The sequence below is a fragment of the Emydura macquarii genome, unplaced genomic scaffold (genome assembly GCF_026122565.2).
Source record: "Emydura macquarii macquarii isolate MOO-44397 ecotype Brisbane River unplaced genomic scaffold, CSIRO-AGI_Emac_v2 contig_212, whole genome shotgun sequence".
Lineage (NCBI taxonomy): Eukaryota > Metazoa > Chordata > Testudines > Chelidae > Emydura > Emydura macquarii.
Window position 1 is genome coordinate 5,493,390 of NW_027130349.1, and position 240,506 is coordinate 5,733,895.

General features: G+C 40.3%; 1 protein-coding gene and 2 long non-coding RNA genes across 8 annotated transcripts; 2 read left to right on the forward strand and 1 right to left on the reverse strand.

Moving 5' to 3' along the window:
* The first annotated feature begins 55,252 nt into the window (after positions 1 to 55,252).
* On the forward strand, positions 55,253 to 72,482 carry LOC137151563 (uncharacterized). 2 transcript variants are annotated; one of them, XR_010919299.1, is made up of 3 exons: positions 55,253 to 55,316; positions 62,311 to 62,377; positions 72,046 to 72,482. It is a non-coding gene; the product is annotated as an uncharacterized lncRNA (long non-coding RNA). The 2 variants fall into 2 exon arrangements; XR_010919298.1 differs by lacking the exon at positions 55,253 to 55,316 and adding an exon at positions 60,998 to 61,051.
* A 34,611-nt stretch (positions 72,483 to 107,093) lies between these two features.
* Positions 107,094 to 222,827, reverse strand: MIB1 (MIB E3 ubiquitin protein ligase 1). 4 transcript variants are annotated; one of them, XM_067546785.1, is made up of 21 exons: positions 222,189 to 222,827; positions 216,390 to 216,561; positions 215,300 to 215,429; positions 212,990 to 213,094; positions 206,144 to 206,210; positions 205,092 to 205,296; positions 202,911 to 203,094; positions 202,371 to 202,515; positions 200,948 to 201,081; positions 199,789 to 199,896; positions 193,664 to 193,861; positions 190,588 to 190,739; positions 150,937 to 151,069; positions 147,743 to 147,829; positions 128,887 to 129,048; positions 126,033 to 126,214; positions 124,522 to 124,714; positions 123,399 to 123,477; positions 121,219 to 121,332; positions 119,748 to 119,848; positions 107,094 to 113,448 (listed from the first exon to the last, which is right to left on the reverse strand). In XM_067546785.1, the coding sequence occupies exons 1-21, from the start codon at positions 222,415 to 222,417 to the stop codon at positions 113,308 to 113,310; spliced, it is 3,021 nt and encodes a 1,006-aa protein (XP_067402886.1). In that variant the 5' UTR covers positions 222,418 to 222,827; the 3' UTR covers positions 107,094 to 113,307. The 4 variants fall into 4 exon arrangements, with proteins under 4 accessions (XP_067402886.1, XP_067402878.1, XP_067402894.1 ...); XM_067546777.1 differs by having other exon boundaries at positions 107,094 to 113,451; XM_067546793.1 differs by lacking the exon at positions 107,094 to 113,448 and adding an exon at positions 116,831 to 117,082.
* On the forward strand, positions 169,970 to 188,327 carry LOC137152240 (uncharacterized). 2 transcript variants are annotated; one of them, XR_010919501.1, is made up of 3 exons: positions 169,970 to 172,369; positions 187,010 to 187,099; positions 187,846 to 188,327. It is a non-coding gene; the product is annotated as an uncharacterized lncRNA (long non-coding RNA). The 2 variants fall into 2 exon arrangements; XR_010919502.1 differs by having other exon boundaries at positions 187,013 to 187,099.
* Positions 222,828 to 240,506: the final 17,679 nt, after the last annotated feature.

Genomic DNA, 240,506 nt, shown 5'->3' on the forward strand with positions numbered 1-240,506 from the left:
AGAGTTCGTAGAAGTCTTCTAACTAGTATGGACAACATGGAAAACAATTCACCCAGACTATTCAATAATAATGATGAGTAATGAATACATTTGAGGAAAATCAGGATTGATTCACTAATGATTCACAAACAAACATGGAACTCAATTTGTAATGAATAATTATTCATAGCAAATAGTTTGACCGGCTACTCATCTGCATGCATACACAGTTAAACCATTTTTATTAAAGATGATACAAAAGCTCTAATACATTTTGCTTCATGCCCCTTCTATTAGATATGTTTCTAGTGGGACCTCCCTATCTGATCTTTATAAAATTCTTATATTGCCACTATCCCTGAATGGAAAAGGGTTAAGATCAGCTGGGAGCAGGACACTAATAAAGAAATGTACATAGAAAACGGTCATCAATGGAGTCCCACAATGGGTTTCCATTAGCTGAGGATCTGGGCCCCAAAGTGATTAAAATCTTGGGGCCTAAGTCACTGATCTGTTACATCAGTTTATTGTGAGGGCATGATGGCACTGAATTGGCATACAAGTGATGCAGTGGAGTGGCAAATCAAGCCTATATTCTTTTATCCCCTCCCCACCCCAGTTCCAGAAATACGGGCCATTTAGCAAGTTGCAGTGATCTGAGTAGCAACAAAAAGGGTGCAGAGAGGCTGCTTTCTAGGAGTCACAGGGATCCCGAGAGAGATTAAAAATAAGTCCCACTCCTTTGCTTTGTAAACTGTGCTTTTGCCCGAGACTGTTTTTCTCCTGCTTTTGACAGCCCTGATTTTCTTTTGGTTTGATTTACTGAGTGCTGTCGTTTTTCTGCTCTTTACTTTCACAATAACACATTCAAAGCTGATAAAGTTCAAGACCCCAAATGCTTCTGCTCTCCTGGATTTACAGGGTCTCAGCCTCACTGCCTCCCGAGCAGCAACAAGTCTGATTGAATCCTCATGGACTCTGCAAGGAGGAGTTAGCAGAGATAAACTCAAAGCCCTGGGAGAGACTGAAAAGGTAGTTTCCATCCAAGCAATTAACATCCACATCAAGACAGTTATTCGCAGATAAGATCTCACTGCTGAATCACCTCTTAGAAAGCAACTGTTAACTTCCTCTCAGTGTGAGTGGTTTCATTTACATAGCTTTGTATTGTAGTTCAATAGTATCTATGTTTGTGTGCATGCAAACGTATGTATTACAGGCAGATTCATACATGAGTACAGTCATTTTCATTTAATTCATTCAATCACTGGCAATTTTTATCCCTTTAATTTAATCAAGCGCAAGAACCAAAGAGTTTGTAATACAAATAATTTCCATCCTTTATATTGATCTCTTTTGGCCAGTGTAATTATATAACCCTATCGCTAGTAATAATGAATTGCCTTTTTATTAATAAGAAACACCAGCATTTTGAATAATAAGAAAAAAAGAACCTATGGAAGAGCCTTGAAGATAAAAGAGGATTACAATTAACAGCATATTATTCCAGTGTTACTAACATGTTAAGAGTTGTCATATGCAATTGAGTATTTGGGATCATAATTATTTCGATTAAAGTGGTATAGACTAGAGTGAAATAATCAGAAGAGACAGTACTATATTCAGATTGATCAGAATATGTTGAATTTTATCTTCAATCACTTCTTATTCTGGGAAAACTACCATTAACCTTAATGGATATTATGCCTGCATAAAAATATCAGGATCTAAACTAGAAATGGCACAGGAGATGGAAATAACCTCAACATATATTATTTTCAATAGTCTTAGTATAAATAGATTTATGCAACACTTTTGTCTGCACTAGGCTTTTAAACAAACACAAGGGTAAGCCAACTTGACTTCAGGCAGACACATTCAAGGACAACTATTTCCAGAAAGAATGACACTGACAAATCAGCCAATTGTGTATATGCTGTGAATACAAGAAACCAGCAGTTTTGCAGATCATTTTAAATAATGATCAAGCAACTGTATGCTAGTCTAATTCCAGAAACTGGCACCAACAGTCCATAAATATCCAAAAATGATATCTTGTACACATTTTTCTCACTGATTTAATACATTAAATGTGAATTTAAACTCCATTTAAAACTGCATTTAGTTAAACTTTTCACGTAGAGACATACATACTGGTTTAACACTGTTTATATCAGTTTAGCTTGCACTGGTATAGTTAGTTAAATTGGCACACAAACTGTGTGTAGATCAGCCCCCAAGGTCTATGCTAGTGTAACTCCACTGACTTCAATGGACTCTGCCCTGATTTACACCTATATAAGTGAGAGGAATCAGACCTACTGACTATAGTGGAAAATACCTATAAGAATGGTAAGTCTTGATGGTGAAATAACTGTGATGTTAGTAGTGTGAAGAAATCATTCTTTCTCAGGCCTAGATCCACAAAGGTATTTTGGCATCTGAATGCCAGACTTAGGCTATGTCTTCACTGAAGGTGGCAAATTTGCCGCCGTCAGATCAACTTATCTGGATCGACTGAGCGGTCAGTGAAGACCCGCTCAGTCAATCCAGAAATCGACGTATTAAGATCACCTTCTCAAGTGGTGTAGTGCTGTGTTGATGGGAACGCAGTTCCCATCGGCGCAGTGCAGATGGCGCGCAGAACAGAAGCACAGAAGTCGACGGGAGTTACCCAAGTTTTTTTTGCGTAGTTTGCGTAACTCTGGTCGACTGCTGCCGAACTTCCAAGGTAAATGAGGACAAGCCCTTAGGTGCCTAAGTCTGAGACTTAGGCACCTAAGTCCAAATTTTAGATTCCACTGTGATCCATAAAACTCCGGCCTAACCCTGCAGTCACCAAAACTCTCTCAGAGCCTAAGTTTCCAGGGTAGACGTTCCCTAACTTTCTACCTCTGGGCATGTCCATTGCTGCCTCACTCTAGCCATCTGTAGACCTATCTTCTGCCTAAGACCCAGGTGATCCATGAAGTGGGGGAAGACAGATGGGTAACACCTATCTTGGAGGGGTGGATGGGGCTGTTTTGGTAGTTGTTCTCAGAGGCTACTTACCAGATTAGGTCCCATTCAAAATCCATCTGGCAGCGGCGAGGTGGTGCTCACTTTGTAACTTTTAGCCCAGACCCAGGTTCGATTCCCCCTCTGCCTGAGGGGAGGAAAAGATTTGCACAGGGGTCACACACAACTTTCAGGAGCATGCTCTAATCACCAAGTTCTGGGGTAGCCTGTTGCTGGGCTCCTTCAGTCTCTCTGTTGAAGCTGTTCCACTTTGGATAAGAACTCAAAGAATCACTGGATCACAGGGAGAGAGAGCAAGAGGAAATGACTGTAGCCTGGCGTTGAAGGCACCCACCTCAGAGACTCAGGGTCCAGTCTTCCTGCTCCAGTGATGCTTTAATTATTTATACACAGCTGAACAAATTCTACAAGTGAGATTGAGGAAACTACCCATCAGAAATATCTCATAGCTCAGAGCACTTTCCTGAAAGTGGGAGATCTCCTCTGTTCAGCATCCTGTCTCCCCATCAGGCAGAGAGGGGAATTGAACCTGCGTTGCCCACATCCTAGGTGAGCACTCTAACCCTTAGGTTAAAAGTTACAAACTGGACTCTTGTGCTTACACCACTTGGTGGTTTGTGTGGAGTGAGGCCATCTTCTCACAAGAAACAATTTAGGGGCTCCTGTTATGGATCACAAGCAGGGATAGGCACTGCCCTGCAACCTGGACTAAAGCGCATATCTCGGAGAGGGGGGTGGGACTTAGGACAACATCAACATCTCACTTTGGCTAGCTTAGGAAACCCCTGCCTAGCATTCTGGCTTTTATGGACTGCATTCTAAGGCACCCCCTTCTTTCCATTCATTGTACAGGGAACCTAAGTATGTAATGCATGCTTTGTGGATTGCACCATTGTTCCTGTGATTTTCTAGGCACCTAAACGTTAGGTGCTGCTCAGATCATCACACTTTGTGGGTCTGGGTCTCAGTGCCTTAGGAACTGAAAATTCAGCTATACTTGTCTTAGAGATGCTGTTCTCTGGCAGAGAACCTGAAGTACCAGCAATTATTCAGTAAATGTATCCATGGTGCATCCTCAGGCTAACTATGGCAGTCAGAACACTGAGTCCCTACCCTTCTTAAAACTGAATCCAGCCAAGTTCACTGATTAGGCATTTTCCTTTCTGACATACAGTGCTACACCAAGGATAAGACTGAGCAGGGAGGAAAAGAAAATCAGCCAGTTATATTCTCTCTCTCTCTCTCTCTCCTATGTATGCATGTCTAAAGCGAGTATACATGACCATGCGCTGTGCTATGAAGGTTTTATTGGCAGACATTTCCAATAGCTGTATTCTCACAAGGGGTGAAGCTACAGTTAGTTATGCCAGTTATCTCAACAAATGTCAAGAAAGCCTATTTGCAGAAGCCCCCCTGCCCTGCACACACACACTAAGCATCAGGTATTCTGTTCTTCTTTGCCTTATCTTATCAGTTGGTGTCAGCAGCCTTTGTTCTTTGTTTCCAAGCGTTCTTGTCAAGTGCATCTTCCAAGCTGAAGCCAATCTTCTTCAGAGCCTCCTTCAATATCTCAATCCTCACCCTGTACTCCTTGGCCAACCTATTCTACATCTCATCATCTCACACGATCCAGCCATCACAGTCAACACTCCCTCAGCTTTTCCATGATGGAAGCTATCTGCATCATGGCTCATACCATTTCATTGCATAGCCTCTCAGCTCTTGGCTCACCCACCATCCACCTGAGCACTCTCATTTTGGCAGTGTCAAGTAGTCGTTCACTCTTCCCCCAAGGTGAGCATTCTAACCTGTATCTCAGAGCTGGCCTAATCATGGTCTTATACACTTTTCTATTTAGTCTCCTTGGCATATTCTTACAGCAGAGAATTCCCATCAGCTCCCTCCATTTGCACCAAGTGCTCTTCATGCAGCTTCTAACATTCACATCCACATTCCTATCATAGCTCAGAGTTGAACCGAGGTATTTGAATTGTTGCACAGCCTTTAACTCTACACCGTCTAGTTTTACTGGCATCTCATTATCCCTCTCAACAAAGCAGTATATGTATTTCATCTTCTGTAGACAGATTTGTAAACCATTTTCTTCTAACACCACCTTCCAACGTTCTAGACCCCTTTTTAGTTTGTATTTATCTCTGCAGCACAACGTATCATCGGTGAAAAGCGTGCTTCCATGGAGCTTCTCCCTTAATCCCTTGAGTCAAGGTGTCTATTACAATCACAAATAGGACTGGGTTTATGGCTGATCCTTGGTGTAGACCTACCCTCACAATGAATGACTCGCTGCAACAGTTTCTCCTACTGTTGTGCTACCCTCGTACATGTCCATGATAGTCAGAACATATGTCTCTGACAGATTGCGCAGCGATAGGCACCACCAGATAATTTCTCTAGGTCCTCTGTCCGAGACCTTCTTTAAATCTACAAACAATAATGCAGTTTCTTGCGTTTCTCCCTATACTTCTGCAATATTAAGGCGGCAAACGCTGCATCCTTTTTTTGACATTCCAGGCAGGAACCCGAACTGGTTGTCACTTAATTTATGCTCCAGTTCCATATGGAGTCTTCTCCTGATAATTCTTTCAGGTATTATTACCTTGAAATAATAACTTCAGATATCCTATTTTTACCCCATATTAAATGGAAAAATGAATGCAGAAAGGTTGTCCTCAAGGGTAGAAAAAAAAAGATATTTTAAAAACCTCTAAATATTATATAAAACATATTTTCCCTTCATAAAGATGTCATTTTAAAGTCCAAAGTCCTGAGAGTTTCCAGGGCTACTAATCAGTGGTCGCATGTAAACTACGAGTTTTCTTTGCTAATGGTAAAAAGCTTCTATTCCTAGCTCTGAGAAATTATGAGATATCAAATTTGTAGCTAGTTCAGGAGTGAATACTGGGCCTCAGAACAAGGTGAGTGAAATTCCACATTTGGGTGAGAAAGGAGAAACCATTGTCTGGCAGGTACATTTTTTTTAAGTGATGGATGTTTGAAGCTCACAGCTTTGGAATGCTGGTAGCCAGGACAGAGATGGATCAGTGGGCAACATTACGACAGATGCACCACATGTGCTCTCCTTCTCTCTTTTAGATCTAGGAGCGCAAGTAGTGATGCCTGTATTTAAAATTGCATGACACTTTCGATTGTAAGACCCTGTTTTCAGATGGTTATACAACTTTGGCAGACTTTAACCTTTCAGGCTGACATTTTTTGTGCCAGATGTCTGCCACAGGCAGACAAGTTTTTTGAAAATTTCAGCTAAAACAGTTCAGCTGCCACTTTGCAGAACAACGTTAGAGGAAATTCATTGTTTCCATCCATGTTAAAAAAAAATTGTACAATTGTGCCTCCATTCTTTTAGAGCAAGGACTTTAAATTTGATAGGAAGGAGTCAATGTGGCATCAGAGATGTGCCTCGTGAAAAGCTTCCCAAATTTGGCCAAGTCATAATCCTCTGAACATCTCAGTTTGCACACGCTCAGTAGAGCCTTGTTAAGAGTTTCACAGCTAAATTCTCCACACATTCTGTATGTAATAAGCATGTTCCCTTCTGGGGATGCTGGGGTTGAGCAGAACTTTCCCTGCAATTGCTCCTTCCAGCAGCCACCTGTCACTGGGCTGCTGGTACACAGGAGTTGAAGACAGGGAAACTGTCGCTCCTGTGCTTTCAATGCTCCTCCTGCCGGTGCCCAGGCAGCAAGGAGAAAAAGGAGGAAACAACCTGACATGAATGTAGAGGGATAAGGAGCTAGTCCAATGTGTGTGGGCCTGCGATGGGAACCTGTATACTGGGACTGGGATGAGAATAGGCCAGAGGGGCTAAGGGCAGAAGAAGTCAGGATTGGAGAGAGGGGTGGAGACAGGGGCAGGAGGGTCTGTAACCACTGAAGTAGAACTCCCCTCAGAACCTGAAATAGAGCTCAGGATCTTTGAGTCTCAACATTCCTCTGCTGTCAGCAAACAGTTGTGAAACCCACTGTCAAAGCGTGTGCCTCAGCTCCTTCTAGAGGCTCGCTTAGACAGAGGATGACAACCTACTACAGCTATCAGTCACTTGGTTAGCTCAAGTGACAGAGGTCTGTCCTTTGGATTTAAAGTTTCTAACCCTGTTGATGAACTATGTGGGAGTCAGTATGATTCCACATGATGGAGTTTCTTTTTTTTTTTTTTTTTTTCCAGTTTGCTTTTTTCAAAAAATTAGGGAACTGAAGAATGAAGCAGGAGTCCTGTGCAAACAATACTATGTGAGCATGTAATTAAAGATTGTACCATAAAGCACACACACAAGGGGGCTGAATTAAAGTTTCATGGACAACTTTAATTCTGGCATCTCCTAACTTTTGAATGGTTAATTTTGCAACTTTAATGTTCTTTTAAAGAAATGTTTTGTATGTAACTTATATCCAAAATATCACGTTTGTGTAAGAGATCATGATAAGGTAATTCCAGTCCCCAAATACTTGATATGGGTCAGGCAGGAATAAGCACTGATTTTTAAATGTGAGTCCGGGTAAGTCTACATTGCAATTAGACTCCTGCAGATGGCCTGTCTCATCTGACTTGGGCTCTTTCTAATTGTGGTGTAGATGTTCAGGCTCAGGCTGCAGCCCAAGCTCTGGGATCCACCCACCTTTCAGGGTCTTAGATCCCAGGTTCCTGCTTGAGCCCGAACATCGACACTGCAATTAAACAGCCTCTTAGCCTGAACCCCACAAGCCTGAGGCAGCTAACACAGGCCAGCGGCAGGTTTTTAGACATACCCTCTGAGTCAGCTCTCTTCTTATGTTCACTCTTACTGCCCTTCTATATATATTACTGTCTTTCTCATAAATCTTGTCTATGGCCTATGCTGAGTTTTTAAAATGGGAATAAGCATTTGAAATCTTTACTTTTGCTGCCTTTCACAGAATTACTGAGCGACTCTTCCTCTAGAATATGTCTACACCGCGGTTAAAACCCGCAGTAGGCTCGCTTCAGCTGACTTGAGCTCACGGGGCTCGGGTTATTGGCTGTAAAATTGCGGCGTTGGCATTTGGGCTCAGGGACCCTCCCCCTCGCGGGGTTGTAGAGCTCAGGCTCCAACCCACACGGTCATTTTACAGCCCCACAGCCCGAGCTTTGTGAGCCCGAATCAATTGACACAGGCCAGCCACGTGTGTTAATTGCAGTGTAGACATACCCTGAGGAGTTTTCCAAGTGAATTCATTTTCACCGTGCATGGGGTAATTGCTTTCAAAGCGTGGGGAAACCTATTTGGTTTGCTCCTGCTTGGAACCGTGAACCTCCTGGGTTTCCAAAAAATTACATAGCAGATGCAATGGTTTCCTGTAACAAAAAGCTCATAGTGATTGCTGCACTAGAAGTTTTCTAAAAATGCCAAAAATAATGACTCAACAATAGCAAATCTTAGACACTATGGAAGATAGAACACATTAGGGTGAATCTATAGAAGGCAAATAAATAGAACGTATAGAGCTAAATAATAATGGGCCAAAAATCCTGTTCACTTCACTTACACGACCAGGCCCATTGACTTCCATGGGATGACTCACGTAAATGAGCAGGTTCGGCCCTATAAAAGCTTAGCTCAACCTTAAATAAGAGTAATTATGCTACGCCAGCAGTCTGAACATTTTAAGGGTTAATACATACAACTAGCTAAAGCACAAATAAAGTATAATGTGTTCTTCATACATTAGTACTTAAGGCAGAATTTGCTCATGTAACGTTAATTATGGTTCTCATTATTAAGGGTATTTTGGTAGTCTTATGGTGTTTTTAAACCGGAATGCTACAATCTTACTGTATAATGGCTTACGTTATTTTGTAAGTTCTGTGCTATTTGGAAAACAAAAGACTACAGCCTGTGGCACAGGAAGCAAATAAGTTCTAATGACTGGCTATCAAATTCCAATGGGAGTTTGCTGGAGAAAGGGCTGCAGGATATGACCTATTTAATTGAAATGCTGGGATTAAAGTACCTTATCCTTTACTTTATAACACATCGGGGTCAGGCTCGAAGTCACAAACGCATTATAAGCCAAGCAAATCGGTAGTTATATAGTTACATTTTAGTAAAAATGTGAAAGATGTTTTTAAGGAAACATGTTAATAATTAAAAATACACTTACCATCTAAATGCACAATATCTACAGTACTTAGAAACGGCAATGGCTTAATTACTTCGGTTGATGTCAGTTATTCATTTGTGGTTCATCAAGCTGTAAAATAGTATAACTTATTGACTGCAATATAAACTGGATATGTGCCCGTATTATTCAATAAAAACAATACGCTGCAAAAACAATACAGCGACGAGGTCAATTGCCTGGAGTTCAGGAGACAATTTTATCTTCTATGATCCTGAATCAATATTACCCTAGATGCTGTTTGTTAAAATAGAGTGCCATTACTTGCTTGCCTATTTCCCCAGAAGCAATTCACAACCTGGGGCAATGTTCCAATTTGGTAGGTGTGCTCAGCTCGTGTGCCACCCTTATAACTGTGACCTCAGTGGTGAGAGCATTCACCTGGGGTGTGGGAGACCAAGTTTCAATTCCTCCTCTGCTGCAGGAGGCGGTGGATTTGAACAGGAGTCTCTTACCTGTCAGGACCATGCACCAACCACTGAGCTATGGGATATTCTGATTTAGGACTCCCTCACAGTCTTTATTGTTGAAGCTTTTCCACGGTGACTAAATAATTAGCGCCATTAGAGCAGGGGAACTGGACTCTGGGTCTCCCATGTGGCTGCCCTAACCACCAGGCTGCACAGTCATTCTCATACTTGCACTCTTGCTGCACCAATGACTATTTAATTATTATTATTATCAATTATTTATAATGAAATAGTCATTGGGCCAGAGATTTTTTCTAGGCACCCAAGTCCCTTTGTGTATCTAGCTCCCAAGTCTTAGTTTGAGTTCTGTGGCTATGTATATTAAAATATTCAGAAAACAGTGTGATCCAACCGACAAAGTAGGATACTAACAGTAGGACTCCTTGGTTCTAACCTCAGCTTTTTCATTTACAGGCTGTGACATGTTGGGTAAGTTACTTAATAATTCTGTGCCTTAGTTTACCCATCTATAAAATGGAAACAATTCTACTTCCTCTATTTCAGAAGGGCATGTAGCAGTTTAATTACGCTATTAAAAAGTGTTTTGAAAATCTCGGGGGAAAATATGCAACAGAAAAATGTATTAATTACCTATTCCATTATTATTAATTTTAACATAATTCCAAAAAATGCCAACACTTCAAATGCTACATTGATAATCCTTATGGTGCTACGTCTCCCTATACTCATCAAACAAAGTAATATTTATCTATGTGTGCATGCATTTAATGTTTGAACAGAGGTAAAATGTTAAGATGTTTCATCTATACCACTAACTTTTAGTCAGAGCTTTGAATGCACTCTACAAATTCTCATTGTGGAGTACATAGATTCAGAGAGGTGGCCAAGACCAAAATGAAAACAAGTTGAATTATTTTCATACTGCCAAATCATATCTGTAACACTGCCAGCAACCTTTTGAACTGTTTTCAAATGTTCTTTGAACATTAGCTGTTGTCTAAAGAATGTAAAAATATTTTCTTTGTCTGGAATCTAATAAAACTTAATATAATAAAATCTTGTGGTGCATCTGTTATGATTTCCTTTTTATTTTAGGTATTTATTTTTGACTTCTTTTCATTTGATATCATTTACATTTTGTATTTAAATATATTTTGACTTATCATGTAGTAAAACTAGTAGTAACAGATGACCAACAATCTATGTTCAGAGAGTGATTATGGCAAATATTTGCTTTTGACTCTGTAAAAATAAATGCCCACTACACCTTTTTTGTGAATGATACTTGTTCTTATATAGTGCCTTTAAAAAAGAGAGAGAGAACGCAAGGCCTACTAGACTGCACAAGACTGGGAGCCAGGAACTCTTGAGTTCTAACCTTGGCCCAGCCATTGACTTGTTACATAAATGTAGACCTTGTCGACACTCAGTATTTTTACATTAGTGCAAATTCCTAGCGCAGATGTTCTGCATTGATGTAAAAATGATGCAAACCAAAGTAAGTCACACACGTGCAAGTCACTTTTTCCTTAGTCATCACTAAGCCCCTACTTATACTAGGATTTAAAAGGTGCATTGTTAGCCTACATTAACCAATACATTCTAAATGTGTGATGTAGACAAGCCAACACATACTTTAACAAATGCTAAAATACTTGAGTTAAAGTCTACCCTCCTTCCTAGGCTTTGACTTGACCAGTTTAGCACATGTTAAAGGCAGTGTTGTTTGCATGTGGTAGACTGTGTTAGCATCAGACCTTTAAATTCTAGTCTAGGGCCCAAATTAAAATCCATTGAAGTCAATGGAAAAATGCCCTTTGATGTCAATGGGCTTTGGATCCCTCCCTTAATCTCTCAGATTGCTTACATCAAACATAACCTTTGGTTTCTGAGACTCCATTACTTCCATCCGCCATTGCTTTTCCAAGCCACCTTACTGTAGAACAGTGTCCCAGAATCTCTCTGATGCGTATAACCTGCAGCTTTGTCAGGTATAAGACTTCGGTGACAAACCTTCACTTGCAACCCTTTTTTTTAGCCACTCTATTATATTTCTTTTCTGCTCTAGAGAATTGGGTTAATCTCAGCTGAGATGTCTAGGCTCCACTGTAATGCAAATAAATAATAAATCCAATAATAAAATAATTTCAGTAACTTTATTTTCCTCTGTTTTAGCTGAGCTCCTCTATGGTATTCAAACATCTCTGAATGGCATAACCAATATATAACAGCTTGGGCAAGGATTTACCCATGAAACTCATGGGACCTGTATCTTTCACTACTCTGGGGATCTTAACCCCTTTCAAATTCTCAGCTATTCTCTAAACTTCTTTCCATACTCCACTGAGGACAGACAGAAAGTCCCTTCTTGTTTTCAGTAACTTGCGCTTCATTTTTACCTACCTGTCCTTCAAAGAACTTCACTCAGCAGTTTAACTCATAGCTCTCCTGGCCATATTCACCAGAGAAGAAGCAGAAATCAATACTGTGGATGGAACAGAGGGAGTCTACTGTTCTTCCAGTTAGGGTACCTGATTGAAACAAGAGGGCACACATTCTGAAATCTGCAATATTGAGGCTGAAATCCCTTGTTTTAAAGTAATGTAATTTTTCCTCTCCATTTGCCTAATTCCCTCTAGGCATACGTCCATCAGGTTAGTGGTTACCAAACAGATGACTCACACTATTTGTAAAAAGCAATTGCAATACCCAGCCAAATCATAGGAAAAATATCGGAGCAGACATGTGATTTACCCTTTTTCAGGCTTCTCAGCCTCTGACCTGAATCTTTTATATATTTGTGAAGCAATAATCTGATTCCCGTCCCAACCAAAGGACTATATAATAGCCTAAATACAGAGGACAAAATTCCATCCTGGGATGACTATACAGCTCCCATTCAGTTGTTTATGCACATGGAGTTTGGTGAAGAAGGGGGTAACTGTGGGCCAGATCCTCGGCTATGGCTGAAGTGCACAGGGTGTAAATTGTGAGAAAAGCAAAACTGGCTTCAGGCTCACATTTGTGCTCTCCTGTTCCTGGTGCTACTTGGTCAAGGGCTGTAGCGCAGGTAGGATGGCAGACTTGATGCAAGTTCAGAGCAGGGTTGGATGGCGCAGTGGTAAATAGACTTGAGCCATGTCAAGACTGCCTCTTTCATCATCACTTCCCCCACTGGGCTGAACTTGTGGATACTGGCGGTGAAACACAGGTCCCATTTTCATCAGCATAGATGGAGACATTTAGGGCCAGTTCTACAAAGTCCTTCAGCGCATGGTTAATTTGAAATATGAGTTTAAGTCCCTTTGAAAGAAACTTAACTTAAGCCATTTCCAGCTATGAAATTTTACGGTGCCCCTTTAAATCATATAAAAGTGTGGGCATAAAAGGGCCCTGAAAGCACCATATCGGGGAAGAGGAGGATTCCCCTAGCATAGCTATAGCAGCAGACAGGGATAAAACCCCTCTTAGGGCCCCATCAGGAGCCCTGGCATGAGGGGCACACTGCAGGAATGTCTCAGGTGCAGGCACATACAGCACATGGTGCTGCAGAGATCCTGGACAGCACTGGGCCCATGGAACAACTCTGGGAGGCTGCTGTAACTTAAATACCCACAGCTGTCTATAATATGAAAGGAGCTGGTGCATCCCAGGATTAAGATCGTGCAAATGTGGCTTAAAGCCCCCATAGCCTCCCCTCCTCCCGGGCTGTGGCACCTCTTAGAAATACAGCACAAAATCTCTCCCTTCATATTTAAGGTATCTCAAAAGACTTTACAAAGTAGTGAGTTAGATGCTGGTGGTGCAGTAATTGCGTAAGTACACATTGCAGCATTTAAGAACCCAGAAGTAACAGCTCTCTCTCTCTCACACACACAGAGCCATGAACATGAGCAATCCCATTGTAGCGAGAAAGCAAGAGAGAATATGCACAAATCACTAGTGTTATCAGTCTCTCCTCTCGCAAAGAGCTGTGGAATTGCTTGTTTCCATCTGGACAGCCAGCAGAGCTTTATTCTTCCGCCATTAACATGGGTGTACACACTGTGAACCCTGTGAAAACAGTTTATGTACCCGAGCATTGTGTGACCCTCATAAATACAACTGCCCTTTTTAGAAGGTGTGTAGCAATGTCAGCTCTTGTATCTGAAGACAGGAACAAACCCTCAATCAGCAGAAAGTGAGTGTGTATCATCTAGAGTCAGGAGAAACCTCCTCGTGATAGTGAGTCATGAGATTCCAGTGCTGACAAGGAGAACTAGTACAGTGTGCTGCTTCTCTAGTGTGTGTCCAATTTGCTAAACTGGTTTCACTGATACGGGTTTCGCATGAGTTATGTACTACAATGGCAAATGCCTGTGTAACAGAGTCAGATCAATTCTATGACACACAGTACAGACAGCAACAAATGTGATAATGTCTTACAGTAGCATTTCTAGAAACTGGTAGTAAACAATGTTTCCATGAGCACGACACTCACCTACCCACTGAAGAAACTTTTTATTTAAAGCATTAATGATTATGTAATTTTGGTACATTTTATAGATGCCTTATTGTATTACCCCCCAAATACTAATATATGTGTATAGGCAGGTATATGCCATCTGTACTAAGGGCTACCTGGGGAATATTCCTTACGGTGGCTACAAGAATGGAAAGAATCTGCACCAGGCCTTTCATAAATACACTGCTAGGTGTCTTTGTCTATCTGCCCCCACACCGTGAGCATGGCTATTGTATGCGATTTGAGGGGTACTGTGGGCAGGGGAGGCAATGGTACAACCAATGGGTGTGTGCAAATTCCAAATTGCTAGCTACACCCCTTGCTACCAATAGCTAACTATACTGAAAAGGGGCGCAGAGCAATTTGCTTCTGCTGCCCCTGGACAGCTGCCACTTTTTCATGGTGGAGGATCTCAATGGGAATAACTAAACTGTCCTGTGAGGTGGTATCTACCCCCTCTAACATTCCAGTGGACAAATCCTTGCCCACGGCTTAAGGTATTATCAACTTTAAAGGGAAAGTCTGTGGATTTCTGGGTTAATAACAGCTCTAGTTGATAAATTCACAATGAAGTGAACTCGGCTCCTCCATTATATGCTGTCCTACTAATAAACTGACAAAATAGGAAATGTTGGCACTGAGAGCTATTCACTCTGGGATCTGCGAAGAGGACAGTCTTTTATCATTGTTTTCCCGTTATCCATGTGGAAAATAAAGACAGGTTGTAATAATATTATTTTAAGGCTTGAGTTGATACCTAATTAATGTTCCTGAATGTTATGCCCTGTTCATTTGATCTCTGGCACCATAACTGAGCAGAGCAATAGATGAAAGGACACAGGACACAATCCTGTTCTCATTTAAGTCAATGGGAGTTGTGCCAGTATTTGATTTTTAAATCTGGTACATCTGAACGATTCCTCAATTCAGTTCAATTAATAGTGTAAAATTAGCAGCATCGAAAAGGAAAATATAACTCTGAGGAGGCATCTTTCCCAAACTACCCTAAAACAATGTCTACACGCTGTCTAGAGTCAAAAACTTTTTTACTTTCCATGGGGTTTGGGCTTTATTGACAATTAGGCAACAAAGTTCGGTCCCTAGGCTTGGCTGCTGGTTGGGCTCCTGTCTCAGGACTACACTTTAGATCCTCTCACTACTGCCTATCTGGGCAAAGTCACTGAGCCAGCAGAGCCACTTAACCCTTTCCCAGTAAGACCAACACCAACTAACAGTAGAAGTGTTTCAGGCAAACACTGCCAGCTTGTTACAACAACATAATAAAAGCTTTGTAAAAGTCAAATGAAAACCATTCCACTCTGGGTGCTTTGTGTGTAGACAGGTCCTGTATAGACATGTCACATGGGCATGCTGCAGAGTAACAAAAACAGCCTAATAGTCACAATGAGAACTAGGCAAATTCTGCAGCCAATCTATTCACAAATGTACGTTCAAATAAAGATTGTAGATTAGCCTCGAGGATGTTCACATTGTCCCCTTTTCACTAGATTATGGTGAATGTCCATCCATGGCAGAGCAATTTCATTTACTAGAAAGTCAACAGAAAGTGAAAGTGTTATAAATGCTCATCTGATTATGTATGCACACCTAAACACACACGCAAGACCTACTTGCCGAAATATTTGCACCAGAAGGGATTGCGTGGCCATCTTTAAAACTGCAGGTCTGGGAGTCATCCAATTAAGAAGCAGAAAGAATACCATGTGATTTAGGTAACTATTTACACAATGCAAATAGCAAGCAATCCATAGGCTGACATATGTTCGCATAAACCCTTCATTGAGTTATTAAAAACAGTAAACAAATGAATAAATATCAAAGTCTGCTCACAGAGAATTTGCAAACAAAAATAAGCATTACATTAATAAAACTAACTGAAAATAGTTGACTAGCTTCAGTAGCAATTCTTTATACTTGTTTTGCCTCAGATAGCAGTAAAATTAAAAAGAGATTAAAATGAACTACTAGAGATTAACAATTCAAACCTAAGAGTGATTATTGGTCAGTTCTAGCTAGAGACTTTATTCTAGAAATAATGTCAACTTTGGAAAATAGCAACTGTGTCTTCTTTGTAGACCCAGCCAAAGCTAATGAAAACACTCCTGGTAACACAGAGGAAATATCTCCACACTGTGATAAGGAAAGTAAGTGTAGCTCTTTAGTTTCTCAAATAGTTAACAGTGATCAGATATACAATACTCAGCATAGGGATTAATAGTCAAGAGGCATTTAGGAGAAGAAAGTACACTTTCAGTTTTCTTTCCTACAGTTAATTAGAAAATCCCATATCTGAGAGGAAACATTGTGGAAATGGGAGCTATTTGGATGTGTATTAGGCCATACGCTATCATTCTGCTTTGTGAAGAATGCTTTATTAATGCTAATCTCAGCCCTATGCTTTGACAGAAGTTACAGTTTCCTTCCTCTGCAATTCCTAAAGCTGATTTCTATTATGGGGTTTGTTTTATGGGGGGGACATTATTATTTTACTAAATTACCTCATCTTCTGGGAACAAACTTACCCTTGAACTAGGAAACTAAATGGCTTTTTTTAATGATGCAAGTCCATTTGGAAGTTGTGCATTGATGACTTATTTTTTCTGCTTCATTCTGCATTTTTTTTAAATAAACACAAGCTGCATGTATTAGGAGGTGGCTCATTTCTGAAATCTTAAAACCAATCTATTCTGACAGCTAGCACTGATGCAAATGGAAACAGGTATTTTGAATTTATATTAAGGCACTACTCAGAACCCCTTTATTAAATTAAACACCCTATCTTCAATGGCCAGGGAAACCATAAAACATCTGCATAGCAAGTTGCAATTAAATATCATTCATATTAGAATAGTTCTGACATGGAACCTCTTCTGCTCCCACTGTAATAACTGGGAAATGTCTGTTGACGTAAATGGGATTGTGGTTGGGTCCATGGTTGTCCTGGACATTGTAGACAGGGCCCTGTTAGCATGGTTTTATAGACAGGTTTATAGCATGAACAGGCCTCGTAAACACGGCCTAGAGAAACTAGCCTCTTTGGGTATGTCTACACAGCAATGAAGGGGACTATAAAATTGCAATGTAGACCCTCCCCTTTGCGGGGTCACCATCCCAAGCCTGAATGTCTCACATGGAGGAGCTGATCTCATTAAAGTCTCACATGGAGGAGCAAGGCTCATTAAAGTAATCTTTTCATTCTTTCTCTGAACTTTCCCTAGAAAAGTATGTCTCATTCACTTGCTGAGACCCTTCAGACAGAGATGGTTTTGAATCACCTGTTTACCACTACAAAAATCTTTATAGTTAGTTTGTTTAGTTTAGTTTACTGGAAGTGACTATATGAAGCTCTCAACCCCTTCTTATTCCTTGTAGTGCTCCCATTTCCACAATAAATGTGGACCCCACTTCCTTGTTCTTAAGAATTTTGTGTGTGAATTCTAATAAACTAATCTCTTTTTACCATCTCTAGTCCAATGAGAATGCACCTGGTAGGAAGTCACTGGAAGCAAACTTGTTATTTGCACCACATTCCTTGGAATTGCAAAGAATGGATGAGTTACCACCCTCATTACCAGCTTTATAATTTCTTGTTTTTCATTGTACTTAGATTTGGCTGAACATTTTTTCATCCAAATATTTTTTCATGGAAAATATCTTTTTGAACAAAACAAATGTTTGCAGTAATCTTTTGGGGTAAAAATGTTATAGTTTTTTCAACAAAAAAAACAGACATTGAACATTTTTTGTTTTATTAAACATTTTGGATTTTGGAAAAATGTTTAGATTTTTGTTCTTAAAACCTGAATTTTACAGAAAACTGTAAAATTTTACTCTAGACATTTTTTAAAAAGCTTTCTCCCTCCTCCCGCCTCCTCCCCCCCAATTTTTGTTTTTTGTCTTTTAATTGAAAAATACACTTTTTGTGAGAATTTTTTCAAGGAACGTTTTTTGAAATGTCCCATGAAAAATAGTTAGCATTTTTCAACCAATTCGAAGAGAAATGATCTGAAATAGATAGGATGAAATTCAATAAGGACAAATGCAAAGTACTCCACTTAGAAAGGAACAATCAGTTGCACATATACAAATGGGAAATGAAGGCCTAGGAAGGAGTACTGCAGGAAGGAATCTGAGGGTCCTAGTAGATCACAAGCTAAATATGAGTCAACAGTGTCACACTGTTGCAAAAAAAGCAAACATCATTCTGGGATGTATTAGCAGGAGTGTTATAAGCAAGACACAAGATGTAATTCCTCCGCTCTACTCCGTGCTGATTAGGCCTCAGCTGCGGTATTGTGTCCAGTTCTGAGCACCACATTTCAAGAAATATGTGGACAAATTGGAAAAGGTCCAGACCAAAGTAACAAAAATGATTAAAGATCTAGAAAACATGACCTATGAGGGAAGATTGAAAAAATTGGGTTTGTTTAGTCTGTAGAAGAGAAGACTGAGGGGGGACATGATTACAGTTTTCAAGTACATAAAAGGGTGTTATAAGGACGAGGGAGAAAAATTGTTCTCATTAACCTCTGAGGATAGGACAAGAAGCAGTGGACTTAAACTGCAGCAAGGGAGGTTTAAGTCCCTAACTGTCAGAGTGGTTAAGCACTAAAATAAATTGCCTAGGGAGGGTGTGGAATCTCCATCATTAGAGATTTTTAAGAGCAGGTTAGACAAACACCTGTCAGGGATGGTCTAGATAATGATTAGTCCTGCTTTGAGTGCAGGGGATTGGTCTAGACAACCTCTCAAGGTCCCTTCCAGTCCTACACTTCTATGATTCTAATTGTAATGGCCAGTAGAGCAACATGGAGCCCCCATTGTGGGAAAGGGGACCAGTGAATGGGATCCCAGGTGGTGGAATATCTGACTAACCTGAAGAAGGTGGGGAGGGGAAATGTGGACAGATCTTTTTCTGCACATAGGGAAAGAGATGAAAAGTGACCTGGACCATATGTTCCAGAAGAAGGAAGAGGAAATCATTACAGGTGGACAAGTCACTGATTCAAGACTATTGCAGGAACAAGAAGGAAATGTGAGTATGAAGAGAGAGAGTTCCAAAGAAAATATTTTAATGAGTGGCTAAGGGCTCAAGAAAAGATAACAGCACAGCTGTCTCAGGAAGCAGCCCCCGCACCTGCACTCTACCACCTGCCCAAAATAATTTTACTCCCCTCTCTTCTGCCTCCTTCTCTTCCCTGCTCTTCTGGAAGCCAAGTTGGCTGAGCTTCACATCCTCTTTTCTCCTTATCCCTCCCACATCCTGATGGGAATGTTTGGCCCAATCACCTCTTCCCCATCGTCTTTATCCAGCTGTTCAGGCATGCTATAGGCAGTCTGAATGAAGAGGATTTACTTGTCGTATTGAATATTGAGTCCAATTTGCATGAATTATAGCCTACATTTTGGTTACGTTCCTATTAATTTATTTTTCATGTTTTCTCATTAATGCTGCAACTGTTCTTTTCTCCTGACCATTTTTTGCGAGATAGTTATTTGATCCCTTAGACACCAAATGGTCTTCTGGCTTTTTTTTTTTTTAAATTAAAGTACAAGGTTGTAGAGATATAAAGGTCTAATATAATTTTAAGTGACTGGACTGATACTCAAAATTTCTTATTTTAATTCCCAGCTCTGTCCCAGACACCCTGTTAGACTTAAGTAAGTCATATCACTCTCTTTGCCTCCGTTTCTCTTCTGTGAAATGGGTATAATACTTCCTTTCTTCTCCTCTTTGTCTGTCTTGTCCATTTAAATTGCAAACTTTTTGGAGGAGCGTCCAGGACTATTTCTGTACAGTGCCTACCACAAATGGGTCCCAATCTCAATGCTACTGTAATGTAAACGATAACAAACATTTATAGATTCTTGATCGTGATTATTTTTGTAATCAAAATATTAAATTATTTGAGAAACACAATTCCACTTTTTCATAGACTCCGATGCCATGGGGGACTCCGCATGTTTCCTCCAAACTTTACATTTGAATAATCCCCTCCACAAGAAGAAATTTAAGATGTAAGATTATGGATTCTCAAATTTGCCACCCTCTCATACACTTTTCCCAACCCTTTGATAGCACTCTGTGTAATCATGTCAAATCATGGGACAATACTATGCCAGGATGGGTCAAATAATTACCCAGCTCTGCAGAAGTCAACAAAACAGTGCACAAAGTCCAGGTTGGAAATGTCATTTTGGTCTCACTGTAGGATGATAAAGCAAACAGTTTAGAACATCAACACTGAATTAAACAAATTCCCCTTTTTCACAGGCCGGTAATCAAAAAGACCTCTCTCTCTTCCTGTTCATGGTGTTAATCAGGGATCAGCTTTTGGTGTAAATGGTCAGAGTCAATTGGTAAATCCACTCCCACATCCACCCTGCCTCAGAGGAAACATTCTCCCTCTCCATTTCTCACCTGAGCCCAGGAGATTCCCAAATTTGCTACCTCAAGTTCATCTACTCTCTCATATGGAGCCAAGACAACATTCTGATGTTTGTGTGCGGAGGGAGAATATGTCTTGAATTAAAAATGTAGTAGATCTATTTAGATCCCTTAGCTACTCCTCCCTTCACCCTGGCTAAGGAGAGCTAGGCACACACACTGACTGGTGAAAAGACCTCCTCCCCCAAAGCATTTTACGCTGTTTGATGTTAGTTACACAATACTAAACTGTGAGATGTTGAACTGGAATCATTATTAACAAATGGGAAGCCAGAATGTCACTTTTAAGCTATGGTCTGAGCCTATGGGAGCAGTAAGTGCTCTGAAAATTAGGCCACTTCTATTTAGGTGCGCTAAATATGAATTTGGGAGCCTAACTTTAGGCACACAGGTTTGAAAAATTTGGTCTTGTTGCCCATAGGCCTCTGAGCATCTTAAATGGCCAAGATTTTTAAAAGGGACTAGTGGTTTCTTGTGCCTCAGTTTTTGGATACCCAACTTGAGACAACTGTAAAGGGCCTGATTTTTAGACAGCAGGTGTCCAATACTTTCTGAAAATGAGGTTTCTCAAAGTTGTCTGAAGCTGAGCACTGGAAAACTTGATGCATCCAATATTTTGAAAATCCTGGCCAATGAGACTGATCCTTATCTCATTCAAGTGAATGCAAGTTTTGCTGTTAATTTCAGTGAGAGCGGGCTTGGGATATCATCTGCACTTTCAGATTTTGTAGCAGCTCACGGAGATGCTGTGTAATCAGTTTCTTGACAGTGCAGGCTTTTTAAACTTCAAGCCTTCTCTAAGTAACCATAGGTGTGAAGTGTTCTTCATTTATGTTAGTTCCATCAAGTTATCTTGACATGATTGAAAAGCCCTGTTAAGATGCAGGTTAATACATCTGAAGCCATGTTAGCTAGCCATGGTTTTGCTTAGCCTACACTACAACACACCAAGCTAATGTGCATCAAGAAAGGGTCCAACCTACACTGAGTTAACTGGACCTGCTGATAAACCAAACACTAGAGCTATTGACTAGTCAACCACCTAAACAAATGCTGCCACAAATCTTGTCTGTGTTTCTCTTCTGGAAGCAGCCTCTCTAATCTCACGCTGCATGCACACACAAAGAATACTCTGGACTGATGACAGATGTGAGGTAATGTAAATAATCTATTCCAGCAGGGCGGCCGTCTTCTATGTTTTCCATGACTGGCAGTATACAGAGGATATTTATAGGCTCTCAGGAATCTGTTCTCACGACAACAGAGTCTGGCTATATCAGCTGTCATATTTTTATTGTTTAATTTTTGTAGCAGTTTTCTTTCAGTTTACATACATAAATTAGGTAAGATGATATGTCCCAGGTAATATGAAATAAGAGAAACATGAGAGTGGAATGTGGCAAATATGAACACATTGAATCATAAAGGGGAAGACATTGCTGTGCTTATAAATTAAGCAAGGCAGACCACATCCAGTCAAAGACACCCAATTTATCAGGAAAAGTCATACACAAACTGATTCTTCAGTCACAAAAGAGAGGATTTCCGCTTTGTCAGAATGATACATTTTTATGAGGAAGATTTAAAACATGGGGGCAGATTTCTTAATATATAAAAAGGTGATCAATTTTGGTGTTGTGATAGTCATCGTACTAATTCCCAATAACAACATCTTCCTGAAGAATCTAGTGAGATTGGAAGGCCTTTGGGTCAAGGACTGTCATTTATAATGATACATGTGTACAGTGCTTAGCACAACAGGGACCCAATCCCTGATTGTACAGTAGAACCTCAGCATTACGAACACCAGAGTTACAAACTGACCTGTCAATCACACACCTAATTTGGAACTGGAAGTACGCAATCAGACAACATCAGACACACACACACACACACAAAAAAATACAGTACAGCACTGTGTTAAATGTAAACCAATTTAAAAAAGGAAAGCAGCATTTTTCTTCTGCATAGTAAGGTTTCGAAGCTGTATTAAATCAATTTTCAGTTGTAAACGTTTGAAAGACCAACCATAACATTTTGTTCAGAGTTACAAACAACCTCCATTCCTGAGGTGTTCGTAACTCTGAGATTCTTCTGTCCCATGTAAACAATACTACGACTAACAACAACAACAACAGGCAGTCCAACCAATCTCACTTCATCCACTGAGTTCAGAATTACAGTTCTACTACCAATCTGAAATGTAGTGTCTCACCAAGAATAAGTCATAACTATATTATAGATACTTTATGAGACAGGTCTTAAAACTGAGTGAAGACTTCCTGATGTTTTCCGTGATGGCTGAACTATGGAAGTTGGGTGTTCATGACTCTGCTCTCTGTTTTCTGAAACCTATCGGAAGTGATAACAACACAGTAGTCATCAAATAGTGGTAGATTGTGTCAGCTGAGTTGCTTGAAGAGCTACTCTGACCTAGGAAGTTTAGGAGATTGGGGGACTTATCTACAGAAAGACCCCCAGTTTGACCCATTAGGTACTTCATCTGGTGACAGTTCCTAAATGAGGAGTGGTCCAGATAAGACTTATTTTTCAAGAACCCTTATCAAATTTTTAAGTTTTTTTTTCCTCCAGTAGCAAATCATAATGCACAATGACAGAATTCATGATCTCCATAAATGAAAAAAACCCACCGCATTTTAAAACCTGAACTTGAAAATTCCCCATTGGCATGATCAGGGACATCAAGGAGGCTGTCAAAGGGAATGGCATGGGAACGTCTAGAGCACTGTCTTTGCTATACCTAGCACAATAGTTATTCCATAATTATCCTGTTCAAGTCCTAGTACATAATAATTGGCTGGTATGACTAAGGTCACCAGCACACATAACTCTGGAACAAGGATTGATTTTAGAAGGGATGTAAGGAATGTGTCCTTAGAGACTTGGTCACATAAGCACTTTTGAGGAAAAAGCTATGTGAAGTTCATTACCATTGGTATTAGACCAATAGGGTTAATATCATTATTATTATTATTATTATTACAGTAGCCCCTAGAAGATGCAACCTAAATGATGGTCCCATTGTGTTAGGTGCTGTACAAATGTATGGGAAGAAAGCGTCAAAAGCTTATAATCTAAATAACAAGCATCATGCATACATAGAACATGCATGCAGCAATTATAAAAACATAGATGATTAATTCCTTACCATTCCCTAGATTGTCGAGTGCTTGGGGGAACAGGCAATGTCTCCTCAGTGTTCTGCACCAGAATGAGCATAGTCTCACCACTCAGCAAATATTCACTTCACTTAGAGATGGACCTGAACTGGAATTCTTGAACTTGGGGTTTGTTAGGATCCATTTTATCAGGTTTGGATCCAATCAGATTCCACATTTAGAAATGGACCATTTCTGCTTCTAGGATTTGGAAGTGGAAGTTGGGTTTCACGCCCAGCCCTCCTCCTGCTGCAGCCTCAGCCCACTCATTCCCTCCAGCTTCCCCATTCCAGTCTCCACTACTCAGCTCCTCTGAAAAATGAAGCATTCCCCAGCCACTCCCTCCTCAAAAATAATCATTGGCTCTTGGGCAGCCAAGCTCCCTCCTTCAGAGACCTCTGCCTGCTCCTTTTAGGGGTAAAGGGAAGGAGAGAGGAGCAGAGGGCTCAGTTGTGGGAGGCAGAGCAGCAGCTACAGGGCCATGGACCAGCTGTATACCAGGTGGGCAGTGTGGATGGCAGCAGCAGCCACGGAGCCTTGCAGAAAAGTAGGGCCCAGCCTAAACGAATTGAACTGGGGGGGATCTCTAATTCCCTCATCTACTCCTCTTCCTCAACCACAAACCATGTCAAAATTTCAGTGCAATCTACTAAACTCGGTGGCTGTGTCTCTAACTGAAGGGATAAAATTTCAAATACAGAAAACACTACAAGCTAACCTTTCCTCATACGGCAGATGTTAAACATACCCTACAGAATAATCTTTTACTGATCACATATCTTTCCAGTGAACAATACTAGATAGATAAATAAATCAGGAACATCAAACCATATAAGAAGCTATTTGGCCAAGAAGCTTTAACCCATTTAGATAAACTAATTTTGCATTACTTCCTTTGATCTCCATCAGCAAAAATGCCTGAGTCTAGTCCATGAGAAACCTGCACCATAGGATGTTAGGGGGACTGCGTTATCCAAGTAAACTCCAGGGCTGGCAGAGTGGGCATATGCAGCAGGGAGGAAACACAGCACCTTTGCACACCAGAGCTGCTCACAATGACTTTTGTTGATGATTGCGCATGTTTGGTTCTACTTGTTAAATCTTGTTAAACAGGAAACAGGTTTTGAGGCAAGAGGGTCCCTTGGAGTTCAAACTCCTGCTTTCAAATGTTCTTACAAGATGCACAATTGGCACAGACTTACAGGAAATATTTAATTGGAATCGGAAGGCACTGGCTCCACCAACCTTGTATTATATTCTCTGTGTACTCCTGTTTCAGTGATTTTTGCCGGTAGTGTAAATTGGTGATTTATTTTTTTAACAACCAGTGGAGAGTTCAACAAAATCAAGGGTATGAGTGGAGCGTGCTGATGCAGTGGGTGGAGGGGAGGGGTGAGCATTAAGGAATATTCTTATGAAGTAGGACTGCAACTAAACTGAGAGTGACATATTTATGAGTCCAGTATCAGTTGCCTGCACTGATAAGCCATGGTCATTAAAGGAAGGAAAAGTCACCTTTGTGTATATAAAATATACAAGATTCATAGCCTGAAAAGACTGGACAGGAAAGCATTAGGTAAATAAAGGATATCCCATAAAGCATAATGTGAAAATTAAGTTACCTCATAAGGGAGGAAGGTTGTCTGTGTCTGCAGTAAGAATGAAAAAAAGTTAAATTCCTTTATTTCATCCCAAGGTTAATTGGCTTTTTGTGGTTCAGGGTGAGGGCTGGATTTGTTGTTGTTTTTTGAAGAATATATTCAATGTCCGTTCCACTTGAATGGAATCTCCCTGTGTCCCCTAAACTGTTCACTATAGACCCACATGGGAGGTTGTGAATGAGCATCCTGTCCATTGTTGTTAGAGTGGAAAGAAAAATGGAAACACAATTTCACAGAAATCTGACATTTCAAAGTTGTTTCTGTTTTGCAGGGTTCACAGGGGAACAATTTTTTTTTCTTTTTAATTCTTGCAAAACATCTTGACATTTCATTTTCTCCCTTCTTCCCCTTTTTGCCACAAAGTGCAATAAAATGAATGACATCCAAGGTCTGTTTGTTTCATTTTTCCTTTTGTCACTCTGTAACTTGCCAAAGTGATGGAAGTTTTGAAAATGTACAAAGTGGTGAAAGAGAGAAAGAAGCCTAGATAACATACATTTTATTCCATTCAGTAGCAAAAAGGAATGAAGGAAAAAGGAAAAGAGGGGGAGAAAGAAAAAAAAAGCTATCTAACATTTTGAAAAATGTTGACCAACTCAGCAGTGAGAAGACAAGACCACAGCTGGTTGAAGTTTTTCAAATGAAACCGCTTTTGCTGCAACATGCAGATTCGAGTCAACAAACATTTTGTGCATTTGTGCTGGTTTGGGTGAATGTTTCCAACAGAATGAAAAAAAGAAAAGTTTTTGTTTTGACATTATAAAAATGAAACACTGATTTTTTTTTTTTGGATTTTTTTTAGCTTGACTCACAAGAGGACTGAGGCACCATTCACACACTGAGGTGGTGCCCTCCCTCACCCATTACACCCAATAATTCAGTGGTTAGCACACTTGAGTGGAAGGGGGGAAATTCAGGTTCAAATCCCCACTTTGGACTTGAACCCAAGTCTGCCCATTGCTAGCGAGTGCACCCACCGCAGGGCTATAGAGTATTCTTTGGGATGGGGTGGGGTTCCTCTCAATCCCTCCTGTTCCATTTTGTATAAATAATTAAATATTAACTGGAGCAGGGCCTGAAACCCAGAGAATCCCCTCCCACATGGTGTCCTATCTACAGGACTAGTAAGTATAAGAGGGCCACCAACCAACACCGCCTCTGTTTTGTAAATCTAGACACTTCATTTCCTTTGCTTTGACTAAAAAGGTTAAACATGCCCAAAACACTTAGTTGGACCCAAAACAAAATTTTCCCAACTTTTTCAATTCACCAAAACTTTTTTTTAAAAGATCAGTTTTGGTTCAGGTTCAATGGAATATTTAAAAAAAAAAATGTCTGGAACTGCCAGCACGCTGAAAAAAAATCTATGATTTGCACAGCTCTATTCCAGACTGATAAAACAGCACAGAAATAGTACAAGGGATGTTTTTTTGTAAGAAACAACTATTTGAGTGCCAGGGCTTGTGCCCGCCCGCCGCTAAAGGCCCCTCCCCCAGCCTAAGGGGAGAAGCCACCAGACCCAGGACTCAACTGAATTCATGGGACAACAAATGAAAAAACAGGAAGGGACGTGAGGATCAAAGGGTCAAACAGAGGGAACCGGAAGGGGACACCGAGCAGAGAACCCCGGACAGCCCCACTGCTTCCGGAAGCTGTCAAGGGAGCCAGCGGACGCCGCCCAGAGGAACTCCGCCCAGATACGTGAACGGACAGAGAAACGGAAATAGGCCCCACAGTCTCAGGGTGCCCCCCCAGCCAACCTTCTCTTCCTGGTGTTATTGATGGTCACTTTGGCCAGCCAGGAGGAGGTTGATGAGGACATCCCGCGACGTTGTGGGGCCACGGCCGGGGTGTGTGTATAAAAATAAGTGCAGGGGAAAGTGCAGCCAGAACTTCAGCAGGTGGTTCTGGAGGCACCGGAACAGGGGCTGCAGCCTGGCGCAGTCCAGATAAACATGCTCCAGGGTCTCCCTCATGCCGCAGAAGGGGCAGGTGTAGGGGTGAGGGGTGAACCGTGCCAGAAACACGCCCGTGCTCACGGCTCCATGGCGGAGCCACCAACTGATGTCCCCGGCGGGCTGTGGGGTCAAGGTGGAGTATAGACTGGCCCACCGGGGGTCCCCACCCTCTACAGGTGGCATCAGGTCCTGCCACTTGGTATCAGGGCGGGACACAAGGGTGAGGAAATGAAGGGTATGGAGCACGAGCGTGTAAAGATGGGCCCTTAGCGCGGTTCAAAAGAGGACTGGCTGCAGGTCGTGCATCCAGCTCGGTGAGTGGGGAGGGGGTGGCCAGGTGGGCTCACGGGGCTGTGGCCCGATGGAAAGTGCCGGAGGGCCAGGGCTGAGGGGCGGGGAGGGAGCACCCTCTCGCGGGACCCGCTCAAGGTAAGCCTGAGCAGCGGGGGGCAAGGCTGCCCTCACCTCCTGGAGTATGCGCCGGGGGGTTCGAAGGGTGGAGAGCCCCATGTGCCGAGCCAGCGCCTGGGGGTCCACCCAGTCCCCCTGGTCGTAGTCCAGGAGATTTCTGATCTAGAGCAAGGCATATTAGACCTTGCTCAGGCAAATTTTAACTGAATGACGTGAATGTTAGTTGGCTGGCTAGCTATTGACATTGCTTTTGCATGTTAACATACCACAGTTAACTAGATATCAAAAGAAGGGAAGCTAGTAAATATTTCCTCCTCCCCCACACAACAATCACTTTACAGACTCACTGCATTAAACAAGTATTTTCTTCTTTCAAGTAAATGTATCAAAATAAATACACAGGACTCGTTCCTCAGCTGGGGTAGATCAGCATAGTTCCTTTGACTTCAGTGGAGTGAGGCCAGTTTACGGATCTGGTTCACAGGAACCTCCTTGCAATTTATGGAAGGATGTTGTTTATTTTTATCATACCTATTAAACTTGAAAGATATCCTTTAGTTCTGCAGTCAGCATCAGAGTCCGTGTTTATAACTAGGAATCTGTGTGGTTTAAGAAACAATCAAGCAGTGATCTGTCTCCTCTGGAAGTGCAGTTGAGTCCAACACTGGACTATCTTTCCCCTTTAACCAGAGCCCTCTGGGGTTTCTTTATTTTTTGTTGTTTGCTTTCACATGGGTCACTTTTAAATACTTTAAAATACGATGTTGTACGATTCAGAAAAAGAGGGACACAGGGCGTCATTTGCACAATGCACCTTCTAGACAATGCGGCTTCACTTCATTTGGTTTGGGATTTTTGACTCCCGCTTTCTCCCTTTGACAGTGTCTCAGCTCTGTCTCTAATAAATAACTAGCCCACGTCACTAAACTACGGCACATAACTCAGAGCAATTTGTTACTGTTGGCAATGTCTGTACAGCAGAGGCCCAGGAATAGTCCAGCATGGAAGCAGCATTACCTCCCACTCTTAAGGAGCATGATTTCTGCCTGATTACGAAAGGGGTCATTGGTAGGACAACATCGGGAAGGTCATACACATTGATTTGCACAGTAACTGCATGGGCTGAATTCTCCCCTCAGTCAGATTTACTCCAGATTTACCTTACAGTATCTGAGAGCAGAATTTGGTTCCATCTTTTCAGCACTGCAAGTATAATGGGACATTCTAAAGCTCTCTCTCTCTCTCTCTCTCTCTATATATATATATATATCTATAATCACTGAAATTTAAAAAAAAAAAATCTTAAGCTAATACAGTCTCACGCCCAAAGGTTGATTTAAAATATATAAATCCTTCTAAAGGCAATGATATATCAACAACATTACTACGTCTATGGCCTTTACAAAGCACTACTCTCTGTGTGTGGTTATAAAACCAATTAGTCTGTATAATTTAAGAAGAAATTGGAAAGGATAACAAATGTTTTGCATTGATTCCTGCTTGGCTTCCGTGATCTTCGACTCAGGGGTATGTCCAATACATGGCACGAGACAGGGCAGTAATGCCCCTGTGGAAGAGCCCTGTGGCAGGGTAAATATTTTCTTCATGTTTGTCATATGAAATAGTTAAGTGGGAATCAGGGATGGGAGGAAACAGCATGGAAATTTGGTGGCCATTAGCCCTCGTAATAATAAAAAAATAAAGGTTCAATTGTTTCGTGTCTAAAAGGGGAGAAGGGGGAGCTCAGGGCTCCGGAAGATGGGAGGGTGAAGGGAAGATGGGAGCTTCCCTCCCAGGAAGTTTAGAAATGCTTAGGGAGAAGGAGTAGCAGCTGCTGCCTCCTATTCACAGAGAAGGGTCATTTTCTTGCGAGTTACTTGCTCAGACTCAGAGGTGATCAGTCTCAGCGTCTATTCTCTGTTTATTTGCAAACACTTGCCAAAGTGTTCATCTCATCTGCTCTTTTTCTTATAGCCACCTTCCTTCAGACCGCTTGAGTACACAACACTGGTAAGATACAGAGCTCTTTGGATATAAGGAAAGAGCATCTTATCTACAAGCCTCATTTTTAGGAATTGGTAAGTAACTGGTCTCATCCAGTGCCAGGATACGTTGAGTGAGTTTGCAAAATATTGGGACCCATCAGAAGATAGTCAGATGGCCAGTGAATACTGTTACTGTAACAAGGCAGAAGGTCAGGAGGAGTGACAATGTGATGGACAGCCATAGCCACAAAAGCTTGTTACAGCTATGACAGCCAGAGCTCGGCTGTAGTTTGTGCTCTAGAGCAGTGGTTCTCAGCCACATGTCTAAGAGGTCCACAAAAGACTTAGACTGAAAACTGACTGAACAGAACTCAACTATATATACAGACAACAGATTCCCAAAGGGGTCCTCACTGCCATTCAAAATATTTTAGAGGTCTGCAAATGAAAAAAGGTTGAGAATCACTGTTTTAGAGATTGCCAAAAAAATTTATTTTAAAACTTTTTTGTTGACAAAAAAATCGCTTTTTAAAATGGGAAACTTTCACAGAAAGCTTTTTTTAAATTTTCCATTTTTTCATCAAAACCAAACATCTCAAAATTTTGCTATTTCAAAGTTTCAGAATGTTGGTTGTCAATTTTTTTTTCCCCCCTCTTTCTTCCTTTTCGCCATGGAGTGCAATAGAATGAACAATATCCAGGGTTTGGATGGTTGGGTGTTGTGTGTGGAGTTGTGAGGTTTTTTTTAGTTTTTGCCACTCTAACTTCTGAAAACTTCCTCAAATGTGTAAAACTTATAGAATGGCAAAAATAAAAACTGAAAAAGGAAAACGAAAAAGTGAAAAAAGCCAAACAAAACTAACCCTAGATATAATCCAATCTACTACATACATTCACACAAAGGAAAATGAATTGGGTTGGAAAAGAGGAAAGGAGGGGAGGAAAGTTTTGAAATTTTCAAAAAATAAGTTGTGAAAAATATTTTGTTTTTTGTTTTTTTTTCCTTTTATCAAGCTGTTCTTTTGTGTCCCAAACAGCATGTGACAAGGAAGAACCAGTCAGGCACTCACCATCTTTAAACACAAAACCAAGATGATTCTGCTCGCTCTGGTACTGGGAAGTAGTACAGTGTAACATTCATTTAAAGAGGGAATCCCAAGAGCTTTGTATAAAAGCCCCCAGAATTGTCCAAGACATTCACTTTGGCCCAGAGAGATCTCTGTGAGAAGTGCATCATTCCCAGGTAGACAAGGGAGATCTGAAAAGGAGAGTAACATTGTCCAAGCAGTAGGTGAGTAAGTTATTCTGGCTGCTGGTCTCTTGATGTACTGTAAGGGACCAAGATGGAGAAAGGCAGCCATTTTGGAGCAGGCTACCGTAGGAAAAGGGAGATAAATAAAGTAAGGAGAAAGCCAGAGGGGAGATGCTCCGAAGTCTTCTGAAGCCTGGCTGCCCAGACAAAATAGCAAATTTTACCACTCAAAAAGCCACAACTTAATTGGCATTCCACAATAACATAAAAGGTGACCATGCTGATGACTAAAAATGTCTACATCAGTAATCTAAGGAGGAGAACAATGGAAAGTGAGCCTATTATCTGCAACACCAAGAAGGAAGATAAACTTAATAGCATAAAGGACAAGCAAAAGATAGCCTCTTTCCCCATCTCCCTTCAGACTTATCTTGGTAGGTTGATGATTAATATCAATGTGTGAGTGCTCCAAAATACTGTATAAACCCTACACAACTCCGCTAGTTACTAATTGATTGTCTTAAGCCAACAACAAACTATTCCTAAAGAGAAACATTAAAATACATTTATCCATTCTAACCGCATCATCCACAATAGCTGCATCTTACAGGAAAAGAGAAGACACAAATCTCTGACAGCTACAATCTGGAGCTTCATTTCAGTTTGGATGTTTCAGATTTGCATATGTCACAGAAGTAAGAGACTGACTCAGCAAGGTACTGAAATGTGTTTAACATGGGTAGTCCCATTGAAGTTAATGGAGCTACTCACATGCTCAGAATTAAACACTGGCTTATGTACTTTGCTGAATCAGGACCTAAACCTCTGTTGTCCCCAGAACTGAGCAAGAAATCTCTCAAGAATTTTCACATGACTTCCAGTACTTACAGTTTCTGGCTGGACTGCAAATCTTGCAAGAACATTCCTCATTGCTCCAACTTCATTTTGGACACTGTGATTCTAGCCAGAACCAGGGAATACAGAGTTGCTTGAAAAATTAAAAACAACTTAAGTTATTCCAATGCATTCAAACCGCAGAAAGACTCGATGTGCTTCAAGTCTGGTCATAGGGTTCAGCTCTGCTCATTTACTTATTTATTTGTTTTTAATCTGAATTAAATCTGCCTGTTGTTAACATCTTTTCCGTCATTTCTTTCCCTGACTCAGTCTTTTCCAACACTGCCAGGACTGCTAAATCTACACCCCTACACCACTTATTTATCCCCTTGTAACGAACATCCGTCACTGTATCAGCACCTGTCTGAACAGCACTAGAGGAGGGTCAAGGTACTATTTATTTCCTACTCTTTATAGGTGTTATAACAGCACTAAACTTATAAAAGTTTTCATTTAAATAAATGTTAAATGTACTTCTTCTCCTGCTATTCCATCTTCCCATATGCTCCACTGGTGCTAAGGGAAAACACCTTTCACTCTCACACAAAGGCAAAGTGAGGGACAGGCTTTCCCTTTACTGTACAGCAACACTCATTAATAAGAAACAGCAAATCTGTGCTCTCAGTTGCTCAACTGCATAAGCCATACACCACACTAAAAACAGGAACTGCCACTCCTAACATCAGTCTCTGCCTAACACGCTGTGATGGGAAATCTGCTGTTTAGTATGTCAGATTCAGACAAACTGCAGCACTAGCTAACCAAAATAACTCCTTATATACAAAACACATAAATATATGTAGGAAACCAAACAGAAAAGTAATGCTTAATTTTATATACTTATATATACACATGTCCATGCATTTGTTATATAAAAAGTATTTATTATTTCTATTATAGTAGGGCATAAGAATCCCAATCAAGAATCAAGATCCAATTGTGATAGATACAGTAAAGACAAGTTCCTTACCCCAGAGACTTTAAAATTTAGCTGTCAGGAAGGATGCAGCAGTTGGACAAAACAGAAAAATAGGGTCAAGGAAGAATGAGGTAACAATAAGATAAACAGTATTTAGAAGAGAAGTAGAAGTGTGAATACAACACATATAACACTGGTATATTATTAGATTCCTTTTTTCCTCTGTATTTCTCAATTTTCATTTTTGCCCACTGTACATAGTATGTGTGTGTATATGTATACACACCTAAACACGCACGCAGACACAGACATTTCATTATCTTGCTGCATACTCTCTTTACCATGTTGTTGTTTCGTTCTGCATTTTATTTTGCAGTTTGTGATTTGCCATTTTGTTAAGAAGAGTCAAATAGGGTTTTTTTAAAAGGGTAGGATGAACCTTTGTGGTAAGGTCGGAGTAACATCCAGGGTGTGAAAAGTTTAAAAACAAAACTCACTGCCAGTGCCAAGCAGTGTGAGAGAAGTGGTAATAGACAGCCGATTGGAAGACAACCGTATTCTCACACTGTTAACAGATGTTGTCTGTCTTCCCCTCACACATCTCTCATTTGTTAGATGTTCATACAGATGATGCCACCAGTATCTCATCCAAGGAAAAAGTCAAGCCCATGGAGAGTTTGGCTTTTGGGACTCACAACTCTGATTGTTCTAAAAACATCCTCTCCCCGCTGGTCCTAAACTCTTTAACAGAGAGTTTTTCCATCTCTGTGCAGGTCAGCAAAGTGCCCAGAAAACAGCAGTCTCCTGAACTCTAATGTTAGACTTGTATTCTTCCCTGCGGCACTCCAGGAAATGTGAAGGGATTTGTATATCTAGATAATCGTGTGGGATTGAGGGTTATTGTTATGGTTGTTAGTACGTATTTAGAGCTTCCCCGAGGGAACAGCCACCATTCTACAATTTCACCTCCAGAAAGTGCTCCTCTGGAGGAATACCCATGACATGTGACTTTCAGTTGCTGGTGATCGTTGTGGAGAAGTCGCAAGTTAACTGCCTCAGCAGTATTTGAATAGGAGAAGGCTTATTGGACCCTTTCAAAGGTGGGTTTAAGAAACCTTTACATCACTCCCATCCTGGGGCTGGCTGGCCACCAGCACAGACTGTAGCATTAAGCAGAGCAGGCTCAAGGTTACTTCTACTTTACAGTAACTGCTCATGGTCCCCAAAGTTGTGGGGAGGTATGGGCCATTAGAGGAATCCTTACAGGGCGGGCTTACCAGCTAATTAATGATTCCATGAATCTAATTAGATGATAAATAATAATCGAAGCTAAAGGATCCATCCACCAAACACACACAGCTTCTGGACTAACATAATTGACCCACAAGCTCCTAAATCATTTGCAAAAGCATATTCAAAATGCAGTGCTCTGAAGTTCAGAAAAAGAAACTGCAAAAACAAACAAGAGTAATAAAATAATACACTATGTAAAGGATAAAGAAAAGGTTAAAGTCAGCATTTGATCTGATAGTCCTTCTTCAGGAAATGCCTGTGAAAACATCTTTGGAAAGTAATTCGTTTTACGGATTCCTCTGCAGCTATTCCTTGAAGCAACTAAGGCACAAAGTCCTAGTGCTATTTTTTTTTTCAATTAAAAACAAAACAGCTTTCAGTGGAAGCAGAGAGGCATCTACCACTGCATGTTAAAGGCACATTGGCTTATTAAAAGTCAAATATTAGAAGATACCAAACTGCTAGGAGAATGATTCTAATTTCTGAGGTAAAAGCAAAAGAAAACATAACCACGCTGAAAAGAAACGAACAGTAAGTGATGGCGAAACACAAGGAGAGACTTGTGGGGTGATTTCAAATAGTTACCTAGCCAACTTCTCTCTGAATCAGTGGATGCTATCAACTTGCCTTTCCTCTTTCTTGGAATTTTTAATGTTATTTTAGATTGATAGTTATGCAAGTGAAAACCATGACATTTTCTAATTCACGGCACATATTTCCTTTAGTCACAAAAGACAGATGAGAAAGATGATAGGAGCCATGTTACTATCAAAACTTATAAAATGCAATAAGGAAGACACTTTCATTATTATAACAGCATTTTAGTCCAAAAAGCATTGCGACTATCACATCTAAAAACCAGTGTAACTCTACTTCACTGGAGTTACACTTGGTTTACACTGGTGTAAATGAAGCAGAGTATGGCTTATTATCTCACTTGCTTTCAAAATCTTTTCACAGTGGCAGAACTTCACCAACACTCAACATTTAAGACACAAACCAAATTGTAACTTGAAGATATCACAGGAAAGTTCATTCAGAATATGTCTGATCCAGCCAGATCATTCTTGGCAGTATCATCTTGAAATGCAATAGTTCTATGAATATCACTGGACAACAGTAACTGGATGACATCTCTAGGTTCTCTCTGGAAGTATAGACTTTGGGAGGTGATACTTCTGGAAGCATATCAAAATATGCCAGCCACCCCCAGAGTGAGGGAGAAGTTGACATATACCTATATCTGATAGTCTTTTTGAAACAGAGAGTATCTCCTTCTTTGGGAGTACTGAACTACATATAACTGGAGGCTTCTGAGGACTGGAACATGAACAGCTATGCGACTGCCCAGAACTCCAGCAATGTTGATGGGACAGATCTTAGTCTTTTCATGGTGCCATGTGTGCTGCTCTATTTGGCAAAGGTGAGGGACTGGACCCAAATGTCTTCCTTGGTTTTGGTGTGTAGTTTGTGGAGAGGGACAGGGTTGACACTATAGTACAGGGAAAGGTCAAATGCCTATTCTATTTACATGCGACAGAATCACAGCTCCAGCTGTTACCTGAATGAAAATGGAAAAGCAACTGCATTGAACAATGGCAGCGATATGGATTTCTGTTTAGAAATTGCTTAAGCAAAACTACAGCACAACTCAGGACTGCAATTAATCCATTTTTAAAAACATGGTGCCCCAGCAACAGCAGCATATAGAAGACAAGAACTATCCTTTTATGCTATCCATAGTTTGCAGGACTGGCAAAAAAAGCAAGTGGAGGATCAAATGGATTACAGGTCAAGTAAAGCACTGTGCAGACTGAAGATGTTTGAAGCCAGACCACTGGACACATTTGTCAAATGCTTAAAAAAAATAGAAATGTGGGATCAAAGCAGAAACACTTGACAAATATCAACATTTGTCACCTACTTTTACTTTTGATGTACTTCATTTTGAAGACTTTTTAAAAAAAAAAAAAAAAACGGACAGTCTAATCTTTCAGCACACATTGTTGGCTCCTTCAAAAAGAAAGGCAATGACAATATTGCTGAAACATGAAGTTTTGAATGAGGACTGATAAAAAGAATCAGTGCATGAAAAGTATGTAATCCATAAAACCGTGTTAAGCAACAGTGAAGAAATCATTTCTTGGTGATGTCATCAAAATGTATAAGTGTTTGGGAAGTTCTCCCCAAAAAGACAAACATGAAACAATAACACATTGTCATATTTCAAATTTAAATTAAGGGCTCATGGAGCACTTGAGTCAACAAAAATAGAGAGCTATATTATACCTGGACCAAGGAAAGAGCCATCCTTGATGTAAGTCCATTCATTTCAGGGGAACTGCAGCAGTGATGAATCCGGCCCGATACATTCAGTCCCTGATCCAATACGTGGACAGAAAAGAAAAAATAATTAGAAATCTTTGTCCTGATCACTTTCACTTGTGTGTTTTTCTCAAGCTTTGTGAAGTGTGCAATCCTTACTCTTCAGAGAGAGAGACAGAAAGTAAGTCAAGTCCTACGGTCAGTCATGCTGACATTTCTACAGGCCGGGGTGCCAGCTCTCTTTTCCTCACCCCTTCCATCAGATGTTTTTCCTGTCTGTGCTGACATCTAGAGCAGCAAAATTCCAATTAGAATCCAAGGACCTTTAACTTGTTTTATGAGTGACCTTCTCCATGCTGAAAGATTTACAGTTCTATGGCCAAGGTATTTCTCTGCATAATGTGAGATACATAACAACAACAATAGCTCAGGCTTCATTTAGGAAATTCAGTAATAGTCAAGTGTGGTAAATCATCTTTAAAGCAAACACTCTTAAAGTCTTAGAGATAAAGTTCATTCCCCCATGAGGAGGTGATAGCCTGAAATGCCATGAGGTTCTGGACAGGGTTTCAAAGCAGTTAAGTCACATTAGGTGAGATATAGTTGCCTATAGCTGCTGGGATTTCTGGGAATGTTGGCACCTTGGTGACATGCCGGATAATCTTTAACAGGGGAAGTCTGTTTGGTGACTGTCTTTTGTTCCGACTTCACTTTCATATTTGAGAACCCTTATGATATACTTGCTATTCACAGCAATGTTTTAGCCTGTCACAAGTGTGGCCCTGGTGATTATAGTTGGGCAAATACAGAGAGAACCCACGCATGTTTAAGTCCTTCAAAGTATCTTTTTTGTTCAGTTTCTATTTGTTAATATTTGACCGGGTCTGTGGTTTGAACAAGTACTTCCCAAATATATTTCAGCTTTTTTGAAAAAAAAAAAAAAATTATATGGTGCTAAGAGCATTTATGGATAGAACTGGTTTTGCAGGTTTAGCCATCTGTCCCTTCGTTGCACAATGCTACTCTTGTAAAGCTCTGTCTGTCATATAACTCATGAACTCACCATGCCCCCATGGCATCACGTTCATTTCCTGGACGCCTAATCAAGATAATTTCTTGGAGATTGTAAAAGCAGGAGATCTAGGAAGGTTTTCAAAATATTTACCACTGTGATGGGGGAAAGCTGGTATTAAAATGTTGAAGGAAATATTTGAAATTTTGCTTCACTTTTAAAGTGATGTTGTAATCAAAACTCTTTAGAAAGATGCTCATGAGCCTGGTTACACTAAAATGAACTGTTACCGGAATGAAAATTATGGATGGACCAACATGATTATCACTCAGGTTATTATGCCTGAATTCAGCTTGTGTTGTGCATAAAAGGAATTTCAAATACATGTTCCAGGCATGTGGGCCAAAGTCTGTCCTGTCACTAAGTATGCATGTATAAATGAAGGCAGAAATGTCCCATGGTTGAGAAGTTTTCTGCTCCCTCTCTTTTTTAAAGAATACTCAGTTTTAGTTTTCCTATTATTAATATTTTTGAATATTTATATCATGGTAGTGCCCAGAGGCCTTATCATTACAATCTATCATTAGAGCACTGGCTGTACACGACGCTTTACAAAAGTTGGAATAGATGACGTCCTATCCTAAAGGCCTACTAGGTGCTATTCCAAATATTTATTAGTGGAATGGATATTTATGAAGATGCTACACAATCAAAATATGGTTAGTCTGATATCTCATTTACACTAAGGCCCTTTCATGTCTGGCACTGTCTAAAGCCTCAAAGTGGGTGTAAATTATATCAATTACCTAGTATTTATGTAAATTATATTTTTATACTCACCTTAAGTCCCCTTTACACTATCTGGGTAGTACAAAGGAATGTCACTGTAAATGAGAATCAGGCCCAGAATTTGTTCCTACAGAGCATGTATGTGAATTCTGATGTGTATTGTTGCAAGCACCAAACTTTGTTTACACACTATATAAAGTGGAGAAAGGAGGAGGCTGTAATATTAATCAATGAAGAAAACCAGTATATTTGAAAAAGAAATATTAAAGTTCTAGTTCAGGGCATCATGATGGAACTCAACACAGGGAGAATAGTCTTCTTAAAAAATGGTGGAATTTTCTTAACATTTTTTTCAGGTTGTATTGCATGATCATAATAAACATTAATAATGGATATGCCTCAAAGGTTATTCCTGAGGCACTCCCATAATAAACATGATTATTAATAATAATTATTGTTCCCCACCAAGCTCACTTCCTATTTCCCCACTGGAAGATACTGGAGAAACCAAATTTCTTCTAATTACTCACAATCTCCTAGTAGCCCTAGTGGGAAAACAGACAACCTGCATGTTCTTGTTTGCAGAAGTTCAGAGCACTGTTGAACAACTCCCCTTTAGCTTTGTAAACTAAGCCACTGAATAGTTCATGTTTTCAAAGCATAAATCAGGCTCATATCTTGGATGCAACTGGTACAGTTACAACAGGGTCTGTTTAAATCAGCTCAGAAAGTGAAAACCAAATAATGAATGAGCACAGAATATTAGGTTGGCAAAACTCCATCACGATGATTTGTTTTAGAAGTTGCAGCTGATTTACAGGTTTGGGGCCTTCGTTGGTGCTCTGTAGATTTAAGGCAAAATAGTTCAATAAAAATTATAGCTAACAACAATTCTGCTGATCCAGGAAATGTTCTAAGGATGACAGTATATGATAGAGGTATGTGAAACAGCATTATATTCGAGCCAGTCCTGTTATACTTTTGGAATCCCTAAAGTTTATTAACATTCTGGGACATATTCTCAGTCCTGCTGCAAGGCCTTTGCACTGTGGTAGTGGCAGAAAGGGGTTCTAACGCAAGTTTAGCAACATTTCTATGGATTTCCTGGTGGCGGGGCAATCTCTGGGTGGTGTAGAATTGGAGTAGGGGCTCTACATCCCCTCAGTCCCTGAAAGAAAGGAAACTTGGCCAGGTCCATCTCTACTTCCCAGATATCCCCAGCCACTGGAGACCAGTGGTGATCAGACTTTATGCTGCTTTAAATTGTGCCAGGTGCAGAAATGGCCCCTACCCAGCCTCAGGAACAAGGGGACAACATGGTATAAAATCACCTTTGTCCGACTCACCCAGGTCTTGCACCAACACAATTCAGACAGACCAGAAAATCTGTGCCTTAGATTTTAAACTGATCTCTCTTACCCATGATTTTCTTGGCACTTCACCCCTTCCACATCAAGGAAAACAAACTAAAGAGCCTTGAAAAGATTCACAGATAATAATGCAGGGAGTATAGCCTTTGAAAAGTTGCTTTCTTGGGCCTACGGTAATTTTTCTTACATTGGGAATGAGAGGATCACCACTTTCCCCTGCAATATTCTTGTAATATGTTTTATTTTTATAGTATCACTTTTTAACATCAAACGCTTATCCTTCAGAAATAGCCCCCATACTCACCCCTGGCTTGAAGGACAGGCCATTTTCATATGATTATAGGGACATCCCCAAGTATTTTTCATCATTTCAACATTTCCCCCTCACTACTGATTATAATAAATTGGAATCTGTTTCTTTCATTTTTGTTAAAGATACTGATGGCTGGGATAGAAGTGATTCATACACCTGAATTCCTCAGTTTCTTCTGTAAGGACACTGTCTACATTCATTAACAGATTGTATTATACACAGCAAATTTTTCTATTGTACCTTGCTCTGAGACAATAAAAATAGAAATGTATACTATATTAAGGCAAGACACTAGGCCAAATTCAGAGCTGTTGTAAGCAGGTGCAATTCCAGTAAGTTCAGTGCCAGGAATCAGGGTTGTTTATAGTCCTTCCAATTTTCTATTTTTTAATTAAAACGAATACAAACTCAAGGAGTCAAATTCTGCACTCAGTTACTCCCATGCCACAAAGCTCAAGTGAACTGGGCTTTGTAGGTGTGACTAAGGGCATAATTTGGCCTACCAAGAACAAAATGTATTGACCAGGAAGCCAATACAGAGGATTGGCTAAGGCTGTTCAAGAGATTCTCCTGTAAAATCAAACATAAAAAAAAGAGGTCTCTTCAGGCCTGCGAAATTAAGAAGAGGCAAGAACAGAACATTACTTCAACTATGACATGAGAAACAAAGAGAGGGAGGATCTCAAAATATCCAGGATAAAGGCATATTTATTTTTCATAGAATCATAGGACTGGAGGGGACCTCGCAAAGTCATCTAGTCCAGCGCCCTGCACTTATGGCAAGACGAAGCACTATCTAGACCATCCCTGACAGGTGTTTGTCTAACCTGCTCTGAAAAATCTCCAATGGCAGAGATTCCACCATCTCCCTAGGTAATTTATTCCAGTGCTTAACTACCCTGACAGTTAGAAAGGTTTTCGCTAATGTCCAACCAAAATCACCCTTGCTGCAATTTAAGCCCTATTGCTTCTTGTCCTATCCTCAGAGGTTAATGAGAACAATTTTCCTCCCTCCTCCTTGTAACAACCTTTTCCCCACTACTGAAACTAAACACATGAAACAGTAGGCTATACGACATTTCAAAACTATTCTTGTCCCTTCATTATCTGAAAACTGAAAATAAAAAGCTATCTCAGAATATGCTCATTTTAGAAATACTATCAGCTATCACATTATCCTATAACAAAGAAATAAAGCTCTTGTGCTTTCCTATTAACATTAGAAGAGTAGATACACTTGACCCAAATGGGGAACAAGTATGAAATTAATCATACAAGGATATGGAGTGACAAGGAAGCAATGGGCTTAATCTGCAGCAAAGGAGACTTAGGTTACACATTAGAAAAAACTGGAATTGGCATCCAAGGGAGGTTGTGGAATCCCCATTCCTAGAGGTTTTTAAGAGCAGGTTGGACAAACACCTGTCAGGGATGGTCTAGGTTTATTTGGTCCTGCCTCAGTGCAGGAGGGCTTGATGACCTCTCGAGGTCCCTTCCAGCCCTACATTTTTATGACTCTATGAAATTATAGACAACACATGAATATTCAGTAAAATATCCTAGTTTGAAATGAAAGCATCTTAAAATTTGAGTAAGTTTTAGTAGATTTTAGAGAGGCTTTGTAGATTAGGATTTGAGGACTCCAGCTTGTGTCAGTATTGCATGATATATGCTGGTTCCTGTATATTATGTGTCCGTTTTGGTCTACTGGGAAAACATCTTTCCTTAAGAAAAATGTAGACTTAAGCTGGTCATTAGCAGAACAATACCATTCTGCATGCACGTGGCCAAACCATGCAACAACATCTCCTGTGGTGCCCCGTTGATTTCAAAGGAGAATCTATGGGTCCAGGGATCTGACCATGCAGCAGATCCAATAGCAGGTTCAGAGCAGGTCACATATAGCTTGATCCTTCAATGTTCCTAGCATTTGGGCCCCAATCCAACAAAGTATTTAAGAAATGATTTTTCATTAGTTCAACATTTTTCTTGAAAGATTTTGTTGCAAATTTTTGGTTTTGAACATTTTCATTTTTCAATTTTTTTTTTGTTTGGGTTTTTCCTTTTTTCATCTCCATTCTTTCCCTTTTCCCTAATTATTCCTCTTTTCCATTCTGCCACAAGAAAAGAGAGCAGAGGAGAGAAAGGTAGAGAGAGGAAAGGGAAGGGAAAGGGAAAAACAATAAATCAGAAGGCCAAAACATCAAACTAGGGTGTTTGATGAGAGGGGTTACTTGCTGATTTTATTTTAAGAAGTTCAAAAATGAAGATTTTTTAAGAAAATTTTATTTTTAAATACAGCAAATTTTTGATGAAAAACATTTTCATACACAAAATGTCAACCAGCTCTACTCAATTACTACATCTGTAAACCGGTTATAATAAAACTTGCCTACCTCACAGTGAGTCGGAGATTAAGTTAATTGATGTTCATCATATACTTTGAGATCCTCAAACAGAAGGTGTTAAGAAATACAAAATATTATTGCTTCCTCTTATTCTGACCTAGTCATCCAACGGAAAATTTGTCTGATTCAGAGTGCAATAGCTAGGAGAAAAGGAGAAGACTGGGAACTAAACTTGAAGCTGAATTCATGCTGGCTACCAGAGAAAAATGGTAATATCGCCCTTCTCTCTGCTGTATGAACTATTTTTAATAAATACTGCTAGTATATAATAAAGGACAATTCGGTTTTATAATATGTCATTCATGCAGAATGAAAAATGATGTTGGCAGCTGCAGGATATTTTTCTGCAAGTGTTTCACATTTTTCCAAAGATAGGGGACAAAGTTTTGTGTAATTTTCAAAGTGACTTGATTATGCAATTCAGTATAATTGCGATTCCAGACTACCTCAAAGACTCCACTAATTTTATCAGGTAACAAGGAGCAACTGAGAAGAAACATTCAGCGGGTATACGGCTATCTTTGATGTACCTTGATTCCTTTATTAAATGGTCATATAAGAATGAGTGAATGCAGAGGAGGAAAAGATCTAAATCTTCCATAGTTTGGGCTCCTCTGGGCAGTATACCTGAACAAGCATCATGTAGACAATGACTCCTAGCTAAATCTATTTTCGTTGTAAAAATAAATATAGATAGGTTCCGATTCAACAAAGCGCTTTATTATATGCTTAACTTTAAGCAGATGCTTAAGTCCTATTAACATCAAAGGGTAAAATCCTGGCCTTATTGGAGTAAATATCAAATCAGTGTTTTAATATAAAACTAAACCACAAAAACATTTTCTTCTTAAAGAGTCTTTTGTGCAGTGCAGTCATTTACAGATCGTAACGCTTTCAAGTTAGAACCAAATACAGGTTAGGGGCCAGGCCCTGCCATGCTTACTCATATGAATAGTCATAGAAATTTATGGGAAAGCCTTGTCAAGTCAAGGCCCTTCTCCTCTCATCACCTTGGTCAATCATCATAACATTTAAGGTCACTGAGCTGTGTTGAGGAGACCAGCAAAGGAAACCATGCCATCAGAGTAACTGATGTAGCTTAGTAAAATTGCCATCAGAGTAACTGATGTAGCTTAGTAAAATTGCTCTCCTATCCTGTTACCAATGTAGGTGAGCAACTCCCATTGAAGTCAGTGAGCGATGTGCATTCAACAGAACCAGATTAGGAAACCGGGTGGCATTTTGGCACTGAAAATATCTAACAAGTTATCAAAAAACGACAGCTAGATATCTTCATATTAGATCATAATTTAAACATAAAAAGATGTAACTCATCTATACGCAACATCACAAATTCCCAACAGAAAGACCAAAAATAAAAGGAATAAAATGAGGCTTCTCTGCCAGGCATTGCTAACACATTCCACTCATTTCCTTGACACCTTTCTCTTCTCTCTGTCTGAAAAACTACTGGTAGGTTTCACAAGCCAGGAGATATGCCTTCCAACTCTTCTTGAGGTGGTGAGGCAAAAAGGGATAGAAGAAAGATTTTCCATGAATCACTGTTTTTCTAAAGACTGGTAGTGTCATGTAAGTTGGACAAGAATTTCCCAGTCCTTTCCTAAAGCATCTCCAAAAAGATAAGTTCTGGTCAATCAAGCCCCATTTCTCTTGTCTCTGGCTTGTGATACATTTTATGATCTGAGACGCAACAGATTGCTAGCCTGCAATGTTTGGAAATAGTAGATGATTAAACACTCTGGCCAGGTGTAAACGCAACCTTTGTCTTCTGAATGTTGTGTGAGAATTACCTTCTTCCTCACAGTCCTCAGCTGGCACTGCTTGCATTCAGTATTATAAATGTTCCCCATTGCAGTTACAGCCAGGATGACCTCCCACTTTCTAATCTATGAATGAAGCAATGCAATATGTATCACTAGATTTTCCTGAGTTACAGCAAAAATGCTGAGCAAGCCACAAAACATTTGAAAGAATGGGGCCTGGGAGTTGTGTGGGGATTTTTCCCCCTCCCTTCCCCTGGGGGATTTTGTACGAGGTAAATAATAAAAAATGTGTAATGATTTACTAGGCTTTTAAACCTGAACTGAAGGTAAGTTTGCATTGCTGTTCCAGATAAATATTCTCACTGGCTCCTTTTTTTCCTTTTCCATGATTGTCACACCACAGAGTCCCCAATCCTGATTTATCCTTTATTCTTCAGAGGTTTGGGCAATATTCAGATCTGACCTTTAGAGTCATAAACAAATTAAACTGTTTCGCAACCAAACAACAAGAAACAATATTGAATAGCTAAGTTTCCACTGAGTTTGTGCTGAAAGGAAAAGACTCCAGAGTATAGCACAAAAGAGAGAGAGAGAAAGCATGCAAATAATATGGATGTTCCACTGTGCAATTAAAATGCTAAACTGAGGGGCAGACAGACCTGTGTCCATACTAACCAGCATCAGCAGAGTAAGCCCTTAGAGAATGACTCTCAGAAGCCCTTTTATTTACTTTTTAAGGTAGAGTTCGCACCAAGAGGCATATGCTGTAGCAAGATTATTACTGAACAAATACCGGGCAGTGAGAGCACTCTGTGTATTTTCTCAGTACACTGGGCCTGGCTACTGTTCAAGGTGAAATTGAAGGTAGCTAAATCAGTCTCCAACTGTCTTTATTCAACTAAAACCATTTTTTCCCCGATGCTTTTTGTTTATTTGAACTTTGCCTGCCTACAGTTCACAAACCCACGTCTATCTTTGGTCCTGTGGACATTGCCGTGAGGAGAAGGACTGTGTCACCTGCTATTGCCTGCTATTTCCTCCCCTGAACTGATTGTTCATAAATATCAACTTGCTCTCATTACAAGGGAATCCCCTGATTTTACATCCAAATTCCCCATTGAGACTTTTTTAAAAAAGACCCACAGACAAAGGAAACAAAATTGTGAAAAGCATCAGGGTTTGCTTCTAACACAGAGTACAATTAGCTACATATGGAATGTAGGGCTGGCAAAAACACATGTGCAACCGCATGTATATCTGCTAATGTGCACAGACAACAATCCATTTCATGTGTACTAATTCCCACCAGCACATACAAATATGCTGATTTGCAGATCCATTAGTATTCATTTTTGGGAAATTTGGTCCAATACAATCATTATTCTTGTAAAAAATGCAAGTGCCATGTAATAGTTTGAGAAATATTTGAAGGTCAAACTCAGTGGATTTGTATTTGGTGTGGAGGACACTATTAATATAAATGTATACAATAGCTGCAGGGCCTGATTTTCACACAGTTTAGACATGCAATTATGAGCACACTAATATATCTAATTTGTGCAGTTATTGTGACTGGGCACACAAAGCAAGTAACTGCAAGCACAATGCATCTAATTACCCCTTTGCTCGTGCAATTCAGAATTACAAAAAGTCTAGGAGTGCAAATTACAAACATTTGCCTCCTTAAATTAATGTAATTTTTTAAAATGAAAATCAGGCCTATAATCTAAATTTGTTTTATTTCTGTAAATCCTTTGACGTCAGAATTATGAAGCTTTCTAAATGTTTATACTACATTCATGTCCATGGTATCTGAGCACCTTAAAATCTATACATATGTATAATCTATTACTTACCTACACACTGTACTTTTTAAAAGTTGAAACCCACATCATTAAATCTTTTTCCCTGACTAATTTTTGTTGTGCACTTTGAAATATCATCCCACATTATAAGCATCAGTCAAATGGACCCCTTTTTCACCCACTTATCTGCAACATCCTGACCATCCCACTATCAGTGTAAATTCCACCAGTTTACCTCTGAACTTTCCAAGATATCATTGGATTTAGTACGACACAAAATAGGATTGGACATTTACATAGTTAATGTGAACATACAGAGTTACTGTAGCAATGATTAAAACACTCAAATTTAGGAAGCAAACTTTCACTTTTGGCAGATTATTCCAAAATTTCGCTATACAGGGATTTCATAGAATCACAGAACCATAGGGGTAGAAAGGACAGCAAGGATCATCTAGTCTAACCCCCTGTCAAGAGCAGGATTTGTGGTGTCTAAACCTTTGAAATCAGATGGCTATCCAGGCTCCTTTTGTAAACCTCCAGTGAAGGAGCTTCCTAGGCTGTCTGTTCCATTGTCCTACTGTTCTTACAGTTAGGAAGTTTATGCAACTTCTTATAAAACATTTGGTATTACCTGCGGTTTGAGATAGGATCCTGGACTACATGGACCTCTGATCCATTGTGGCAGCTTCTAAATTCTGAGAGCTCTGCTGAACTAGAACAATTCCTATTCCTATCTACACCGTCATCTGAACAATGAAGCTTAAGCCACAGAGTTTTAGTATAGGAGAGATGATAGTACCAGAGAATGACAGTAGCGGGTGTCCTCAAAGCATCAGTAGGGACTAGAGGAATGTGTTGAAATTCTAATAATTGAAACACAATGTCCCAAAACTGTATTTTTTCACTATTTGTGGAAAAATAATAATGTAGTGACTGGGCAGGCACTTATATATAGACATAGCAATTTTCACAAGTAAAAACGTTCTTCTGCTGAGGATCTTCTACCTTACTCTGTGGAAAAAAAGACTGTTGAGGCTGCATGCAGAACTGGTGAATGATGGGAGGTCTAGTGCCTTTGGATTAAAAATATAAACAAATGGACAGGGTTTTTTTCCCCCATCAGAGTCCTGTTTCCCTCGATGTGAACTGCCTACACCCAGTTTCCATCCCCCCTGAGGCCTACATTATGATCACTGTCCTCATGCCGAGACACAGCTAAACAGGATTCCCTTCAGCATCCAGCCACATTGCACTTCACTTCCCTGGCCATCTCTTCCATCCCACGGAGCCAGAGAGACCTACCACGTAAGACTTTAATCATGGCCTCACACATGATAGCGCAGACTAGATTACTGCTACTAGGCCCATGAACTAGCCTGGACATTGTTTCGTTCTTGTATCTGCTTCTTCGTTAATAAAATGTATGGTAGGTTTTATCCTCCTGTGGGTTTTTGGGGTTGTTTTGGTTTGGTTTTTTGTTTTGAAAGAGGAAGATAAACACCTTTCTGTCTATAGAAATGGCAACTGAGTTCTGTTTCAGCTAGCTCATAAATGCAACATTGTACCCAAGGCAATATTTTCAGGGCCCCAGGGAAACATTCTCCCACTTCTATGCTAGGCTTGGGTTTGCCATACCCGATGTTACGATGTCTTCCACAGTGAAGCCTGCTTATATGAATTGACACTAACACATCCTTCTATCTAGCTTGCTCATCACGGCCGCATCTTAACCCCTGCCACGAACAAGAACAATTACAAGGATATTTCTCTCTTCCTACCAGCAAGAATCACGCTTGAGTTTTGATTTGGTTTATTAATATTTATGCTTTTGTTTGTTTTCTGAGCCTTCCAGAAGGCTTTGCTGCTGTTTGTTATATCTGAAAGAGTGGTCAAAATTTTTTGGGGGGCATTGATGCTATTGCAGGTGGGGAGTTATAAATGATAATCTGGCACAGGAGTTCTGAGGCCAGAGACATCAGAGATGATTCAAACTAGCAGAAGGTTGAGGATCGGAAGTAGGCAACATAAGGAAGGGGATTTGTTGTGTCTGGATGTGAAGGTAAGATGATCCTATGGGACGAAGTAGCAGCAATTGGGGATAGATGACTTGTTTCAGGTGCATTGTCACTCTTACAAACTAATCACCACTGGGAACTTTTCTCCTATATATAATGGAAATTCTGATTATTATGGGTCAGCCTCATAAACTGTTTCATCCACCTGCTATTATCTCCTGAAGCCTTCTCTGGTTCTTTAGAAATTACTGCCAGACTATGCCTTCTTGCATCATTAATTTCTTTTCCAGGGTGAAGATTCTTCCCAGATCATCCACACACACACACACACACACACACAAGCACACTTTTAGAAAGTGTTTGCTTATGTGGGGGCAATAGTTTAAAAGGTAAATGGAAAAGAGGATGTAACCTGGAATGGTTTAGCAACACAAACAGCGCCAGAGGGAAAAGAACCTGGGCTTGTTCTTTTTCCAGCCCAGAATTATTCTAAAAAGACATCCATCATAAGTAATAGTACAGCACATGATTAGTCACTATTGACAGACCTAGAGCCAATTGACTTTTTTTTATCTGGCTGAGGAGAAAATATGAAGTGTCTTCAGCCACGCATACAATATGCCTTTGCATGATTATATCAGACAGCTGAGCAATTAGAATCAGTTGTACCAGCTCCTATGTTAGAGGCAGGAGTAGCAGGATTACTGTCTAACTTCAACCTTTAGTATGAAAATGAAGAAGGTAGCAACAAATTCAATAAACCATCAAAGCCAAACAAAGCCAACTGGAAGTCCATTTGTTAATAAACTGAAGGGATCTGAGGAATAATATAGTTGATGAAGGTGATCGTGGTTCTCTAGTGGCTGATGAGGATCAAATACTCAAGAGGAAATCAGGCACCATACCAAGGGTGAGGGGAAAACAAAAACAAATTGCAGAAAAATATGTCCAGTTCATTTTTCAGGAGACCAAAGTTTAAATGGATTTGCTTACAGCACCTTTTACGTTCCAGGCATCTAGCAGTGCTTTGCAAAGCAAATGAGTGACTGGTTGTGTGGCGACTGGACAGTCTGTTTTCCACATAGGGAGAACAGAATGGGACTTTCAGTATTTTATTTTCAGGTTTTATTTAGATTAAGGTAAACAAAGAGAGACAACTAATACAAAATCTCCATGCCAGAGAAAGCAGAGTGGCCTTCTCTCTCCGCAAGGTTCTCCACCTTGAACCCCTAAACAGCCTGGCCCCTCAGCAGACAGGCTGACTTCTTAGGTCTCATCTGTGCAAGAAAATTGCACAAATGTAACTAAATCCTTTTGGAACCCTGTGTAGTTAAATTGGTGCAACCCACTTGTGTGAATGCTCTCATTTCAGTTTAAGAGTGCCTTATATCCACTTAGCCAATATCTACAGACAGAAGTTGCACCAGTTTCATTTCAATTGGTTTAAAAACAATTTAGTTAAAACTTGTTAAAACCCCTGTATTGATACCCTTAAACTTATTTAAATCAGGTTTATATCAGCTTAATTTGCAGTTGTAATTTATAAAGCCAGGTTTAATATAAAAATTTGCATATAAGGGCTTGCATCAATTTCAATAAATCCGTTTTTAAAAAATCACTTCTTTAGCTAAACTAGTGCAAACTGTGTGTAGGTCAAGTCTTAGGAAATGATCTAAGATAAAACAATGTAAGGCACTCTTACACCAAAATAAGTGTCTCAACGCAAGAGGGTTGCACTAGTTTAACTTAATCAGTTTAGAAGATGACTAAGTTAAATGAGTATAATTTAATAATAAATTAGTATAATTTTCTCATGTAGTTAAGGCCTGATCTTAATAGGAGCAGTATTCAGAAAAAAAGAATCATAGCTCCATACACATATTATGACTCCAGTTCTCCCTTCCACTCAAAAGGTGCAACATGTACCTCCTCATCGAAAAGCAGAACTGAGGCCTTCATGTCAAGCAGTTGCTCACACATAGCCTTGGAAATTTGGATCTGTTTTAATGAGCTGTTGCCAGGGCCTTCGAACAAACTAAGTGAGCCTTCTCCCAAAACTCAAACCAAAACTTGGTTTTATATTCTAAAGCCATATTAATTTAAATTATTATATTTTACGGTATTCAAAAGCATGCTGGCTGTGGTGATAAATGCATTGTCTAATGCTAGATTTCAAGGAAAGATTTATTTGGGGTTGACCCTGCCTTGAGCAGGGGGTTGGACTAGGTGACCTCCTGAGGTCCCTTCCAACTCTAATACTCTACGATTCTATGAAAGAGACGCCAACTGTTGTTTTACAAATCCGTTCAGCAGAACAATTTTCAAAACACAAAGGTTCAGAAATTTACAGCCAGTTTCTTATTTCCTCTGACCCACTACTAGACTATGTAGCTAATACCTAAGCTGTACTTATATCTCCAGAGGGAACTTCTAAAGTCCAATAAGGAACTCAGTCCAATCAACTCTTGCTTTTGGATGGTTTGCCTCAGCTCTACAGAATATTACCTCTTCGCTTTTCATGAATAGTGTGCACGTTTGGCAGCAAATCAGCTTCCTAGTACCCCAAAGCACTTAACGCTGGCTGGCTGCCTCTCTGATAGCATCTCCTCCATTGCTGAATTCTATTCAGACTGTGGTTGAAAAGAGAAGTAGGGGGGACTCTGTAGGGTAATTTTTGTGACTGATTGCTGCTCTCTCACTAACACTATCTCCTGTATAATTTCAAAACCCTTGTCATATATCACCTAGCAATTTTCCTTCTCTTTTTCTTCAGAAAAATGTAACTTAATACTCAAATGTTAACCTTCTGGCTTGAAATTATTTCCCTGGCCTATTACTTAGCCATAGCCAAACTTCTTTTCCTCCTCCCTCACCCTTTTTCAGAGGCCTTTCTGTCTGACTCAAACAGCTGCTTTTCTTTTACACGACCTGTCTTCCCACAGCTGCATTGACAAGCCTTTCCAGGATTCTGCCCAGTCTCCAAGGTTTTCTTTTGGCTCTCCATCTGGCCTGCGTCGGTAGGTTAGTCCCAGCACACAAAGCAAGCAGGCTCTCACAAAATTTCTTGATAGCCGCCCTAACTGTATTTCATTCAGTCCTGGACTCATGTAGAGGAAGTTCAAGTATCTCTTAGGAGGGATCCAGTTTCTTCAGTGTCCTGCTGACCTTCCCCCAGGAGAGACTCCCTGATGAACCCCTGATCTCAGAAGATTTCTGATGCTCTCCGCTACCAATGAGGCTGTCATTCTTCTCCCTTCGGTTACCTCTTTTCTGTCAGAAAATGAACACCATACTTTAGAGCTGCAGTTCCAATTCCCAGCACTTTGGTTGCTGAGGGGGCAACAGATGCAAGGGAAAGCTATGTGATCCCGGTCTAGGGGACCAGCTTATGAATCAGGAGGCCTGGGTTCTATTTCTAGCTCTAACATTGTCTTACCTTGAGCTCCTGTTTCCCCATCCCTAGAATGGGACTAATGATGTTTACCCACCTTTGAGACGTGCGGGACAGTGTTAAGCATTATTCCAAAAGAGATTCCAAGTGAAGCCATGCTGTTTGCCCATCCCCAGGTTTGGCTCCCATTTCACTGGAATAAAGAATTAAGGATATTTTACTGACAGGCACAAAAACATGACTAAGAGTCATAGCATACACGTAATTAGAGATGGAAAGACCTAGTAATCATCCTGTCCACTCCCCTACAGGGTTCACCTATCCCTACCCCCAACTATATTTAAAGAAAATAAGGAGGAATTCATAATTTCTTGGAGTGCACTTGACAATTGCTACATATCTTTTATACCCATCGATAATTGCTCCACAGCTCGGTCCAGTGCGCTCACGTATGGACCAAACCCTGTTCTCAGTGCCCTGCTGAAGTAATTAGATTATGCACTAAGAAGGAGGGCCCCCACATGGGGGGGGAAGGGTACACTTTACCAGGGCCCGGAGAGCCCAGTCCAGGCTGCAACCTCCATTACCATGAGGAAAAAATTGAGGCTAAACTGTAGATCATACCTGAGGATATTTATAGAAACTTATTTCCCTGTATCTATTGTGATCTTGTAACATTTGCTGGAGCCAATCAGAAGCGGTGTTAGAGCAGTCTCAAGCAACATTCTGAATGGAGAGTTGCTGGGCCTGCTGGCCCAGCCCAGGACCTTCTCTAGAATAGAGTGTGTGTGTTTGTGCAGTTAAACTAGGACTTGTAGTTTGAGACTGAGCGACAGAGAGATTTGTGCTGCTCTCTGTGACATGGTCTATCATATCAAGATCAAGAACTACCAGTCCCAGAGTTCCTTGTGCATAGGCAGGAGGGAGGGACAGCTGGTGGGAGGGGCAAAGCAAAGCACTATAAGACAGTGGGAGCCAGTGCTGCTGTTTCCTCTGGTAGGATCTGCAGGCCCAAAATGTATGTGAGTAAGTGTATAATTCACTCACAGTCACACACACATACTCCATACTGCCATGTCTGGTGACGGCTATAAATACAAATCAGGCAGCCAGAACCATAAGGAGGTAAAAAAAAGGGAACTAAAAGAAGCCAAAGGACACCAATCTATCCTCCAGTTTTTCAAATCTGACCAGGCCTTTCTGCAGTCAGGCAATATACTAACTAGGGTAGCAGATGAACAAAATCAAGACATTGACAGGATATAATACCTTTACAATGACCAAAAAGTTACAAAATAGTCAGCAAACTTGTAGGACTCTCAGACTGGGTGTTATGTTAAACAAAAATAGAAAGGGGGGCACTTTTCAGAAATGTAGAATATGTAACAGTAATTTCAGAATTCAAATTATTTTCATGGCTCATGAGATTGTATATATGGGATGAGGGATGGTGGTATGTGTGTAGGAGGGGGCCCGTGTTACAAGTTTGTACTGGGCCCGAAAAAATTATGCTTGGGCCCTGATAAGAAGTTTCATATGGGCTGGTGGGGACAGAACCATCCCCCTCCCTCTGGGAAGCAGCAGTTTCTGTAATCTCAGAGATGGACTAAACTCAACAGCCACTACAATCCCTTACCAAAGGGGAATAGCCAATGAACTATATAGTCAGCAATATTTTTAGCATGCAAAAACTTTTAGGAGTGTACACATTCAATAATAATTTGCAGATTATATGATAGGTCTTGTCCAGCTATAATATCCATTTGGCCAAATTTCTAGCTGTTTTGCTTTACTTCATGGGAAATATGTGGATCATGGGGTTCAAATAGAGGTTGTGAGGTTAGTGGCGTGAGAAAGATAAGGGAGACTGAAAGACGTGAGAGGTGGGATAATGGAGAGAAGATGAGATGGAAAAGGACAGTAGGAAACCTAAGGATTGTGATTGGAGGAGAAGAAGGTCCAGCTGTAGATGTCTAGGATGATGTTGGGAGGTTGAGGGTCTGAAAGCTGCTGCTGCTGCTGGAGAAGAAAGCTACCAAAGTCAGGTCTAAAGTTTCTCCCATGGTTCCAGGCCATGTGGGTGGGGTGTGGAAGTCAATTGGTGGTAGGGTGACCAGATGTCCTGATTTTATAGGGACAGTCCTGATATTCCGGGCTACTTCTTATATAGGCACCTATTATCCCCCACCCCGTGTCCCAGTTTTTCACAGTTGATATCTGGTCTCCCTAGTTAGTGGAATAGTGAAGTCTCTGATGGCAGGAGAGGCAGTTTGGTCTAGTAAATAAGGCACTGGTATTGGGAGTCTGGAAACTTGGGGTCTATTACCTGCTCTGCTCTGCAATCTGGGTGAGTCACTTCACCTCTACCGTGTCTATTTAGATAGCAACCATCTCTGAGGGATTGTCTCTTCTTCTGTGTGTGTGTACAACATTTAGAACAATGGGGTGCCAAATCTCCACTGGAGCCTCTAGGCAATACTGCAGTACCAATAACAACAAGAAAACAATGACAGAGGCTGTGAAGTGCTGGGCGTAGCTGTAATCCATTACAGACAGATGATGATGCTGATAATTTTTGGATACTGGGGGGAAAATGTGAGGAGGGCAGTGCATTCAGGCTGACAACTTTCAGCCAAATGCAGTTGGAAATGGCTGAGGCAAATGAGAAACACTGACAAACCCCAATGCTGCTAGGAAAGCTCTAAGGACAGGAGACACCATTTAAACTCTCCATCCCAACCCTACCTTTATTCATAAGGAAAGACCCGACAGTAAGTTTCTAAGCACGAGACTGTTTTAACATACCCAGTTTCATAGTTTTCTTTAGAATGTATTTTTCTGGTTTTTTAATTAAGTAGCCTTGGGTAAGAACTACTGAGCTACACAACTTTAAAGTAATGTTTTCCTGTCCTAGTCAGAATACTTCACAGACAGCAACTGACAATTCTGGTGGTACAATATATCTCTTGCTTCTCTCCCAAACTTACACTGGTAACTTTCTTGTTACTGTTATAAAACAACAATATTTTCTCTACTTAACTGTCTAGGGACCTGATCCTTCAATTCTTACAGAAATACTCCCAATGGGGTTACTCATATGACAAGAATGGCACAATCTGACCCTAGGGATATTAGCAAGAATCCTGTGCATAGTGGGCCTGTAGTTAGACTCTTCAGTTGTAGAAAGTGCGTAAATGTTTGGCACACTTATGATTATGACTTAGTTATGCATTTACCATACAGGCAAGTGGTTGATATTCTTAGCATAAAACATCTGACAGAGTTGAATGACTACTGTTTATAATTAGAGTCGGTCAGAAAATGGCATTCCCATTCTGCAGGAAATTCTGACATTTTAAGATTTGTTTGCAAAAAGGAACGAAGAATGAAAAATTGAAATTTCTCAGAACAGAACTTTTAAAACATTTTGTTTAGATAAGGTTGAAACCTTTCATTTTGATAATGTCAAGCCATTATAATAAAATATCATATATTAAATATAATATACATAAGATTTACATTTATATTTTAATATAACATAAAAGTCTAGATGAAATTAATCAAAATGATAAAGCTGACATTATCAAAACAAAACAAGAAATTTGAAACAATTCTTTTTGACATTTTCTCACTGACAATTTCATCAAAATCAACATAGTCCCGTGAAAAAATTTGATTTCAACACAACTACATTTCCAATGGAAAACAGTTTGGAAAAAAAAAAAAAAGGTTTCAGCTATAGTTATAATAAGTAACAATGAGGTTATTACATGTTGCTCGGTTGTATATTTCTTAATGTCTTTTTATTGTCCCTCTACAGGTGAGCGTCAGATCACAAAGGTATTATTGATCAAGAAGAGCCACATGGAAAGGGATTTCAAAGACTCCACAATTTGGGGGAGAAAGGGGAATACATGGAAGGTTCCCCAAGGAAAAACATAAGTGTTTCCATAAAGGACCGGACTGTAGCTGGTAAGATCCTGCAAAAAACAGTGTTCCCAAGTATTCATTCAGATTCTAAATGATCGTTCAGTTCAGACATGTTTGTACTTATTATTCTCTATTCATGTGAATAGGTTTTTGTTCACATGGATGTTTAGGGAACAGATATTCTTCATGTTAATACATATATTTGCATATAACCAAGAGTGTTTGCTATTCATGATTTGCAGTTCCTTATTCTCCTATTTAAAAGTTTCACTAATTAAATAAAGAAATAGGGACAGTTATTTATGATGAACAGTTCACAAAATAACTAATATGCTGTGCATTGCTTGTCACAAATACATGGTAAGTATTTCAAAAGAATATACAGAGATATCAGGATTGGTTCACAAACAGAAAACACAACTTGTAATTAGACCAGCTTAGATCATCCATTAATTCATAAATTCTGGCATTCTGCCTCCTTCCGGCAGTGACCAATAGCTAATGTTCAAGAGAAAGGTTTAAAAAAACCATACTGTGCCTAGGTAGTTGTGCTATCTTTACACAATTAGCAAAATATATATATACCTGCCCCCTGTTGGTTACAGATCAACTGTGTGGTTACATAAAACAGGGAGTAGTGACTAGGAAAGCGATTTTTACCTCTCTATACGATACTGGGGGTACCAATACTAGAATACTGGTGTCTCCTGAAGATTTTAAAAAGGATGCTGAAAATAGGAGTGCATGCTAGGAAAGCGATTTTTTACTGGGGGTACCAATACTAGAATACTGGTGTCTCCTGAAGATTTTATGCTGAAAATAGGAGTGCATGCTAGGAAAGCGATTTTTACCTCTCTGTATGATACTGGGGGTACCAATACTAGAATACTGGTGTCTCCTGAAGATTTTAAAAAGGATGCTGAAAATAGGAGTGCATGCAGGAAAAGCCACAAAATCAATTAGAGGGCTGGAGAAAATACTTTGCAGTGTTTAACTTATGAAAAAGACAATGGAGAGGTGACTCAGTTATGGTGTGAGTACTTTCAAGAGGAGAAGATACTGGGTGCTACAGGGCTCTTTAAAATAGCAGAGAACAGCATAACAGAACCAGTGGTTGGAAGTTAAAGCCCACCAAATTCAAATAGAAATAAGGCTCAACTTTTTAACAATGAAAGTGATTAGCCATTGGAACAAATTACTGGGGGAAGCAGTGGATTCTTCATCCCTTAATGTCTTCAGATCAAGACTGGATGCCTTTCTAGAAGATACGCTTTAGTCAAACAAGTTATTGGGAACAATTCAGGGTAACTGGGGGAAATTCTATGGCTTGTGATATATGGGAGGTCAGACTAGACAAATCTAATGGTCCCTTCTAGCCTTAAAATCCATGAATAATGTTGGCAATCAAAGGGGCTCACCTTTATTAACAGTGACATTTAGCAAGTTTCCATGGGACCCACATTTACTAGTTGCTCTCAGCAGTTTTCCTTTAAACTGCTTTTCCTTCTGATTCTCATCTTTTGAAGTCATTCAAATTCCTGGTTGACTCTTCTGAAGGAAAAAAATCATGACATTATTAAACAGCTTTATCCATTTTCAATACATCCATTTTCAGATAATTTTTCACTGCACAGATTAGGGCCATATACTTGTTATCATGCCAATTTTCACAGCTGTTGTAGTTCTAGATGCAAAGAATTAGTCACCAAGCAGATAGGAATTTACATCCATCAGAAAGAAATCGCACCTCTAGATTATGTCATGATCTTGCCAAATATTTTCATGACAAATCTGGCGATAGCCACAGGTATATTTTTCAGAAATTCAATATCAGCTGTTTATGTTGTCACAAAGTTGATGTATTAGGAGATATTTACAAAGATACTTGCCATTTACAAAGACGTGGCCAGAACTGGGGAATAATTGTTCTCCTGGTGGTGGCTGTAGAATGTGAAATGTGGCCAGATGCAACGCCTGAGGTTTGAAGTTAGTAGTTTTTTTCACTGGCATTCTATTGACACATCTGTGATACATACTATAAAAGGGCCTGCTAGATGGGGACAGTTTTTAACCCTTCTCCTCCATTTAAAAAAAATTCTCCTCAATCTACACTATCATTTTCAGCTATTTCCCCACAGCACTCCCAGTCTGCCCGAAGGAGGGAAAGGCGTGCACCAGCCTTTTAGGTTTAGCCCAGCACGGATATATCAGCCAACTGAAAAATTCAGATGCAAATCTGGGTTCAGATTCCAATTCCTACACCCAAATCTGATGTTTTCTTTCTGGCCCATCTTTATTATTAACAGAGGAAACTTTAAGTGTAGCCTATGTTGATGGGCACTTTAGCAATTAGTATTTTAAATTATTTTTATGTTAATGTTATTGTGTTGGTTCTGGGCCTGCAGAAGTTCTGTAGAGAGGAATGGAATTGCACCACCATCTCAGCTGCATAAGTCTGTGTTCACTAGCCTCTTCTCTCAGGAAATGAATCCTTATGAAATGCTTTGCAGTTTGTTAGTCCAAGGCATACTGACAGCAATAGGGTACCTGTTGTATTTACACAAAACCCTTCATTTCTTCTTCCCTCCACTCAATCTGGTTAGAGAACATCTTCCCTATCAAGAAGACCTCTATTATGACTAAGGCAGAAGGCCACAGATTTAGTCAGTTTGTATCATTTGCAATGATTCAACTGTTTTAATGAATAGAAAGGCCTTGACGCCTGTGATGTCACAGATAAGAAAGTGTGGAAAGCAGCAGATGTGTGACCTTGCCTCTCTCATTACTGCTTTTTCCTTTGTACAGTACATTGTTGATTTTCAAGGTTTTCATACCAGAAAAGGAGGAGAGGGAAAGAGACAATTATTAGCATAATTAAAAAGCCCAAACCAGGGAAAAATGCTCCTTTTGGTACAATCCATTAGCATTAACAAAACTTAAAACTATAGCTAGAAAAACAGAATGTCCATCCTGTGGGAAATTCCTATCTTTTGAGATTTGTTTTTGTCCCAAATTGGGATGAAAAGTCTCAATATTGAAACAGAAAAGACAACAGTCCAGAGAAGTTCAGAAGAATTTCAAGTCACAAATATTGAAATGTTTCTTTTGGACATTTTCAATCAAAACAACATTTAGAGATTCCTATATCAAAATGTTTTGGTTTGACATTAGTCTGTGCTCCCTCGAGCTGCCGCAGTGAAGTTGTAGTTTTCATGCTGCAGCACAGCTCCTATGATGCACTAGAGGGGAGACCACATTGCATCATGAGAGATGTAGACCAGCCAGTAAGCCCAGCCCACAGCAGAAATAGTGGATGTGAGGCACTCAACTATCTCCTGTGAGACATGGTGGCAGCTGAGGCAAACATGGATTAATGTAAAACTGACCCAAAGTGAAATGTTTCAGTTCAGTTTGACAAACTGAAATGTTTTGCTTTGTGTTGTCCTGACCTGAAATGAAATATATTGTTTAGATTGGCCCGATGTAAAAATCAATGAAACTCTCCCACATACAAAAAATTAATGTTGTGGACTCTCTATTTGCCATTGAACTAGTTTTCTTCACCAGCTCTACTTAAAAGTGAGTTTCACCATCACACCTGAAAAGGAAACAGGGGTCAGGAGTTGCGAATATAAGACACAATATGGCCACATAAGCACTACAGGGAAATACTGAAAGGCCCATCTCTGAATGTAGCTAATGTAGCATCACCGTTGGGCAACTGACAGTGTGCCCACGTGGCATAAACGAGTTAGAATCCAGTAGATCCTATGGATTATTTTGCATTGCACAGCCCCTAGCACAATGGTCAGACCCTTTTCACCAAGACCTATGTAAGTGTTAGCTGATTCTTCTCTGCTATAAATTAGAAGTTACAAAATAGTTACACATTTTAATTACATTATTCTGTGAAATGATACATTAAACTCCAACCTCCCAGATTTATTATAGCATGTTATTACTTTCATGTATTTTATATCAGTTCTGATAGGCTATCAATCACCACCTCCTTGTTTGTAGGTGTATGTATATTTACATGTATTTTTAGCGGTTTTATTTTATTATATTTTTATTAAATGTTTGTATTTGACTTTTAATTATGTGCATCAAAAATTAATATGAAGACTTGAAAAAATGTTGAGACATTTTCTCTTTGATAAGCCTGGGAACCTTTATTACATACAGTTTCTCATATCCTATTCTGTCCCGCAGGAAATCAAAATTACCTTAGGAAAGTTGCTCTTCATTGTAATTAATTTATACAGTGTTGACAACTGTCACAATTTTATCAGTAATGTTGCTGTATTTGGTGTTGTTCATAAAGCCCCCAACTTCTGTAGTATTGTGATAATCTCAGCTTCCATTTAAAAAAAACCAGCAAGTCTCTCGACCTCAGTGTTGCAGAAACTGAGAGGCAAAGAAAAAGAACCAAAAACATATTCTTTTGTTAAAAAATCCCATGATTGCTTGGGACCCGACTTTTGAACTGAAGGTTCTATATTTTCAGAGAAATTCGGAGGAAAAATATATATACTTTTTTTTAAATGCAGACTGAATCTGACGTATATTTTGTATGTTTTAGTCCTAGGAGAGTGTCTTATTGATCCCAGGTAGAAATTAACATGGCATGTTGTTCCCAGATGAAAGTGTTTTGTCTGAGATTTCAGTAGTGAACAGCTCTAAAGAACCTTTGCAAGTTCGCAAAGCCCTCCCATGCCGTGGCAGAAGCCTCTCTATATGCGATGTGCCCCACCCCTCAGCAACAGTGTCTCCCTCTGGGACTGCACTAGTGCACAAGCTGAGCTACTGGGACAAAGCCACTTGGCTTTGTCTTAGCTAGAAGCCGTGACACACCTCAAAGTGATCACTGGGACCAGTAAGTGCTTTTTAATTCACAAAGTGCTTAGGAATATTATCAAGCACAGTAAAATCAATAAGATTCCTATGAAGATGTTTCTCTATTTTTGTGGGTTCCCCAGGATTTGAGGTTCACAGACTACCCTTCATATAGCAATGATCATACAGCAGGGCACACAGGATGAAGGCTGGTTGATCAAACTGTTCTTTGATCACGTTTTTAAGGGGACTTTAGTGTTGATGAAAGCCAATGGACTGACAGCTGCAAAGACTAGCATTCCCTGTTTATCCACAGCACAGGTACCACACAAGCAGTAGCTGCAGGAGCTTCCCATTCACAGCCCCAGAAAGAAAGACATTGTCATTCTTATCGGGATGATGCACATTTTGTGTGTTCAAGGTGGCAAAATGCCCAGTGGCCACCCTTCTGCCAAGATCTTGACTAAAAATAAAAATGCTAAAGGACAGATATAAGCTAGGTCCATTTAAAAAGAGAGAGAGAGAGAGAGAGAGAGAGAGAGAAAAGATAGCTCCAGGCACAATAGCAATTAAGTGATCCAGGGACAGGGAACAAGAGAGACAGAATGAGCCTGGGCAAAGGGAAAAAGCTAGAGAGCTGAAATAGGCAAATACAAGTGGTCAGCTTGGCTCAGGCTGGATGCCTGGCTTGTCTCTCTGTCCTGGCTCCAATGATTGTGATCCAAGGACAAAATGAACTGAAGAGAATGTTCAGGCACTTAGGTATATAGCCAGGACATGGATTCTGACACAGTCCTGCAGTCAGCACTATAATGTTTGCATGCTCCTTTTCGCTTGACTCACATGGCCAAATTGGGTACTTTCCTTAGCTACAGTCTGCCTGTGTAGTTTTGTCAACAAAGAAAGAAAGGAATCAGTGCTCGACTGTCAGGAGGAATAAGGTAGAGTCCCTGATTAAACTGTCATTTTCTATCCTTTCTTCTATTCTGAAAAACGTTTGTTTTTCTAAATCACTGGCTTGATTGCTGCACAAAATGCTATTCCCCCCCACGTATCATTTTAGAAATGTAAAGGGAACTCTGTGGCCCTCTCTCCCCAGTAACTTCATCTTCTACTACGAGCAGGAGGACTCTTGGAATGGACAATGGAGAGAGACCTGAACTGAGTAAGAGAAAGGGAAAATGTAGGTGAAGTCAAGAGAGATAGCAAGATAGATCAAAGGGAGCCTGGAAAGGTCAGAAGTAAAGAGGCCTGGCCAGGAAACAAATGAGGCTTGAAAAAGGAGGTCAAGACAGGGACAGAAGCACACACATAAAGAAGGGTGCAGAGCACTGTCAGGAGAGGGTGGGAGGGCTATTTTAGGGGGACAGGAGATAGAGGCATGATAGAAAGTTAAATGAGAGACAGGAGCTAACCAAAAAAAAGGAAGCTAGAGAAAGGAGGTGAAGAAAAAAAAAACAGAACAAAGCAAATACCACAGGTCATTTGTATTTTTATCATGAAAATTATCATTTGCCGTTTTGTTATAGCCATGTTCGTTTCACAATGTTAGAGACCCAAGGTAGGTGACCTGAAGAAGAGCTCTGTGTAAGCTCAAAAGCTTGACTTTCCCTCTCAACAACAGAAGTTGGTTGAATAAAAGATATTACCTCACCCACCTTATCCCTCATGAAAATTGTACCAGCGTCCTTTTGCACCATTCTAAGTAAGGCTGTATCCTAAATGGTCCCGAGAGAGAACACAATTCAGAGAGAGCTATAGTTCGTAATACATTTTGGAAGCCAAGCGGGATGCCAGGCTGCACTCTGAATTCCTTGGCTTTTGTCAGTCAGTGCCCCAAGGTTAACCTTAATTAAATGTAGCCTGTTTTGTGTTAGTAACGTACCAAACTTCAGGAGCAGTCTTTAGGGATTAGAAAGGGTTTGAGGCTGGGGATAGTCAGTGTTTCAGAACTGACTAGTACATGCGCGTGTTTTCACATTTTGGCTTTGCATTAAGAATTAATGAGAACTTCAGAACCTTCACTAATACAAACTGTTCTACTTTTTGACCTTGCAGATAACCGTGAGCCAAATTGTGCAGCTTTTAATTGTTGTCTCTGATGAGCGTTATCAGTCTGTGCTACATTTAATGAGACGGAAGATTATGCTGAAAACTTTTCCAAACATTTGTTTACTTACTACAGATCGAATTATTTCAGGTGCAGCTAGGTTCATGGTGTACCTTGAGCTGTGAAGGCAGTGAATGGGAAGAAGACATCAGGAGCTGTAAGTCTGCATTTAATTGTACAGAAGTATTCCAGTTTGGGGTTTCAGTTTGCACACATGTACACACAACACATATGCAAACTAAAATGCAGCATGTCTTTCATATTTCATTGTATACGTTATCTGTAGCTAATGTGCTGAATTTAAGGTGCAGATTTACCGGTAACTATTTATACATGCTGGAAAAGCATGAATTTTGCTCCAATTACTTTCCTTATGAGCAGGCTTGTTCTATTGCCATGATGCTTCTAGCTATATCCTACTATATCCAACTATAATCATTCTAGCAGCCTTTTTTACACTTATATCTAAAGGACACCACAGGATCCCAAAATGCTTCACAAGCAACACATACATGCCAGAGCAGCTTTGACCTGCTGCCAGAGTGAAACCATCTCTAAGGTGGATCACACAGCAGTTGTTTAACACCACACAGGAACACAGGACAATCAGACCAGGAGGCAAAGAAGTGTGCCATCACCGAATGAAACTGCAGGAAGTTTAGGGCCTCACTTTTACATCTGACCCAAAAGCTGCAAAATTGACTCAAAGTCACTAGTGTACTGAATGGCTACTGAAGCATGAATCTTGCCAGAAGAATGTGACACAAAATAAAAGTTGGAATAAGTCAAAAGAGGTTGTGTTTAGACATTCATTTAATAAATAAAGGCAACCATAACAAATCTAGAGATGCAGTTTGGTGAAGTAGATGAGGCATCTGGGCTGGGAGTCAGAAGAGACCTGTAGTCTATTCTCAGTTCTGCCCATTATCTGTCTTGTCTATTTAGACTGTGAGCTCTTCAGGGTAGGAACTGTTTCTCCCTTTTCTGGTGTGTCATTCTTAGCACAATTTACCCTATCTTGTTTGGGGACCTCTAGGACAGTGGTTCTCAACTAGGAGTACACATACCCCTGGGGATACGCAGAGGTCTTCCAGCGGGTACATCAACTCATCTAGATATTTGCCTAGTTTTACAACAGGCTGCATACTATGCATTAGCAAATTCAGTACAAAGTAAAATTTCATACAGATAATGACTTGTTTATACTACTCTATACGCCATACGCTGAAATGTAAGTATAATATTTGTATTTCAAGTGATTTGTTTTATAATTATATGGTAAAAATGAGAAAGTCAGCAATTTTTCAGTAATAGCCCGCTGTGACACTTTTGTATTTTCATGTCTGATTTTGTAAGCAAGTAGGTTTTAAGGGAGGTGAAACTTGGAGTCCGCAAGACAAATCAGCCTCCTGAAAAGGATACAGTAGTCTGGAAAGGTTGAGAGCCAGGGCTCTAGGTGCTCCCATAATACAAACAAGAACAAAAAATTGAACCTAGCTCTTTTACAGCATTTTTCATCAGTCGATCTCAATGTGCTGTACAAAGGAGGTCAGTGTCATGACTGGTAGGCAAAGTAAGTGTTGAAAAGTAAGATTTCTAGATGCGTGGGGGTGAGAGGATTTAGTGCTGCACTAAAAAACAGGCTGTTGTGTCTTTCTGAATTGCATTTTATTGTTTGGCTTTGTAAAAAGGAAAAATACATGACTACAAGGACAGAACACATGCCTCCATCCCCTTTACATATTTCAAAAACCAAAAAGAACCATCTCTTAACAGAAGAGGAAGACACAGTGTAGGCAATAGTAAAGTAAACATATATTAATGCAGCTAAACTATGGCCAGGATAAGTAGAGAAAAAAAATAACAGCACTGAGAAAGGTGATGTAAAAAATCTACTGTTGATAATTAATCAGAGAACAACAACATGTGCAGAGACCTATTCATGTCTGAGTTGGAAAATACACTTTCCTCACAGCAGCCAGATCTTTAAAAGCTAAAGACTGCAGTCAGACTTTAGGAAGGAGGGGAAACAGGGATTTCTAAAGTACAAAAGAACCACAGTTTTTGCGAAGTGTTTTCCAAAGTGTGAGAAGAGCCCCTCTGGGAAGTGTGAAGACTAGCTGAGGGAAGGGTCATGGAAGATAAAGACCTTCCCACATGAATTTATATTAATACCCACATAGTGGGGTTGCAATTAGTTTCCTTTTCCTGAAAAGGGACTCACTTTTTAAAAGTTTAGAAAATGTTGACTTAGGCATATTACAAAACAAAGTGTCTTCAAATAAAATTTTTAAAAATGGATTGTTATCCTTTAGGATAAATTTAGTGGGATGAATAACATTCTCTCAAATGCTTTGTGGTACGAGACAATCCCATTTGTGACAGAAACTACTGTAGGAGTGTCCCTAATATTTTATTACACTTCTGTTAATGTCTGGCATCCCTAATGCACCCAGTAGCCATTCAAGTCGGATGGCTTGTCTACAAAGTGTAGCAAAGTGCGCCAGAGGGGCGTGACCCCCCACGTGGTGCTTCCCAGGTAGACCGTGCGAGTGTGCTCTACCAGGTTCCTAGTTTGCAGCATTAACGTGAAGTAGGTACCTTTTAGAACGCACCAGCAGGATCCACATGGGGCAATTAGAGTGCAACACGTTAAGAGTGCTTTACAAATCACATCCCTCTGGGACACTTTGCAGGAACTGGTAGATAAGCCCAGAATGAGATGTTCTCTGAATCAAATACGTCAGCTCTTTGAAGCATGGCCCCTCTTTTTGTTATGTGTTTGTACAGTGCCCAGCCCGATAGAGCCCTGATCCCTACACGCTACCACAAACCAGTAAATATGAATAATATTTTAGGGAACAATACTGCACTGAGCATCAAAATGGATGAGTCAAGTAGGTCTTTTCCCTCTCTAATTTATATGATCCTGTAAGATAAAGTTTATAATCAGCGGGGAACCTCTTGGAGTCTGTATCTATTGGCTTAACTTAGTTACAGTTTCTGTCACTGCTGAATTTCTGGTTGCTACTCCTATCTCCCCAGGGTGTCTGTGCTGAAAGGTAGCTACAGACAGAGTATGACTAAATCAAAGGCTTTTATACCAGAAAATACAATTAAGTACCTACATCAGTTGATCCCTTACTTAGTTTTGTCTGTGCCAATTCCTTCCCCTCCAGCTCTCAGCCCTAAATTAACAGCAAGTAGGATTAAAATAATAATAAATCAACTGCAAATGACACTGATTCATACCAGGAATCACTTGGTTAATCATAATCTTTACATTTTCCTAGCTGCACTGTTCCTTGGGACTTGAGTTAACAATTCAACAAGCATGTCCACATCTTAGCTTTGAGTGACTGCATTGAAACTAGCACAAACTCAAACAGAAGCCTCTAAAAAGAAAAGACTTATCATGTTTCGGGGTGGCAGATAGAGCCAAAGAGAGGGAAGGAAACAATACACATCTGAGTGGAATGAGTGTTTATCTGCTTGCCATCAGAACAGGCTAGTCATGTTGTTTTTCTTTCTGTTCAACAAGCGAGCAGGTTACGGTGTACAGTACCAGGCAGTGCAAAAGCCTGTGGTTGTGTCCTTCTGTTTGTATGGTTTGTTGACATAAGGTGGAGTTCAGGTTATTGTGATGTAGGCAGTTTCCTGCCCCTGTTTCTGATATCCATAAATCAGAACAGCATTACAGGCCTCTTTGTCTAGAGGGCCTGAGTTTGTACTATGTAATTTGTTAAAAACAACTATATGCCCAGCATATAGCACTTTCACCCACATTTCCTGATACGCTTTGTTGCATAGTAAACATCTCCTTACTAAGGCTTAGATTCTGGAGACCCTTCCTCACATGGGTAACATTTACTCACACACGGTCCCATTGAATTATTTACCCTTGCAACTAAGGGTTTACAGGATTTGAGGCTTGTTACCTATGGAGAACAACTATTCGTGAGAGACGTGCCTCCTAGGAGACAGGAGATGGAACTGGGGCAGACAGAAATCAGTAGAGCGCCATTGACTTCAACAGTGCTATCCTCATTTATAGCACCTGGAGAGCTGGCCCTCACCATGAAAATAGTAATAAATCACACACCACACCATCCTGCCATTGGGGTGTGTACTCTAAGTGAGGAAGACTTCAGACTGAGCCAAAGCTAGGACTCCATGTTCCCAGGCCTATTTTTTCAGTCTGCCTGTCACAGCAACCTGTTTAATAATACAATCAAACACAACTACATTCTTCAGTGTGTGGCTCCTACATGGATCTCACAAAGCACAGCGGGTACACCAAAGGACATGTCTTCAGAAAGAGGTGTGTGAGAACGCGTAGGGACAGGCAGTCAGGAGAGGGACGAAGTGGGGTAACTAACAACAGGAATGAAGATCTGCTCAACAGCTCCATGGGTGGAGGCAGCACAGAGGTGTTTTGGAAAGGACTAAAGCAGAGTGAAGTGACGTGGCCTGTTTCAGAAAGCTGGCGCAGCTGCAAAGGGCTGACCTGGGAGACACAAAGGCCTGAGAAGAGAAGCTGAAAAATGTAATGGCACCAAAAGCCCCTACATGAACATGGGGAAAACATATAGGCCTTGTTTATATTGGGCCAAAAAGGTGAGCTCTAGTCTCATTCCAAATTCACTGTGAATGGCAGATTAGCTAATGTCCACACATGACACGCTTTCAGAGGCAGCTGGAAGCAAGATCAATGCCAGATATTGGGCCTTGTTTAGCAATAGTGAGTGTGTGTATTGGCCATCGACAGGAAATGAGTCTCAGTATTGGATGAGGCCAGAATAGGTCTCTCTAGCATGCTTTCTCCATAGTGTGGATGGAAAAGCCTACTTGCACCAACTGAAGTGGTTTTGCTGGTCCTGTGTGTGTCTGGCAATCACATAATACAGCAAGCCAGCTGTTACAAAGAATACACCGGGTCTCCTGCACTCATTTCCCCTGGTGCTTTGCCTCCCATTATGCACATGTAACCCAGAAGTCCTGTACTGGTATTTTTACCCCGGCATGTAGCATTAGCACACACCTCATTGCCAGCATCTAGATCTGAACTGTTGGATCAATGAACTCTCCTGCTAACCGTGTCAGTGGGGATTTATCAGCCACTTGGGCAGAGGCTGATGTGAGAATGATCTGAAGCACATCTCAGTTCAGGTTATGCTCCAACCCAAGACGAATTTGGACAAATTTGCTTAATTGGGATTCACAAAAAGTGCCAGGCAAGAAGAACACCAGACACTGACAGTTCAGAGCAGACAGAGACATGGGACGTAGTCGAGGCTCCTTTTTAAGTAGGGTGGCCACATATTCTTGAAAGCTGGGAATGTTCCTGCTTTTAGGATCTGTCCCGCTGCCCCTGTTGATTTTACAGCAAAACAGCGTTTTGTCCTGGTTTGTGTAAACTCCTGCAGACTGGCCACCTGAAAGAACCATCAGCCAACTAAGCTGGTCAAACTGATGACAGATTGTCTGAGGGCAGGTGAGCTTCAAGGACCTCCCTGTTGATACTCTGCTCTCCCTGCTCCAGCCCTTCTAGTGAGCTTCCCCCTCCACACAAATCCATGAACCAGCCCACTTCCGCACAGAGGCAAATTCACAAGGTGACAGTCAAGACAACGCCAGAAGTAGCTGCAGTGAGGAGAGAGAGAAGTGGGTACTGTTTGCTTTGTCACTTGCCCACACACATCCTTATTCCCCTCTCCCCTGCCTCCAGCATCCTGGTTTTTCACTTGGTCACCCTAAGCCTTTAGTCTGGAGCCCTAAATGACAGAGACAGTCACTGACCTGCAAGCAGAATGAATAAGGGACGAGGGTCCTTAACACAAGGAGTTGTGCATGTCTTCATAAAGTCAGCGTGTAACTTTGTTGGGGCAGGGAGCATCTAACTCAGAGCATGAGTGTCACCATTATAACTATTGGCCTGGTCATTAAACCCTATACAGGCTGTGAAATGTTAGCCTCCTCCACAAACTGTGGTTTTCTCTAAATCAAATTCTTGCCTCCACTAGGAACTCAATTGCTGCTGCTGTTGTGAAGGCAGAAGTGACTGCCAGTGAGTGCAGAAATTACCTTATTCCCAGGGCCAGGCAAAATGGTGGTTGGAGTACAGGAAACAGAGGCCCTCCTGGGTTTATTTAATATCAAGTGCTTCCCCTCACACCCCTGAGAAATCTGTAAAAGCAGCAAAAAAACAAAAGCTCCATTTTCAGCTCACAAGCTCCTGTCTCTATAATGGAATCTCTGTCTTCCCTGGGAACTCAGACAAGGGGTACCACCATTGCCATAGCTATGATGTCAGAAAGCTGGGAGGTCCCTGATTACTCCCAGCAAATTCAAATGTGAGAAAGAAGAAAATATTGAGATTTGTTATAATCTACTTGCAACCACAGAGGTCTACACACTCAAAAAATTGACCTGTTCATTGAAGGTAGCCCAGCTAGTCAGTATGCTTGGACCAGAAATTTAATGCAAATATGAATTTATCTTGGATTTCATCTGTCTCAAATCTTCCACTGTCACTTCAACAATTTTATGGAAAATCCACTCCATCGGTTTTGCAGACAAGTGCTTTCCACATTCATTCTATGAAAATTCAGGGCCTTTTTCCATCGGGTGAAAGCATGAAGCAATGATAATCCACCATTTAACAGTCTGATTGCAAATTTAACTGGATGGCCTTGGACTTGACCTTAAATGTCAGGTGGAACATGAGAGGCTAATGTTCACAAGTGAAACATCCACCATAGCTGTGGGTCTACATGCAATGGCAAGGTTACAGGATGACCTGCAAACAGATATATAGGGTAAAATTTAGAAGGTATAAACCGGCACAAAAACAGAATTAACTTTGAAACTGAGAATTAAATGTAATATTTATTCTAAAGGACACTGCAAAGCATATGGCAGCTAAGAAAGAATGGAATTAGTTGGTACTTGAACATAAGAATAATTTAATCACTTTAATTGTATTGCTTGTGCTTCCCCCATCCATTTGTGGTATCCACCAGCACACTCCTCTTTGACGATAAGTTCTTTGGAACAAGGTGTACTGGCACCTGTGTACATGCATCGTGCCTAGCACAATGGGGGCCTGAACCCTAAATAGGCCATTTCGACACAACTACCGTACAAATAATAAATGGCAACACCACACTAAACAGGTCTCCAAAGCTATCAGAGCAAGATGGAGGGACTGCAAAACTACTGATGGGGAAGAAAGCTCTAACTCATGGGAAACCAGGAAATTTACCATATAGTTATGAGATTCACTGAGCTCCCAGCACAATTCACTAGATTTCAGGTAGCTCGTCTTAGGCAGAGGGAGTAAAATAGAGGAAGAGAGATGGTAAAGAAGGGAAGCCAACTTGAGGAGATGGGGAAAAGCACAGACTGTGGTAATAGGAAGTCATTCAAGAATACACTCTCAAATCCTAAAGCCAGACCTAAGCACTGAGGTATACATTTTCAAGTGACTAGTGATTTTAGGTGCCCATCTTGATACCTTAAATGGTCCTGATTTTCAAACAGTGCTGAGCACCAACCTTTGGAAGATCAGGCCTCTTTAAGGTATCAAGTTGGGCACTTAAAAATTGAGGCATCCAAAATCACTAGTCCCTTTGGAAAGTTTAGGTCTGAACTTCTTATTATGAAGCTTGTACCATGTCCAGCAATATTTTATGTTATTAAAAAGACAGAAATGTTTATGCTTAGCTGAATGACTGTGCTTCATAGTGACACTCCAATCAAGGATACAAACTACCCATCATTCTTATGCTTCAGATCATTACTGGGAACTCTTTCCTTGTTTGAATGCTCTTCCTCCACTATCCAAACCTCTCCTGACTCAACCCTGAATAAGCACAATTATATTCATGTTGTTTAAACTAACAGCAGCACAATTCACAGGTAGAGGCTTCAGCTACTTTTGATTCATTTGCTTGATCAACACTCACCCCTGGTAAGTAACTTTCAGAGAAAACTGTCACTGGGTAGACAATGGGCTTGCAGTTAACAGCAGTAGATTTGTGTGTCTGAATGTTTGCAGACACTTGGTAAAATGTCTCAGCCCAAGTTTCAAAAGGACAATCCTCCTGCATGGGTGTATATGTTTAAAGGAGGCAATCTCTGAGATAAGAGGTAGCTTTCCTTCTGCTTGTGTGCCAAGAATGTCAGAGGGGAACACAGTCAGGAGACAACTTTTGTGAATTATACAGTAACACCAGATATACAATCTCCTGCCTCACTCCCTGGCCTGCCCGCCCAACACACACTCAAGTGATGTGGAGCTCCCTTTATAGAGGACCTCGCCTGCCTTGAAATACATTATATTACAACAACAACAGTAAAATGTATGCTCAGTGAGCTCCCGTGCTGGCAAGTCTCTGAGACTAGGCTGCAAACCCCATGAATGTCATGAAAATAATTTGCCCCATTCTTTGTGGCTCAGTTAAAACATTTATTTGAGTACATAAATGTTTTTCCAAGAACAGATACAATCCAGCACATTCCAAAACCCCCCACCAATTTATTTCTCTCATAAATCCATTGTACTCCTCAAACTTGGATGGAGATACAAGCAAGCAATTTAACATCTTGTCGACATGAGAAAATTGTACTAAATTATAAACCGGGTTAGTTAACTCAGAGCAACCCCCTTGTGAGGAGGACTTTCTTTTTGGTTTAAAAGTAGTGCCTTACATTAATTTAGCTTAAATCAGTTCCTTATCAGTCTCAATTGGTACAACTTTCTCATGTAGATACAGCCTAATGCTAATGGTACAGTCTAGTTTTGGTGATAATCTCAAGTCATGTTACATGAGTATTTATTTACAGATAAAGTTCCCCTTATACTGTTGCACAAACAGCTAAAATATAAAACATAGTACAAACTGTTATAAAAAGTATACACCACACTATAAATCCGAACCTAACATATGAGGCAAATTCATTTTTGTGCTTACCAATTTTTAGGCCAGTATTGAGAACTGGACTTCAAGCCTTTCTGCAGTAGTAGTTTGTTGCTTTACTGAGAATGAAATTCATTAGTCAAAAATGGGATGTTTTTCTTGGTACAAAAGGGTACGGGTGAACCCTTGGTAGCATAGAATGCATGTAACAGTTCTGATACCACACGCCCTTTCCTGCCGCCAGGGTAGCAGGAGAAAAGAGGCAAGGTTGGCCAAGCCAGCCCTATGCTTCAATGATTCTCAGCAATGTTTCCAGCCCCCTATAGCCAGTAAGTAGCTATAACACAGCATGGGGCAACTCTCCATCCACACAGCAGCAGCAAAAGTAGGGCAATGTTATATTGGGGAGGGACTGTGTATAGGGCACTGAACTGGGAGCCAGGAGATCTGGGTTTTGTTCTCTTCTCTGCCATTGACCTTGGGTGAGTTACTTCATCTCTGTTTCCCCTCCCACACTCATCTATTTGGATTGCAAGATTTTCAAGGCTAGGACTGTCTCATCCTATGTCTTTGTGCAATGCCTAGCACGATGGAAGCCTCTCCATGCTTTACCATACTGCGAACAAATAAAATAATAATAATAACGGCAATACAAAAGAATGCTTACGCCACCTTAGCACAAGTAACGGGGTGCTGTGCTGTGTCAGCTTAGCTCTAAGCAGAATTTGGCCCATGCCCTTTTTTGGTTTGCTCACAAGGAAGCTTCGCATTCCCCATGTCTACAACATTAATCATCATAAAGTCAGATTTAAGACATGACTCACCACCTGGTATCTATTCTTTCGAAGTGTCTTGTTGCAGTTCTTTGTTGGGTCACAAATTCACTCTTTTTCTTCTATTACAGATGGGGCCTACAGATGCTATTGTGTGAGCAGGCTTTCAATCTGATCAGAATATTGGGGGGAGAGAGGGAGAGAAAATACAGTGAAAATGGCTGTTCCTGTCTGTCATCAGAATTCAGTTTTTGATTAAATTCTCCAATCACCTCTCACAGATTGCAACGCTGCCTTAGTTACAACAAGTAGAGTTTCGTTGTGTCCACATGGCACCTTTTTAAAAAACATACCCAGGTTTGTATACCCACATTCACTACACTGCCTAGCTGTGGTAAGCTCAGTCATTCCCTTCAGATTCACAAGTGGATCCATTCCTGTCTCAATATCAGCATTCCGCTCTCCTCCTCTTTCCTTGGATCCTGGGCGGCGGTCTGGGATCCATACAAGGTGAGTGGGCAGGCCAGACAACCTGAACCAGAGCTGTATCCTTGGCTTCCTCTGTTACTAGCAATAATATATTCATCACGTTCTGTAGCAGCACCAAACATGAATAGAGCAACCATGTCACTTAATGGCTGGTTAAAAGTGATTCGGGCCCTATAGTTTAGACATTGGTTCAGATATCCTGATACAGCACTATCGAGCATAATTATCCTAGACTCAATCTGAGGTCCATGGACTAATGGATTGTTACAAAGACTTTAAAGACAAACAAAGGACACCAGAAGCTAATGGAATAATGAATGCTGTTACAGATGTCTTGGGGTTGGGTAATAATTTACTTGAAAAACAAAGTTAGAATGGAGCTCTATTATCAGCCTATAGGGGATATTCTTCACCAAAATCACCAATGAGAAAAAAATGTTCTATTTCTGTACTGCATATTTTCCTCAACTAGAGGCAATAATTAGCTAAATTTTGTGTTAGAGCTGATGTGTTTGTCTGTAGCTATCATGTGTCTGTAGCCCACCCATAAACCAGGCTTATCAATACCATCACCTCCAAAATTCTAAAGGCTTCAGTTTAGAAGCCTAACCATTTGCACTGTTGCCAACTCTCACAATTTTATTTCAAGTCTCATGATAACTGGTGTTTTTCTTAAAGTTCCAGCTCTCGGCATCTTTTGGTTAGTGAGTGAATATCTCAGTGGGGGCTTTTTGTTTTTTATTTTGGTTTTTTTTAAGTTCTTAGCCTTTTTTTCCACAGAAAATGCAAACCCTAATGGCTCAAAAAAACCTCAAAAAGACAAATATAAACAACCCAAAATGAATTATTTTTTTAAAAATCTCATTATTTTTAATCCCGTATCATCATTTTTGAGTGCTTGGTGTTGGAAAAACTATGAAAGGGAGAAGTGGGGCAAGCCCAGCGTTCACATACCCTGAGAGTTGCACACTGTGCCTCCAGTCTGTTTTTTAATATTACACTTTCCCACTGTGAATATTTTAGGAATAAAACTAAAGCAGCCTTATGGAACTCACTTTCAGTCACCTTCTACTTATTCATCCATTCATATTGTTCTGTGGAACTCATCCCCATAGTATCTGAGCACTTCCTATTACTTAACGGATGACAACGTGGTCCCGTCCCTCCCCTGCCACCAAGAACTTTGCTCTTCTTGATCTGTTCGAGGTCTTTCCCATGATATTATTTTCCCCTGGGCTGCCTGATAAGCAGTTTCAAACTCCATGAATTGGATGAGGGATTGTTTCCAGCACCCCCTACATTTTTCTGGGGGTAAACACACAACCAAAATATCCAACTTCAGGACAGCTTGACCTTTCAGTGACCCTTAGCATGACCTAACACTGGTCACTCTCACCAGCAGATTTGTTTATCTTGGGACCTCAAGGCTCCAAACCCTAAGGTATCAGCTTTTGTCTCCATACTCCAAGGCCTACCGGAGCTAGTTGCCAGCCACAACTTGAATTCCGATTAGGCTGCGGTATGAATCGCTTGGGTTTTATTTTCCAGTCCCCGACTTGATATTTGTGCTGACTGGTGACACGGAGAGTCCACAGACAGCTGATTTTAGCAACGCCGAAGAAAACTCCAGCCCTCCAGGGAAGAGACTCAACCTTAATGACAATGCTCTGTTATCAGTCTGCCTCTGATTAACAGTCTCTTCCCCTCTCACTCAGTCAGTTAAATACACACCCTCCTTGCAGCACTCCATATGCAAGCATTTGCCTCTGCAGCCCCCTAAGGAAGAGCTTCAGAAGGCTCTTCCCGAATTGTATGATTTGATAAATTACTTAATACTTACACTAAATTCCCAGTTACAATCTACAGCCAAACCCAGGAGAAAAAAAAATCCCATTCAGGTATTTTCAAATAAATCACATTTAAAAAAAAATTATCTTTATTTTGATCTGCAAGACTTCACGTGTGGTAACAGTGACCTTGACTCTGCAAACACTTATACACGTACATAACTTAGTTTCCGTGAGCTGTCCCGTTCAATGGGACTGCTCACATGAGTAGGGTTAAGTGTGTGCCTGTGTGTTTGCAGGCTCAGGCTCAGCTTTTGGCTATTTCAGTGGTGAGTGTAGCCTACAGCAATGGATTCATTATTGGGGGTTAGTAGTTGATGAACTCCATCAATTCAGCTAGAAATGGGGGGAGCCCAGGATTCAGTTTTGATATTGCAAAAACTCATCAGTCAGGTTTGGGTTTTGTGACATTAAACACGGGGTGGTTCTGCTCTGGATTCTATTTTATCCATGCACTCAAAGTTTGGGGCCCTGGGTTTGAGCCACTGCTGGTTTTAACAGGAGTGATGAACACAGGCATAAGCAGATTCCTGACCAGCTTCTTTTTCTTTAAACAAAACTTGGGGGTGGAGGCTGGGGGGGAGGGGAGGAAAGGAAATGTCACAGATTTTTCCCCGCTCCCTTTTAATTAGAGAACTTCATTGAAAGAAGCAAAGCGGTTGTGACAGCAGATGCAGAAATGCAGAGCAATTTTTCTCTTATCATATGGCTATGCATAAAGGGGGAGGGGAGAAAGCTGCAGCAGGATGCATCATTCCGGGAATGTCTGCTATCCCAGAAGTGACTGGAAACAACCCATCTGAAATATGCAGAGCCATTATCAGGCCTGGGCTTAAATAAACTTTACTGTCCATTCAGTGATCAACCTCCCTCAGAGTTGCTGGCTCCATTCATCACTGTCACCTTTTCAAAGTGACTGCGATGACAGTTCATGATCATTAACTAGTAATGGTGTGCTTTGCATTAAAGGGAAGGCACATCAAACAGATGGACCCACAATTCGAAAGTTAACTAAATTATATAATAGACATTCTCTGGCTAACCACATACAGATGGTGACAAAAGGTGGAACAAAATGGTAGGCATGGAAAACAAGGGGGACTTTGCATTTCATCTAGTACGCACGGGTTTCCCAATTGCCTTTTAAGATGGGACTATTACTACTAATAAAAAGAAGCAGTTACAATGATAGCTTTCTATAACTGATATGAGCAGAAGCGCTGGCTGTAGTTATAAACCCAGCAACGGCATAGTTTTGAAGATTTGCTGTATTGGGGGTTTTGTTTTTCCCTGACGTGTATCCACTGTGATATTCATTTTGATCAGGGCACCCATACTCCCGTAGGCAAAAGCATTCACATTCTAGTGGCCCTTAGAGCTTCGTTTACACAGACAAAGAAAGAAGCACCCTCTTGGGGTTGAGAAACTAGACAGGGATTCAGGAGATCCGGAGTTAATTCCCAGCTCATTCAGGGGAGAGAGCACTCCTTTGTGACTTACACAGATAGCGTGTATTACAAATATCTCCATCACTGCCTGAGCTCTTTGCTGCCCAAGAATCACTTACAGAAGAAATTTGTGAATTTCAAATAGATAATAAAGCTGAATTTCGCAGGCTGTTCATGAATATATAAAAGCAATACATCATTGCTAGCATTTAGTTTATTATGGGCAAGGATTTTTTTTAGTTGACAATGGTCAATCTCTTGTATTTGGGCCAAATTTCCCCCCCAAAATGGGCACCTAATGTTAAGTTTTTAAACACACAGTTAGACACCTATGTAAACGGCCCAGCTCTAAAATATGCTGATTATTATGTCAGTGGGGGCTACTTGGTGCATTTTTGTGAATCAGATCGTTGAGGGCCTGATTCAAACCCATCAAAATCAATGGGAGTCTTTCCAGTCACTTCAGTGGACTTTTTATGTCAGTGCTTAACTAGAGACTGAGAAGCCTAACTTTAGTCACTCATTTTTAAAAAATCTTGGTCTTAGTGTTCTAAAATATTGCACAATAGCTGCTCCAAGAGAGCTTTGTATTCAGTGCATTTTATACATTTAAAAAAAAATCAACCAACAGACACCTCACAACAGTTCATCTTAACCCCACCTCCTCACACAACAGCTCTTCAGTTGTCTGTCGGATTAGGTAGCTTTATTCCTTTAATATGTGTCTATTAAAAAGGCCTAATAGAAGCATGTCCTAGGAAGACACACACTGCTTAGGAGCCTACGCACATACAGACTGTAGGTTCTTTGGAGCAGTGTGTGTTTGTATGGTGCCTAGCACAATGGTGCTCCGGTCTTCCCTAGGGCCTTGAGGAGCTACTGTACAGATAAATAAGTAGAGAGAGGTTTTCAGAGACAGAAATGGGAGTCAGGCCCCCAACTCCCATTGATTTGCAATGGGAATTGGGCACCTAAAGAAATGCCTTTTGTGCCTTTGAAAAGTTCCATTTAAATGTCAAGAGAACTGAGTTCATTTCCCAGGTTTATCCCTGACCTGCTGTGGCTTTGGGCAAGTCACTCAGGCCCAAATTTTCAGAGTGGCTTTTTATTTTGGGTGATCCAGTATTTGGGTGCCCAGCTTTAGACACGTAAGGCCTGATTGTCTGAGCGCATGCAGCTCCCCATGGCCTCTGTTTTCCTGAGTTAAATAGGGACAATCCTTACCTACCCTGTAGTGGTGCTGTGAGAATTAAATTGTCAGTGTTTGCCAAGAGCTGAGAAATCCTCAGATCTAAGGTGCTAGAAATGTAAGGATGCGCAGGTCTAGAATCTGGGTCTGCTGGTGCCTGAGTGACTCACACCACCCAATAGCTCTGGGAGAGAAGCTGTGAGCCTCGTGGTCCCAAACACCACAGGATGTGCCCCCCCACAGAGGACCTGATTGGCAGCCCTGCCAGGACCCCTGCTTGGCCAGAAGTACTACGTAAGCCTGGAGGGGATACCAGGAAGCTGTCTGTACAACTCGGCAGATTCCCAGCTGGGTACTATGACAACTTGCTCCCAGCCCTGCTCCAGCCTGGTTCCTTTTCTGACTCCGGCTCTGACCCAGGGCGCCGGCACCTGGCTTCTGACTCTGACTCCATGCACTAGTCCTGGCTGCCCATGGCCAGGCCTTTACAATAGAAGTGTAAAGTATTATTCTTGTTGCTCCAGTGACACAGACTAGACTGAATGGGAAGAAAGGAATGAACTATGTTCCTCCCATCTTCAGTTCGTCTCCATTCAGCCTAGCCTTCGTGTATCTGTCTTGTACTGTACGTTATTGGGGTCCAAGGCTGTATGTATATTGTGTCTTGTATAGCACGGAGTGCTTTGCCAGCAGTACACAATGTTACTAGTAATGGAAGAAAGCTGAAATTAATTGTTGGTTAACATTGAAGTGGCACAGATGATGAATTCAACAATTAAAAAAAAAGTACCAGGAAGTGCTGATACAATACAGGCTTTAGATGGCTAGACAAAGTGGGAAATGTCTAAACTATCCATTCAGTGTCATTTTCTACTTGACATAGTTTATACTGTAGGGAAATAAATGTAGTGGCAGGATGATTTTAAGCCATGCAGGACACCTGTGTAAATCCTCCCTCCCACGCACACCTAGGCTATGTCTACACTACAAGCACAGCTGCAGCCACACCGTTGTAGTGATGTAGTGTAGACGCTTCCTACATCGACAGAAGGGATTTTTCCATTGCTACAGTAAATCCACCTCTCCGAGAGATGGAAGAATTCTTTTGTCAACCTAGTTACCATCAACCTAGCTGCTTGTACACTAGGGGCTAGGTCACCCTAACTACAGCGCTGAGGTTGCAAAATTTTTCACAGCCCTGCATGCCATAGCTAGGTGGATCTCATTTTTAAGTGCAGAGCAGGCCTTTGTGTACCTGCCAGGGTCACAACCATGCTACTGCTATCAACTCCAACATCGCTGCCCTTAGCATCTTTTCTTGGGAATATATTGCAGCATCAGGAATACTGACTGGAGAATGATATGCCATGCTTCCAGAAAGCAGGTCCTTTCAGAAACAGTAATTATTTTGTCTGGAGATACACATTGGTAATGGGGAATTTGCTTAACAGATCTCTGAAGTTAACGTACTTTAATATCTGTCCACACCTCAAGTCCTAGCCTGTGTCCACTGCAGAGTGGAAGGGCTAAGAACTGATTTGTTTGGAAAAAGTTATTTTTAGCATGCAGATAAAAAATTCAATGAAACATTTAAAAAAACCATCAACAGCTAGGACATAGGTGCTGAAAGTCATCGTCGTCTAGTAACTAGGGACTGGGTTAGGATTTTGGTGACCTGGATTCTATTCCTGGCTTTGCCATTGAGCTGCTACATGACCTCAGACAAGTCACTTCACCGGTCACTCTATGCCTCTGTTTCCCCACCCTTTGTCTGTCTTGCCTATTTAGATTTTACGCTCTTTGAGGCAGGGACAGTCTCATACATTGTGCATCTCAGTGATTTTTCATTGCAGTGAATGCCATAGTTTGTCTATACACTGCTTTCCTTATATCCATTTAAAGTGTACCAAGTTAATTTAATCAAGCAACTCAATGCCCTTATCTTATAGGACTAGCTGAAACAGACTAGATCAATTGAACATCCATTAGTTTGTAGAACTTTATCACAACCCCCTAGAATCCTCTCCTCCTGCAAACTACATATGACCACATTTTAAAAAGATCTCCGCAAAGGGAAGCGTCTTACCAGTTTTGTCCTTTTTCCCTGGACTATTTCTCATTTCTTAGTTAAAGTTGTGTTGTGCCGTGCCAGGTGAACCCTTAGGATGGGAACATATCACAGGCGCGCGCATTAAAATACCAGTTTTGTTATTGCAGGAATGGAGACAATGTGGACGGGAAATGAGGGACTTCCCTGCCCAGTGAGTGAGGTGACTTCAGCTTTGCAGCTCACAGAGCTGGAGAATAAAACAAGAGAATTAGAACAAGAGAGAAAAATTGGAGAAGAACTTACAAAGGCTTCCAACAATCTGCATCTGATACATTATTCTCCAATTAGAAGCTGCCTATTCTTTACATAACTAAAGAAAGGGAGAAGAGTCAAGCTGAGGTTTTAGAGGACTCCTAAATGTTGTTTAAATATATTTATTTAAATTCCTGCAAGTACCTTAAAAACATCAACTTTCCCACACTCTCTTTTTGTCTTCCTCCTCAGTGAATTTTCAATTTGGGGTGATGATCCAGAGGGGTCTTACTGCATGTGCTAAGGGAAAAACACCTGCTTAAGCTCCTTCTCCACCCACACACACACTTTTCAAATGTTTATGTAGCCTTAGTCCCAAGAACACTGAGAAACTAATCTACTCAGCTATATGTCTGAGTCAGGTAAATATAATGCCTGTTGACTCCCTCCAAATATGGTTAGGAAACACTGAGTTGCCAGAAGCCTCAAGACTCTTATGACCTTGACAACCCTGATAGAAATTTCAGTTGAACATTTTCAAATTCTTTCCTACTGGTTCTAGTGAACTAGGTTTAACATTGGTCTATTGGCTCCTGGTCCTCCAATAGAAATCAAAGATCAGTTGGCGAATTCTATTGACGTCTCACTGGAATTTCAAGTAAGGAACCACTAGGAAAGCATGACTCTCTTCAGAGGCAAAAACATTTTGAACTTATGAGGAAAACCCAGGAAATTCCATACTCACTTTATTTTAATACTGTTTTCTCTATTAGCAACCAATATTAGTTTTGAACCAAGATGGCTATGTGGCTATTTCAAATATATCCCTGGTATTCCTGCAGCACATGCTATAATAAATAATGCATTTCTGTAATGCCTTTCATCTTAAAGCATTTTACAAACACTAATGAATGAAGCCACGACACCTCTGAGACAGAGTATTATCAACCCTGGTTTACAGATAGGGAAAACAACACACACAGAAGCTAATGACTCACTCAGGATCCCACAGAAACTCTGTGCCAGAACTGGGAAGGGAACACAGTTGTGTGGTTTGGCCCCAGACATTCCCCCCTCCCCATTTATTGCACAATCTCTTTGCTTTTGTGCACAGAAATCAGCCAGAAGGCCCACAAAGTGTTATTTGCTGTATTCTTTCCAGATCCATCCCGAAGTATTTTTGACATAATGTTAGTAACATTGGAATCACTTGTTCTTTACCTAATGACAAATGCATTAACGTGGTTAGGGTAAATTAAAATATCTGTCCTACCTTTAATGTCTCATCTAGTTTCTTTGAATGACTAAAAAACAAACAGCCAAAAATAACAAGGGGCACAGAAACCTTGGGGATAATGCTGGCACTGATCTCTGAGATAATAGATTAACACAGTATGACCCTCACATTGGCTCACATCCCAAACTGTGAGCCGTTCTTCCCCCAATGCACCTGATCTGCTCCCTTTTGGTGATTAGCAGCATGTGTCACCAGACATTTCCCCCCCTCCCCCCCCCCGCATCTCCTCCCCCAGGAACCACTCAGCAGGTAAAGGATAGCATCCCTTTAAAAAGCACAAAACTGCTTCTGTCAAGCAAGTACTGAGTCACACATACAATCTATGTGCAAGTGATTCTCATTGGATGCCATGCCTTTCATGACCAGCTACCACTGAATGAGTTTACGTCATCCTAGGGCATTCATATGAATTATGGATCCATTTAGCAAGCTTTTCAGTTCTGAATTAAATGCCAGCTTTTTAGGTCATTACTGCGAATGATGTAAACGAGTCAATATTTGCTGAGGCAGAAGGTTCTCTTCAGGTGTCATTTAACTTTTGCTCAGTGTATACTTCAAATTGTATAGCCAGGATTTTCTCTTGCAGCCAGATAAATACAGTAGCTCTGCTACTCTGAGCGCTAATATGGTCTAGTTATAAGGCACTGGATTAGGAGTCTGGAGGATCTTCCTGGCTCTGACATTGACTTGCTGTGTCTCCTTTGCAAGTCACTTCACCTCTCTGTGCCCGGCTCTCCTCCCAGCCTTAGTCTATCTTGTCTTTTTAGACTATAAACTTTTTGGGACAGAGACTCTCTCTCACTGTGTGTTTCTACAGTGCTTAGCACAATGGAGCCTCTGAATACCACTTCAACATAAATAATTAACAATGCCACCACTCAGGCCTCCAGTGCTGATTTAATCTTTTTCCCCACCCTACTTCCATTGGATTAAGTTTTTCTGAGGTAATAGAGTCTGGGTTAGATTTAAAGTCCAATTAATTCTTTATTTCCCAGGAAACTCTCTTCCTCTACTCCTCTGACTGTTCCCATAGGTTTGGAGTTTGTTTCTTGTTCCATTTTTGCTGGCTTTGGCCTTTTTTTAGTTCCCCTTTTAGAGAGAAGCTTGTGGATTTCAGATGGGACTTCAAAACTGTCCTGCCCTAATCCATATGGGTGACATTGCCAATCAGATGGATAGCTAGTTTCAGAGCTATTGGCATAGATACAGCAAAAAAACTCCCCAGCCCAGTCAGGCTTCTTGGTCAGTAAACCTCCTGCTCTCTCAGGAGAGTTATACCTCCCAAAACACACTGCAATGATTTTGCAGAAGTGTTGTAGCATTGTGAGGCTTGGGAGCACATCACTGCTTATTTAGCAGCTGCACCTTGCGGGCATCACTCCAAGACGCGATGGCTTCATGGAGGGTTGTGTTCTGCACACATTAAAGCAGTGTTTGCTGAACTTTTGAAAGTTGAGCCCCCTTTCAGGAAAATGAAAGTAATCATGCCTCTCCTGCAACCCTGCTTGTTAAAGGCCTGCACTTTGTAATTTATGCATTGACCTGGCTGTCCCCCCGCTACTCCCTCCAGTTAGTCCTGCAGGTACCTCAGCATCACTTTGGGAGACGGGGCTGTACATCTTGACAATATGATATTTCCCTCTGCTTTCTTACACGCTCTGGTGAACACTGACATAGTTCACAATGTTGCCATTTAAAGTTTCATCATTGCTGTCCTTTGAGATAATTACCCCTTGAAATGAATGAGGCTGGTCACACCTCAGAGCTATTGTTTCAATCTCTCTGCAAATTCAGGCAGACATTTCTGCATTGGTTATAGTCACTTCCCATTCTGAAGGTTTGCTTTTCTTCACAACCAAAGCAGCTGGAGATTTAGTTATTTAAAAAACAAACCAAAACAAAACAAGAACAACAAAAGCTGAGACTCTGGGCATGTCTACACTACAAAATTAAGTTGACCTAACTTACGTCGGCACACAGCCACTGCAGTAATTACATCGCTTGTGCACGTCTGCACTTTGCGCCAGGTGGCGGTGATGCGCACTCTCACCAGGAGCACTTGCACCAATTGAACAGTCAGCATGGAACATTGTGTGATGGTTTCTGAACGAAAGCAACAGTTGATGTAAGCAACACAGTGCCTATTCTGGTGCTGGGTCAACCTAACTACCTCAACAGTGACTCTACATCTTTCATGGAGGTGGAGTTGAGTTGGGTGTCGAGGGCAAGTTACGCTGGCGGGAGCAAAATTTTAGTGTAGACATTTACAGAGTTAGGTGGACGTCAGCTGCCATGCGTCAACCTAATTCTATAGTGTAGACCAGGGCTATGAATGAGAAGTCTGCCCAGGCTTGAGGGTTAGTCCTACACACTCCCCCTGAAAAAGCACTCAACACTTTGGAAAATTACAGGAAGGGTTTAGGTTGAGGAAAATAAATAAATAGGGAGTAAAAATAATGCTAAGGGATATAGTCTCCTCATTTCCTACAGAAATTTTCTTCTTTGTGTCCAGAACAAGCACTAGCCACCTAAATCCCTGCTTGATTGATAACAAGACCCTTTTTGTAACATTGACAGCCATGCACACCTTGGACAATAAAGAGCTTCCTGGGCACAGTGACAGTTCTTTGTAGTAATAACCAGTCATCTGGTGCTCGCAGAGAAAAAGTCCTAGCAGGTGTGCTGGGTGCGGTGCTTAATTTGTGATGAAAGAGGTGCCGGGGCTCATGCAATTAGGTTCCATGGCTCAAGCAATTTTTTTTTCTCCACTTTCATAACTGACACAGCAAGCCCAGAGGTGCTGGGGCTATGAATTGCCAGGCCTAGAGGTGCCGGGGCTCATCCCTGGCAAGCCCCTGTGCAAATTAAGCACTGGCTGGGCGTGGTATGAGTGAGGCTGCCATAACTATTTGTTCAATAAGACCAGGAATTATTCATCCAAGCAAGGAGTACCAAACCCCTGGCAGGCTGGCACCCCCACAGAAGGGGATTCCAGACATACTTGCTGCAATCAATGATGGATTCAAGTTTAAGAAACCATCTTATTACCACCTTATTACCAAAAAATAAAATAAACCAAAACTACTATAGTAAGCAAGAAACTGAATTCAAAGGGGAAATTAATTTAAAACCCATTCTTTTAAAAACAATTTATCAAGGACCCTTAGTGGTTAAAAAACATTTTAAATTGCCAGATGTTTCTGTAGAAGTTTTAAAAATATGTACAATTAAAGGGACATTAACAATGTTAATAATTTTTAAAGTGCACTTCTACTCTGAAAAGTAATGGTAAAAATAACATTATGGAGTTCAAGGTTTATTAACATTGCACTGATTCCAGATCAAATTTTCTCCATTTGCAGGTAAAACAGGAGGAAGAATGGTCTTGTGGTTAAGGTACTGGCCTGCATCACAGAGGATGTGGTTCAATTCCCAGTTTGGCCATAGGCTTCCTGTGTTTTCTTGGATTTAGTGCTTCAGTTCCTCATCAATAAACTGGAGATGATAGCGCTTCCTTTCCCCAACCCTTTGTCTATTTAGGACTGGTCGACACTAAAATAAAAAGGTGTCCTTAATTCAACTTAGTTAACACACGTTAACTCAAAGTAATATCCTTGTGAAAACAAGGCAGTGTGTAGTTTTCACACAAGTTAGCAGGTTAATGCCTATGTCCCCCATAGTCTGTAACACGACCTGCTCATGTGAAAACTACATGCTACCTTGTCCTCACTAGGATTTTACCTCATGTTCGCTAACTTAAGTTAAGAACACACCTCTTTTAGAAGTGAAGACAAGGCCTTAGACAGCAAGCTGTTTTGGGTAGGGGCTGTCCCTTACTCTGTATGTACATAGCACTTGGCAAGCCCTTACATTTTTTTTAAAAAACTACAAGAATTTTCCAAGTTATCTGATTCCTTTTAGCATTTCAGTCAGCTTGGACAATAAAAACAGACTAGTCATCTTTGCTTATGATTCTCGTCAGCTTCACTTTCTGGCTCTCAAGCACTAGAATAAGTCAGAATTATCTCCACAGTATCTCCACAGCTACCAGCTAATTTGTTTTTTTGTCATCCATCCCTCTGCCAGCCTCCTCTTTCTCCCAGATGTGGCTTTACATGGATTATTGCTTCCCCTTCCCCCCATGAAGAAGCAGGAGTTTCCTTTATCCAATTGCATTGTGTAATTTCAGGAGAAAGATCGAAATTTTTCTCTGGCAGATTGATTTCAAATAAAATGATGGCTGTTTGAAGGTACTCAGAGGTTTGGAATGTTATAATTAGTCCAAGGAATTTAGTAAGTACAGGCAAATAAGCTGGTCAAAAATACATAATAAATTGCAGAACTACATGATAAATATTATTTATCACATGCATCTGCCAATTTTCACATGGATATCACCACTGTATATGGGATAGACATATTTATATACAAGAGAGGGTCAAATATTTTCCATCAAAAAGTGGTTTTCTTTTAATAAAGAAAATGACATTTTTGTGTAAATGAACATTTTCATAAATTCCAGTTTTCAACAATTTTGCAGATTTTAGTTGAAAAGCTAAAAATCCAAAACCCAAAAATCCTTTGGTCTCTCAAATGAAAACCTGAAAAATGTCAAAGTAAACTAACACAAAATGTTTTGGGTTTCTTCCAATTTTTTTTCAGAAATAAACATTTTCCGACCAGTTCCTGTATCTCCCCCCACATACACCCCTTATGTACACATTCTCTAACAGTGTAAGTTTATATACACTAATACTCACCGACTATACATATACATTGTTGTCTATGCATATAAAAGCATTTGAGAATTTTGCACATTTTCTTTTCTTCTGTTTTGCACACCTTCCACCACTTGTTTCACAGAAAATTTTAATGAAATGACTATTTTCACATCAAAAACATCTGGAACACATGAATGTACATATTTTTAATGCAGCGTCATTCTCACTGCCTGCATGAGAAATATTTGTAAAGAATATTTGTGTATCTTTATAGTTGTTGAATATCGTGACTATCCAATAGCATGTTCATCACAAGATATGAAAATATCAGGATTGTCAAGTGGGTTTGCAATTTCGATGGATTCAGGGTGTTCTCAAATGTTCTTTGCTGGGCCCCCTTTGAAAATATTTCAGGCTCTGGTGACCGCCCAAGTGATGATTCCCCACCCCATGTCATGCCTCCTTCACCAGCATGCATGGAGTCTGACAGTTCATGACCCCCCATAATAACGTCATGACCCCCTGAGAGGTCACTACGCCCAGTTTGAGAACCTCTGGATTAGATGGATGAAATGGTGAGGGGGAAATGAATCCCTAGCCCACACTGGCTATAAATTGTATTCTCTTAATAAGGATCCAAATGCACTCTATGGATTAGAAAATCCTTCCAAACAAATCATTTCCATTCTGTTGAAGTTATATAGTTCATCTGTCGTTTGAAACAATACATAGTCATCCTCACTGTAGCTGCACACTGACCTAACACCCAGTGGGGGGTGGGATGGGGGACTATTTTATTTTCCGCCTGCTGAGCAGAATATTTTTTTAAGAACTATCCTTTACCTGATTTACATGCCCCCTATTAATGAATGAGGAATATATGTCTTTTAATCCTGGCAGTGGGTCCCTGTTGAGCATGCAGTCCTGTGACTTCTCTAACAACGGATCCTTCTGCCTTTCATTAACTCTATCTGCCTCATATGCACTTGTATTATTCTGTGCCTCTCATCGATAATACGTAACAAGTCCCAGTACTCTTTTGAGAAGCATTCTATAGGCTGACAGGATTTATGGTAAGCAAGATTCAGCCACACTCTCTGGCACTCGAGAAATAGAATATTCAGAATCTAAATCTGAAAAGTGAGGGAATGATGTCAGGAGGGTAAGAACAGATTCCTCCTGAGTCTGGTGAGGTAGCAGGACAGGGCTTTCTCCTCCCACCCATATAGCTGGTTGTTGGTTGCTTTGGAGAAGAAACTCCAAGAGTTTGGGGCTTTGCAAAGTTCACCCTCCACAAGACTGAAGGATTTTTGTAATGGGATTTGTAATTAGACATTTCAATTTAAAACTCCCCTGGTGCTTTTTTGAAATTGCCCTCATATAAAATCTCCCTAGCTGGAGAGCCCTGCAGCTGCACTCCCAGTATTTAAGTTATTACTGACAGGCACTTTGGGAAGCCTGGAGAGAGGCGCTATCCAAAACCATTATTCTAGTTAAAAAAAAAAAAAAAATACAGCAAGAGAAAATTTCATTTGATCTCATCTTGAATCAAGGCCATTGCTAGAATCCAAATGGATAAAGGGGGAAGAGAAGTTCCAGAGGTTGGGTACAAAACTCCAGCACAGGATTTTCCCAAGATTCCCACAAGCCAATAAAATCTGCATGCGTCAGACAAGTCAAAGATTCCTGCAGCCGGTCAATTAATTAGTCAACACTAATTCACCTGTATGACAGCCTTGTGTAAAACCTAGGCTCCAGTCTCCTAGCTCTCACTGAGCAATGATGCTTAGAGCCCTTGACACCCCTGCTGTGCTTTAACAATGAAGCTGCCACCTGGGGTTAAGCAGTTAAAGATGCACTCTGACATAGCTTTCCTGCTGACAATATTCATCACAAGGGGCATGCCACACATTCAGAGGCAGGAAACTGAGGAGCATTGAAGTCAGTGGGAGCTCTGGGTGCTCAGTACCTCTGAAAATCAGGCCCTGGGTGGAGAGTGTAAATTATGATATGGAATAGATTTCTCTCTCCCCCATCCCCCCCCCCCCCGAGTCTTCTTACCAAAGACACTGGCTGTATTGTTAAAGCACCACTGCTTAGCTCTGACATGGCTAAAATTTGGCAGAACAGCATGGGCCCTCTCTTCAGTGTGATCAAATGGCAGTATTGCTCTTTGAATGTTCAGAGAATGAAAGGATTAGCAGGTCTCCCCCCACGAGGCAGGTGAGCCTAAACCCATTCAAACCCTCTTGCATGTCAGTTTACAAGTAAAACATAAGGTATAAATGCAGCTATTGTTAACATGAAGCAGCCATTGTGGCTGGGGAGTTAGATTAGCAATTTGCCCTTTGTAAAAGGATTAGCTGAGCCCTATTGTTTCAATGTTTATTTATCAATTTGCATTTTAAAAAGGGTGCATATCTGACTAGGGTCCATGTTCCCCATGTAATCTAGGCCACTCCATTTACTTCTAGTCTCCAGTTGCCAAAGATCTGCCAGAGCGCCTGTAACAGACGAGAAATCAAGCTGAACTAAATCCTTCCCATGACTACTTCTGCTTGCACTCTAATATTTTATACTAAACAAATGTGCTGTTCTGTTGCTGTGATGTGTGAGAGACTTATATCTGAGAGAGAGAAGATATCCCAGTCACTGCTGGCTGGGCCAGAGACATGCTAGCGCTGGTTTTCTTCATTGCACATTTTGGGGCAAGAGGATATCTCCCATTTCTCCCCCACCTCCACCCCTGTACGGTCTTTTCTAATCATTATTTAGTTTAATCTGCATATAGTTATTTCCATCATGCTCATCACAATATGAACACCTGGGCCATGGCATACAGTCCATGTAACCTCTGTGCAATATTTGAACAATAGATGCCAACGCACTAAGCCAAAAGCCTTAGATAAGATATTATTATAATTAGTACTTCTATCATATTTTTCATATTCAAAGCACCTTACAAACACTACCTAATGATAGTTGCCACAGTGCCCGGGTTATTTTAGTATTCCCAAGTCACCAATGGGAAACCGGAAGAAGAGACATTAAGTGACTTGCTCAAAGCATCTGAAAGGGTCAGCATTAGGATGACAATGCAGCCATTTCTGGCTTTTTTCGGTCCTGCACTCAGGCTCTTCGATCATTCTTCAGGTTAAACTGTGTCAGTGGTCAAAGGTCTTTGGGAGCCTTATAAACAAATATGTTTTATTATAGCTGCCAATTCACTACCTGCCCATTACAGGGATCCTACCTGGAGGGAAAAGATTTCACACACAGCAATTTCAAGTATGGGGAAGATACCAATCTAACTCCACCAGGAGTGCGGTCTGGCCATTTGGCAGACAACAGCTGTTACATTGTTTAGGTGAAAAATCCCTCATGAGACAACAAGGACTTACTGAGCGCAGGTGGGAAAGAAGGTGTAATCAAAGCAACACCAGTCTGCACACATGATGGCATGATCACACACAGTGTGTGTCACATGACAGTGAAGTAGGAAGCTATTATCTTTAACTGGAGAATTTAAAAGTTGAACAGCTGTGCTGTAAGGATAGTCAACTACACTATCAACAGCACAGCAGAAAAATGTGGCATATATTGTGTGAAGGGCTTTCTACTTATTTATACAAAGCCACTGACAGGTATGGGTTTTGTCCTGTAAAGCCCTACATGGCATGGGGCCTACATATCTGAAGTATGCCTCTCTGCCTGTGCCACATTGCCACAGCTGTGCTCAATGGAAGTACCTAAGCAGAAACCCCACTCATAAGAGGGTGGGGGAGCAGCTGGCAGGGTGTTCTCTGTGAGGGCCTCCCAGTTTTGCAACTGACTCCTTCGGCTCCTTCGGGTCCATAAAAGCCCAGTTTGTTGACCTTCAGGCATGCTGCAAGGCCTGTTTGTTTTCCCTGGCCATGCGGGAATGAGAAGGCTCTGGTGGGAGATTGTAAAAATCTTAGACTGTGTTCTTTGCTGCTGGGTTACTGCCGGTGGTGAATACCCTGATTAATGGTCGAAGGGGGAGTTGGAAGAGCGGTCGTTATAAAGGTTGTGAATTTAAGAATTACCAAGGTGTGCTTAGAGCAAGGGTTAGGTGTTCCTTCTTAATGGATGTGTGCTCATTTAATGAAGTAATAAATAGTAAGGGGCCTGGTGTTTCACAGACAAGAGAGACCTGTGCTGTCCCACTGAGCTTACAATTTACATTTAGACATAGTACAATGAGTGACAGCAACTATGAGGGGAAGGGAGGACAAGGATGACAACAGTAAACCTTGTGGCTGTTCTGCAAAGTATGCATTACAACAATTTGGCTTTTTAAAAACATGTTTCTGGGTTATAAATTAGTGTTGCTATTGTAATTTGAGTACATTTGACTATGAAGGGGTTAGAGTTATGGAATCAATCACCAAAATTAATTTAGGAAGAGTAAATTAATATATGCTCTGGTTAGAAACATTTGTGGAAGTGTGCAATATACACTCAATAAAGACAAAAGTTCAAGGGAGGCCCTCTATTTTGGACCAAGTTCTGGCAACACAGTGAAGTAACCCCCAGCGTACAATTCACCTCGACTGGGATCAGTCGTTTGGAGGGTCGGGGCTGAGGAGGTTGGCTGGTGGCAACCCAAAAACACCCATAATTGCCCCTCTGTGTCTGAATACAACAAGCTTACATCTCACGACAGAGAGTGTTCCTCTCAGGACAGGCACAACACAGCCTCTTCTAGCTTGTTTTTCCATCACACACAGTATAATCATCCATTGTAAATACGCCTCTAATCACCCCTTAACACAGCAGTTCTCTCTATTCATTTTCAGACCTCCCCAGCCTCCGCTGCTATGACGCAAGACAAGTTCATGACACTTTAAGAACAACCCATTTCTGTATTCTCACACATACTTCATACTTCTCCCACCCTGTCCAGTTTAATGGTGGAGAGGCTGTTGTATAGCATTAGTTCTCAATCTTTTCCATATCAGGCAACTCTCCCATCTAGCCAGAACTCCCCTTCCTTTTGACAACATAGGAAAGGCAAGGTGGACGTAACACCCGACACTTGTTTGTAGTTACCCCAAGGGCCTCACCATGTATAACGTTGCCAACGCTAGCTACAGTTACCATTAGCTACAGAAGCCCAGTTCAGTTTAAATATAACTGCACATGTGCAGTTTAATAGCAGTGGTGGGAGGGACTGTAACAGGCATTGTTAAAATAAGGACAGAGAACTGATTAAAAATATTACCTGTTCTAAAGGAGGGAAAGAATGGGTGGGGGGGGAGTCAGTTATTCAGAGTTCAGCATTTGTGGGGGGGTTTTCACAAAGCTAGCTAGAAATAGTCTTGTGACCTCTAGAGTATGTTAATGTTTAAGCTCATTTATTTCCCTGTACTGTATTAGCACTAGATTTTAGTCTGAATCAATACTCTGCTCTCAGAACCTCTCTCTCTGGATTTAAATGAGAAAACAGAAGTTAATACACGCTCAATAAAGCCACATTAGCTACAGACAGTGGTCACGGGTCACGTTCTAGCAAGGTAACAATGTTCCATGTTTTGCAGAAGCACATAGGTCTGGCACTGTGACTACTGCACGGAAATTAGAAATTATTCCAAAAGAATTACTTACCACCATACTTCAGAATGCCTTTATGCATCCTCTCCTCATGGCTGTTTCTTCGAACCCAGCATTTTGAGCCCAGTGAGGGGTCAGAATCAGAAAAAAAAAATATTATTTTGCATTCCAAAAATCTCCGCAGGTGAACCAATAATGGTTACACAAACAAACAAAACCCCACCACGGCACCAAAGCAGACAACATTACGAACAAGAAGCCATTTTAAAAGCGCACTAAAGGGAAACAGAGAGGACCTCCCAAAACCAGACCAAGGGAACCATTCACCAAAAACGTGAGCAAAGCTTAGGATCTGAATAAAGTTTTCTTAGAACCATTCATAACAGAGGGCGATGGAGAGGCTCCAAATAAACATGCCATCAAAACGCATGGATGTAGGGGACAATGTGGAGTATGCTCTCTAGGGCAGGAACTGTATTGTGTGTTACTTGTTTGTACAGTGCTTAGTACAATGGAACTCTAATCTCTGGTTGGGTCCTTAGGTGCTACCAGCAATAGCAATAAGTAATAAGAGAGCATATCAAAACATAGTGCTGTGCACATAAAACTAAAAAGCTTAAACCCTAATAGGTGGTTTATATTCCACAATATGAAGGGAGCTCTGTCACACGCTAGAAATCCTATTAGCGTAATAGCAGGTTTAGGTCTGGTATCCAGAGTACTGTAGTAGTTACCAAAGGACTGGAGAGTGGAACATATGCAGGACGAGATGGTTACTAAGAAGCCAGACCCTGTGGGGTGGGAAGGTCCCAGAGCTCAAGCTGCAACCTGAGCCTGGAAGACTACACTGCAATTAAACACCTCGAGTCAACTGGCATGGGCCAACCGCAGGGTTTTAACTGCACTACAGACATACCCTTAGTCTAGCTTGAGTCCACGGTAAAATTCTGGAGACTACCATCTGAAGACAGACAGAGTTCATTGATAAAAGTTGCCCGAAAATTAGAACCCATATAACATAGCTTAACAAGTTGAACAAGCTTAACATAAGCTTAACAAAACAAAAAACAAATCAGGTCAGATCATTGTACAGTAACTTTTCAGAGATCAGTAAGCCAGTACGGTTATGGACAATGGAAGTGTATTGTATCTATTTAAACCGTAGTAACGTGTTTGACAGAATACCGCATAAATGACTCATTCATAGACTGGCCAAAGCGAAGACAAAATAGAAGCATGTAACAAATCGATTCATAGGGGTTATAATAAGCAAGCAAGCAGTCATTGTAAAAGGCAGTGGGCCATAATGGAGAGAAATCATTAGCAGGATTATTTCCAAGGCTCCTGCTTTTCATGTTATTAATGACTTAACAGCAAGCATGGCTGTTCTCATAGGATGGCAAATTTGATTATGAAACCAACATTTATAACATTCACACCTTAAATGGCACATTATCACATCATCACAAAACTGCAAACAGACTGGGGCAGTCACTTCCGAACTGGCTGATGGATTTGAATATTAGCAATGTTTATAAGATACATTTATAGGAATCCATACCCTGCAGTGTAAAGAACAGGAATTTATTACTACTGGATAAGGAAAGGGACTTGAGAAATTGAATCAGCACTAGCATGAAGATGAAGCATACTGAGGCAAAAGGATCTTACAGGCTGCACTGAAGGGGAAAGGAGAGGATACTACCGGCTGAGATCATAATCAAGCCCTATCTGGAGCACTACATCCAGTTTTGGAGACTCACCTCATTGGGGATATACTAATTCTACAGAAAATCCAGGACTGCTAAACTGACCAGAGATATGGAGAGTCTTAGCTATTATGATAGACTGGCGTCTATATGTTATGGAAAATGGGAGGTACTGGGGGAAATGGGGGAATCTTCTTGAAGTATGTGAATACTAAACATGGTCACAGACTTGAGGAAAGACCTACTCCAATTAAGTATGAGAAGGAATGTAGGCACACTGAAAAAATCAGAAACAAAATGTAGAGTTCAGACCCTACGTATATGTAAACAGAGGCTTTCCTTCTCAAGGAGTAATGCATATTTTGACTTTTTTGCCTTTGGAGAATATAATCAAGGTGCAGGGGAGGACAACAATTTAGACCCCAAGGGTGTGTCAGGGTGTGAAATGGTATCAGATGCTCAACTATGGCGATTTTTGCTCATATGCAAAGGATTCACAAGTGAGCACCTCATTTGAACTTGGGAAGGATTTTTTCCCGAACACGTGTTGGCAGGGGCCATGGGAGAGTTACCCAACACTCAAGGTTTGAGCAGCAATCATCTGTTAGCCTCAAACTTTTATGACTAAAGTAGAAATGTTATTTATGTCCAATCTTTCATATTTTTGCAATTAAGGTTGTTAACATGCAGGCATCAATAAGTAGAGAAGCAGAATAAGTTTAATTAACATGCACTGCGGTATACCAAAGCACAAATAATAGCATAAGAGAGCAGAGCTGGCTGAATAATTTGTTGCTTATAATAGGCAGGGTGAATTTTGACAACTTTTAAAATCAGTGATTCACAAATACACTTTTTCATTGCCTTGCTCTATAGATGGACACGAAGTGCAAATAAATATTGGTCATGAATGTTGGCATTTTTTTAAATCAAATAATTACCTCTGAATAAACCTTTGTATTATTCTAACAGCTCAAAGAAGTTTTACTCCACTGTTGCTGGATAGCTCTTACGTAATATACAGTTTCTTTCACCATATTATATGCTGCCTGTGCAGACAGGCAGTTGTTTTTTTAAAGTCAGCTGAAGGGTTGCTGGAAATATTCTCTCTCTGATAAGTTTTGCTCTTTGATGATTCTGGTTTTGTTGTTTATTAACATTGTCTGGCTGTTTATTTTTGTTTATTTTTTGTATTTGTTTGTTTTACTAAAACTTGTCTTTGATTAGGCTTCCTCCACCCTGATCTTGTCTCCATTGTTTTATAGCTTATGCCATGTACAGTCTATCCTTTATTTTAGAGTTGGGCCAGGATAATACCATGGTTAATGAGTCAAATTTTCAAAAGCACCCAAGTGACTTAAGAGTCTAAGTCCTATTGATTTTCAATGGGTAAGTCAGTACCTAAACCAGTTTGGATTGTTAGCTGCATAAGTCAGCTTGTGCTTTTGAAAATTTTACCCAATAGCACACTTGGTTTCCCTCGTTTGGCAATATGCAGTGCACCTGTAATTCCTATTTATTCCTCATGTTCTCGTATATCTACTTTGCCTTACATTCAGTAAGGCTTCATTAAAAAACAGGTAATATTTCCACTCAGTGTAAGTGTGGGCTTTTCCGAAGCGAAGCTGATCTGGAAGCAGAACACAGCAGATGCAACTGGCCTCACCTGTCCATTCTTAACTGCAGCCAAGAAAAGGAAATTGGAAGGAAGAAGTTCTGAAACTGAGGGTACTTACAGAACAGGACAAGACTCTGGCCTCCTGATAAATTTCATTTTTCATTACATCTCATCATAACCAGAAAACACTGAAATCATGATAATTTTTAAACTAGGGTTCTTGTTGTAAATAGTGTAAAGGGTTAATAAATGATCCATAGATATTTTAAAAAATGGTTAATCAATTCTTATAGATTGTTATAGATTCTAAAATGTCACTAGGTTGCTTATAATCATAGATTGTAATCATGTATAACACTTCCTACAGGTGTGTTTATAAGCATCTATAACGTATACTGATGTTTGCAAGATTGTAACATCTAATATCATTTATGAACCCTTTATAAACCAATTATAAATGGACTCAAAGTGTGATCAAAATCATAATAAGGCAATAGGACAAACAAAGCAATGTGGTTCAACCTGAGTAGATTGGAAGAAGGAAGATAGGAACTCTATCCCAATATATTTGGATGGGTGCATCCCATCACAACTAGAAGCAGTAGCAAAACCTTTCCTAAAGCGGTGTCAGTGATATTACAGTACATTGGATTAAAACCACACAGAAACCATTTTACTGCTACATAAGGTAAACTTTGGGAGGTTTACTGGATAAATTAAATAAACTGATTACCTGTGATATTAAAGGACAGATAAGGTTGTTGTGTCAGCTAAGCTGGAATGTCCTGGTTTTATTTTTTTCAGCTGTACGAAGGAGTATGAAAGTAAGTATGACATCTCTCTGACACCAGGGATACATTTTCCCCCAAACAGCAGCTAAAGATATATATCAAAAGAAAGAAAAAGAATAAGAATATTTCTATGTCCTACTGGGGAATAAGGTTTTAATGAACACACAAAGCAGCTAGGTGACATCTTTATCAGCCCTCATAAACCTTGATTGAACACACAGTGATAAGACCTGTTTAAACTGTCATCCTCATGATAACATAGACAGAGTCCGCTTGGGCCTTAGCAACGACCTGTGTCAGAGAGGCCTTTCCAAAAGTGCAGGCACCCTGAGGTAATGTCTAGCATGTAAACAGTTCAAAGCTTCTGCAGCTGGTTTATTTGTGTGATTGTGGGTGGGTGGGGGTAGATGAGTGTGTATATGCACAATTTCTTGTGGCACCAGCTTTAAGAGCATTTTCTTCATAGCTAGTCTGGTTTTGGTGATGGTGAATAGTCTGGGATGGATGGTGCTTTGAGCCAGAATGACCTTTAGCACTTAGATCTGCAAATACAGAGAACTTCATATGAGTGGCTTTAAAAGGATTTAAGAAAAGCCTGCTCTGGTTTTCTACCAACATCATAAATGATGTGAATAACACACTTGGAAGCAAATGGACTTGTGGGGCCAGAGTCTCCGTTGAAGTCAGTGGAGATATAACTATTTACAACAGCTGAGCTTCTGGCCTGGAATATTTGGAATGATGAAATGCTTTAATAGTCATAATTTTCTTCAGCATCTTCTCTTGGACAGTTTTCAAACATCTTCTAGAAAGGCCTTGGCAAATACATGGTTAGTAAGTAAGATTTTTATTCTTTATCCATTCTTTTTCTTTTCTTTATTGCTGCTTTTGACCAGTCTTGAACTTTTATCCCTTTCCTCAAATATGTTTAACTTCACTCTAATGCCCACAGTGACACCCACAGGTTGAGTTGCACAGAAAAGTTACAACTGTAATTCTGTAGCACATTGCGATGAGCCACCATATAAACCAGACAAAAAAGTACTGGCCCACTGTCAGCTAAAGTGGGAGATGAGACGACGCAAAGGGTCAGGTTTTCACTTCTGAAGATTTACTTTGACTGAAATCAGAAGGCCTCACTCAAGTTTACAACACACAGCAACATCTACCACATACATGAAAACAATTCTGAGACTCCCAGTACTAAAATAGTGCGCTGCTGCATGACAAGAGTGAGGACTAGTGAGGAGAGCAAGCTGAGAAAGCTCACACACCAACCTGTCTGCATTCTGCATGGCGGTAGCCACGGTTATGAGGACAGCTCGCTAATTATTTAATTTATTAGATTTGTAGAGATGCGGAAAAGGGTGCCTATGTTCCCTTGACGTAACTTGAAAATACATCCTAAATGGAGCAGCAGAGTTCAAGATAACCCATCACCAATAAGTCAGGCAACTTATCTCCATTTTCAAATTCAAGGATGAAGCACACAGCACTCCTTGAAAGTCATCAGATTTGGCTGTTTCAGGCCAATATGGGGGGGAAGCATATTCCAAGGCTGCTGGCTTGGCATACTCTGTGATCGCTCACAGCTCCTTTTTATTTATACCAGAGAAACCCTAGCTTGAGCACCTCTGCGGGTTACTCTAGTGGCAGCATGGCAAGAGGAAAGAGGTGGTCTCTCAGGTAGGTAGGTCTTCAGTCATTTAGGACGTTCGAAGTCAAAACCAAAACTTAAACCTGAAGTGCTCTGGCAGCAAAATACAATACAAAATTCTGCACAAGTCTTTGTTTTGGGGCTCTGTGAAACATTAGCAAATCAGTTCCACAGTTTACTACCACAATTTAGTCTTTAAAAAATTGGAGTATCACACACACTAACATGGCCCATCTATGGATTTTTGTCAGTCTCCAATGTTTCTATTAGAATTCTATTCAGAATTGTTTGCAAAAGTACCTAATGGGTCAAAGTCCACAGGGAACACATGTATGTGACCAAATCCTTCAGAAGACTCACAAAATCTCAGATGCTCAAGACTACAAATACAAATCAAATAAAAATATTTACAGCTTCCAATACCTAAACAGCGCTAGTCTAAGCTAAAATTTGAGTTTTAGTTACTGCATGGTCACACACAGAGGGAGGTCCTAGTTTTAATCTTTCCAATGACCTCAATGAACTTTGGATCAAACTTCACGCACTTTGGGGAAGATTTTTAAAGGCACAAATGGCTATTAGGCACCTAAATCCCACTGAAAGTCAACGGCATTTGTGCCTTTAAACACCATCTTCAGCCCCAAATTTATCAGGACTAAATATATTGCTCTCTCTTCCCCAGCCCTACATGCGAACATCATTATCTGTTTTCTTTAATTCTGTAATTAACAAAGCAGCCATCGTCACCAACACTTTACCATCAGATGACGTCCACAGAAATATCTCAGCGCTTTGCCACTTCATTTAATAAATTGCTTAAATAGAAGATAGCATAATTTGGTGGATTATTATTTTCTTACCTCTACCTTTACCTTAACGCTGCTGTTAAAACCTTCTCAAACTAGTTATTCCTATGTAATTCTAACAAGAGGATTCTTGAATTCTGACTAAAATCAGTTTCATACCTTGGTCGTTCCCTCTCCCCCTCAGTTTGTTAAAAATCTGCAAGAGTAAGTGAATATAAGGTCCCTCAAATTGAGAGCCTTATAAAAGTAAATCCTCTACTGGGCCTGATCCAATACTCCCTGAATTCAATGGGTCTTTCCACTGACATTTGATTGAACGCTTTTATCTACAGAACACAACTGAACAGCACTGGCAGCAGCAAGAACAAGCTTCCCTATAAAGCTTCGCAAATATGGCTCATCCCTAGCTTGGAATGAGAGGACAGTAGTTTACTCTCCATACCCATTCAGTTGTTGGTCTCGCTGCTAGACTAGTGCCAACTGTGGCAGTAGTTTTTGTGATACAGAATTATTTTGTTTAGGAGAAGGATTGAGACCACTACGCTCATTTCATGTGTCCCCCAATAGCTGCCAAGGTGGTGGCAAATTTCAATAATCATTGACATTGTTTATTCTAGTTGTAGACTCTAATATGGCACTCTCATACCCTAACAGATCAATTCTCCCATCCCTCTAGTGATGTATTATTTTTCCCATTTCAAAAATGGGAAACATGGAAGTTAGGTAACTTCCTCAAGAACACAGGAAATTTGTGGAAGAGCTGAAAACAGAATCGAGATCTCCTCGGTCCCAGTCTAGTGGTGTAACCCCAACACCATCCTTCCCTGGGCATTGTAAGAAATGGTGAGTTTGTTGTGAAAGGCTGTATATCCCAAGTTAGCTAGGGGGAAAAAATGTGACATGGTTATTCACATAAATTGAAACAGCTACTGGAATTACTTGGATTTAAACAAGTACAAATGAAAACAGAATTTGTCCCATTACCCATAAAGTGTCCTTAACAAAAAGAGGGTTACGTTTGATTTAATTTTGAATGCAGCATGTTGTCTTGAAAGTTCAATAAAGACTTAAGAAATGCAAAGCATATGAAATTGAAAAAATTTTGGATCGTGTCCACACTCATTGTGGGATAAAGTAAAAAGCAAATGTATCCTGTTCATGAACATGCAAGGTACCTTTGCTGATTCATTTATACTAAAGGCATTTTAGTCAACTTTGAATTATTTCCCATACCTAGGTGAATTAACGCTCTTTCTGGAGGAGGGGCAGAGATTATATTATTCATGGAAAACACATATTTACACAGGACTTCCCTGAGAGCTGAAAAAAGTTATCCAGTGTGCTCCCAGCCAAACTCCCTAGTGAAGTGAAAAATTCTTCCTTCTGATAAGAAACTTGTCTTGGGGCAAGGTTTGCTTTTGTTCCAAACAAAGGAACCACTCTCCTTTGTAATGGAGAGATTTCACTCCGAGTTTGCTTTGATTTTGACAGCTCTATTCAGAAGAGACCTGATATTCACAGCACACAATGAGTGCCATCAGCTGCACATTCTCCAAGATCTGATCCATGTGCTGTCCCCATAACTTGCTGCATAAAAAGACTGGAGGTTCCACCTTTGAAACTTTATTAAAATAAAAACTATAACTGGGGTAAGAAATTCCTGAATACTGTTAGCAGGAACATGGATTTTAAAACAACTGGATTCTCCATGTTGTTGGAAATTTCACCAAGAATCTAATTAAGGGTCATTAGGGCCAGGACTATCATTTTCTACATAAAGTCTAGCTCACCAATTTCTACAAGTGCCTCTGATGTATCTGAATGAGGTTAAGTACCCAGCTATGTACTGTACAGCAATATAAGCCATACCTGCCAGGCTTCCTTCAGACATTTTCTCTTTTCTGGTGTTTTTTTTTTTTAAAGGGTTCCCTTACATTTGAATGGCAAGACTTTCTCCTGATAATCCCCATGTAGTTGCTTCAGTTCTAGTCTGGGGATAAAGCAATACAATATTGTGTACAGTTGGGTTTGGAACCTTGTCCTTATTCCAATGACATTTTTGTTTAGTCTTAAATTAGTATTTAAGAAGGAGTCACCTTATGGCATTGATGCATGGAGCCAGATTGACAGAGTTGGAGAACAAAGTCGTCTGTCCCTAGAAGACACAGAATATATACCGTGGCAATACCACCATTCCCAATACCTTGCTAGCGGGCCTTAACCCTGACTTGGAGGAAACCCCTGGAGGAGTAAGAGTTTGGTACCGATGATCTGTCTGCTAATCCAGATGTCATATGCCAGTTGTGATGGTGGTTTTTGTGATATGGAAATGCGTCAGTTGGAAACTGGACTGAGTCCACCAAACTCATCAAAACTAAAGAATCTCCTTTTGTTCATTTCCCCCATATCCAGCAGCTTTTCCCCTTTGGTTATTAGATCACCTCCTCCAAGTGGACCAGCCCCTGCAAAATAAAACTACGAAGCAAACTGTTTATTAATTTTATGGAGAATTACAACACCGTGTTCAATCGGGATTTCACCATTTGGCTCACTGTAGCAGGTAAAAATCTAAAACGGAGTGTCCACAGTATTTCATATTTGTTCCGTGCAGATATATTTCTAATATTAAAATTCCCTTCCAGGCACCGCAGAACAGGCGATAGTCCTCTACACCAGCTCTCCCATCATTGCTAATGCTGGTGGTGCTAAACCACAGTCAGAGAAGAATTTCAAAAGATGTTCATGCAGATAAAGCCCTTTGCACTATGCTTTCACCTGTACAGGTTCACTACACACCATTCCAATATGGACACATAACTACACGAGTTGCATCTGCACCTTTTCAGCCAGTCTTCCCAGCTAACTCCTGCAATGCTTCTCCCCACCTTTCAGTCCCCCAACTAAGTCAAATATGCAATGACATTTTGTTAAAAATGATAAAAATAAAATTTTGTGGAAGGTTTTCTGCAATAAACGTATTATTAAAATATCCATTTGCATATTTGCAGCATAATTATCTTTAAAATAGGGTTTTTAAATGGTGGCAGCTATCATTTCTCATATTTTTATTTTAGTGGTATAATTTTTAAATTTGGCTCATACGTTCTCCTGCCTTCTGTATTTAAAACCAAAAAAGAGAAACGAACAGAGAGAACATTAGTAGAATGTCTAAAGGGAGGCAGGAAGACAAATGAATTTCTATTTACCCTTACTGCAGCTTGCAGTCTAGGCACTGCCAGAACCGTGTCTTAGACACCTGAAGAAAGGAAAACGGAACAAAGAATACTAGTATAAATGACATATTCAGAGTCTAAGCCAAAACCCATTGACGTAAGTGAAAACACTCCCATTGATTTCTATGGGAGATGGACCTGGCTCCACTAAACAGCCTATCCTCCCTTGAAAACCAAGCTCAATTTAATCATCAAATGGGTCTTGAGCTATCGTTTCTCTCCCCCTACCTCCAAAAGGACCTAGATACACCCCAGAAGGACCACAGCCAACAGGTGGTTTGTGATGGGGAGAACATGATATGGCAAATCTCTTTCCCTTTGACCCTAGCCTGGACAATGTCCATCTCTGGATCTTGGAGAAGAAACAGGGAGAGAGAAAATAGTTATGGCATCTTGAAAAAATTCACTATAAGACATCCAAAGAGTCACACACAAGTGTTAAAAACAATTAGCTTCCCTCCATCCCCATGGGCCAGTGCCTATTACAGTAGATCTTTGGTCTAAGGAAAAGAAAAGAGCAGCATCTTGTTCCCCATCTGCAATCCACCTGGCTGGACCAGTGTGAGAGCCTAGCTTCTCAGAACACATCAGCCATAACAGAATCAATCACTGGACTGAACCAAGAGTGATATGGAACAAGTGCTTCAATGTCCTGTACAATGGATTGGGCAAATTCTGTGTAGAAATACTGTCATTAGCTCTGTAGAGAGGATACTTCCAACCAGAGCAAGGCAGTGCTAGCAACACTTAGCAAAGCCTTTTGTGTTTGGAACAGCACATTGTGTAAATAGGTCGGAGATCTTTTTATTTTAGTTGTCATGACATTGAGAGGTGAGAGAAAGGGAAGAGTGATGGTTTTATTGTGCCGAGGAGGCAGCACACAGTTTCGCATGTATATTAGGAAATACACTCGGTATAATATACAGCTTTCATACAGACTATCACAAAACACCTTGCAATCATTTACATTGTAAGGATTAGGAAAGCTTAGCGGGTAGAGTATTACAGGGAAAGCAGTTTCAAATGCACATCCATACAAAGAGCCAGCACACTACACTGGGAAAGTAGCAGCAAGCCAAATCCCTCCACCCTTCACTATGCAAACAATCCTTGCTCACACAAATAGTCCCATTGAACTGAATTGGATTGCTCTAGTAAGAACTACTCATTTGAGTAAAGTTTGCAGGACTGGGGCCAAAATTCACTTCCATACAATGCAACCCTTTCATAGTGAAATTTCTCAGGTTATCACCAAAAGAACTTCATTGAAAGTGGAGGTGCAGTGGGAAGTGAGAACCAGTAAGCCAAACAGTCACTCCTACCTGACCCTCTTCCCATCCCTCTGGAGCAGCTACAGCAAGACTCAGTGGGATCTAACTTTAAGTCCTCCCGCACGGGGCACTGTTAACATCTCTTCTCCATGCCCCTGCCATTGAGCAGGAGGTGGTGATGACAATCATTACATTCTCAGAAGATTAACAAAGTAGAATGAGTTCACGGTGGAGAGAAATGTCACTATATGAAATTCAGGCATTTCACTATACGCAGTTTTAGAGAGTACTACTACGTAGAAGGAGGTTCCACTCTTCTATACCAAGACATCACGTCAGTCACACTTTAAGGCAGCTGGAAACTGAAGATTCGAGGAAATCACGGCTTTGCGAGAGAAGGAATGAAAGGTCCTGCTATCCAGAGTGAACAAGTTGACAGAAGGAGGAAGAAACTGAGGACTCTGGAAAAGGAGTTTAGAAGAACTGAAAAGGGAGGATGGAAAAATAAGATGAGGAAGAGAGAAAAGAAAACGGTGCAGCTGCACAGAGATCTGAAGGTGAGAAAGCTGTCTCACAACTCTCTGAGCACAAGGAAGAATCTCAAGTAGATGCCAGTGCAAAACTAAAAAGTTCTCGTGATTAAACAGACTCCAGCACCTTTTTGTGAAATAACGTTGGTGAACATTTTGGGAAATTCTCCTGGTAGCCTTATTGTCTCGTCTGCTCTTTCCATGGGTAGAATGGTGCAAAAGATAAGAGCATTCACTTGAAAACATCTGTCTCCAGGTGCCTTGCATGCCCGGAGAGACATTGAGAATTTGGACAGTCCTTCCTCTGACTAGGCTGATAGGATTCAAACCATGTTTAACCGTTACTGGTGTCACTAGAGTTAGAGGTGGAAAATATTAATCAAGTCTAGGCCATTATAAAGTTTTGGGATACTCTTTGGGATGTATAGGACACTACTGCAGGAAAAGCAGAAATCAAGTGTTCTCGCTGGACAGTCTCGTTTGTAGCTTATCTACTCCCACTTCTTGCTTCTGAAAAAAAACCTGCTAGACTAAATGAATATTTTAAGATACAGCTAAAGGCAAACACTCCATTGGAACTTTGCCCTAATCAATAGTAATGTGCATGTCACATGGTAGTCAGAGGATAGAGAATGGGCTGCTTACTAGTCAGCAAATAAGCTAATTATACTTGCTCCTGCTTGGAGAATGGGACAAGTGAAGGTCCGGTCCACCCATATTAATGCAATCATCATTATCCTTATACTTTGTTTGTTTTGTGATTATGAAACAAAGATCTAAAGTTCTTGTCACAGTGGAGTGGTGTTACTGACCCCTGGTGGAAGAAACACTTTAGTACAGTGTGCAATTTCCACCTAGTAAATAGGTTCAGGTTTTAATTCAAGTTCACTGTTATCTCTTGCAGAATATTGGGCTTTTATTTTCAAAAAAATCCTCCAAAACAGGCTATTTCCTCACACATTGTTGTGATGTATGAAGAGATGGTATATTCTTGTAAATGAATTTTCTCAGTCTTGGACAGATTAGCACAAATTAAATGTCACACTGATTTGTGCACAGCAGGAGCAGCAAATTAAGTTTAAATGAATCCACTTAACTATAAAAAGTAGTTACAATAAGTAGGCAACGGTAGAACAGTGAAGAATCTTTGTAGCAATTCTGAACTCTTACTTTCTCAGCTGGCATTGATCTTGATTTTTAGTAAATGATAGTGGTTTCAGAACGAAAAAAATTGCTTTTCTAAAAATTAAAAACAGATTTAAGATTAAAAAGAATATTTTTCAAAGCCATCAGGACCTGTGGACACATACTGTATCTAAATCCCCTACACAGCTTTGAAAAACTCAGCCACAATGTTTTAATACTAGCAAAACTACAAAGATGCTTTATTCTTAAAACAAACAAAAATCCTCAAGTCTATGTTACCTCATTGGCTCGAACAGAGAGTGTGATGACAAGATTTGTCCCCTTCCCCCAAATGTATTCTTCACAACCTGCTGAGTCTTTTTATAATGTAGGAAGCAGAGTCAAAAAGGAAGTTCCTTTTGTTTTGCTCTTCTAATCTTGGAGATCTATCATTCTTGCATTTAAGGAAGATCTTTCCATTTATTCCCTGCTATGGTTGTGAACTGAGTGACTATGACCTTTTTCTTAAAAAGGTTTTTAAAACCCTTCATCTCCAACAGATACCAAAATAGGTACCCCAACTTCCACTCTAATGCAAAACTTTAACATTGACCTCACATGCTTTCATGTCAATAATGTCAACAGTTCAGTACATCTGACTGTCTCAAACTCCATGATACTCCTGAGGTCACTGTTAAAGTTCTCCATTAGAGTGCAAATTTGAGGTACATATTCCTTTTTGGTATCTGTTGGAGAACGCAGCAAACACATTCTGGAATGTTTTATCAACAGTGTTGTACACAACATGCAGCTGAATTGTCATGACAAATCCCAAAGGGACCTAGTCTCTTTGCAGATTGAGCACCTCCCAGATTGATCTCACAGGATACCAGAATCGCCCTTTTGCAAGGTTTCATTGGTCATTTTCACCTCAGCAACAGAGAAAGTCTTGGTCATTTTGGCTACAAGGACAACTGACCCGATTGTCACAGGCGGTTGGCTAATACAAAGGTGAAAAGGAATGCACAAATCTTTTGCCTTATTTCCATTCTTTTAAGGTTTTGAGTGGATGGGTGTGTTCTGTCACAACTTTAAAAGGCACTAAACTGGTTTTTGGTTGCTAGTTATCTAGGGTTTTACTTGTTTGTTTTCTAATACCGCTTTAGTGTACCTCAGCGAATACCTTCCCAGAGTCAGGAAGAAAAGGAGCTATTTCTGCCTGTGAATCAGAGGAAGAAATTGTGCTACTGAAGCTGATCCTATTTCGACTCTCATGAAGAATGTGATGCAATGCCATGCCACAGTACATTCTGTATAACTTTTAAACAGGGATAAAACGTTATTGAAAGTCCACCAAGATCAACCCTTCATGTTTGCCAACCTGTCAGGTAGAAGCAACTTCCGTCAAGGAGTTTGTCTCATTAGTTACCTCCCAAAACACTCTGTGTAGCCTCTCAAAAGACACCAGAAATTTGATATAGCCAGGAGTGCCTGCATATACAGGCAGGTCTACCTATTGTATCTTCCCCTTTTGGAGCTTTCTATCTCTGCCAATATGAAACATACCTATCAAACATAAAAAAATATCAATTTGAAACATCTGTAAGTGTGACGGCATCCATCTTGGCCAACAAGAGGGATTGAATTAATGACTTCGGTAACGCACAAATCTTTACAGCTTGTGCTAAGAGCCAAGCATTCAAGCAAACCATTGTAACAGACTCATCTTCTGTGGATTGGGAACAGTGGGAGCTGTGTAACATGCACTCTGATCAGCAAGCAAAACGTGACATTACTGAAATGTCACATGCGTATGTTGGTGGTTGACTTCATAATTTACAGATCATAGTTTTTAAACACAAAACCTGCTTTAGAGTTTTCACTGTATGACTCAGATGCAAACATACCATCCCTCCATATAGATCAACAGTAAGAGTTCAACACTTAGGCTCTGAGATCTTTATCTTAGACCTTTAGCACTACAGCTAGTCATAATTGGTAACCACTTTGTTCACAAACCAATGGAGAACTTGAGAGAACTATTTATTTTGGGAATCCTGGATTCAATCCCTAGCTCTGGAAGGGGAGGGTGGTTTGTAGTGGCTATATAGGTAGGATAACCAAAACTGGTTCAGTCACCCTGAAAGGCAGTGTGGTTTCATGGATAAAACTGGAGTGTTACATTAAGAAAACCTGTGTTTGGACCATCAGTAACATGCATAAATTCTCTCCTAGCTTATTTAAAAACTGTCACTCTCTAGGTGAGAGTTCTCAGCAGCTCTTTCCAGTATATTGCCTGGGGATTGCAACAGCAGTTCCAAGAGGGGAGATTTGAACTCCTGGTCTCCTTTTTCCCAGCTCAGGGAACTATCCCCTAGGTTACAGAGGTATTTTGGGGGGGGGGGGGGGGAAGTGGGGGGAGGCAGGGGTGCTTTCTTTTTTAAGCCTCCAGAAAGTACTGATGATGTCTGCATAGCTTGACGTTGTCAAATTTGGCACGTTGCGTTTGGCATGCATTTTCCATTAAGGCTAAAATACTATAGACAAACACTATCTACGTATAACTGATATTATAGGAATCAGTACATAAAAGCAACAATGTGGCTGAAGGATATGTCCCAGAGTGTTTTAGAATTCTGGCGTAAGGGATAAAGTAAGACAATCCAGTATGAAAAATTGTCAAAACCAGTGAGTTTAAAATGTATCCTATCAATTTTATTTTAATCAAACCACCATGCAAAATTTAAATACTCTATTTATATTCTGTTTTGGTTTTTTCCCTATCAATTATATTCTTAAAAATAAAGGTTTAAAGGACCTGTTAAACTGAACTCTGTAATATGATCTAAACTAATGTGAGCACAGGTATGAGTTGATCACAGTTGGCAGAAGTATGAATGTGATCATCCTTAAAAGTGCTAAAACTGCGCAAACTCATCTACGATAATCAAATGGAAGAAAATATACAAATTCTACCACCTCTGTGTAGTAGTGTTCAAAGATCTACAGCAAATGTGTATTTGCACCCATGGAGTTAAAAATGAATATGATCAAGACTTTTATTTCTAATGTATATGGCTCGTGATAAAGAAACTCAGTAGAAGATATACCAACCAGATGATTACGTTTTTGAGTATATTATTCTGGTGAGTTCCAAGTCAATTTCAGTCACTCTGGATGTTTTTCATATTGCTGTAAAGGCACTGTTCAATGATATATTTAAAATTTTTAAACAATTCTGGTTCTTTAAAACACAAAGCCTGGACAAAGTTTTCTTCCTATCATACAGCCATAATGCCTAGCCTGCTTTATGATGTGAAATTCTAAAACTCAGAAAATATACCAAACATTTGCTCAGATTACATTATCAAAATATTTTAAATTTTAATTCTTTGGTGGGGTCTAATGCCATTAAGATTCTGACTTTCAAGAAAGCTGTAATCAAATGAGCAGAAGTGAGCTGCCTCTCCTTTTTCAATGACCTCTGTACCAAAAATATACTTCTAATAGATATTAGTTCAGTGCAACAAGTCTAAGTCAAAGCTTGTTTAAAAAAATAGCCAGAATAAGACTCATTATATAGTAAGTTTTATTAACAATACGGTACATTAGCATTTGTTTTGAAAAGCTTAGGCCTTGATAAGCAGTTTTAATCAAAACAATTATGTAAAGCTATTTGCAGTACAGAAATCAACTACATTCACACACACACATCTTGAATTTAATCCAGCCAACAGTCATGTCAAATCTACAATTTACCAAAAATACAAAGTTGATTTTCTAATAAAAGCAAAAAATGTTGCTGGGGTTCATTTTCTACTATAGAATAGGTTGCTTTCATAACTAAGCTTGGGACAAAGAAAATACTTCCTAAAAGCCCAGAGTAAGACTTACACTTTCATAACTATGAAATGCCATGCAGACTTGTTTATAAAAAAATTTACTAGGTCCAAATTATGAAGCTAATTTTTGCTAGCACATGGTTTATAAAACGATTCTCTCTTCACACTAAAAATGTCATTATGTAGAATTTTCTATCGACCCTCTCTCCCAAAAGCTATTTGGGAGACTTGAAATACTGTCCTCAGGCCCCTATCACAATTGCTCTATTGGTGTACTAATCATAAACAAGACTTACAAAAAGCATAACAAAAGTTAAATCTGCTAACTTTCCTTTACAGAAAGACAAATAAATGGCATAAATGCAACACATATGCTACATATACATTTATGCTGCATAAACTCAGTTTGTAGATTCATATGTACTTGCATTCTGTAAGCGATCTATGGCTGCTGCCATTTCAATAGTTCTACCAAGGCACTATACAACCATTAAACATCTTATGTTCCCCAAGATGCTCTGACGAACATTTATGAATGTGTTTAAGTTGTTAAAAAGCCCTGAGTCAGAACTTTCATACTTACTGCAGTTATAGCTCTAAAAATGGCACACAGTTGAACTTTATAAACAGTATTTTTTACTCTGTGAACAAAACACATTGTGTATTGTAAAAAGGAAAATAGTATATGAATTTGAGCAACTTAGAAAAGGGAAACAGGAATGTACAGTACTATGGGGAATGACATTCCTCCTGTACATCATTTATACAGTCAGCAATAATCCTTTGTGTCACATCTATTCAGGCACCAAAACTGATGTATCAAAACAAAATTGTAGCGTTTAAGGAAACTCCCACTCCTTCCCAAAGTTAAAGAACTATTAGTGTAGAACTGAACACTTTGAGAGAAAGGAGGCAGAGTTACTAAAAGTAACATTGTAGTGATTTGTGAGAACTTCTGTCTGTGACCTATTCAGCACAATTTATGGTCCAGGCTCTACACAATTCACCAGCAACTATTAACAGAGCAAAATTTAATTTCTGACGTTTCATTTGCAGTATTGTAGAGAAGCTCAAAGCAACTTTCTCAAACAATTTAGTGTTTACATTAGCCATAAACTGTAATTAATACTGCTATAAATAAGTAGGCATACCTTAGTAAAACTCCACCTCTAGACAATATCTACACAATATCAGTGAGTATTCTTATCACAACATAAGGACACGATCAAATCAGATTGTTTTTAAAAAGCTAGTTTCACAAGTTTTTAAAACTAGATTTAAACATTTTTAAGACTATGTTAACAAGGCACATGTACTTGTAAAAATCTGCTATATTCCAATTTTGGCTGAAGTTTATAGTTAAACTAGTTTTTAAAGGAATTTTCACATGTACAGAGTAACTTGTGTTTATTACCTTCCCAGTTTAATTTTCTTGGTACCCATTTTTCCTTAAATGGGATTTTGTTCTAAAATAATCTAGAACTACTTAACAAGTATTTAAACAAAAAATACATAGCAGTGACTCAAATACCGCAAAGTGCCAAATGCCTTCAACTGCAGCTGAATGTAGAGCAGAAAATATTCAACATCTTTAAGGAATGGGCCTGAAAAGTCAAGGTACATTATTCCAAAAAAAGCTGGAAAATTAAGTGATTAATTTCTGAAATGTTTAAGCTATTTAGCTTATTGTATAGACCCCCTCAAATTTAAAATCAAGGGTCTCCTTCATAGTTCCTTTAAAATACTATTGTGTATAGTGGCCATCTCTAATTTAATCTTATTGATTTACCCACAGAAAGATGTTCAAGCCAACTTTTGAGCATGTTTTGCACCCAGATAACTCAATATGTGTATGACTTCTTGAATGTATTTCAAGAAATAATTCATTGAAGAAGTTCCTCCAACTCATTTCTTTCCCAAACAACTTTTAATACTGGGGAATTGTTCTAAGAAAAAGAAAAGTGAAAAGGGTGTCTGCAATTCTCAAATATGTATATTAAATCCAATTGCCTATTTACTGATGCTTTTTCTTTCAAGTATTTGTTCCGTTTCAGTAAAATCTGTAGTCATTCATTCACACACATACACTGACCCATCCTCCCTTACGTGCCATGATCCCCACTTATCTTCTGAGCCTATCTTTTTTTTTAAAACAGGGAAAAAGTTATCCAATAGAAGTATGCAAGCCCTTCAGACAATATAAGGCTGCAGACATGCCGTTGCTAAGTGATGTGAATATACTATATAAATATCGTCTGATACATCTGGTTTCTTCAAAGCTACCTAAATGCTTAGCTTTAACATACATCACAATCTGAAGAGAGAGTACACAAGTCTAAACATCTATTTTCATATGCTACAATGTTTTGGCAAACATTTCTTAAAATCAATTAAAAATAATTCTGATAGTATTATATCTGACTTCTTGTCAATTAGGATAAACTCTCACCTGTAAACAGAATGCCAATATTAGCACCTTAAACAATAAGCGCTACAAAGTTAAACTGCTTAATTACTTATTTAAAAAAAGCAGTTGTCTAATTAAACTATTTGGCTTGAGTTTGTGATAATATCAAGTTAAATTTTTTACATGGAATCATGAATGCAACACTGCTCAACCAGACTGAATACAAAAGAGGAAATATATAATGAGATATCCGTATGTGTTGATGGGGACAAACCAGGGACCATGGTGTGGAAAAAATAGCTCACTTACTTTTTATATATACATATATGTGTAAAATTTATGGTTGTCCTAGCAGCAGCTCTAGTTTTGTAGTGGAGGAACTGTTGAAATATTTAAAGCAAATGGGGTACTAAACTCCTCTATCACCTACACACCTGACACCTATGCTCTCCACAGATGAAGTACGCTCAGCATTTCCCCCCCAATTTTCTACCCTGGATGCCTTGATTTAGTCCTTTAAGAAAACACCTAATGCCCAGTTGAATTAGGTTCAAGTATTAGTTGTATCATTAAATGGTAATGTTTGATCAAATTAAGTCAGATAATCTGAAAAAATCAGGCACAAAAGACAGGACAGAGGATGAAATCCTGGCCCCACTGAAATCAGAACACCCACTGACTTCAGCAGGGCCAAGATTTCATTCAGACTATTCAAACATCTGAAAATTGCATGAAAAATTAGGATCTTAACACTGGCTTGGTTCCAAAGCTGAATGCTGACAAAACCTAACACAATTCACTTACACATTATAAAAATACTGACTGCTATGAAGGAAGTAGCGCACTGAGCTACCATAAAGGGGTTTTGGGTTAGAATTGCATTTACCAAGAGATAGTACAGCAGTGGTGATCATCTGTTAATCAAGTATTTTGTACTGAGCCTTTATAGAGAGGCGCCTCTGAATAATTTAAGTATGAAGCAGGGCTCAAAAATGTGTCTACCCTGGGCTGAAGAAAACCAAGTCACAGACCTGATACAAGAGAATGAAATTCATATGGGGGGAGGGGCCCAGTGTTGCACCATATTAGACAGAACCAGTCCTTTTGGAGAAGGGCTGATGAGAAGCCCACCATGAAGGCTCATGCTGTGCAACACCAGCCACAGAAGGCAAATGACCATTATGTTAAGCCAGGAAGAATCTGCAGTGGATGCAACATGAGCTCCCAAACCATTTCCCAAAACCACTGGGAAATCATACCAGAATTATTCTGATTACCCAAGAACATAGAATATAAGAATTCTCCAGCTTCTCTCAAACTGGAATTCAGAAACCTCAGTTAACCAGTCTGAAACGCCAAAAGAATACAGAATTCCTAGGGCTAAAGCAATTGAATCAGTCGCAGGACTGCTAAACTGATGATGAGACTTACTGACAACCAAAGATTTTATATAGAAGCTACTGGGATCTGCCTATTTTAGAGTAGGGACTCAAAGCTCCAGGCCAAGCAGAAAGCTATCCAAATGACCACACAGTGAAATATATGACTGTGGAACATCAGAACAAATAGAATACTGAACTGGACTCAAGTGAAAATGTATGGTGTCCAGTTCAAAACTACATTAAAAAGAGCAAGGAACATTTACCTGTTGGCACAAAAATTTTGGGCCAGCGATAACACAAATAATGCATTTTATGTATTGATTTTCTAAGAAACCACTGTAAAGTTTCTTTCTGCCATACTGGTGTCTTAACTGTATAGTCAACACTTAAATGCATTGGTAAAATTCTTTCTGAGCTTTTTGCTCAAATCTGCAGAATTCAGAAGATCAACACAAGTCTATCACACACTTCAGAAGACTGGGCATTGTGTAAGCATGTGATTTTCCAAGTGAAGAATGCAAACTGTCACTTCATTCTCACCTTGATCTTCCCCAGAATCTCCACTTTCATGTTCCTGCCAAGTATAACAGAAGTTAAATGAACAAGACCAGTGTTAGCTATGAGGCACCTAACTGAATCCAGTGTGTATTTCATTTCACAATCCTTGAAGGAAATTGTCCAAATCAGGGCTAAAGGACTGTATATTCTATTCAATCAATAATTCAGGCAACTGCTGAATTGCTTTCATTTGGCTTTAACAGCTCCAAATGTAATTCCTTTTTTGAAATCCTGACTACGGTCCCACTACCAAAGCCTGAAGTACATTTGGATTATGCTCTGACATGTTTGGAGCTGCTGGCAGCAGTAGTCAAAGAGCCAAGAGAATCTATAAATGCAATACAAATCCTGGCTAATTCCCACAATCAATTTCAACTAGCCTATCCACATCTCAGGAAACCCACATACCTATCAACACTGTCTTGCTTAATATCAACTATTGAATGGTCCCCGCTGGGCTATGAAATTAATACCTCATTGAGATGAATGGGAAATACATAATTCACCTTCTTTACTGTTGCTATTGTTTCCCATAGACAATTATCAGTAAGACTGGCTTAATAGAATACCACACAGATTTATGTAAAACATGCAGAGTCTGCAACAGAAAAGATTTAAAGAACAGTTGATTTCTACAGAATCCAAAGGAAAAATATACCATCCAGTTTCCCTAGATTCCATTAGACTCATAATTTCCCTACTGCTCAGGTTGTACACTTGTTTCCCCCAAATTTTAATCAACTACCCTCTTAAGGTGTGAAATTGATAACTGATTTAATTTATTTTTCAAATACCTTGTAAAGAAAAACAATCAGTATTCTCCTCCCACAATTCTATACATTAGTTTTTTTGCTGATGGGATTAAGAAGTCCCTTATTTAGTTTAACTTGACCGTGTCAGAATGAAATACTATTTTGGGGAATAACAATCCTAAAGCAAATTTGTGTTTCTTTTCTCGGACAGCCACTTCTAAACCCATACTAAGCAACATAGGACACATTACAGTCAAAGTTATCCATGTGGTTATATTCTGATATCATCTTATAGGGACTGTAGGGTACTGAATATTACTTGGATATATTGTGCTGATTTTGCATTATTGTATCTTTCACGTCAACAGTACTCTGAGACATAGCTTACTCTGTCATTTGACAATTGAACATATGCTGAAGAAGTGTCAAACTTAAAGAGCTAAAAAAGTAAATATTTGAATGCAACTGGCAGCATAGAAAATCTACATCATTTCATGGCTGAAATTAAAGTCCATACGTATACATTTAAAGATACCAAAACAGAAAATCAAGATTGTCCCTTTACACTTGGAGTTTTAAGGAGATGAGTGGGAAAAATAACTGTTTTGTTAAGTTAGCCTTAGCTTAGCTGTCTCTTGATAGCACAGCTAAAAGTTGACTGTTCAAAATATGGTTTTCTTTCCTGGTGTGTTCAGTCTTTAAGCAATTACAATGTAGCACATATGCACTGCAGTATTAGAATGTTTTCATTAGAACCTTCAACTACCTTTCAAACTTATGGAGATCTGATGACCAAAATGTATTGACCATTTGATAAGCTAACAGAAGACACTGATTTTTATTGTTTAATACAAAAGGATTCTTCGTTCTATAGCCTTGCGGCATATAGGGCATTCACTCATTCGGTCTCCACAAAGCTGACATGTTCCATGGCCACAGAGAAAGATCATATTCTTCAGTCGATCCAAACAAACAGGGCACATGGTCTGTAAAAGATTTTGACAAGTTATGTAATGAACAGCAATGATGAGAAAACAAAATAAAGTATGCATTCTATTAACTGTAGAAAATTTAACATTAGATGCAACTTTGAGTGAACAGAGATCAGTGCAATAGAGAAACTAAGTCACAGCACTACAACAAATTCAATAACCTATCTGCATGACATTAAATACAGAACAGAAAATTCACTATTTCATTTAATCCTTATTTTATAATATTTGTTTTATGAAGGGATAACTGCGTTTTTTTTCAACTCCTTTCTCCACAAAATAAGAAAACCAATCCCACAGTAGCCTTCTATGCAAATCTGATGACATCATCTAAGTTCATAGCAGAGTAAAGCAATTTTCATCTGCATCCCCCTTTGGTTTCCTTTATATAATTTTAAGGAAATGGGAAAATCTACCAAGCATGTATATTTGTTTGTGTCATTTAATGAACAAATTATTTACCAGCTATGCCTCAAATTTCCACCTTTTCATTTACCTACCTCCCCCGCCCCCCCCCCCCCCCACACACACACCAAGCACCTTAAAGACTTAGAAATAGTATGAATATCGCTTTGCTTTTTAAAAAATGGTTAACAGTCCCAACATACATGTTAATCCCCATAGATGTGAACTGACTTTCAATTTTCTTCTGGGAAGTAATTTGCTCACTAATTTGGAATCTTAAGTAACTCAATATTTTCAGAAGCTTTATCAACAACATTTAAAATACCAGCTTCCTGAAGAAAAGGAAATGGTATACTCCAGTATATGCTATAATTCTGCCCTTTCAATTTTACTTGTAAAGGAAGAATCATTAATTGCATGGGCTCATATCCTGCCCTTGTTCTGTTTTCTGGAAATCCAGCCAACAGCTATGAAAATGTCATATTTCAGTGGAAAGCAGCTCAACTTATCTGAGCCTTTTAACCCTAACTCAGATCTACACAGCAACCCTTTCAAACCAGTTTTTACTACTGAACATAAAGTGAGACCCAGTACCCAAAAATATCTTACAACTGTTCACCATGAAAGTTTGTCCCTTAGAGAACCATCCTTGACAGTGCCTGCAGTGTCCTCCACATATAGCGTATAAAAAATTCAACTACAAGGCATATGTTTGTTCCTTCACCATAATCACATTAAAGTTCCAGTTATAAATAGTTTATAAAGGGGTAATACATAAACAGATGTTTTAATAAATAATCAGTTATTACAGATTGTTACGAGTTCAATGGATCAACAAGTGCTTATAATCACAACTTATATCTACTGAGGAGATTTTACTTATGTGCTTAAACTAACATCTTCTGATGTGCTTATAACCATCTGTGATACATAATAATGTCTGTAACATACTTATGACTGAACAGATGCTGTAAACCCTTTATAAACCAAGTATAATTGGACCCTTAATAAGTGTGGGCCACATTTCAAATACAAATTTATTTCACCATCACCTTGCACTTGTGCACTGTTTTTTCTCATCTATTCTTTAAATCACTGCGGCTTTACAAAGGTAGTTTATTACACCAGGGAAAAATATACATATCTACAGTAGTGTCTCCACAATGAATGTAAAATATTAGGCATGCCATATATGGAATCAATTAAATACAGGACAAATATTCTTTAGTACACTCCTGGTTACCACAGCTCAAGACTTCAAAATATTTACACAGTTAAGATCAGAATTTGGCCAATTATCTCCTATTTCAATCTTTGTGAAACCAGCACATCAAAGGAGCTGCCAGTAGGATAATACTGGGTAAATCTACAATGCAATAAAAGGCCTGTGGCATAGCAACAGCTGGCCCAGGTCAGTGGACTCTGGGTCGCTGGGCTAAAAATTAGCATAGGGTTTGGGCTGGAGTCCAAGCTCTGAAATTCTGCGAGAGGGGTAAGTATCAGAGCCCAGGTTCCAGCCCGAGCCTGAACATCTACACTGCAGTTTTTAAACCTGTAGCCACTCAGACTATTGCCATATAAGACCTTGAACATTTTTAATGAATTTGCAAATATAAAAAATTATACATTCTCAACAAGCATATTTAATATTCAAACATTGTCAGGGCTAGTATGGCATCATCATATCTATACAAGATTTTCAATAACTCAAAATGTATATCATCATCATCATCCATCCCCTTCCTCATCCAAGCCGAATCCTCACCCAGTACAACTAAGTATCATCATCCTTATAATTCATGGTATTGTAAAGTCTTCAAGTATGGGGAAATTCTTCATTAATTACTCATTAATATGAAGCATCTTTTCCTGTGCTGCACGTGCATAACTTAATAGTCCTAAAGTATCTCTTTTAGAAGGGATACAGGGAGTAAACCCCACATCCTACAAGAAGAGAATTCCAGTCCTCCTCACAGTACGTTCTTTAGCTATGGAGTTTGCTTTTGGGTCTGATGATATATCTTGCCATTAGAGTAAAAAACTCTCTCTCTCCAATATACCACACAACAATTTGAAAATGCATATGCACATCATGCATATGCACTCTATCAAAGTGTATTCTCCTAGCAATGGTGGTAAAATGTATTATTTTGTTTACTCTTTTCATTGCAGCACACAATTTAGAAGAAATTCCCTAGTGGTATCCCCAACTCACAAAATAGGTATTTCTTCAATTGTATGGCAGCACTAACAGCTCATCCAAATTCCTCCTGCTTATCATAAAAAGTGGTGAATATTTATTTGTAGAGACCAGTTTCATTTTTCAATGCCATACACTGTTTAATGTTTAATTTATTTATGTTCACATGGCAGCAGCTTTAAGTAACTGCGCATGGAACGATCAACTTTCCTGCCTGCTCTCCAACCGTACTCTAGTTCATGACTATCTAGTGCCTTACACCCAGCTTTTGTAACAAGAAGAACAGCAAACAAATGGTAGATATTTTGACTATACTTTTAATTTGCCATCATGCTTTGGCACCAAAATTCATCATTTACTTTGTATTTCATGTCTATCACCTCATCCCTATATGGATTATATAGCTGGAGATATTTTGAGGGGAAACAAATGAAAATTCTGTGTGAGGAGAAAGTATTAGATTTATTTTTATATTAGCATTTTCTTTCTTCTGAATACCACCATAAAGGCCCCCAGTCTGTTCTAAGTGATATTGTAATCCACAGAGTTAAGGTAGTATAGAAAGGTTTTAGCAATAACGTGAGATTATCACTGGGGTATGATATAGCAAATAAGTCAATATTTTAATTTTTGTCTGATATGGGTGCCATATTAGAACCCTATATCAGTCCCTTATTACTGAGGACAGCATGTTTCCAGGCACAATATACAGGTGCACAATGACATTACAATAACTTTAATTTTAAATAAAAAGAAATGACATACGGATGGTGAAGGAACATATATAAGGTATTTATTACAGACAGATGATGGTGATTACATATAAAATGTGGTGGAGGGCACTGCAATCACAGTCAAAGATGGTTCACATTCAGGGAATCCCTGAAGAATGATGTGGTCATCATGTGTGGGATTCTGTTGACATCAGGCCTCACTTCTGTTTGGCACCAGAAATGGTTTTAAAGGCTGCTGCACTAATGTATTAAATTATCACTGAAGACATGAGCTGAAACGTAGGTATACCTGCTGAAAAGAACAAATAAGCAGTTTTAAGAACACACAAATATGTTTGTCACATTAGGCGTGTCACATTAGAAGTGCAGCTTTAAAGCAGAAATTGAAAGAAAAATGTATTTAAAATGGTACTCTGGGTATCACTTCAGGCACAAACTTAAGGTACAATTTACTTTTAACTAGAACCTGCAGCTCATTAGCCCTTCTCACAACAGTAAACTGAAAAGTCACCTAAAAGACAAATTAAAAGGTTCCACGAGAGACAGGTCAGTCAGTTCCCTGAGAAACAAATTAGGATTTTAGACAAGCTGGATTTCAAGCATAATCATTTTAAAAAAGTAAGTCATTGACAATGCAATATGGTAAAAGACAAGCAGCCATCTACATCCTGCTGATAGGCAAAAAGAATAGTCAAGTGACCCTATTTGAAAATCAGCCTAAAATTAGAGTATTGGACAGAAACTGTTCTTAAAAAAATCTAGGCAATAAAGAAGATTAACAATATTAAATTGTCTTTTTTTTTTTTTTTTTTTTTTTTAAACACAACTTTTTGATGACCAGAAAGAAGTAGAAAATGAAACCAACAAAATAAGGCACTCTTCTACTCTCACTGATAAATGCATAGAACTTCTTGATGATATAAAACTTTTTGTTAAGATCTGTGAAAAGAAACACAGGGCAGGAGGAACTACAAAGTGTGTCTTGGGATACCGCTTCTGAAAATAATATTTGAAATAAATAAAAAAAGATACAATTGGAAAGGAAATATTTGTTTAAAATTCAACAGTTCTGCTCACACACCAGTATACACATTTGTTGCTGGAATCAACTCACATTAATTAAAACAAAGCATTTAGATTTCTGCAGAAGTATCTTTATAACCTTAAGCTTTGTAGAAGAGTTTTCATGGTTATTTTACATTGCCAATGGAAACAACTGTTTCAACCTAAACTTCACCTATGTAACTTGGAACACTGTGGTGCTCAAGAACCAGAAAGTAAAAACAACTAAATGTATTTTTACTGTCCAAGATGAAAAGAGAAAAACAATAAAAAGTAGAGTTTTGAAAACGTTTTCAGATTTAATAGCCTCAAATGTTATTGGTGAGAAAGAATGTTTTTTAAATTATGGTTTTTAGTCTACCAGTCCCCTTATACAGGCACAGATTAGGTTGGAAACTGCTTTGAGTTGAACAAAGTTTTTCAATAATGGGGGTCTCAGCCAGTTGCCAATGTGAGGGTAACAATTATTGATAGATTTGCCCCTGAGGTTAACATCTGACAGCAGATCAGGTCTCAAATTTTCAAAGGCATTTACAGATGTGGGCCCAGAACTAGGTGATTCAAAACCTTCTCTCTGAACTTTCAGGTAGATCAGTAACAGACAGACAGTGCTGTCTGGTTTAGCTCAGATACCAGCCAACTTTGAAGCATTTTACACTACTCTAAATCCACATGAGATAAAAAGATGTGAAATAAAATTAAAATGTGAATTACGTTCTCATCAGTTTCTTCTATTCACCAAATCATTTCAAATGTGACAAATGTAAGACAGTCACGTCTTTAAAGGTTCTCCACTGCAGCTGAGTGTGCTTCCCAGTGAAGGTACACTGACGTGCTAGCTCTCTTCGAGCTAGCATGCCAAAAACTGCAATGCACTGAGGGTAGCATGGGCAGTGACTCGGGACAGATAATACTGCATGATCCCAGTAGGCAGGAAGGCAATTTTTGTTTGGGAGGAACTTGAAAGGGAGAGAAGGGGGTCAAATTTAATAACGGACCACACAAAACATTTGTCCTCCATGTTAACAAGTATTTAACCTATTCTATACAAAGTATTAACTCCTGGATTTAAGAGGTTTTTGGCTTTTGCATATTACAGAAGACGCAAAGAGAATTGTTGTTGCTTGTCTGAATTACATCACATTCAATAATTAAAAAAAACAAGATCAAGGTCACTATATTTTAACTTGATCAGGCACTTGCAAAGACAATCATATTAAATTTGTCCTTTGAAAGTGTGAATCTAGCCAAAGTTTTTATAATTTTATTTCTTTTCCAAGCACAAAATTTAAAATGCCTTATATTTAAGTAATTTTAAAATATCTATATAGTCAAATTTAATTACTGTATCTCAAAATTATGTATGGAATGTTTTACACTTACCAATATTTCCTATTGTAACCATATATAAATATAATTCTCATTTGAGTGTGCATATACTTTGGGGCTGCACATCCCCCTAACTGCCAATTTGTGTTCAAAAGCGGTTGGTGACTGAATAGGCAGGCTCACAACTCCTGCCTCAGCTCAGTGCATACAGTTTTCTGAATAAAAATGCCCATATTTAACAAAGTGTGTGAAAAATGGTTTCACTGTACATTGTTATGAGGTCAAAAGACAGATAATATTCCTTCATTCTCACATTTATTGGTTGTGTCACATATGCCCATTCAGTTATCCTAAAACAGGTGGGCCAATTGATGAAATGTCAAATGTGGCCACACATTAAGAACACTGTGTGTATACAGAAATCAGATTAGCCACACTAAAGCTAATCTTTACTTCACAGAACAAAACTAATAAAAAATTAAGAACTGAAGAGTATGAACAAGAAAGAAGTTTCCCTTATTTTGTTTTGGTGTTCAATATAAAGGAACATATGGCACTTTTACCTGTTCCTTGATGTCTTGTAACTGCTGCTGCAGCTTCTGTACATCTGCATTGACATTGGTGTTGTCCTTGTCTTTCTGTAAAACTGGAATGTTTCCACTTGCTATAATGCAGAGGAGAATAATATTAAAAGCCTAAAACATGTTATGCAGCACTTAAAACAAAGAATAATTACTTTTTTGTCTGCTAATCACAAAAATACTATTTTCATTTATCTGAATAATAGAAATAATGCTCTTCAAGCAAGCAAATAATTTTTGATAATCAAATTCTATTAATTATAATTCACTAGAATTCCATTCCTAAACTAAAAGAATTTGTTCACTGAGAAGTTTTATCTACACCAGTTCTTGACAAATATTTCCCTCACTGTGGTAGTTAAAATGCCAGCAGTTACCTGGAGCCCTGTCTACACTAGTGCTCTCACTGGTGAGAAATTCTTGAGAAAAAACCCTAGTGTAGACATTTCAAGTTATCCACATTGTTTGGTGAATCCAGACTGGGACTGAACAAATATTGCTAAAAATAGGCAAATATTTGTCCAAATTGTTGAACAAACTTGCTTTGGCTGTGTTTCCATTCATTTCATATTCACTTTGTGAATATTCCAGGAAACATGTTTACTGACAGAAACAGGAAGTTTTAAGTGAAAAGTAGAAAGTTTCAAAATGCTAATTTTGAATTTTTTAGAATTGAATGTTAACACTAGAAATGTGATTCTAAGAGTTATGCTCATCCAGCCAGGGAACAAGTATATCATGTAGCTATTCAAATTTAAATTAACCAATAGCTCAAATTTAAAGTACTGAACGCATACAAAGACCCACACAGACAGACACACACTACAAAAAATGATTCACATAAATTATTCTGAGAATCATTTCAAGTTAATAAACTCAAGAAATTTTTAAACTCTTTAAGGACATCAAACAGAAAAAGCAGAACTCACTGAATAATTCTGACAACAAATTATTAGGCCAGCTTGATCCTAGACAAAATGTTCTATTTCTCATTTTTTCTGGAGATACTTTAATTAGTCAGAGTCCAAGAAGCTAAGATAACATCTGTAATTTGTATGGGGCCATGAGCGTATGCTCATTTGTGTATTTCTATTATATTAGCTGGCAATTCTTAGACTTTGTTCCATGTATCACATTGATATGTGGCCATGAAGTTCTGGAACTTAGTGAGAAGGGTTCAAACTATCATATATGTACACACTTACGATGTTTCAAATTCTAGTTTCATGCTTCTTGGATGCTGAAACAGCACTTTGCAGACATGACCTATGCTAGAACAGCATCTACCACTGCCCCTAATGGCAAGTGACAAACAGTAGGTGGAAGGCTGACAAAACTTTTTTCATTAAAACTTTCCTTCAAACAGATGATGTGAGAGAGATATATGACCAGCCCTGTTTCTTTCAACGAAAGGAGAACAGAAATATTAGAAAAAAAAGAAAAAAACACTCACAAATGTCATCAGTGGTATCTTCTGTACCTTTCCCCCCGCAACACATAATGAAAGGCACTCTCCGCTCAACCACTGCCCGGCACTGCACACACTTCTTCATCAGGCTTGCACAGTCTGGGAAAAGCAATGATAATTCACTATCAGTAGCCTGCTAGTCTCTTTATTCTTGGTTCTGCTCTTCTATCCATGAGCTTAATCTTTTCATTTCATTCTATCCACAAATAGACAGTAAAATACCATAATGTATATTTACACCACCAATGGCTTGTGCGTGCAAAATATGTAAAAATAAGCACAAAACCTATTCAAAAGTTAGTAAGGAGCCAAAGAATCAAAAAACAATGCACTGCATGCGATCTACAGAAAGCCATATTTGTCTTTTTTTTAATTTTCATGTACTTTGAAAGAACAGGTATTTTTCTGCAAGCAAACTGACTCTTTCAAGGGCAAGAAATCCACAATTTAGAATAAATACCACTTCATCTTTAATTATCTCTATTTTACAATGATACTGCAGAATTTAAATGTAAGATCATGCGCATTTCTGGAGATCATCTTTGATAACCATTGTGAAACTTAAGGACAGACTAGAAGTTTTAATTTTTAATTTAGTTGGTTTAGTGACCTTATTAACAGTACTTGAATATTTTTTTTATTTTCCACTTAACCTTTTTTAAAAGCTATACCAAAGAAAGTGTATGAATGGGAAAACACCTACTTTCTCCCTCTAACCAAAAATATCCCATGTCTCACTAACATCCAATGGGCAAATGGGTGCTAGCAATTACTACAAAAAAGGCCCCAAACCCTTTGAAGGGTAAATTCTATATCCTTTGGCTTGCCTCTCAGGAGAAAGGCTGGAATTCTACAAGCAGCAAACAATGTCACATGACTGCAACAACAATCCCAATGTAAGAGTTGTAAACAGTTCTCAATGAGTGCTAGGGCACACATTAACCTTCTCGACTCAGTGGACTGACTTTCCTTCCTTCAATTCGCCAGAAAATAATCTATAAAACCTTCCCCATGTTTTGAATCTTCACTTCCTATTATAGAGCAGATATCGGCAACGTGCATTTCTATGATCACGCCTTTCACCATGGTAATCTATCTTCTTGATATCCATCTCCTAAGAAGTTAACCAAAAAGCTCTCTTCTCCCATCCATGCTCTCTCCACTGCAGACAATGAAAGGAGTCTGGAGCAAGGATGGCTGTGAAGGTAGTGAATAAGTGTCAGACCCCTGAGAGTCAGCAGACCCCTAAGTCACAACAGGAGATACCCCAGATTTCCTTAGCAAGACCAATTAAACTGCAGTTTATGGTGTGGACTACCTTTCCTCTTTTATGTAATTCTATAATATCAACAAACCAGTATTCTATAGACTACTGACCCATCAGCAAAGCCTCAGTAAGATGTCCCACAAGTTCTTGAAAGTTCTGGTGACAAAATGATTGCTACATCCTCATCTTATTAAGCAAATAAGGGAAAGTTTCTGGAGGCTCCTGAAGTGTTTTCTTTATCTTCATTAGTTACTGTGCTGTCACATCAATCAGAGTGATCTGAGTTGCAGCAGATGCTCTTTGCAAACATGCTCCATTCCAAGTCTTTTGAGGAAAGACAACTCTTGCTGGAATCTTTGTATGCGGTGTTATTGGAAGGCTTAGTTATAAACGTCTTTTGAAAATTGTTTGGTTGCTATACCGACTAAAGTTTAATTATATTTCCACCACTGGATGCCCTCACAAAACTGTCAGAAAGGAATCACATGAGTGCTAAGGATCTCAAAAAATTTAAGGCTTATTTGTTTATAGAAATGTACAATAGGACTACTCAAGACTATCACAACCTAGTCAGAACAAAATAAAGCAGGAATAAATCTGCTCTCAATTTTATAGTTTTTTAGTTTTATAATATAAATATTTTATAGTTTTATAATTTTATAGTTAAATAGCTATAGTTCTATTGTCCTCCAAATAGTTAAAGTTTATTAAAGGCAGGTGGTTTTATTGCACTCTGAGTCACGTCAAAGATCTGATCATCAGACCAAAACTCAATTTACTTAAATAGTCTGCAATCAAGTCAACATTTTAATAGAATTTTTAGCAACTATTTTTAACAGGTTTTTTTTTTGTTGCAAGATTATTATTTTGAAAGGTATTACCTCCCAAGGCTACTTACTCTCACAAGCGCACATGTGACCACAAGGCTGGAAGAGTACTGCTGCTTTTTTGTCTGAACACACCACACATTCTTCAATCTGCAGAGAACAATAAGCAATAATTGGGAAAAAGTCATCTCTTTTTTGTATCTACTCCATTTATATCTATTTGCTTACTTCCACTACTTAGCAGGGCACAGGGAATTTAAGAAGCTCTGCCTAGTGCAATGTTAGCTACAACAAACCATTTAGGAAGAAAAAACAGCTGATTCACCTCCTCAAAGTGGGATTTAAATGGGAGATTACCATATCTGTATCCAGAAGTCCTTCCTGGCAATATTTACTTCTCAATATTTACACTTGTATTACTGGTTATCCAAGAATTATATATCATATCAGCTGGAAGAATAAGGCCACCAGGTTGGTACACACATGTATACTTCTTGGCTGTAAGGTGCTCAATTTGTTTAGAAGGACTTTCTGCAGTAATCAACAAAGTGGTATAGTACAGGGTTTCTCAACTTTCCCAAGGGTGGACCACATCTAAGAGAAATGGTCACATGGACCATCTATCAACTGATTCATGAATGTCTGGACCACCAATCCTCCTATTCATATAACATTGTGAAAACTAAAGCAACTACTTACACAGAAAAGTAAATTATTGAGTGTACTTTTTGCTTTCATAACACAAGTTATGGTGGATGCCTCAGATATTGGTCTGCCTGGAGTTGTGGCCATGGTACAAGACATTCTTGGTAGGCCTGGACATGTTAGGATGCTCTAAATTTGAGCACTGAAAAGGTGGAAGACTGCTGACTGATTTGGGTAGCTGTGGATCCACCCTTAACATTGCTGACAGGATAAGACGCTCTTAGGAATTCTTATAATAAAGTTGCGACCACTTGCTCAAGACAGATAATTCTTGTCTCTGCCCTCATTATCCCCGTCATTTGCAACGTGCAAAAAGGAGCCATAACACAAGTGCTACACTCTGCTCTAGCCATTGACAAACTAAGCATGTGAGATAAACCATGGCAACTGAGACAGTACAGTCAGTTTCTCCTTTTCACGGTGAATGCTTACAAAAAGTCAGAACTGCAGAAAGAATACAATGGGAATATTAAAAATTGGGCTATGTACCTTTGTTCTGGACTGCACTTGTTCTTTACAGATGAGGCATTTCTTGACACGTGGTGAGCAGAGGGAACAGGTAGCAATATGTCCACATGGGCCAAATAACGTATCTCTCTTCATGTCCGAACACACCATACATTCTTCCAAAGTTTCTGAGTCATTGCTGATCATAGAAGGACTTCGAGAGCCAACCTGTCCACTAAAAAGCCATCTCACAGTCAGGCTTAAGACAGCATTACAAGCTTGTACATATTCTGAAAACATTTTTTTTTAAATCATCCTGTAAATTAAGCCCTGAGTCATTTGCTTATGTATGTTACTCATAGTTTGTGCACCAATTGTGTCATCCTCCTGTTAACTTGTATTTAAGGCTGTGGAGGCATTTGGGCCTTCAGTGTCAACAGTGTGGAGATTACCATTCTAATTTTAGACCAGGTACAGACAGCACAATTTTCTGGCCAACAGGAGTATAGTTTCATGCTTGGATAAAACAATCCGCATAAAAAGTTAATAAAAGTAGGTCGGAGAAGCATCTAGAGAGAGGAAATATGAGGGAAAAACTACTCCTCTCAAATCTTTATGTCATTTAGTATTTAAAATGACACTTATTCCATTAGATTCAGAATTTGGACTACCTTACACATTGCCATAACATGACTTTACATATTTTAAAAGCCTACCACTATCAACCCAATATCCAGAAGAAGTCAATATTTATCTGGGACCTTTTTCCTATGCTGCTGCACATCCAGCAGAGGGAGCACCTGTTAAACAAAACTTTATGCCCAGAGCTCTGACCACACAAATAAAAGTGCTAGTGCACAAACAAACTAGCTAATGACTTGTGTCCCAGGCAGACAGGAAGGCTGCCAAAAAGGGGCAGACAATTGATAAGAAAGTTGTCTTTTCTTTTAAAAAAAATAAATACATTTATAAATCACAATATGGAGATAAAAATGTAAAAGTTAACAGAGTTGGCTCTATGGATCTGGGGATTAATGAAAGGAGCTTTTCATCTCTAAATCACTAATGTCAATCCAACCTGGATAAGCAATAACTGGAAACTTACTATTTAATGGGTGGCTGATGGCATACATAAAATATTGAAGTCAGTCCACTTCCTAGATGATAGCCTACTTCATAATAATTACATGTCCCACTAATAACTATTAGTACTTCCCAGAGAAAGAGCTCTGAAAGGGTATGGATACAGAATTACTCTACCAGATGAGGTGCTGCTCATGCCTCAAGCAGAATCAGGAAGCTTGCCCTGTACTGCTGTTCACTGTGTATTTAATTTGTTGACCTCAGTTTCAACTCATTTTTTTGTAAGCAACATTCAAGACATATTGCAGAATATAACTTTACTTACCTTTATCTTGAGTCTCAGTTGTCTATCATGAGATTTTAAAAGAGGCTTTTGTTTTATTTATTCTACTTCAATTGATCTATCCCAAGGAAACGGGGACTTGTAAAACATCACGCTCAGAAATTTCAAATTTTGTTAATATACAAACCTGACTTTTTCTTTGTGACATTTAGCCAGTGCTTTGCAGAGGCTAGGATCAGGGCAGAGGTCAAGAGGAGACTGACCCTTCTTATTACGAATACTGAGGTCAGCTCCATTAGCTGCCAGAAAGCAGGCAATAGATGCCGCACTCTTCTTCTCTGCTCCCTGGGTGCCAAGTCCCATTATTAACTGAAAGAAAGTAAATAGGCAACTGACTTGAGATTCTCTATTTAAATACTTGAGAATACAGTCTCACTACTCAAGGAAAACTGATCATTACATATATATAAGAATATATTTTATAAATAGTATTTTGACGAGATCTGAGCATGCATTTTTAACTAATCTACCAGTTCTAAGATTAAAATAATTGTACAATTACCCAATTTTTATCAGATAAATTCCCTGCATAGACTAATTCATTAAAGGCAACAACATCTAAGTATTCAAAATACAATGTAATCTCTGTTCACCTGTATTCTGGGGTCACAGAACCAGTAATCTCTGAATCTGATCCCAACTCTCTATGTAACAAAATTTAACAATAGCAGCTTACACCTGTCAGTTTTCTTTATACCAGTTTTTCTAATTATCCTGCTTTGACCAAACTGTTAAGGGAAAGAATGCAAGGCATTTTATGTAATATGAGTGTGGATCCATTAGCCATCTTAAGCAAACTTCAGCCCTTCACTAATAAAGATCTTTTATAGATGCAAAACCTACAGACTATGAACTACAAGGACACACGACTTCACACTGAAAATATGTCTATCCTGGAAGACTATGAACTAGAAGGATGACATCCAAAGTACAAAGGAATTAAAACCAGGATAAATGAAAGAGGAAGTGATTTCTCTTTCTACTGTGACACTTGTTTTGAATTGAATAAAATATCAGTAAACTGAGAACTGAGTAAAATATGAAGTGTCAACACTCAAACAATTAGAAGGTAAGCAAGCAGAAGAAAACCCTTTAAAAATCATTAATGTCTACTTTATACATCATAAAGACTCAAAAAAGGGGCAGAAGCCTAATTTTTTCCCCCCTTAAACTTTGCAGGTCACCTTGAAGACCAGTCTTTACTAGCAGAAAGCTAGTGAATTTTGAAAACTGTTTTCCTCACTATTCAATCTCAAAGTATCTATGCAACATCGGATATTAGAACGATAGACACATACTTCCATGTTAAAAAAAAAAGTGCAAATGATATTAATCCAGCCAAAGAATGCTTGATTCTCAGGAGGTGCTAGGTATGTCTACACTGCCTTTCTACTCCGGTAGAAAGTCAGGAACCTGGGTCTAAAGACTCAGGCTCTTGCTATGGTGCTAAAAACAGCTGTGTAAATGGGCGGGCTATAAAGCCTGGGGACGGGGGTGGGGCTTCAGAAGCCAAGCTCCAGCTTGAACATCTACACAGCTGTTTTTAACACCATACCATGAACCCTGTGAACCCAGACTCTGAGACTCACTGCTGAGAGTTTTAAAATTCAGTGTAGACATATCCTTGATGTTTTGAAGTGTCTCAGAATCCCTTTTGAATTTTATGATAATGAATTCCTACATTAAATCAACTTGTGTCTGGTGAGACTCATTTCATCTGACAGTGGAAGTCAGGATAGACCTTGACGACTACACATGAAAGTGTATCTTCACTTCATAAGTCGCTTAAAAGGAAGTGACGGAGGATCCAGTACTAACTCCGGGATCAAAGAGTTGCTCATGAAAATGAGGATGTGCTATGGCAGATTTAATCTTTTTCAATTTTATTTTAAAGTCAATCATCTCCAGGAAAATTATCCATCTCTCCAGGCATGATGACCAACTCAGTGCAATTGCCAGTAGGGACATTCATGCTGAAAAAAGTTGTTCAGGATCATCTAAAGAAATGACATCTTTCCTTCCAGGTTTTTCTTAGTAACAGCTCTGGAAACATTTTTCGGCCACCTGTTACCTGAAATGTCTTGTGATGCTATGCTTCAGTCAGGACTATCCATTTCAGATATCTTGGCATAGAAGCAACTACATTTTAACAATGTTTTAGCTAATACATCATCTTAAAACTGACAACCACTAGTAACTACTGTAATGAATAAAATAACGGAACAATATTTCATATTAACAATTTCCGCTATGCCCACAGGTACAGAATTCAGTGAATGAGCTGCATGAACCTCATGAGGGTTTTGTTTTGTTTTTTTGAGAACTTGCTAGCCAAGGCCATCATCTGGGAAAAACAAACCAAGACCCTTTACCTCAACTGCACACTTACAGCATCCAATGTAACTAAAGTCTTGCTTCTGCAATTGCTTATTCAGTTGTAATATTTCATATCTGGAGTACCATTTTACAGACACTAAAGTCACACTGCAGTCTCAAAGAACTGACAGCTTTACAACTGTAATTTAGCCTCAGTGCCATAATGGAGCAAGAAATCATCTTTTCATTCTAAATATTTCAAAGCTAAAACACAAACATAATATCTGAAAGCTACAAATAAAGCCATGCAAAATGTTAAATCAAAGCATATTTTAATCAATCTCTGTACTGTATTACTGCTTATTTGTTTCTATTTCAAATAATTTTTTCTGAATTCCTGGCACCCATACAAGTTGACTATCAAAGATGGGTTTATAATATTTTTGGGCACACCCCTTTTTCTTTAAAACAGATGAGTTAATGAGTAAGCATAAAAAAGTGCATATGTAACAATTTGATTTTAATATGGCCCTGCAATTTGGTGAAGAATCTCTCTAAATAAACCAGTGCTGCCAACAAGCAGTTCAACAGTACAGAATCTTCAGACTAGACTACAGAAAGAGGTGTATAGGAAAGAAAAGAATAAATAAATGCATTTTATTTACTGTGTTCTTTGATGGCTCCCAAGCAGTATCTACCTTTCCCACATCTTGCATGTCTTGGAGCTGGCGAAGTTGTGACAAAGTATGATGTCTCAGGGCTTCATGCAAGGGAGTATCCCCATCTTTATCCTGAATATCCAGTTTAGCACCTGCACGGACTAAGAGCTGAAAGAGAAAGAATATTATTTAGATAACGCAAGGAAAACTACCAATATTAAGCAAAAATGCAATGAAAAATCAGTTGTTTTAACTACCCTAAAAGGCCTGAAAATTATAAAGAAATTCTGATTACTTATCTTACAGTAATTGGAGTTCTTCCAGAGATGTGGTCCCCTTATGTGTGGTCCATTTCAGGTGCAAACACATTCCATGCATCTGAGAATGGAAGACTTTTCATTAGCAGTTTCTGATGGTCTGTGCCAGTGCCCTCCACCTCTGAACTGAGGGCACAAGGACCAACTGCCTCTCCAGTTTTTTCTCTACCACAAATTATTTTAGCAAAAGATCTGAAGCAGAGTGAAAGGAGGGCAGGTAATGGAATACACAGGCACCACACATCTCAAACTCCAGTTTTCCTCTCTGAGTGATGGGCCCTAGTGTACATTCCAATTGAGGTGACTTACAAGCAGTATTTATCAAAGAGACGGTTACAAGGACCCCTGTTATACCACAGATTGCAGGACTGCTGGGCTGAAGGATGTGTCTGCTGATGAAGCTTGTATTTGGGCACAACGTCTAGTAAAGGTATGCAGAGAGGTCCATACTGCCACTCAGATTTCCAGAAGGGGGACACCCAATTGAGAATCTACTAAGGTAGCCTAGGCTCTCACACCTTTTGGGGGAGGTGTTGGTATCAGCTCATAGCAAAGCAGGATGCAACCTGAAATCCATTTAGAAAGTCTTTGTGGGGAGATTGCTTCCCCTTTCATCTATTCAATAAAGGAGATGAAAAGCGTCAGATTTCCTGAAGGGTTTGTCCTCTACATGAGAAGCATCCAGAGAATGGGGCTTTCTGTCTTCTCTGGCAGCATGAAGTTTTGGGCAGAAACCAGGTAGTTTGTGACCTGATTTAAGTGGAATTTGGAAAGAATCTTTCAAATGAACACAGGGTGCAGCCTGAAAGAAGCTTTGTCCTTACAGAAAAATGTGTAGGGAGGGTCTGCCATAAGGGCCACAAGATCACCTACTCTTCTAGTGGACTGCAGTCACAAAGGCTACCTTCATAGATGAAGAAGAGAGCAGAAGGCTAGAGGTTCAAATGGAGGATTCATGAGCGCTGACAATATGAGATCAAAATCTCAAATCAGCATAAGTTTCAGTACCCAAGGAGAAGTTCCGGCAAGGCCTTTCAAGAACCTCACAGTCGTAGGAGTGAATACTGAACAGTTTTCTCCTTGAGGATGAAAAACATTAATCACTCCAAGTGCATTCGCAGCGAGCTGAGAGAGACACCCAAACATTTTAGAGAGGAGATAGCATAGAATGATAGGAATCTGAGAGTCCTTTGGAAATATCAGGTGATGCAGATACAAACTTATTCCATTTTGCAGCATAACAGTTTCTTGCAGAGACTTTCTGTTATCACTGAGGATAAACTATACTGCCTCCGAACATGACCTCTCTAAGCTTGCTGTCCATCCATATATCAGGCTGTTAGACTGAGGGATACTGGGATTGGGATGGGGGATCCTTGTTTTGTTCTGAGTCAGCAGGTTCAGAACAGCTGTATTCATAAGCATGGTCACGAAGCCATCTAAAGGATGTGGGTGAAACAAAACTGCCTCAACCACCAAGGTGCACTAGGATTACAGATACTTTATTCTGCTTGATTTTTCTCAGGTCTCAAGGTTGGAGAGAAATGGGTGAGGAAAGCATACATTAGTAGCTCTGAACACTGCACTAGGAAAAGTGTCCCCTTTGGAGTTGTGCCACAGAGCTGCTCACAAACAGTAGGCTGGACATTTCTTGTTCTCTTGGGACGCAAAGAGCTCCCACAATGGGAATCCCCACTGACAGAAAATGCTTTGTACAACTGAGTCATGAAGTTTGCACTCATGGTCTCTGTGGAAGTGCCTGCTGAGGCTGTCCACCAAAGTGTATATTATTCCTGGTAGGTGCACTGCCAAAAAGATGTGGTGTTGGCTACACCAATTCCAGAGCTCTACTTCCATGCAAAGAGGAACGGACCTTGTTTCTCCCTGTTTGTTATGTAATACACCGTTGTGTAGAACACTGTAGTCATATTGTCCAACATGACCTGAATGTATAGAGCATGGATGTATGGCAGGAACCTTTTGCAGACTTTGTGAAGCTTGGATTCTTTCTTGGTTGCAGAGCCTTGAGCCACATGTTCGTCCAGCTGCATTCTCTAAACCAGTAGGGAGGCACCCATAACTAGCTTCTTTGTGGCTGGAAGCGGGAACAAAAGGTACCTCTGTCTGTACAGCTTCTCTGTCTTCCTACCAGGTGAAGGATGTCAGAACACTGGGAAATCAAGACTCGCCTGCCCAGGTTGCATCTGCTCAGGATGTAAGCTGTCCATAATCATGCCTAAAAACACCAAAGATGGAGCCCTGCAAAGGGATTATTCTCCCATTTTGGAAAAGGAAAAAGACAATACCCTGATGTGCTAATTGCCACAGCATCACTTTGCTTTCCATTCCAAGCAAATTGTTCATGTTGGTTCTTCTTGAGCATATTAAGTCTGATATAAGAAATCTACACCATCTACAGCAAGCCAGGTTTATGACCAGCCACAGAACAGATTTTTACCATTAGATGAACTAATGAAAAAGCCCAAGAATTTCGGCGCAGGAAGGATGGTGTGTGTACATAGCCTTTAATGATTTAAAAGCTGCCTGACTGTTGAACATTGCTCCCTTTGGCTCTGCCTGCAAGTTACTGGTGTGCCTGGTAAGCGCCTCAACCTTCTCATAGAAATGCACCGCAAAAGGGAGAGCTGAGTCCACTGGGATGTCCAACTGGTTAGAGTACAACCTTGGCATCCATCAAGGATAATCTCCATGCAAGAATATTAAAGGAATGAGCACATGAAATTGCAAGCCCATTAGCAAGGATTTTTAACGAATCTGTAAACTCAGAGGCTGTACCGTATGAATGGAGAATTGCTAACATAGTTCCTATTTTTAAAAAGGGAAAAAAGTAAAAGTAGTATGCAAGGTCTTGGAAAAATTTTTGAAAGAGAAAGTAGTTAAGGACATCAAGGTTAATGGTAACTGGCATAACATACAACATGGCTTTACAAGTTAGAAAAGGAGATCAGATTGGTCTGGCACGATCTGAGAAGATAACAGATTTTTTAGACAAAGGGAATGCAGTGGATTTAATATACCTAGATTTCAGTAAAGCAATTCATACGGCTCCACATGGGGAATTATTAGTTAAATTGGAAAAGATGGATATTAATATGAAAATTGAAAGGTGGATAAAGAACTGGTTAAAGGGGAAACTATAACGGGTCATACTGAAAGGTGAACTGTCAGGCTGGAGGGAGATTACTAGTGGAGTTTCTCAGGGATCAGTCTTGGGACCAATCTTATTTAACCTTTTTATCTCTGACCTTGGCACAAAAAGTGGGAATGTGCTAATAAAGTTTGCGGATGACACAAAGTTGGGAGCTATCGCCAATACAGAGAAGGATTGGGATATCATACAGGAAGATCTGGATGACCTTGTAAATTGGAGTAATAGAAATAGGATGACATTTAATAGTGGAAAGTGCAAGGTCATGCATTTAGGGACTTATAACAAGAATTTCTGCTATAAGCTGGGGACATATCAGTTGGAGGTGACAGAGGAAGAGAAGGACCTGGGCGTATTGGTTGATCACAGAATAACTATGGGCTGTCAATGTGATGTGGCCATGAAAAAAGCTAATGCAGTCCTTGGATGCAACAGATGAGGTATTTCCAGTAGAGATAGGAAGATGTTCATACCATTATACAAGGCGCTGGTGAGACCGCATCTGGAATACTGTGTGCACTTCTGGTCCTCCATGTTTAAGAAAGATGAATTCAAACTGGAACAGGTGCAGAGAAGTGCTACTAGGATGATCCACGGAATGGAAAACTTGCCTTATGAGAGGAGACTCAAAGAGCTTGGTTTGTTTAGCCTATCTAACAGAAGGTTGAGGGGAGATATGATTGCTCTCTATAAATACATCAAAGGGATAAATACCAGAGAGGGAGAGGAATTATTTAAGTTTCAGTGCCAATGTGGACACAAGAATTAATGGATATAAACTGGCCATCAGGAAGTTTAGACTTGAAATTAGACTCAGGTTTCTAACCATCAGAGGAGTGAAGTTCTGCAACAGCCTTCCAAGGGGAGCAGTGGAGGCAAAAAACCTAGCTGGCTTCAAAACTGAGCTTGATAAATTTATGGAGAGGATGGTATGATGGGGACAGCCTACTTTGGCAATTGACTGATCTTTGACTACAGGTGATAGATATGCCAATTGCCTGTAAAGAGATGTAAGGTGGGGTGGGTTCTGAGTTAGTACAGAGAATTCTTTCTTGGGTGTCTGGCTGATGAGTCTTGCCCACATGCTTGGGATCGGGAAGGAATTCCCCAAGGGCAGACTGGCAAAGGCTCTGGGGGGTTTTCGCCTTCCTCTGTAGCATGTAGCTCACTTGCTGTTGGATTCTTTGTACCTTAAAGTCTTTAAACCATGATTTGAAGACTTTAATAACTGAGTCATAGGTTAGGGGGTCTATTAAAGGTGTGGGTGGGTGAGGTTCTGTAGCCTGCATTGTGCAGGAGGTCAGACTAGATGATCATATTGTCCCCTTCCGACCTTAGAGTCTTTAAGTCTATGGTTGCCCTGATCTGTTCAATAGTTATTGACCAAATGAAGGAAACTGTCACTAGCTGCATATCAAGAGTTGATATTGCATGACTTCTGCATAATAATTCTGGAATACTGAGATGACTCAGCTATATTTACAGCCTCTCAAATTAATCTCATCAATGTCCTGAATATATTTATAGAAGCAGCAATTAGGCTTGGTCTCCAAGTCAATTGAAAGAAGACTAAATTGATGGAAGTGGCTGGTAGACATCTACCCCCGCCCATAATAATCAATGGACAAGAAGTTGAATTCATTGAGTATCTAAGCTCTGATGTCACCAAGGAGGGAGGCTGCCTTGCTGACATGAAACATCCAATCAGCAAGGCAATGGATGTCATGCAGATTCTTTGGAAGCCTCTGTGGCATCAATGCCATATATCAACTCATGAGTATCTATCAAGCAGCAGTGGCTTCTGTTCTTTTGTATGGCTCTGAAATCTGGGCCACCACAGACATACAAATGCGCCAGCTGGATGCTTTTGACACGAAACAGCAGTGATGTACTGAAGGCACATGGTGGTTTCATCATGTTATGCAAAAGCATGTCAGATGTCTGACCAACCAGCCTCCAGTGTCTTCCCAAATGACTCAATGTTGGCTCAGATGGCTTAGCCATCTGCTCCATATGCCACAGAGTTTATACACTTGCCAGCTTTATGTGTTTAATCCAAAAGCTGAATGGACAAAACCTCATATCACACACTGGAGGGATGTCATAGCTTCCAACCTCATCCATTTTAGTCTTAATACAGAGCAGGCTGCAACATTGGCTCTCTGGACATGGGTAATTCAAAGCGTACACTCTGTGCTCCACAAGTGAGAGAATTAATGAATCAATGAATGAAGGGTGTCATATAGGTATAGGAGGCTACATGGCTTAAGAGGAGAAGGCAACATCACACACAGTCATCTGAGGGCTCAGTCAAAGCTGAGTGAAGAGGTCCCTCAGAGACTGGAATCAGTCCTAGGGTATGCTCTGGCTGTAATCAAATCCAAAGTTGCTTCATTAAAGTCTACAGTTGCATGGGAACTAAAAGGGACCTTTCTAGGTTTACTTAGAACCCTAAGGATAGAAGGAAGCTCAGTAGGGATGACGGTGTTGACCATAAATCTCAATATGATCAACATGTGACCAGCCAATCGTCCAGTAGGGAATACTAGAGTACCCTGGCAATGCAGGTAAGCCTTCACCACAGATAGCACCTTTGTGAAAATTCTGGGACCTGTCAAGAAATGGAATGGAAGAACTCTGTACTGGTAATGGTCTAGGCCAACTGTAAAGTACAGGTATCTCCTGTGAGCTGGGTGAATGTCTATGTGGAAATAGGAGTCCTTCAACTCGAGACCTGCAAGCCAGTCACCTCTGCTCAGAGGGTATTATACCGGTGATCATTCTGAATCTTGAACAGCAAATGAAGATATGCACTTCGGTCTCCAGAATGGGGTCTCCAGCCTCCGATCCTTTTGGGGATGAGGAAATACCCTGAATAAAAACCCATCCCCTTATGCTGAGGAAGGACTGGAACTCTAGAGTTCCTAGCAAAAGCAGGGAGTCTACCTCCTGTCTGAGCATCCTCTCTTGAGACAAGTTGATGAAGAAGGATGAGAAAGGGCTTTTTTGGTAGGAATGAACAGAAATTCTCTTGTATAGCTGATGGCAAAGATCTCTAGGACTCACCTGTCACCAGGGAAAAACAGGCCAGATAGCTACTGAATAGAGTGTGGATGCTGGGTGATAAAGTGACTTGTTTGAGGCTCTTGAGGGTCCCACCAAAAGGGTTTCTTGGCAGGAGGCTGGGGAGAGAACAACAGAAGGATCTTCTCTCTGCTGCACTGCACTATCTGGCATTTCCTGGGAGGCTTGTAGGTCCTTTGGTAGTAAAAAGGCAGAGGCCCAGGGTGCTGTTTAAATGGTGGTGGTTTGGAGTATTTTCTCCAAGGTCCTGTGGTGTGTATGCTCAGGGAGCAAGGGTTTTGCATGAGTCCTTAAGGGTAGCAGTGACATCCGTTTTGTCACTGAACAGGCTGTCACTCTTGAAGGGAAGGTGCTCTACCATGGCTTGAATTTCCTTGGGAAACCTTGAGGATTGGAGCCATGAAGCTAGTCTCATGACCACAGAAGTTGAATGAAAAGCAGCGTTCATTGTGACTACTGAACCTGTGGCAGTGAGAGGGTGCCCAAGAGACTCTGGAACCATTTTCAGGACTAAACTTGCATCAGAGTATGGTCAGTGGAGCCAGTGTCTTGGTCTTGGTCTTATAGGAGTGCGAGTCCTCAGATTCCACGGGTGGAGCCAATGGTACCGGATGCCTTGTAACATCTCGAATGGTTAACAGAACTGGAGAATGGCACACCGACGATGTGGGTACCTCCCTAGTGATTACCAGTTCTGAGAATATTGGTGAATCCGGGTCAGAACACACAGCCAGGTCATTGAGGATATCATACACAAAACTTAACGATGAGGAGTGAGAGGGGCTTTTGCCTCTGGTGGAACCGCTGGTGCCATTGTGCAATCACTAACCAGGAAGACCCATGGCAAGCCACATAACACTTGAAGCCAGGATCTAGGGCATGCCAAGTATTCCAAATGGCAGAGATATTGGGGGGAAGCCCTTAGGTCCTTACTAACACTATCTAACTCATTAAAAACTATCTAGAAATGTTAAAAGCTATTTACAGAAAAAAGAATCCAAAGCAAGAATGCTAGTAAAGTTGCAGACACTGAAGAGGTTCCTACTCATACCTCAGACAGTATCAAAGAACTGAAGAAGTGATTGGTCTGTGCCACTCGTGATCTCAGTTCAGAGCACAGGGAAGCAGAGGGCACAGGTGTGGGCTAATGGATGCTGCTAATGAAAAATCTTCCAGTATAAGGCTACATCTATGCTATAAGCTACAGATGTGATTCACAGCTCGTGTACACATGCTCATACTAGCTCGATGAGAACTAATGTAAGCATGTGTACACGAGCCAAGAATCTTGCCTGTGGCTTATGATGTACATAGCCTCACACACGGAGCGCATGCACACCTTGAGTGGAATATGCATAGGGACAATCACAAGAAGGACTTTATTTTACTGTAATTCAAACAGAATATTCAAATTTCAGTCTGTATTGTCCAGGCTTTGTACTCCAATTCCAACCAGGATTTTTGCTCTCTATTTTATTTCAGCAGGAACTTGATTTCAAGCTGTACTTTGATAGGGAGCTGGGATAACAATCATGCCAGAAGAACCACACCAAACTTTTTAAAACTTGAGAGATACCCTACAAGTAAACAATGCAACACTACAGTAACAATATATCAGAAATAAAGGAAGACTAATAAGATGAATCTCTAAAGATTTGTATTTTCCTTATCATCAATGGTTTCTACAAATTCTTCAGAATTATTACATTTTCACATGACACCTGTCTTTACACCTTTACGCTGGCCCCAAAATCAACAAAGCAATTATGCATATGCCTAAGTCTATCCCTATTCAACAAAGCACTTTTTTTGTATGGCTTGGGTAGGTAACAATATTTACAATTTTATATTCAGGTTTGATAGCCAGCACATTGCCGCAGCAGTTAACGGGTGAATGTCCTTTAGGCCCCCGGCCAAAGAAGAAAGGGGACACTCAGATACAATGTGCTCCATTTGTTTGTGACTGGTAACCACAATCACCTACAGGTGTTTGCCTCATTTTCCATTTAAAGGTTTGTCCACATCTTCTAAGATATGTCCTGATGCAATTCAATCTGCACCAGTCTTTCCAATAAAAATCAAAACCCAGTGGTTCCTCAGCAGCGTCAACGACAAGTTGTTTGTTTTGAGCTGTCGAAATGCTCCATGTGGTCATCGTGCAACGGGATCCTCCTGTTTGTATTGACATGGTTACAAAAATAAGATGTCTGGACAGCTCCTCTAATCTGTGGAGGCTGGATGTGCAATCGGATCGGAAGCCAGTCAACTGCGGTTTATTTGAGTGTCCCTGACACTATGCACATAGCGTTAATGTAAGTGCTGTGAGACTACACTGGTGCACAATATTCAGCTGCAGTGTACTAAAGCAACTGCTGCAGTTCGTATGGTCCATTAACTGGAGCCCCACGATGCTCCAGCCGGTTTCCTAATAAGCGAGACACAAGACCTGACCTTACAGTGGGTGTTCTCAAGGTATTGTTGGAAGGTCAAACTCCGGTCCAGTGTAACATTGAGATACTTTGGGTTAGCCTCATGGCTGACACTCTCCCCGCAGAACTGCACGTCGAATTTGCTATTAGCCATTTTATTGTTCAGATGGAAAGCAATCACCAGGGTTTTTTGCAGGTTAAACCTAAGTTCCAGCATTGGAAATAATCAGCCATTATATTAAGATCTCTGGTTAGGGTGCAGCTGATGGTATGGAGGCTTATGTGCTGAGCCTCTGGAGCAGTGTCATCCTCATACACGTATCTCCTTGACTGTTATTGGTATATCTAGTATAAATTAAAAAGCACTGAGGCCAGGACAGAGCCCAAAGGGATGCCCAAGTTAAGAGTCCTTGGTCTGCTGATCTGGCACCTTAAAGAGGCGGCCCCCAGTTAACACCGCCAAGAGACTGACCATTCACCAGCAATGAATGATGTGGGAGATTTGGAGGAGGCCCTATATCCAGATGGTGTCATATGCTGAGGACAAATCAACAAGGGCAGTTCCTGTCTTCAACTTATGTTGGAATCCTGCCTCAGTGTGGCTGGTGAGTCAAGCTACTTGATCACAGCAGTTCCTCTTCGGATGAAATCCTGCCTCCTCCACTGGGCGATGTCTTCAATAATGTCACCCAGACGGCAGAGCAGCACCTATTCCATGAGCTTCCTGGTGGTTGAGAGGCGAGAGATGGGGCAGTAACCATCGTTACTGCACATAGTGAGTAACTTCTTCGAGTAGTGTCCCTATGGGTGCTCCACTACCTGCCCTCCTCCCCTCTACTTCAGAATTCTCACCATGACTCCCCTGTAGGTGACTCCCAAGCAGTACTCCCCTTGGAGGGCTTGGACTTCAGTGTCAGGTTAGGCACAGATGACAGTACTATGGAGCCAAAGATGGCATCAGAGGCAGAGTCCCCAGTGATCGCATAATGTTCTGCGAATGTGTGACCTGATGCCCACAACACCAGTCTGCAGATCTCTGAGACAGAGACATCTTTAAAGAAGGCAACAGATATGGAGATTAATCTCATAGAATGTGTACGGATCAACTCCAGAGGGGTCATATTACGAATTTGGTAGCACTGTCTGATGTAATTCGAGACCCACTTGGAGAATCTTTGGGCTGATATTGTTGAGCCCTTAGATCTGTCTGCTATGGAGAGGAATAGTCTAGGGGACTTCCTCAAGGTTTTTGTCCTACCAAGGTAAAATGCCAGAGTTCTCCTGACATCTAAGGTATGCAGTATGGCCTCCATATTGTATCAGGAAGGCTTAGGGAAGAAGGTGGAAAGGTGAATAGGTTGATTCATGTGAAATGAGGTGATCACTTTATGGATGAACCTCGGATGCTGTAACTTTATCTGGGAAGAACACTGTGTATAGGTGATGTGCCATCAGAGCTGCTAATTTCCCCTATTCTTCTAGCTGAAGACCATTTTCATCAATAGGTATGCTAGCAAACAGGTGGCCATAGGTTCAAAGGGGGACCTAGTCAGTGAGGGGGTAGGAAGTCGAGGTTGAAGGAAGAGGTTTGCTATTCCCTTATGGAACCTTTTAGTGGTCAGGTGTGATAGTACTGATTACCCCTCTACAGGTTGGTGAAATGCTGTAATAGCTGCGAGGATAACCCCAATTGTTTAAGGATCAGGGCATATTTCAGAATATGTGGAAGAGTTGCTGACACTGGAGAGATTTATTGGGACATGCATCAAATCTGAAACTTGGACCATTTCTGCAGGTAAGTGCATCATGTGGAGGATTTTCTACTGTGTAGTAGAATCTCTTGTACTTCCTTTAAGCATGAACTTTCTAGGTGCTGAAACCACATAGGAGCCATACTTTGAGATGGATGATCCCCAAGATGGGATATATGGTATGCCCCTTGTCCTGAGAAAGAAGGTGCAGAGTGGCCAAAAGGGAGATCGGTGGGCACATCGTGATCTGCATCAGGTAAGAGTACAAGGTTTGTCTCAGCCATGTGGGAGCAATCAAAATGACATAGGCTCCATCCCTCTTTATCTTTATAGAAGGACCCTCTGCAGAAGAGGAAACAGAGGAAAATGTAAAAGGTCCTTGTCCCACAGAAGGAGGAGAGCATTGCCCAGAAAGTGCTGACCGATCCCTGCCATGAAACAGTATTGCGGACACTTCTTGTTCTGATAAGTGGGAAACAGATCTGTGGATGGTGTTCATTCCCCACCGTGCAAACAAGTCATGAAATGCTGGTGGGTGCATCTCCCACCAGTAGTTGTGCAGGAATCTGAGAATGAGCTTGTCCACTATCGAGTTTTGTGTGCCCAGGAGGTAAGCCGTGGACAAGGTGACATTGTGAGAGATGCACCAGTTCCACAGTTTCATTGCCTCTGAGCATAGGGAGGGCAATCTGGCTCCTCCCTGGCAGTTGATAGAATACATCCAGGCTATATTGTCCGTTAACAGGATCGCATATGAAGATCTTATCAGTTGGAGGAAATGAGCGCAGGTATTCCTGATCGCTCTCAATTCAAGAAAATTGATCTCTCCACAGGTGACCATTTGCCCTGTGTTGTGAGACTGTTTAAATGCTCGCCCATCCAATGAGGGATGCATCAGTGGTAAGGAGTGACAAGCTGGTGTCAGAAAAAAAAAAAGGGGGGGGGGGTCTCTTTGCAAGCATTTGCTGGGGTCTTTCACCGATCCTGGTGAGCAGTGACAGGGGTTGGTCCAGATTTTCTGTTTGGTCTGTAAACTGAACCGAACCACAACTGCAAGTATCACATGTGAAGCCTGGTATGCAGAATCACTGCCATGCTTGCCGCCATATGCCCCAAGAGCTGAAGGCAGATTCCAGCAGGCACTTGAGGGCTGCATTGAGCTGTATCTATAAGGAAGACCAAGAATAGAAACCTGTCTTGAGGTAGGAAGGCTTTGGCCTGTAGCACATCTAGGTTGGCCCCTATGAATTCTAAGTGTTACACCAGTGAGGGTCGACTACTGGGAACTGATCTGCAGGCCCAGTTCCGTGAAAAAGCGTAGTGTGTCCTCGGTGGCTTGAGCCTCCTCAAGTGACCGAGCTCTGAGGAGACAATCGTCCAGGTAAGGGTAGATCATTATCTCCTGTGATCATAAATGGGCAGCCACCACTGAAAGACCTTTGGAAAATACTCTCAGGGCTGATAAAAGTCCACAGGGAAGGACTTTGTATTGGCAGCGGTCATGTCCTAGGGTGAAATTGAGAAAATGTCTGAGAGCCGACAGTACTGAAACATGAAAGTAGACATCTTGTAGGTCGAGGGCCAAAAACCAACCTCCCTGTTCCAATGATGGAATGATCACTAATCTTCTGAGTTTTGACGAACTTGTTGAGAGCTTTGAGATCCATGATGGGTCTCCAACTTCCCTTCTTTTTGGGTATTAGGAATTAATGAGAGTAGAATCTCTTGCCTCATACATGTTGAGGTACTGGTTCTATGGCTCCTAACTCCTGCCATAGTAAACTCTCGTGAGAAGGGTCCCTGAAGAGGGACAGGGAAGGGTGTTGTGGAGGGGGTAGAAATGAGAAGTGGATGGAATAACTGGACGTGATGATCTCTAGGACCGACCTGTCTGATGTTATGCACTCCCAGGCACTCTGGAACACTGCCAAAAGGTGGCCAAATGGGTGCATGGGCATAGGCAGTAGTAGAGAGAAGTCTCGCAGTGCCTCAACCTGCACGTCAAAAGTGGTGCTTAAGGGCATGTCCTTGAGTCAAGGAGTGGGAATCCAAAGGCTTCCATTTTTTCTTTTAGGGCTCATAGCGTCATGATGAGAATTGAAACAAATAAGGCCCCTGGTGGTATTGAGGGCTAAAACCTGGTTTGCCCTGGTGTGTAGATTCCCAGTGACCTGAGAGTGGCTCTGGAATCCTTCAAGGACTGGATCTGGTCTTCTTGGCAAATATCTTGATACCCTCAAAGGGGAGGTCCTCCACTGTGGTCTGCACCACTTTCAGGAATCCTGAGAGGTAAAGCCACAACGCCCGTCTCATCACCACAGTCATGTAGATGGTATTGTCAGCCATGTCAACAGAATCAAGAACCAATTGCAAAGATGTTTTTGCTACCAGCTGCACTTCCTGGATGATGGCCTTGAAGGAGTCCCAGGAGCTCTCTAGCAATTTATCAATAAAGTCGTGTAATTTATTGTAATTCATGTAGTCATACTTTCCTGTGAGCACTTGGTAGTTAGCAACTGGAAACTGTAAGGTGGCCAAGCAATACACCTTCCTACCAAAGAGGATAAGACGCTCCCAGTCTCTGGCATAGGGTGTTGTCCTAGAGTGATACTGTTGGCCACCAGAATTCACAGCATTCACCACAATGGAACTGGGCGGCAGGTGGGTGAACAGGAACTCTGATTTCTTTGCGGGGACATAATATTTTTTGTCTGCCCATTTGCATGCCAGGGCCACCAAAGCCAGGATTTGCCACACCATTTTAGCTGGGTCTAGGATGGGCTCGTTAATTGGGAGGTCCATTTTGCAGACAGATGAAGCATGGAGGATATCCACGAGCTGGTGGTGTGCATCTTTAACCTCCTCCAATGGTATACGGAGGGTGTCAGCCACTCTTTTCAGCAGCTCTTGGAATATGCGGAAGTCATCCACCATGGAAAGTGGTGACAGCATGACCACTTCGTCCAGCAAACAAGACGATATGGACTTGGGTGTTATCGTCTCTTCTGTGTCTACCTTCTGTTCTTCCACTTCTTGAGGTTCCAAGGCACATGATGCTGTGGCCGAGGGAGCATGCTTGGAAGGTTCCCAGGCAATGCTTGGTGCCCCTTAGGCAGGCTGCCAGTGAGCCGCCCAGGGGTCCCAGTATGGCAGGGCTCGAGAAACCCTGGGCGCCAGGTCGCCATGGCGCCTAGAAATTTAAGTCTGGCACCTAGTTTTTTCCAGGGGGAGCGGCCGCCGTGCTCCGGCCAGGGCGCCCGGCCGCTGGGCCCATGTTGTGGGAGAGGGGCGAGGGGAAGGGGCGGGGCCAGGAGGGACAGCGGCTGCTGTGCTCCGGCCAGCGCGCCCTGCCGCTGGGCCCCTGTTGGGGGAGAGTGGAGGGGGGAAGGGGCAGGGCTGGGAGAGGAGAGTGGCTGCCGTGCTCCGGCCAGGGCGCCGCTGGGCCCACATTGTCTAGTTCCTTAATTTTTGGGCTGGCTCCTAGCTCTGAAGCAAATTTGTCGAGCCATGCAGTATGGCCACTGTGGTGGCACAGAGCCTGGTGGAAATGCCCACGGGTGGCCATTCCAAGATGGTGGCAGTGCGTTCTGTTGGTACATTCCTGGACCATGTTGATATTCCACATGGAGCTTGGAAAGAGTACCGAGAAACTCCTTCCAGCTTATTGTCTGATCTCTCACTTGACAACAGAGGAGCATGGCATGATTGTGGGGAAATACCCCTTGGTCGGTGCCATGATCTCAGTACCAACTGCTTCCAGCATAGTCACGTACTCAGCCTGATGGATCTGAACTGGTACCAAGCATCCTGGCATCAGCGGCAGTGCCAAGGGGTATGGAGACCTCACCTGTAAAGATCTCTCCAGCACCGGATGGGCCGCTGACAGTACCGACATCAGCTCACATACCGGTAGCATCTTAGGGTGTATGCCCTTATCTCTCTGTACCGAAGATTCGGTGCCCAGACCCAAAGGGTCAATGGGCCTATCAATGGTACCAGACACCAATGGTTCACTGTGAGTGCCGGATGATCTCGGTGTCAGCGGTGCCAAGGATACCGAGCGAGATAGTGATCACTTTCAATTATCTTTGGGCTCGCTTAGTGGACTTCCCCTCTCTTTTTCAGCTTATGAGAGGAGTCCCCGTACCATTTCTTCAACCCACTGTCCTTCGACATCGAAGGTTGGGGGGAAGACTCATGGCCGCCACAGGGTTGGGTTCAGAGAACCACCTTCATAAAGATGATTTTCTGGTGGAGCTCTGTCCTTGTAGGATCTCAAGTTGGAGCTGCTGGCAGAGGGAACACTTTTGTTGGAAGTGTCCCTTACCAAGGCAGCGAATGCACTGGGAGTGCTTGTTTGCGACCAGAATTGCCTCACTGCAAGTGCAACACTTCTTAAAGCCCCTTCCCCCGGCTCCCAACCAGGGGTTGACAAGAACAAAGTCTTTTCTTTCTTCTTTTTGATTTGAGTTTAAGGTACGGCCAAATAAAATCAGAAGAAAGCTAAAAGGTTTTGAAAGCTAAAGATTAACAAATGTAAAGGAGAGTTAACGATCCGCTAATGGACAGCTAAAAGGCTCTGTTTCTAGACAGAAGTGACTGAGAAAGAACTGAAGGCAGTTAGCCTGCGCTCACTGGCTACCTTGTGGCGCAGCACAAGGAGAGAGAGCGCATGTGTGGGCTCAATGGACAATGCTACTGAAGTTCTCCGATCAGCAGTGCAGGGACAGAGATACACCTACAGTGGAGCACCAATACAGACACTATTCGACAAAGAACCCAAAGTCTCTCCACAACAGCCTGAGCCACCCTTTCCTAGGGTAGCACGGCTCTTAAAAGAAACACACTACCGTTAACTGCTACTTCATAGATGCATGAAACTACAACTTTGGAAGGAGCCCAACAGGAATTAATAATTTTGATCCATGGGAGCCAATATATTCTTTGCATGGCTGCATAAGTTATTTTAGGATTTTTAGTTAATCCAGCTTTGAGGTGTGGATGCTCTGTGAGGGTTCCATTTCAACATTCTTGGATGTAAGCACTCCAATCTGATACATCACATACTGCTAGTTCTTCAACATGCCTACTCTTCTGCTCATCTGTTAGATTAGCACTGTGCCCAAGAAGAAGTATTATGCTAGCTCCAAAAGTGCATAAAGGCTGACCAAATAGCCTGAAGAATGCAAGTGACATTGATTCTATGAAAATATTTTTCTGGTGGCAAGAAGTTCCAGATATAGGACCATACCATATGCTTCACTGAAATGGGATCACATCTGTCAACACTCCTGGGTAAGAAAAATCTTTTTCTAATAATGCTAAATACAAGTACAAGCAAGACAGACAATATTTACCACTAGTCACAAGATATTTTTAAGAAAAAGAAAAGAAAGCTAGGTAGCTAGGTTGGTTATAGGAATAATGGAGAGGCTTGCATGTATCAAGTGTTCTTTGTATTGTCTGTGTCCATCTTACTGAAGTAATATAGATTTTTATGGTCTAAAAATGGTGTCCAGATATCACATGTATCCAGGTTGTCCACTCAGTCTGCAATTTGGCCCAGGATACCAGATGATCTGCCTAACTAAAATTTCCACTGCAGTTTCAACAACAAAAAACTTCTTCCTACCTGTCCTAAATTAGTATCACATTTCTCCCTGAAAGTGACAGCATTTCAGCAAAGCGTGAAAGGTACTATAAAATTAAAGTAATTATCCCACATGATAAATATCAACATTCTAATTGGATTTTAATAATGACAGAAGCTCTGGATCATTCACCCTTAGGAGTAATGAAGTTTTCCTAAATATGTGCAATCAATTCACAGCTTTCATTTCAACAAGTAGTTTTTAGCATACATGATTTAAAAGGTAACCTTGCAAATATGAATTGAGTCTGAATAGATGCAGTGTTATCAACCAGCAGGGAACAGTTCCGGTGCCTCTGCTGCTGCTCATGGCTTTGCCCAGGTGCAGAGTGAAAACTACACCTATTCAGAACATTAAACAGCTGTGAAATTGACAAGAATCAGGGCACAGCTTTGGGAGGAGTGGCAATACAGGTATTTTTCATCCTGGCCTATAGGCTTAGCTCTCTAGCCTAGCAGGTGTAGGGTACATTTCCAAAATCCTGGTCATTGCTACCCTGTTTTGGGAACCACGGATATTACTGTATATTGCGCAGCATGATTTTCAAACTGGCCTCTGTTTGTGGTTATAAAAATTGCGTTTGCCCTGAACTGTCAAAAAAAGCATTGACAAATGGCAAGCACAAAATGGCAGATATTTACTATGCAAACAAAATTGTGCCCCAAAATGATGTTCAATATGAAAAAAAATCAAGCTTTAACTTATTTCTTTGGCTATTAGGAAGCAAACTTTTATCTTGAGTGTTAACTTGAATAATTTCACTATCAATCTGTTGGCCCTGTAAAGTTTAAACAAGCTGTGACAATAAGTATTCCAGCCATCTTTTTGTTTTCATTTTATCTAACAAAGAAATGCTACTTGTGAAAAATGACAGATTGGTGGACGTCTGACATCTGTAATAACTCCTCCTTCCCAACCCATCTCTCTCTCATTCTCCTTTCCCTGCTCCCTTCTTGCCACACTGAGTTTGAGTCCTCCACAAACTGCAGACTCTGGGTCCCAATAGAGGATATAACCACAGATACTTAAGGTCTGAAAGCGACATTCCACTTAGCAGAGGTTACTGTTTACAGGTCAGAGACACAAACCTAGTACCTTATATATAAACTAATGTTAAACATACTTAATTGTTTTTATTTTTAAATGGCTTTACAAAAATCATTTGCAATTTATACAGAAGTCACAAGAAACCACAATACGGATTGGACCCCCATTGAGGAAGGCATTATATAAAACACACAATCGCTGCCCTGAAGAGCTTAGCCTCTAAGACAACTAGAGACATATGAAGGGTTGGGGAGGAGGAGAAGGACGTGACAAATGAGATGGTAGTGGCCTTATGGATTTGTTTAAAGGGGTATTCTGTGTTTAACATAGAATGGAATAAAGCACTGAGACTGTTGTAGGAGAAGGGCAAAGAGACTTTGAACAGTAAGATTACCCAATTAACTCAAAGGGTAGCAACAGCATGATGGAGAAAAGATGTGTGTTCAAATTATATAAAAATATTTCATAAATATATAATAATTTAATTAGCAAGTTTCCAGTAGGCAATATGAGACAGGTGGATCTTGAGAAGAGATTTGAATGAAGAGGCAGTAGTAATCTGTAAACCAGCTAAGAAAGAGTGTTTCGGAGGGGGTGGGAGGGCCCCGTAGGCATGCAAGGGGCATGAAAGTAAAAAAATGTTTGTCCAAGAAGCAAACAAATGGCATCTCTGCTTGAGAGCAAATGTCGAGGGGACACAAGAACCACCATGGGTGAATAAGTACAGAGGGGCAAAATTACATAAGGCCTTGAATGCCATCATAGTAAACTTGAATTCAAAGCGGTGAAAGGGGAGACACTGTGATTTTGACAGATAAGGTGATGAAAAAACCTGTAAGATGTTTTTAGGAACTGCACTGAGTGAATTGGAGAGAGGTGATGCAAAAGTCAGAGGCTAAAGAAATGACAGTTACCATAAACAAGGTGGGAGATAAGGACATAGATGAAAGAGTTTTAGCGGTGTGGACAGAAAGAAGAGTTTGGATCTAGTTATGTCAAGAAGTTAATGTTTTTCTGCATCCAAGCATACACCTCTAAACCTTAAGTGGTAGAAAAGTATATGATTGACATTAAATGTATCTCCAACTTTCCTGCCTCTCAAAACATGTTTCTTGATTGGCTGATACTAAAACTTATTTCTGGTATAAAAAGCCCAATGAAAGAAAGATACAATTAAAATATGTCATCATTAGAGCATAAGTAGATGGGGTGTTTCCTCTGTCGCTTTAATTAAGTATGCAAAGAAAGTATGAGTGAGTTGATCTAAATTCAGGATATATCTTAATTAAGCTTCAAGCCTAAAACAAGTGGTTATACTAGTATAAATAAGGCTTATGAATCTACCTTATCTTAATGATTTAAGTCACCTTGAACAGAATAAAGCTAACCCATGTGGCTTATTACAATAGCTTACCCTAACTATTTGTGTGTGCTGTCGTTCAACGGCAAGGTGCAGTGCAGTTTGCTGGTTTACATTCTGGATATCCAAGTTAGCATTGCCCTGAAAAAGATATTAAGAGTGTCAGATTTCAATAGTCAATCTAGAAGTAAGGTAGTCAGTTAGAGCATACAATAAGGTTCTGAATATGATACCTCCTTGGATTTGGGAACATAGGAGAAAAAAATTACCAGGGTCAAATTTTCAAGAGGACTCAGCTTCCACTTTGGCACTCATATGAAGTGGCTAGTTATTCAGAGGTGTGCAGTACCCAGCGGCAACTTCAGACCCCTTAATGGGAGATGAGTTTTTCTGAAAATATGGTCTCAATTTTAAATACAGAGAACTTTCGAAAATTTGTCCCTATACGTTTAATTTATGGGATTAAATTAAGGAATGTAAAATTCTTAATTCTCTACATCTGAATACCAAGAACCTTACAATTATGGGTAGAATAAAGGGGAGAAGGTTGAAGGCTGCTATTAATAGTTTTTAAAAACTTTAAATTTATTCAGTTGTAATGAACTGAAAAAACTACAATTAGTGGAGCCTTAAATGATAAATAAATGTATCATCCTCAACCACCTTGTTTAATAGGCTCCATATTCTTAACCCTACAATTGTACATTCAGGGTACTGTTGAACTGCCTGCTATACTGGCCAACTGGACTGCGAAAGGAGAAAGAGAAGACACTGATGATCACAGCCAAGCCTTAAGATACAACCAGATTTGCTCCGATCCCTCAGACAGAGACAAACACCTACAGGATCTCCATAAAACATTCTTAAAACTACAATACCCACCTGGAGAGGTGAAGAAACAGAGCCAGACGGGTACTCAGAAGTCACCTACTACAGGACAGACCCAACAAAGAAAACAACAGAACACCACTGGCCATCACCTACAGTCCCCAACTAAAATCTCTCCAGCACACCATTAAGGATCTACAACCTATCCTAGCAGATGACCCCTCACTCGCTCAAGCTGTGGGAGGCAGACCTATCCTTGCTTACAGACAGCCCCCCAACCTGAAGCAAAAATATTCACCAGCAACAGTACACCATACAAGAACACCACTAACCCAGGAACATACCCCTGCAACAAACCCCATTGCCAGCTCTGCCCACACATTGACTCTAGTGACACCATCACAGGTCCTAATCACATCAGCCACACCATCAGGGGTTCATTCACCTGCACATCTACTAATGTAATATATGCCATCATGTGCCAGCAATGCCCCTCTGCCATGTACATTGGCCAAATAGACTGTCACTACGCAAAAGAATAAATGGACACAAATCAGACAAATAATAGAAACATTCATAAACCAGTAGGAGAGCACTTCAATCTCCCAAGACACTCTGTAAATGACTTGAAAGTTGCCATACTTCCACAAAACAACTTCAAAAACAGACTTCAAAGAGAACCTGCTGAGCTTGAACTGATCTGCAAACTTAACACAATCAAACTGGGTCTAAATAAGGACTTGGAATGGTTATCTCATTACAAGAAATAATTGTCACTGTTCACACATTCTCACCTCCTAATCAATGGTTATGAATAGGCCTCAACTACTTCCCCATTGTTGTTCCTTAGTCTTGGATATGTGTATATATATATATACACACACACATCTGCTATTTGATTTCTATTCCTTACATCTGACAAAGTGGGTTACAGCCCATGAAAGCTTATGCCTGCAGAAATTAAATTTATTAGTCTTTAAAGTGCTACAGGACTCTCGCTGTATACAGACTAACACGGCTACTATTCTGGAACTTTTCACTGATGATCACTAAGGTTAATATTTTGTCATGGTTATTTTTAGTAAAAATCACGGCCAGGTCACATGTAAACAAAAATTCACGGAAGTCCGTGCACTGTCCCTGACTTTCACTAAAAATAGCAATGACAAAATGGCTCTGAGAGCCCAAGCCCTGCTGTGAGAGAGTAGAGGGGGATGGGGTCCAGCACCTGCTGCTTGCACGAGGGGGCGGGGGGGGCGCGGCTTTAGAGCTCTGTTGTCCCGCCGTTGCCAATGGTGGTTCAGTTCAGAGTTCTGGGGTCTCCTCACAGCAGCTCGGAGCTCCAGACTCCCTCCACTACCCTGAAGCAGCAGGGTCCTGCCTCTGAGATCTGGGTGCCCCCCGCCATGGCTCTGAGCTGAGGCAGCTGGGAGCTGCGGGGCCCCCAGCCACCTGCAGTGTCTTGGAACTCAGGGGTCCCCTCACCTGATGGGGCCATTCAGAACTGCAGGCCCCCCCCCCCCCCCCCCACCCACAGCCACTCAGAGCTCCGATGCCCTGACGCACACAGCAGCTGAGAGCTGCAGGGCCAACTGCCAGGGGCACCCCACCACAGAGGCTGGGAGTTTCAGGGCCCCTGCCCACTGAGAGCTCCAAGCCCGCCCCTGGCTGAAGAGAAAAATGTCACAGTGATCTCTGGAATTCACAGAATCTGTGACCTCCGTGATTTCATCTTATCCTTAATAGGGATGTAAAATATTATAGGGTTAAATGGTTAACCAATAAGCATTAGTCTTACCGTTAAGACTAATACTTATCAGTTAATCAGTGGTGTGGGCTCTCAGTCTCCACAGTGAGGGCATCGGGCCACAGTGGAGGCGGCTACACTGCTGCTGCTGCTCCCTAGGGAGGCCAAGGCCCTGGTACAAGTGCTGTGAAGCACCCTGTAGCAGAACACCGGGGACCACAGCTCTGAGACAGGGATCCCCTGCGGAACCGAGCTGGGGACTCTACCCAGGGGCTGAGTGCGGGGAGAAGACAAGTATAACTGGTTAAACGATTAACTGATATAATTTTAATAGTTTAAACTGTTACCTTTTTTAAAATGAAATTTACATCCCTAATCCTTAATGATCTGTTAAATTAATTATAATGATTTCTTTTTTAATTACTTACTGCAAAAGTTCCAAGTTGTTGGCTATAAAGGGTTAAACTTGTTTAGAAAAGTACTGGAGCAATTTCATCTCTCTGCACCTCTTATAACTGAGCCAATATAATAATGTTCCAAAGGGCAAGCTTGGCACATAGCGAAGGGAATGCAGCCCACTTGCTATCCCAACTGCTTTTGTCAGGCATCTGCTTCAGTAAGGTTAATCAAAGACATGTGACATATTTCAGTCCTCCTGAGAGGAGAGCCTTACCTGATGCACCAAGAGTTCAGCCACTTCCACATGATTATTGAGTGCTGCCAGATGTAAGGCAGTATAGCCGTCATCCTTCTTCTCATCCACAATCCATGGCCGTGGTAGCTTGGACAACAATACACGCATTGCACTATAATAAATATAAAAGAGTGTTACAGAAATATGGGCAGAAACAAATGGACTACAGCATAGAATCACAAATATTTCATTTTTATATCAGAACTATAAACAAGTGACTAAAGTCAACTAGCGACTTTTATATTCTAAGGTTAAAGAATATAAATATAATATATAAGAATATAAAAGTTTAGTATAAAGAAAGTATACCGAAGAGCTTTAAACATAAAAATCCCAAATTAAGCTGTTTGATTTAAAAAGGCAAATGACAATAAATAGAAAAAATATATAGTCTGTAAAACATCTGAAGTGTTATGGAACCAAGTTAATTTCTTCTGAAAGATCTAAAAGCAACTGCAATTACATTAAGCTATAATACTTTTTTTTTTATAGACATATATTCCATTTTTGGAAAGGGGAAGGTTATGTACTTTTTGAAAATATCAATACCATTTTTCACTTAATTACAAATAAGCGAGTTCTATTGCACTATACCACTTTAAAATCTCAGATTTTAAGGCTTGATTTGGCTCATTATGACTCATAAGGGGATGATGATAGCCTCTCCCTGAAAAGGATCCTAATTTCTGAGATAAAATGGGGAAGGACCCAGTCAAATACAAATAAGCAGTTGAAATTGTAGGTTGCCAGTACTAAATGCATCAGAAGAAAGTGAAGAAGCTCATGACAGTTTAATGAGGTATTGATAACATTTTCAAGTTTGTGAGAAGATAGCAGTTGCCTTTGAAAAACAGTTTCTATTTGACAACTTGTGACAAGACTCCAAGCAGTACCTCAAAGTAACCACAACCTGTATCATACATAAGTATTATTACTGAACTGACCAGCCTTTGAGCCATACCAGACATACGGTTATCAACCCACACTAGGCAGGGACACCGCAACACATTGAACTCGTACGGCTCATACTTGAAGCTGACATTTTTGCTGTGATTATTTCAGTCCTAATAACTCTAACACTAACCTAGCACACTATGTTCATTATAGTAATGTCATTCCCATAACAAGTGCTTTTAGAGGCAGTGTATCTGGAAGTGATGGAACTGAAGCTGAAGCTGCATTGCTGTATGGGAGCGACAATACACAAGTGTGGAATATCATTTGTTCTTTATGTCAATCAAATTTCTGTCCCATGTCAACCTCATGGTTAAAACAGAGGTTCGTGCTGCTCACATACCACCTGGTTTGCCCCACTCAACCACACTGATACTGCATAGCTTTCCCCTCTTAACCTACAGGATTCAGTGGTAGCACAAAGTGATGCAGCCAAATGTCAACACTTTTTGCTGGCTCATTCTTTAAAATAAAGGTAATGAGTAAAATCAATCTTGGTTCTATTTTAATTTTTAAACTTTGCTGCATTGGGCTCCGCCCAAAGGAATCCCCAGCCTTCTTTTATAGGAAGAAGCATCAACCCCTACTAATATTTGCTTATTATATCATCACCAGATAATTAGGATTAGCAGAAGACCCAAGCTCTGAGTCTGGGACCTGGACAATATGCACACCTGCTTCTCCCTCCCTCTAGCATGGGCTAGCTAAGGGGGTGGGGGGAAAGGAGTATCATTCCTGCCCCCAAAGAAGGGGGAGGCTGCTCAAGAAGGCCAGGCAGAATTTGAGAAGCTGATGCCTGGGAACTCAGAGCCAGCAGCAATGAAGCCACAGATTAATGAGCTCCCTCCCTATTCCCCCTGCAGGGCTGCGCATAGTAAGCCTGCAGTTCTAGCCTCGTTTTTGCTTGCGTTTCTCTTCTTAACCAGACCCATCTGAAAATAGGGTGTTCATTATCACTCATTTGAAGCTAGAATTGGGGAGGTAGGACCACTGAGATTCCCTGTCGCAACAAACCAGAAACCTAGAGACCAGATTAACTCAAGTCAGTAGAATGGAGTATTGGCAATAGTACAGATACAACTTGCCATACTGGACGGCTTCACTGTCACCCACTTTGAACCCCCAAGCAATCCTCTCCCCCTTGCCCACTTCTAGGGTGGCATAGGAATAAATAGCCCCATATCCCCTAACTGTCTTGTCTTTGGGAATGGCACAGGGGAATGGCCCCTCTACCCACCACAGATCACTTTACAGCTATAACTTCTAGAAGTAGCAGTAACTGCTAGAATGTTGTGTTCAGGAAATCTCTGGTGATTTTGCCCCTTTCCCTCCCTCCTGTTGAGACAGTATGCAACTCACAACAGAAGCAGAGCTTCTCCCTAGAAGAGCCAAATTTGTATCTCAATTACAAGTGGTGCCAGTTGGCTGCCATGCAAAGTGGGCATTGGTCACCACATTCTAAAATTCAAATAGCTCTTTATTAACCATGCAAAATTGAGAACTAGGCTCTTCAAGATTTTACCTATAATGGACCCAACCACAATGAACCTCCTGGCCTTTTGTATTTAAATGAACAGCTCTCCTGTAAGGAATTCTAGCTGAGAGGCACAGTGGAGAGCAATGCTCAGATTCTTAACCACATCAAATACTCCTGAATTTATTTCAGGTAGAAAACAATAACAAACATAAATTTCTTGATGAAACTGGCAAAATATTTTGTTTCCTTCGTAGGTTTGCCTTCATCTGGAGGCAGATACAGTTCCTTGCTTCCTCAGTGTCCATGTTATTTATTACACAGCAAAACAAGATAATGCTTAATAAAATATACATTGTTCATTGGTCAATTGTAGTTTAGTTTTTATTCATGACGCTTCATAGCATACTAGTAAATGTACTTAGTTTTTTTTAAGTGATATTAAACAGACCTCACAACATTATCTCTACATATTAACTCTTTCCAGAGATTTTTGTGCAAAATTATGAAGGGTATCATTTCAGAAAGTGCCAGTTACCAAGATTTTACTGAAACCCAGCAAAGGAGCACATTTTAGTAAATACTGTGCATTACCTCAGAAGGATTGTTTAGACTAACAATTAGTGTGCAGCAAGATCGGGTATAAATCACAGCATACTAGCATGCCATATGCTAATGGTGCATGTGGACCCTGCTACTATGCACTATAGGTTCCCTAAGTACACAGTGAGTAGGTCAATGTACACTAGGGAACTCTTAATGTGCAGTGGCAGGATCCACATGGATAGTTACTGCATGGCATGATATTGTTCTGTAGATTTATTTCCCAATCTGCCATGTGCTAAATTTGTCTAGACAAGTCCATGGTGTGAGGATGCCAGAAGTATAAAACAGATATATACAAATTACTCCATTGTAGCCAGTTTCAGGTATCAGAATTTTTGCTATCTACAATACATCTTTTAGACTGGGAGGCCATGAGAGGGAATGGGCCTGGAGCACTGTGGCTCACACCTCATCTAGACTACAGCAATGCAATATACTTGGTCATGAAACTAAGCACATAAAACCTGTCTTCTGCTTTCTACATTGGCTTCACACAGAAGGAAGTACAAGGTCTCAGCTCCTATCTTCAAGGCACACAGTGGCCTGGGCCCAGCATATCTAAAAGATAGTCTAAAACTCCAGAATGAAGACTGTGGTTGACAACTCTTCTTCTCAGACATAAGGGAACTTTCCACAACCTCAGTAACGCCAGTCTGTGTGGAAGACAGGCTCTCTCAGGGGGCCAGTCAAAGATTGTGAAACAAACTCCCACAGGAACTAAGGATCATCACAAACCTCACCACCCTCCACTCCAAGTACTAGGCACACTTCAACCATGCCTTCAACAATAAACATAGTAGCATGTGATGTACTCTAAATGCTCCCAAATCCTAAAACAATTTTCCCCAAGGGCTGGATTGGAAAGACAGAACAGTGTGACAGAGTTAGTCACATAGCTTAGTGAACTACTGGAAGGTGCTCAGACACTATAGTAAGGAGGATACTTTAAGAATCCAGAGAGACTAGAATAAAGAGCAGATAAAATCTGTACCCAGTGTAATTTACACATCAACCCTGTTTAGTTCCAAATTAAAACTTGTATACAGCATGTTAAACCACTTTAGAGAGAAAGCTGCCAATAGGTATTTTTCACTGAGTATATGCTTGTAAGGAAAAGTCTCTGTGAAATGTTGCTCTGTGAATAATCATTTGGAAAAGTTTTGAGTATAACTTCACAAACCGTAACAGAAACTAGTTGACAAATCCTCCTCATTATAAAAGGAAAGCAATGTGAAAACTGAATGATCCATTAGAGAAAATCAGGAGCAATAACCTTGGCAAGAAATCCACACCTGTGGTGGCCCCCAGATGCTGGGATTCTTACTAGGCTGCAGTCCCTTGACTGTACTTGGGAAGCTCCTACTTCTGTACTGTCCTCTAGATAGCAGAATAGTGAAATCTGAAGTTCCACCAGAGCTATTAGCTGGGAGAATTAACGGTTTGTCTCTTTCAACTAACCCCTCAAGCCTCCACGCTTTTCCCTTCCCCTGAGCCCCCTGGCTGCTGAAAGGATGTAGTTCTTCACTGCTCTATCCCTCCTTCCTGTCTGTATCCTATCTGCAGTAAAGAGCAAAGAAACATCTCTGTCAGTCCTTCTCCAGCCCAGTGGTGTTTTCTGCAACCTTTTAGCTAGTAACTGCAGCACAGAGCCTTCCCCAAGCAGCAGCAGCATGAAATTGAGTGGAGTCTTGCTAACTTAACCCAGCTGCCAATAAACAGCAGCACAGAAACTAGAGCTGTTTGAAATCACAGCAAAACAGCCTGACATTGGTATGTATCAGGGACGGCCAAACTTATTGACCCCTGAAACTCCTCTCCCCACTAGGCAAAATCCTCTAGCCTAACCATGCTGGCACAAGGCAAAAACTCTGAGTTTCCCACCCCACTCTGGTAGGTTGAGAATGGGTAGTGGGTCATAGGGAACTCTGTGAGCTGCACTTTAACTGTAAAAGAGCTGCATGTGGCTCACAAGCCACAGTTTGGCCACCCCTTGTATACATTCTGCAGATTATCTTTACAACCACAAAGACTAGGGGGTGCTTTTTGGTTTTGGGGGGAGTGCTGGCATTTAACCAAAAGCTCAAATTCTGCATAAATTACTGTCTTAGGTCTCCATGCCCTCCAAGACATATTTCAATTAGTCACTGATGAGTACTTTTTAAACCCTATGTCAATGAATATAACAGAACAAAATCCCAAATGGAAATAATCTTAAACATGGAATGGTATGTATCCTGTAGCATTTAACTACCTGTTTAAAGTCCATTTAAGTGGATAGGTCTATAGACATGAGAAATTTTAGTTGTCAAAATTACACTTAAGACTTTAATAGATTAAATTTTTCAGTCCCTGTCAATTTATGAGCTATAAACAGTTGTGGGAACTCTGGATATGAGGGATTTGCTATTTTATTTATTTATACTGGAAATAGTGCAGTTTTAAAACATAAATAAGGAGTATGATGTGATACTCAACCTTCTATTGTGGGAACTGTCTATTTCTTTCAGCTAGATTAAACTTGAATTTTATGTCAAAGATATGTGCAATCCAGTGTTGTAGCCATGTTGGTCCCAGGATGTTAGAGGAACTAGGAAAAGTACAGACAAGGAGGGGGGAGATCTGAAGAAGAGCACTATGTAAGCCTGAAAACTTGTCTCTCTTGCCAATAGAAGTTGGTCCAATACAATATATAACCTGACTCACCTTGTCTTTCAAAGATAGGTGCAGTCAGATAAAAAAATAAGCAAAAAGCAGAAATAAATTGATGAGTTACCTCTTCTGCTAAACATATACTAAGAGAAACCCAAGTAACTGCTATGTTAGCCTGGTCCAGATACTGTTACTAGTTACTAGCTTAAAGCTGAGCATGCTTTACAGTTTGGATGGATAGACAGACAATGACCCCACATATACAATTCTAAAGAATTCTTATATTTTTCAATATTCAGCTATGCTCTAGTTCTAATTTTAACTGTTACACTATTTAACTATCAAAACAGAGACACTGACAGAAAATGGGGGTTTTCACAAAATCAAGTTTTCCACAAAATATATTTGCTCTCCACAGATTTTCAGTTTTCAGGTTTTTGATGAAAAGTTAAGATTTTTCTGCCAGGAAAAAAAAAACGTTTTCTGACCAGCTCCACTAAGAACCATATCTGATTTCCTGAGTCTTGGCAAATAGATACTTCTCGAAGTAGATTTTTAATACAGGAACATTAGTGTTTGACATTCAAGTTACAAGCTTATTTTCACAAATAGGAAGCAATGACGGGCTTCCTATCTCCCTATGGCTCAATCATTTTTAGGGAGCAGGAAAAAACCGGGATTGCTAGATCCAAATAGGTAATCACACTTGGGAGTATCACATACAAACAGCTTGATCAGCCAAATATCCATTTTTGATTTAAGCTCCATACCTCACAGACCACCTGAGAACGACCTGCCCAGCAGCCAACTATAAACTTGGACTGTTTGGATTCCTTCTGCTACTCTTGTCAGTCAGTTCAACACATCTCCTTACACAAGTATCCAGTAAGGAATGTTGCAGAGATTTCCCCCCTCCACCCTCCAATGACATTCAAATGCGTCCATTTCTGTGTTCTTAGAATATCTATTTTTTCAACCAGAGTTACCTGCCAAGTTCATTTCAAGGGCCAGCAGGGAGGAAGCAATGAAAAGAGAGTGGTTTAGTTTACTGTAGAAAGTGAATTGTATACGCAGACTTCAACTTAAAGCAGGGAATTATATTTATAAGCGCAATTTTGTATGAGGAAGCCTGGCTGAGATGCAGGCAGAAGCAAATATTGGGACACAGTAGTGACACATACATATACATTTTTCCTTCACATAATGTTTGACATTACTTTCAAATTATTTAGTTTAAGGCTTGGTCTACACTAACCTTCGCGATTCTTGCGTAACTCCCATCGACTTCTGAGCTTCTCTTCTGCACGCCGTCTTCACTGCACTACGCCAACGGGAACTGCATTCCCGTTGACGCAGTGCTACACCACTTGCGGGGGATGGATTAATAACGTCGACTTCTGGATCAACTGAGCAGGTCTTCACTGACCGCTCAGTCGATCCAGATAAATCGATTTCACAGCAGCGACTTTGCCGCCATCAGTGTAGACATAGCCTAAGAAAAAACTAAGTCAATGTAAAGTTTTAACTAATCTCTAAGCGAATTAGGAAAAAATCCAATCATGCAATATTGTGGATGAGAACTGAAGAATTCCAAACTCAGGCAATTCCAAGTTATGGTTCTCACAACAGTAACTTGCTGAGACAGTGCACTCAGCCCATAAATTAAATCAACTGTCACTTCACAAAGACCCAGTGATTCTATTCCAGCCCTTTCTGTCAGTAGGAAGGGTAGATGTAAGGTATGTGAGTTGAGAGATTCAAAAGTGGATAGATAAAAGCAGAAAAAAATTGAGGGATACAGTCTTAAACTTTAACAGAGGCACTGAGGAACCCCAATATACCACTTTGGGAAAAGTAGGTGAAAATTTTGGAACAAAGTTATGATGTTTATGAGAAGTGAATAAACAATATATATATGTTTTACATTTATTTTATTCATATACAAAAGATTTTTATACACCATGTTGTGCACGATCTGTTAAGTCATAATCTTACTGTTACTTCTGTCACTCCTCCTTCAGCCCTTCCCTATCGTTTTGTTGCCCCCAACCTCCAAAGTATCATATCTGAAGTTAGACAAGCTCCTTGGGCCAGGGTCTGTGTCTTCTTATCTTGTGAACTGCCTAGGACACTTGTGTGTAGTAAAATACATACTGAATAGGTTTCTATTGTGTAATGAAAATTATAGCATCCAAGGTTAATGATTAATACCAAGCAAGATATTTCTACTTTGCGGCTCCTCGTGAACAACTTGTAAGTGGAAGACTATACCTCTAGATGGTTTCCATCCCTGCAGGGACAGATTGGAGGATAGCATTTCAGGATTTCTTTCAGCCAGCATTAAGCAGTTCGGTGAAAGGATGGCATTAAGAAGGATATATGACAAATCCCTTGAAATGTTGTAACTATTTCAGCCAAAAATGGCAAATTATATAGGATTTACAGTGGTTCTATTACCCTGCCTAATCACAAAAATTTAATGTAGCTCCTCATGCCCCATAAGCCCCTGCTCTGGTTTCATAATGCAACGGTCTTTCCTTTATTATCTTACTGCTTTAGCTTGCAGGACCTTACACAGCTCCTGCCAAAATTCTAACAAGTAATTGGTCACCAGTATTTATTTGGGCAGCCATGTGTTATACTAGCGGGCAAAGTAATGCTGGTGAATAAATGTTACTTTCCTTTTACGCAACAGTTGTTTCAGCATTCAACCTTCAAAATATTAATGAAAACAGCCAAGTTTTATTATTGTGTTTACCAGGAACATAATCCTTATGTATATAAAACTTTATTTTCACCTCACACACTTGCAACACATGCACAGTATTCCCCTAAATACAGTACTATGGAGCAATAAATCTAGTAATAACCATAAACAAAGTTAGCTTGTTAAGGCCTTCAGTATTTTCAATCCATATAGGTTACATTGCTGATCTAAAAATGTTGAAGCTTCTAGATAAGACTTTTTTCAATGCTTTAGTAAGATACTCAAATCATACCATCCTCAACTAAAACTGTATTTAAAAATTATTACAGCACTAAAGTATATTAAGAACACAAGACTTTTCATACCAGTCCATCTTGTCCAGTATCCTGTCTCTGACAGCAGCCAGAAATTATGGAGTGATCCACCCTGTCTTTCACCCTATGCTTCTGGTAGTCAGAGGTTTAAGGTCACCCCAACCATTGGGTTGCATTCCTAATTATCTTGGCTAATAAGCACTGATAGACCTATCCTCCATGAATGCATGCAGTGCTGTTATAGCTATGTCGGTCCCAGGATGTGAGAGACAGGATGGGTGAGGTAATATCTTTTATTAGACCAACTTCCATTGGTGAGAGAGACAAGCTTTTGAGCTACACAGGAATGGCATGTAGTTAGTTGTGCTTTGTATGAAAAAGTACTTCCTCATTTGTATTCAACCAGCTGTCTATTAATTTCATTAGGTGACATCTGGTTTTTGTATTGCACACTTCTCTATTTTCCATACAATTAATGATTTTATAGACATCTATCAGATGCTCCCCCAGTTGTCTCTTTTCTAAACTGAACAACCCTAATCTTTTTAATCTGTCCTTTTATGGAAGTCTTCCATACTCTTGACTATCTTTGTCACTTGTCTCTGAATCTTTTCCAAGTCAACTATATCCTTTTTAAGAAGGGGCAACCAGAACTAGACAGTATTCAAAGTGTGAATGCACCACATATTTATGAAGTTGCATTACAATAGTTTCTGTCTTATTTTTCTATCCCTTTAATAATAGTTCCTAACATACTGTTAAGCCTTTTTAACCCTGCTGCGCATTAAGTGGAAGTTTTCAGAGAACTAGCCATGGTGGCTCCAAGATCTCCTTCTTGAGCAGTAATTTAAAACCGATAACGGTTTATTTTTTCCAATGTGCATTACTTACACCTATCAAAGTTGAATTTCACCTACCATTTTTTTGCCCAGTCGTATAACACAGTTATGCTTCAGTAGAGAGGTTATTTATAGCTAAGGTTGAGTTGAAGTTTCCTTTGTAAAGTTCCTTTTTCAGTTGGCTTAACTTTCTCAAATTCTTTCTAGTATGAAATCTTCCAGAGACTTGATCACAAGATTGTTGTTATAAAGGAAATTTTTAGCAAAATTAGATCTGCCATTTCTGAGTAACAGAAAAACAAGGTTACTTACTAGTAACTGATGTTCTTCGAGATGTGTTGCTCATGTCCATTCACTATAGGTGCGTACACGCTTCCGTGCACGGTTACCCAGAACTTTTTTCCCCTTAGCAGATCCTGTAGGGCCCTGGAGCCCCGCGCACATGCCGCAGTATATGAGGCGCTGCTGGCCCTACGCCTCCTCAGTCCCTTCTTTCTGCCAACTCCGGCAGTGGGGATGGGGGGTGGGTTGTGGAATGGACATGAGCAACACATCTCAAAGAACATCAGTTACCGGTAAGTAACCTTGTTTTCTTCTTTAAGTGCTTACTCATGTCCATTCCACTACAGATGAGTAACAAGCAATACCTTTGGAGGTGGGTCAGAGTTATCGGTAAGCTGCTCTCAGCACTGCTCTGCCGAATCCCGCGTCCTCTCTCGCCTGCTGGACGATGGCATAGTGGGACGTGAAGGTATGCACCGACGACCAGGTAGGTAGCAACTTTGCAGATGTCCTGTAGGGGCACTCTCTCCAGGAAGGCTGTAGATGAGGCTTGAGCTCTGGTTGAGTGCACTGTGATGGTTCCCAGAAGCAGCACCTTCGCCTGCTCATAGCAGAACTTGATGCAAGATTAATCCATGAGGAGATGCGCTGGGTGGAGACAGGTGAGCCTTTCATCTGGCCGGCCACTGCGATGAAGAGCTGCGTCGATTTCCGGAACGGCTTTGTACACTCGATATAGAAGGCCAAGGCTCATCTCACATCCAGCGAATGCCATCTCCTCTCCTCCTCCAAACCGTGAGGTTTGGGAAAAAACACAGGGAGAAAAATATCTTGGTTACAATGAAATTGGGAAGCCACCTTGGGTAGGAAGGCCAGATGCGGCCTCAGCTGGACCTTGTCCTTATAGAATACTGTATAAGGGAGCTCCAAGGTCAAGGCCCTAATCCCGGAGACCCTCCTGGCTGAGGTAATGGCCACCAGAAAGGCTACCTTCCATGAAAGCAGGAGCAGAGGGCATGAGGCCATGGGTTCGAAGGGGGGCCCCGTGAGTCTCGAGAGGACCAGGTTGAGATCCCAGGGAGGCACAGGGTCACGGACCTGCGGATAAAGCCTCTCCACCCCCTAGACGAACCTGACCAATATAGGATGGGAGAACAGCAATCTCCCCTCTAGCGGCTGATGGGAGGCCGAAATGGCTGCCAGGTGAACCTTCGATGAGGCTAGCGCCAGACCCTGGAGCTTTAGCTGGAGCAGGTACTCCAGGATCACCTGTATAGGTGAGAGACAGGGCAGAATACCCTGGACTCCACCCAACAGGTAAACCGCCTCCACTTAGCCTGATACACAACCTGTGTGGAAGGTTTCCTGCTGCCAAGCAGGACTTGCTGGACCTGCACCGAGCAGGCTCTCTCTCCCTCCATCAGCCACAAAGCCTACAGGCCATGAGGTGCAGGGAGTTCAGGTACGGGTGCAACAGGCGACCATGGTCCTGGAATAGAAGGTTGTGCCGCCTCGGAGCTCCAGGGATGGGGCGAGCAAAAGGTCCAGCAGCAGGCTGAACCAGTGCTGTCTCGGCCAGGCCAAAGAGATGAGTACAACGTCCGCCCTGTCCCTCTATTTTCAGCAGAACCTTGGGTAGGAGCAGAATGGGCGGGAACACATACATGAGGGCCCCCATCCAGTCCATGAGGAACGCATCAGAAGTGCGACCCCGAAGTGAGCAGAACCTTGGACACTGTGTTCCAGGCCGACACGAACAGGTCCAGTCAGGGAACTCCCCACTTCTGGAAGATCATAGCCACCATCTCTGGGTGCAACGACCAGTCGTAGCGGGGTAAAAATGACCTGCTGAGGCGATCCGCCTCATCGTTCCTCACTCCCGGGAGGTGAGAGGCAGTCAGGTGGAAATCGTGCCTCACGGCAAAGTCCCACAGACGGATAGCTTCCTTGCAGAGGGCAGAAGAGCGGGCTCCCCCCTGCCTGTTTATGTAGAACATGGCTGCGGTGTTGTCAGTCAGCACCTGCACCACTCTGCCTGCCAGGAATCGGAGGAACACCTTGCACGCTAGACGAATGGCCCTCAGCTCCTTCACGTTGATGTGCAGGCGCCTCTCCTCCCCTGACCAGAGCCCCTGAATGCCTAGGTTGGCGCTGATGTGGGCTCTCCATCCTACATCCGAAGTATCGGAAATTAGGGTGACCAATGGGACCAGTTCCCAGAACGGAACATCCTTCATCACTGCCATGGGAGTCCGCCACCAGTTTGGGGAGGCTAAGATGGGTGGGGGTGCTGTGACAGTGGGTGTCTGCTCGGCACATATACCGAGGCCAACCACGCCTGAAGCAGCCTGAGCCTCAGGAGAGCTAGTCTCACTGTGTACATGCAGGCCACCATGTGGGCTGTAGGCACTGCCTGACTGTTGTTGTGGGCCATTGGTGCAGCTGGGAGATGATAGAGACCATCGACTCGAAACGTGGCTAAGGCAGGAAGGCTCTGGCCTGGGAAGCGTCCAGGGTGGCCCCAATGAATTCTATGCCTTGCACTGGGTTAGTGTGGACTTCTGCTCATATATGAGCAGTCCCAGCCTGCTGCACGTGGAGCAAGTGAAGGTCACACTCTCCTGCACTTGGGACCTGGACCTGCCCCTGATCAGCCAATCATCCAGGTAAGGAAAATTTTGCACACCCTTTCGTCTCAGGTGGGCAGCCACTACCACCATGCACTTGGTGAACACCCTTGGAGCCGAAGATAGGCCTAAGGGTAGAGCTGTAAACTGGTAGTGGGAGCCAGCAACCATGAAACGGAGAAAACGCTTGTGGCTAGGGAGGATAGACACATGGAAGTATGTGTACTTGAGGTTGAGGGCAGCATACCAGTCTCCTGGGTCCAGGGAAGGGATTATGGAGGCTAGGGAGACCATGCGAAACCTGAGTCATTTGACATATTTATTTAGACGACGCAGGTCTAATGTGGGTCTCAGACCCCCCTTTGCCTTGGGGATGAGGAAGTACCTCGAATAAAACCCCTTCCCCTTCTGCCCTGAAGGACCATTTCTACCACTCCTATGTTGAGGAGGGTGTCCACCTCCTGCAAGAGGAGTTGCTCGTGAGAGGGGTCCCTGAAGAGGAACAGAGGGGGAGGACTGTTGGGGGGGGGGGGGGTAAATGTAAACTGTAGGGCATAGCCCCCTGAGGCTATCCCAAGGACCCAACAGTCTAAAGTGATCTTTGCCCATTCAGGATACAAGGGCCTTAACCTGTTTAGGAAGGGGCAGGGTGGATCAAGGAGAGCAGTCAGGGCACCACTCTCGGGTGCACCATCAAAATTGTCTCCTCTGGTTACCCTACCTCCTGGGGGGCCCCTGCTGGGAAGCTGAGGACGAGTTGATTTCTCCTTCTAAACCCCCTATTCCTATAGGGTTGAAAAAGCCTGGGTAGAGTGGAGGCCTTGGCTGCTGCTGCACCTGGGGTTGTGACTAACGCCTGGAAAACTGGGGTGTGTACAGGCCCAGGAAGCAAAGCATGGCCCTGGAGCTTCAGACCATGCAACTTCGCATCGGTCTGGTCGGAGAATAGGGCTCACCCATCAAAGGGGAGGTCCTGAATCGACTGCTGCACCTCCTGGGACTGCTGCACCTTCTCATACAGATGGCGGAGGCTATGGCCCTGCCCGCTGAGTTAGCAGCGTCACAGGACGTATGGAGCACTGCCCTAGCTACTGTGGTTCCTTCCTCCACGATGGTGCTAAAGTCTGCAGCCTGGTCCTGGGGCAGGGCCTCAGCGAACTGCCTGAGGGAGTCCCACAGGTTGAAATTATATCTACCCAGGAGGGCCTGATGGTTGACAATCCTGAACTGCAGAGCTGCCATGGAATAAACCTTTCTCCCAAACAAGTCCAGCTTCTTATTGTCTTTGTTCTTGGGAGTGGATCCTAGCTGACCTTGCCTGTCTCGCTGGTTAGCTGCGTCTACCACCAGGGTTCCTGGGGCAGAGTGAGTAAACAAATACTCAAACCCTTTGGCCGGGACATACTATTTTTTCTCAGCCACCTCTGACGTAGGGGCGACCGAGGAAGGGGTTTGCCACAGGGCCTTTACAATCTTAAGGACCCGTTCATGGACTGGGACGGCCACTCTCGCTGGGGCAGCCACCACCAGCACATTAAAGAGGCTATCTTCGGCCTCTTTTAACTCCTTCACCTCCAGCCCCAAGCTGGAGGCCACCCTCTTAAGCAGTTCCTGGTGCACCCTGAAATCTTCCAGTAGCGCTGAGAGGTTCCGGTGAGGAGGAAGAGGACTGCTGAGGCGCGTCCTGCGGGTGTGCTCCCTTCTGGCGAAGGGTTGCACCCGTTGAGGGTCCCTCCATGGGGTCCGACTCCTCGTCCTAGGAGTGGTGTCTATGGGCCTTCTCCTGTGCCAGAGGCATGGACTGCACCCTCGATGACATAATGGATTGGGGCCCAATAAGGCCATTGTTGTGGCCATTGATCCTGGGGCCAACCCGGGGCTGACTGCGCCACAGGCTGTGACGCTTTGTGGGGGCATCGGCTCTCCAGATGACTGTCCACCCTGGGAGACCCCGAGTCACTGGACCAGCGGTGCCGTATACGTCCTCAGTCCCAGGCGCCCTTCCGAGCTGGGGACCACCCTCTCGACGCCTCCGACCTGGGGGACGATGAGGACTGCCTCCGTCGCCGTGAGCGGTGCCAATGAACGTAGGTGTGCTCCGAAGAGCTAGAGGTACCGGAGCGTCATCTCAGTACCGATGATTTCCGGTGCCGCTTACCTTGCGGCTCTGCCAACACTTTCGGTGACCAAGGTCGGCGCCGCTCCGAACTCCTCAGTGTCGAGCTAGGCTCTGGCAACCAGGTTCCGCGTCATGGACTGCATGGCACAGGGCCGGGTCCTCCGACGGCGACTGGGTTCTCCACCGTCTCGGTACGGGAGAACTCCTCGGTGCTGGGGATCTGGAACGGGAGCTGTTCGAGCACTGCCTGGCAGACCTTGACTGGTGCCGCCTCCTGGCATGTGCTGCCTCCGGTGCCAGGGATCGACGTCAGTGCCGAGAGGGAGACTCCATGTCCTGTGCCGGAGTAGGTCCACTCGACGACGCCGACCTGGAGCGACTGCTGGGGGAGCGGCTCTGCTCTACGCTCGGAGAGCGTCCAGCAGGAGATCTTCCCTCCCCGTACCAGGGATCTCCACCGCCACTCAGGGGGACCCAATGCGGGTTTCCCCCGTGACACCGGCCCCTTCTCCCTCGGCAGAGAGGAGGGGCAAAGGTGACGTGGGCAAGGCCAACAAGGCTCTTGCCACCTGAAAAGCCTCGGATGTCGATGGCGTCGGCAGGGGCACTCTCCCACTCCCAGGAGTCAGGGAGGCACCCTTGACCAGAGATGCAAGCACCAGAGGAGACTCGATGGGCCGGGTCTGGTGCAGCTCCGTTCTCGAACCTGCCCGTACCGACAGCACAGGGGAGTGCCTGCACTCTGCACGCTGCTTCTTCCTCTTTGGTGCCAGCGATGTTGCATGGTGCCAAGTCAAGGCCAGTGCCGGTGGTGCACTCTGCACCGAGGTCACGCTCGGTACAGAAGTGGAGCGGGCTGGCTCGGACACCGGGCGGAGTGCTGCCTCCATCAACAGGGCTTTCAAATGGATCTCTCGGTCCTTCCAAGTCCTCAGTTTAAAAGCTCTGCAAATCTTACATTTCTCTTTCCTGTGGGCTTCCCCCAAGCACTTAAGGCAGAGGTCGTGGGGGTTGCTGAGCAGGAAGCCTTCCCGCAGGAGGCACACAGCTTGAATCCCGGCAACTGGGGCATTGCCCAGCCACTCTAAGTCCCCACAGGGACTTGCCTTATCTCTAACTACACTTAACAAAACATAACTAAAACTAACTTAGAATATCAAACAAGTTCAAACAAAGGAAATAGTACGTGCTGTGAGCAAGGCTAGTTCCAGCAACCGTCACAGGCGGAAAGAAGGAACTGAGGGGGCCTGGGGCCAGCAGCACCTCATAGACTGCGGCATGTGCGCGGGGCTCCAGGGGGCGCCGGAGCTGGCCCTACGGGATCTGCTAAGGGGAAAAAAGTTCCGGGTAACCATGCACAGAGGCGTGCACACACCTATAGTGGAATGGAAATGAGCAAGCACTCAAAGAAGAACATGAAGATAACGCATCATGATTTTCCCATATGCTCCAAACACAGACAGCTCAATTGGACAATTCAAAGTTAGCCAGCACAGAAACCTTAAACATGGCCTGTTTTACAGTCCACACTGAGAAAGAGCAAGCAACTTCATATTTTTCAATTTTCTAGCATATATCCATTTATACACATTCGTCTTAGAAGTCTTTTTGATCACCTTCCTTTGAAGCATCAGAGATGACAACAACTGGATATAGAACATTGGATGGTGAGAGCCAGGGCTGAGAGGGCACCTAGCTTCCATTCTCTCAGATGCTTGGCTGGCTAGTTCTTGCTCACATTTGCAGGATTTAACTGATCACCATATATGGAGTCAGGAAAAATTTTTCTCCCAGGTCAGACTGGCGGTAATATTGGAGCAGATTCTGCAACCTCTGCAGTGTATATGTATGTGTGTCACTTGCCGGGATTATCTGGGTATCTCTCACTTAATCTGCCTTTACGGGGGCCTTGAAGATCCCTCCTTTTATCTGTCTGTGGCACATAATTGTCTCTTCTATAGACGGTAAAACTTTGGTCTAATTTTAGTTGTTGGGTTTGGTATTCAGATGCTGGGTAGTACAGGTGTCCTTTGATATATAAGAGAGCAGACTAAATGACCTGGTGGTCCCATCTGGCATTGAACTCCATGATTTAGTCATTTTTCCTATTCAACCTAGTTCTATCTACTAAAACTGGTTAATATTTTCTGAATTTTGGATTAAAATTCAAATATCCAATTTCAACAAAAAAAGGAATGAATGTTTGTAAAAATGTCATCCCTTTTTCAACCAGCCATACAGAGCTGGTCAAAGTTTTCAGAATTTCTAAGTTCCCCTGAGAAAGATTTCGGAGGGAGTGAGAAAACTACAGTTAACTTTTCATAAGGGCAAGAACCTCATGAGAATGGAAGGAATAAAGTGTGCAGGGGTGTAGGGGACCTCTTTCCTCACCCAATTATTCAGGGCATAAGATGACTTTTGAGTTGCCTTGCAATTTACCAGTGCATTTTCTATCAGGCCCCAGCTTTGGAACCCACTCCCCACCTCTTTAGCATGACTAACAATTTCAACATATTGCACTTTCGGCAATATCAATCAGCAGATAAAATATTGCTTAAACATAGTTTTTATCTATAGACTTTTTAGTGGTGTTCATCCACTGTATGTGAACATGTCACAAACAATAATTAATTTATTCTTCACACCCTCTGAGGTAAGAAAGTAACTCCACTTTATAGATGGGGAATTAAGGCAGAGAGATTAAGTGTCACATAGGAAGTCTGACAGACATTGGAAGAGACCCCAGATCTCCGGATTCAAAGTAACATACTTTACCAAAGGTATCCTTCCTCTCCTGTTAAGGTTATAAAATAAGATGGGGAGTAGGGGAATATTCTCCTTCAGCAATGATAAATCTCCCAATAATTTACATTTTGAGGTCTATCATTATGGAAAAGGACCAAAGACTTGTATGTAATGAAAGATTAGGTCTCCAAGCAGTCATTTCACGTTCTGTATTAAATTTGCCAGAATGATGAGTCATAGCAATGTTCCTTTTTAAAATGTTAATAACTTTTCAAGTTTGACTAATCAAGTAATCTTTGGTATATCATGCACAGGATCTCAGCTAGCTGAGTACTAAAACCTAGGTTCTCTATTTATGTAAAAAAAAATTTAAACCACTTTTAGGATAGATACTCTTGTTTAGGATGTCATCTTTCAAGAACCCCTTGTACAATTTACTTCAAATTAGGTAGAAATATTATATATTTGCCCTAGTCCTAACTTACTAATTTTGAGGCCAATATGACATCTGGATTTTGAAAGAGGTGAGGGGAAAGAAACTGGGTTTATACAGAAAAGCTCAGCTGAAACTTCAGCTTTGGAATAGGATGTCACTGCACAATGTGATGAATACAAATTACAATTCAAGAAGCAAGGAAAGGGGAGGGCTGCAGAAAATATTGGTCATTTCCAGTCAATCTTTTGCAACTCAACTCTTATATCATGAACATACTGCAACTCAATATATCAAGCCAACACTTACATACATCAGGATAAATTAATGATGGAGTGGTTTCTTGTATTTGTGGGGTTAGGTTTAATCCTAAACACTGAACTGTTTGGTTATATTTGGCATTTATTCTTTTCTCCCTACTGACAAAAACATTTATCCTGCTCCTGAGTGCATACAGCTGTTTCCCAAAGAACACTAAAGCACACTGTTCCAAAGGGATTTTTTTCTAGAAAGATACAGGAAGTCTTAACCGAGTTATTTTGGATTCACTTACTATTGTCTGTGGTACTTAAAATGAAGATGGCCAGCAGTTACCCCTAGCTATTATTCTCTTCTGGAGTAAATAAACTATCTGTTCCACACTGAAAATTCAAAAATTAATTTTCAGATTCCAAAAGTATAGCTACTTTATTTGTTAGAAGGCAGTTTATATGAATGGAAATAAAATCTGCAGCATGAATATTTTTAAAACTTCTTTTGCAAGAAACATTTTAACAATTTTTCCAAAATAATGGCACTCTGCTTAAATTAGTAGTCCCTTTAAAAGCAAATTTATGCAGATTAGTATTATAAACACATTACATAATGATAATTTGTCTATTAATAAAAGCACAAATATTTTCTATTTCCCAAAATCATTTATGACTTTGCTTTGAACAGGCAAATAGCACAAAACTTATTTGTTAAATAAATTTAAGGTTTATAGAAAAAACTTTAAACTAGCTATATAATTAAACTACAAGGCCACTTAGGCCTGAGGCTAAAAAGCCTATTATTCATAGCATTTTTCACTGATCAAGAAAACAGGTTATACAATCTGTTGTGGCAGCAGAGGGATATTTATTGTTTCATATCTGCCTAAAGATCCTGTCTTGCTACCGCCAGAGCTTTTTTTTTTTTTTTTCTCTCCACAGTGTTTCTAAGTATAGTGACAACCACATCAGGCTTTACTAGTAGCAGTACAAGCTCAGTGAAAATCTGGGAAATGTAAGTGGAAACATGAGAGACGGCTTTATTTGGCAGTGCTAAAAAAATATCAGGACAAATGGCTAAGCAGTGTTGGGACAGCAGGATGAATAATCAATGAGCAGAGAGTAAGATAGAGGCTCCCTGAGATTCTGGATCGACAATCGACAGCTGAGAGACTATTTTTTGCAATGGTTGACTAAATATGGTCAGGGAAGAGAGAGGCACAAGAGAGCCTGTTTGCCTCGGAGTGCATGTTTCAAATGCTTAGCTGCCTATAAAGCTGTAACAGTTTTGCTCATGCCCTCTGAGTGGGAAATACAGTTAGTTTCTTCTATAATGTGCATGTGGGAGCCCTGACCTCACTAACAGACTTGACCTCTGGAAATGGAAAGTAGCCTCAACACAGATCTGCCTACAGTTAAGCCTGGAAACTTAACCTCAAGCAAGAACAGATGCAGTGCAATGTCTAAGGACCTGGAAGAAACCTTTTTTTTTTTTTTTTTTTTTTTTAAAGATACTTCAACTTTTTCTCTAATTATTTTCATCTGTCAATGGGCTGAGTTCACCTTCCCAGGGCTTCCTAACTTCTTTCCTTGGACACTTTATTCTTAGCCCAGCAGCCATAAGGTATTAATTTCCATGCAACTTCATCCATATTTTAACATTCCAAGAAAGGTAGCAGCACCAAGAAAGCTTCACTGTTCACACTATTTTGCTTTGAAGTTTTATCTATTTAAGGTGGTAAGGTACTGTGTTCACTGAGACCTCCCCCCCTACTCCCCCTCGCATGTAATGAAGAGCTGAATCAGACGAACACTCAGGATGAGATGGCTGCTGCTGATGTATCTCTCTAGGTCACTACCTCTCTTCCAACTGCAAATGCTGCATGATACTAAGCTTACAGGTAATAGAATGCCAGGATGCCGGTGTTATTCTGCACATTTAAAGGATACCTCTGACTTTCTGCATGTTTAACTATTATTTACTAGTTTGTTTTATTGTTATACTAATGCCTCTATTCTGGGCACAGCTTAATTTCAGTGTGTTACAGTATCAAGCATTTGTAGTGTAAAGAGCAGACTTAGCGAAACTCCAAATTTCACAGCAGATATTTGACAGATAGATCTTTTATCACATATGCTCTAGTAATGTATTGCCACGCACTGGATTTCTAAAAATCAAAATGACTTAATTTTAGTGAAAAGCATCACCTTACCTTACAGATCACATCTAATTCAAACATTTTAAAACTATATTTAAAAACAGTCTTTAAAAAATATAGTGCTTAGCTCCAAAATAGATGTCATATTTTTAAAGTGCTCTACTTTAGATGTACATTAAGACAACTCTCATTTTAAACCTAGAATGTGCATGCTGTAATTCTAATGCTGCATTGCTGTTTCTCCTTGTAGTACTGTGCTGTCTACTGCCACACTCTGATTTGCTCTCTATCAGCTGCACTAGCTTTTTGTCACGGGCTGCAGAAATTTTTTACTTCCACCGCTCTCCCCTTTTCTCAGGGCTATTAAAATTACTAATTTTCAAGCTTATTTCAAATTAACATTTCTAAAACTGGAAAGGCAAAGTCTACTCTTACAATAACTGAAACTGACTTTTTAAAAAACCTACTAGCTATAAATTAGACAATCAATCTCCACCTCTGGCAGTTCTTTAAAAGTCACACACTGCCAGCACACTGAATGTTTACTGGTCATTAAAAGCTGATCCTGTACCTCTGAACCACATAATAGAATGCGAGGGAAGAGGACAAAATTCAGTGAAAAACAGATTAACTCTTAACATTTATATTAACTGGCATTGATACTGCAAGCCTGAAAAAGATTCTGCGACTGAAGCAGGTGAGTGACTACACAAACTCAAAAAAACTATTCCAGAAGTGCTGAATAATCATTGACTCTCACATGTGACCTATGGCCTGCTAAAAGCCCAAATCCTGCTACAATAGTTTTTTAAAAAATTCAATGTCGTCATCTTTTCAATCAGCAGGATCATCAGCACTGTGGGAGTTTGGTTTTTTTTTTTATTAAAAAAAGTCAGGATCTGCAACAGAAAGAGATACTCCTGGGGAAAGTTGGCAGGATTTTTTTTGAGTGGGGAGGGGGTGAAGGTTATTTCCTTCCATCATATTAGATGAGTTTATACTTCCCTTCAGGATACTAAATGCAAACTGCGTACCAGCATGGAAATCTGGCAGGAAGACTCAAAGAAAACTGAAGTTTTACGGTGGACTACAATTATCTATTCCAAGCAAGTACTTTGCAAAGCCACCCATCTCCCTTCAAAGTTGGCCAGCCAGAATGAACACCAAGAGACAACAAAAATCTGGATAAGTGCTTCAAATGCCCATGTCATCACAGAACATGGAACTGAAATATGCTTTACGCTACTATGCAGGTAAATTGCATTGTAAAGTTCAGTCTTAGTAAAAAGGTTAGCTTATAAACAAGTTTATCGTAAGATTGTTTTCAAAGAAATGACAACATGCATTTTGCACCTTCTAAAAAGGAAAGGAATGAAAAAGCAAAGTACTTTCAGATCTTTGACAGATAGCTGAGCAACTATACATATTCCTGTCCAGAGTACATACTTCTTTATGTACCCATATGAACATACAATGCTATGGAATGTAAAGAAGTATGTATTTTTGGCAGGCACTGAACGACCAGTAAGAGGAAGCTAAACTGCAGCTGGAAGAAAGAGGTCTCCTATTGTTTGAATGGCTTTCATGTGGCAAATTAACTTGGTAAGAGTCAGGTGACACTTGCTACTGCCAAAGTAAAATCACTTATTGCTTATGAACCATGAAACATTATCCCAAGTCACTTACTTATTTAGAGGGTGGGTAGAGAAAGTTCTCTTATTGGTTGTAGATATATTATAAACACAACTTTTGGGGTTTTTTAAATATAAATTCAAAATATAAGGTTGGAAATGCAAGTAGTCACACTAGAACATACTGGATAAAATATATAAACTAACCGCAAAACTAACAGTCAATCCTATTCAGAATAATCTTTTATACCATAAATTCAGTTGAATAAAACAGACTTAAAAAAAAGATTATCTAATTAGAAATGAGGCATGTGATTAAAAAAATCTTAAGTGTGCATACCATGCTCTGATTCCAATAGTTCTCAAAATTAAGTCAGCCTAATAACCCATAGACACTGAGTTTAGTAGTAATTAACACTGGTAAGAAACTGCTTGGCAGTTAGCCTTTGACTTAGAAAATAGAAGAAAAATGTTTTCAAAATCATTTTAAGTGTGATACCATATTCAAAATGTAATATTTTAGAGACATAAGTTTGGTCTTTCTCCAAATCAATCCTTATTAAATTCAGTGAGAGCCTGGATGGAATAAACTGCAGTGTCAGGTTCCTGCATGTAAAGTGACAATGCAGAGATTTCTAGGCCACAGCTGCCAGTCAGCGGATTAAGGCTATTGACAGATTCCAAAACGAAAACACAGGAATGACACACACAGGATTCCTATGTTTTTCTGAAAAATGTAATCTAATTTTAACAAAACTGACTAAGCAATTCTGAATTACATACGAAATCATCAAACTTATACTGCTGCTCCTTCAACTCCACCTAAAATTTCAGTTTTAAATTACAAAACTCCTATATTTGGTAAGCTGTAATTGTAAAAACTATGTGGGAAATAAGAGAAGGTGAAGCCTTCAAAAGTAGTATGGGATTTATTTATTTCTAAACGTAATATTAATTTAAACACACCAACATATTCAGGTTCTGACTAAAATCACTCAACACAAAGAAATTCTTAAGTAAGGAATGACTTGTGCTGCATCAATTCAGCTATGTATAGATATTACAGGAGTCTCCAATAGTAGTCCTTGTATATTATATATGATTGTCATAACAGACACATTTGGCCCAGATTAAAAAATAAAGATTCTGAGTCCACTCAGGTTATTTTAACATTTTTTAAATTCTGGGATCTTTTTTGTGTCAGGAAAAGAAAATCTCAAATGTAAGAAACCCAACAAAGGATAATCATGCCTTCAAAAATATTAGTTAATTGAATGTGTGTGCCATTTTTCAAAGAAGACATTTTCAATCCCTACAAAATACCAAAAATTTGATATCACCAGCTTTTTTTTTTTTTTTTTTTTTTTTTTTAAGTATATAGCTAGAACTGTAGAATTACACTTACGCAAATGGAATCAAACTAATGTAATTGTTTTCATAAGGTAATTTTTAATAAATTGGTCTGAAAGTGATTTCCCGCATGAACAAATACCTTGGAATGCAGCCCGTAAACAACTCCAATCTCCAAATTACAGGCTGGTTTATAATGGAAACAAGCTAAACTATAGTAACTCTACTAGAAGTTATAATGCTGTTCAGCTAGGTAACGTCAAATTGCGTCTAGGCTCGTAACTGACAGATTTACAGACAGAGCTAAATTCACTGTTGAAGTAAATGGATGCAACTTAATTTACTTCTCCGAAACTTTCCTTTTTATGCCAGCAATCAGTTTGACCCTCAATCTACATATCTGACTAACTTTACTAAGGATCAAACTTATTTTGACAGGTTCTTTATAACTGAATCCTGTCTTGCAATGCCATAAGACAGCAATTCTACTTCGAAACAAAATGAAAGTTCTCAGAGAGATATAAAAGTTAAAATTATATATTGACACTGCTTCTTGCTAGCTCATGTTAATATATCTCTAAGAATATACTCAGTCACTCTAAAATGTCACATCCATCTCTTAGATCAGCTGTTCAATTTTAACTGAGCACACGCTGGACTCTGGGCATCTGCTGACACTGTTGTAACTCAAACATTTCAACTGTGACTGACAGGGATAACAGATGCTGACATTATCAAATGCTGCACTGCTGTTTTCCATGGCCCTTTTTTGCCCCGATATGGCCAGTACATGAAACTGTATTGCCATCCAAAAAGCACACTTGAGCAGCTGGATCTTTAAAACAGCTCCTGTATAACTGGTAAAAATAGAAGCCACTTTTATAGCTGTCTTTAATGCTTAAGTTCAAATGACACACCTGCTATGTTTCTATTAGGATAGATGGTGTAAAGAATATATTTACATAAATCTCATCACCAGATTTCACAACAAACAGATGAAGATTACACTTGACAGGAGCATTATTAGTGCATGGTTTGAACTAATGTCTCCCTGGCAAAGCTTAAAAAAATCACAGGTCTTCAAATGCAATATTTGTCTGTTTAGTGTACCTACTGCCGTTTAACACCACAAATTACCTTTAAGAAAATGCATGCAACACAAGCACGTTTAACTCTACTTACAATACATAATGTGTTAAGAAATCTTCACCTAAAAGAGGTCAGAAGCATTGCTTTAGATAATTGAAGAAAATTCCAGATAGCTAACACCAGGTATTTGTACAGAAAGAGAAAGCATGTGTAAACAGAAAAAAATTCCCTCTTACTATAATGGTATATATGGGAATTCCTAAAGTGAACACTTAACCAGGAATGTACTGAAAAGAATTTAAAACACTTGACATTTATAAGAGGAAGGCGAAGATATTCCTCTTTCCACAACCTAATCTGTTACTGGGCTAATCAACAGTTGTACCAAAGCAACAGCAGCAGCAAGATAGCTGGGGGCAAAGGGGAGGAAGTGTTGCCTTCTCCAATGCAATTTAATTTAATGAGTAAAAGGATTAAATGTAAGCGGTCCTAAACAAAAATCCAACCACTATTCCAGAATTAAACAATCAAAAAGAAAAACGTTTAATACTACAACTGTACTTTGACAGTTGTATAAAGTTACAAATTGTGCCTAAAAAGATGGTCATTGAGAAAACAAACTGGTATATTGTATAAGCCATTCTGGTGTAAATTTTTCCTTCCTACCCTCCCTCCAAAAATGACTTAAATCTTCAATTACTTTAAAATTTAAAAGCAAAAAGTGTCAATAGGTGTAACATTTATAGCTGAAATCTGTGTGTACTTTTAAAATTGTACATGTATAGTAAAGAAACTCACAGCTGTTTTGTTATAAAGAGTTAAAACATTCCTGCCCTCCAATGCTTTGCTAAAGCTGGTAAAATGGAACCAAATCGCCTCTTCAATGGATTTGGTCCCCTTCAACCAGCTGTAGCTATGCATTGATCACTACAGGACATCACTATTTTCAATAATGGATTTAACACTTGTATAATGGCAACTTTGAACATGTTAAACTATTTTGGACAGATTAAGTGTATGCACACTGTCAACAGAAGGACGAGGGTTTAGCTGATTGCCATATTTGGGGTCGGGAAAGAATTTTCCCCCAGAGCAGATTGGCAGAGGCTCTGGGTTTATTTTGCCTTCCTCTGCAGCGTGGGGCAGAGGTCACTCGCTGGTGGATTCTCTGTACTTGAAGTCTTTAAACCATTATTTGAGGACTTCAGTAACTCATTCATAGGTTAAGGGTCTACTACAGGAGTGGGTGGGTGAAGTTCTGTGGCCTGCGTTGTGCAGGAGGTCAGACCGGATGATCATAGTGGTCCCTTCTGACCTTGAAATCTATGAATCTATTAAACAAATCTGAAAATATGGTATAGTTATACTTCAGGATGACCTAGAGGCTGTATTTCTAGATAAACAACTACTTGTGGAATTACTTGTGTTTCACTGTCTGTTCTTACTCAGTAAAAAATGGTGCTAGTGGTAATTTCTGTAAAAAAAAATTAGGTATTCAAATAAATGGATTGTTCAGTGATGTATTGCTTCTTGGTTTTTCTTAAAGGTTTCTCCCCCCTGCTTTAAAAACGCATCCGAAAAAAAAAAGGGGGGGGGAGGAGAACATATTCTACCATCATATTTTCTCTGTTTCACAGGCATTGTACTAGAAAGGAAATTCCTCAAGGGAGCGGCTGTATATGCATTTTGTACATATTGACAAATATTATTTACAATTTACAGATAATCTTTGCTTGAATTTCAGCCACAATGCTCACTGGTACTCTAGGAGTGCTAGAATACATAAGCCACCATGTGCATTAGTTCCATGCCCCTACTTGCTAGTGAATGCCAGAAGCGAGGTGCTAAGGCCATTGCTGGAGGCAAATTTTTAAAGAAGATTGTTAGACCTTTATTCAAACAAACAACTTTGCTTTGCTGACACAACTATCAAACGTCTCCTATTCTGGGAGAGAATAAGTCCTGGCAGAACTCCTCCAGCAACCTCTAGAGTCTTTAGCTTTCTGACCCCATCTCCATACTATCCAAGTGGTGGGGGACAATCTTGGAGTCAAATGTCTATGACAAGTCTTTTAGATCAACTGCCTTCAATACTACTGACAAAGTGTTGACACGCTTGAAGACTCTGGTAGGTCTTACACAATTGCTGTTAACTTCTGTTTGCTGTTCATTAGTAGGATTAGCAACTTGTCATGAAGTGAAAAGGAGAGGTATAGTACACACAGCTACTTCTAGATGCCCACTTGGCAAGTTTCAAGAAGTCTGTTGCCATCATCCATCTAAGGTTTTAACAGTAAGCTTTGCTGTATAATCCAAGCACTTCCAAAGTAAATTAAATTTATCTAAATTTGGCAAGAGGTTTGGGTCCATTTGCGATGTGGTCTTCACACTCATTTATGTCTGTCACTTTGAGGATGGATTACTGCAGTGTTCTCCACATAAGTCTATAGCTTCAAGCTATGTGAAAATTATAGTTAAACACCAAAGTGCCACATGACATTATGGGAACTCACGAGGTGCAAAGACTGCACTAGCTACAAACTTATTTCTAGATACAGGTAATGTGCTGATTTTGATTTAGAAAGCCTTAAAGTTTCTGTCCCTTCTATTTAACAGACTGCTGCTCTACATATGATATAACACAACAGTTAAGAACAAAGTACCTGAGCTAACAGTTCCCTGGTTTTAACTGGGAAGGGGTTGCCAGCAGGGCAATGAAATGGACAACCAATAGTGTGAGAGCTGTGAACAAAACTGCACCTGGGACTACACAAGCCACTCTGGCAAGAGATGAGTGGCCATGAAACTTTCAGAACAAAACGCAAACCTCATTGATTTTCCCTTTATTTCTTCTCATACCAATGTGGAAAATACTCCCTCATTCATACAAAAAAAAAATGTATGAACTAAACAAACTATTTCTTCTACAGGTTAAAAAATAAGGAAAGAAGAAAAGGAGATTTAAAAAAAAAAACATGCTCAGGAGGCATTCAGTTATATATGGGAGCCATTCAAGTACCTCAAGTACATACATAAATCTACCCTTCCCTCTTCAGTTGCAGTAGTATCGAGGTACCACTGTACGATTCAATCATTTATATCTGGAATATTTTCCCACCTCTCAATCACAGTTTTTAAGCTTGTTACTGCAGGAAAGCTTCTATGAAACATGGGTTTGCATCACACTCTGAGAACAGTCAGAGCAAAGCTCATTTGGATCTACCCTGGGTTGGCTCCACACTGGGTCCCCATCATGGAAGAGAAAGCTTCCAGCTCCCAAAATTTTCCCCCTGGAATCAGATAGCTTCAGTGACCCAATAAGCAGTTGTCTCAATGAATAAGAGTGGTCTTGACCCCAAATACAGAGAATTACAGTAGTCTAGTCTTGAGGTGAAAAACATGTGGATCACAATCACTATGCAGGGTCCATCGAATCCTAGCAAGCTAGAGACAGAAGATAGTATTTTTGGCTACGGCTGCTACCTAGATATCAAGGACCAGTGATTAATCTAGTAAAATACCAAGGCTTCAAGATTCTGATAGTGAAAAAGGCAAACACCTTCAAATGAATGCAGCTAGTCCTTTGGCTAGTGACCTGATTAGCTCCTTAAAGTGTTTCCTATTTCAGATACTGTGGTGATGAGTGCTGTAGAAATATTTAAGTGTCATTTTCCTATTCTTAACATTTTCATTGGGTTTAAGTGTAGTTACATTCAAAAGCAACTAAAAATGTTACTATGTGGTCCTGTGTTTATTATATGTGTCTGATTCTATATTGATACTGCAAATTACAAGTAAAGATCTTCCTAACTTCCAGTCATGAAAATGTAAGAGTTAAAAGTCAATCGGGTTCTCTTCTAATGCATTAGCCACAAAAATTAGTAAAGATTCTACAGGCCAAGCAACACTCAGTTACACATCCAACTCCATTAGCTTTTCTGTTACGAAACAATTTCATTACCTTTCAGCTCAAACAAGTAACGAAATTAAAATATTAACACTTCATTAATCCATAAAATGCTGTTTTAGTTGCATGCAAACGACATCACGTTTTCCATGATATTTGCACTTAATGCTAATGTAAGTGCTGGACTGACAACGCTGGAGAATGCCATTTATCTATAAATTGCTCTTCACAAACGGTGAGACAGTGAAAGCTTTCCAAATTGCTTAAATCATGCAAAAAGCCAATTACTAAATTATATACAAATGAAGATTTTTTAAAAAGCAGGCAGTTACAGAACACAACAAATTATAATTTTAGGTCAACAATTAAAGAATGAACTGTTACACATACATCAAAAATGGCAAATCTACTTTAATAAATACGCTATTATAAATGCATGTTTTCGATGTAATAAAACTATTGTACCATCTAGGGCAAATTTAACATGACAAACAAACATGCTAATTTTACACTGCACATGGCTTTAGAGGAATATTCTTGTAACTCTCCTTTGTAAATCAGTATTTAGTATTCCAAAAAGAAAAGATTAAGACACCACGGTTGCATGGTTAAACGCTCAAATCAGATAATGCCATTGTTACAGTTTATGTGCAACCCAAAACTGCCTATTTATGAGTGTGAATTATAATATAATCTTTAATTACATGACCACTTTATTTAAATATTATACATTTCTATAATCTTATACATGCAACTTCATCTACTAATTTATAATAGTTTGCATATGCCAGACAGACAAAACTCATTACTACATTAAGGAATCCTCACTCACTCAACAACTTACAATACGCATGGCATGTTACATGGGGACTCCTACAAAGTTGTGTCTCATTCATGACCATTTTACAAGGTTATCAAATATATTATATATTACATTGTTACTTGAAAAATAGTAACTTAAGATGGTATGACTCAAGACAGGAATGTGATCATCACACAAGGGGACAGTTAAGGTTACATATAGAATCATAACCACGCCATTCTCATATTTGAATGCCCAATATTCCCTGAAAGTAATGGGTAAATATTGTTTTTAAAAGTCCCCATTTAAACTATTAAAATTATATCACTTAACTGTTTAAACATTAACAAGTCCACAATCTACCCCACGTATATACTGTCTTTGTCAAGTATCTTTACTAACAACAAAAACAGTGTTATGTGTAAACCCACTTTTTCAATGACCTGCAACCTCATTAAATTGAAAATATTGATACATTCCTTTCAGCTTTATAAATCGTTTAAATTACTCACCAAAGATGAAAAAATGGGTAAATCTGGAGGAAAAACTAACTGCAGTAACTTCTTACATAATAGCCTCAAATATTACTAATACCTTTCAAAAAAAATATTTGCAGAAAGTCACTTTTCAGAGGCCATTTTGTTTAATTTTTTTACATAATATCCCTGAGTCATCGGAAAATACAAAAAGTCCGATTAGAGGAAAAAAAGGTTCAGAGTCCAGTTCACATGAATCGAGTTTAAAAAATGCTGCATTTCAACTTACTACTGATTTTTGTTAATTTTTCTTAACATGTTTACATGCGCTGGTGTCACTCTTGTGCACAGACGATTAACAGTAAGGCCAGCGTTAGAAAACACACGTTCTGCAGGCACAGACGATCCTGGAATGGAAAGGTAATGCTTAGCCACTTTTCCATGCCTTGGAAAACGCTGTGCATTGACCTCCCACCACTCCAATGGACTGCATTCCAATGAAAGACAAGGCTCCCTGAAGTAATTTTCCAGTTCATTTTCCACTGCATTCTCCTCTTTCTCCTTTTTTGGTATAATCTTCACCTAAAAGAATCACTACAGCACTCTTTTTAGTTTCATGCATTTTTCTCAGCACTGGCTCTATGGGCTCAACTGGTTCAGCACTTCTTGGTTCAGCCACAGCACTCTGAGGTTCTTCTAACATCAATGCAAGTTGCAGAAACTTTGATTTAGCAGTGATCTGGATGACAGGCGAAAGAAACCACATGTGTTTATGACGTGGATCTAACAAGAAGGCAATAAGTGCAGGTTTCTCATTTATGGCAGGATTGTTGGGTTTCATGTGATGCTCCAGAGAGTGACGAACAGGCGCCTTGAAATCTGCGACTTTTCCATTTTCAACAGGAGCTTCACTTCCGAGGTGAGTTTAGAGAAGATTGTTCCAAATTGGATAAATATTTGAAATTGAAACTGACTGTTCAGCAGATATGGCAGTTGTAGCACATTTTAAAGTGAAAAGTAGTGGCAAGATATCCTCTATTAACTGCCATTGCTCATCTTGCAGCTGAAGCTTTTGGGCATCAGATTGTTTGTTACAGAGCTATCTGAAAGCACAGCTGTTATACCCCACCTTTGCTCACTGAGTATTTCGAACATGTCACATAATGAATTCCAACGAGTTTTACATGACTGGATCAGATGGTGTCGCTTAACCTGAAGCTGTGTTTGTTTTCTTCCGAGTGCTTTTGCAGCCACAGTGATGTGACAGAAGTGTGCAACTAATCTACTTGCAGCTGCAACAGCCCGATCCACACTACTTGAAGAAAACCCATCATTTATGGCTAGCTGCAAAGTATGGGCAAAACAACTGACAGATTCACATGTGACATACCTCGGTGTGTTTGCGAGCACAACGTGGCCTGCATTATTGTGTATGCCTGGCAAGACACAGCCTGCCAGACCCCATCTTTCCATTTACTATTTAATTTTTCAGCAGGGTTTTCCACTGTATATCATTCTGCCATACTTTTGGTTTGTAGAACTGCATATTGAAACTCCCAATTTTCAATATAATGGCAAGTAACAGCCATGTAGCTCTCTATATTTAATGCTGTCCAGCAGTCAGTGGTGAAAGCTACTTTAACAGCCTTTTCCAATTTTTCCCAGAGAGACTTCACACAGTCTTCACAGCACTTCTCTAGACACGAGGTTACAGTCCATCTCACAGGCACATAGTATTCAGGTTCTACAAAACTCACCAATGCACGAAAACCTGTACCCTCAATGACACTTACCGGCAGCACATCTGTAGTGACCATGGTACACAACAACTCCAATAATTTTTTGGCACATTGTTTTGCATTTTCTTCAACTGCCAGAAACAAACAGTCAGTGTTGTTTGATTTTTGTCTTCCTTTCCACGTGAAACAGAGTGATGTTTCAGCTTCAAATGATTCAGCATTCCTCCGGTGCTATTTGCACACCTCAGCTCTGTTTTACACAGTTTACAGTTAGCCATATCTTCTGTTATTTTTGTGAAATGATTCCAGGCATTATTCCTTTATGATCGCTCTATCTTCAAACTATGGGTGCACTCACTGCTCTGGAAAAGTAGCTACCAGCAACCACGATAATCTACATGATGATAGGTTTAACGCTATCCTAAGTGTGATGTCAGTTCTATAGCAATGGTCTTAACAATGCAAAACCTAGTTCCACATACACTATGAAAGGAAGAAAAGTACACAGACAAGGAAATAAGGCCCACATAAAATGACACAAACCCAGTTCTCACAACACAATTGCTACATAATTGCTCGTATTGCTGCGGCATTTTTAATGTGCATGTTTGGTAAAATATACCAATCTGTTTTAAAAGTTAACTGCAATATATTAACAGTAAGACTAATACTTATCGGTTAACCGCTTAATATTTTACATCCCTACCTGAAAAATTCCTAGGCTTACACTGTTTAAATTAATTAATTAGGCCAAGCCAGCCCTTGCTTCACTGGCAGCATACCTTGCACTATTAGCAGCTCATGCGTGAATAAAACTATCAACCATGCAAACTACCAAGCTCCTATGGAGCCCTTACTCTGCACAATTTCAGAAATACATATACTTGAGAATGTGGGTATCTACCATACATCCAAGCACAACGCAACCTACCTGCCTTCCACAAGTAGAAAGTTGTTAAAAAGACCTCTTTCAGTTATGTACACGTGCAAAATGCAGCTTTCAAAACCTCATAACTCCCAAACCTCAAATTTTCACTCAAATACTCAATGACTCTTCTTAACAAAGGTTCTATCCCTTCAAAATTTCAACTCTCTACCCTCAGTTGTTTCACCCATAGAACAGTTTAATGGTTGTATTCAAAAACGTTTTTGAAAATGATTGGGAGAGCATCTCCTTCCCCCTCACCATATTCCCAACCATCAGACCATTATTCCTCATACTCAATAGCTGAACCATTTTTGCATAAAGTCTCTCTCCAAAATTTCACTTGAGAGTAGAGATCTGGCTTGATGCATTTCAGCATAATACAGCAGAAACTCAGAGTTACGAACACCTGAGTTATGAACTGACCAGTCAATCGCACACCACATTTGGAACTGCAAGTACACAATCAGGCAGCAGCAGAGACAAAAAAATGCAAATACAGCACTGTGCTCTGTTAAATGTAAACTACTAAAAAAAATAAAGGGAAAGCAGTGTTCTTCTTCTGCATAATACAGTTTCAAGGCTGTATTAAATCAATGTTCAGTTGAAAATTTTTGCAATAACAACCATAAAATTCTGTTCAGAGTTACAGACATTTCAGAGTTACAAAGAAAGAATGGTTACATTACCTCGTAACTGTTGTTCTTCGAGATGTGTTGCTCGTGTCCATTCTGAATTAGGTGTGTGCACACACATGCACCAGTGCCAGAAACGTTTCCCCTACTGTATCCGTAGAGCCGGCTCTAGTGCCCTCTGCAGCGGCGCGCGTATGCGCCCGTACACAGGGTGCTGCCGGCCCCCCTCCCTAAGTTCCTTCTCGTGGGAACTCCGACTGAGGGGAAGGAGGGTGGCTTGAGGAATGGACTTGAGCAACACATCTCGAAGAACAACAGTTACGAGGTAAGTAACCGTTCTTTCTTCTTCAAATGCCTGCTCGTGTCCATTCTGAATTAGGTGACTTACCAGCAGTAGCTCCAGAGGCAGGCAGGAATTCATGGACGTGACAACTGTAACACCGCTCTGCCAAATCCAGTGTCGTCCCGAGCTTGCTAAGTGCTGGCATAGTGGGATGCGAAGATATGTACTCAAGACCATGTAGTGGCTCTGCGGATGTCCTGTATGTGTACATGGCCAGGAAGGCCGCTGATCCATGACGAGATTCGCTGGGATGACACTGGACGCCCCTTCATTCAGTCAGCAATTGCGACAAAGAGCCATGTGGAGTGGTGGAAAGGCCTGGTACTGTCGATGTAGAGCTCTCCTTACAACGAGGGAATGGAGACATCTCTCTTCACCACAACTGTGAGGTTTTGGACAGAAGATCGGTAAAAAATGTCCTGGTTGACATGAAAGTGGGAAACTACCCTCGGCAGGAACTCAGGGTGAGGACAAAGCTAGACCTTATCTGTGTAAAAAAAAAAACATGTATGGAGGCTCTGAGGTCAGTGCTTTAATCTGAGACCCCCTCGTTGAGGTGATTGCCACCAGGAATGCTACCTTCCATGAGAAGTGTGTGAGGGAGCAGGAAGCCAATGGCTCAACAGTGGCCCAGTGAGCTGGGAGAGGATGAGGATTGGGGAACCGGGTCTGAAAGTGGGGGAAAAGCCTCTCCAGACCTTTGAGGAATCTGGCTGCCATCCCATGTGAAAAAACTTTTCTACCTTGTACTGGAAGATGAAAGTTGGGGTGAGTGGTAGATACACTGGAGGGCAGGGATAGGATACAGAGTGACCTAGACAAATTAGAGGATTGGGCCAAAAGAAATCTGATGAGGTTCAACAAGGACAAGTGCAGAGTCCAGCATTTAGGACAGAAAAATCACATGCACTGCTACAGACTAGGGACAAACTGGCTATGCAGCGGTTCGGCAGAAAAGGACTTGGGAGTTACAGTGGACAAGAAGCTGGATGAGAGTCAACAGTGTGCACTTACTGTCAAGAAGACTAACGGCATATTGGGCTGCATTAGTAGAAGCACTGCTAGCAGATCGAGAGACGTAATCCCATTCCCCTCTATTCAGCACTGGTGAGGCCACATTTGGAGTACTGTGTCCAGTTTTGGGCCCCTCACTACAGAAAGGATGTGGATAAATTGGAAAGAGTCCATCGAAGGGCAACAAAAATGATGGAGTACATGACTTATGAGGAAAGGCTGAGGAAACTAGGCTTGTTTAGCCTGCAGAAGAGAAGAATGAGGGGCGATTTGATAGCAGCCTTTAAATACCTGAAAGGGGGTTCCAGGGAGGATGGAACTAGGCTATTTTCAGTGGTAGTGGATGACAGAACGAAGAGCAATGGTCTCAAGATGCAGTGGAGAAGGTCTAGGTTGAATATTAGGAAAAACTTTTCCACTAGCAGGATGGTGAAGCACTGGAATTGGTTTCCTAGGGAGCTGGTGGAATCTCCATCCTTAGAGGTTTTAAGGTGTGGCTTGACAAAGCCCTTGCTGGGATGATTTAATTGGGGTTGATCCTGCTTTGAGCAGGGGGTTGGACTAGATGACCTTCTGAGATCCCTTCCAACCCTAATTTTCTATGATTCTATGAAAGTTCGATATTGCAGCTAGGTACACTTTGACAGATAAGAAGGCCAAACCTTCTTGGTTCAGGTGTAGCAGACAATCCAAGATTACCTGTACAGGTAATTTCATTGGTGAGACATTTTGGCGAGCCACCCAGCAGGTGAAGCGCTTCCACTTGGCTAGGTAGGATGCCATGGTGGAAAGATTTCTGCTTTCCAATAGGATCCTCTGAAGCTGGGCCGAGCAGTGTCGCTGTTCCCTGCTTAACCATGGAGCATCCACTATCAGGTACGGGGAGGTCAGATCTGGGTGGAGCAGCCAACCCTGGTCTTGGGAGAGAAGGTCCAGCCACAACAGGAGTGACCAAGTGCAGGCCATCAATAGTTCTAACAGCATTCCTAACCAATGTTGGCTACCAACATGACCTGTGCTCTGTCTGTGTATTAAGAGATATCAAGGGGGAAAAGTGTACATGAGACCGCCCAACCACAACAGGAGAAAGACACTGATCAGGGAAGCATCTCCAAGCCCCAGGAGGAGCACAATTGATTGCACTTTCTCTTCTCCCTGGTCATGAAGAGGTCCACTTGGGGAGTATCTCACCTTCAGAAGATGAGGTCGACCACCTCCGGGTATAGCAACCACTTGTGGTGAGAGCAAAAGGTTCTGCTTAGGTGATCCGTTAATGCATTCTTGACCCCAGGAAGGTGCACCGCCTCCAACCGTTGCAGCTCATGCAGAAATCCCACAAGTGTATGGCCAAGGATCTGGCCCCCTCCCTGGCCTATTGATGTAATACATGGCAGCTGTGTTACCCATGAGAACCTGCACGACCTTATTGAAGAGGTGGGGTAAGAATACCTCACAAGCTAGTCGGATTGCTCTGAGTTCTCTGACACTGATGTGCAGAGACAGTCCGTCCTTGATCCAGAGGCCTTGGGTCCGGAGCACACCGCAGTGGGCTCCCCATCCTACTTCTGAGGCATCTGAGACCAGTGACAACGTTGGCCATGGAACCGCGAATGGTACTCCTGTCAGCATGTGGCACGGTTTCATCCATCATGACAGAGAGGTAAGTATTCGAAGGGGAACCGTGAGTATCATGTCCAAAGGGTGTCTGGACGGAGAGTATACTGACGCCAGCCATATTTGCAGCAGTCTGAGATTCAGCCTGGTGTATCGGACCACAAAAGTACAAACCACCATGTGGCCCAGTAGACTGAGGCATACCCTCGCCGTGTTGAGTGGGTGGGCCGATAGTTGGGCTATGAGCTCAGACGTTGTCATGAATCTGGTTTTGGCAGGAGAGCTCTGGCTTGTGTGAAGTCTAGGACTGCTCTGATGAACTCCATCCTTTGGACAAGTATAAGTGTTGACTTCTGTTAATTTATTAGCAGGTCCAGCGCCTGACAGGTGGCTCGTATGACCCTGATGCTGCATTGGACTTGTATTCTTGACAGACCCCAGATGAGCCATTCGTCCAGGTAAGGGAAGACCTGTACATCTCTGCGCCTGAGGTGGGCCGCCACCACCGCCATACACTTGGTGAATACACATGGTGCAGTCAATTGGCTGAATGGGAGCACTGTAAACTGGAAGTGTTGCGTGCCCACCACAAATCGCAGGAGCCTCCTGTGACCTGGGAAGATAGAGATATGAAAACAGGTGTCCTTCAGATCGAGGGTGGCGTATCTGTCACCTGGATCCAGAGAAGGGATGATGGCTGCCAGGGAGACCATGTGAAACTTCAACTTCTTGAGGAATCTGTTGAGGCCACGCAGGTCCAAGATACGTCTTAGTCCCCCTTTTGCCTTTGGGATTAGAAAGTACCGGGAGTAGAAGCCTCAACCCCTCAGTCCTTGTGGGACCTCTTCCACTAACCCACCTGCAAGAGGGTCTGTACCTCCTGTATGAGGAGTTGCTCATGAGATGGGTTCCTGAAGAAGAATGGGGAAGGAGAGTGGGAGTGAAATGAACCGAAGGGCGTAGCAGTAGCTACCATACTTAGCGGTCTGACATTATGGTGGCCCAGAACGGGAGAAAAGAAGCAAGGCGAGAGGAGAATAATCAGGAGTCTGGATCTTGGGTAGTGTCTGGTAGATCACCCCTGGGCACACCTTCAAAAACTTTGTTTTCCCCCCCCAAAGGGTGATGACTCAGGTCCGACTGCGGGGCAGAGGCTGATGAGTGGCCCAGACAGTGTTTATAGCCTCTATTCTTTTTCTTGTAGGGCTCTTCTTGATGCTGCCCCCCCGAACCGCTGTTGCTGATAAGGCCTAAAGTCCCTTCTAGCAGAGGATAGGATGTAAAGTCCCAGGGAATGCAGCGTAGCTATTGAATCCTTCAGGTCGGCAAACAGAGCTAAGCAATAGAAGGGGAGGTCATGAAGGGACTGCTGGACCGCCGGACCGCCATGGAACCAGACGATTGAAGCTAAGATGCTCTCCTCATTGATACCGCAGAAGCCATTGACCACGCTGCACAATCAGCTGAGTCCGATGCCGCTTGTAGGGAGGCTCTAGCCACTATCCTCCCTTCCGCCAGAAGTGCCTTGAATTCCTGTTTGGAGTCATATAGCAGGGAGTCAGTGAACTTTTCCAGTGACTGTCAGATGTTAAAGTGGTACCGTCCCAACAGCACTTGTTGGCTGGATACCCTCAGCTACAGGCTCGCTGTCGAATAAACTTTGCGACCAAATAAATCAAGTTTTTTGGCCTCTATTTTTTGGAGTTGAACTCATCTGGCCTTGTCTGTCGGGCTCATTAGCAACCACCAGACATCCCAGGGAGGGGTGGGTGTAGAGGTATTCAAACCCCTTAGCCAGCACATAATACTACTTCTCTGCCTGCTTAGGTATGGGGGGCAGAGAAGCAGGGGTCTGCCATAGTGCCTTGACCAATTTTACTACTCCCTTGTGTACTGAGAGAGACACCCAGGATGGGGCTGCAGATGCCAAGGAGTTCATCCACCGGCTCTTTAAGCTCCTCTATCTTGAGGTTTAATTTAGCCGCCACTCATTTTAGCAACTCCTGATGCTTCCTATAGTCATCTCTAGCAGGGCAGCGTGGTAGGGGCCTGCTACTGCCTCATTGGACGAAGAGAAGGAGGAGGCTGACAATTGTGGGGGGGCCAGATCCTCCTCCCTGATCAGGGTAACCCCTGATGGATTGTCTGATGGTGTGTCTTCCTGGTTGGGTCCCAGATCCAGATTCAGTGCCGTTCCCAGGGCTATCAAGGATTGTGGAAGTGAGGTTCCTGCAACTGTTTGAGATTGCAGTACTGTGGCCTGTGGAAACCCGCACGGGTTCCAAAATTGCCAGCCACTGACTCTGAAGCCATGCACCCACACGTGGCAACATGGGGAACCCGGCCATTTGGCTGGAAGAACGTCCTCTTGGAGGAACTATAAATTCTCCCTCTGAGTCTGAAAAGAAGCACTCCCAGGCAACCATGGGGTTTCCAGCACCACTCACCCTCCCATGCCACCCCTTGCATGCCAGTGCTCTGATGCCGGACAGCGGCGCTGGAAGCCCAAGCATTAGGTGTCCCGTGACCAGATTTTGTCCTTCGGTTTCCTGTAAGGACTTGGCGAGCGATGCCAGGGCTCTGGAGATCTGCCTCAGGAATCCACAGATTGGTGCCGGGATCTTGGGGAACGGCGATCCCGACGTCTCTCGGTGCAGTTCTGGGGATCAGCACCAAGTGTCTGGTGACCACTGGCGGACTAGTAAGCCTGGTGATGGTGGCTGCTGTGGCAGTCTTGATACTGGCTTTTCCTCTTGATGAACCCCCCCGATGGGGTAGCTTTTCCCCTCCCTTGGAATGGGCGTCATCAGAATTGCCAGGAAGTCCTTCATTGCCTGGAACGCCTCCAGCCTTGGAATCGGCGGCGGAGCAGATGCCGGGCCCAATGCCCATGCAGGCAGAGATCCCCTCAATGTCAATGGGGATGAGTGGCCCAATACAGGTCTCACTACCACCCCTGTGCTTCTCTTAGTTGGCTTCGGTACCGGTGAGCATCCCCTTTCAGCATGAGTCTTTTTTGGCTGCTTCTTTGGCACCAGAGAAGTCTAGCAGTGCCTGGAAGACGACGGCATCGGGGGGGACGCTCTAGTCAGACCTCGATTCCGATGCTGGTCTAAGTGTCAATTCCATCAAGATTGGCCTTGAGCCTGATGTCTTGGTCTTTCTTAGTTCATGGTCAAAAACCTTTGCAGATTTTACACTTCTCCCACATGTGAGCTTCACCTAAACACTTTAGGCAGCTCTGGGGTGCAGATCGCTCAGTGGCTCTGATTTCTTACAGGAAGCGCAGGGTTTAAACCCCGGGAACCAGGGCATGCCCCGATCCTGGGTCAAACATACTAAAAAAATTTACACTAAACTAAGACTAACTAATATACACTGGATGAACTAGTAAACCACTAGGTCGACGAAGGCTTGCAAAGCAAGAGAGAGTGTTCCAGCACCGTCACAGGCAGTAAGAAGGAACTGAGGGAGGGGGGCCAGCAGCGCCCTACTTACGGGTGCATATGGTGTGCCGCTGTAGAGGGCACTAGAGCTGGCCCTACAGATACAGGAGGAAAATTTCTGGCTCCAGTGGATGTGGCACACACACATCTAATTCAAAATGGACATGAGCAAGCACTTGAAGAAGAACCTCCATTTCTGAGGTGTTCATAACTGAGGTTCTTCTGTAAATCTATTATAAAAAAGATTATGAGCAACTGAAAGTGGGGTCAGAATTACTCAGGTAACTAACTATTGTTGCTGTTGGTATTCCAGCCACAGAAAAGAAAACACCATTAAGCAGATTCAGAATTCAAGAAATAAAGAGTATAATTATAATGGAATTTTGAAGAAGTTTGAATGTAATTGATATAAAAGTTACAGCAATACCAGAAGTTTTTCCTCATTTTTCCTCCTTTAACCAAACATCATGAACCAATCACTAAAGACAAAAAGAATTTACCTGGGATTCCCTCTTAGTGCAGCATGATGGAGAGCATTAAATCCATTGTTGTTTGTAATAGTAACATCTGCCCCAGCTTCTAACAGTACAGCCAGGATGTCGTCACGCTTTTTACTTATCGCATCATGGAGCGGAGTATCACCTTCAGAATCCTAACAAAAAAAAATTTTTTTCTTCAGCTTCCATATTTACCTATTTTAAAAAGAAATTTATGGAAAAAGGGTCTCACATGTCACTACAGGAACTAATGAGATGCAAACACAGTAACGTTTTAATGCTATATTCCAACACTTACAATTATAATTGCAGTCCAATCTGCACATTTAACACTGCTTTTTGGTCAAAATTGTTATTGTGAAATTTAATCACAGAATGAGGACCATCTGAAGAAGTTAATATATCTGTATATTGTACTTGCATAGCCAGTGGAGTGATGCAAAAGAGACAACATGGTCAACTCAACACATTAGGAGAAAGATCTTTGCAACAACGTTCTGAATAGATATGACTGGGACAAGAATGCATCATCAATGCCAGGGAAAAGAATTTTGCAGTGACTGAGACATGAGTTTATCAGAACCTGGTTAAGAATTTTAGCTGTAAGCATGAGTAGGAAAGGCTGTATCTTAGAAACGTTATGCAGAAAGAATCAGCAAGATTTACATATAGCCTGGATGTGAGGACTTAGACAAAGGTCTGAATCGAAGAGAACTACCAAGTTACAGGCCTGACTGATAGGCAGAATGGTGGTGTTGTCCACAATGATAGAAAGAAGAGGTAAGGAGAAGGGGAATTACGAGTCTGTTATAGTCATGTTGAGCTTTAGCTGACCGCTGAATATCCACAAGAAGATGTCAGAAAGAGAGGCAGAGATCTGAGTGTGGGCAGACTCAGGTCTGGAGTAGATGTAGATCTATGTTATCTGCACACAATGAAGAACTATACACATTTTTCAAGAATGTAGGCAATCCGTAGTTCAGTATCACCTACAAAAATCATTAACTGCCATGTTTTCTATACATATTTGCTATAAAAATTGTGATGCAGCACAAAAAAATTAGCCATTAAAACAATTCATTAAGTTCAAGATATATAAAAATTCAAAATATCTACTAGCATAAATTTCAAAAACACAGTTCATAAATTTAGTCTTCATACTGTGAGACATGATTGTCAGAAAAAAATTCAAGCTAAAACCTCCTCTAATAGAAATAAGTATATGAACAAAGCAGACAATGAAAAATGTTTACCTGTCAGAGTTAAACTTTAATGGAGCAAAAAGGCAGATTTCTTGGGGCAACATTAAATTTTATAAACAATTTACAGCCAGTACCAGCCAGACAATACATATTTTAAAGGTGCCAGAAATGTTTCAGCATATACCTGAACAAAGAATTGATATTCACTTTTTAGCTTGCTGTGGGTTTATTTTTGAAAAGTCCAAATTAAAGAAAAAAATATACCATTATTTCAAAAGCCAAACAACTTGTGCATAATCTATTAAAAAACCAACAATTTAAATTAAAAATAAGTGTCCTATAATGTCTACAGTAGGAAAATGTGTTGAGTTTTGTTAATTCTACTGCTGCATAGATACACGTTCTCTAGATTTATGTTTCTGGGTGAAATCCTGGCCCCACTGAAGTCAACAGGAGTTTTGTCATTGACTTCAGTAGGTCCAGGATTTCATCACCAGTGCTTATCAATTAGCAGTGCACTACAGCATAGCGTAAAAAGGATCCCTTAGGCCTTGTACTGTAGGAATAGCAGACACCAAGCTGCAATAGCTGCCAAATTTGGATAACATCCTGCACTAGCCCACCAAAATGAAGTGATATAGTTTTAATTCATTCCAGCTAATCAGATTTCCTGAGTTTATTGTATGTAGATTAAATTGTGTTTTCCTTTATGCATCTGCATATTAGACTTCTCTGCACATGTGCAATATTATTGTCATAGGAATATTAGGATTTTCATTGGCTCTGGATGGTGTGGTTTCATAGATTCATTAAGTTTATGGCCAGAAGGGAGCAGTAGACGTAGTCCAGCCTCCTTTATATTACAGCCAACTGCCCCTATTACTGAGCCAAATAAAACAGGTAATTATATGCAATGCTTATAGAAACTGGGATCTGGATTAAAGTTAGCTGGTGAGGCTCAACTCCAGTAAAATGGAAATAATACCTGTAAATAATACCTCGACCCTAATAAGATGGGAGAAGTAGGTCAGCAGGAAATAAACTTGAGTATATAGCAATTGCTACATTAGCTTCTTTAAGTAAGTTCCCACCTCTTGTTTCCCACAAATAGGAAAAACTGGTAGAGTCTGATGCACAAGGATATTCAGATGCCAATAGTAAGAGTGTATTGTATCATTCACATTTGCCCAGGGCATTACCACCTGACATCAGCACATTTATCCATCTTTTTTCATCTTTAGATTTACACCTGCAATGCACTGTTCATGCAGCTATGTTGAAGCTTCAGCTCAGGCACAATGTAACTGCCTACTTATTTAGAAGTGGGGTTTTTGTTTGTTCATTTTTGAGGCAATATTTCTCCATTTCGTACCACAGCACTAATTTCCAAATAGTTTACAGATGCAGTTTTTCCTCAGTATAATATACCATGGCAGCAGAGGCTCTCAGTAACAGACTTCATTTTGAATGGAAAGGCTGGTGGCAGGCATATCATCTGATGGGTTCAACTCTGAAAGTTGTTTTCTCCCTTTTTCTGACGGTCTAAATTTGCTGGCCTTCAGGTCATGCTGCAAAGCCTCTTACCAGATTACATATGTGGGGGAGGGTAAAGGGTGCCAACTGGGTGACGAGAGACTTAATCTGCATGTTAAACAAACATGTATTTGTATACTGACCCAATCTATATAGGGTTAAAATATTATACACATACCTAGAGCAAGAGAGATACATTTTAAGTCACAACATGAAATACAGAAAACAATTCAATGTAACAGACTTAAAGGAAGACTTATACAGCTACATGCAGCACCCATATATCTATACCTGCATAAAACTTATAGTTGAAGACAAAAAATGAAAGTCGATATCGGTTTTACCTGGAGACTAGGATGGCAGCCAAAGTCCAGTAAAGTCTTCACAACTTGTAAATGACCTTTGTTAACAGCAATATGAAGTGGAGTCTGTCTACGTTTGTTGCGAGCATTCAAATCTGCACTGCCTCTGTGCAAAACCTCTATCACCGCACCTTCATCTCCAAAAGCTGCATGGTGAACAGCCCTGTCCCCATCTTTGTCCTAAAGTGTAAATATTGATTTGAAACAAAATCTTTTGGTACTACACAATTATAAAAAGCTTACTTTAAATTGAGAGATCTTTATTGCATTTCCACTATTAGAGACAGAAGTGTCCACGGCACCATCCAAACACTGAACTAATTTGTATGAAACTAGCTCAAAATTGAAGCCCCAGCAACAGAAGCTGAATACATCATCTATATGCAATATGCAACGATCAAGGAAGAAAACTGAAATATTCCCTACATCACATAACTACTGGGCTAATTCTCTGAATGAGGCCTGAAGCACAAATCTGGATGGAATCACCTATTTTTTCCAGTCTACAGAAAAGCTACCATCAGCAAAAATCACAGGTGACAAATGGGTTGAAAAATATTCTACACACACAACTTCTAAATGATCTAAAAGTTGTGCATATTGTATAATTATTATTATAATTATTTTTCCAAGTCATGGTTAAAATTGTCAGCAAGCACTTATCTACAATATTTATATAGTTAATTAAACTCTTCCAGGAGAAGTCAGGATAACCTTTTTGTCAAGTTAATAAAACCATTTTGAAAAGAATCAAGTTCTCTAGAGAGAAGCTGAAAAAAATTAAGATAGCTGAATAGAGAACTAAAAGAATATTTTAAGACTGTCTTTGAAAGTAGGGTTAATTTGACATAAGTAAGACTTAAGAATTGCAATATTACATTTATTCAAAATAGGATAATGTGAACCCTTTGATGGGCATATAAATATAAGACCATTATAGTTAGTGACAATTATACTTGAAGATAGCTTATATTCCAATATATAAATCAGGGTGCTACATAAATAAGTAATAGCTAAATAAAATTAACACAGTCATTGGATTTATTGAATCTCAAGATATGTGCGAAGTGCAATATTTCAATATATTATCAGACACTAACTTATTGACATTTGGAAAATATCAAGAACGATAAATAATTTTTTTTATAGAAAGTTTCCCTGGATTCCACCATAACTGTCTTCAGAACAGTTTGATTTATAAGACCAAATATTTTTCCCATAAACAATCTGTGGCTTTAAAAAGTTTTTAAAATTATGCAGATTATATAAAACATTAAAATAGTTCACACATTAAAACATGTCTTTGTGCAAAGGGAAGGACAATTAGTTGGTATGATCAAATTAATAGGATATGAAAAGTCAAATATGCACTCTCAAAAAACAACATTTAAAGAAAACAAAACGATGAAAATCCAAACGTAATCACCAAAAGACAGATGTCTGGTAACCCTAAGTGTCCCTTTTTATCTAGGTATTGGAAATATTTCAATTTACAAGATATCCATTGAAATAAGGAACACCTTCAAAGACATTCTGTGAAAACGCTTGTGTATTTTTTTTGTTGACAATGCTTCCAAATTGTCTTCCTCAGATAACAAGGTTCATTTCTCATCTGCTGGTAATGGATCAAGAAAAAAAGGAGTCTCAAAGTGTGAACACAGTCCAGAAGGAAAAGTGTTCTCCTGTATTTCTTGGCCACTGAATGTTGTATCATGGTATTCAGCATCAATATGCTGAAGAAGGCTCTACACAGTTTGGCATTAGTGGTGATTAAAGATGCCAGGGCACATTTTGTAAGACTAAGTGTTAAACCCACCTAGTATCTTGGTCAAACTCCAACCTGGGTAATTACATTCTGCCTCTCTAAATTTCCCTTGCATTTTCAGTTGCATACTGTGATTTTCTTAAACTCACATCTTGAATTGTTGTATAGCACTGTAGTGTTATATTAGACAGCTGCTGCATTTCATTCTAGAGTGTTTTTTTTTCTATTGGTGGATGAAGCTATTTCCATTCACATGTTTACAATCTGCAATTGTTTTGGGATCTATCAGAATGAAATATTATATATAATTGTATGAAACATTTAAGCTAATTTTAAGTACTTTTATATATTATATTAATGAATTAAGCTATTAATTTTTCTCTCGCCAAAAGATTGAATTTAAGACTATCAAATTGTTAAAATAAATGCAGGTATTTTTATTTTCAAGTGTAGCGTTCCGGGCATATACATGTATTATTTCTAGTACTAACTTCAGTAAGTTGTTACTCTAGGGAAAAAACAGCACACTGCATATTTTCTATACAGCAGAATCTCAAATGTACTCTAGAACAGCCAAACGGCTACCTAAGAAGTTGTCCCAAGTAAAAGGGGCCTTTTTTTTGTTTTAAATAATGAAATAAACATTTTATTGAACAAATATTTACAATATTTTATTTACTTTTTATATATTTATTCAGTAACTTCTGCAGAAAGACTAGAATGTTAATGTTGTCTCTATCTATGTAACACTCAGATAAGCATTTGAGCCCCATGTCACTAACCGAATACATCTTTATTAAGTGGCATTATTGTTAAATATTGTCCTGATTAAGCAGAAGTCAACCTGATATGGAACAGTGATAAATCAGTTCCCAGGGGAGACAACACAATAAAGCAGACGCTCCAAGTGAGCATGTCCTGACTAAGTGCAATCCTATCTGTGTTCCTTGCCATCCACATATCCCTCACCCCAGCTCTCCAAAGTCAGTTTTTAACATTCCCATTCTCTATTCAATCCCAATTACATGCTCTCTTCAATAGTTCTACCCCATTGCACACTGTATTCCAACCCACACACACTGAAATTACATACTAAATTTCAGCCCATCCCCAAAGAACAACTACACACTTTCTGTTCACCTCAAATACAGAAACGGGAGTGTGGCCAAAAAGGGAAAGATACAGCAGCAGCTTTGAACTACAGTTAGCACTCACTCCTTTTAATCCCAATGCCACTTAAAATTCAAGAAACTTGTTTTAAATTTTCATTTAAATATTTTATTTCTACCTTCCCCATTTTCCCTGAAGTGGACCCACATCCTGGCTGTTGATTCACAACAAAGGCACTGAAAAACTGTTTGCCAGGAAGCAAATTGACAGCTCTGAAGGTGATCAGCAGCATCCTTGCTCCCTAAGGGCCTCAAACCACTCCTCTGACTCTTCTATTCCTTTTGCCTTCTCAAGCAGTTTTCCTTCCCAGGGTCTTGCCGGACTCTGGCTTCCCACTCAAGTGCTCTCTGATCCTGGCAGCAATACTCTTTTTAGAAGCTTTTCCACCAGCTTTCCTCTTCTGCATCTCTCCTCATACACACAGCTACAGCCAGCTTTAACAGCAACCTCCATCAACCCCCCTCTATCCTAGCAGCGCCCCAGCATGAACAGTCCCCATGTAGAGCAGATCAAAGCTCCATCTCTGATCCAACAGTTCACTTGCTCAGCAGCCTAATCCAGTTCTCAAGTGGGGTATGATGTATGATTCAGACAATTGTTTCTAAATCAGATTACTTCACTGAAAAAGTCAGATCATGGCAAGTAAGTGCCTTTGAAAAGGCAAGTCATTTGTCTCATTCAACAAGCCAACATTTTCCAAAGAAAATTCAAATTTGGGAATATAATTTCTCAATTTCAGCTGAATCTTCTCTCACCCCTCCACAGACTTAGTACAGTGCTGTTGTATTTTTGTACAATGTTACAAGTATTGAATACTTGTAAATTAAGTAAAAAATGTTTAAATAAGACCTGAATATACTTTAAGATAAATTTCTTCTATACCCAAAGATGAACAAGACTGAAACAACTTCAGAGCATTCTGTCTGCATAATATTAAATAACTAAACAGGTATTTAACCTTAGTTCTTATGAACAATCATTCTGAAAAACATGAACAAATTCCTTCATCCTGCATGAAAATTTAAAACAAAAAAGGAAGCAAAGCTGTTCTAGAGCAATTCTTGCTAAGTTACTATATCTCCTTCACTTCAACTCAAACTGCTTTACTTTCAGCATGTGAAACCCTCTCTAAACTGTATAATGTATGCAAAAGAAGAAAAGTATCTACATTTGGAGAATGCACTGCCAGCTACTTGTTTTGTCTGCATGCCACATTCAAAGTGCTGGCCTTTTGCAGCTTTCCATTCATATGAATGAAAGGAAGTTAAGGAAGCACTTCATCCAGCACATTCACAAACAACAGGGCGTATCATACACAAATGTATCATTAGTGTTTATGCTGCCAGAATTAGTTATGTAATTCTGGTACAAAACAATTCATATTGTTTAAGGAATCAGGCCCAAAGAAATTCAACACTTAGGCTGTGCCTTGTTCCTACTTCATTTTTATTATTTGTATTACCATAACGTCTAGGAACCTTAGTCATGGAGCAGGACCCTACTGTGCTAGGCAATCTACTTTTTACTTTGAGTTATAACAAACCAAAAAGCTCAAGCAATCCTGCATTCAGGGGATGCCGTTTAAATGATCACTCCCTGAATAACAGGGGAAAACCCTAAAGAGAAAGGCAATACTGTGCTCAGTATGTGAAAACTCTCTTGCCTGCACTAAAAGAAATATATGATGAACATTATTTTAGTGGAGTTCAATTACCTCTCTATAAAGACTTCACTTCCACAGGCAGAAAGATTCTACAAAGAATTTAAGATAAAATCCTGTTTTATCCCTGAGAGATTTTTCCCCTGTAGATGAGGGTGATGGTGTATGGAGAAAGAGTAGAAATATTTCTCACATATCTGTGCATAATAAACGCACAACAACACATCGCATAATGTTTATTAAAACACACATCCCTGGATTTTATTAGCGAACCAATGTGATGCAGCCAAACTAAATTCTGTGTAATTGTGCAGAAGTAGCAGTACTAAAGAGTCCAATGAAAACGTACAATAAGTGATGCTAGCTGAGCTGCCAATCTCAAGAGGACTATTTTCACCTACAAAGCATGTCCTCTTGAAAGTTAAATGAAAGTTAAACAATTTCAGATGTCATAATTTGCCCAGTAGAGCAAAACAGACCATGACAGAATTAGCTGAGGAGTCATCTTGATCAAAATGCTTTACAAATATTAATTGATGACATGAAATGCAATTGAGGTAAGAAACATCCCTTTTTAACAGAAGAAAATGTTAATGCAGAAAAATCAAGATGTCAGTTGGAGAGCAATGAGTAGAACCAGATCTCATGACTCCCAGACTTAACCACATTATGATCCCTCTCACACACAGAGCAAGAGAGTCATGTTACCTGAACAATTTTCAAATTATTTTTTTTTTAAAAAGGTCATAAAGATATCACTGAATTCACTGCTGCTGTCCATCAAACACCAACTTTTTATATTTTAAGTGCACACATCCTAAACTAAGATCACCCTATAAGGGAGAGGGGCCACTTGACACCTAACCCAGATCCTGTCACCAAAGTGAACCAGAGGTTTGAAAACATAGGTGACACAGCACCTCCTGAGACCACCGATGGTTGGAATAAGTATACCTCAAAAATTATTTTATTCAAAATTATTCTGACATCTCTGGTGTAATGGGGATTGCAATAATATCCTGAGAGGTAAAAGGTGGTAACAAAGGAAGACAGAAGCTACACTTAAAACACTACAGTGACACAGCTAACCCACTACAGCATCAAGAATAAGTAATTCACCTTCCCAAGAGACAATAGGTAGGTAGACAGAAGAATTCTTCTGTCAACCTAGCACTGTCTACATGGGGACTTAGGTTGGCATAACTACACCATTCATGGGTGGGAATTTTTCATACTCCTGACCAACGTACTTAAACTGACCTAATTTTATAGTGCAGACCAGGCCTAAGACAACGTAACATTGCCTTGGGACACAAAAAGCTTCAAGAGAATGACTAAATGTTAAATGAGTAAAATGCAGAAGATAAAATGCATTTGATCCCCAAAAACACGGAAGCGATTAATAGCTGTAGTGGTAGAAAGGAACTAGAAAGTGTGATTGATGACTTCTATCTGTATTAAAGCTTAGTAGTTAACAAAAAGAAAAAACAGTCATCTTTTAAATTAAATTACCTCTGCTTCCACATCCACATTCTGTTTCAGAAGCAATTTCAAAATGTCAACATGTCCATTCTGACTGGCTGCTTGCATGGCTGTGTGTCCAGCACATTGCCCGTTCACCTGAAAGTATGTTAAGAATATGACGTTAACTTACAGGGTACATCAATACATATACATGCAGGTCAGATATTTACTATCAGCAATACCCATGTTATAAAAACAGTTTATTGTGAAACTTTAATTTCACCTGCCTACTAAACCATCTCCAACAGGACTAACAAACCAAACATCTGAGCAGCTTTCAAATAAAGAAAAAAAGTCAAGTCCATATTCACAGATGGTACAATCTATTAGGTCTTTCATCTTCTACATTTCTTATTTATTAGCAAGAATGTAGAAATTACAATGGCTTTTGATTTTTACTTATGTAAAAGTTTAATATTAAATTGCTAGCTTGAAAATGTTAGTCTTCCGGCTGCTGCACAGGTGAACTTTTGAGGAGAATCAGATTTCTTGGAATGGAATCAGTTGTGTTCTGCAGAATTGATTTTCCCCCCTAATTTATGGTAGGGGACCTACACCCACGCATATATACTCCTTTTTTATTTTTTTGTATAAATCTGAATTAATTTAAAATTCCAATTAATATGTAAGGCTAGTGATGTCCAACCTCTGGACCTGAGCCCTATGATTCTGAAGTTTTTGCTTCAGCCTTCTGACAATAAAAAGGAGGAAGAGGCTTCTCCACTGGGCTGCAAGAACATTAAGAAGAACAAGTTAGCAGCTCGACTGGCTCAGCAGTCTAGGGAAGTACCTAGAAAAGGATGGCTCTCCCTTCCCCACCACACAGCCACCCAGGGGATCAGAGAAGGTAAGCACAGGCAGCAATTATGACTGCTCAATTACCTACCTCAGCCCTAGTTAAAATAGCTTGAAAGCTGCTCTAATTCATGCCAGGTGATGTATATTACAAAAAATATACTCACTGGGAATGGTTGCAACACAGTAGCTTTCTAGCTCCTCCTCCACCCCCCGAGATTGTGGGACAGAGGCACAGGAACCAGCTATGCCAGTTCTATGCATACAGGGTATTCATCCATGAAGGAGAGCATTTGGTATGTCTCATACTTCGTGTTAGAAGTTACATGTTAAAAAAAAAAAAAATACTCACATCCACATCCGGTCTCTTTAGCAAATCTTCCACTTTAGCAACGTCTCCATTAGCAGCAGCTTTAACCAGTTCTTCATTGAGGTCACCAGATTCTTGTGTTTCAAACAGTTTCTTCAAAAGTTGGGACAATCTCTCTACAGATATCAAACCAAGCATGTAAGATCACAACTCCAAACAGAAAAACAACAAATTTGGCTGTTTTTCTATCTAAAGAGACTTACACATTTGCCATTTAGTTTATCGCTTAGTACAGCATCTCAGCATTACAAAGCTCTAACTCACTGACATCAGTTTCTCATCAGTTTGGAAACTTCAAATTTACTGAAAGATGATCAGTTTCACTCTACAGTTAGGATCCTGTCTGAGTGGTTTTGACAATACAAGATGGGACTAGTACTTAACAGAGGAAAAAAGTTATAGATTTATAGGTTGGTATATTGGATTTCTGCTTTTTTAGAGGAAGTTAATTAAAAATGCAGACTTTCTTCCAGGGCTTTATACACAAAGTGATATATCATCCCTACAGTCCATCTGACAGCTACTGCAGCTCTACTGTATTCATATGTATTAGGGAAACTTAACTATGCATTCAACAGTAGGAGACAATGGGAGAAGTATGAGAGCTACCCAGAATGTTTTTGTGGCATCAAAGTCAAATATGAAAGGGAGAAGAGATTCAAGGTATGCCCAAAAGAGGAAAGCACAGGTTTATTAATAAAGGAGTTATACAGAAGTGCATCTTGAAATAAAGAACAGTATGGAAAAGGTAGATTGGGTACTTCTATTCTTCCTGCCTCAGAATACAAGAATAAGGGGACGTCCAATTAAATAGGAATGTGGTAAATTCCAAACTGATAAAATAATCTGTTATTCCCACACAGCGCATAATTAGACTACTGAAGTCAATCATTGGATATTGAGGCCAACAAATTAGCAACATTCAAAAGCAGATGGGACATTTATACAGATAACGGGAATAACCAAAATTAGTATTAAGTACTAAAAAATAGGACAGGATATGAAATCTCCATCTAATCCATGATCACACTGTTTCCCATTATAAATAATTAAAATCCACAAATTTTAATAAAAACAAGGAACTAACATGTTTGCCACACTCATGGTCATTCTGTTTACGTGTTACTTCTTTACCTAGACCCCACCTATCGTCTCTTTTGATTGTAAGCTTTTGGAAGAGAGACTATTAAATATTTTTGCAGTGCCCAGCACCATGGGACTCCAATCCTGACTCAGGGCCTTTAGCACTATTTCTCTGTATTCTGATAAACAGAGTGCTTTAGATTTTTAGCTATTAGGGGTTAAAATGACACTTTTTTGAGAAGCAGGATTAACCCACATCTGCCTGCTACAGAGTTTCTTAAACATACTTAAACATACATTACTAAATACTATGCAAACTTACCACCAGATGCATTGCTTATAGCAGATCCTGCTGATGCCACCTTTGAGACAGCTGCTGGATTGTACGTCCAAGAGGTCCCACACACCTCTACCTTTAAGTCACTATCTGAATATATCTGCTGGACCCGGCCAACTTTACCTAAAGTCTATATTGAGGAAAAGGAAGAGATCAACTAAAGATATTAAGATATTAACATATTACAGTACATGGACAGTTTTATATAGTAAAAGGGTTTTTGAAACCCCACTTTAATATCTTCATGTTAATTCTAACAGATTGAGTTATAGGCTAGGCAGATTGTTAAACTGTGTCTACACTGGTCTTAAGCAGGGCTTTCCACAGAGTTACATTTAGCTCAATTTTGCTAACTCAGCTGAAAAAAGTACCTTTCTTCCTAGTCTAGAAAAGGCCTAAATGTCACCCCATCTCCAACAATTTGAAGGTTCAACCATTTCCAACTGTAATTAGAAATATCATTCAACATACCCTTGTGCACGTACACACACACACATACACACACACACAAACAAACTTACTTACAGGGAGCATTGCTTCAGCCCATTCTCCATGACCTCTTTGAAGAAGCTTGATTCGTTCTAAATCATAACAAACTTGAACAAGGTCACCCACTTGAAACTGTGAGGTACCTCCTTCTGCACCTTGAGCAGCATCTCCACTTCGGACAACATTGGCTTTGGTGAGAACAGCTGGATTAAATGTCCACCTAGAAAATAATGTATTTCAAATTAATGATCTTTTCTCTTTCTTTTGTAATATAAAAAAGTGGGGGCTCTATTTTAAAAGGTTACTTGTTGCCTTAAGTTGTGCTTTTGTGCCCAGACAGTATGGCTTAGCTGCTATTAATCACTTTCTCTGTAAATTTCCACTTACTTTACCAGCTGGTGGTTGCAAGTGTAATCTTCTGAGAGTTGCAATTCAAGGAGTAAGAAAGTTCCCATGGTTGGTTCTTGCAGCCTGAGAGAAAAAGCTGCCAGCCATATAATAGCAGCTGTGTAGTGATTGGGTTTTAGGTTTTTTGGGTTTTTCCTCCCCTTTTTTCGGGGTGGGGAAGGACTCAGAATAACAGACATGGACGGTTCTGGCAAAAAGTGACAGGGAAAGGATTGGTCTAGAATCTAAATACAGCATTTTCTTCTTTCCTCAAAGTCAGAAACAGGGTTGGACAAACAGGAAAAAGTTATTTGATTGAACTCTTAGATTTCTACTGTGCAATGTATGGTTTCTGTGCACTTAGTTTTTGTTATGCTAGTTTATATTTGAAACTGCTACTTAAAAGGTTACTGTGGTAGGGATAGCATTTGTTCTCAAACACGTGCCTAACAGTTTTGAGCACTATAAAATTCTCTCTCCATTCGCTTTTGTTTTAGAAACATGGAGTTTTCTTATTTTGGAGTGATACGAAGATTACAAATATATATGTTTGTATAAGAAACTCTCTATTTCAATGAACAAGGTACAGGTTGCTTTAACAATCTCACACAAAGTATATCTTAAGAAATCAGAAGATTGGAGGACTTATACCATTTCTCCCTACAACTGCCTAAAAGTTGAGAAAACTTATTAAAAACAAAACCCAAATAAAAAGCTATTGTAAGTTAATGTAATTGAATAAACATATCAGGCTGAGAAACATAAGCAATCACTTTCAGCTACACATGATTTTCCTTATGTTTTTTAATACATCAGCAAAAAATTGGAAGGGAATGCACGCTCACATATCAGAAAAACAACATCCTCTAGTGCTTAGCCATTCATGATCAGAACCACTTACTCCTCTCTCTCCTTTGTAAGAGCAGCATCTTCTGAGAGCAAGAACCTGTTCAAACCCAAGAGGCAATAAATTTGCAGTTTGGATTAATGATTTGGAAGAGAAACAAGGATATGAAGCACAAAGTACCACACTGAGAAGATGGACTCTGCTGTGAAATCTCGTAACAGTACATTTAAGCATCTCAGAGTATATTTATTGTGCAAGACTATTCATCTTTACTGTTTAGTTTCAAATATAAAACTGAATAAATATACTTTTATGGTATAGATCTGTTGAAATGACTTGGGATCTTAATTTGTTCTCCAATGGACACATTTGAAACCTCTTTTGGCAATATATATTACATATGAATCAAGAGATTGTCTACTTTCAGGGTGGACATATGTATCACATTAGCCGATACTGTATGGTAGTACTACTAGTTCTATTTTAAAAAAGAAAGCTCCCTAAGGACACAGTCAAAAGAAATAAACAGAGACACTACTGAGAGCTATATATAACCATGGCTGTGCTGTGAAATATTCATATTATGAAATTTTTGGAAGTAACCATTTTAATATACCATTACTGGGTATAGACAACACACATTAAAACAAAACCTAAAGAGACATTTTAGAAAAAAGACATTTTATGATTATATCATAAACACCACAAATATTGAACTAAAGGCAAGTTCAGGTTAAAGGTAAGAAAATGGCAAATAATCCCTTTCCCACCAAAACATCTTACACATGCTATAAAAATTTTAATCATTACACCGTGGTAGATGTGGACCCCTTATTACACAATCCAGGAAGAAGACGGAAACTCTTATTTGGATGGTTGGATGAGGTGAGAACCAAAGAAGAGTAAAAAAAAAATTCAGGCTCCACAATTTGTGAAGTTAAAGGAAGTTTGTCATAGGAAAGATCTGAGAATATGTAACAAACCTGTTGCCGCTTGGATACTGTACTACTATGTCATGATCTTCATCAATACCACAAACTGTGCCAGTGGTGGTTAAGGTCTCAAACATGCCATCAGTCCATCCCCCATGACCATGTTGCAAAGACTGTACAATTTCTAAATCAAGGTCAATGTTTACCAGATCACCAATCTGCAACCCACCAGGATTCCTGTTACCATTTTGCTCACCTGAAATAGAATGAAAGAAACAAGAACATTAAATATCCAAATCAGCATTTGTAAGTGCAATAAAGGTAACTTCAAAAAGAAACCTAACACCTGCCAAGTGCACAGTTTTAAACATCTGCTACTTGGCACATTCCCTTAACTCCTAAGTCAAGGTTTTCATATTTTGTCTACTATACATATTAAGGAACCTCTGCAGCAAACCTCCCTGGATCTTACCTTTTAACTCATCTACACCTCAAAAGCCAAACATAGCCTGCAACTATTTTTGTAATAAAGTACACCCACATACGACCACACAACTCAGATACTAGAGTGGTGAGTGCAGTGTAAGAACCTATATAGCTCACAACCTATGTGACATAAAATAAGCCAGATATTTAGTTAGAAGTTTGAATGCTAATGACTTCATGTTTATGATCAAATCTGCAATATTGCAATAAAATGACGTTTAAACCATTCTACAATACCGTGCAGTTATCTTTTGCTATTAAAAGAGAAATGTAAAGGCTGAGCACATATAAGTCACAACATTAACTAGTGCCACAGAACTCTCATTGTATTAACTAGACAGAAACCTTTAACAACTTACCAGCTACATATTTGGTATACTGTTTGGCATCAAACATATCTACAGACAGTTAAAACATATCAGTTAAGATTCCAGTTATTATTGTAGCATTTAACCATGGTAATGCACAGAAATGCTGCATTCATACCTCAATTTGGTGCCTCTCCCTAAGGAACGTTGATTTACTTTGGTTCAGTTCTCACACTTAAATACAGACTCAGACACTGAAATGTTTCTATTCACCTTAAAACTATCTATCTCTTTCTTTTTTCAACTTACCTAGCACAGGACAGTGGTCCCTGTAGAAAGAGCCTCCTTTGGCATCCTGTACACATTTCAGGTCAGACTAGAAAAAGATATTTAGACAACTTTAGTTTTAACAGAGTGAGCCTGCAGGTTGACATAAATCAGTGAAATCAGAACAGAAGTACACTGAAATGCTAGAGGTTCAAAAGCTCATATGTACAAAAATGAATGCACCATGCCAATTCTGAGTACAAAGAAAATATCAAATATTTTCCAAAATTGTAACCCATCTATTTCTACTACCTATTCCTTTAAGATGGGCCTGGGCATTGATAAGATATGATAAATTTTACCCATTATTAAAATGCTTTCAATTTAATGCTCAAATTAATGCTTTTTGAATCTGATAATCTACAATTACAAAGAGGCCTCAAATTCATAATTGCTATTGGAATTGCAAAAAGAAGCTTTCATGTTGTCATCTTTGTTTAAAAAAAAAACAATCAATGCAAGTAGAGGAAGAACAAAATTAGCACTACAGAATTCATGTCTGAATACCATACTGGACCTGATAGCGCTGCCCGTGCAACATCAGCTTGAGTAAGAGTTTGTCAGTGTTGCCATTATAAAGCCCATACGTTTTTTGTTTCAAGATGTTTATAACATACATTTTTAACTCACTACAGAGTAAAACTTGACTTCTAACTTCTGGGCCCTGGAGACTCTCTCATGAATTCTGATAAAATACTCATTTTTAATCAGAAAAAGCAGAATAAAAAGGTATTTCTGAAAGGCTGCTTTCAGAATTCTGTGAATAACTAAAATTCAGATATTTGTTCTTTAAAAAGTTCTATTGGTTATTTCTCCAAAGAGGCCTATCCCATATTACGAAAAACCAATTTAAATTTGAAGAACAGCTACTGTATAAACCCTGTAAAAAGTTCTCAATTTCTACTTCACTTCTACATATTAACTAATCCAAATTGCTGCCATCTGGTGTTACTCCTTACGGAACACAATTCCCATCAGGCAAAGGTCATTCTATGTTTATAGCGATGGGAAAAAAAAACGGACTGAGCAATGCAATTCAGACTATAGTAATGGGAAAGAGGAAACAAAAGAATAAGTGATGGAAGATATATAAGCTAAACATTCTTTCATAAAGGCCTTATCTCATTCTCCCACTTTTCCAGGCCTCATGCTATGAAACTATCCTCTAACAAGAGAAATGAACTGAGCTCTATTCATGCCTCTCCTGATCTTCAAGTAGTGACAAATATAATGCTTACATACTTTTAAGGACACAATACCAACCACTACTATCGCTAGAAGCAATATGATTCAAATCCTTCTCGCTTGAATAAATTCTCAGCTTTTTAAGGCTGTATGCCACTATTTAATAATTATACTATATATACACACACAAGAACAGATGCCAGTATGAGTAACTATATATTAATTTCTAAATTGGACACCAAATTTTGTACTCCTACAGCTCCTTTGATAAAGTACCAGTATAAATGAAGTATATTATCAAAGCAAACTCTTAGTACTGCACTGAGTCCATAAAAAAACTTGAGTTTTACATCAAGATTTCATCCATTTTAACCAGGATTTTATATGGTAATTACACATAGCAGTCTGTTACATACACTTGTGTTCAGTGCACACTACAGTCGATAACAAATATTGGTCAGTATTTTAGAGAATCAGCTATTGTACTTGCAGAAGCGTAGCCAGCCTTCCAATATGTATGGCATATTCTTGGATAGATTAAAACTTTAACATGTGTTCTAAATAAGCAATATCTCAGATTATATCAGATTACAGCAATTCTCTCCATGTTCTGTCAACATAACAAGGGACATACAAGTCAAAACTAACAGCACTGTCATCTTCCCTCTTTATATCATGCTTAATCAACACTTTTCAAAATTCTACTCCTCCCTTTGCTCAAGGAAATTATTTTCCTTCATTACTATGATAATAAAAATACTGATATTTTATGCACCAAAGAGCAGATAAAGTTACTACCTCAAGAAAAAAATATAACATTTTTAACTCTGATTTAAAGGACAGCCTATTAAAATTTACACTATTTTTAATTTAATCCTAAACAACAGACAACTTGGCTGAAGCAGTAACAATGGTCCCTCACTACAGTTAAGTACATACCATGGAATCATGCCAAAAATTAGTACTGACACTAAACTTTATAAAGATGGCTATTTAAAAATAAGAAAAGAAGCTTGTCAAAAAGATCTCCTATTTTAATTTTCATACTTTTGACTTTTACTCAGCATGGAGGCTATTTAAACCTACCATAAGAGTCATGGAAACTATGTTTATACCTACAAGAGAAGCAAGGTTCGAAAACCAATGGTTAAATGCAAGGTTTAAGAGGCAAACTGGTACTCCTCAGAATATTGAAATCCAACCTTACCGACACCAATAGGAAAGAGCATAAATATTGCAGGTTAAATGTAAGGTGAATATCAGGATGGTTAACAGGGAATTTGAAGAGTGAATAAGCTATAGATATACAAATATTAATTATTTGCATATGCATTAGAAGCAGAATAGGGATTGGCAACTTCCTGGGAAACACTTGTTTAGGACAAGGCACTAGTAAAAAATAATTGCATCAATGTCCAGCAAATTCAGCAAGCACAGAACAAATCTTTTCAAACTCTGGATACACCCATTCAGAACTGAGGAATAGGCTCAGTCTATCCACTACATCAAAGTTGGTCTTCTCCCACAGAATGCTGCACAGCTACATGGGCCTGGACTGGTAGTCTACAACTCTGCATGCTTCTGACTGCTTCATGCTTCAAAGCCTACAACTCCGCATAACTGTTGTTTCCATGTAACCAAATGTTTTCTACATCTGTTTATATAATATTGAAAACTGAAATCTGAGTCATAACATATAATTTCCTTGAGAAAATAGTGATCCAAAAAGTATAGACATTCCCATATACATTAAATATACAAGTATTACATACACTGCAATTTTAGTTTTTATTGTACAATCCTAAATTAATCTACGAAACTACTGCCTTATGTGACTAAAAGTAAGTGTAATGTGGTGTGCATTAAAGAAACAGGTTTGTTTGTTTTTTTAAAAAATGCCTTAAAATGGCACTAACTAGTTTTTCCCAGGGTGGTAAAAATTATTATAGTAAAAACCACCTCTGGTTAATACTATACGTCCCTGAAGAGAATCAGGCCATATGCCAACCACAAACTGATGAGTTAAGATGAAATCTCCCCTATGAAAAGATTCTATAATTTTGTCCACTACATGGTTTCTTGCAATTTCCTCTTAAGCAACAGGTTTGACCAATTTCAGGAATATGTAGGTTTACGGCACTCCCAGTAGTGGCAAAAGCCAGGATTTAATGTCCTGTATGAAGATGTAATATCCAAAATGACTGAATGTAAACAAGAAATAGAACACCACCTACTCATAGAAAGTTAATGAGATACAACAGAAACTAACTGCTGATTAGGAACAAGGAGGTACCGTCTGAATTACCTTCTTAGATGTACAATATAAAAGTATTTTAAAAAGCAAGAACCAACAACAAAACATCAAAAAGCAAGATCATAACCTTCCCCTGAACTTACTCGAATTTGAGTTGCAATTCAGTTATAAAGACAGGAACTCAAAGTGTTAAAATTGTATGGACAGAGCCTACTTCTTGCAGAGTTTGTAACAAGCTATTGGCTCTAACTTGTTTTTGTAGCCAAAATGTTTAAAGTCTGTTAGCAACCCTGGTCAGCTGACCACATCTCACCTCTGTCAGCAGTCTAAGATGGCAGATGGCTGTGTTCCTTTAACCAGCACCATATTGTTTGAGCGCCTAGGAAAGCCCACCTCACTGTGTTGCCTCAGTGCTACTGATGCTGAGTGCATGTCCTTTTGGCACTCTATCACTTCCCTAGGCACCATGGCATAGCTGCCCTAATTTTCCCAATTAACATATAAATATGGTGTAGCTGGTAGGTGTGGATGCACAAAGGTGGCAGCACTAGACCATATTACTTGGAGTCTTAAGTGATGATGTCACTTTCTGGTCACAAAATTATGGCTAAAACTTGTAATGTGGACAGGGCCCATTTGCTGCAGATGTTGTTAAAGCCTCAGTTCTGTTTCCATCCACAGTTATGACTGATAAACACAAACATTTTGATACAAATAGTAAGTCATTGAAGAAACTGACACAGCAAATTTTAAATGTACAGTGTCAAAAATAAACTGTCAAAATGGAAAATTAAAGCAGGTTTATTATAAAAATGCTAATGCGAGTTTTTTTTATTAAAGCTTCTTTTAAAAAATTGGTTACTATTCTTTATTAAATGGCTGATCAAACATCTCTGATTTGTAGAAAGTAGTATCAATGGGGCTTCGATATACTAACTAAACCGTTGTATTTATGGTTAGACTATTAAGAGGTCTAATATTATCTATTTAGTTGATATTTTAAGAATATTTTTAACTCCCCAATCAAAAAAAATAACGAACAAATCAGCTGCATTCTGTTGGCTATCAAGATACAATATTAGATGAATAATGAATTACAGAATAAAACAAAATTGGTTTTAATTTCCTATACTTGAAAGCCAAAAGGGGCCATTATGAGAATTTTGTCTTATCTCCTGCATAAACACAGGCCACAGAATTCAACTCAATAATTCCAGCATAAAGTGCATTTGCTTCTGGTTGAATTTTATCTTACTTTGTCTATGATTGTTAATGCTGATCCATTTTATTTGTATGTGTCACTACTAGATATGTGCTTTGAAAATTAACAGGACTAAGTATGGGGAATCATTTATATGTACTATAATGGAGTTTATGGAGTTTATGGAGTAAATATTTGGGCAAAGTACAAGATTCGTTTACAAGAAATAAGAAACAAGGATTCTTCGTGGAGAATTATTTAAAAATGTGCACAAACTTAATTTGGATGTTCTTGGTTATAGTTTTTACCTTTTTACATCAACCATGCTTGTCTGAAAAAACTGTGTGCCTCTGCCAACTGCTACCATAACATATAAACCTTATCTTTTTAGACATCAAGTCCACATTATTGTAATTATTCTGTTCCTCTTGTTAACCTGTCTGCCAGGGGTAAAAATTCAGCACACTGAATTTTTGTCAGCTTTATTAAAAATAAATTCTAGGAACATTTTAAAAGAAAATTCCAGATACATCCATACATTTAACTGAAAAATAGAGCGTTAAAGCAGGATGGCAAAACAAGTGCAACGAATAACTACCAACAAGAAGATTAACAAAATTATTGCAAAAAGCATCCACAGCATGTTGGAATTAGGATATCATGCAAGATTGTCAGAATTAAACAAGAACATGCCTAACAAAAGATAGACAAGTATAACATCTGAAAGGCTTGTGGACAATTAATTCAATGCTTTCCAAGGACTTCACTACATATAAAACCAGCAATTATATTTATGATATTTGTGTAGTTTAATAATTCTATGTTTCATTTAACACCTGCCAATAATATAAATATAAAGAAAATTTATCTTAGGTACTAGTTTATCTTAAATTTAGTTTAATAATATATATCAAACCACTACCTAAGACATTCTCTTTAGGGATGCAAAGTAAGGATATTATGAAGACTAGATTAATACCTGCAATAGTACAACTCATCTTTTATCCAAAGTACGCCTATGGTTACAGGTTTTTAGTTAGCTGTGTAATCATCTCTTACTAGTGAGCCTTATAATATAAATTCTATGTTGATGTAGCTGACGTGGCCTTTAAGAATATGAACCTTAATAATAGCTATTTAGCCCATATTCTAAGATTATTTATAATTCCCACAATTATTGATATTCTCAAGGGGAATTATTTATCAGTTCAGTCAATTAAGAGGTATAGTCAAATTAAAATCAGATAGAGTTTGCTCGGGGCAAAAAGTAATATGTATTAGATTTTGATTTTGTCCTAAATTAAACTAGACTTTATCCTATAAATGCTGATATGGTGCAAAATTTACTGTTGTTCCAAAGGCTGATTTGTCATCTTGTTAAAAAAATTAATCCTTGTTGCAAGAATATGACAGAAGGACATTCTAATGTAAATTCGTATATCTCCCTTTTGCAATATATGACCAACAAAAAAAATTAACAGAAATGATGCAATGATGATGCTAATGAATATGTCTCAGATGTCAACAATCAAGGAAACTTTTCCTTGTCCCACATCAGGGTAAGAGCATATAAAAAGGAAACAAAGAAATCAACAGAAATCTCAACCAAACCTGACCAATTTCTGTGGTACTGTTATACTCTAGAAGTTATGAAGTCAGAATGAGAAACTTAGTGCTAAAGTTTGAATTACAATATGATAGTTTTAAGTACCTTTTTCTTACTTTGGAGCTAAATGAAATGACAACTGAAAGACTTAACAGTGTTCTAATCCAGGCACTTGGCATAATGAAGATCTTCAAAAACCAAGTTCTGAGACATTAAAGAAAAAGTTAAGACCTTTTAAGGAAGTTTATAAATAAATATTTTCATTTTTTACCAATTCTAATTAAAGCAAAATATTAATGCCAGGAGGAAAACTGCATTTGCAAATGTAAATATTTGTTGTTATATTCAGGCAAAAGCCAGCTCTAAAGTTTAAATGATTTGCATTGATGTTTAATAAATTCTTGGAACAGACCTCCTAATGCATATGCATGATCCATCCAGCTGTATTCACAATGAACTGATTAACAGCATGCAAACTGACAGAAGGATATCACAAAAGGAGAATAAAAGCACAGCATAAGCTATTCTTACTACCCTCTCCCCCTCCAAGTATTTTACCCTTTGTTTTGCTTTATTCCTTACCATGCCCTCGAAGCCAACTCTATAAAGGTTTTTAGCTCCATTGTCCCATAAAACATATGCTGCACTGTGTGGGCTTGATGCACTCCAGTCCTGGATTTCAGTAACCTATTGAATTTAAAAATAGAAAAATGGGTTACAAGGGTTTAGCAATGTGTTTTGAACTTTAAACTTCATCCACCACTTACACCTATGGATAAAAGCATGATACAGCAGGGTGTCCCAAATTTTTTTTTTTAAACCAAAAAAACCAGAACTCCATTTTATCATTTTCTACCAACAACATTCATATACTTTAATTAATGCTATCGTTAGGAAATAAACGTCCAGACTGCTACTTCTATAAGAGCTTTACTTGAAATATATGTAAGTATGTTTAAAAATGATAAAGAAATACAAAATGAAATTTGCTACTTTACAAAGCTTTTACAAATCCTTACTAGAAAAAAAAACGTTCACTAAAAATACTAAAAATGGTAACAATTTATTCTAACATTTCAATATTGAAAAATGTATTTATTTTAACCTAGTTCAGTTGCATCAGGCTAGTGGCCTGCAGGTAAGTAGTCTGTACTATGTGAGCCAATTTTAATTCCAATCTCAGTCTTTAAGCAGTAGGTCAGAAGAGGAGTGAAGATGAAAAGGATGAGTCGCTGTATTTTTATTTTGCATTTCTGAAGTACTGATGCCAACGAACAAATGCAACCCTCAAGAGGCATTCATCACACACAAGCATCTTTCTGAATGTATTGTCTTCATTCTTGTCCTTCTCCCCACACCTATCCAAAAGCCTATCCCACGTTACTTCTGTTTCCCTCTTTTCTTAAATTAGACCCGTTCTGAATATATTTGTTCATGTGCTTTACTTTAAGCATGAAAGTAGTCCCATTGGTTAAAGTTAAGTGAATATGTGCTTGCAGGATAAGGGCCTTAGTATGTGACCTCTTCAGAGCAGTAATGCCACCTTTGCTTTGTAACATGCATAGTTATATATAGCGCTATGTCATTAAGTCACCTGTCTTCAAATGTGTTAGCATGGCTACAACACCTACAATTACTATCACTGAAAAAGAGAAATATTTCTATTTTTTAAATTATATGGCGCAATAGCAAAACTGACTATTCAGTATATAATTAAATTCCCATTTATTACTTGTAAGTACCTTTGAGTAGATCTTTCATACATCAATGAAAGGGGTTTTTTTTTTAAATAAATAGGAAAATGTGATTAGAAAAAACACAAATTGTTAGGGAAATATAGTCTCAAGGTACAGTAACAAACTCCTTTTAACTAATGTTTTAAAAATTGGATTTCAAGTTTGTTGTTTCCCTTTAATCACCATCTGATCACCAAAAATGGCAAATTTCAGATTGTATATATATTTTTCATAATACCAAAATACACAGTAACTATGCTTGCGCAGCAAAATATTTTATTTAAATTATGTTATTTAAACAGCAAAATAAATCTGATTCAATGTATCAATTCACTAAAACAATAAGAAAGTGATTCTTATTTTCTATAATCTCTCTTTTATGTATGTTAAAGAAATTATACTATGGGCTTTACTTCCTATTTAAAATCCTCTTATACCAAGTTCTTCTGGGCATATAATTAATTCTCCTGCATGTTTTCTACAGTTTCTGTTTCCTAGAGCCATGATTTGTCAACTGACTAACAGAACTGCATCTAATTTTTTATTAAGTTCTAACATGCTGAAGAGGTCTTTATTCCAAGACAGCAGACTAGCACATAAAACTATTTCATGAACAAGTGAGTAATGTAGTACCTGCAACTAAAGAACTTTCAGAATTTTCTAAAATCCAAAAAAGCCCAAATTTAATAAAACTGGGAGAGCTCCCAAAGCTAACAGATCACAAACCAGAAATCTGTTAAGTCAGCACTTTAATTTTAAAATAACCGCTGAGCCAGTGATACACAGAACAGCTTGATTTGTCTGATAGCAGTTAAGAGAACACAAAATCCCCTGAGAGTTGATTGAATGGGTATGTCTGAGAATGTTATTTTTACATTAACTCCTGAATGGTCCTAAAGCTCACTCAGAATCTTTATTTTTATGAATATTCCAAAAGCACGGTGTGTGTTCAGGTAATCTGAAAGTCTCATATTTTCAATCATTTATACTCAAGAATACATTCTTTATTTACAGCAGCATAAATGGTACCCATTTTAAAACAAACGTTTTAATGGTAAACACTGCGTTTCAGAAGTTTATAGTGAGGTAATCTAAACACTGCTACCAATAAGTAATTTGTGATGTACTTCCTTATTCAAGTCATTTTCATTTTTACCTTCCCCCTACGTCCATTGCCACCATCTTGATCTTCCCATTGCCAATCAACCCCTCGTACCACTCTGGCACCTGCAAAGATCCCTCTTGCTGTAATTTTCTTTGATTTACGACGAGACTCTAACAGCACCCTAAAGTTAGAAATCAAATGACAAGTTAATAAAAGCAACACACAAAAGGTCCTGAAATGCGGCATTTAATCAACACTTAACATTACTGAACATTAAAAGATTCTACAAAATGGAAAGAACTAGGAAATGCAGGATTAAGTGTGTAAGTTCATCTTTATGAGAAAGCTCAGCACACTGTATAGAAAACTCAGCATTCTGAAGAGTCACATGGTGAAAAGTTCCTTTCTATGTTTAAATTTTACTCTTTTTGCAGTTAATATTTTAAGTAATATTGAAATTATTATTTGTGCATCTCCAGGGTTCCTGCTTGCATCATATTGCCAGAAAGTAAATTTATTAACACCTACATATGGGTATTATTAGAGACTGTTAAAGTTAATAAAGCAGCATGCAAACTCATTTTATAAACCATATATTTTGCTCCCTCGGGGCCAGCTCTAAGCAGATTTCAACAAATCCATAGTTTCCCCTAACTCTATATCCTATTTTTATTCTGGTATTTATATTTTGGTATCAGGCTATTATTCAAAAATGGTCTCCCTTGTTTTTATATCAGAGGTCATTTGACAATTTTTCTTCTTCCTACTGCACATTTTGGTATCTTTCATTCAATATTGCAACTTGTCTTCCCTCACTCATTTGTCCAAAATTGTTCTTAAAAGAATCTCTTCTCATGCCTACCCTCAATTTTCTGCAGAAGCTAAATTACATGTCCCCAACTGATCTGCCTGAACAGCATACTTCCTTGACTGCAAGTGGAGGTAGGAATAGATCTGAACCAGTAAAGTTAAAAATTTCTCAGAAGAGTCACCATTCTGAATGTCCATACTGCCCTGCTCTATTCCCTAAAAGCCATGATGGCATGAAGCCTGAGAATGTTGGCAGATAAAGTATATATTTAATTTAAGCAGAACCTTAGATTTCTTCCCCCCCCTTCCAGGAAAAAACCACACATTTTACCTTTCACTTCCTGGTGTGGTTATTCTATAAAAACGATGCCTCAAGTGATGTTTGTCCCCATGATAACAGACTGTGCACAAGTCATAATTTGTGCATTCAGCACATTTCCATCTGATACCAATGATTGGTTGCTGGCGACAAGTGTCACACATAGTTCCATCATGCTTTATGCCTATGAAAACAAGAATGTGACACTAGTATGATTTTTAAAAATACTATTTAGATCTTTATTGCGCACCAAAATTAAGTAAATATGTTATCAAAATATACATAAGCAAGCAGGGTAGGACAACCATATTAGCCAATGCCAATGAAGGAATTATGGATGGCGAAAGAGATTTGGAGACTTTTTCTTCATCTTTCTGGTTGCTTGTCCATAGCTGAAAGGTCCTTCTCTTCTCATCCATTACATAATTATTACTGACCGTGTTTATTTTTTTCCAGCTATATACTTAATATAGAGATCCAACTAAGAGGAAAGGTAATTAAGTTTCCTTTAACTTCTACAGATTAAATTTTCAGAAATCCTCATCAAAAAATACTAGTCTCTTGGGAAGTTTTAGCTGTCAGGTTAATTCTCTGTCAATGGATCGCATACAATAAGGAACTGTAACAACTATTCTGCCAGTGACAGTTTATGTTAAAGATCTAACAGTCTATGCTTTAATGTGATTTATATTTAACATCCATAGGATGATGAAGGAGCTTAAATTCTGTCCATCTACATTTTTAACCACAGTTTGAAAAATGTACTTGCCTGTGATGAGCAGAAAGCTCTCCTAGACAAGTGGCATTATTTCAGTAGAATCTATGCTTTGATTTTTTAAAAATTACATTTCTAGCCCTTCTGGTTACTAAGGTAACTTGCCAAACCTGAACCAAATGCAAACTGCTGGAGTGTTGTCTTCCTAAGTCTGCCAAAAGAGAACTCCAAAGCCTCTCCATATGCTCATATCTTTGCCAAGCTACAGCAGTGTAAGAACCAAGCAGGCCTGAAAGTGTGGACAGCACTGAAATGGACAAGAATCAGGTCAGCTTCACTCTGCTGCTGTTTAGGAAAGTCATAAGCACCAGAGAACATACACGAAATGGTCAGGACAATGCAAAAATGGATGCTAGAGGAGGGTTAGAGTAGCAGAGAATACTCCCACAGCTACCCAGCCTTAAGACAGCCTGGCATCTCTGACAAAGAGGAAACAGATAAAAAAAGAAAATGTTCCTCCTCTTGTCCAGAAGGGACAGTGGGTTTTGGAGTGAGGACTTCAAATTATCAGCCTAGCTAGATGCTGATTTGAAAGATGGAACCCCCATGCAAAGTACAAAGTGGCCACTGTGGTAGGAACCAGTACTCCTTTTACCAGCAGCTTGGGGAAGGGGACCGTAAAAGGGAGGAAAAGAACTGCCTTCCCATCAGGCCACTGCTCCCCGACAAGTATCCTCTCACCCCATCTTTTATCAGTCTTGGCTTATAAAGATATCTGGCAACTTCTAAGCTTATGTGTGAAGATTACCCCAGCCCAGGAACAATGGAAAACAGCTAAAAGACTGCCTTCTGAGAACCCTCTTGCATGTTCTGGTATAGAAGGCATGTCAGGTTCAAGGGCTGCAGCACACATTGTCATGGAGATTCCAGGCTGTACAGCAGCCCAAAGAGCAGACTGGGGTGGCTTCAGTTTTAAAGTCCAATACCTAATGAATTATCAGGGCTGGATCAAATGATCAGCACTAAAAGAAATGACAGCTCTCCAATGGGATGCAGCCTACGTTTTTATTATTATTGGTGTGTGGCATATCAGACCCTTCAGGCATTAAGGAAATTCACATAAAAGGCACTAGTCTTCACGGAGGACCAAGTCCAGGCCAACTTTCTATTTTTGAACCAGCTATTTTGACTTATCCCTGTTCAAAAGTAGCTGGAAATTTTAAGCAGGAAAAGTGTATGTTTCACTTCCATATGGTTCAAATAGTTGAAGGGCTTTTGCTTAAACTTGATAAAAAAAAAATATACCTTCAGACAGACTAAACAGAAAATCTTTTTAGTAACAAATATGAATGTTACGAGCATCTGAAAAAGGTTGTGGGGTGTTTTGTGGCTCAACCATGAATATAATGTCATACTGGTAGCAACAACCTTAGCATCAAATTGAATGACCTTTGCTAGCAAAATAAATTTTGGTTAATGGAAAAGTGGAAGGGAAGATGTAGAAAATGCACATTTGCATAAGTTAGCAAGGAAAAAATTAAAGCCAACAGTTCCCAGCACAAAAAGCCAGCAACACAACTAGCTGATCAAGCAAAAATAGGTATTTACATTTTGCAGGGAAACCAGGAGTGTCCTCTTTTAGCAAATCCGTTCATCACTTGTCTTATGATCTCTTAACTTGAGCGCGGGCACAAGACCTTTTCATGTATGTGTTGCTATGTAGCCTCTCTCATCAGTGGGAGAATCTCCTCTCCTTTTAGCCAGAGTTGTGTTTTATATGCTTTTTCACAGTGACACATGGCTACAGCTACTGCTCAGTTACAAGACAGTTCCTTTCTGCTTCTTTCCCACTACATTAAATGGTTAAAAAGAACTCAGAGGTGCCCAACTCATTATTTCCTACTCTGAGGTCCTAATGCAAAGACACTTTCCAATCTACAAGCAAAAAAGGACTCACTTTTATTCACTTTGTCAAGTCTACAACAGCTGTAACAACTTCCTATTCTATTCTCTTATGTCATCCCTACTGCAAAGGGACCTGGTGGAAAATATCTTCTCCCACCCCCCCACAACTGTTTAAATTCCTTGGTTATCTAAATCAGCCTCTCTTCAGAGATTATTTCCTCTTTCTTTTTATATCCCTAACTCAGTAAAACCCCCTCTACATTCAAGATTGAATCTTGTTTAGTGCAATACTGAAAGAAGTAATCACCAAGAGGCTATACTCCTTGGGAAACAGTGATCTAGGAAAAATGGGAGGGTAAGAGAATGTCATTTTTAATTAAAGATGAGCTACAAATGACTACTCTAGAGAAGTCTGGGATAATATGCACCCCACCTCCACACCATGCCAGATACTAACCAGCCAAACCAAGGAGAAATGATACAGGCAGGGAGGTAAAGAGAGGTAGGACTTTAAAAAAAAAAAATTAATTTTCCAAGAAATGGGGAAATTAGCTTAAACAAAAAACCCAGTGTTTTGGTAAATGTAAACATTTATGGAATTATACCATCATCTGTGTTCATCTGGTCAGTTAATACAGAAGAAATATAACCAAACACATGGTGACATGATGAACCTCAAATATCTTGGCAATCCACAATTTTTCTCTTTGGTTGAACCAAATTGTCAGTTACTACATCAATATAAAACATGTTCTATTGTTCGCTTAAATAGAAATAAAGTTTCAACTGAAATTATAAAATACTTATGCCAGGACTTAACTATTAAAACAGGTGTAAACAAATATGGAATGTGACTCTCGAAGTTAGATATTTTTAATGAAGCCTGACATTTTAAACCAGTACATTATTTGTATTAACCATGTGCCTATTCACAAGAGAAGCAGAAACTCACTTTATAACTTTGACAGATCACAGATTAATCAGTGATATTTTTGCCTTATATTAGCACTAAAGAATTTCTGAAAGTGGTTTTGAGATTTTTGTAGTTAAGATGTATGTATATTTCCTGTTCCTTTTTTAACAGAAACATTTTTGTGGAAGAAAACTGTGATTAATAGCAAACTTGAAAATATAAATACTATGCACTATATGTAGTGAAATATCACCATGACTGGAAACACAGCTAAAACAAAAATGCTTCCTCTGAGACCAGTCAAGGCGCACATTTGTTCTTTGCCATTTAAACATCTAATGGTTAAAAATCAGATGTTATACCAGCACCCAAGACCAACTGGATCTCCATGATGGCACAAGATCTGCCTATAAACATATCAAGAGTGGGCCTACATCTCTATTTATCCATAAAACAAAGAAGTACACACAGAGCAACAGCATGGTTCCCAAAACTACCTCATCATAGCTCAACTTTGAGATGCAAACTTCTAGCTGAGACTCTGGTTTGGCAGACATGGACTAAGAACTTCATTTCAGAAGTCACTGAACAATCTTCAGACAACACTGAGTTTTAGTAAGCAATGTTACCCTGAAGTAAGATTACTGGTTTAGAAATAAAAGCCTCATTTTCCCCCATAACCTAGCAAGACAACTTTCATTTTAACCAAGACAGGCCAAAAATGCTAGGGTATTGCAAGATTTGATACTTATGAAGCATTAATATGGTCTTGCACTAGTGATTACAGCCTACAATTACTATGCCAAACATTTAAAATCAAGTAATTTTAAAATACAAATAGCATTTGTCAATTACTCTGTGCCTTCAAAATGCCATATTCTGACAACTAGCAAAACAAGTGCACAGGCCTATGAGTAGTGAAATCAAATTATTAGATTTGTTGTTTTATATATAACTAACACATTTTTGGTAAAAACACACTTTCCTTGGAAAAAGAACTCAATTGTTTTGGAAATCTATGTCTGTTCATAGGCCTGTTCCTTTATGATTGATAGCAGGAACAGATTTTGGCTTCAAGAACTTCAAATCAACAGAACTGATTATACATACATTCTGTGGCAAAGTCCATAGATTCTGTGGCAGTCTGGTAGAAAAACTATGAAGTTCTAACAATGGAAACAAATGCACATTGTGTATTACTGAGAATTATTTTTATTAAGTATTCAAAACAAGGCATAATTATAAAACTGAGCTTACACTCTTGTAGCTATTTAAAAACCAACTGAATTTGTGTGTGTGTGCGCGTGCGCACCCTGAAGCACAAGCAGGACAAGCAATTTCATTTCAAGGTTCCTATGCATTAATCAAGATGAATTTCAATATTTTAAGAAAACCAAAAATCATAAAAGGAATTATATTTTTATTCATCTAGCTAGGTATTATAATGCACTTATTTTCGTGGTATATTATCCTGTTAGGAATGCTGGAATGTAAAATAGGTCAATTTTATTATATATTATAATAAAGCATAAGAGGTAATTATACATCTCCAGAAACATATGAAACCTATTTTGAGCTTGTCTTCACTGCAGAGTTAACCTGAATCCTGTCTACACACAAAAACCCTTCACTCAAGTGAACATAAGAATTAAGCCAATGGCTCTATATTCATTGTCTAAACTGAGTGAATTCAAAGCATAAACAAATAGTTAAGTTTTTAAAATTTACTTCACTGTTAACATTTTATGGCCCTTTTAATAGTAGAAATAAAGGGTAATGTAAATAAGATTTTTTTTTAAATAAGATGATTTCTTTGGCTCTAACAAAGAGCTGCTGCCAGACATCTTGCTGCCCCTCCATTCAAAGTGACTGAGAAACGTTTTCATAATAAAAAGTAAAGAGGAAAGAAATCTTGGGTGACCCCCCCGTCTCCCTCCAACCCCACCCATTCCTGAGGATCTGTTCCCTACTGTACATTTACTAAGGCTTTAGCTCATCAAGATTTAAAAGTCCACACAACAGACGGAGGCCTCCAGGCTCCTCCTTTCCCCTACAGCGATACCCAGCCTACAACCCGCTGTGGCTGAGGTTCATCCCAGTGACTCGGATTTTGTACCCTGAGCAGGGGAAGGAGGGAGAGACCCCCGGCCTAGTCCACAGCCCCCGCCGCTCTCACCGAGGGCCCCAGCAGCCCCTCTCGCCCCCTGCCAAATAGAGTGAAGAGGGGAGAGGGGGGAAGTAAAGTGTCCCGCCCCGCCAAGCCCCGGGCGCCCCTTACCGGTGGGGGCGCTGTCCAGGATGCGCAGGTCGTAGGCCCCGGAGCAGCGGTAGTTGGCGGCGGTGCCGTTGTCCCAAACCACCACCACCTCCTCGGGGCTCTCGAAGCTGCGCACGGTGCCCACGTGGCCCTCGCCGCCGTCCTGCTTCCCCCACTTCCAGTCCGGGCCCCGCACCACCCGGGCCCCGACCCCCTCCACCATCACGCGGTTGTTCCGGGCGCCGCTCATGCCGGGGCCGCCCCGCGGGCACGGGCCGGGCGGAAGGAGGCGGGGGGCCCGGGGTAGGCCCGGCCACGGGCAGCGTCTCCGCGGGGGGCTGCGCGGGGGGAGGGGCGCGGGGCCAGCCGGCCGGTCGCTCTGCAGGGCGCCGGGGGGAGGAGGGCGGAGAAGGCGGCGCAGGCTCCGGCTCCGGATCTCCTCCCCCGCCCCGCGCTGAGCGCTCCCGGCTCGAGCCGCTCACTCGCTCGCCCGCCCTCTACACGTCGCGGGGGCCGGAACCAGCCTGGCGGCGCCTCCTCATCCGCTACATCCGGGCACCGCGGCGACCGGGAGACAAGGAGCCCACCACCGCCGCCGCCTCATCCTCCACTGTCTGGGCCGGCGCTGGCCGCCGGGAACACACGGCGCATGCGCCTCCTGTCCTGTGGCCAGCCCCCCCCCTCGCGGCACCTGCGCATCTGAAGCCCCCCAGTGGGCGAAAGGAGAACGGTGCCAGGCAGGAGAGGGAGGCTCTTCAGCGCCACCTAGGGAGAGGAGTCGTGCATTGCACACGGCGTTGCGGGCGCAACCGCATGGCCCTGACCCCAGGCACTGGCTTCTGTCTATCATCAGGATGGGCACCACCAACCACCCCCTTTGAGACCGTATCATCCCCTGCTCTCTGGGGAGCTTTTCATCTGCTGCGGGTTGTGAGAGGCCTCATCCCCACAGCGGGGCCTGTAGCCACTATTGCAATACGAATTTGTTAGTAAAAAAAAATTAAATTTGTTAGTCTTTAAAGTGCCACAGGACTCTCGTTTTTATTGCAATACACAGTCATAACAATTGAGATGCCATGCACACCCTGCTGCATATTTGTAATGTTCCCCCCACAGCCCTGCATTTCCTTAGGAGATTATCCAGATGATTTTGGGAGCATGGCAGCCAGCTTCAACCTTGCCAGCATCTGCCTCTGCAGCTATACTTATTTCAGCCAGAAGTTTCACCCCCAGAGCATTTGGGAGCTATGGATTTAGTTGGGTGAGGTTAACACACTTCATTAAAGAAATATAGAAGGCTATGAAGACCCACTCTCCTTTAACATCACAGCACACAGGTGTAGGAATTGTCTTTTGTATCACAATATTGGTGTCAGGAATACAAACATATTGTTTCCTCCTTTCTTTCAGACATTTAGTGGCTTTGAACTGATATCACCTTCCACACCAGGAAATTCATGTTCAACACAAGATTAAAATAGAGAGATGATGAAGATTATATCAGATCATCACAATGAAAAGATTAAATTTAATTTTCTCACGGATGCTTGATTACAAGCTCACAAAATGTTTACATTTCATGAGCTTGAAGCATCCATTTTTTTCTGACTCATGTTTTATGGCAAGTCTAATAGATTCACGCAGGCAAGGAAGAGCATGACAACCCACTAAACAAAACATTCATTAGCTTTGTTTGGCTTAGGTCTCTGTCCTTCCCAGTAGCAGGAACACTTCACCATAGCTTTAATGTTGAACACCCACCAGAATTTCCATGCATATTTAAGGCCAAATCCCTAACTGCAACATAACCTCTGCAGCTCTGTTATGCACTCAGAGTAGACCAAGGTGTGGTCAGATAGGATTCTACATATTCCATGCTCACTATGTAGTTCTCCTAGCTCTGCAGCAGTGTAGAATGTGGAGTTGTGTGTGTGATGGAGGAGTGGTAGGACAGAGAATGCAATGGAGCTAGTGCCTCTGTAAGCCCCACATAGGTGGGGATGCAGCAGGCAGGCACTACTGCAGCCCATAAGCTATCATAGTAGTTATGTGGGTCAGACACTGAGGGGCAAGGAGTACATACCCTCACGGAGTTCTAGCCCCACATGAAGTTCCCCTGCACAAAACCCAGACTTTCCACAAAGATCTAGAATATGGCTCTTACTAAATCTAACCCCCCAAACATATTTCACTCTAGATTATTCTTGGGTTTCCTTTAATTCCACATGTCAGGTTCATATTTATCCATCTTAAATAATGTTTTCCCTGTCTATTCTAATAAGAAATCATATCATGATTGACAGAAGGCATAACTAAAAAAAGACTCTCTGATGTTATCTCATTGTTCTTGTTTGTCCTTACAAGGATGTGCTATGCTGAGTATTAAGCATCCTAGGCAGGATTTGAAAGAGAGATGTGATTAGGCAGAAGAGAGAAATAACTGCTAAAAGATAGCTGTGCTTCCCTTATAACTAGGTTATTTCCCTTTCTTTACTTCCTTTACATGCCGGAGGTGGAAGAACTCATGAAAGCATTTCCTGACTTTTCTTGCATACAGCTTTCTCATAGTATAGCACAGTAGTGACACAAAACTTCTAAATGACCAAAGCATTAATTCCATTAATTACTGTTTCCTGTGTTACCATACTAAGACTTCAAAATGTTTGCTCATAAGGAATAGTTTCTTTAATATGAAAACATGCCTTGTGTGCATCCACTCCCTACCACAGAATCTGATTTTTACTTCTGCAGTGGAAGCCTCAAAAGATTAACACATATCATGACAGGAAGGTGTGTAATTGTTAAATTGCTTGTGCATCTTTAGGTTGAGAGTGAATTTTACTTATACAAAGCTTATTATATTAGTATGTGGCATTTTGGAGCCATTCAGCCAGAATGGTACACAAGAGTCGTAAATGGCAAAATTACCAGAACATTTTCTCTTTCCAATTGTGGGTGTTTGGTGTAATGAGGATCCATTAATGGCTCTAGGGTCATAATTTTCTCATCTCTCTCATTCTTCTTTTTAGATTTTGATTATCAGCAAGTGTACAGGTGGTGTTCCTTGCTGAGGGTGATCTATTTTCATTACCCTTTGACTAAAATGGTTGAGGAGGTCTTCCTTGTGCCTGAGCGAGATAAGTTCAGTGCTTTTAAATATATAATGTCCCTTCCAAATCCTGGTCCTGAAAAGACAAGTACTCATATTAAATCAAGAACTGACGTGGTGGCTTTTTTGTTTTGTTTTGTTTTGAAAATACAATTATTGGATTGACAGGATTAAGCTGCAAAAACTATGGACAAATTCTGGTTTCTAGGAATGAGCTAGCCACAGCACATAATTAAATATGACCGGTGTAGAAGCAGTGTGAGGAGCCCTGGGAGGTAACAGGCATCATGATGTCTCAGCAATCATGAGGACAAGAGAACAGACCTAGATAGAGACCAGTCTTAGGGCAGTGGCCTACAGGGTGCCCCCTCATGGCCTCAGGGTGACCCTGCCAGCAGCCCCAGCCTCTATTTTCCTCTTTCAGAGTCCCCAGTAACTCCACACAAGCTTTCCAAATATAAATAACCTTTAGGAAGGTTAATTTAAAAAGTCCCACAACCATAGTCCAGAATTCCCCAGCAGTCCAAACACTACATTCAGTCTCTCAAGGCCCAACAGTCTAACAACACACCAGGCTCTACCGTTTCTCACCATGCCCCAGCTCTCTGGTACAGCTCCTGTATCTCACCCCACCTAGACTCTCAGGTACACAGTTGCATCTCTTACCACCTCTCACCCCAATCCCCCTAGCTGGGGTGCATCTCTGCCCTGCTTCATTCTCAGGTTTGGCTCTATCTCTTGCCAGGAGACATCAGCAGGCTCACCCTTGATCTTATTATCCCCAGCCTTCAGCCCCTCGGGATCACCAGCTTCATCTCTCTGGCTCAGAGCATCTCTCTGGCATCTCAGGCATCTCTGATCTCTCTGGCATCTTAGAGCATCTCTCTGGCTCATGCATCTCCCTCTACTACTCTCAGCCTTTGGCCCTCTCTGGCCTAGGGAAGTTTGTAGATGACCCCTTAGCTTCCTTCTGCTTTCACCAGCCTGATTTGGCTCCACTGCTCAACTAGAGAGCTCTCACCACTCCCTCCTTAAGGGGCATCCACTCCTTGAAGCTCTCAGCCCAGCTCTGTTCTTCTGAGCTCTGACTTTCTCTCTAGACTCAGGGTTCTGGACTTTCCCTTGCCTTTGGGCTAACTCTCATTTGTAACTCCTAAGGTCAGCCCATTTCACCAAACTACAGTGCACTTGGAATGGAACAGGAGAACTGGGCCCAGTTTCATTTAAGGGGCCAGATACCCTGTTATGAGCTACAACGGACAACTGAAACTATGCCAAATGCACTTATCCTGTGAAAAACAGGAGTCAATACTTTTGACTGGAAACAGAATAAGGGCTACTTCAACCTTCTCCCTTACGGCTTAATTGCATCTCTTCCCACACTAAACAAAATGCTGAATCTCAAATGTCTATGAAAATGTCACTTCAGTCACTTTCTGTTTCTTTTTGCATCAAATTCAGATTTTTCATCCTTTATTCAAGGTCTTATGTACATCCCCATCCTGCTCACATTTTTGTTCTTATTCCCTTTTATTTCCTTTTTCATGTCCTGCTTTGTCCCCACTTTTCCCTTCTTTCTTTCCAAGTCAGGTCCTTGAATAGCCCCCATCTCTCCAAGAGCCAAATAACCTTCAAATTCCTTCTCAAAATTCACTTTTTTGGTTAGTGTTCCATTACAAATCTCAGCTGTAATGATCTCTCCTCTGACTGGTATCAAAGAAAGAAAAATATGACACAGAACTACTAAGGGATTGGTTTTCACTGAAAAATAATGTTCTCCGAAAAAATATTCCCTTCCCCTTCCTCTGTTGAGTCTTCTTAAAGCTACACTCAGTGCCATGGTTTGTTGATCATTTGTTGACGTCACCTGTCCAATTTATATCGTAAGCTCCATGGGGCAGCTACTTTTTATATATTGATATGTAAAGTGACATGCATGTGTATAGAATAAATAATATCTTAAAACCATAATAAAATGTTTTTGGAAAATCCAGTTAATTAGTAACTATATTGTAGCCACCATAACATTTGTGACCACCTAGAACTTTCTGGTTAACATATTTCTACATATAATAGCCACAGTGACTTTGGGGAGAGAAAATAGAATTCAGACCCTCCAGCTCCAAAAGCACCTGTTGTTACTGTAACTAGAGTAAAATTTTCTATGGCAGTTTGTTGGACAGTTCAGATTCCACCCAGTAGATGGCACACATGAATTATTATTATGTGGGAGAAAAAACACCTCTGGAAAAAATTGCAGGGGACAAACTCTCCATGGTTCCTCCAGGTTTAGCCCCTAAATCTCACCAATTTCCCAGGAAGCACAAAACCTCTCTCTTTAGACCCTAAATCTCCTGCCCTCCCCCAGGCTCCTTAGCAATACAACCATTGTAAAGTGGCTGCAATGAATATCCCCCCTTAGTGAAACATTTTGCAGGCTGAGTTAGCGGAAAGATTTATAAATGTACATGCAAACAGACAAAGACTATAACATCTGAGGAAGCTCCCAAGTATAATTTATACCATCCAGTGCATGAAATATTCTCCTGGTATGTTGATTTTGGATAGGATTATGTGACTAAGTATTGCAAGGTGAAAACTTCTGATTTTTTTGTCAAATCCAGGCTTCATTTTGGGGCTCAGTAAGTACAAATACATTAGATATCACATCTTATCCAGTAAACCTTCTGTAGAAAAGCAGTGCCCTTTCAAAGGCACAGTTTAATGCAGACATTCCTGTTAGCTTTGATTATTCTGTTTTCTGGAGCTATGTATGTGTGGATTTTAGGTGAGACTCTGGCCTTACGTGTTACACTTTATAAAGAAAATGTGTTTAGTCTCCCAATTAAGTTTTGGACAGGCTTCAGTTTTAAGGAACACCTATAAAAACAATTATTACATTTTTAGAAGCATTGAGCCTGATCCTTCAAACACATTTTGAGTAGTCCTTGGTTACATGATTAGTGTCACTGCAGTCAATTACCACTATCTGTAGAAAGCAGAAATGCCTAGACTTTGTCCCACTGAGGGGTGCAGACAACTACGCAAGAGCTAAAAGACATACAATGGAATAGATTGTAGCTGTCCTGTCTTAAATACACAGATGCAGCCTATAGAAATGTTATGAGCTTGATGAAACCTTCTTATTGTTTGAGCCACTGAGATTGAGGGGTGTGAATGCACCCCTGAATTAACATAGCTCAGGATAAATTAATCATAATCCCCATCTAAAACCTAACCAGGAGTTTTGGCTTATATGTGGCCAGAGGAGGTGAGGGTTGCCAAGTATTGTTTCAGGTAAGTATATGTGAGGGAAGATAGAACCAGAGAGAGATAGAAACAGCCTGAAGAAAACAAACCTGTAAAATGGGGTGACCCTGAGAAAAATCTAGAAAGGTTCAGGGTTGGGGGCACTAGCCGAGAAGCCTCTTGGGTCTGTAAGCTAAGAAACTAGTCCTTTTGCCTTTGTTTCCTTCTGCATTCAGAGAAGCAGGGTTTTGTATGTTCCTTGTAAATAAATAAGATTGCATCAAAGATAATCCCCAGGGCCCTGAACTGAGACTAGCTGTCTGAGTGACAATTCTGACTGAGACAGAAGGGGCAGCAGGAAACACACAGAAGCGTACAATGCTCTTAGTGCAAGTATCCTGGCTACTTAGATCAAAATGGAACATTGCAAAAACTGGGACCTGCAGTCTCTGTAGGCCCCATCTCCATGTTAAGAATTCAGGGAAGCCTAAAGCTCAGTAAGGGAAATAAATTCCCATGACAAAATTTGATACAAAGCAAAAACTGTTTTTGCCAAAGACTCTCTACCAATTCTTTTGTTTGAGCGTGGGGATTGGATTGTCAAAAAAAAAACCACCATTGAAAGATTTTGGTGGATCAGATGAAAATTTTTGCCCAGCTACATTTTTAGTTTTTGATAACAAACTAAAAAAAATTTAATCAGAAATGGGCATTTTTTCAATAAAAATGTTTTGAATTAAAAATTTCAACCAGCTGTAGGGCAGCCTTCATCTTAGAATCATAGAATCCTAGAAGATTAGGGTTGGAAGAGACCTCAGGAGGTCATCTAGTACAACCCCCTGCTCAAAGCAGGACCAACCGCAGAGGCTTCCTCCATGGGCCACATTTTGTTCACCTGTGATTTAAAGTACAGTGGACTCATCGTTCCTCAGGCCTTCCTGTGGTCATAAAAGCTATGATAAGCATATATTTAACTGTTACACTTGGTTTCAGTTTCACACTCTTCCTTACATTTTAGTTTACTAGCTTGATAGTCAATAGAGCGTTTTCATATCTTCCCAATTTTCTTAAAACACTTCAGCAATAATTAACACCACTGGAAGCATGCAAGAATTTTTCCCAGCTTCAGTAGAATTAGAAGGTTTTAAAAATGGTTGGTGATTTAAACAAGTTCTCATAAAATACACTAAGCTTTTTTTAAAACAACACATTACTGATATCACTGAAAGTTTTTAAGAACAACAGACATTTCATCCCCTCTTGTCTATTTTTAAGATTTTGTCCCACTTCCCATGCCTTTGTTTCCTCCCCAAGAAGTCTTGCCTTCTCCTTTTCTTCAGGAAGGACTGAGCCACTGGGCAGAGGATAAAATACAGGGACACCATCTCCTTCTACTGTAGAGCAAAATTAAATTCTTGGGGACCTGGAAGGATAGAGGCTTTTTAGCTGGCTGGAAATATGGCAAAAGATGGCAGAGCATATGTCATCACACTAGTGATGGGGCTAATCATTTAGAGGTATTTGACAGGATGAAATGTACTACACGGTCTCCAGTGAACACCAAGCTAACCTCATCCTTCCCCTCCCCCAGTAACAGTGCTCAGGGGAAGGACTTAACATGGTCTGCCAAGTGGCCAGTTTAAAGTTGCAGTCCTTTGATCCTGGATGTGTAATCCTGAATTCCCAATTCACTTCTGTCTTTTGCTTATATAGACAGCACATTCTCTACAAGAAAAAGAAAATGGGGAAAAATGAGGTTCCATGCCATTCTACTTATGGAATAAGTAACATACTTGTGCTGTAATTAAGAGACAGAGAGAATCACACAGACAGAGCATTTCACTTAAAGATAAACCAGTCATGGAGTCAGGAGACCTGGTTTCTATTCCCTGTTGCATAAGACATTGGACAAGTCATGTTGACACTATCTGCCTCAGTTTTCCCATGAAATGGGGGCTAATAATGCTTTTCTACCTTTGTGAAGTAATTTGAGATCTATGAATTAAAAGCACTATGTAAATGCTAAATGATATGGCAAAATACATTTCTCTTATTATAAAGGAACAGTATCTCAGTCGGTGGCAAGGACAAACTATGATTACACCGTTTCAAACCTCAGTGTAAGAATACCTGCCTGACTAATCCTGCTCCTTTCCACACAAACTAAAGTCACAGTCATTTACAGTGTAGTCAGTTAAAAATGGCCATAAAAGGAGCTGCTATTTTTCTGGCCATAGCAGGTGGCCACAAAATGCAATGTAATTAATATGGACAAATTCTGAGTCCTTGTCTACATGAGCATTTTCTTAAATCTCTCACAGTATAGACAGGCTCTTGGCTTTTTAACCACAAAGTCATCTAATTTGATCTCGATGAAAAGATGCTAAATCCCCAATTTAGCAGGGTATTTAAGCATATGCTTAACTTTAAGCATGTGAGTAGTGCCACCAGAATCAAATGACTACTGATGTTCTTAAAGTTACACAGGTAATTTGGGCCTAAAACACCAGCCTGTCCACTGTAGCGCTGTCACCTTTACCACCCCAGTGTCTGGCTGGTGAATCTTGCCCATTTTCTCAGGGTTTAACTGATCGCCATGTTTGGGGTCAGGAAGGAATTTTCCCCCACGGCAGATTGGCAGAGGCCCTAGGGGGGTTTCACCTTCCTCTGCGGCATGGGACATGGGTCACATGGTGGATTCTCTGTACCTGGAAGTCTTTAAATAATTATTTGAGGACTTCAATAACTCAGTCTTAGGTTAGGGGTTTATTACAGGAATGGGTGGGTGAGGTTCTGTGGCCTGCGTTGTGCAGGAGGTCAGACTAGATCAGTGTTTCTCAATTGGGGATCCGCGAGCAGCTGTTCTCTGCGCCACCGATCAGCTGTTCTCCGCCACAGAGAGCAGCTGTTCTCCGCCGCAGAGAGCAGCTGTTCTCCGCGCCGCCGATCAGCTGGTCTCCGCCTCAGAGAGCAGGTGTTCTCCGTGCCGCCGAAAAAGGGATGACGTGCTGGATTTTTCGGCGGAGAGTATCAAGTGTACGGAAAATGTAAGTGAGAAATGCTGACCCAGTTGTTTGAAATTTGTTATATAATTTGCTTATTTCAACTTTTTTTGGCCCCATATGTAAAAATACTGTTAAGAGTTTGGGGGGGTTCCGCAATTATTTATCGAGTTCAAAAGGGTTCTGTGGCCAAATTTAATTGAGAAACACTGGACTAGATGATAGACTAATGGTTCTTTCTGACCTTATAGTCTATGAGTCTATGAGCTGCAACAGTGGGAGATGGTATGAAAAATGCTAGCGAAGACAAGGTCACAAGGACTGCTGAGCATTAAGACAGGTAACTATGGTTCATGAGATTCTTAAAATGGTTTTCTTTCTATTCACTTTGAAACTCTACTGCTAGAGAGCTTTTGATCTTAGCTATGCCTTCTGAAAACCCATCTCTCTCACGTTCTCTCTCTCTCTCACACACATTGTATATATGAACAGATGGCAGCTGCAGCTGTGCTCTTTTAATAGGTAAACAGAAAATGAAGCAAAGTGGGCCAGATTGAGGGGAAGAATAATGAATAAAGAATAATGATCCTACTCGGGAGTGGGTGTGGGAGTTAGGGCCCCATCCCAGGAAAGAACATATTTAGAATCCAAAGATCTTCTCCCAGGCCAAGTGGATTTTATAACCATTTGCTAGGCTGATCTACATTATATGCCAAGAAAAAAAATCTAAATGCAGTGTGAAGGCTGAAATGTTAAGTCACAAGACAAAAGAAAAGAAAAGAAAAAAAAAAGAAAAATCAGAGCTAAGGGTCCTCTGACAATCTAGTACATTGTAATAGGGTCAGCTGCCTCCCAGCACCTCCTCATAGCAGGGGTGACTCTGCCATACCCTACATCAGTTACCCTCTTCTTCAGGGCTCCTTAAATAAACTCTACCTGTTCAGAGTCTTTAGAAATTCCCTTCAGGGTCTAATTTATTTATAACTAATTCAATGCACTCAATACTGGGGCTTTTCCCAGGTGAAAAGCCTCCTCTTCCCTGCATCTCTGCCAGGCCTTTCCACCTGTAGCTTTCTCTTGCTTTTGGTAGGTGACTCCCTGCCCTCCATGGCTAGAGTCTTGTTCCCCTGCCCTCTCAAACTCAGTCCTTGGGCTTCTCCCTAGAGAGGATCCAAGACTTCCAATTGCACTCTGGTTCTTCTCTGCTTTTGGCAGGCCAAGACTTCCCAGACCTACTTGATTGGAATTTTTTGGTCCCTGATGTCCGAGACTCTTAAGAAGCTTTCTGTGCAGCCTGCAGGAACCATCTAACTCTCTGCAGCTTCACACTGCTACAACTTCTTTTTCCTGGTTCCCATTTTCCTCTGGCTTTTTGCAGAAACCAGCTGCCCACTCCAGAGTCTGTTGATGAGGTTCAAGTGGCCTAGACTAGTTCCCTTCTGGGCCCAGTCCACCCTACGATATGCATATAACACTACCATAGCACATACACCAGCTTTCTCTATTTGTAAATTACTTTATTCTCTGTGCTGCAATACAAGTTCTCCTAAGCCCAATGTATTTCAATAGAGTTAAAAGTTATGTATCTATTAAATGCTTTCAAATATTATACAGTAGGGTTTTGTTACATTTTCATAAACACATGTGCATTTATGCTTATACAGGAAAAAGTGAAGTTCCTTAAATTAGAGAGAAGCATGGTCTAGTGATCCAATCAGGGGACTGGTATCCAGGAACTCAGTTCTTCTCTATATCAATTTCCCCATCTGTAAAAGTGATAGTAATCTTTACCTATGTAAATCAGAGGGTAAAGTCAGGATCTATTAGTTAATGTTTCTGAAGTGCTTTGAAGATATAAGCTCAGTGGCCAGGTACAGCAAGGTATTTAAGCACTTACTTAAGGTGCATGAGGATAGCTATTGAAATCCATGTGCTCAAAGTTAAGCATGTGCATAAGGGCTTTCCTGGATCAGGGCCTATATAGATACTAAGTAATATCTGACAAACAATGGGTTAGTTGCTATGAAATCATCTGTTAAAGTAATGATGAACTTTGAGTAATCCAAGCATGCACAAGAATCTTAATTTTAATGTTTTGATGTAAGTAATTGAAGTTTCAATCTCGACATTCCATTAATGTAAGTTTTAATAGATAAATGTCTTAGATTTCATCCACACCCAGGTGTGGTTATCTGGATATGCATTTATGAAAAAATGCTCCTAGAAATTCCCTAAGACACACACCTTAGTGCACGTTATTGAGTTTTTATGAGTTATGTACTGTGCATACCTGTTAACCTTTTTATATGCGTGTAAAATACACATACACACACTTCATTCAAGATTACACAAAAAGTTTTATAAGTAGTTTACATAGCTATCATGCAAAAGGAAATCTAAAGCATTTCTTAGGTGGAAAAAAATCTCTTTGTGTGAAATCCTGACTCCACTGATGTCGATGGCCAAGCTCCGGTAGACATCACTGGAGCCAGAATTTCACCGTTTGCTTTGCGATTTTTTAAAAATAGCTAAGTATTATAAAATACTATAAAGTGTTTTTTCTGTGTTTAATTTAAGCATGCAAGTTTTCAGGGGGAAAAATTCAATATTTATAAGGAAATGAAAACAGAGGAGTTTAAAATGGAAGTGTTACTCACTTGTAATTATAGACAAGGCTCCATGTACTCCATAGCATACTTAGCCTACATGCTATGGCAAAGTCCCTAGATTCCTTGGCAATCTGGTAAAAGGTCTCAAAGTTCTGTAGCAGTTTCAGATACATTTTTAAATGGCAGTTTTAATCGGATTAGATATGGATATGAGAAATATACCCAATACAGTTTATTTTTATACTAATTTAGATTATTTTATGCTGTCCCACATTGTCTATAGGCCACAAATTGTCATCTTTGGGTTTCAGAATCATCAAACTAATGGGGGAGTTCACACTTCTCTGAATTATTGTTTCTTGCTGTCTACAAACTCAGGATGGCACCACTGCATTGGTTCGTACTTAGGTCACCTTTTGGAGGTAATCTTCAGAGCTACAAGGCCTAGAAATGACATTTTGATCACATTTCTGTGTCAAACAGTGGATTTTGCAGCAAGTTCCACAGTATTGTGGAATATGAGGCTTTGCCCATAGCATTTCTGCAGCTAAGCATTTGCCTCAGGAAGTAGCAGACACAACCTTCTCAAGAAAGTTCAACACTTACAATGGAATGGGGCACTTCAAGCAAACATGTTTGATTTCAGCCTGGTATATGCCACAGAATTTTACCAGGTTTTAACATGGTTGCGAACAATTAAGTTAGATGACACGATGCAGAGACCGGTACAAATAGTGTTCAGCATCATGTTACCTAACATGATTAAACATTGGCCTAAGCAAGATTTAATCACAAGTAGCTGACATGATGCTGAATGTAATTTGTCCTCCACCCTTGCAAGGTCCCACAGCTCAGGCTCCAGCCTAAACCCAAACATCTACACAGCAATTTTTCAGCCCTGTGCTGCAAGCCCAAGTCAGCTGATTCAGGCCAGCCATCGGGTTTTTTTTATCCCCCTGTAGGCATACCCTGTCCAGCCACCTTCTTTTCATTTAAAGTTAAATATCTACAGGATTTCTTTAGACATCACAAAGAAACAGAGTGAATAAGCCTAATTTTCCCTTTAAGCATCTCTTATTTATGCAGCAATTTAGTGGCCCATTCAGAATTGAAGTGAGAGCAAAGGACTTGCAAAATTCCTGTCATGCTGCAAACCATTTGCTCTCAGATGCTTCTTTTGGGCAGTCTCTCCCTGTTCTTCCCTCATTCAGTCCCTGTTCCTCACTAGATTCTTCTCCCCTCTTCATTTTGCAAGCAATTCTTCCCACAAACCTCTTTTCCTTTTCCAGTCACCCCGATTCTCCTGTCACTGTTCCAGCTCTCCCTTCTCACACTGCTACTCACCACCACCATCTTTCTTCAAGATTATCTCTCAGCTCCAGTAGCCACCTGGTTTTTCTCTGAAAAAAGAAACTAGTACTAAAGGAATTAGCCAGGCTCCCCTCAACCCCAAGATTACTATTTTTGTAACTGGAGACCTTCTCTAATCCAAAAACCCAATAATTCTCCCCAAAGCCACCAATGGTCTCATAACCACTTTGCAGCAAAAATAGCAGAGCATTGAAGTGAGGTCTCTTTTAATTACTTTTACAAAGCAACTAGTTACAAAGAAGATTAGATAAACAATAGATTGAGTAATCTGTCTGAATAACCTGGATTTAGAGACAAATTTACAAAATTGAAGAAAAATCTGTACACTTCCCTCTCAGTCCACTAAAGTTAGATTGAGCCAAAAAGTTATCTAAGTAATGGAGGGCAAAGAGCATTGTAAATATAGCAAGTATCTTTGGAATTTTGGACTCTGATCCTTTGAAAAAGCTATAAAGAAGGTTCACACCAGGTTTCCCCCTCCCACTATTTACAACTCCAATGTCTCTTGGAATTGGGTACATATGAACAAGGAGTTGTCTTTTCTCTTTTATCTCTGACAAGATATCAGAGGATTACTAAAAGACTTTGGTTGGCCACATACCAAGAAACATTGTATGGAAGAATAGCTTCTGGCACACTGCTACTCCCACCTCACAGGGTCCTAGAGCCCAGGCTACAGTCAGAGCCCAAACGTCTACACCACAGTTAAACAGCCCCTTTATCCTGAGCCCCACAAGTTCAAGTCAGCTGGCACGGGCTACCCACAGGTTTTTAATTGCAGTCTGGACATACCCAGAGTGTCACAGCTGAATACAAGGTGGAACAGATTATTTAGCGAAAGTCGTTAACATACATACATACATACATACAAGGGACTATTCATAGTGAAGTGGCCCATTAATACCCCTCCAGTCATAGGAGGGAAAGGCAGCTGGGGGGAGTTGTAGTGGGTTATAGATTGTTGTAATAAGCCATTAATCCAGTGTCTCTGTTCAGTCCATGATTTTTAGTGTCTAACAAAGTTATGAATTTAAGCTCCCAGGCTCATCTTTGGAAAGTGTTTTGCAGGTTTCCTTTGAGGATGGGAGATGACAGGTCAGACACAGAGCAATCGCTTTGTGAATAGTGTTCACCCACATGTTATATGGTGTTTTTGTCTTTTATCATTTTCCTGTGTGAGTTCATTCAGGAGTGTAGTGATTGTCTAGTTTCACACACATAGTTATTATTGGGGCATTTAGTGCACTGGATGAGGTACACCACTGTTGTTCTGGCAGGGTCTGGTGCCACTTTGAGTTGGTGTGTCCTGGTTTGTGGGGAGCTTGCTTCTGATGATGAGCTTGGAGAGCTCGGGGGGGGTGTGTTTAATGGCCAGAAGAGGGGGATCAGGAAAGATTTCTTTCAGGATTGGGCCTCTTTGAATATGGATTGTAATTGTTTGATGATACCACCCCCCACTGGAACCCATATGGGGTATGTGACAACTAGGGGTGTGTGGTCAGAAGGGGTTTTATTAATGTATTTATTTATGTATTTGGGTGGCCCATTCCATGATGCAATGTACTTCTCTGGTGAAGTGTCCTTGTTTGGTGACAGCAGTTTTGAATGTGTTGAGGTGTATATTCTGGACTTCCTCCTCTGAGCATAGTCTGTGGTATCTGAGTGCTTAGTTGTAGATAACAGATTTCTTGGTGCATATGGAGTGATTACTGGATCTATGGAAATAGGTGTGGTGATCTGTGAGTTTCTTGCATATATTTGTCTGTAGCATTCCATTTGTGAAGTTGGCCATGAGTCCAGGACATTGGTGCTATTGTAGGAGTGTTTCAGAGAGATTTTAATGAACAGGTGGTGGTTGTTGAAGTTGTGGTGGAAATCTATGTGGAGTTTAAGCTGTCTGTCCAGAGAATGAAAATATCATCAATGTATCTCAGACAATTGACAGGTTTTGTGGTTCAATTATCCAGAAATTCTTCTTCAAATTGGCCCATGAAAAGGTTGGCATCTTGGAGAGCCATTATAGTACCCATGGCTGTTCCCGTGGTTTAGACAAAGTGTTTGTTGTTGAATGCAAAATTGATATGGGTGAGGATAAAATAGATGAGTTTGGTGATGTGTTTGGGGTGATATTTGATTTATTGCCTTGTAAATATTTGATTATTGTTATTATTATTATTTTGGGGAGTGAAACAAAATAAACACTCCCTTAGAACACATATAAAAAACCAACAAAATTCACCCTTGTCTGGTACGTTTGTTTGAGCTTGGCTGAGGCAGGTCAAATAGACGCATACAAAAGGCACAGCTTTGAAGTGTATAATTTACAGAGTCACTGCCCACCCGGGGTATTTATTTTACTCACTATAGACAGGCTCAAACACCAAAACAATAAATAAAAAGCACATAACTGAAATCTGTAAACCTCACCATTCCCCTCCCCACTTCAGAATCTCTATTTGAGCCTATCAGAGTGTCAGAGCAGATTACAATGTATACAAGCAACTTGGAGTAAGTAAGAAGTGTGATTAAAAAAAAAAAAAAAAAAAAAAACCCCAATGATACTGCATAACAAGATGTATTTTCGGTTGATACATTTAGTTTAGTTGTAATTATTTAGGATAATAATGGATAGCATTTTAATAGAGAAGCTGTAGAGTTAAGTTAGCAAGCTGCCATGCTCTGCCGCTGATCTCTTCTCACCCCCATCAGATTTGAACAACTTTAATTGAAGGATTTTCAAAGTTGTGTGATATATCACACAATGTGTTAGAAGTAGCCTTTGTTTAATGTGCTGAAGTAATATTTCTGGCCTAGTGGCCATTCAACACTATTCGGAAGCAATTTTTGCTATTTTGCTCCTTCCCTCCTAAAGAATTTGACAGTTCTTCTTCCCTATCTAGATTCGTAACTACAGAACATTTTAAATCTTTTCTGACAGAGATATGAGGCAAACAGAAGAAAGAGGATGTGTATCCAACAATCCTGCCACCCCTATATATGTGATCACTCCTTACCCACACGGTTGCAGGATCAGGTACATAAAGGATATAACCATTTAAGAGTGGTGCTCATTTAAGAGGAACAGATATATGATTACTTTGTAATTACAAATATTCCATTATGGGATCAGTGTGATGGGGTGTAACCCCCACACATCAGGAAAGGATTATTGGACTGCCTGGGGTACAATCAGCCCTATGCTGTGACACCTGAAGCAGATGTCAAGCTTTGAAGAAAGAGCTAAAATGGGAGAGTCCATCACAGTTTTTGGATGTCTGGGTGGAAGAGCAGGCTGACTGGTGCCAGGAACTCCGATCCTCCCCCAGGGAAGGTAGACCTCACCGAGGATGATTGCTTTGTTTGAGTGCCAGTGACTGATTTAGGTTAAGGTTTACCATGTTTGTTTGTTTTCTTGGTACTCTGCAGAGTCCAGGAGGGACAAAGAGCATGCCAAGGATTGAGCCTAGAAACTGTCAAATTTGTGTTTCTTTTGGACTTTGGAAACCCTGGACACGGTGGAACTGTTAAGTGACCAAGCTGGAGGACTAAGTCAACTCAACCTGGAAAGCCTTGGAGGCTGGGCAGATCAGTGGAAGACCAGAAGGGTCAGTCATGTTTTCAGAGTTATTGTTGAGTGGCATTTAGGTATTTTTATTACATGTTTTACAGATTTCATAAGTTTCTTCAGTCCAATCAGTATTCAAGTGTATCTGCTCTAGTGCAGTATTGGTGTTTGGTGGCGTTTCAGAGTTTCAGGATTTTTTGTATGCAGTTCTGAACTAGAAGCTTTGATACACAGGAGGACTACAGAAAGCAAGAAGTTATGTTTTTAATTTCAGCACACCAAATAATTTATATGCTTTTATTCATTTAGGTTTAATTCTATACTAAAATTTTTCTATTATGCAGTTTTATCATGGTTTTTTTAGTGGAAAACAATTTACAATTGTACAGGATCTGATAGTATGGATCAAACAACCTCTCTGCTTGTGGTATTATCAAGTGCAACAATAATGTTTTACATTTCTAAACACTATCCAAATATTAACTAATCAATTAATTAGGTAAATTACTGGCAGAACTCAAGAATTCCTTTTCCCAGGCCTCTAGACTAGAGCAGTGGCTCTCAACCTTTCCAGACTTCTGTACTGCTTTCAGGAGTCTGATTTGTCTTGCATACATAAGTTTCACCTCACTAAAAACTACTTGCTTACAAAATCAGATATTAAAAATACAAGGGTGTCACAGCACACTATTACTGAAAAATCACTTACTTTCTCATTTTTTACCATATAATTATAAATCAAATAGATTATAAATATTGTACTTACATTTCAGTGTGATACTTACTGTATAATAGTATATAGAGCAGTATAAACAAGTCACTGTCTGTATGAAATTTTAGTTTGTACTGACTTTGCTAGTTCTCTTTGCTAGTTCTGTTGTAAAACTAGGCAGATCTCTAGATGAGTTGACATACCCCCTGGACAACCTCTGCGTACCCCCAGGGATACACATACCCCTGGTTGAGAACCACTGCGCTAGAGCACACCAGCCTTAATGGACACAATGATGTTGATAACTGTCAGCCATACATCAAGCAAAGTGTTTCTACTGATGGTGCAAAAAAGTTGTTTCATACATGTTTTCATTCATAATAGAGAGAGAGACTGTGTCCTCAAACGAGATTTAATTAAATTTAAATGTTTGTGAATGGGCCAGGAACCTCCCACACACACCCTCATGGCATATGGTCTCTCTGTATTAGCATTGCTGCAGTTTCCATGTCTTTTTCAGGGCTCTCACATTCCCAAAACACACTCTTCTCTCGTTCAGCAACATCCCTCCATGGAGCTGGGATTATTAAAATAAAGTGCACAAGTCTCTATCAATTCCATACTCCCAAGGATCTGCCTTTTCAACCTAGAACTTTTTCCCTGAAGATCCAAGGCTCCCTACTGGAGTCTACTCACTTCCGACTGCCTCTGTAATCCATTTC

Bases quoted from the DNA above. Each gene is read 5' to 3' on its own strand.
- MIB1 (XM_067546777.1), bottom strand. From the start codon at position 222,417: ATGAGCGGCGCCCGGAACAACCGCGTGATGGTGGAGGGGGTCGGGGCC. The intron at 147,830-150,936 runs GTAAGGCTCTCC...TATCTTTTTCAG, and splicing joins CTGAACTCTTGGTGCATCAG to GGCAATGCTAACTTGGATAT. The intron at 119,849-121,218 runs GTGAGTGTTTTT...TCTGCATTATAG, and splicing joins AGATACCACTGATGACATTT to CAAGTGGAAACATTCCAGTT.